General features: G+C 44.9%; 1 protein-coding gene and 3 non-coding genes across 4 annotated transcripts; 3 read left to right on the forward strand and 1 right to left on the reverse strand.

The window, feature by feature from the left end:
* Positions 1-13,984: 13,984 nt before the first annotated feature.
* Positions 13,985-14,099, forward strand: LOC146833698 (U5 spliceosomal RNA). The gene has a single exon (XR_014960935.1). It is a non-coding gene; the product is annotated as a U5 spliceosomal RNA (small nuclear RNA).
* A 5,173-nt stretch (positions 14,100-19,272) lies between these two features.
* On the forward strand, positions 19,273-19,387 carry LOC146833699 (U5 spliceosomal RNA). Its single transcript, XR_014960923.1, has one exon. It is a non-coding gene; the product is annotated as a U5 spliceosomal RNA (small nuclear RNA).
* Positions 19,388-29,262: 9,875 nt separating this feature from the next.
* On the forward strand, positions 29,263-29,377 carry LOC146833700 (U5 spliceosomal RNA). The gene has a single exon (XR_014960924.1). It is a non-coding gene; the product is annotated as a U5 spliceosomal RNA (small nuclear RNA).
* Positions 29,378-44,357: 14,980 nt separating this feature from the next.
* On the reverse strand, positions 44,358-195,209 carry DARS2 (aspartyl-tRNA synthetase 2, mitochondrial). The gene is made up of 20 exons (XM_085599911.1): positions 195,143-195,209; positions 190,197-190,302; positions 186,315-186,413; positions 184,066-184,109; positions 173,518-173,617; positions 172,122-172,188; positions 170,895-170,996; positions 170,461-170,556; positions 168,177-168,300; positions 150,849-150,895; positions 149,950-150,056; positions 147,408-147,477; positions 143,771-143,950; positions 117,123-117,230; positions 96,145-96,207; positions 95,013-95,165; positions 94,004-94,222; positions 86,528-86,638; positions 85,367-85,442; positions 44,358-45,161 (listed from the first exon to the last, which is right to left on the reverse strand). Exons 1-20 carry the CDS (start codon positions 195,207-195,209, stop codon positions 44,980-44,982), a joined length of 2,121 nt encoding a protein of 706 aa, XP_085456037.1. The 3' UTR covers positions 44,358-44,979.
* Between the last annotated feature and the right edge of the window lie 14,754 nt (positions 195,210-209,963).

A 209,963-nucleotide genomic window follows, 5' to 3' on the forward strand; every position in this document is an offset into this window, starting at 1 on the left:
CGTATATTTAAATCATGCCATGGCCTAGCTTCCTAATTTAAAACGGGCAAATCAGGTTCGGGTCCTGCAGACTTAACCTGCGATGATCCTAGAAAAGTGGCTTTTAACCAGTGCCTTAAAAACCAAGCATTAGCAAAGGCAATAAGTCGTACCTATGCGAGATCTAATGTCTTTGTCTAGACTTTTTCTTAGCCAGGTACAGCAGTGCGGCTGCTGTGCAGCATGGTTGAATGTAAAACATAAAAGTGCGATGACGTGGTCAATGCTTGCTGCTTTACAGTGCTTTTTTATTTGATTTTAAACCATGCTGCACAGCAGCCACGCATCTGTACAACATGGCAAAAGACACTGACAAAGCCAATAGACCTCGCATAGGCGAGACCTATTGGCTTTATCAATGTTTAGGGAAAATAGCGCTCTGATATGGCTAGCACTGGCCGTGTCTGATTGATTTCTGTTCTCTGGCAGGAGGAGGTGGGGAAAAGGGCAAGCAACAATGGGGTGAGGGTCAAAAAGCCTGGGCAAGAGACAAGGGTGGGGTACAGGACAAGCAACAATGGGGAAAAGGATGTCGGGGTACGGGACAAGCAACGATGGGGGACGGTGGCAGGGGAACAAGGCAAGCAACAATGGGGGAGGGGCAGAGGGAATGGCTCATGTAAACTCAGTGGGAGATGGAATCGGGGTAAGCAATAACGATGTGGAAACAATGTGAGAGGGGGTACGGGGACCAGGCACGCAACAACGGTGCAGGGGAAGCAGGACAAGCAACAATGCACGTGGGAGACAGGGCAAGCCAGCACAAGAGGTCAACAACACGGGAGGGAGACAGACAAGCAACGATGAAGAACGGGATTGGGGAGGAGGGAGACAGCCTGTAAACAAATGTACTCTTATCAAGTGCTACAACTTAAATAAAAAAGTACATCTGGAAGCATGCGACCAGTGGATGGACACTGACTGCCGACCATAAGAAGCACTTGGCCCTTGCTCCACTGAAGGCACAAACATGAAGAGAAATGAAACTAGCATTCGCTGACCAATGAAAAGCCAAGAAAAGAGAGTGATGATGAAACAAACAAATGGTAACTTATGGGCAGGCTCTAAGCCCCTTGAATGTAAACAAAATGTCCCTCAATCAACAGCTCATGCATTGTCTCCAAGAGAGACCTAAAAATGGATCTGATCAGCTGTGGTATATTCTAGTGCTCACGTAATAAGCTCCAATGCCCTTGGGTTAAGCTGACGGTATATAAATTGAAAAAAAGTGACCATTGTAAATGCTCCTTCCGCATTACATCCTGGTTTCTGTAATTTCATCTCAACTTGATTTCCCACAAACAATACTGTTCTATGTAAATACACCTCCTATTCGGTGCAGTTCAGCTGCAATCAAAATTTACCCTGGAAATTAACCCTAGCTCTTCAGAACTAGATTCAGGGTGAATTTAAGTCATTGGCTTTCCATTCTGTAATCCCAAAAGGCGCTACAATTCATCAGTACCTTTATCCGTACCACAAATGTATATCTCTCGACATGTTTGATCCATCTTTCACCTTTATTACATATCAGCTCTGTAATAGGTATGCAACAATTTGCCAAGCCAATGGGCAGCGGTGCCTGACACCATAAAATACCGGCGGCGGGGGGGGTTGGAGGGGTGCGGAGGGGGAAAGGGAGCCAGTGGGAAGCATGCGGGGAGCGCGCAGCGAGATGGGGAGACCGGGTTAATGGCACTTACCTGGTACTGCCGTCCGTCTCGCGCTCCTGGGAAAGCATCTGACTCCCATTGCATATGAGAGCAGCACGGGGATTGGCCTGAGCGGGCTGAAAAGACGATCCGCTCAGGACAGGGAGTCTCTGGGGTCTCTACAGCCTGGCTGAAGAAACCTAAGTGGGTATGTGTGTTTGGCCGACCTGAGACGGCGGGCCAAACACACATGCGCACTTAAAAGTGCACATAGCACTGCTCCTCCCCCTCCCATACCCTGGCCCCGCCCCTCCCTGCACAAGCTGGCTCAGAGCCGGCAAGTGAAAAATAAAACAATACTCAGATATCATTTTATTTTTCACTTGCTGGCTTTGAGCCAGTGAGGCGACGCTCCTCCGCCATTGCGGCGGGAGCTTCACGAATGCTGTTCCCATGCGTTGCATGCACGAGTTCTGTATACCTCATTAAAGCTTCCCCTCTTTGCTTTGCCAGCGGTGGGGATAAAAAGCAGCTAAAAAGAAATGCCTTCTACATAGAATGCATATGGGACATAAGTAAATTAATTGTTTCACACAGAGCGATTGTTGAGTGTACTTTTCAAATAAATGTAAAATAATCCCTCTTGCCTTCCAAAGGTAGCACTTCCTAAAAGGCGCAATGATATAACAAACAGCCAACAGAATGAAGTGACAACATTGTACTGCTCTGGGTAAAGCCAAAGCCCACTGCATGTGTATTAAACAGCACTGGCAGTAATACATTGTGCTGACGGGTGTGCTATCAAGCGAGACAGGACGACAGAAGAGGGCCCCCCACTCTCTTGGTGTCAACCCGGGCTCTTTTATTAGTGTTACTGGAAGAGGAGGGGGCAGCAAAAGTCCTGTGATTACCAGAATGATATAGAGTCAAACGTGGTTTGTTATAATCTGAAAAAAAGCTGTTCTTTTAATTGCAAGTGCTTGCTCTCTGCCAAGCAAATATGCGCTATAGTAGCCAATACCCGTACCATTATCAGTACCAATTTTGACGTGCTTCACCATAACACAGTCAGGGTCAGCTTAACTACTCAGTCATGCAGTGCAGTGCAGCAGTCGCAAATGCTGCTCTGTGCGACAAGGAGAGAGGAGGAGAAAGCCACATTTACAGAAATGTGGCACTCCCCTCTCCCTAACGCCGGCGCGGAAATGTACGTTCGTGCACCATAGACACCTTTGCACCATACTGCAAGTGTGTCTCCGTGAGTCTAACCTATGTTTTGTACTGGAAGGATATCCTTCCAGTACAAATTACAATGCTTAGACTCACTTTAAACCTTTTCCCACTTTGTATGTGGGCTGTACAGTGCAGCACACATGCAAAGTTGGAAAAGAAAAGAGAAATAAAAGCAGTTCTCCTTCACAGCGCCTGTCTCAAATGGGGGCTATTATCTGACGCTATACCTTGTCTACATTTTTAAGCAAATAGGACTTAGCATAGGAATTCTTAGATTGTTGGGTGGGAATGCTCATGCACCACCCACGGCAAGCCCCCTTGGCGCCAAGTGATGCAAAGCAGCACTATGCGCTGCTTTGCGTTGTTTTCAAGTAATTTTCCAACGTAAAACAGATTTTACGCTGGTAAGGAAATATGAGCACAAAGATTTACCATAGAAAGGGACGCAAACATGGCGTAAAATCTTAGTAAACATACCTCTCAGTTTAAGAATCACTGTCCTCTCCATTATCTCGGGGGGAGCATTTTATTTCTTTAAGCTGAACTATCTATATATAAAGCTTTACATTCTCAAGAGCTTCACTGTGCAAATTTCAGCTAATTCCATATTGACAAGGACAACTTATCATCTAATACAACTCTGTGGATAAGATGACAATCTATTCATATTTGCCTGATAAAGTCTAGGTTCGACACCTGTGCGTTCGGTGCAGTGTCAATAACCTCTTCTGTACAAAATATTCAGATTACCATGTGGTTTGTCAGACCCCTTCCCTCTTAAATATAGTGCTGCTTCAGCCTTCATGGGGAAATGCTGGTTTTAGGCGTACTTCATTTTCACACAGCAACGAGAACTGTCATTATTCTATAGGAGTTGGGATCCTAAAATCCCAAATGTTCAGATGGTGACAAAAGGACATCTAGTCCCACAGAAATAGAGTCTGTGACAGTATGAGTCTTATGTGGCATCTATAACCTTAGCTTTAGGATACCCCATTCCCTCAAAGTACCAAAGTAAACTGAACTAGCAGTAAAATGCTTTTAAGCCTTCTACACGAGGTACTCTGGATTCCGGGTTCTCTACTTGGAACACAAAATGTACTCAATCCGTCAAACCCTCTTTCACGCTTACTTGTAGAATCAGTCAAAATTATAATGAATATCTCTTCAATTAATGCTGTTCTAAGGGGGATCCTGGTGGTTCATCAGTAGTGATCACCCGGTCCATTTCTCACCTTAACTGTATTGCATCATTATTTAGGTCAAAATTCAGGATACTGTGACCCCTCACATGACATTGACACGAGAAAGATCCTAGGGAGGTTTCTGATGGGACGTGAAGGTTCCCTGCATGGTATAATGGTGTGTTCCGCTGCTCCGAGTGAATGACTGCATGTATCTGGTACCCTAATTTGGGATTGGTTTGGCGCTGGCATCATATTATTCTAGTGTGCGTGCAGAGGCCTAGGGCTGTCTCTGATATAAGAAGGTCTTGGACTTGTCCTGTGACCTGGAGGTGCGCACCACACGTGTCCTCATTTGGTAACAGTAGACTACTGTCCCTGTCATGGGTTTAGTACATAGAGTGGTGGGTGGTGGTAGCATGCCATGTTTTGAGAATTAATAGCGTGATCAAACCTTTTTTATATGTGTCGGATTGAAGGCCTACTGTCCCATTTGTGTACATTTCCAGTCCTGCAAACTTACCAAGACCTTAGCTCCAAGGTCCAGAGACTACCTTAAGCATGTTGATGTGTGTAGCTTGCGTGGCACATGCATGCTGTGTGTGAGTTAGACAGAATAATGGAGACCAGTGGGAACCTTTTTGGATACACCTCACCTGGTCTGGCACAAGATGAAAGTGAGGATTGAGCTCACAGGCTGTGGAAGTGTATTGCTTTCATTCCCGTAGCTGGAGGGAGAGGGGAGTGCAGACAGGGTTCCTTTAGTTATTCTGTGAGGCCTTTTACTAGCAAGGAGCTGCTGACTGGTTTTGCTGAACACTGCCATTTGATGGATGACAGGGCTGAGGAGGGACTGCAGATGAAGCAGCATTTTTACAAAGAATTCACACAGCCCAGCGCAGCAAGTAAAGTTGCTGCGCTGTCTTGCGTGAAAGGGAGAGAGCAGAACTGCACCATATCTTTAAAGAAATGGCAGAGTTCTTCTCTCTCCTTGCGCTGGTGCACTATTTGCTTCCTTGCGCCATTGTAGGTGCCTTGTGCCACAGTGCTATGGTGCCTGAATTATGATCAGCCTTAGACCTGAGACCCAGGGCATGTAAATTAATGCTACTAGTGGGCCTGCAGCAATTATTGTGCCACCCACTTAAGTAGCCTTTTTAAACATGTTCTAGGTCTGCCATTGCAGCCTGTGTGCAGTTTTGAACTGCCATTTCGACATGGAAAACCAAACTTTTTGCCAGGCCTAAACCTTACTCTTTAATACATATAAGTCACCCCTAGGGTAAGTCCTAAACAGCCTATATGGCAGGGTGCAGTTTATTTGAAAACTTGGATATGTACTTTTATGTTTTACAGGTCCTGGTAATGAAAAACTCTTACATTTGTTTTTCCCTACTTCTCACTTATGATAACATTGAGTTACCTTATTGCATCTAATAAGTGATGACTTTTGATTTGGAACGGGTAGAAATGTCATGTTTGCACTCAAATGAATTGTAATTTAAAACCCTCTTTAATTTTTAAGTCTGATTTTAAGTTACAATTCTGAAAAGAAGACATTTAGAAAGTTGGCATTCTCTTGTCATATCCAATTTGTGCCAGCAGCCTGTTCCTGCGTCCCAAGACTATGTGTAGTTGGCAGGTGTTTTTTTTATGTGTATTCCTCCCAGACAGTATAACAAAACATGCACTGGGTGTTGGCAGGATGGGCCACCCTGACTTAATGAGAGGAGCAGCGCTGTCATCTACCACACTTGCACTTCAAAGGATTTGCCTCAGTCCCCACAGAAATAATTTCACACTAGCTTTTTGTGAACCCAGACCCAGTGGAGCCAGGGCAGGAAGGCAGGAATTTCCAGACAAATCTGGGGTGGGGGAGGCGGGTCTCCAAAAGCTTCTTCCGCTTCAAAGCTGGTGTCAGGTGAAAAGAGAGGACCCTTAGACCTACTCTTTAGTACACTCCTGGACCTGTGGTCACTACAGGAGAAACACTGCTCTGCTGCTTGGGGCCTACCTTTCTGTCAAAGAAGGTGATTGGACCCGCTCCTTTCATCGCAGGCTACCTGAGTGACTCCAAGGGCCAGTTAGCTGGCCACCTGTTCTCAGCTACAGGGACACATCAAGCTCTGGAGACCTCCCCTCAACTGCCCATCTGACTTGGTGTACGGCACCTGCCTGGACCGGCAACTAAACCTGCCTGAGCCCTGCGGGCCTCTACTGGAGTGAGTACCTGATCCCCAAGAGGTGCCTCCCAGGTCCTGGACCCTTGGTGTGGCATCTGTTGAACTCCTCCTGAAAGAAAAGGAGAAATCCTGACGTTTAGGGCTGTTTGCGACCACGAACGCACCTAAGATCTTGCCGCCCGCCATCCTGAAGCTCCGGAGAACCAGACTCTTCGCACGTCATTAAGCGACAACGCAAGATCTGCACTTTGCGCTACAGTTTCGAAAGCCCGTGGTGACCTCCAACGCGAAGATAGGGCAACTACCCTCCGCAACACCCTACAAGTTATTTGCACTACAGGGACAACCGTCCGGAAGGCCCGCCGTGCTCTTTGAGCTACAGCAACATCCACACACAACGCTTTCCCTGCTCCTCGACGGCTCCTCCACAGCGAACTGTACTTTTGGCGCCGATCTTTGAGTAGGTAACTTTTCAACAAGTCTCACCTGGTCCCTGTATCCAGTCCACGCTCCATGGCGTTCGGGCTCAACAAGTGACTATCACCCAATCTGGCACCACAAGATAACTGTGAGTGTTACTTTGTGACGCTATACTTACTCTAAATCTTTGAAATTGCATATCTCCGGTCCAACTGATTGGATTTTGGTCATTTTGGTGTCAAATAATGTATGAAAATTTATAGGTGCAACATTTTGGAGCAGACCCATGCCTACATATATTTGATAATAATGGGTTCGCTTCAGAATCCATAGGTGTATGTATGGAAAGGCCCATGCACCACCCACGGAATGCTTCCCTGACGCAAGGTAACCTAAGGCAGTGCAAAGCACTGCGGGCCATATTATCAAGGAACGGCGATAATCTTATCGCCGCTTTAGCGGCAGGAAACTGCCGCTAAAGCGGCTATTATGGGCTTGATAATATGCCATTGTGAATTCCCATAGAAGCCCAGGTTCTGGTGTGAACCTGGGCTTCTATGGGAATTCACAAGGGTATATTATCAAGCTCATTATCGCCGTTATAGCGGCAGTTTCCTGCCGCTAAAGCGGCAATAATGTTATCGCCGTTCCTTGATAATATGGCCCTGCAGTTCTTTACTTTTTCTTACAAAGCCATGCAAATCAACATTTGCTTGGCTTTGTAAATACCAAACATAATTTAGCGTCGAGACTGCATAAAAATGTGACGCCAGCCTGATGCAAAATCTTGGTAAACCTGGGCGTCTGTTTTTGTCCTTGCCCTGGAGCATAACCTCTTTACCAACTCTCTGATTGGCTGGCTTCTATCCTTTCACTGCTCACTTTTAGGATTCTACTTTTTTCTCTAAGCACGGCATGAGAGTGCGTGTGTTTGCCAGCTCTCTCCTAGGTGTGCTTTTTAGGCCTCGCCTGGCGTTGGAGCGGGCATGCGCTTCTCGCCCTGCGAGGGCTATAGTAAACACTGTAAGAAGGGGAGCTTTAATCCACGCCCCTAAGTCTCGACCGTTTGCAATTGGCTTAGGTCGTCATTAATGTTTTTTCCGTGCTTTTGGTTTGCTAGCTGTCACTTTTGTTGACGCCCTTGCAGTTTTGTGATGCCGCCTATCATGACAAGCGCATATGTTTTCACTCAGCCCATGTGACAGCCTGTAAACCAAAAGGACGAAAAAACATTAATCACGACCTAAGCCAATTCTAACAAGTGGCTGAATGAAAACAGATGGCAAGCGTTTTTTTTTCTTCTTTGTGCTTCACAGCCCTCGTGAAGAATTTTCTTATCTGCTTGTTAAATAAACAAGCAGATAAGAAAAGTCTTCACAACAGCCATGAAGCAGACGAGCCACGGCGCACAAGCATTCCAAGGACGCCTGTTCCCAGCACTTCCCCCACCAAACGTTTCCAAAACATATTGCGATTGTTTAGCGCTCATTAAGTACTGCTTTTGGCTCTATAAATCACTGGCGGCTTCCAGCGTTCAGGGCTGCCTCGGCGCCTTGTTTTGGAAACAGAACTCCATGTTATGGGAGGAGACCTGGTCTACTGCGCACGTTATTGACTGTAAAACATGGGCACCGGAGTCCCGAATCACCTGCCGATGCAGGTTGTGTGCTCCTGGTTAAAGGGTAGGGCGTACTGGTGGAACCGACCTATAGACAAACAACTTGTTTTATTGGAATCGGTATGGCTCGTGTTGTGTCGCTGATATAAATTCGTAATGCCTTTGGCTGTAGGGGGGCTGGCTGTGTAGAAGACTCCGGGGTTACATCACAGAATGACGTCGGATTCGGCTTGTGTTTATGGGTTTCTGTTCTGGCACGCCAGTTTATTTGTTTTTATATAGCGGGAAGGCAGAGAGCTCCATGGAGGCATAGAGTAGTAAACAGGAGTGTGAGGTAAATAAGTGACTCATCAAATAATCAGGTGCGCGATGTGATGCATAAACAACTATGGTAAACAGCTTTCTAAATGCTGACTGTAGAAGGAACATTGAACTTCACAGTTTAGCCTACAGAACCCGATATATGTCGTGAAATGCAAACAAGTGCATTCTTGCTCTGCTCAGTTGAGATAGCTTTTCATATTATGTGCATTTGTTAAATGCACGTTCAGGGGTATCTTGTTGCTTAATAAGAGATGTTTATTGCTAAATCGGCAGTAGTACTAATTTTATCGATCTCGGAAGGATAAAAGGCTGAGTAGACCGACAGGCTTTTAAATTATGATCCTGAGGTCAAACACAAGTCACTGCAGCAGGTGCATTGGTCTTCAGGCCCGTATGAGAGTCATGGCGTGATCAGATATAGTAAAAAAAAGACGTTATGTTTACTGTCGCTGATGGAAGAGCTGACCCCGAGTCAGTCACACCTTATTATCTTCCTGGGTACTGCCAGCACAGTTGAGTCCTCCCCTCATCACGGTGCTGTCAGGGGTTTCGCAGCACCCCTTACTCTCACCTGGGACTGCCAGTCAATGGGCTGGTGCTGGCGTTAGGTGCCAGGGACTAGATTTTCAATTACTGTCTCACTGCACCTTGATGCCCTCCCTGGAGTTCTTCTAGCGCTAGCCCCGCTCAGTTGGGCACCTAGTTGGGTAGGGTGGGCTGTCTGCCTCGTGGTGGTCTGCAATTAAGGGTCCTCTTTTGATCCCACTCGCCGTTTTAGCTCTCTAGTCTCGGTCCCCCCTCTGGCTGTTCGTTCTCTTTCGACACCCCCGTCCACTCGTTGTCTCACGATGCCCTCCAGCCGTTCAACCTCTTTTTCACCACCCTCTCATTGCTCGTTCTCTCGCTGCCCTCTGTGATCTCCAACCTTTTGCTCTCTCTTGACCCTCTCTTTGACTGACCTCCCTCCCTTCCCTGCCTCAGTTCCAGTTCTCTCTTTCTCTCTCACCATTACTTCATACAGAGCGCTCACTCCCCTGTGACTCACTCATTACCTCTGCAGTGGCCTCCAGGAGTGGCACACTCAGTGCTCGTGTCTCTGGCAGGAACGGGTGGTCTGGCCGTGCCTGCTTCCAGCAGGGGCAGCCTCGCCTCCCCTTGCAAGACCCCCTGCCGCCACTCCCTGGACAGCCTTACGGGAAGCACTATGCAGCCTTGCAGTGCATGCGGCGTCTCCATCTGGCACGGCACTCGGGGTTTAATTAGGGGAAAAAAGACATGCCAGGCAGCACCGCCGCGAATGACGCATGGCACCAAGCGCTTGACATTCAGTGGAAATATAATTTTCATATTCCCTTCTCTCCCATTTGTTAATTTTTCGCCTTGGCTGCGTTTGCTTTGAGACACATGTTGCACATTCTCTCTATGTATAATGCAAATGGGTACTGATATTGTCCATACTTTACTTTCTCTGTTAAATTTAAGGAAGCTTGCACCACTGCTGCATATACAATATATTGGGTTGCAGGCCACCCCCTCAGTAATGGAGTACTAAAAGGGGAAGGGGGGCAGCCCCTAGTTTTAAATGTAGAAATAACGATAGCATGTGACAGACAGATTAACCCACTTATCAAAAGCCGCGCTTATTGAACTGCTGGCGCACTTTTGTACTCAGTCTTGGGGTGGTTCAAGCTGTTTCTCCAGACTTCAAAGCACTTTCAGCTCATTATCACGATAATCAAAAGCGGCACAACGGTGTCTGTGATTGTTGGACCTCTCTGAGGAGTCTGTCTGTAGCTATCAACGCTGTGTATAAAGCATTGGCGCTTGAGGCCTGAAACTATGGGGGCACCTGTCCTGATGGGGCATGCTGGCCGCCGGTCCGGTTGGGCGTAACCTGGTTTTGGCTGGACCTGGGAGGTAAAAAGGCCTACCTGGGGCCATGCGCAGTTGCGCAGTACAAAGAGGTCTTGGCTTCATCAGGCATGGTCTTATGCACGCCAAGTCCACAGGGTGCCTGGAGGGTGATGGGGTTCACCTCTCGACTTTAGGCATGGATTTATTTTTTCTGGATCTTGGGGAAGCATTGGCAGCTGCGGGTTGCAAATAGTAGTGGTAACTTGGTGGGGGGCCCTGGTAGTGACGGTGGCCACTCCCAAGGCTGTGGAGGAGTTACAGGGCGATCCAGGGGCTGCACATACCAAGGGGTATAGCATGCAGCAGCACCGCGTGGTGCTAAGCCAGGATACCCAGGGAAGTTTAGCGTGTCCCCTGGAAGACCGACAGCGCCCCGCTATCCGACAGGCGGTTGTGGGTCTGAGCAACCGGGGGCTGCCATGTATGCTCCGCCCACCCATCACGGGGGGGCGTGTGAAGCAAGTGGACTGGTGGTCCACGGATGGGAGGGGGGGACCCTCCCAACATTTGGTATACACCAGTTGGCGTTGCCATGGTGACTCTAGGCTTATCAGACGGGCAGGCGGCATAGGGGCTGGCCTGCCCTGGGATCGCCCGTAAGATAACCCACCATGTTTGCATATTGCTTATGCTAATAAACCTGCAGCAATATTTCTCCACTTACATTCAGTGTCGTGTGTTTTATTTATGTACTTATGTGTTTTGTGATAACTGTTGCCAATATTGGCACTATGTAAGGCTGCCCGGGGGGGGGGTTGCGCAGCGGCCCGCCCCTTGGAGGGCGGCCGCCTTAGTGCCACAGGAAGGCACAGGGTTGGGAGGTCGAGTCCCTGGGATAGACCAAGGGAGACCCCAGCAGATAGCTGCTTCTGGCAGGGAGGAGTCAGGGGGTACATATTCTGTCTCCGCCCCCTCCTTGCCCTCTTGTCCGCCTTGCCCGCCCCTCCGCTTACCCGGCGTCCGGAGGGACAAAGGGGGGGGCCAGGTTTTCTAACAATTTTCACTTTGTGTTGCAGGAGGAGTTACAGGGCGATCCAGGGTCTGCACATACCAAGGGGTATAGCATGCAGCAGCACCGCGTGGTGCTAAGCCAGGATACCCAGGGATGTTTAGCATGTCCCCTGGAAGACCGACGGCGCCCCGCTATCCGACAGGCGGATGTGGGTCTGAGCAACCGGGGGCTGCCATGTATGCTCCGCCCACCCATCACGGGGGGCGTGTGAAGCAAGTGGACTGGTGGTCCACGGATGGGAGGGGGGGACCCTCCCAACATTTGGTATACACCAGTTGGCGTTGCCATGGTGACTCTAGGCTTATCAGACGGGCAGGCGGCATAGGGGCTGGCCTGCCCTGGGATCGCCCGTAAGATAACCCACCATGTTTGCATATTGCTTATGCTAATAAACCTGCAGCAATATTTCTCCACTTACATTCAGTGTCGTGTGTTTTATTTATGTACTTATGTGTTTTGTGATAACTGTTGCCGATATTGGCACTATGATTGTTGGACCTCTCTGAGGAGTCTGTCTGTAGCTATCAACGCTGTGTATAAAGCATTGGCGCTTGAGGCCTGAAACTAAAGCAAATTAAGGGGCGTTTCTAGGTAGATCTCCTCAGCCTCGACTGGAGTGTGAAAGCTCCTGATAAAGGGGTGTAATTGCGGGAGGGAGGCAGGGAACTGATCAGGCGGAATGATTCCCTTCTCCAGATTCAAATCCAGCTGCCCAGGAGCAAGCAGAACTTCACTTTCATGTGCTACGCGGCAGCCTGGCGGGTTTCAAGGACTTCTGAAAGCGCACTGGGTCTCATTCCGACTAATAGGGGCCTGCCTCTCGAACTGTGCCTGGCAGGGAGGATGAAAAGCGGATCAGGGCTGTTATTAACAGTTAATGCAAAGACAGCACAGAGGAGTTGAGCACAGTCGGAGTTGCACATCTAGAGGGTCCCAGTTGCCGTGTCCATTCAAACCGGAAATGCAGACGTGTCTGATGTGCAGTGGCGATTGACCATCAATGAAACTTTAGAGCTTAGGCTTTTTCAATTCTTTTAGCACAAAGTACTGAGAGCAGTGCACCCGCTGCCCCCCTCTGTACCGAGCAGTGTTTGTCACCTATTTACAGAAGAAAGCACAATCGTGCAGTTCTCTGAGGTAATTGAAGGACTTCGGTTAGATGACCCGTTTGTTGAAACAGGGATTTTCACAGAACACGGCAGGTGAGCGCGGTACTTAAACAAGCTTTAAAGACAAGCATTTGCAATGCAATAGGTCTCGCATTTACGCGAGTTTAAGCTATTGGCATTGTAAATGACAATGCATTTTATTTACATTTTAAAAACCAAAACATAAATAAAAGGCATTGTCATTTACAATGCCAATAGCTCAAACTCGCGGAAATGCGAGGCCTATTGCATTGCAAATGCTTGTTTCCCTAATGTAGCAAGCGTTCTCGTCTGCTTATCCCCCTTCCAAACTCCCTCCCTCCTGGCGCAAAATGCTGTTTTCTCACTTATGTGCTTCTTCCCCCAACCTCAATGTTGCTCCTTCTTGTGAGCTGCTTTTAACCACCCCCCTTGCCCACTTCCTGCTGCCTCCTCACCTGCCCCCCATATTACTTTGGAGGGTGGTGAGGAACAAAAGGTAGCAAATGACACGTCAGCCCTCCCTACTTTTTTCATTTGTTTGTTTTGAATCCGTCCATTTTGGATCAGTGAATAAAAAACAATGGTGCCCGCCTCATTTTGCAATTGCGCATGCGCAATGGTGCACGCGCGCACCTACAAAATGCACACATCATCGCTGCTTTTATTGTTTTGTTTTCTTTTGGTAATGTTGCACAGCATCTTGCCTATGCTATACAACATTGCGGAAAAGCATTGGCAAAGCCGTGAGTCAGCATTTTGCCTCTCTGCCAGTGCTTGTTTTCTTACAGCAGCTGATGCAGCCTTATAGGCTGCAAGTAGAAAACACACTGGCTCGTTCATTGTCTCAGAAAGAAGATCAATGAGCCAGCCAGCATGCCTTGATGGTGATGTAAAAGTTCTCCTCTTGGGAGCCACCGAGCCTCACAAAAGCCTGCGCGAGGCTCCGAACGCTGCACCATTCAGAATGTGAAGTGTAAAAGGAGCCGACGCTAAGGCTTGAGCTGGGAGACTGTGGTATTACGATTCAAATGTTACAGCCTTTCCTGTCACGGGACCTAAGACGAAATTTGCATACCCATAAGTCCGTGTCACCAGTGCGTCCCTCTTTTGTATCGATTGTCTCAAGAAGTGTTTTATCAATGTACCGGTTTACAAGGTTTCTCACGAGTTGGTTAGATTTTGAAGGGTTATCAATGATGGACTTAGTAGAGTAAATCACCCTAATATTCTGTGGAAAGCTGTTTTTGGGGGCCACAGGGAGGCGGTGAAATGGTCATACTCTGGTTTCCCTTCAAACCGAATAAATCTTTCGCCTTTTACTAAAGATTTCCGTGGAGAGGAACATTAAAGAGTTTCACTCAATTTTTGAAAGCCCTGCTGCTGCAGGGTTACCCTTACCTGGTAAACAAAAGAAAATCGAATTAAATTGATTTTTATGCTGTGTAGCGTGACGCTGTGATATTTGGACAGTACAGTATTAACTCAACCCAGATCTAGGAAACGAATTTTACTGACTTTCTTAACTTACAGTTTTCTCATGTGACATACACCAAGAACGCATACGACGCAAACATCGCTTAATCATCTGAAAGCCTTTACTGCTATATACACGCAGCGCTATAGAACACCAGATAAAGAAGGATCAATTTGAAAATAAAACACATAACTGTTTTCAATCTGGGGTTTATTTCAAGATCAGTGTCATGATTATTGAGATTTGATTGAAATCGCCTTTGTGATTCAAATTCAAAAGGTGCATTAAAATATATATATATATATATGTATGTATGTATAACGTATATTTAAATCATGCCATGGCCTAGCTTCCTAATTTAAAACGGGAAAATCAGGTTCGGGTCCTGCAGACTTAACCTGCGATGATCCTAGAAAAGTGGCTTTTAACCAGTGCCTTAAAAACCAAGCATTAGCAAAGGCAATAAGTTGTACCTATGCGAGATCTAATGTCTTTGTCTAGGCTTTTTCTTAGCCAGGTACAGCAGTGCGGCTGCTGTGTAGCATGGTTGAATGTAAAACATAAAAGTGCAATGACGTGGTCAATGCTTGCTGCTTTACAGTGCTTTTTTATTTGATTTTAAACCATGCTGCACAGCAGCCACGCATCTGTACAACATGGCAAAAGACACTGACAAAGCCAATAGACCTCGCATAGGCGAGACCTATTGGCTTTATCAATGTTTAGGGAAAATAGCGCTCTGATATGGCTAGCACTGGCCGTGTCTGATTGATTTCTGTTCTCTGGCAGGAGGAGGTGGGGAAAAGGGCAAGCAACAATGGGGTGAGGGTCAAAAAGACTGGGCAAGAAACAAGGACAAGCAACAATGGGGAAAAGGATGTCGGGGTACTGGACAAGCAACGATGGGGGACGGTGGCAGGGGGACAAGACAAGCAACAACGCATCCAGAATGCCTCGGCCCGACTCATTCTCGACGTCCCCCGCCGCTGCCACATCACACTCCACCTGAGAGGCCTGCACTGGCTCCCCGTCAACAAAAGGATCACCTTCAAGCCCCTCGTCCACGCACAAAAAGCACTGCACAACACCGGACCCACCTACCTCAACAACCGACTCAGCTTCCACACCCCCACCCGAAGCCTCCGCTCAGCCAACCTCGCCCTCGCCACAGTCCCCCGCATCCGAAAAAGTACAACCGGCGGCAGATCCTTCTCCTACCTCGCCGCCAAGACCTAGAACACTCTCCCCACCATTCTACGACAGACCCAGGACCTGCTGGCCTTCAGAAGACTCCTCAAGACCTGGCTCTTCGACCAGTAGCACCCCCCCCCTCCCCAGCGCCTTGAGAACCTCTCGGGTATGTAGCGCGCTTTACAAATGCAGTGATTGATTGATTGATTGCAATGCAATAGGTCTCGCATTTACGCGAGTTTAAGCTATTGGCATTGTAAATGACAATGCGTTTTATTTATGTTTTAAAAACCAAAACATAAATAAAAGGCATTGTCATTTACAATGCCAATAGCTCAAAGTCGCGTAAATGTGAGGCCTATTGCATTGCAAATGCTTGTTTCCCTCATGTAGCAAGTTTCACGTCTGCTTAGCCCCCTTCCACACTATGGGGCAGATTATCAAGAAAGGGCGTTAAAATTATCGCCGCTTTAGCGGCAGAAAACTGCCGCTAAAGCGGCGATAATGGGCTTGATAATATGCCCTTGTGAATTCCAATAGAAGCCCATGTTCTGTCTAAACATGGGCTTCTATTGGAATTCTCTGCGGCATATTATCAAGCCCATTATCGCCGCTTTAGCGGCAGTTTCCTGCCGCTAAAGCGGTAATTTTAACGCTGTGCTTGATAATATGCCCCTCCCTCCCTCCTGCCGCAAAATGCTGCTTTCTCACTTATGTGCTTCTTCCCCCAACCTCCATGTTGGTCCTTCTTGTGAGCTGCTTTTAACCCCCCCCCCCCTTGCCCACTTCCTGCTGCTTCCTCTCCTGCCCCCCAATGCCCAGGTTTTTTTTTGTTTGAAAGATTTTATTTTATTTATTTATTTGGAGGGTGGTGGGGAACAAAAGGCAGCAAATTACATGTCACCCCTCTCTACTTTTTCATTTGTTTGTTTTTAATCCGTTCATTTTGGATCAGTGAATAAAAAAACAAGCATTTACAATGCAATGGTCTCGGCATTGTTTAAGTTAGAGCTATTGGCATTGCCACCTACAAAAAGCCACCCACACAGAGCCACACACACAGAGGCACACACATAGGTCCTCCCACACACACACAGAGCCACCCACACACACACACAGCCACACACACACAGAGCCACACAAATACACAGAGCCACATACACACAGCCACACACACACAGACATTAGGGGGTGAGGGAAACACTGTTTCTGTATTATAGGCGACAGACAGTCAATAACTAACACAGCATTCAAAATAGAGCTACCAACACCGACTGCAAAAATATGGCAACAAAAAGTACAACCAAAGAAAACCTTGCGACTCCCTATGATGAAGGTGGTACGCAATTAACAAAAAAGCACAGTTCGAATACAAAAATCCCAGAGTGTGGGGGGAGGGGTTACGTGATTATTTTGTTGCAGATCGTGATGCATTTTGGTGAAGACAGATCACGCAAGCTTTACAGACCATATAACGCCAAATGCTCAGATTTGTTTGTTTGAAGTTCTTCCAACCCTCTTAGCCAGCGGAGGGACAATGTAAAGGGCTGTTATTTACTAAACAGAGATTTCTAAAATACGTTTAAAGGGTAGAGGGACTCCCCGGTTCAGCCTTTAAAATATCCTGTAATCCGAGTCTTTTTGGTTAAATGACACCAGCGGCGGATCCCGGTACTCACCCCCAAATCCTAGTCGGCCGCATTCTCCCTTCCGTGGTCCGTCCAGGCGCAAGATTCCGGGACCCGAAACTTTCTCCAAACTTCCCAAAAAACAAGCCTGGCCACCGTCAAATCCTCCTGTTGTCGTTTTCCCTCTCGGAACACGGCAGAAATCCTGGAATCACTGCAGCCAGCCACAGCGCAAGGGGTGTGATGGGAGGAACAGCGCATGGCCAGAGGAGCATGGCCTGTCGTGGCAACTAGACCCACCTCCTGCTGAAAGAAGCCCCAAACAAGCCGGCTGCGGAGTGCACCCTGGTGCCACTGAACCTGCTGCACTATAGATAGCTATGTCGGGTTGCAGCAAAGTTCTAAAGGACATAAATATAAGCGTTGACCAGGCAAGAAAGACTGCTGTAGACAGAAGTTCGCACTATAAGAGAAAACCCTTAAGAATGCCCATTTCAAGATGGCTGCCTGCCTCAGGCGGAGGCTGCCGGGATAGATAACCGAAGTGACCTGCTTGGACCGCCGTGTCCTACCACCCATCTTAGAATGGGAAAGGGTCATGTAAACAACAGCAAGAAGGCGTGGATTTTGCCTCGAACTGAGCCACAACGTAAGACTGAAACAGAAACCTAAGCTCACACGCCACTGTTTACCAAATAAATAGTCTAAATAACTAAAAAATGCTAGTGATTAAAAAGCGTCTATTTGCTAATCAGGTATTTTTGTTTAACTGACGCATTAGTACACAGAATTACGTTTCTTTTCAAAATAATACAAATAACGAGCTCTCGAAAACCTTTGTCTTGTTACTGAATTTTCGTAGTATTTCCGCGGACACTGCTCCGTTCCAAGATGGCGGCGGCGCCTCCCTCCGCGCGCTAAGTGACGTTTCATCCAGGCTGTCAGTGCTGTAGCAGCTCCTTCTCCCATCAGTGGACACTGCATCCAGTGCACGGTGTCAGCTTTTATCTCCACATCCCGGAGCAGCCATGGAGGAGCAAGAGATGCAGCTTAAAGTCAAGCGAGGTGAGGGGGCAAGAAGCAGGAACAAATAAAGACACATAGGAGGCGGGCAGTAAACACAGGCAGGGCGGGTAGCAAACATAGAGGGGCAGTAGACCAGTATGCCTGGATGAGTGTAGTGCAGTTTTACATCATTAGTGCATGTTTATATATAGAGCAGGGGGAGAGGACGAGCACACCACCGCCTTTCTCCGAGGCGAAGCAGAAATGCCTCGGAGAAACGCAGCGGCATTTTCCGATTCGGGGGCGTGTTTCTTTTTCTCTCCTCTTGCCATTGGCTGGAGGAGATCATTAGAAAAGTTGAAAAAAACACGCCCCCGAATCCGAAAAGGACGGGGCCTGTTCGGAGTGACGGACCTCTTCTCCAATGACTGGCCATCATTTAAGAGGCCAGCCAATGGAGAAGAGGGGAGAAGAGGGGCGGGTTCGAGCCCCTCTTCTCCAAGTCATTATGTCTCGCGAGCGAGACTGCGCAAGTGCAGCCTTCGCTAGCCGAGACCTAAAAACGGTGCCTTCCTCATTTTGCAATTGCGCATGCACAATGATGCACACGCGCACCTACAAAATGCCCACATCATCTCTGCTTTTATTGTTTTGTTTTCTTTTGATCATGTTGCACAGCATCTTGCCTATGCTATACAACATTGCGGAAAAGCATTGGCAAAGCCGTTAGTCAGCATTTTGCCTCTCTGCCAGTGCTTGTTTTCTTACAGCAGGTGGTGCAGCCTTATAGGCTGCAAGTAGAAAACACACTGGCTCGTTCATTGTCTCGGAAAGAAGATCAATGAGCCAGCCAGCATGCCTTGATGGTGGCCTGTAAAAGTCCTCCTCTTGGGAGCCACCGAGCCTCACAAAAGCCAGCGCGAGGCTACGAACGCTGCACCATTCAGAATGTGAAGTGTAAAAGGAGCCGACGTTAAGGCTTGAGCTGGGAGACTGTGGTATTACAACTGCGACTCAAATGTTATAGCCTTTCCTGTCACGTGACCTACGACGAAATTTGCATACCCATAAATCCGTGTCACCAGTGCGTCCCTCTTTTGTATCGAGTGTCTCAAAAAGTGTTTTGTCAATGTACCGGTTTACAAGGTTTCTCACGAGTTGGTTAGCTTTTGAAGGGTTATCAATGATGGACTTAGTAGAGTAAGTCACCCTAACATTCTGTGGAAAGCTGTTTCTGGGGGCCACAGTGAAGCGGTGAAATACTCATACTCTGGTTTCTCTTCAAACCGAATAAATCTTTCGCCTTTTACTAAAGATTTCCGTGGAGAGGAACATTAAAGAGTTTCACTCAATTTTTGAAAGCCCTGCTGCTGCAGGGTTACCCTTACCTGGTAAACAAAAGAAAATCGAATTAAACTGATTCTTACACTGTGTAGCGTGACACTGTGATATTTGTACGATACTAACTCAACCCAGATCTAGGAAACGAATTTTACTGACTTTCTTAACTTACAGTTTTCTCATGTGACATACACCAAGAACGCATACGACGCAAACATCGCTTAATCATCTGAAAGGGTTTACTGCTATATACACGCAGCGCTAAAGAACACCAGATAAAGAAGGATCAATTGGAAAATAAAACACATAACTGTTTTCAATCTGGGGTTTATTTCAAGATCAGTCTCATGATTATTGAGATTTGATTGAAATCGCCTCTGTGATTCAAATTCAAAAGGTGCATTAAAATATATATATATATGTATGTATGTATGTATAACGTATATTTAAATCATGCCATGGCCTAGCTTCCTAATTTAAAACGGGCAAATCAGGTTCGGGTCCTGCAGACTCAACCTGCGATGATCCTAGAAAAGTGGCTTTTAACCAGTGCCTTAAAAACCAAGCATTAGCAAAGGCAATAAGTCGTACCTATGCGAGATCTAATGTCTTTGTCTAGACTTTTTCTTAGCCAGGTACAGCAGTGCGGCTGCTGTGCAGCATGGTTGAATGTAAAACATAAAAGTGCGATGACGTGGTCAATGCTTGCTGCTTTACAGTGCTTTTTTACCATGCTGCACAGCAGCCACGCATCTGTACAACATGGCAAAAGACACTGACAAAGCCAATAGACCTCGCATAGGCGAGACCTATTGGCTTTATCAATGTTTAGGGAAAATAGCGCTCTGATATGGCTAGCACTGGCCGTGTCTGATTGATTTCTGTTCTCTGGCAGGAGGCGGTGGGGAAAAGGGCAAGCAACAATGGGGTGAGGGTCAAAAAGACTGGGCAAGAGACAAGGGTGGGGTACAGGACAAGCAACAATGGGGAAAAGGATGTCGGGGTACGGGACAAGCAACGATGGGGGACGGTGGCAGGGGAACAAGGCAAGCAACAATGGGGGAGGGGCAGAGGGAATGGCTCATGTAAACTCAGTGGGAGATGGAATCGGGGTAAGCAATAACGATGTGGAAACAATGTGAGAGGGGGTATGGGGACCAGGCACGCAACAACGGTGCAGGGGAAGCAGGACAAGCAACAATGCACGTGGGAGACAGGGCAAGCCAGCACAAGAGGTCAACAACACGGGAGGGAGACAGACAAGCAACGATGCAGAACGGGATTGGGGAGGAGGGAGACAGCCTGTAAACAAATGTACTCTTATCAAGTGCTACAACTTAAATAAAAAAGTACATCTGGAAGCATGCGACCAGTGGATGGACACTGACTGCCAACTGTAAGAAGCACTTGGCCCATGCTCCACTGAAGGCACAAACATGAAGAGAAATGAAACTAGCATTCGCTGACCAATGAAAAGCCAAGAAAAGAGAGTGATGATGAAACAAACAAATGGTAACTTATAGGCAGGCTCTAAGCCCCTTGAATGTAAACAAAATGTCCCTCAATCAACAGCTCATGCATTGTCTCCAAGAGAGACCTAAAAATGGATCTGATCAGCTGTGGTATATTCTAGTGCTCACGTAATAAGCTCCAATGCCCTTGGGTTAAGCTGACGGTATATAAATTGAAAAAAAGTGACCATTGTAAATGCTCCTTCCGCATTACATCCTGGTTGCTGTAATTTCATCTCAACTTGATTTCCCACAAACAATACTGTTCTATGTAAATACACCTCCTATTCGGTGCACTCCAGCTGCAATCAAAATTTACCCTGGAAATTAACCCTAGCTCTTCAGAACTAGATTCAGGGTGAATTTAAGTCATTGGCTTTCCATTCTGTAATCCCAAAAGGTGCTACAATTCATCAGTACCTTTATCCGTACCACAAATGTATATCTCTCGACATGTTTGATCCATCTTTCACCTTTATTACATATCAGCTCTGTAATAGGTATGCAACAATTTGCCAAGCCAATGGGCAGCGGTGCCTGACACCATAAAATACCGGCGGCGGGGGGGGTTGGAGGGGTGCGGAGGGGGAAAGGGAGCCAGTGGGAAGCATGCGGGGAGCGCGCAGCGAGATGGGGAGACCGGGTTAATGGCACTTACCTGGTACTGCCGTCCGCCTCGCGCTCCTGGGAAAGCATCTGACTCCCATCGCATATGAGAGCAGCGCGGGGATTGGCCTGAGCGGGCTGAAAAGACGATCTGCTCAGGACAGGGAGTCTCTGGGGTCTCTACAGCCTGGCTGAAGAAACCTAAGTGGGTATGTGTGTTTGGCCGACCTGAGACGGCGGGCCAACCACACATGCGCACTTAAAAGTGCACATAGCACTGCCGCTCCCCCTCCCATACCCTGGCCCCGCCCCTCCCTGCACAAGCTGGCTCAGAGCCGGCAAGTGAAAAATAAAACAATACTCAGATATCATTTTATTTTTCACTTGCTGGCTTTGAGCCAGTGAGGCGACGCTCCTCCGACATTGCGGCGGGAGCTTCACGAATGCTGTTCCCATGCGTTGCATGCACGAGTTCTGTATACCTCATTAAAGCTTCCCCTCTTTGCTTTGCCAGCGCTGGGGATAAAAAGCAGCTAAAAAATGCCTTCTACATAGAATGCATATGGGACATAAGTAAATTAATTGTTTCACACAGAGCGATTGTTGAGTGTACTTTTCAAATAAATGTAAAATAATCCCTCTTGCCTTCCAAAGGTTGCACTTCCTAAAAGGCGCAATGAGATAACAAACAGCCAACAGAATGAAGTGACAACATTGTACTGCTCTGGGTAAAGCCAAAGCCCACTTCATGTGTATTAAACAGCACTGGCAGTAATACATTGTGCTGACGGGTGTGCTATCAAGCGAGACAGGACGACAGAAGAGGGCCCCCCACTCTCTTGGTGTCAACCCGGGCTCTTTTATTAGTGTTACTGGAAGAGGAGGGGGCAGCAAAAGTCCTGTGATTACCAGAATGATATAGAGTCAAACGTGGTTTGTTATAATCTGAAAAAAAGCTGTTCTTTTAATTGCAAGTGCTTGCTCTCTGCCAAGCAAATATGCGCTATAGTAGACAATACCCGTACCATTATCAGTACCAATTTTGACGTGCTTCACCATAACACAGTCAGGGTCAGCTTAACTACTCAGTCATGCAGTGCAGTGCAGCAGCCGCAAATGCTGCTCTGTGCGACAAGGAGAGAGGAGGAGAAAGCCACATTTACAGAAAAGTGGCACTCCCCTCTCCCTAACGCCGGCGCGGAAATGTACGGTCGTGCACCATAGACACCTTTGCACCATACTGCAAGGGTGTCTCCGTGAGTCTAACCTATGTTTGGTACTGGAAGGATATCCTTCCAGTACAAATTACAATGCTTAGACTAACTTTAAACCTTTTCCCACTTTGTATGTGGGCTGTACAGTGCAGCACACATGCAAAGTTGGAAAAGGAAAGAGAAATAAAAGCATTTCTCCTTCACAGCGCCTGTCTCAAATGGGCGCTATTATCTGAAGCTATACCTTGTCTACATTTTTAAGCAAATAGGACTTAGCATAGGAAATCTTAGATTGTTGGGTGTGAATGCTCGTGCACCACCCACGGCCAGCCCCCTTGGCGCCAAGTGATGCAAAGCAGCACTATGCGCTGCTTTGCGTTGCTTTCAAGTAATTTTCCATCGTAAAACAGATTTTACGCTGGTAAGGAAATATGAGCACAAAGATTTACCATAGAAAGGGACGCAAACATGGCGTAAAATCTTAGTAAACCTACCTCTCAGTTTAAGAATCACTGTCCTCTCCATTATCTCGGGGGGAGCATTTTATTTCTTTAAGCTGAACTATCTATATATAAAGCTTTACGTTCTCAAGAGCTTCACTGTGCAAATTTCAGCTAAATCCATATTGACAAGGACAACTTATCGTCCAATACAACACTGTGGATAAGATGACAGTCTATTCATATTTGCCTGATAAAGTATAGGATCGACACCTGTGCGTTCGGTGCAGTGTCAATAACCTCTTCTGTACAAAATATTCAGATTACCATGTGGTTTGTCAGACCCCTTCCCTCTTAAATATAGTGCTGCTTCAGCCTTCATGGGGAAATGCTGGTTTTAGGCGTACTTCATTTTCACACAGCAACGAGAACTGTCATAATTTTATAGGAGTTGGGTTCCTAAAATCCCAAATTTTCAGATGGTGACAAAAGGACATCTAGTCCCACGGAAATAGAGTCTGTGAAAGTATGAGTCTTAGGTGCCAACTATAACCTTAGCTTTAGGATACCCCATTCCCTCAAAGTACCAAAGTAAACTGAACTAGCAGTAAAATGCTTTTAAGCCTTCTACACGAGGTACTCTGGATTCCGGGTTCTCTACTTGGAACACAAAATGTACTCAATCCGTCAAACCCTCTTTCACTCTTACTTGTAGTATCAGTCAAAATTACAATGAATATCTCTTCAATTAATGCTGTTCTAAGGGGGATCCTGGTGGTTCATCAGTAGTGATCACCAGGTCCACTGCTCACCGTGACTGTATTGCATCATCATTTAGGTCAAAATTCAGGATACTGTGACCCCTCACATGACATTGATATGAGAAAGATCCTGGGGAGGTTTCTGATGGGACGTGAATGTTCCCTGCATGGTATAATGGTGTGTTCCGCTGCTCCGATTGAATGACTGCATGTATCTGGTACCCTAATTTGGGATTTGTTTGGGCCTGGCATCACATTATTCTATTGTGCGTGCAGCTGCCTAGGCCTGTCTCTGATATAAGAAGGTCTTGGACTTGTCCTGTGACCTGGAGGTGCGCACCACACGCGTCGTCATTTGGTAACAGTAGACTACTGTCCCTGTCATGGGTTTAGTACATAGAGTGGTGGGTGGTGGTAGCATGCCATGTTTTGAGAATTAATAGCGTGATCAAACCTTTTTTATATGTGTCTCTGGATTGAAGGCCTACTGTCCCATTTGTGTAAATTTCCACTCCTGCAAACTTACCAAGACCTTAGCTCCAAGGTCCAGAGACTGCCTTAAGCATGTTGATGTGTGTAGCTTGCGTGGCACATGCATGCTGTGTGTGAGTTAGACAGAATAATGGAAACCAGTGGGAACCTTTTTGGATACACCTCACCTGGTCTGGCACAAGATGAAAGTGAGGATTGAGCTCACAGGCTGTGGAAGTGTATTGCTTTCATTCCCGTAGCTGGAGGGAGAGGGGAGTGCAGACAGGGTTCCTTTAGTTATTCTGTGAGGCCTTTTGCTAGCAAGGAGCTGCTGACTGGTTTTGCTGAACACTGCCATTTTATGGATGACAGGGCTGAGGAGGGACTGCAGATGAAGCAGCATTTTTACAAAGAATTCACACAATGCAGCGCAGCAAGTAAAGTTGCTGCGCTGTCTTGCGTGAAAGGGAGAGAGCAGAACTGCACCATATCTTTAAAGAAATTGCAGAGTTCTTCTCTCTCCTTGCGCTGGTGCACTTTTTGCTTCCTTGCGCCATTGTAGGTGCCCTTGTGCCACAGTGCTAAGGTGCCTGAATTATGATCAGTCTTAGACCTGAGACCCTTGGGTGGTAGTCCCCCAAACTTTTTACCTTCACCTTTTCAGTTTTGCTAAATTAGTTTTTGTTGGCTTTAGTACTAAGCACTTCACCACTGCTAACCAGAGCTAAAGTGCTTGTGCTTGGTCCTTTAAGAATGGTAAAATTGAATTACACCCAATTGGCGCATTTAATTTATTTATAAGTCCCTCGTAAACTGGAACTACAGGTACCCAGGGCATATAAATTAATGCTTCTAGTGAGCCTGCAGCACTTATTGTGCCACCCACTTAAGTAGCCTTTTCAAACATGTTCTAGGTCTGCCATTGCAGCCTGCGTGCAACTGCCATTTCGACATGGAAAACCAAACTTTTTGCCAGGCCTAAACCTTATTCTTTAATACATATAAGTCACCTCTAGGATAAGCCCTAAACAGCCTATATGGCAGGGTGCAGTTTATTTGAAAACTTGGAAATGTACTTTTATGTTTTACAGGTCCTGGTAATGGAAAACTCTTACATTTGTTTTTCCCTACTTCTTACTTATGATAACATTAAGTTACCTTATTGCATCTAATAAGTGATGACTTTTGATTTGGAACGGGTAGAAATGTCATGTTTGCACTCAAATGAATTGTAATTTAAAACCCTCTTTAATTTTGAAGTCTGATTTTAAGTTACAGTTCTGAAAAGAAGACATTTAGAAAGTTGGCACTCTCTTGTCATGTCCATTTTGTGCCAGCAGCCTGTTCCTGCTAAAGCGGCGATAATGTTATCGCCGTTCCTTGATAATATGGCCCTGCATTTCTTTACTTTTTCTTACAAAGTCACGCAAATCAACATTTGCTTGGCTTTGTAAATACCAAACATAATTTAGCGTCGGGACTGCATAAAAATGTGACGCCAGCCTGATGCAAAATCTTTGTAAACCTGGGCCTCTGTGTTTGTCCTTGACCTGGAGCATAACCTCTTTACCAACTCTCTGATTGGCTGGCTTCTATCCTTTCACTGCTCACTTTTAGGAATCTACTTTTTTCTCTAAGCACTGAAAACACATGGCCCTATAAAGATAAGAAACCTTTTACTTCAGAAGGAAAGCAGGCAAGGCCGTCCAAGTGGGACGGCTCAAAAAGCCAAAAGCATACGTGATGGCGAGCGCTTGTTCTTTTAGAAGTTAATCACAGCTTGGGGGCATCAGCAAGAATGAAACAGTACTTCTTCTTAGCCGCTGTCAGTGTCTGACTCCCTGAGACCGATTGCCCCAACCCAACAAACCCCTGCCCCCCTTGAGGAAGTGGGGTCTGCTATCATCCCTGTGTGCCGCTGCGCTATCACCTGGTACCCCTGTGATCTGTTGCACGGCCTTCAGAGATCACCAGCACAGGCTGGCATCAGGTTGGCAGAATGCACCTCCTTCCTTGTGGTGAGTGCATGAGACGTTAGCCGGAAGTACTGTCCTAGGTCTGAGTCTTGGCACCAGGTTGGTGAGGGCAGAGCCGCCCTTCCCCTAGCAGTCCGATTCCTCGACGCTTCCCAACCAGGTCATTCATGAACCTAGTGCCACCTTAACAACTTAATACCAGTGCCGCATAGAGATCTCTGAACCTACGGCAGGCCCACATATTTTTCAGCAGGAAGGGATCTTGCTGATGCTGGTGCACACCCTCCAACCCACCCCACCGTCCTGATCAAGACCCCGTTTCCAAAACGCACAGTTTGCTGATTCTCTTAGGGGTCGAAACGTCGACTTTTTCCCCCTGATCATATCAAACTTGATGACAGTGAATTATTAACTGCATCGTCCTGTGTATGATTTTGCATTTATTGTTTGTGCCAGAAATCTGGCTGGATAGGTCCTTATCATTGTATGTTGATGTTTATACATACACCACCTTGGAATGTCAAATAGAGTTCTTTTTGTGAATTCTTGATCTATTGACAAATGTTTTTCAAATTGATTAAATCTGAAACCTTTATTGTATGATATTTCTTGGTGTGGTCATATTCTCCTTTTTTTCATTCACCATACATTGGTTGTTGACACACGGTGAATAATTTCCACTGTGACTATCTTTTTGTGTACCACTATTTACCAGAGTCCAGTGGTCTATCGGGTTACCCCATTGGTACATAACCCCCGCTACCCTAGAGCGGGGTCGGCCCGGGGAGCCCCCTCGCAGCCCGGCACCAGGTTGAGTCTCTTTTTTCCTAAGTGTCTGGGGCGGAGCTGCATAAGCCTATGTTTAGCTCCGCTGCCATCCACATGGCCCTGCCGGACCCCACATTACACACACTCTCGGCAAAGCCTCGGCTGGAGAATCCGATTAAGGCAGGAGGAGGAGGAGGATGATGAGCCCAACTCTCGCCGCCGCTGATCCCTCCACCATGGAGGCGAGGGCTTTCCCTGCTCCAGGCCGGCTCCGGGAGGGAGGGTCTGCTGGGTAGTGCCGGAGGCAACGCCCCCGACCACCCGCTGATACGCCTGGACGAGCTGCGAATAGAAAGGCGCTCCTCCGTCCCGTTAGCTGGCTCATTCCGTCCGTGCCAGGGCTCTGGTGGCAGCTAGGGACGCGGATATTGGACTGAGGCACCACTGGAGCTCAGACACATTGCCGGAGAGGCGCGGAGGTATGTGTCAGTTTATGGCTTTGAGGTCGCTGGGGTACCTCGTAAACACCCCTTGGTGGGTTGGGGCTTCTGTGGGACATCTCTAACTACGCCTGTTGGTGCCTGGGGTCTGGAAGGTGCCTCATAACTGTGTGGATGCGAAGACTGGGGGTTCCGTAAAAACCACATGACTACCCCCTCAACAGGCAGGGTGGGTCGATGGAGTGTCGCACAACTGTTCGTGTAGATGTGAATGGTGAAGGTTCTGTGGAAACCTCATAACTACCCCTCATTGAGTGCCGCATAACTGGCCCTGCAAAGTGGGAGTTGGGGCTTCTGTTGAATACTCATAGTGGACTGTCCATGGGGGAGCTGCTTCAGTGTACCCCATAAGTTTTGTCCTTTTGTAGGACAAGCGTGCAGTGAGTGCTTCAGAAGAGCCTCTCTCACTGAGGCGAATGGCGTCTGACTACCTCATAACTGCACCTATCTGGAGTGGAGTTTATGTTTAGGGGGTCATAACTACCCTTTTGGCTACCGTGTGATACCACGTACCCATTATTTTAAGTCGACCTTGTGCTGAACCTCTCAGACCTATACATCTGTGTACGAGGGGCGGATGCCCCTCTGTGTGCGGTTGAGGGGACTTTCCGATTTTTGCCACTAATGTTTTCTTCTGTGTTACTCACAGAAAAGCATTCTGTCCACAGTACTGCAAGAGAGAAAGGGGGCCGGCACCACCTTCGACCCGAAATGATGCTCTTTAGAACTTTATTTCTGGGGCGTGAGGTACATAGCGGGTTGTTGACTGTTGAATTACGCACCCTATTGAGTGGAGATAAAACAAGCATTAAACATGCAATAGTTGTCGCCTTTAATTAAGTTAAAGCCATTTGCTTTGCGATACAATACTATTAGCAAAGCAAATGGCTTTATAACTTAATCAAATGCGAGACCTATTGCATTTTCAATGCTTGTTAATCGTCCATTTTGGCTTAGTGAATAAAAAAACAATGGTGCCCGCCTCATTTTGCAGTTGCGCATGCGCAAAGGTGCACGCGCGCACCTACAAAATGCACACATCATCGCTGCTTTTATTGTTTTGTTTTCTTTTGGTAATGTTGCACAGCATCTTGCCTATGCTATACAACATTGCGGAAAAGCATTGGCAAAGCCGTTGGTCACCATTTTGCTTCTCTGCCAATGCTTGTTTTCTTACAGCAGGTGGTGCAGCCTTATAGGCTGCAAGTAGAAAACACACTGGCTCGTTTATTGTCTCGGAAAGAAGATCAATGAGCCAGCTAGCATGCCTTGATGGTGGCATGTAAAAGTCCTCCTTTTGGGAGCCACCGAGCCTCACAAAAGCCTGCGCGAGGCTCCGAACGCTGCACCATTCAGAATGTGAAGTGTAAAAGGAGTTGATGTTAAGGCTTGAGCTGGGAGACTCTGGTATTACAACTCAAATGTTACAGCCTTTCCTGTCACGTGACCACAGTCAAAATTTGCATACCCATAAGTCCGTGTCACCAGTGCGTCCCTCTTTTTGATCGATTGTCTCAAAAAGTGTTTTGTCAATGTCCCGGTTTACAAGGCTTCTCAGTAGTTGGTTATATTTTGAAGGGTTATCAATTATGGAGATAGTAGAGCAAGTCACCCTAACATTCTGTGGAGAGCTGTTTTGGGGGCCACAGGGAAGCGATGAAATACTCATACTCTGGTTTCTCTTCAAACCGAATAAATCTTTCGCCTTTTACTAAAGATTTCCGTGGAGAGGAACATTAAAGAGTTTCACTCAATTTTTGAAAGCCCTGCTGCTGCAGGGTTACCCTTAAATAAAAGAAGATCGATTCGAAATGATTCTAACTCTGTGTATAGTGACGCTGTTTTATTTGTGTAGTAATAACTCAACCCAGATCTAGTAAACGAAAATTACTGACTCGCTTACGACCCAAACCAGGTGATAATGGGCTTGATAATATGCCCGTAAGAATTCCAATAGAAGCCCATGTTCTGGTGTAAACATGGGCTCCTGTTGGAATTCGCCAGGGCATATTATCAAGCCCATTATCGCCGCTTTCCGGCGATAAATTTTAAAGCCGTCCTTGATAATATGCCCCATAACTGTTTTCAATCTGGGGTTTATTTCAAGATCAGTCTCATGATTATTGAGATTTGATTGAAATCGCCTCTGTGATTCAAATTCAAAAGGTGCATTATGTGTATATATATATATATGTATGTATAACGTATATTTAAATCATGCCATGGCCTAGCTTCCTAATTTAAAACGGGCAAATCAAGTTCGAGTTCTGCAGACTTAACCTGTGATGATCCTAGAAAAGTGGCTTAAACAGCGCCTTAAAAACCAAGCATTAGCAAAGGCAATAAGTCATACCTATGCGAGATATAATGTCTTTGTCTAGGCTTTTTCTTAGCCAGGTACAGCAGTGCGGCTGCTGTGCAGCATGGTTGAATGTAAAACATACAAGTGCGATGACGTGGTAGCAGAGTGCGGCCAATCGGATTTTTGTTTATATTCAGGCTCCCTTGAGCCGGTGGGGCTGACGAGCCCATGGCTACGCACCTGCGCGCCTTGAGTGGTACTTTACCTGAGAATATTTTTTGGCAGCCTACGCAGCAACCCTACACACATACCTACTCCCTGCTGACGAGAGGCAACTACCTCGAAACACGTGTCCAGGGATGGCTAACGCGACACTCATTTTCATTTTAAACTTTTGGCATAATCGTACCCGCCGACGCTACTTCATGGACCACAATTCTTTGGGGTAACACGCTTGGTGGACTAGCAGAGTGCGGCCAATCGGATTTTTGTTTATATTCAGACTCCCTTGAGCCGGTGGGGCTGACGAGCCCATGGCTACGCACCTGCGCGCCTTGAGTGGTACTTTACCTGAGAATATTTTTTGGCAGCCTACGCAGCAACCCTACACACATACCTACTCCCTGCTGACGAGAGGCAACTACCTCGAAACACGTGTCCAGGGATGGCTAACGCGACACTCATTTTCATTTTAAACTTTTGGCATAGGCGTACCCGCCGACGCTACTTCAAGGACCACAATTCTTTGGGGTAACACGCTGGTAGGACTAGCAGAGTGCGGCCAATCGGATTTTTGTTTATATTCAGGCTCCCTTGAGCCGGTGGGGCTGACGAGCCCTTGGCTACGCACCTGCGCGCCTTGAGTGGTACTTTACCTGAGAATATTTTTTGGCAGCCTACGCAGCAACCCTACACACATACCTACTCCCTGCTGACGAGAGGCAACTACCTCGAAACACGTGTCCAGGGATGGCTAACGCGACACTCATTTTCATTTTAAACTTTTGGCATAGGCCTACCCGCCGATGCTACTTCATGGACCACAATTCTTTGGGGTAACACGCTGGTAGGACTAGCAGAGTGCGGCCAATCGGATTTTTGAATGTAAAACATACAAGTGCGATGACGTGGTCAATGCTTGCTGCTTTACAGTGCTTTTTTATTTGATTTTAAACCATGCTGCACAGCAGCCACGCATCTGTACAACATGGCAAAAAACACTGACAAAGCCAATAGACCCCGCGTAGGCGAGACCTATTGGCTTTATCAATGTTTAGGGAAAATAGCACTATGATATGGCTAGCACTGGCCGTGTCTGATTGATTTTTGTTCTCTGGCAGGAGGAGGCGGGGAAAAGGGCAAGCAACAATGGGGTGAGGGTCAAAAAGACTGGGCAAGCAACAATGAGGGGGAAGGGTGGGGTACGGGACAAGCAACAATGGGGAAAAGGATGTCGGGGTATGGGACAAGCAACGATGGGGGACGGTGGCTGGGGGACAAGGCAAGCAACGATGGGGGAGGGGCAGAGGGTATGTCTCATGTAAACTCAGTGGGAGATGGAATCGGGGTAAGCAATAACAATGTGGAAACAATGTGGGAGGGGGCATGGGGACCAGGCACGCAACAACGGTGCAGGGGAAGCAGGGCAAGCAACAATGCACTTGGGAGACATGGAAAGCAAGCACAAGAGACCAACAACGCGGGAGGCCGACAGGCAAGCAACTATGCAGAATGGGATGGGGGGGGGGGGAGGGAGAAAGACTGCAAACGAATGTTCTCTTATCAAGTGCTACAACTTAAATAAACAAGCATTTACAATGCAATGGTCTCGGCAATATTATAGGTAGAGCTATTGTTATTGCTAATTATTTTTTTATCATTATTGAATCCCTAAATAAATGGCATTGTCATTTCTATTGGCATTAGCTTTTTTTTTGCATATTTGATACCTATTGCATTAGCAGAGAGAGAGTGAGGTAGTGAGATAGAGAGAGAGAGAGTGAGGTATTGAAATAGAGAGTGAGGTAGTGAGAGGAGTGAGGTAGTGAGAGGAGTGAGGTAGATAGAGAGTGAGGTAGTGAGATAGACAGAGTGAGGTAGATAGAGAGTGAGGTAGTGAGATAGACAGAGTGAGGTAGTGAAAGAGTGAGGTAGTGAGGGAGAGGGATGTTGTGAGGTAGTGATATATAAGCATAGAGTGATGTTGTGATGTAGTGAGATAGAGAGAGAGGTAGTGAAAGAGAGAGTGAAAGTGAGTTAGTGAGATAAAAAGAGTGAGGTAGTGAGATAGAGAGTGATTGAGGTAGTGAGTGAGAGAGAGTGAAGTTGTGAGGTTGTGAGCTAGAGAGTGAGGTAGTGATGTTTTGAGAGAGAAGTTGTGAGATAGTGAGGTAGTGAGATAGAGTGGAGTAGTGAGGTAGAGAGATTTATGTAGTGAGAGAGAGTGAGGTAGTGAAACAGTAATGTAGTGAGGGAGAGGGATGTTGTGAGGTAGTGAGATGTAAGCAGAGTGGTGTTGTGATGTAGTGAGATAGAGAGAGGTAGTGAAAGAGACAGTGAAAGTGAGTTAGTGAGATAGAAAGAGCGAGGTAGAGAGATAGTGAGCGATGTAGTGAGTTAGAGAGAGAGTGAAGTTGTGATATAGAGAGTGAGGTAGTGAGAGAGTGAGGTAGTGATCTTTTTAGAGAGAGAAGTAGTGAGATAGTGAGGTAGTGATATAGAGGGGAGTAGTGATGTATAGAGAGTTATGTAGTGAGAGAGAGTGAGGTAGATAGAGAGTGAGGTAGTGAAAGAGTGAGTTAGTGAGTGAGAGGTATTTTCTGACGTAGTGAGATAGAAACAGTGAGTGATGTTGTGAGATAGTGAACGATTGAGGTAGTGAAAGAGAGAGTGAGGTAGTGAGGGATGTTGTGAGGTATTAAGATAGAAACAGAGAGTGATGTAGTGAAGTAGTGAAATAGAGTGAGGTAGTGAAAGAGTGAGTGTAAGTGACTTAGTGTATTTGAGAGAGAGAGAGTGAGGTAGTGAGATAGAGAGAGTGAATTAGTGAGTTAGAAAGAGAGAGTGAAGTTGTGAGGTAGTGAGAGAGTGAAGTTTTGAGAGAGTGTGTTGTGATATAGTGAGGTAGTGAGAGTGAGATAGAACTAGATAGTGACGTAGTGATAGAGAGTGAGGTAGTGAGATAGAGAGAGAGTGAAGTTTTTAAGTAGTGTGTTAGAGTGAGAGATAGTTACTTTGGTAGTGATATTGTGTTGCTGTGAGAAAGAGAGAGTTGAGTAGTGAGTTAGAGAGTGAGGTAAAGAGTTAGTGAGAGAGAGTGTAATATAGTGAGAGATAGTGAGAGGTAGTGAGGTAGTGAGAGAGAGAGTTAGGGAGAGAGAGTGACGTAGTGCCAACCCCACACACATACAGAACCACCCACACAGAGCAACACACATACAAAGTGTATCCCCCAGACATACATACAGAGCCACACATACAGAGTCAGACAGACACAGAGAGCTATCCACACAAATATTCAGAGCTACAGACATCCACCTTGCAACCCGGTGCATTGAAATGAAAACAATGCTACCGAAAAACACCTCTTTTTCCGTTTGACTTAATCAAAATTTATTATTTACTTTACATAAATAAATCACCAAAGTACATAATATTTAAAAGTTCTGAAAACAACCAAGCTCCCCTTACCCACACACTTTCTTATGATACATCTTTTCACCCATTCAAACTTCACTTCATGCGCCCCTCTCTGCCAATCGCATCTATTCAATTATACATTCATTACACTTCCCTCACATACCAGCACACCCATACCTCAAAATAACAAATTTATACACATACAAAAAAGATTCTCTAATGAACAACAATGGCCAACCAGACACAAATTCTCAAAATACAAAGCTTTCAATTTTTAACAACAATTTGTATACTTGATTGGCCCCACAAAACAGGTTGACGCGTTTCAAACCCCTTCGCATACGGGGTTCTCTTCAGGGCCCAAAAGCTGGAAAACACAAACAATCTGTGTCTTAGTTATTGACCATATTGTACATGTGCACCCCTGTCTCAGAATATCTCCTCTCTCTGGTATTATTTTACCTTATTCTGAACTGCGAGATCAGCTGATCCCTACTATGTTCTTAGAACCCAATCGCTAGTAGGCTCCGGCAAAGGCAATCATACCATCTCAATCATGAGTCAGCATTCCATAATGTCATCAGTCCCGTTCCATTAGATAAAAGGTTGCTTACATTTTAATAGGCAGACTGTTGAAAGCCATTTGGTCAAACAAAAACGTGTTGCACATCCAGGCGTAATTCCTTAATGGCCCTAAGCAAAAACAAAAAAATTGCCCATTATTTTCTCAGAATATTGCCTTTTGATGAAGTAGCTCAAACCAGATGACGATGTGCCCCGTACCTGTATTTTGGCACGCGATTGTTTCTTCAGATTCAATTTTTTGGGTTCGCTGCACATTTATCTGAAAGAAATTAAAAAAACGTTCCCACTTAACCTAAGTGCTTTGCTTCGTGCTTTGGTTAGAAGCGCGTAGCTAAAACGGCTTAACCGAAGTGTCTCTACACCAGCTGTACAAGTTCCGTTGATGTCTTTGGTTGGAAGAGTGAGACTAAAATGGCTCAACCAAAGTGTCTCTGCAAAAACTATTCAAATAGCGCTGACCGCTCTGGTTAGAGGCAGCCAAAGCGTCTCTACCAAGGCAGTTCAAATTACGCTGAAAGCTCTAATTTAGAAGTGCATGACTAAAACCGAAGCGTCTCTACAACATCAGTGTTAATTTCGTTTTACCTTTCGTGACAGGCCTGGGCCGCCCCACAGTTAATCTTCCCGGGCCGCCAGGGAGCTTAGCGGTGACTTCCGTCTGCAGCGGAAGTGATTTAAAGGGCCCCGCGACCTTTGGTCACGCTCTGCCCAATCGAACTATGGGAGTTGTAGTCTAAGTTTGTTTTCCCCTGAGCCGGTTTTGCCAAAGAAAATTCTTAATGAACCACACTGGCTGCATGAGCCAGTAGTGGAGCCTGCTACCTAAAAAGAGGAGGGGGGGGGGGGGGGCATGGTTTTAAAATCGGCACCAGTGTCCGTTTAGCCCCTGTGTTTTTTTTAGGCATCATGCAATTCACACGGGATCAAAACGTAGACCTCCCGCTGGACTGTAGGAGGTGCGATCTAGGCTTATTGGCGCCATCATTTTTTGTCTGGATCATGCGAGCCAATGATTGAGCCTCTTTCCTAAAATGGACACAATTTGTGGACAGCGCACTTTGCAGTATGCCCACAGTCATTGGGCATCATGTACCTCACACAGGATCGGAACTACTCCATTCCACAGTCCCCCCGCTATACTGTGGAAGATGTAATCTAAGGTTCGTGGAGCCATCTGCTCATCCGATTTTGCCATCATCTTAAATGGTTGACCAAAATTGTATCTAATGTGGCCAACCCGACGCGCTGGAAACTTGTTGGGAACAAGGAATTATTGAAATCCGGGAGAGATTAGAATGACTCTGTTACTTTATGCGCGCTGTTGATCCCTCACAGTGTCTATATCTCAGAGTTCGTTCAATCCAGTGCTTTAAATGAAACCGCCGCCGCCTTTCTCCGAGGCGAAGCAGAAATGCCTCGGAGAAAGGCAGCGGCGCTTTCGGATTCGGGGGTGTGTTCTCCTCTTGCCATTGGCTGGAGGAGATAATTAGAAAAGTTGCAAAAAACACGCCCCCGAATCCGAAAAGGACGGGGCCTGTTCGGAGTGACGGACCTCTTCTCCAATGGCTGGCCAGCATTCAAGAGGCCAGCCAATGGAGAAGAGGGGAGAAGAGGGGCGGGTTCAAGCCCCTCTTCTCCAAGTCATTCTATCTCGCGAGCGAGACTGCGCAAGCGCAGCCTTCGCTAGCCGAGACCTAAAAAGTACCTCTGGAAGCACGCGACCAGTGGATGGACACTTACTGCCGAACATAAGAAGCACTTGGCCCATGCTCCACTGAAGGGACAAACATGAAGAGAAATGAAACTAGCATTCGCTGACCAATGAAAAGCCAGAAAAAGAGAGTGATGATGAAACAAACAAATGGTAACTTATGGGCAGGCTCTAAGCCCCTTGAATGTAAACAAAATGTCCCGCAATCAACAGCTCATGCATTGTCTCGGGGAGAGACCTAAAAATGGATCTGATCTGCTGTGATATATTCTAGTGCTCACATAATGAGCTCCAATGCCCTTGGGTTAAGCTGACGCTATATAAATTGAAAAAAAGTGCCCATTGTAAATTACATCCTGGTTTCTGTAATTTCATCTCAACTTGATTTCCCACAAACAATACTGTTCTATGTAAATACACCTCCTATTTGGTGGCTTCCAGCTGCAATCAAAATGTACCCTGGAAATTAACCCTGTCTCTCCACAACTAGATTCAGGGTGAACTTAAGTCATTGGCTTTCCACTATGTAATCCCAAAAGGCACTACAATTCATCAGTACCTTTATCCGTACCACAAATGTATATCTCTCTACATGTTTGATCCATCTTTCACCTTTATTACATATCAGCTCTGTAATAAGTACACGTTTTGCCAAGCCAATAGGCAGCGGTGCCTGACATGATAAAATACCGGCAGCGATGGAGGTTGCAGAGGGGGAGAGGGGGCCAGTGGGAAGCATGCGAGGGAGCGCGCAGCGAGATAGGGAGACAGGGTTAATATGGTTTTAAGCAGGCCACCAACATAAATGAGCCACTGCTCTCTGGTTCTTCAACCCATGTGTTGTGAGCACTATTCACCATAAGGGATTACTTCACTGCTTTAGCGATTGTTGGCAGCTAAGGTAGTAAGGCGCCTTACCTCCTTTATAGTATATCAGTATATCGTCAAAGAGAAAAAGTCCATCTTGTCTGCTCAGCATATGGTCCGAAGTGCCAGTTTGGGAGGATTCCAGACTTCTCTGACACATGGGTTGGAATAGTACACGTACAAGCATGTTTCTGAAATGCATTGCAGTACAGAGAAAAACACTGAGCAGTATCTGTGAACATTCATTTATAGGTCTCACAACAAATAATGAAAGCACTCTTTTATTTCAAAATATGTAGAAGAATATAATTTCTCGCTAACAATTAAAAAAATGATCCTAGATAGATACCTGTAAATTAACAAATAATTGCAACACTCGTGTAATGCTCCTTTCCTGTACACAGAGTGCAACTTAACAAACAACCTTAAACGGTCTACAGAGAAAAGATATTGAAAATCAGTATGCGAGATGTCCTAGACAGGCAATTTCCTACACAGAACAAAACATCAATAAAAAAAAAAAAACAGCCGAGGGCATAAATAAAAAAACTAAAAGAATTGTTACATATTGTAAGTGAACATTTCCTCATAACCCAGCAGTACGACTACACATGTTAAATTGGCAAATACATTACGCAATTTGCAAAGATAAAAAACAGTTTCTCCTGCCATTTGTTCTCTGCAGAGGCTTAAGAAGCTGATTAATCGATCCCCAAGGGCATCTTGTTTCCAGTCAGCTAAGTGCATCTTCTGTCTCAAACACTTGGCGAGTGAGTGCAGCTGCCAGTGCCCCCCCCACCAGCATGCAATAGAGGAAATGATACATGAAGACATTACGCTACAGCAGACGACAGTAGAAAACAATATAAAAGTATACATGGGGAAAGAGCAGTGCAGGCTTAAAATCTCGTGCTGATGCCAGAGAAGTGAAGAGTTCACTTAAAAATAGAGTGCATGACTTGCAAGGTCTTCGATAAAGGAAAACCCATGTTTGTAAACTTAAAGGAATTTATGGTTTTCGCACACAGCCACGTATTCTGTGTTCTAAGCGAATTAAGAACGTGACTTCAAAAATAGGAGCAGGGGATTGAATTAGCCAAGAGCACACGGAATCTGATAAGAGGTTTTGGGAGCACAATGAGAACGCACACACACACATACACATGCATTCAAGAGTAGAGAACAGATTGCTTGTTAAGCATTGTTAGAACTGCATTATAGATTGTGTAAGAAATAGGTTAAAGGTTTAGGGACATAGATGACAAAATGTTTTTGTAAACCAATGTTTAACTTCTAAGGAACTCAATGTTTGTCTTTTTATAACAAGCATTGCCTGTGAAGCAGCAAATTGAGACCAGCTGTTTACCTGTGTGGAGATAGCTACTCTCCCTGCCGCGACAGTACAAAGCTGTGTTTGCCTTGCCATGAGTAGTCTTGTCTTTTTACTTAAGTAACCCCGCAACAAGGCACTTGAGGCTATAATATAACATGAAATGAAGGATTTGCATTTTACGTAATTTTAGCTAAATTTGGCAATACATGAAAGCAAATTACGTGACTTTCAAATACCCCTACTTTTCAGTCAAGGTATGAATGAAGTTCTGTGTCTACATGGAAGTGATTGAAAAATATCTAGGTTCTTCCTACTAGTCTAACTGGACTCTCACATGTGTTCAGTTCCTCTTAGTGACATATTTGTCCTTTTTTATTCAGTGCTTTGATGTAGTCTAGGTGATTTATAAAACTCCTGAGTCAGTAAAAAAAAAAAAACGATTTCAAGGTTACAATACAAAAGCTAAGAAATATTTAAGCTCCCAGTGCTGGGTGTGTGACGATCATATTCTGACCTCATTCGGAGGTGGTATCACGTGACTCAAGTTAACTCAATGGTGACATTACATATTAAATCCTCAGTGACATCAATGACATTACTGAAACCACCTTTGATTGGTCATTTTACAACTGTTTATTGAAAGTGGAGTCAAACTTGTTTTTTTAAATGTGTTCTTTGAGGCCATCTCTACGGCTGCTCTAAAATCTCTCTCAAGTGCTCCCAAATGTAGGGATGCATGTGAAAGAACCCCTTCCATACATTACTGAGAGCATCTCCTGGAGATATAAAGATACTGAACTGGTACACAGAATTCTTAGGCCCCGATTACAAATGCAGAGTTAAATTCAGATCCTGGGCAAACCTTTTTTTGCACAGGGATCAGAATTAAGTAATGTGTGATAATAATCACTCCCTCGCAGTTTTGCCCTGATAAATTCCAGCAGGATAAACTTCATTTGCAAATTAAAAAGTCAGAATAAGAGGTATTTACCACATGTGGTAAATACCTCAAGATGGGTTAATGGTATTTACCACGTGTTAAATACATCACCACTTGTGCCACACTTGTAATAAGGGCCTTTATAAAAGTCCAGAGACGATTTCAGAGTAATGCTGGACACAGACTCCTATGCTACAGGGAGATAAAAGTATGTGCCCAAAATCATGCCAAGTGCTGCAGCAACAAATGATGGACAGGCGATCGCCAGTGATTAGACAAATTGCAAGCATTTCTCCCATCAACTTTTGTGTGTTTCATGTACTGCCCTAAGTGGCATGGGTATGCCCAGATGTGGGTCCCATGCTCACTGTGTCACTGAATTCAAGCTAGCCTGGCTGATGAGGGCTAATACCCCGAAACCGGTCCCAGGAGGCTTGTTTATGGTTCAGGGAGGACCTGGCCAGGCAGTTCGGGCTGTACTGATCCCATGAGGAGCAGGGTCAAGACTGATTGCATATGGCTGGGTCCAAACTGAGGTGACATGATGAGCAAAAGAACGATGGGCTGGGATGCTGCCCCGAGCGGTCGCCAGCGATTAGACGAATTGCAAGCATTCCTCCCATCACCCTTTGTGTGTTTCAGAATCAAGCAATAGTTAGACAAATCGTAAGCATTCCTCCCATCACCTTTTGTGTGTTTCAAAATCATGCCAAGGTGTGAGATCGACTTGTGATTGGAACAAAGGTCTCCTGCTTCTGAAGTTCAATTACATTGTATGTAGACTATATTAGGTATTATATGCTGACCACAGGCATATTTACCAATCTTTTAGGCAGTGGGACGCAGCATGCCACCTTGCTGCACTGCACTTTGCTGCATGAAAGGACACGAATGCGCCGTATTTAACATTATACAGCGCATTCCTGTCCTTTCCTAGCTCAGTTTTGGCAGCCCAGAGCCAACGCAGGCACCTTTGCGTCATGTTACAAGGGTGCATGCGTTGGAAACAGGATTGTTTTTGAGCAGGAAGGAACAACTTCTTGCACAAAAACAATCCTGAGAGGCATTTTCCTCTTTTTATTTCTCCTCATTACGCCTTTCCTGGGGACTCAGCATTTTGACGCATTCCCATGTCTTCCATAAATGGTAAATATTGCAATGAACCAAAATCCATGAGCGGATGCGTAAGAACTCTCCTGCAACGCCTTCCTGATACAGAGTAATGCAATGCAGCAATCGGTGCTGCCTTGCATTACTCTGGATTTATCAAGCCATGTAGGGCAGCACAAAGTGGCCTTGCGTGGCTTGACAAATCTCACTTAGGTTTTGTGTTGCCCTTGCGGCCCTTGTGTGGCGCAAGGGCAACGTAAAACCTGGATTAATATATCCCTTCGTTTTTTAAACAGTTTCAAATGATAATGTTTTAGGTTGCATTCTAACTACGTGAATGTGTTTGTTTATATTATGTTAACTTCACATACGCATGCTGTAGTGCTTCCACACCTCTAAGGCTTTCAAGGCGCACGTCAGGCACAAATGCAGGGCCTAGCAAACAGTGAAGCTGGAAGAGGAATGCCATGTTTTCGGAGGGTTCACAAACGTCATACAAAGTTGGATCGGTATTTTGTCATAAATTCCATAAATTTAAACGCTCCTGCACCATATAGTCCAAAAAAATAAAAATAAAAAAAATAGAAATCAAAAGCTGTTCAAAAGGATCTGGTTTTGGAAGAGTAGGACACGACTTTGTGCATAGCAAGGAAGCTAGTTATTTAGGAAAAAAGAGGATGGCGCGATAAACACTACACAGAGAAATAATGAACATAGATCAGAAAAGAGTGGTCACAGAATCCAATATATGCCCTTTGACCACCGACAGCCACATGGATGGCCACTGTAGCCCAAACCACAACTGCAGAAATTAACATCAGCCAGGAAAACCTCTAAGGGACCAAGAATTGCCAGACGTCCACTATATAAAAACCACGTCCCATAAAACAACTCAGTGTGCGCCGCATTCTGCACAACCTTGAGCCTCCTAACCAGGGTTTTAGGAGAGACCTGATAGAGCAAGTCCCCTAATCGAGTCTTGAATCGGCCAGAGCTGCCCCAAAGGATTTCCAGAGATGGATATCTTGAGACATCCTCAGTTGTGAAAAATAGACGAGAATGCTTCAGTGGCTGGCTCAAGTGCCCTAGGACAATATGAAAGGTGATGTAGGAGGTACCCTTATTTTGGAAAGGGAATGGGTACTTATCACTAAGGTACATTCCACTAAAAAATATCAAATCAGTGTTGAGAATGAGTAAATAAATTATAAATACCCTTGGAAAAAGACTTTCTATAAAGGGTTATCAATAAATTGACGAGCCATAAGCTGGAATTAGATATAAAGGAGGGGTATGGTTCCCCCCCCATTTTTTATTTAAAATCAAAAAAATGTATACATCAGAGGCCAATAACGCAAATAGGAATATTCAAGTAAAATAATAGAAATTTCCTCTTTATTAGCAGTATTGACCTGTATCTTTCTATCGAGTGATACTGAAGAATTCATTCTTCTATTGAAGCCAATTAAGAAAGGCCTATACAGAATTCATTAAGGTATGTCATGATATTTACTGATATTCGTTGTGTTCTCACACTATAGTTAAAAGAAGGGAATAGATTACTATATTCCAGCCTAAGGACTTATCTGCAAGTTACCAAATACAATAAGGATAAATGTAATGCAAATAACGCATTGCTAATGTTATTTTTGTTGAATAATGTAGAGGTTTTCAGCCTAAAAAGAAATTAGGCCATATGTATATATGTTTGATGAATAAAGTGACAAATGCATGACAGGATCCCAGGACTAGTAACATGTAGAAATGTCCCTTTTTCTCTTGCAATAATACAGCCTAAGATGTCATAAATACAACAAGACTATTTTTATTAAAACAATTGGAAAGATTTTATAAATGTATAAATGCATAGAAATAGACGTTGAATAAGAAAGGTGTAAGCAATTATATCAGATAGAGCACACTGCCCTGAGAATAATGCTCAAGTTGTTAAATTAAAAGAAAATGTAAGAAAATAAAGGAATGTATCTATAGATTGGTTATTAATACAATGTTTATTAAGACTGTTTTTTAATCTTGAAAAATTATAGTCCTGAAGAAGGTGATTATCTTTTCTAACACCGAAACGCCGCGTCGACAGTTTTTTCTTAATTTTATTATGTACAATGTATGTTTTTAATAAAAAACGATGAATAATGTTTTTAATAACTTGTGCTAGACTATTTTGATGAAATATTATGCTGATTAATAAAATAGATAAATAGAACATTCCTTTTGAACTTGTTTTGTTTTTAACTACGGGGCATAGTGTACAAATCAAAATGTAAATTTGGTAACTTGGTAAGATTAGACCTTGTAAAAGCTTGTGCTTAAAGGTTCCAGGGTGATCCAGATATAACTGGACAGATAATTGGGGTTGAAGATACTGATCTTTTCCCTCTAGAGTTAAAGGAAAAGGGAAGTTTGTTTTGTTTTCAAGTGCCCTAGGACACCCCTCTCCACTATGAGACCCAAACAGCACTCTATGGGCCAGATGTACTAAGCTTTTTTCAGCTAGCAAACGGCCCGATTTGGATTTTTAAATGTACAAAGCCCTATTTGCGATTCGGTAAGCTATTACCGAATCGCAAATTGGGTTTGCGAGTCGCTATTAGGAAGGGGCGTGCCAAGGGCGTCCCTTCCTAACAGCGAGTCGCATTGGTATGTGGAAATGTTTTGCGACCAGGAATGCGGTCGCATAACATTTGCCGTTACCACCAACTTCAAGTTGGTGGTAACCCATTGGCAAAGGGGAAGGGGGACCTTTGTGAATGTGGGCGCCAACATTTTTAAAGAGCAGGCAGTGGTCCCACGACCGCTACCTACTCTTAAAAAATGAAAAGGAAACTCTTCATTTTTCTTTTATAAATGCATCTCGTTTTTCTTTAAGGAAAAAGGGCTGTATTTCGAAATTTAAAGAACTGCTTAATTTAAAAAGCAGTCACAGACATGGTGGTCTACTGACCCCAGCAGGCCACTATCCCAATGAGTGCCAGCCATTCCTAATAGGTCGCAAATTGTGACCTGTCTCATGAATATTAATGAGGCAGGCCCTTGCATCCCATTGGGAATCGCAAACAGCGTAAACACACTGTTGTACATAGCTGTTTGCAATTCTCTAATACAGAATCGCAAACATTTGCCATTAGGAAATCGCAAACGGCTATATACCTCTGGCGCTATATTACTTTGAATTTTATAATAACAAGGTTTCCGATGCCTTTCTAATATTTCACAATAGAATTGTAGATCAGTTACTGTAAACATCATCTAACACAGGGACCCCAAAGCCGTCCGAGTATTCAGTCACAACCCCAATGGAAGGATACGCATATTGTATCAATAAATAGGGGCACCTACTGTAGGTCCAAGAGGAACCTATCAAGATCATAGAAACAAAAGAAGGTCAACATTTACAAAGGCTATCAAATGAGTGGGCAAAGAGAAAAGAGACTTGAGAGAGAAGGAAAACAGGAATTATCTGTCAGGTGGAGTAATCAAAAGAGGGGGGGAGTGGGTGCTGTTGGTGTGATGTTGTTCTGATTACATCTTAAAGCCTATTGATGATGCGGATTGCTTCTGAGCGAGCAGTTAAAGTGTTAGCACCATATAATGTCTCATTGCCTTGCCATAAAATTCATCTTAAGTAGGTAGCCTTCAAATCTAGCATGGATCCTACCCTATTTGGACACTACTTAGGTATATTTTGCTAAGATGTACTAGAGTCTCAATAGCTGCTCTTAAATCAAGAATTAACCAACCGGACTCCAGACGAACCAGAGGCATGCCACTGTGGCATCCACCCAATCTTTGAACAGGAGTGCCAACTGCAGTTTCTGTGTGTCATCTGCAGAACGCAGGTTTGAATTCCCATTTCCTCTTTATGAGGCTAAGTAGGGTTGCACGAACATCAGTTATTTAAAGTGCCAAGATACAATTCAGTTTAGGTCCTCATTAATTTATAGTCATTCTATAATACCAAAATCTACATCTTGCATATTTGAATTTGGAAAATTAGGATTGAGACAACATTAACCAAAATATCGTATCTTGTTTCATAAAACTCTGATCTGCATGTGTCTGTGGCTTCCCAAATAAGTTACTCTTCATAGCCAAGGTTGTAAGCAACAAAACAGTATAAAAATACAATATAAACAACATTTCTTTCTGAATATATTTAAAACAAGAAGTCCATCTGAAGGTTTCATTCTACGATTATGTTTAATACCCAATATAAAAGAGGCATGGAAAAATAAAATGTAAACGTGCAGCTGTTGGTTGATTCTAATACATTTATTATGATAAAATCTTTATTAAAAAGTATTCCAATATAAAACTCAGTGCAAGGAGTAAGTATTTATTTAACCATTAGGGTAGTCCCTCTGCTTCATGCTCTGATTGCTTAACCAAGATCGAAATATTTTGCATTTATACAACTTGTCACCCACACCAAAAAAAGTCTTGATGTCTTTTCAGTTTTTCAATACGAGTATCACCTGCAGAGAGGCGCTGATCACTGCGCTCCAGAAATGCACAATGAGGTGGGAAAGATAGAGGGCCAGCGAAGAGAGTTCCTGTGTCCTGTCATTTTGATGACTAAACTCAAAAATATGAACATTTGCACATTAGGCAAAAGATACAATTAAGCTTTACTCGCTGTGTCCAGCACTTCGAGTATCACCCACATGACGGAAACCTGGGGCTGGCAAAAGCTTTCTCGGATACATCCACCACCGGAGTGCTGGCATCGTAGTCCCAAGAGTGGTGGACATAAATGTTGAGGCGATCTCCCAAGAGGCGACAAAGTACCTGCTCTGTCCAGATCATGCTTAGAATGGATATCTGATGACTTCTCGTTTTGGGACCTCTCCAATTGCTTGTCGGTCACACAGCATGGCGCTTATGTGTGTGCCTCCTGGTCTGCTGGCCATGTGACCTGGATATGATACGGCTTCAGGTCCTCAGCTGAGACAGTGTCAGGGGCATTGCTCATGAGGTCGCGGCCCCGGAAGGACTTTGGGAAAGCAATGACATCACGGATGCTTGATGCTCCCACAATGAGGGAAACTAATCGGTCCAACCCTAAAAAACATAAATTATGGAAGAACATGATTCTGTGAACAGCAGCATTATTTTTATGTAGTGCATCATCACTAAACAGCATACAAGTGCTGTATGGTCTAATTATTAGTATATGTAACACTGAATTTTCATAATACATTCAACAAAGGAATCGACATTCAATAGTGGCTCCCCGCCTCATAATTCCTACATACAAGAAAAGAAAAAATGGGTGAAAGATCTTTCTCTGTTCAAGCAGCCAAACTCTGGAATTCCCTACACACAAACATAAGATCTACAGACAACCATCTTCACTTCAGAAGATTAGTCAAGAGCTGGCTTTCCCCCCACATGACAACTATACTAACAATTCACGAATATACCAGAACAATATACTCGGACATAAACAGCTATACTTCTCACTGTAAAGGAAAAGTGCTCTTGTTATACAGGTATCATTGTACTTTGAACTATGCCTCCTTCTATACTTAGAAACATTTATATAAGGGGAAAACTATATATTACACCTCAAGACACATGTGTATATCAGAACAGGTCAAATGTACTGTTTCTATGTAGATATAGGTGCATATATAGAAGGCTATGCCTACTACTAATAACTCCAATAAGTGGCGTGCATATTTATGTATACTTAAGTTAATTTGAAACATAAAAATATACCACAACATAAAAGTGCACAGCAGGCCATGTAAATATTGCCGCTTCAACGTCCATATGTGTATTTATATAGAGGGGTTTAATTAAGGATTGTATTCACTATCCCTTACTTGTGGGGCGACAACACAGGATTTAGGAGGAGCCCGCCCGCTGAGACCCATCCGCGGGTTTGAAATGTGTCAGCAGAACATTGGAAGCACTTTGAAGGGAACGTACTTCTCACCGGGACTCCAACTCCCAGAAGTACTTGCGCAGCATTATCATGAACAGCCCATCTGAGGGCGCGCAATCACACGTACTAGAGAGGCGGGGACCGAACTGTGCTTCATCCCCTTCACCGTCAGCCTCTGAGGAAGAAATGGACATTCGAAACGCGTCAGGCAGCGGGGAACTGGCTGCGAAAGAGATCGGCTGGCCGGCGTCCTCCATACCTACTAAAGGAGTTTAGGCTTGGAGCTCAGTGTTGTCTTTTCGAGTGCCTCTCAAATGTGGGACACAAGCTGGAGCTTTGATAGAATATATATACATATATATATATATATATATATATCTATAATATTTACATTATGCTATTAAGAAACATACCCTTCAATCCAACCCCCTTCTGTCTTATCCCAAACCTTTCTGACTACTATAAACTCTCAAGCCTCCTCCTCAAACTTTCACCACTCCTTTGGCCATTCCACCCAACTAACAAGCACACATGACCACTACTTACAAAAAACCTACTACTTTCCCTTTACAAGTCAAATCCATTCCTGTCATTCTATCCCTACTCCAAGCTCACACTTTTCATACCCATCCCTATCATTCTATCCCTACTCCAACGTTACCAAACACGCAAGAAATCAAGAGCACAAACCTAACACTACCAATACACAAGAAAAAACTGAAATATTTTTTACTGAACTACTAATCTTCGGTACCGTAGTAGAAGGCTACTCATCGAAAAAGTGCTTCAATGCCTAGTCAGGGTTTGTAAGGGCTATATAAATACATTTACAATTACAATAAGGATTGTGTAGCTACAGCATAGTTAATGCACTCTCAAGACCGTTAGATTTCCACCTCCTAGTGAATTTGTTTTACCAGCCGAATAAGGACAGACTTTTGGACGATTAACCAAGCCCCAAATTCTCCTGAAAGTATGAGTCTACTGCCTAAGCTGTAAACCGGTAGGCAAGAATGGGTCTTGGGGATATAGATGGTGTTGAGTTGGTATGGACAGTAGCGAGATAACGAGCTTTCTGTACTTTTATATGCAGACAGTTTTTCATAAGTGTCTAAAAGTAAAATGATCTGGATGTGAACCTGGTTCAAGCTTAGCAGCTCTTTTTTGGTAGATTTTTCTTTCAATTTTTCATTGGTGTGATCTGGTCTTGGCCTCTACGGCTTCTTCTAGATTTTATGGTCTAGCTTAAAAGCAGAGCTATTGCCACCAAACAACTATGTGAGAATGGATTTGACTCAACCCACATGTTGAGAGCCAGGAGTACATATTTTGATTTGCCAGAAGTTGTGTGATTAAAAAAAAACAAAATGTGCTTGCCCTCCACACAGCTGTGATCATGTCGTTTATTTATTCAGATGCCTGAGCCTGACGTTTCAGGGGCACCCACATGATATTGTAATGCTATTAAACTGTTTTAGATAACTACATAATTTATGTTGTTTTACTCTGGCAGCAGAAAGGAAAGGAAAAGGACAGTCTGAACCCCTCTTCCTGTCCCTCTATAGCAGTTCCGCAGTGCGGAGATACCCTTTAGGGGGTGATTCGGGCGCTATATAAGACTACAAAAATAAATAAATAAACCTACATGGATTTTTGTATCTGGCGTGACAGTGCAACTTTTACCTGACCGCTTAACATACACCAATATTATTCTACAGTTTGTTTGCTTCAACACAAATACAATTCCCATGCTAATGTTGTGGAAGGAAGCAGGTCCGGTTCCATGTAGATTAGTCAAGTAGGTTTATTAGATAAGATGTTAACAAGAGCCCCACCAGGAGCAGCCTTCCTGCTGCTCAGCCCATCTTCCAACTGACTCTCTCACTCACCAACATTCCACAGCCACCTCACTCACCAACATTCCACCACCACAGTCACACTGGCTGGGCAGCAGGTATAACAGCTACATACTTGTAATGCTTCACATTACTATGCAACGTTCCTTTAAAGTCAGACCTATTGACACTGCCAATGCTTGTTGTTTAGAGTTTTCCATATGGGCACTATACCATTGCTAATGCCAATTTTGGCATTAAAAGACTGGGTCATGGATCAAAAAGTCACAAAACAACTTTTACATCGGAATAGGTCTGCATCCATTTGCAGCGTATCATGTTGCCGCACCTATGAGGTAACCATGGCACACTCATACTTTTGTATGCAAATTGATGTTATCTCCTTGTGATTGGCTTTTTTCATAAATGTGAATGAAGTAGTTATCTGAAAATTGTGACTTTCCTAATAGAATGCAAGAGCAGCAGTTCAGAAACTCTGACAATTAGTGGCAACTGATAGAGGTTACTTACACTATTGTTTGCTGTAAACAATTTCTGTACTACATTTATATAGATTGGTTTTATTTTCTTAACTGACTTAATCCTTGTTTTTTGTGTAAGAGAGAGTTTTTCTCTTTTGATTGACATTCACATCTCCAGGCATTTTTCAATTCTGTAAACTTCAAAAACTTTGAGAGCAATGGAATAGAAAATCTGAAAAAAGTCAGAGGATTACGTGATTGGATGTCAGTCACAGAGTGATCCCCAATGAAAAAGTAACTCAATGGCAGTGTCTACCATATTGGGTTTGTACTTGCACAAAAGGTATTGAAAGCTATTTGGAGTGGTTATCGGTTTGAATACCAGAACCATCAGGAAGACAATGGGGAAGGGGATAAAATAGTCCCATCCCCCTGTCAGCAACAAATGTACAAGGTCCTAAGGCCTTGGTGCAGATATTTAACAAAACGATGGACAGGAAGGTTTGGAGAACACAAATGTTGAAAACCGATAATGTGGTATTACAAAGCAGACACCAGAAATAGGGACCGTGATCAGCAATGACCTTTTATCTTAGTTAAATGATTGCACTGGTATGCAGTCTTTACCCGCAGTACTTTACCACGCAGGTAAGCATTAATAATGTCATTTATGACAAATAATATGTAATTTAAAAAAAAGAATGTAACAGTTAATGGATGGATAATTATGTTTTTTAGGGTTCAGGTGCGGGTAGAGGTAAGATATTTTGGGCTTCAGGGGGGTAGAAGTAAAGGGAGGTAATGGTTTTTTAGGGTTCAGAAGAAGGTAGAGGTAAAAGGAGGTATGGAGTTTTTAGCAGTCAGGGAAGGGTATATGTACAGGGGGTAAGGTTTTTTTTAGACTTATGGGATAGGTAGAGGTAAAGGGAGGGAAGTGGCTATTCAGGTTTAGGGAAGGGGATGATGGACGGAGTGTTGAACAATGCAAGCACTCACCCCCAGTCAACTGATCTGGGTTTAATCCATCATCATTCTTTAGCTCACTCTGCCACCCCAGTTCAGACATGGCCATATGCAAATCAGTCTGACCCTGTGCCTGTGAGAACAGTCCAGCCTGAACTGCCAAGCCATGTCTTCCCTGGACCGGAAACAAGCAGCCTGGGACCGGTTTCTGGCTAATCAGCCGTCATCAGCCAGGCTAGCTTGAATCCAGTGGCAAAGTGAGAAAGGGACCCACATCTGGGCATACCCTGCCAACTTAGGGCGAACAAAGCAATATATATCTATACACACACATATATATTCACTTAAAAAACCATAGGTTTCACACACGTTATAGTTAGGTGGATATTTCACTCGTAAAAAACCATTGAAATTCCCCCGTTATAGTTACTTCAGATAACTATAACTTGCGCGCCCGCAATCCTCTGCTCATGACGTCACATATTACATCACTCATGACATGGTCAGTGGCATCACTCTTGACATCACTGATGACATCATCCTTGTGATAGAATGGCGGTCGCGCGAGTTATAGTTATCTGAAGTAACTATAACGGGGGAATTTCAATGGTTTTTTACGAGTGAAATATCCACCTAACTATAACGTGTGTGAAACCTATGGTTTTTTAAGTGAATTTGCAAGGTTTTTTAAATGCTAATTCCTAACTATAACGTGTGTGAAACCTATGGTTTTTTCAGTGAATTTGTATGGTTTTTTAAATGCTAAGTTATGTATGTATTATTATTTTTTTTATATATTTATTTTTCAATAAACTACGTATTATTTTTCATTTTTTTTAATGGGTTTTCACCGTGCGCGCTCGGTGCGCGCACCCCCACGATTTAAAAAAAAAAAAAAATTATGGTTTTTTCTGCCTTCGGGGTCCTTCAGGGACCCCCTGACCAAGGCTAGGGGGTCAGGAACTCTCTACCCTGCCCCCTTTCCACATTCGCCACCTTCCTTTTCCACTCTCGCACTGAAAACAAACAAAATTGCGGCCGACACTTCATGATTTTGACTGACATGCAACAACCAATCAGAATTACGCTCGCTCACGTTAGGGTGTGCGCACCGCGCGCGTACGGTGCGCGGCTATAGATATGCATGTGCTTTTTACAGCAATTTTCTCTGGAACTACTGAACAGATTGACTCCATATATGCAAAAGGCACTTCCCTGACCTGAGGACTACCTCTCTGCCAAATTTCAAGTAATTCTGTTCAGCCGTTCCGGCTGTACCTTCGACTAAAGTTCCTATGGGAAAATGCATGGGGAAAACGTGTTTTGGGACCCCCCTTTTTTCTCGGCTCCCGCTTGACGAATCCCCCCGAGACTTTCAGGGTAGGAGCTGAGCGGAGCGCCCCATTAGTTTTAAAAATTTCGCGAAGATTTGTCAACCGGCGCCAAAGTTATTCAATATAGAATTATGAGATTTCCTATGGAAACACGGTCCTAACTATAACTATCTACTGGCGACCGCCAGTAGATAATATACATATACATACACATATACATACACATATATGCACACATACACACACATATATATATACACATATATATATATAAACACATACATATATACACATACACTATATATATACACATACATACACACATATATACACAAATATACATATATGCATATATACACATATGCATATACACACACACACACACATACACACACACACACACATACACACACATATATATAGGTTAAAGTGATGATATAGTTAGGAATTGTAATAATATCTTACTTTACTTTAAAAATGTTAGAAATTCACTGAAAAAAACAAAAGTTAATGGTGCAGGAAAGTGCCCCTTTTTGCATGGTTACTTCCCACTTTCTGCCTCACATCTGATGCAACCTGACTTGATGTGCCCTGGGTCCCTGCCAATCAGGTTTCCAGCATCTGTGTTCTTTCACAAAACTGTTCCTTTGTACCCACAGTTGGCATATCTCTGACCCAGGTAAGCCCCTTGTAAAAGGTACCATGGGTACCAAGGGCACTGTGACGAGGGGAGGCCTCTAAGGGCTGCAGCACCTATTGTGCCACCCTTAGAGGCCTTGTACCTTAACACTCACACACTATCTTTGCAGGCTGCGTGTTCTGGTGCAGAGAAAAGTGAGGAGTTGACATGGTACACAACCATGCCTTCAATCCACTAACTGAGGTCTAGGTAAATCACCCCTCTAGCAGGGTGCACTAGCTCGCAGGTGAGGGTACAGTGCCATTAGCCCTGTACCCCTACAGTATCTAAGTCCATTCTTAGACATTGTAAGGATAGTAAAGCCATAAAAGTATATGGTCTGGTAGTTGGTCATTACGAACTCCATAGCTTCATAATGGCTTTACTAAAACCTGGGAAATTTGGTAGTAAAGTTCTCAGCACATTAAACCCACACTAATGCCTGTTTTGGATTTAATTTAATAAGCAACTAGAGGGCATCTTAGAGATGCCCACTGAAAACCAAACAGATCTGGTGTGGTTCCTGAATGGCTACCCACCATTTGCCACCACCAGATAGGTTTCTGGACCCCTGAGTAGAGAGCCTCCGCATTCCGGGTCCAGAAACAAAGCCCATCCCGGGCAGAGGTGTCATGCCTCCTCCACCAGGATGGGCTGGGTCCATGAAGGGGAAGCTTCAAAGGCCTGCTGCCTTTGTAATCTGTCCCTGCCTTTTGCTGCATCCTGCAACTGGCTCCCACTTGTTCTACCCCCCGCACTTTGGGCAGGAGAATCTGCGAGAAAACCAACCTAGGAGGAGAGATGTGCCCACCTTTGCCAACCCCACCCCTCAGGTGGGTGAGGCGAGGTGAAGAACACATCACAGTTCCCTCCATCTTGAAGATGAGGGGACCCAACCAATTGGAAAGATGGTGGCATAATAGGAGGTGTACCCACCCCTAGGAAAGGACCCATTGGTCCCAACCTGCACACCACTGCTAACACCTCTAAATGTAGTATTTAGGGGTGACCCTAAACCTTGCCTCCTCAGATTCAAGAAAGAAAGAAGAAGGACCGAAGAGCCATGCTGACCAAGGAAGAAGAGTACACCTACTGCTTTGGCCTAAGCCCTACCGGCGTGTCCCGCAACCCTCCAGAGCCCAGAGGACCTGCCTGCAGTCATCTAACAGACTGTCTCCTGTGAGCACCGGATTTGCTAAAGCCAAGACTCACCCACAGAATCCAGATCCAGGTGGCTCTGCGATTCCGCACCACTCAGCACCCGACGCCCACGGCCCAAGTTCGAGTGGCCCAACACCACTAGGAGGTATCCCCTGCGAACCTGGCCTGGGATCTGGTGATCCCCATCCTCCCTCAAGCCGATGCCTGCAGCCTCAACCTGAAGGGTCCACCTGACCGTGACTAGAGCTGGTAAAGAAACCTGACACCAAAAGACACCCTTGCACCCGACGCCCCACGGCCTTGGGTGGTACAACCAATGGTGTCCCAGCATCCCCCAAGAAGCTAAATACCTCTCCAGATGGTGGTCGCCTTCAGGACGTCTCCCTGCCAGAGTCTGCAGCAACTTTGATGAACCAAAGGTCTCCATTGGAAACACATGGTCCCAGACGTCTTCTTGGCACCCTGCACCTGTCCGCCCCTGTGCCGCTGGTGGTACAGCGCCTGTGCAGATTGCTGGCCCCTGCAGTGCTGACCTTAACCCTGGGAGCTTTGCTCCCACTCCCAAGTGACCTGCTCGCAAGCAGCCACTAACAGAAGGCTCCCTTAGCCACATTGGGTCCCTGCACTCTGCACTTAGCCGCCCTAGTGGGGCAACTTGAGTGCCTATCCTAGACCTTGGGGAACCTTGCTCCTAACCCCCAAAACTCCCACTCGTTAGTCGAGTACTTACCTGTGAAACTGATAACCATTTTTCTCCCATAGGGACCAATGTTACGCGTTTTTTGCCTATAAAAATGTTTTAAGTGTTGAGCTGATGTTTGTATGGAGAAAAAGTAACTGCATTGCAAATCTTTGAAAGTCTTACTTACCAGTATTGTGAGATCCCCAGGCATGGTAACTAGGCATACCACCCCAAGAAGTCGATGTAATCTAAAACGAATCCAAAAGTATTCCAAAAGTAATTAGTGCGATTTAACTGTGTTTTGAACCAATACTGCTAAACTGTAACAATTGCAAATTCAACCACAACTGCATTTCCTTGTGAAGTCGTGCATTTGAGAGTATATTTTACTTACCTGTACCAAGTCATGCTTGGCTCTAAAAATAAAACATAAGTATACCTTTTTTATACTTACCTAATTGGTCTGGATTCCGTCTCTGAGTGTGTGCCATCAGTCTTGATTGAGTAAATACAATAAATGCTTAACACACCCTCTGAAAAAGCCTAACTGCTCGCCCACACTACCACAAAGAGAGCTGTTAGTACTTACCTAATTTAGCCACTAATATTCCTTTGGGGACTCCTTACACTCTGGGCACACTATACCTTACTTTGGTAAAGTACATACAGAGCCAGCTTCCTACAAATCGAATGTGAAATGTATGTGAAATTGCAAGCTAAAACATTTCGTTTTAAACTAAAAGAAGCACTAAAATTAACCAGTTAGTTATCTCAAGTAACTATTCCTTGTGCCTTAAAGCAGCTATAATTTGCACCTTTGCCATGCACAGTTTTGTTATGAATGATGTAATTTCAGATGTCATTAGGGGTGTTATCAATGCAGTCATTGAATAAGTCATTCGTGAATATGTGAGGGGACAAGCGGTGCATGGCAAGGATGCAAGGTATAGTTACTTTAGGGCACAAGTTCCAGTTACTTGAGATAGCTACAACTGGTTAATTTCAGTGGTTTTGTTAGTTTAAAACGTTATGTTTTAGCTGACATTTTCACCTAACTAGAACATCCCTTTAACCTTTGTTTTTTTCCCAGTGAATTTCCAAGTTTTTTAAATGTAAACCAAAATATTACTACAATTCTGAACTGTAAATTCACTTTAACCTTTGGCTTTTTTTCAGTGAATTTCTGTTTATTTTAACATAATAAGAGGTCTATTGCCATGTGTGGCATGGGTTGGTTGTAGGGCATGGCCTGTGGCCTGGTCCTGCACGCAACACCTTGCAGGCATTCCCCCCACATGGCCCAAGGGGTCAGGGTACCCCCTACCCTGCCCCATATATCTTATTTTAATATATTCTGTAGAAATATGGGACTGAGTCCCCGAGTCCTAAGATGGCAGCCGCAACTTTCCTCTCAGGTTGCGGCCAGCCAATTACAATGCCTGCTTGAGCTTGCGGATCCCCGGTAAAATATAAATACATCTTGAGCCTTAATTTTTCAAAAACAACTTGCACCAAATTCAAAAATGATCCTTTCTGGATCAAGATGTAGCTTTTTGCAATATTCGGTGTAATTCCATTCAGCCATTTTGGCTGTAGGTGTCTAAAGTTCCTATGATAAACTGAATGGGAAAAACGAGTTTTGCAATCCCTCCTTTTTCTCAGCCCCGCTTGACAGATCACCCCGAAACTTTCCAGGAACAAGCTGAGGTGGATGAGACTTGTTTTGGAACGTTTCATGAAGAGTCGTCATCATACGGTGCCAAGGTTATTAGCAAACCAAAAAATCCATGTCCTGTGGAAACTTGGTAAAATATATATATGCATTTGTTCACATAAAAAACACAAAGGTTACAGGGATGTTAAACTCAGGAGAAAAAAAAATTAAAGATCCTTTGAAATTCACTGAAAAAAACAAAAGGTTACAGGGACGTTCTAGTCTGGCTCAGATTTCACTCATACAAAACCAGTGAAATTCAGCAGTTATAGTTACCTGAGTTAACTATAACTTACATCCCCGCAATGCACTGCTTATGACCTCACACATTACATAACTCATGACTTGGTCATTTCGATGGTTTTTTAAATTGTATTTACTAACTATAACGTCCCTGTAACCTTGGGTTTTTGTCACGTTTACGGGAGTGGTGGAGAAAGGGAGTGGGGACTCCGAAAAGCTCTCAGGAATCCGGTTGTGTGGACGTACTGGAAATAACAGGAGGGGTAGTTGGACTCCAAGGACCCTCTGCATGCAGGAGGACTAAATCCCCCAACCAGTAGTGTGCAAGGAGGCGCATTTGTAGAGTGGTGGACAAAAGGGGGACTTACTAGAGGTAAGAGGAGGGGTAGTTGGCCCCCAAGGACCCTTAGGAGTCAAGGGGATTTGGGGCCAGGTGTACTAAGGTTCCCGTTTGCATTTCTTAATTAGCAACTCTGTAGGAATCGCTATTTAAGAAATGCAAAAGGATATGTACAAAATTTGCGATTTCCTAATAGCGCTTCATGTCACAATAAAAAAATGCATTTTAAATGCATTCTTTTTATTTTGCACTTGGTTACCATCAATTTGAAGCTGATGATAATTGCATTTCCAAAATGCCCAATTAATATTTAGGAAATGCTTTGTACATGTGTAGTAGGAATCGCAAATGGGTAATTCCTATTTGCGATTCCTAAATCACGGTCACAATTTGCAATTTCTACAGTGTAGAAATCGTAAATTGCGACTGGTTTTGCTCCTTTGTACATCTGAAAGGGCAATTTAGCATTTCTTAACGGGGCGAAATAGCGATTCGGCCCGTTAAGAAATGCTAAATGGCTTCATACATTTGGGCTCCAATCTCCCAACTAGTAATGCGCCAGGAGGCGCATTTGCAGAGTGGTGGTTTAAAGGGGCAAGGCCTCTTGCGACTTGCCGCAGCTGGCCTTTTACAAAACTGATTTTTCTTTTGTTAGGAGAGGGGGCTGCATGGCCCCCCTTCCCTGGGCCAATTTTAGCCCCCGGGACCCCGTCCCCCAGGGCCAGGCCTTTCTAGAATGGGGGTGTGGGTCACACGACCCAACTTCCTGGCTGATTTCGGCCCCAGCCCCAGGGGACCCCATCCCCTGGGGCATTGCCTACCTGTAATAGGGGAGGGCGGCCATGCGCACCCCAGTCCCTGGGCAGATTTGGGCCCCAAGGAACCCATCCTCGGAGCCCACCCTGTTTTATTTATTTTTAATTATTAGCAGGAGAGGGGGGGCAAGCGTCCACCCTCCCCGGGCTGAATTCGGCTCCGGGGACTCCATACCCCGGGGCCTGGCATCTTAGAGTGAGTGTCCCCCATTTCTTAGCACACGCTTCTCTTTTTAAAAAATTCGGCTGGAGCCACGGCACCAGTGAGACTCCAGCCAAAAATGTTTTTTTGAAATACTTAATTTTGCCTTAGCAGGTTCCCTCTGGGACCTCCCCAAGAGACCTAAGGGGTCAGGGTATTCCTACCCTGCCCCCTCCATCTTTATTTTAAACAGTTTTTTGTTGGGACTTGGCTCAAGCAGAGTTCCAAGATGGTTACCAACACTTTCTAGTGTAAAGTCTTGGCAGCCAATCATATTTGAGTACTATGACTGTCAGATCCTCAGAGGATCAGTGTGTATGTATATATATATATATATATATATATATATATATATATATATATATATATATATTTATATTATCTACTGGCGGTCGCCAGTAGATAGTTATAGTTAGGACCGTGTTTCCATAGGAAATCTGAAAATTCTATTTTGAATAACTTTGGCGCCGGTTGACGGATCCTCGCGAAATTTTCACAACTAATGGGGTGCTCCGCTCAGCTCCTACCCTGGAAGTCTCGGGGTGAATCGTCAAGCGGGGGCTGAGAAAAAAGGGGGGTCCCAAAACGCATTTTCCCCATGCATTTTCCCATAGGACCTTTAGTCGAAGGTACAGCCCGAACGGCTGAACAGAATTACTTGAAATTTGGCAAAGAGGTAGTCCTCAGGTCAGGGATGTGCCTTTTGCATATATGGTGTCAATCTGTTCAGTAGTTCCTGAGAAAATTGCAGTTAAAAGTACATAAATATCTATAACCGCGCACCGTGCGCACGGTGCCGTGCGCGAGCGTAATTGTGATTGGTGGTTACATGTCAGTCAACATTCGAATCGGTCGAAATCAGGAAGTGTCGTCCGCCATTTTGTGTGTGACAGTGAAAAAGAAAGGTGGAGAACGTGAAAAGGGGGCAGGGTACAGAGTTCCTGACCCCCTAGCTTTTGTCAGGGGGTCCATGAAGGGTGAAAAAAACATTTTTTTTTTTTTTAAAATAGCGGGGTGATTTAAACTTAAATTTAAGTGTTTAGATGTTAGGTGGCTCTAAAAAGAGCCGTTGTGTTAATAGAGGGACAGAGGAACAGAAAAATGGCAAAACTTATAGGGTGCCGCTGTATCTTGCTCTCTATTAGGGGAATGCTGGTGTCCCCATAAGAGAGAAGAGCATTGCACGCATTGCACCGTATATGCACCCTCTTAAACAGAGGGTGTATATCCAGAGGAACAGAAGCAGGTGAAGCTGCCGCCGCAGATGAAGTGCTCGGCTGAGCTGCCGATGATGTGCTCGGCTGAGCTGCTGCGGATGTGCTCGGCTGAGCTGCTGGAGGGTTTTCTCTAGCAGCTCGAGCATAAGCCACAGGATGTACATCTCTAACGTGCCTGATCATAGTGAAGATACTAAAAGAGTATTTCTTTTTAGGATCTCCTCTTGATAAGACACGATCACAAAGAGTGCAGGTGACTTTTGGAGCATTCACCTTCTTCTGCCCCACTGGAAATGTAAAAAATTGCCAAATAAAAGTCTTTCTGTTTCCTCTGTCTCTGTCTCACAAGGGTCTCCTGCTCACTCCCAGAAGATGACTGCTGCTCTGCCATTCTCAGGTACTGGAGTACTGGAAAAGCTGCTCAGTTCCTTCTCCCAGGGAATCAGAAGTAATAATGAGGGGAGTGGGTGTGGTGTTGGAAGTTTCTGGAACTGAAACTACTATAAACCAATGAAAAGTGTTGTTTCTTAATCACATGACCTGAAACTACTATAAACCAATGAAAAGTGTTGTTTCTAAATCACATGACTTGCCGTGCGCGCACCGTGCGCGCACGGAGCACGCACGCATGCGCATACGGAGCACGCGCGTACGGATCACGCACGACGTACGCATGCGCACGTACGCATGCGCACACGGAGCACGTACGCATGCTTGCACCGTGCTCGCACCGTGCGCGCACGGACAATAACCCTTAAAAAGACAAACATTTTTTTTAAATGTTTATACGTTTATAGAAGATATTAAGTTTAAGTTTATGCTGTTCAACTCTTTCCAAATTAAAAAAAAAAATGAGCCATTCCATATTACAGGATAAAGTTAATCTATAACTATATATATAGGTAGCTTATTGTAAAATAAATATTTAAAAAATATAATAATACATTCATAAATTAGCATTTAAAAAAACCTTGCAAATTCACTTAAAAAACCATAGGTTTAACACACGTTATAGTTAGGAATTAGCATTTTTTTTAAAATTGAAATTCACTGAAAAAACCATAGGTTTCACACACGTTATAGTTAGGAATTAGCATTTAAAAAACCTTGCAAATACACTGAAAAAAACCATAGGTTTCACACATGTTATAGTTATCTGGACATTTCACTCGTAAAAAACCAATGAAATTCCCCCGTTATAGTTAGTTCAGCTAACTATAACTCGCGCGCCCGCAATCCACTGCTGATGACGTCACATATTACATCACTCATGACATGGTCAGTGACATCACTCATGACATCACTGATGACATCTCAAATGACATCACTGATGACATCATCTATGTGATAAATTACCACATCTTCTCACACCCTAATATAACCTTTAATACACCGACACAAAATTTCAGAGTTCCATTCTCAAAACCATACATACTCCAATACCAATACCTACATACCCACTTATTAACTGTTAGGTCTACATACACCTCCACTCATTCACCTGTACAGTCACTCATACTTACAGTCACTCCATACAAGACTATCATATGCATTTATACACCTATATAGACACTCACACACCACCAATCATCCATAGAGGTACTCTCACACCTAGTCAGTCATGCAAATAATTACATTCCCATTTACTCACCTATGCGGTTATACACACTCAAGTTCACTTAATCATAAAAATAGTACCACATTCTTACGCTCTTATCGAATCATTGAGACAAGCACACACTCATCCATCCAGTCACTCTCACAATCACACACTCTCAAATCTACCCACTTATATACTCTTACACGCATATATACTGCCTTTCACATATGTAGTTAGTCACAAATGTACCACTGAGATATACATTCAATCCCTAACACACCCATACATACACTCACTCAACCATACAGTCCATCACAGATGCACTCATAAAACCATGCACCCTTAGAATCACCCACTCACACATCTATGCATAGAGTCACACACACCCTACCCACACAAACACTCAGGAACCCATACAGATACTGAGACAAGCAATCAAAAACTCATATAGACATCATATAGGTATTCACAAAACCATGCAGCCACTTATACACCAACATACAGACACATACAGACATTTACACAGTTTAGTCACTAGTCTGCAGTAAGATACATTTAATGACTCACTTATAGAGTTAGTTACGAACCACAGAAAATCATCCATTTACACACTTGTACACCCACTCATTCTTCAACAGGCCTTTCCCTATATATATTAAACATATTAAAATTGTTCAGAAACACATACTCAATGGATGATGTCATCAGTGATGTCATTTGAGATGTCATCAGTGATGTCATGAGTGATGTCACTGACCATGTCATGAGTGATGTAATATGTGACGTCATCATCAGTGGATTGCGGGCGCGCGAGTTATAGTTAGCTGAACTAACTAGAACGGGGGAATTTCATTGGTTTTTTACGAGTGAAATGTCCAGCTAACTATAACATGTGTGAAACCTCTGGTTTTTTCAGTGTATATATACATATATATATATATATACATACAAATTTGGATTTTCCTTAATATTTCTAAAACTGCAAAAAGGATTTACGCCAATTTACAAAAAGAACGCTTTCTGGACAAACAGCTAACTTTCTGCAAAATTTGGCATAATTCCGTTCAGCACTTCGGGCTATAGGTATGTCTAAAATCTCTATGGGAATCAACATGGGGAAAAAACATTGTTATATCCTACTTAATTGAATAACATTGTAGTCCAGCACTGCTGCCACTAGCTGCTCAGCCAGAGCGTGAGATGGTCATAGAATGTTGGTGTGCCTGTGATGCATGGAATGCCTGGGTGTCTGAGTGGATGAGTGTTGGCAGTTGAAGATGGGCTGAGCAGCTAGGGAGGCTGCTCCTGGTGGGGCTGGTACCACACTAGGCTGGCAGGAGTAGATACAGTTGTAGCCTGAACTGGAAGATGAATAAAGAAGACTGATAATTCATACTGGCTCCAGTTGTCTTTCTACAGAGATCATAACATTTATTTTGGCGACGAGCGGACTTGAACCCTAGAGACTCTTGGTGAACCACTGAAACAAAGGAACTACAAAGAAAAAAGGAGAAACTAAGAGATCTTACAAGCAACTACAATCTACAAACAAAGAATTCCCAGGAAAGCCAGCGTCAGCCCCACCAGTGTTCTCATCAACGGACAGCCCACAGAAAAGTGTCATCACCAAAGGACACTACAGCCTGGGAATGCTACAGTCACAAAAGCACTACAGTGAGTTGGAGGAGTAGCTAAGCTACAACTGCATCTAGTGTTCCAGCCACAACGTTTGCCATATAAAGGATTACAGTGAGTTGGAGGAGTAGTCAAACTACAGCCATATCTGGTGTTCCAGCCACGTCATATCTAAAGAATTACTGTGAGTTGGAGGAGTAGTTCAACTACAACCGCATATGGTGTTCCAGCCACAGAAAGAAGAAAAAGTCAATTTAAAAATTGTAAAAACGGAAAGTGTGAAATGGCTGCGCACATGGAGAATATCTTTCATCATAAAGATGTAAGAATGCACAGTGTGCAGTGGATGCACAGATGGAGAATTTTCTTTGGAGGATTTATTGACACTTGCAGTGTTTCTTATGACCACAGTGTATCACAACGATTTCTGTGCAACAGTACCACAGATGGACAAAGTCTGATTCCCGACAAGTATTTTATACCAAAGAGCTACGATGCAACTCTCTGCTAAGAAGAAACAATGGTGTTGCCCTGATTTTGCCACTAGAGGCGAGGTGCGTGATCGCTGTCTTGGGCACGACTTTGCTGGTTCGGTATTGCCAGTGTGTTGAAGATGCCGCATAGTTGTGGGAGAATATGGAGTGTGCATACTGCCCAGTGGTGACATACAATGCTTCGCTACATTTGACATCGTAGGTGCAGAGTGGGTGTACTGTTCTTTTATTGATATGCGGCAAGATACAGTGGGAAATGACAATGGTACAATTTTCGGCGTTTTTTTTGAGTTGAGACTTTCATTTGTTTTCTGTCACTGGCAGCGCTTTGCAGTTGGTTTGGCTGCTCATTTGAAATTCAAAAGCTGAGGCGTGCGCTACAATCAGCGCGTGGACACTTACCTTCATCTAGGGGTTTGCGCTGTTTCTTCGCTGATGTCTTTCTAGGACGATTGTGGAATCTTCTGTTGTGCTTCCTAGCTGCTTTTGGACGTTCTGTGTGCACTGACGCACCGTGAGCCACTCTGCAGCGACGTCAACAGCGTGCCGCCATCTTGTGGCTGGCGCCCGCTGTTGCTTTTCCTTTTGATGGTTCCTGATTAGTGGGGAGCTGCCGAGCTCAAGTTTCTTCCTGCCAACCATGGTGTTGGCGTTTCTTTTGAATAAAGTTTTCTGCAAGTCGGCATGAGGGTCAGGGACAACGCGGTGTCTGCATGACTTCTACTTATCCATCCTTCTTCATTGTGTCGAGTCTCTTTGGTAAATTGCACCCTGTAGACGCCGAAGACTCGTAACGCCAGATGTTACTTCGTTATGCAAGTGGTCAGCATAAGTTCTACGATAGTCCCCGTTGAGCCTTGCCTTGGTATCGTATGTGGAGGTAAGGTTTGGTAAATTAACGAGACGGGTGGCGGCTTCCAGTTGTGACATTGGCATGTTCAGAGTATAAAGGACAAGAGGTACGAGAAGCTCTGCAAGACTGTATTCTGAGAAGACTATTTAGAGTCTGTGTTAAGGAATTTGTAGTATTTTGTTTTTTGGAATAGAAAACATGCTCAAGTAATTTAGGCTACAGTGTGGAGTATTACTACTTACTTGTATTCATGTATACAGTGTTGTAACAAGTCATTAAGTCGCCGTCTGGACAAGCTCAGAGTGTAGTCCTCCGTTTCATGTATGTCGGAGCGTTCTAGTTTGATGGTGAAGTCCTTTGCAGGGAAAGTCCAGACTTATCACAACTCGGGTGAGATATCGCTCACCGGCGAGGGGCACAGTGTACTACTGTTCTACAGTTAACGGAATGGTTTTATGTGTTAGTATTGTAACAGGAAAAAAGAGTCGTGATGCCACAGGTGTATAGTTTGAGGATGGGTCTTCTATTTTACAGTGATTGTTTTCCTGTGGGTGGTCATCACATTCTTCCCATACACGAGGGAAGGTTTTGGGTAACAGCCATTTGATTAGTTATGTTTGTTACTCCCATTTGGGGTACGTAACCTCCACAAGGGGGTCAAGAGCTCTTTTCGTATTAATGTTTGGTTACTCCTACATGGGGGTATGTAACCTCTACAAGGGGTTTGGAGTACCGGTTGGGTTATGGTTTAGTCCATAAATAGTTTGTACCTAGGTTAACCCTCACACTGGGTTGGGTTATGGTTTAGTCCATAAATAGTTGCGCACTGTACTGATGTACATCCCTTCACGGGAGTTGTTATGGGTGACGATCCATATACTTGTTTGTTTCCCTTTCTCTTGGGATTGTAGTTATAGGGTATGCTATCTTTAGAGCTACATTTAGTTATTCTTTTGGGCATTGGTTTTGTGGGGTCTTTTACCTTTTTTCGTTGTAGTGCATCACGTCACAGTGGTTGATGCAAAACGCTTCAAATGTATTTCAGGGAATGTTATGCTTGCTTCATAATGTTTTTAATTCTTTTTAGGGAGGGATGGGAGATATTGCTGTTCATATGTATGTATCTTATCCGTCCTTTCTTGCTTTAATGGTTCTTGCTCCTGTGATGTTTGATTTAAGTTTGCATCCATGGGACTTGTACTATTATTCATTTTTCTTCTTGATGCTCCTGCGATGTTTGATTTATGTTTGCATCCGTGGGACTTGTACTATTATTTATTTTTCTTGTTGATAGTTCTTCCTTCATGTTTTATCATTTGCAAGTTTTGTTTTCGTTGAAGAAAAAGGGATAATGTTATATCCTACTTAATTGAATAACATTGTAGTCCAGCACTGCTGCCACTAGCTGCTCAGCCAGAGTGTGAGATGGTCATGGAAGGTTGGTGTGCCTGTGATGCATAGAATGCCTGGGTGTCTGAGTGGATGAGTGTTGGCAGTTGAAGATGGGCTGAGCAGCTAGGGAGGCTGCTCCTGGTGGGGCTGGTACCACACTAGGCTGGCAGGAGTAGAGACAGTTGTAACCTGAACTGGAAGATGAATAAAGAAGACTGATAATTCATACTGGCTCCAGTTGTCTTTCTACAGAGATCATAACAAACATGTTTGGGACCCTCCGCTTTTTCTTGGCCCCCCACTAGACAGATCACCATGAAACCTACAAGACAGCAACTGGAGTAAGAGTCATACTAGTTTTTAAAATGTTGCAATGCTTATTTGTGGTTGCATTTAAAAGTGATAAAGGTTCTCAAATCTTTATCTCCGGAACTCTCCAGTGGATGTTGCTGAACAAGGTCTCTAAAAATTCATCACAATACACTTTATTTTTCTTTAAATTGTTGCTGTATCTTTTTATTGGTGTGTTATTTTCTTATTTTGTTGTTTGGTGCTGTTAAATGCTTCACACGAAGTTCCTTTGCCAAGGCTTACTGCTCACTGCCACAGCTACCCAAGACTGAGTACAGATACTGAATGGACCCAAGAAGGCATCTGTGAGTGTACTTCACGATAAGACCCCACAGCCATATCATATAGTACACCCAGATCCTCACAGTTACCTGTGGCTGTTTATCTTTGTTTTTTCTGTGTTCTCACTTGATGTTGGTGACCCCCTTTTCAACGTCTGAGCCCTCGCCATTGGCTTTTTCAGTGACGTTATTCTCTTCCTGGCTTGACAATCCCTGGTCTCTCAGAGACAGAGTTTGCTTCTGCCCCTGCATGGCATAGTGTGCTTGCCTTTGTTTCTCCCTAGCTCTTAAGGTCTTTGGTTTGAATTCCACGCAGGCCTTGCAGTTGTCAGTGATGTGGTCTCTTGGTAGGCAAAGGTTGCACACATGATGATTGTCCTTCTGGGCAAACTTGTGGTGTTACTCCAGACAGAAGCAAAAAGGTGGGTTTTCCATATAAGTCGGAACAGGGGGCCACCTGGCCATGCATTCTCTGGTCTTCCTTCGACCTTTAGTCTTGTAATTCCCTTACTTCTCCACAGAGTGGAAGCGTCGACAAATCGGATCACAGTATCGACGGTTTCTCACTCGAAGTTCGGCGCAGCCTTAGACAAACTTTTGTATAACCCTCTTCTTTCTGCGATTGGAGAACTTTCAGCAATGTTTCCACACCCAACGGGGGAAAAAGAACTTTACCGACTAGGTCTTCACGAACTATGGGATTCCCCGGAACAAGGCTGTTTCAAGGTGTCACGCAAACACCTTGTGGGTATTTATAGGGAAAAAAGTTTTGCCTCCCTTGTTTCTGCCACCAATAAAGGTATTTTGACTGTTAGATTTTTGGATTTTAAGGATTTATACCAATTCGAAGGGTTTATGGACATCATTTTCCCCATACTAGCTAGAAAATTGTTTATCCAATGGAGGCTAGGGACTCTTCCCATTAAAATATTTACTTACAACTGGACAAAAAGGACGGATAAAATCTGCCCAGGTTGTTGCATTCATGATGAGGAAGAATCCCATATTATGTTTTTCTGTCCTGCATACAATCGACCCAGAAAATACTGGTTAGCTCCTCTATGCAGAAACTTGGGCTTAAGGAGCTATCTCCATTCGCTTAGAATATTGAAAACGAGCACGGCACCCCACATAGTATTTGCAGTTGCTAAATTTTTAATGGCCATGTGGCAGTTAAGGTCAAAATATCTTAAAGACTGATCCTTTTGGCTATGATTCTTAACGCCTTTCGCAATCAGAAATTCTTTTTATACTATAATGGTTTTATGTATTTTACTATGTTCTTATACTAATGTGGATGCATTTTAATGATATTGTTTTTGTATCTTTTATGGCCAAATTGGCCGAAATAAAGAATTTGATTGATTGATTGATTGAAAAAGAATTTGAAGATGGTGACCACGCTTGGAGACTTCGGGGAAAAGGCGTCTGATGTCAGGAGAGGCTGGACTAGGCACCAAATGGTGGGGACAGTTGACGCCCAACAAATAAAAAAAAGGAACAAGAAGAAAGACTAATATACCAGAGGAGAGTTCCAGACCCAACTACTAGATGGCGGTATAATGCACAACATGTGAATCCAGAAAAAATGTATGCTGCAAAAGCACTGTTTCTGTATATACATATGTAGCGTTGTAAAGTCCTGCATGGTACAACATGTGGTGAAGGTCAATGTATTGTAATGCCCTTGGGGAAAAGGCATGTGAAGTAAATACCCGCATTGTAAAGTCTGATATTGGATTGCACTTCCCAAAGAGGTGATTGCGTTATATGCAGATGATTTAATGTTCTTCACCACAGATGTCCAGTCTGCGTTGCCAAAACTTGTGGCGGAGGCAAGAAGGTTTGGCACTTTTTTCAGGGAATAAAAATGGAATTAATGATCTGGGTTCAAAATGAAGGGGGAAATAGAGAGTGCGACAGAAATGAGATACCAGGGGATAAATATAACCAGGGACATAGAGAAACGTATTGCATTGATTTTTCGAGAAAACCAGCCAAGAAGTTGGAAAATTGTTATAAAGATGGCAGAATCTCTCAATGTATATTTAAGAGTGGGTTAATTTTGTAAAAATGTCATTCTACCTAAAGTCACCTTCCTGTTCGATAATATCCCCCAACATTTTGAATAAAAAAGTATTTTAGCTATACAGGGGAAAATAACATCTTTTGTCTGGGCCAATAAGGGTGTGAGTCTTTCCTGGAAGAAGTTGAGGAGGAAGGTGGGAGCAGGGGGGCAGGCACTCCCAGATCTTCAGCTATATTGCTGGGCCTTCCAGCTTAAAAATAACAGAATGCTACTATCTAGCCCTGATGAGACCTTAGTGGGCAGAATGTACAGAGTCATGCTTTGTGGATTATCTAAGAAAGACTTTCTATATAAACTTGGGGCCCCAAAATACTTTAAGAAGGTCAGATTAAAATGCCTACAAGCAGCGGCCAGAATTTGGTTTGAGGTCAGATCCCACTTAGGTATTGCATATCATAGTAAGCTGTCACCCATATGGGATTCCCCAGGTATCCCGGAATTTATACTTGATACCCTTACGGATATCCTCAGACGGAGCGGAATAAGTAGATGGGGACCGCTGTTAGATGGGGGACAGAACCTGACATGGGAGTACTGGAATCATGAGACAGAAGGGAAAATCTCTAGACTTAAAATATTCCAAGTGAACTCATAGTTAAAGACTCAGGACTGGACGAACGTGCAATCTAATCAAATGGAAATTGACCTCCAAGATCCATGGGCCAAGAAGAAGGAATTTGCATTATGGTACCAACACTTACTCACAGCGGCCAACGAAAAGATGAGAGCACCCTCTTCCGCATGGGATGGAGCTTGCCGGATGCAGAGATGGAAAAGTTATGGCAAGTGTCTCTATCTACATTTTACACGGTAGTTAAATCTGCTGCATTAAGGAAGAACCACTTTTATACCCTTTACAGATTTTACTGGACCCAGAAAAGGTTGGCAAAAATAAGGGAAAGTGTCGACTCCAAATGTAAGGGGTGCGGAAGAAATGGTGAAGACGATATGCATATGTTTTCTATTTGTCTGATACTAGAAGAAATCCTGGCTAGCTGTGGGTAAGACTATCTCCAACGCATTGGGTACCAAGGTGGACGTAAGTACTGTCTTGATCATGTTTGGGATAAGACAGCAAGACCGGAAGGGCTTGCTTCTGCATGCAAAACAAAGATATTTGATGCTCTACCTAATCTTGATTGCAAGAAGGAAAATGGTAAATTATGGACCCAAACCTCTGCTTCCTCTTGGCAGGCTTGGAAAAATTCTGTGGCCTTTTTTGAAAAGATGTATAGGTTGGAAAATAAGAGAATTGTGGGGGGTGGCTGTTTGGATTTGCTGAACACCTTAGTAAATTGATCTGTCCAATGATTTCATCTTCTCATAGCAGTAGGCCTAGGAAGTGAGTCGTACCCGAGACAGCCCAGTAATTCTCTATTGCTAGAAGAACAATGGTCAATCTGCCGGGCACATGGGTCGCTCCAATCCGGTAGGTGCCTATTATTAAAGATTGGAGATAGTATGAGGAGGAAAAAAAAAATAGGTGTTGGGTTCCCTCAGGTTGGGAATGGGAGCATTCTGGCCACACAAGTACTGTGTTCTAATTTTGGAATTCTCTAATAGTATGGTATATTTTGGTATATGGCTGCTTTTTCTTTACTGGCACAATTTCTTTCTTTCCTGGCCACACACATAGATCAGAATGTTTGCAGACAGACCAACTGATTGATTTTGATGAAGACTATGTTTTGCTTCACTGATTACTGTTACGTTAGACCCCCCCCCAATAATTTAATATCAGCTGCATTTGCAGAACTGCATTCTACCTGCTCATTTTACACCCTAAAAAAATTGACTAGTGTGTGCGTACATTGTTGAAAGGGGTTCTACAACATGACGTTGTAGTGTGCACAGAGGTATGGCAAGGCCAATCACTTACAGTAATAAAGGAGGTAGTGAACATGCACAGAGGCATAAGGGAGGACAGATGCTATATACAAATTTGTCTAACTGCTTATATTACTGATCCAAGGTGAGGTTGGCTTCCATTCTCCCAATAAACAAATAGAAAACAGAATGAAAAATGTAGGAAAAATAGAGCTTTTTTGTTTTTTAAAATAGGGTGGCTATTAAATGAATATGCTACTTACCAGTATGCATCTGTTCTTGGCATGTAGGGCTGCTGACATTCATATCTGTGCATAGATCGCCGCCTAGTGTTGGGTCCGGATGTTTGCACGTTGTTGTCCTGGAAGAGTCTTCGAAGTATCCTGGGATAGGTGACTCCTCCCCTGGACTACAGTGCGCATGGGCATCCTCTCCATCCTCAGATTGTTTTTCGCCATTGTGGCAGTGATGGAGTAGATACAGAAAGTGATGACCATGCTTACAGTAATTCTGAGAGCTGCAGCTGCTACAGGCGCCGGGGAGGAGGGAGGGCGATATGAATGTCAGCAGCCCTACATGCCAAGAACAGATGCATACTGGTAAGTAGCATATTCAGTTCGAGGCATGTGGGCTGCTGAATTCATATCTGTGCATAGAATACATAGCAGTACCTCCTATTAGCGGCGGCTACCAGTGCCAGCTGCAGCGGTCTGAAAAAGAGTTTTGAGAACAGCCTGTCCTACAGCTGCCTGCTGTTTTGATTGCACATCTACACAGTAGTGTTTGGTAAATGTGTGTGTAGTGGACCAGGTGGCTGCTCTACATATATCATGCAAAGGGATGTTTCCCAGGAAAGCCATGGAGGCCCCTAACTTACGTGTTGAGTGGGCTCGTGGGGGAATCGTTAATGTGCGTTTAGCCTTTTGATAGCAAATTTGAATACATTTAACGATCCATCTGGCTATACCTGCTTTGGAGATAGCGTTACCTTTGTGGTGTGGGGCAAAGGCAACGAAGAGTTGTTTAGTCTTCCTAAAGATCTTAGTCCTGTCGATATAGTACATGAGGGCTCTCTTCACATCTAGTGTATGGAGTGCTCTTTCTGCGACAGTTTGTGGGTTTTGAAAGAAAACAGGCAGTTCAATAGTTTGATTCATGTGGAACTGCGATATCACCTTGGGCATGAATTTGGGGTTGGTACGTAGTACGACCCTGTTGGCGTGAACCTGTATAAATGGCTCTTGAACGGTTAGTGCCTGGAGTTCACTAACTCTTCTTAAAGAAGTGATCGCTACTAGGAAAGCTACTTTCCAGGTAAGGAATTGAATCTCGCATGAGTGTAGAGGTTCAAAGGGTGGACCCATCAGGCGTGTGAGGACCAAGTTGAGGTTCCACATTGGAGCCGGTGGGTGGCTTGGAGGAATTACTCGTTTGAGTCCTTCCAAGAATGCTTTGATGGCAGGCCCTCTGAATAAAGAGAGGTGCTGCCTGGTCTGGAGATAGGCTGATATTGCGGTCAATTGGACACGTATAGGAGGGGCGTGGCCGAGCCGAGCTGCAAGATGGCCGCCGTGTAACGAGGCTCTGCCGGCCGAACGCCAAATCCGTCAGCCCATCCGTCTAATACCGACATCCTGTACCGACAAAGCTGAGGCGAAGGGTGCCCGGGCGTAGAGGCGTCGATTCCTGCAATCCGGACCGAAATCGGTGGCGGCGATCCGGAGCTCTGTTCCCTAGATGCCCAGGCGGCGGCTCTCCTGGCTCCCGGCCGAGGCTCCCAACTACGCAAGCCCCGTGTCGCGGGCTGGAACACGACGTGGTGCGGCCGCGGCTACCGGAGGGCGGCGAATCCTGCTGTTCCTGGCGCCCCGGACGACCTAGGGGGCCCTAATCTTCGGCGATCACCCCTCAACCTGCAGTCCACATGAGCGCCGGCTGGGCGGCCCGGGAAGCTGCCGATGCGGCGCCGATCCTGCTACCCTCGACGAAACCCCGGGTGGTGAAGTGCTCTTTCCTCCTGCCTACGCCGGGTGCACAATAACTGCGGGGATCTCGAGACTACGAAGGGAGTGCCTGCCGGGCTATCCCCCCCCACTGCTGGTCTCTAGCTGTGTGCCCATTTGGAGGGTCGGCCCCGGCCGCGGACCCGCGCCTGGGGAGAGCGGCAGGCCTGCTGGGCCCGATTGCGCATTGGAATTTCCCGTTGGTGGTGCGGACGGCAGGCGACCTTGGGTGAGAACAGATTGGACATGATAGACCCGTGAATGTGTCCGGGCCCCCTTTTCCTCACCTCCTCCCGCTGAGCCTCTGCTGTGGTGACCCCTTCGCTGCGCCATGGGGAAAACGGACGCTAAGCAGAGGAAGCTCCAGTTTGGGAAGCACATGGCTCAGGACACTGAAACTGTCCCAGCTTCCCAGACGGTGGTCCCTGAAACGCAACTGGCGCCTACGCAAGGCGACGACGATGTCAAGAGCATGTTTCGGGAGCTGAAGGGCTGCCTAAAAGAGATTGACGGAAAGTTGGACTCCATGGCCCGACGACTGGACGGAATATCGCACAAGGTGGATCAACATGAAGAACGGCTGGCGGCGGTAGAGGCGCGGGTCGCCGACTGCGAAGAGAGTACCGGCGATACCCGGGAGAAGCTGCTGCGCATGGACAAGGTCCTGGAGGTGATAAAGGGTCGCAACGAAGATTTGGAAGCCCGCTCTCGCAGAAATAATGTGAGAATTATTGGTATTGCGGAATCCATGAACATTGGCAATATGGAGCACTTCGTCGAAGGGATGTTCCGTGACCTGTTTGGTGAGGCCCTGTCGGCCATGTTTCTGATTGAGAGGGCGCATCGCACTTTGGGGCCGCGGCCGGTGCCGGGGGCGCCGCCGCGCCCGATCCTTGCCAGGGTCCTGAACTATCGCGACAGAGACACGATCCTACGGCTGGCACGTGAACGAGGTGAGCTTACATTCCAAATTATGGCCATATCCCTATTCCCCGACTTCACCCAGGCTGTGCAGGCTGCCAGGCGTGAATTCCTACCGGCCAAGCGGATTTTCCAGAAAGTGGGGACAAAATATGCGATGTTATATCCTGCTAAGTTGCGGATCCACCACGGGGGGAAACCGATGGTTTTCACGGCGGCGACGGAAGCACTCAAATTTGCGCGGCAGGCGGAGCGGACGCTGAGAGACAGTCGTGCTGGGCAGGGGACACCACCGCACGACCAGCTAAGTGACGTTGAATAACCAGGCCTACATTCTATGTACTAATGAACCTGGAACATATAGAGACGCCGGGCAGCTTGGTTGTACAGTATATCGCTTGATGCTCTATTGCGGGGACTCTGAACTTATAGCATGTTGTGGCTGCCGGTGGAAACGGAGAGGCTCGGGGATCGGCGTTGGGCTTACCCCGCCGCAGGCAGATAGTTTATATGTTCGTGGGCGGTAATGTTCGGCCACCCTGTCGCCTTCTGGACAGGGGAGTTTGCCGGTGACCCACGCCCTCACAGGGATGATTCCCATAATTTCACTGATGCAATGTTGTTGTTGGGTTGGGTGGAGGGGGGGAAAAATGTCTCAACCTGATTGGGGGGTTGGAGTGGGTGGTAAGGGGATTTTGTTAATGTTGATTAGTTTTCTTACACTGCACGATTTATATATACCACTACAGGATGGTGTGGCCCGGCCGCTGGCCGTTGACATGTTCTTATTATTGGTACACAATCCAGAGCGAGTGCTCTCCCTGCGGACCCAGAGCGCGCTCCCCCTGCTGACCCCATTACTGCGTAGGATCCACCACCGCACACATACCTGACCGCGCTGCGCTGTTTCACTTGGAATATTCGTGGTCTGAATGACCATCGCAAGATTAGACTGACCCATGCATATCTGACACGACACCAAGTTGACATCTGTTTCCTTCAGGAAACGCACTTGCCCCAGGTGGCCGGGGTGAGACTTCGACATGCTAGATGGGGCGAAATACACACTTCCGGCTACTCCAGTTACTCCCGGGGAGTGGCTATTTTAATACGGCGAGGCCTACCCTGGCAAACATATCGGGTGCATGCCGACACTGAGGGGCGCTACATAATCTTACAGGGGAAACTTTTTCATATGCCGGTGACACTAGTTAACATCTATGGCCCAAACTCGGACGACCCTGATTTTTTCCGACATGTCTGGCACAAGACGCAGTCGCTGGGAGAGGGTGCATGCATGTGGGGCGGCGACTTCAATGCGGTGCTCTCGCAGGACCTAGACAGAGAGGGAGCGGCTCGCGTACATCACCCACATGTGGCCGACCTCCTCCGTGGCCTAATGACGGACTACCAGTTATTGGACTCGTGGCGAGTGCTGCACCCCGAGGTACGGGAGGGCACCTGCTTCACCCCGCATAGGGGAGCTTGGTCCAGGTTAGATTTTTGGCTTTTAACCCCACAGGTACACGCATGGGTTTCAGACGTCGCGCACAGGGCGCGCACCCTTTCTGACCACTCGCCGGTGGAACTGCTGCTACGTGTGCCACAGCCATATGTGACGCCCTTTGCGTGGCGCTTACCGGCGCAGGCCCTGACGGATCCGGTGTTTCGGGAAGACATATACCAACGCGTGACGGAATATTTTGAGCAGAACACTGGCTCTGTTGCGTCGGAGAGCACCCTGTGGGACGCTTTCAAGGTGGTGATAAGGGGTCACTGCATCGCGGGCCAGGCCGCGGTGCTGAAGGCCATCAGGGGAACACTGAAGCGGCTGGAGGACAGCCTACATACTCTGGAGGTGCAGTACTGTTCGGACCTCTCGGCGGCAACTCTGGCGGACACGCGCACCAAGCTCACCGAATACCAGGCTGAAGCAGATAGGGAGCTTAAGTTTCTGACTAAGCAGGCTGTGGCCCGCAGATATGGCGAGGGGGACCGGCCGGGCAGAACGCTGGCTCTGCTGCTGCGCTCGCAGAGGCCATCCCCCTTCATCTCCTCAGTAGCGACACCGGAGGGTGGACATGCGTATACTCCTCCAGCAATTCTAGATACGTTTCGGGCTTTTTATAAAGACCTGTACCGTACCCGGGGTGCCCCGTCGCTGTCGGAGCTGTCGGGATACTTTGATACGATCCAGCTCATCTGGTTCAATGCACACCAAAAGGGGTACTTTGATCGCCCCTTTGAGATAGATGACGTAAAAGAGGTGATAGGCGCATTGGCGGCCGGGAAGGCGCCGGGGCCGGATGGGTTACCGGCGCAATTCTACAAGGAATATGCGGACCTGCTGGCCCCCAAACTGCTGGCAGTATATGGTGAGGCCGTTGAGGCGGGTGAGCTCCCGGAATCGATGAGGGAGGCGGTCATTATCGCCCTCTTAAAACCGGATAAAGACGCGCAACACTGTGATTCCTATAGGCCGCTGTCATTAATTAATACGGATGCAAAGATCTTCGCGAAAATGCTAGCGTTGCGACTGCAACCGGTGCTGCCACTTATGATACGTCCGGACCAGTCGGGCTTTGTGCCGGGCCGCTCTACGTCTCACAATCTTCGAACCTTATTTGGGGTGCTACACTACTTAGCCCCGCATGTGAAGGCCGTGGCGGTGCTGCTGGACGCAACGAAAGCGTTCGATTCCCTGGAATGGGGATTCCTGTTCCCATTGCTGCAGCGAATGGGTATGAGTGAGGCGTTCATTGGCTACATTCGCCTGCTGTATACCAACATCACTGCCCGGGTACGGGTGAACGGACTCGTCTCTGCGCCCTTTGTCATCGGGAGGGGTACGAGACAGGGCTGCCCCTTGTCGCCCCTGCTATTTGCCATCGCCACTGAACCCTTGGCGGCTCGTATCCGACAGCACCACGCCAACCGGGGCATAGGTTTTTCATTGAGGGCACTGACCGTGTCTCTATACGCGGATGATATTACTTTATATGTAACTGACCCGCAGGAAAACCTTTCGCCCATGACTGGTGAATTGATGGAGTATGGCTCACTATCGGGTGTAACCATTAATTGGGAGAAATCGGTTATTCTACCTTTGACAGCCGGGACGACTCGCTTTTCCCCGAATTGTCCGCTGAAGTGGGCGGACGGACCGGTGAGATACTTGGGGGTCTGGATCAGCACCGATATGCAACAAATATGGTCAGAGAATTATGGGCGGGCACTGGGCTGGGTCGAGGAGCGGGTGGGCCGCTGGAAGCATTTACCCCTTTCGCTGGCGGGCAGGATTGCAGTGGCCAAGATGGTCATCCTGCCGAAGTTCTTATACCTCTTCGGGAACATTCCGCTGCCCCTGACTGCCAGTTTTTTGCGCCAATTGCGCTCGAAGATGGTGGAGCTGGCCTGGGGTGGTGGGCAGCCGAGAGTGGCGTGGGAGACCCTCACTCTCCCGCAGCGGCAGGGAGGCCTGGCGGCGCCGGATTTCTCACTCTATGCCTACTGCGCGCAGGCACAGTTTTTACACCACTGGGTCCACCCAACGCTGTTCCAGCCCCATGTGGCGATAGAAACGGATAGAGCGGCGCCGTTGCCACTTGCCGTGGCCCTGTATGTGCCGCACAAGAAGAGATGCACCGACATGGACCCGGTGCACGCACTTAGATGGGCCTGGGATGGGCTGCGGCGCAGGGCTGGTCTGGACCTCTTGCATGCCGGATCGATACCGCTGCACAATAACCCGATGTGGGCCCCGCTGCACAATATGCGCACTGGCGAGCGGGCTGCGTCGCACGGCCTTCGCACGGTGGGTGATTTGTTCCCGGGTGGTTCCTTCATCACGCTGGAGCAGATGTGTGGCGAGGAGGCTCCGACGCTGTTGGACACACTACTCTACTACCAGCTGCGCCACACAGGTCAAAAACTGCTTCCTACGTTTCCGGCCCCTCCGCCAGATCTACCAGCCCTGGAGAACGTGCTAGCGGTGGAGTCGGGACGCAAGCTTATATCCAGATTGTACCAGCGTATGCAATATAACCATCCAGTAGCGATCCCGGCGGCCCGTGAGCTGTGGTCTGCGGAATTGGGTGCCGCCATTTCTGATGAACACTGGGATCTCTGCTGTAGACTCCTGGAGGTCCTATCCCCCAATTACCGACTCCGCCTCATACATTTTAAATATATTCATATGGTGTATCGAACCCCACACCGGCTCCACCGCATGGGCTTGAGAGAGTCCGATGCCTGCTGACGGTGTCACGCGGCCGGGGCGACCTTTATACATATGGCGTGGAACTGTCCCCCGCTGGCGGCTTTCTGGGTCCAAGTGCTGAATATAGTTGGAACAATCACTGGTCTACAGCTCCCATGCACCCCGCAAGTTACACTGCTAGGCATATTACACATGGTCAAACCCAAGCACCGGAGGTTACCGGCGATGCTTCTCCTACTGGCCAAACGCCAAATTGCGATGCATTGGGGGGTGGCCACGGCGCATAGTATTAGGGACTGGGTTCGAAGCGTAGTACATTGCCAGTCGCAGCTAGCGCTATATTGGGAGCTGATGCCGACGCGATCCAGGCCAAAGGATATCTGGGAGCCCTTTACCCACTGGTTAGCGCAGACCACGCTACAAGCACTGTAATTCCCATGTACACGTCCTGATATTGCGGGAAGACAGATGTGGGTCGGATTACTTGTAGAGCACACTGGTTTTCATAGATGGTTCATGGGACGGGGCGGCGGGGGAAGATGGGTAGATTGTTGGGTCAAGTGCATGTTGCTCGACCACTCTGCGGGGGAGAGTATCTATGATATTACTGGCAGCGGATTGTTGAGCGGCTGTATCGTCCATGACATGTTATGTGTACTCAGCAGTGAATTGTGTTGTTTTCTGTTGTTTAAAAATGCAAATAAAAAGAACATTGTAGAAAAATACATACATATCTAAAAAAAAAAAAAAAAAAAAAAAGGACACGTATAGAGGTGTACGCCAGATTGCATCGGTATAGGTGTAAGAGGTAACAAATTATGTTTTGGATGGATGCGTCTAGCGGGTTAATGTCATTATTATTGCAATAAATGACGAACCTTTTCCATTTGGCTGCATAGCAAGCTCTGGTAGTGGGTCTTCTAGCTTCCTTAATGATGTCCATACAGTCAGGTGGCAGGTTTAGGTAGCCAAACTCTAGGACTTCAGGAGCCAGATTGCCAGGTTCAGCTGTTGCGGATCTGGGTGCTGAATCTCTCCATGGTTCTGCGTCAAATGCGCGGGTTTGATCCGGAGCCTTTGATGCGGCACCACGGAAAGTTCGAGAAAAGTGGTGTACCATGGCTGGCGTGCCCACGTTGGAGCAACCAGGACGAGTGTCAGTGAGTGTTGTCTGAGTTTGCGAGCCACCAGCGGTATCAACGGTGCTGGGGATAAAGCGTACGCAAATCTGCCGGACCAGTTCATCCATATCGCATTGCCCTGCGACTGTGGATGTGGGAACCTGGCGGCAAAGCTTTGGCATTTTGCGTTTTCGCTTGTGGCGAATAGGTCTATCTCTGGATGACCCCATTGCTGGAAGTACGGTTGGAGTACTGATGGGTGTAACTCCCACTCGTGCATCTGGTGGCTGTGTCTGCTGAGCAGATCCGCCATCTGGTTGTCCTTGCCGGGGAGGTGTTCCGCCATGAGGAACATGTTCCTCTGAATGGCCCACTTCCACATGCTCTGAGCCAGATGAGACAACTGTGGAGAGTGTGTTCCTCCCTGCTTCTGTATGTAGTACATGGCGGTCATGTTGTCCGTCCGGATCAACACGACTTTGTTGCACAAGTGTACTTTGAATGCTTTCATAGCCAGGAAGATTGCCATCAGTTCTAGAAGGTTGATGTGCATCTTCTTTTGTTGTGTTGTCCATAGTCCCTGCACTGTGTAGTTGAGTACATGAGCTCCCCATCCCTGGAGAGACGCGTCCGCTGTCAGTATTATCTGTGGAACAGGCTCTTGGAACGGTCGGCCCTTGCAAAGGTTTTGTGGATTCCACCAATGCAGAGAGTTGTATGCCCGACCGCTCACCAACACTAGGTCTTTTAGTTGTCCGTGAGCCTGATTCCATTGACGTGCTAAGCACTCCTGAAGCGGGCGCATATGTAGTCTCGCGTGTGGGACTATGAAAATGCAGGAGGCCATCATGCCTATCAACTGCATGAACACTCGCGCGGGAAGGGAGTGTTGTGGTTTGAACTTGGAAATCAGCATTTGCATGCTGTTGATTCTCACTAAATTTGGCTGAGCTGTGGCCGCCAGAGTGTCTATGGTCGCACCTAGGTACTGTTGTACGTGTGCGGGTTGGAGATGTGATTTTGGGTAATTTAGTGAGAACCCCAGACTGTGAAGGAGGTGAATGGTGCGGGACATGTGGCTGGCACATTGCTGGGCTGACTTTGCTTGAACAAGCCAGTCGTCCAGGTAAGGGTAGACGTGTATGTGCTGCCTCCGTAGATGTGCAGCCACAGTAGCTAGGCACTTTGTGAAAACTCTGGGTGCTGTTGTCACGCCGAAGGGAAGGACTTTGAATTGGTAGTGCTGCCCCTGAACAGTGAACCTGAGGTATTTTTTGTGTGAGGGGTGAATGGGTATGTGGAAATACGCATCTTTGAGGTCCAGTGTGGCCAGGAAGTCTCCCTGCTTGAGCAGCGGGAGGACTTGCTGTAGGGTGAGCATGTGGAAATGCTCGGAGAGAATGTAGCGGTTGAGGGGTCTCAGGTCTAGTATAGGTCTGAGTGACCCGCCCTTTTTCGGTATTAAAAAGTACAGGGAGTACACCCCCGTACCTTGCTCGTGGACGGGTACGACCTCTATTGCGCCTTTTAGTAGCATACTTAGCACTTCCTGCTGTAAGAGAGTTAAGTGCTCTGAGGACATAGGACGGTGTTTTGGAGGTATTGTGGGTGGAGTGGAGGTTAATTCTAGGCAGTAACCGTGTTTGACAATATCTTTGACCCACCTGTCCGTGGTGATGGAGTTCCACGTGGACAGGAACCTTTGTAGCCTTCCCCCGACAGGTGTTATGTGGTCGGGAGGAAGGGAGAGGGCGTCACTGTTTGTTCTTGGGGGAGGACCTGGTGTTGCCGTATCCGTTTCCTCTGCCCTTTGTGCTTGAGCCACGATATCCACCCCGTGTGTTTTTATCGTAGGAACTTTGTGTGTTTCCCTTGTTGTAGGTTTGCTGTGACCCCTGTCCTCTACCTGCTCCTCTATTTCCGGGGCGACGAAAGGAGCCGCTCCGAAAGGACTGCGTTTGGAGAGCCCCCATGGACTTTGCAGTGTCTGTGTCCTTTTTTATTTTCTCTAGGGTGGTGTCAACCTCTGGCCCGAATAAGTAGTCGGGGTTGACAGGCTGGTTGAGGATGTTATTTTGTACCTCAGGTTTGAATCTGGAGATTCGTAACCAGGCGTGTCGTCGCAACATGACGCTAGTGTTTATGGCTCTGGCAGCTGTATCTGCGGCATCCAGTGCACACTTAATGGATGCGTTTGTGAGGAGTTGTCCCTCCCTGATGAGGATCTCTGCTCCCTCTTTGAATTGGTCAGGGAGATGTTGGAGTAATGCTTCTAATGTGTCGTAGTGTGCTCGATCGTAGCGAGCGAGGAGCGCCTGAGTATTGGCAATATGCCATATGTTAGCTGCCTGGGCCGCAACCCGTTTGCCGGAGGTCTCTAGCACCTTGGACTCTTTGTCCGGGGGAGGAGCATCCCCTGTGGTTTGCGAGTGTGCCCGTTTGCGAGCATTCGCAACTACTATGGAATCCAGAGGTAACTGGCCTCTAATGTAGGTAGGGTCCCCAGGCGCCGACCTGTATTTCTTGTCGATCCTGGGGTTTATTACTCTTGCCCTGGTGGGTTCTTTGAAGATGTCCTTTGCTGGTTTGAGGACACCTTTTAACATGGGTAGAGTTTTTATATTCCTTTCTGAGGATGCGAAAGTATCCATGAGAAAGTCGTCCTCGACGGTGTCAGAGTGGAGTTGCACACCATGATTGGCCGCAGCACGTTCAATGAGGGCATTGAATGCGGCAGTGTCCTCTGTGGGAGATGTTTTCGCTCCATATAGTTGCGGGTCCTGTGTATCCATAGGTGCACCCGGGTCTACAGAGTCATCCCAAGCTTGGTCAGGGTCCTGTTGGCCTTCAGGGTCCATCTCTCCGGGGTAGGGGACGTGGTCACTTATGTAGTCCTCCAAAACGTCTGTTTCGGAGTGTGTGGGAGAGAAGGACTGTGGATCTTGGTAAGAGGAATGGAGAGGTTCGTAAAGAACTGGTTCCGAAGCCACTGGCAGCTTTTTCTTAAGCGGGATCCGGTAGGAGTCCAAAGCTGGCTCGGAGGTTATTCTCCTCTTGTGGAGCATCATTCTGCCGGTGTCGGCGTCGATGATGTGTGATGGTGACGTCTCTACAGGAGAGCGTTCGGCAGGCGTGATCGTGGTGTGGGTGACACGTGTTCTGATTTGGAACAGTTTTGGGGCCGTGGATGGCGGCAGGCCAAAAGTGATGTTGGCCGGTGCCGGAGAGGCTGGTGGAGCTTTTATCGGCTCGGAGCCTGACCTGTCCTGGAGGACTGCCTTGTGTTTGATGCGTTGCAAGGACGCAGCAACTGGCCGCACCTGGAGCGCCATCGATTCTTTGGCGCCGACCGGTTCTGTAGAGGCGGGCGTGGACGTCTTCGGCGCCACTGGGTCATCGAGTCGAGGAGCGGTAGTAGCCGTCGACGTCGTCGATGATTGTGCCTTTGGTGGTGCTGTCGAAGCGGTGTGAGACGCAGCAGCCAGTTTGACCTTTTTGGCCGGAGCCGATTGTTTCGGTGCCGGGAGCCGAGCCGAGTAGGTTTGGCGGCACCGAAGGTCTTTTTCCGTGTGTCGGCGCTGACGTCGGCTGCTGCAAGCTCGGCACCAAAGTCTCGTTTGGTGCGGTCGGTGCCGACGGGTTTGGCTGGCGTCGAAGGTGTGGTGGGCGTCGATCCGACCAGCGTCACTTTCGGTTTCGGTTTTTGATGAACCAATACAGCTTTCGGTTTCGGTTTCGAAGAAGGGAAACCAGCCGTTTTGGGTAGCAATGGCTGCCGCTGAATGTCCGAGGCCGGGCCAGAGGGCGGGGCCGAAGAACTGCGGGATAGGTCTTGGGTAAGGCCCGAAGGCGATCCCTCGACCGGAGCCATAGACTGGCGCACTGGGATATCCTCAGTCTGTACGGGTAGGCCTTGCTCGTCACCGGAGCTACTCTCTTCGGCCCCTAAGGCCTCATCGTAGTCTCCTACCTCGGTGTCGGCTTCATCTCTGTGAAAGAGTCGTTCTTCGACGTCTTCCGATCCGGAGTCGTGTTCGGAAGCGGGGCTGGAGGGTAGGTTCTCCACGTCTTCGACATCTTCGTCCTCGGCGCTGAAGATGTTGGTCGGGGCCGGTGCCGCTTGCTGCGCTTCGAGTCTCGCTGCTCGTCGATTCCGTAGAGTCTTCTTGAATCGGAACCGGGCACAGGCCATACATGTAGACTCGTCGTGATCCGGTGAAAGGCATTTGTTGCACACCGGGTGGACGTCGACATGGGGATATTTCGCATTGCATACAGGACACCGCTTGAATGGTGTCCTCGATTCCATCGTCGATGTCGGGTCGATGGTCGGGTAAGATGCGAAAAAGTTGGTCTTGAAGTTAGTAAACTAACAAAGATACTATCGATACCGATCGGGAACAGTACCGACGCGAACTAAAGGCCTTTTGGCCTGGAAAAAGTTTTTCCTAACTTGAGTCAAGATAAGCACATCCGAACCCAATGGAGGAAAAAAACAATCTGAGGATGGAGAGGATGCCCATGCGCACTGTAGTCCAGGGGAGGAGTCACCTATCCCAGGATACTTCGAAGACTCTTCCAGGACAACAACGTGCAAACATCCGGACCCAACACTAGGCGGCGATCTATGCACAGATATGAATTCAGCAGCCCACATGCCTCGAACCCATTTTACGCCTGGCATAGAGGTGCTTTGCAGTACGAGAGGAAATCTATTGGAAGGTTTCATTCAAGAAGTTAAGTACGCGACAGGAAGTAGATGGATCTCTCACGTACCCTTGCATTGTCTGGTGCAATGGATAAATGGTGAAGCATCCATTGGTGTGGTGGTAGCGTATTCATCCCCTTAAGGTAAATGTCTGCTTCTAAATTTTGGATCAGTGTATACTGCATACCCAGCACAAGAGATGACACAATCCGCCACTGATAGCCACACAGGAGGTACCAATGTCATGGGCACCAATTTATTTTAAGTAATTTATATTTTATTTATTTTATTTAAGTGATTTATAGAGCGCATAGCTACACGAAGGCTTCCCAGCGCTAAGAGACCAATACGGAAAAAAGGCTAGAGGTAGCTTAATAATACTGATTGAACAACCAAGTTTTTATCGACTTCTGGAATGCTGCTTCTTTTTCCAGGAGTCTAGATTCGCGTGGCAGTGAGTTCCACAACTTGGGGGCTAGGTGGGTGAAGGATCTACCTCCCCATCTGGCTCTCCTGATTCTCGTAGTTTTTATCAGCCGTTCAGAGCCAGATTTGAGGCTCCTGTTTGGGACATATGGGGTCAACAGGTTTCTGACTTTACTCGGGCCCTTGCTGTGTAGAGCTCTAAGTGTCATGCAGAGTGCCTTGAACTTAATTCTGGCCTCCATCGGGAGCAAGTGAAGTGCTTTGAGATGCTTCCTGGCTGATTCCTGGATTGGGACCTTACAGAGCAGCCTTGCTGCAGCGTTCTGGACCACTTGAAGTCTGTTAATAACGTATTTTGGTGCCCCTAGGAAAAGTGAGTTTCCGTAGTCCAAACGGGACATAACCAGGGAATGGACTACTGTCTTTCTGAGCGGTCCGAAACATGTGCTTACTAGTTTCTTGGCTTGGATTGCCATTGTTAGATCCTTGTCGAGCCAGAAATCAAGATCTATGATAGATGCCTTCGGAGTAGGAGGGCTACCTAGGCGGTTGAGCCAGCTGATGAAAGGCCTGGGGACTGCCTTGTTCCCTAGGACCATCAACTCTGTTTTATCCCCGTTCAGTTTTAGGCAGCTGTTTGTCATCCAGTCCATGACCCTTTCCATACAGGGAGCTAAACTATCGGAGTCCCCGGTGGATCTGGGATCTAGGGAAATCACCAACTGGGTGTCATCAGCATAGGATGTCATAGAGACATCAAACTCTTCCGCTATCCGTGCTAGTGGTCCCATATAGACATTAAACAGTGTGGGACTCAACGAGGAGCCCCGAGGCACCCCGCTGGTCAGAGGCATCGTTCTAGCGAGGAGATTGTTTTCCATAACTGCGGGCTCCTCCTCAGCACTGCAGCTCTTCGATGGAGCCAGTCCTTACCCTGGACCTCCACTGCAAGACAGCTCTTGTGTGCAATTATCCCTGCAACTGATTTCTAAGGCTTCAGAGGATGCCCCTCTCCTGCAGCCCCAGCACAGGTCCAGGGGGCCCGTTGAGGTGCAATGCCCACTCATCACAGCATTTCTACCTTGGAGAGCGATCTCAGCTGTACAAATACCCAAAGTACCAGCAGCTGAAACTTCAACCACTCCCAAACAACGCAGGTCCTTGCCCACAGCCATCCCCAATGAAGTTTCGCTAACACAGAGCACTGTATGAATGCTAAGGACCCAAGCTAACCACTCATGACTGCTGCTCTTGCTTGGATGACGTCCCTCCTCCAGTCTCCATCTTGGGCCAGGATATACTCAGGTGACTGCCAATAGGAGCTGCTCTTCACTGCACTGCTGCTGAAAGTGCAGTACGTATTGATCATACGATAACCTTCTGTTCAGGCTGTGCCTGAAATGTGAAGGAGGCTTGCTGTAATGTCTGCCCTGTTTGAGGGATGCTTGCATTGCTGTTGCCTCTGCTGTACCTCTTATATGTATGAGAGAACGCCTGCACAGATGGTGGCATGCAGTACCTTTCCCTACTATGCGCAGGAAGCTTGTACTGATGATGCCTATGCTGTAGCTCTTCGGTGTACAAGGGAAGACTGCACTGCTGGTTCTCATGTTACATGGTCTGTGTGTGCATAAGGGAAGCTTACACTGCCTCAGTCCATGTCCTACTGTGCAAGGGACGCTTCCTCTGCGGATTCCTATGTGCTATCTGCTGTGTGTGCAGGTGAAGCTTGCACTGAAGAGAAAACCTTTTCACTAGACAAAAGTCAAAATGATTGGCACTGCCAACATTTGCCTTGCTTTTGTTTTGGAATGCAAGTCTCAGATGAGTTCCTATTCATTGTGGGGTGTTTGGCAGCCTCCAGACATCCAGTAAGGCTTGAAGGGCACCAGGACCGACCCATGATTTAAAGATTGACTTACTGAGAATCCATTAGCACAGCAAATATAACATTGCGTTTTAGGACTCGATTAGCATGGGGGAACCAGATCTCATGTCTGACTTTTTACAGCCAAACATGAAGAACGGTATTTGAGGCTCAAACATGAACAATACTTGTGAGAACAATTCGATGTACAGATAGATATTAACAATCAGCTCTTCTGTAGTATGGTGATACCAATTGGTTGTAATTTGTTAGTTAGTCAAATAAACCATAAACATTGATTAAAACATACAGAACAGATCATATGATGATTTAGAGATTAAATAAAACCACTATTTCGCCAAAACAGCGGTCCTTAATACCAAGTTTGCTGAACCACAATAAACGTATCAGCATAAAGTGCAGAGAGTGTCAAGATTAAAACTAGTATAAGCCTAAGCAATGTGCAAATTATGCAAGTTTTGCGCAGAAGGTGCTATTTAGCTAGGGGAATGGACAGGCTAATGTCAAACTGGTACTCAACCTACCATATAACATAACATCAATTTAAAACATGCTAAACAGATCATTAATTTGGTAAAATCTAGAATGGGGTTTGTCGGATATATAAAAACACTCTTTCTTATTTAAACAGCGTTGAGACAATAGTTGCTGGGCCCACAGAAGATAAAGACCATTACATTTCAACTTTTTACAGACTGCTGGCTAATACAAGCCCAACATGCTGCCAGCGACCATGGTGATTGACTCACCCAAATAGCAGGGGCAGTGGAAGTGACATCACATAAACACCCTTTGACCCAATGACATCAGAGGAAGTGACATCATATGATCTTTGACAATGAATCCTCCAAAGAAGTGATGCCACATGACCTTAACTCTCATGACAATGCTGAAGTTAAGGGCCTCTTAAACGCACAATTGTATAATAGCACAAAAGTTATTAACACAGATGAATGTCAATTTTATATACCACCTACATTTTAAATAGGGTGCACCTCATGACATGATAAGAACATTAAATATGTCTCTTTTGCTGTGTGAAAATATATGAGGTTTTTGGAAGAAGAGAATATAGTGATACAAATACTCAAAAACACCAGAAAGGCAAATTATTTGTAACATGATTTAATGCTTTGCCTAATGTATAACCCAAGTATAAAATGTACTGCTAAATTACAGTAAGCTGAACAAAACAATATAAAAAACAATTGTGCTTTTGTCCACAAGTATTACTTCACGTAGACCACATACTGAATCTGAAGTATTCTACTGACTTGCACTTATGTATGTATGTATGTATGTATGTATGTGGGACTTCTATAGCGTGAACACAGCCAAAAGGCAGTGGAGAGCAGTACAGGGTCAAAGGCAAGCATTCAGTCAACAAGTGATAGGAGAGGTAGCTGGGTTGTGGACTGTTAATGCATTGTAAAGTACCGATCTAAAATTATTCCTTAGCATTATTAATTTATTTTGATTATCATTACTTGTAAAACATAATCACTTTATTGAAACCCATCATTTTTCCAATGTGTTAAAAATCTCTAACATCTTGTTTAAACATTTGCATTTTTTATTAGATTTTTTTTACTTCATTCAGGAGAGTGTACGTTACACTGCTGAATGTATCTGTTTAATGTCCCAGTTCACAATGAGAGCTGCAGAAAGTAAACAGCGCCCAGCAGGGCACGGTTTACCTTCCGTTCTTGGCGTTGCCTGTGTCACCACAGAAGCCAGGGCCTGCAAAGTCAAAGAACACAAGGGGGAAGCAGGTGCCACAGCTGTGATCCTTGGCGACCCCCAAATGACGTCTATGCCAGTGATGCCACGGTGACTTGGTGAGTGGAATGAACTGTAGCATTTCCATTGGCTGTAGAAAAAAGGCGATTGATGTCACCTACCTAGAGCGATTCCTCCATGAGGGGGCGCACCAGATTGCAATGCCTCCAGCAGATGAGTGAGCAAGGAAACATCTTCCTGAGGGACAAGAAACAACCCATATAAAAAGACATCAATAACTCGACTCATGATTTGAGACCAGAGTGAGGGGGTTCAGCTGCAAAGCAGCAAATGTCAGTCACTATGAAAATTCTAGGTTAATCACATACACAACTCACAACAGTTGCATCAAATCCTACCTCTGCTGACGGTTCATCACAAAATGCCTTGGTTCTCTTGGTGATCTCCTCATGGTGAACTACTGCAATGCCACCTATATTGCACTCTCATGATCGGGTCTCATCAAACCAAAAATGTTCCAAACCGAGGGTGCCCAAATCAAACACTGCGTGAGATGCCGTGACAACATCATACCCTACTTGAGGCGTCCTTTCAAAGAAATATCTCAGGTTAGAAGCCTAGGATCATCCAAGCACAACTTTCTTGCCTTCTGGCTTTATAGAAACAAATGATTTGGAGGCAAATCACCTCAAGTTCAGAAATCATTGGTGAACAACCTGTCTGAACTCCTAAAAGTCCAAGAGCATTTTTTGAAGTTCGGATAGGGCTGAAGATGCACCTTACCCCTTAACCCTACGAATAAAACTCACCTCGGTCCTACACCCTTCAAGATTACCCATCACACTACAGCATGGTCAGATGCCTAAGGCAAGATGTACTATGTAGTCAATCTAAAGCAATACCGTGAAATCTAGAGTGGATACTTGGAGTTTTGCATCCACACTGGAGCAGGTCAATTCCCTGTTATCTCAAGAACAATCCTTGTGACGGCAATCGTCATGTCCTACAATTCAAAATTCTCCGAGGAGGCTCCCAGCTCCCTGACATACTTTACGGATACAATAAATAATAACATTTAAAAAGCCTAAGAAGAGCCTGGCATGAAGTTTGCCCCAAAAAATCAATAATAAATAACAGTCCACATGACCTCAGCAAGTGCTCTTAAGAACTGCGGCATGTCTTTTTAGCATCTCAGTGCATCCGAATAACCAAGATAGCATATTGTAGTGGCATCTCATACAAATGGCACGAGTGGTACGACAATATTAAGATGGGTCATCGTGTGTTCCTAGTGAAAGGGTACTGATCCAACATGCACCCACCTTTAGTATGTTTTCTAGTACATGGCGCTGTAGTTCAGCGTTGTGGATCCGAATGGAGCCACCTCCTATCTCACTGCCGTTCAACACCAGGTCATAATGCTGTCCGCGAACCTGGAGGAAAAGGGGGCAAGGCATAAAAAAAAGAGGAGAAAAAGAGATCCACAAAGGGGTAGGTAAGTAATGCAAACAGTATATAATGTAATTTTCCATTTTTTATGTATAAACCACATATGAAAATACCTAATAAAAACACTCTAGCATAACCATGTGCCAGTCACCATCCCCAGACTTATGTCGGTCAGGGATGAAGTTAGTTCCTTTCACTGGCTCACCATCAAAAAACAGGATGACTTGTAAAGCTTTCTGTATGATGTTCTTAGCCCTGATTCAGAAAGGGACTAGTTAACTCAACTCACTTATTCGCTGGTACATTCCTAACTGGCCTCTCAGATCCTCCTTCCAAAAAAAGGCAATCATTTTGCACATTTTGGAAGGCCCGATGGGGCAGTCACTCCATCTTGATGGCTGCTGCTAAACGTTGGAAGTCCTTCCCCACCCACATCGCTGGTCTTGACTCCTTTTCTGTTTTTAAAAATCAATTACAATTAAAGATGTGGCTTTTTTCTTTTTTAATTCCCATAGTCATCCTAGTAACTGCTACACACTTCCTCCCAAAGTGCTTTGACACCTTCGGGTTTAGTACGCTCTACAAATTCTGTTAACATAACATAACCAACATTATAAACATACACAGTAACATCTAGGAAATTCTTGCTTTAATAAACAGTAAAGAACAAGTTACTTACCTTCAGTAGCGCCTTATCTGATATAGACTCTATCTAGCCACAGATTCTCTACCTTAGAATAATCCCCAGGCGTGAGACTGAATCTGCATACCAGTAAGTGGCGTTGTTCGGATCAGTGTCAGCAGATTTCTTAGCTTAGAATAGATATGCCTTGATTGAGATTCAGCTTTAAATAGGATTATTAAGCCCTGAGGAAGTCGTAGGCCTATTGCCATTAACGACGAAACGCGTTGGCATAAGGGATTGGAGGATTTGTGGAAATTAAAGAAGAAGATTAACAAGAACTTAATCTACTCATTTGCATTATCATTTGACTATTGTCTTTCCTTTCCTTATTAGTTGCGAGTGCTCCGAAAAATTGTGAATGCTCCTTGGACTCATTGCATGAACAATTGCCCCCTTACCTGTCTCCCTGTCCCCTCCTCTGTTTTCAGACCCCGGCTTTTGATCCTGTCGAACACTGACCCTATAAGGCTTCTCTGCCAGCAACTCCCTCTGCGGATCATGTGACGTGGTCACATTATCTCATCCGCTTCAAAGAGGAAGAGACGGGAGGAAGGGAGTTCTCGCTTGGAAGATGCTGGAGAGGAGTACCCGAGTCGTTTGCAGGAGAGCGGGACGTCCAGACCTTCATCGTCGCACCTGGACTCGGAGAGCTGCCGACCTGTCCCGATACGGAAGAGGAACTCCAGCTCGTTGGGAAGACGCCATCCGAGGATGACGGAAAGGGGGAGCCGGACCCTTCCCGGCACCGCGTTGAAAGCAGCCACGGTCCAGGAGGGTCGTGGCTCCACCAGGTACGAGGCCAACTGGGGTCTGTGTAGGGTAAGGGAAGACCGGGGGTAAGGGGTGGACGAACCAGGGCACCAGTGTAGGCTGAGCACGCTGAGAAAAGCCAAAGCCTCAGAGCGCCTAAAGCCTTAGGAAGGAAGCAGCGCGAATCATGGTGTTGGTTGGGTGTATAGTCCCTCACTTCCTCTCCCTGACTGGTTGTGAAACACAGAAAAGCTCCCCTGACCGAGCCTTCCTTTTCTTTCTTTCTTTTCTGTTTGCGGACCTTGGCATCACTGCAAGGCGGGATCAACACTTCCTGTCCTCGGGAGCCTGAAGCCCAGACGACCCTTGCTCTCTGAAGAAAGAGAGTGAAGACGGCCTAATCAAAGCTCCAACTTTCTGTTGTTCTAGGACATCGTCCTATAGTATTTGAACTCACGAATAAAGCACTACATCAAATCACTCCCTGTCTCGCTGTCTCCTTCTCCACCACACCACACCACACTTTGCAACTCAACCTCCACACATAAAGGTGAAGGGTGTGCAGGGTCGGGTGCAGAACCCGTACCTGTTGCTGCAACAGAAGTTCTTCTCGAAGAGGCAGCCAGATCTGGGGACTGTTGCGCATGTTTAGAATACCAGACACTCTGTGCCCAATCTGGAGTCAAAAAAATAACTTGGGTCTGGTCGTTCCTGATCTTGTTGAGAACTCTGGGCAGGAGTAGTATAGGCAGCAAGGCATCCAGAAGACCGGAGCTCCACTCGAGACAAAAAGGGTCTTCGAGTGAGAGTCGCCTTGAAAACTCCAGCGTGCAAATATGCTGACATTTCGCGTTCTCTGCAGTGATGAGCAGATAGAACCAAGTCTCACCCTACTGCTGAAAGAGAACTTGCACCACCTCCGGATGGAGATGCCATTTGCAATCCTCTAGGTATCTTCAGCTGAGTTAGTCCACCCTGGTGTTCAGAGAGGTTTTGAACTACCAGGGATATGTCCTATCATTCCAGCCATTTCCAGAGGTGCAGAGCCTCCCTTATCCTGTCCTTAAAGTGCTCAAACGCTGAGTCCGCCTTCTGTCCAAAAAGACGAGAGCCATCAAAGGTCATGTCCATAAGTGAGGCTTGGACATCCCTTGAAAAGCCAGTGCTTCATAGCCAGGAATGGTGCTGCTGGGCCACCGACCATGAAATCTCTCTACCCAGCGAGACAGTCGTGTCAGTTTGGGAGAGTTTGACTCGGACTTCTTCCGAGACCATAAGCAGCACTCGCACAACCGAATCCCAGATTGTATGAGAATATTGGCACAAAAGGCATGCAATAATCACTGACTGCAGTGCAAGGCTGGGGGAAGAAAACATTTTCTTGCCAACGGTATCTAGCCTCTTGGATTCCCCATCTAGCAGAGTGGTAGAGAATGCACCAGGGTTGAATCTAGAGGTGGAGGTTTGGATGAACAAGCTCTCTGGTGTGGGGTGCTGGGTAAGGAAACTGGGGTCCCCAGGAGCAGGGCAATGGTGGCGGGCAATTGTCCTATGCACAGGCCCTGAGTAGAACATCAGTAAGAGCTTCATTAAAGGTGTGTAAAGGCTTGGGAGGGGCGACTTCCAGCTGGAGCACCTTTGGCAAGACTTTTGTCTTGACTGCCACTGAGGGTAGCTGAGGGTCCAAGACCTAAGCTGCCCGACGCACCACCATAGCAAAAGAGGCTCTTTCCCCCATAGCCACGGTAAGAGGAGAGACCAAGCAAGTGCCAGGTGAGGTGTATAACCTACTTGCCTCCGCCAGTTTCTCATATTAGTTGTCCTCATTCTCATCTAGGAGATGCTGGTATCCTTAAGGGTCGTCAGACCCCTACCATTTGTCTCCCTCTCCAGGCCTGTCAAAGGCACTGACTACGATTCAAAGAGCATGGTACCAGTTGAACCTGGAAGACACCTGTCCGTCTCCATTTTGGAGGCAGGAATGTTGATGGGGATAGAGAAGGTGCCGCCGTGGGGCGTTAACATTGGAGCAGGTGCCAAAGAAGGCCTTGGTCTCGCCAGTGGCTCTGCTCCGGATCCAACATGGGGCCCTACTGGCTTTCGAGAGCGAGCCAGACAGCATGGATGCAGTGGGTCATCCTGCTGAACCCGTAGGGCACGAAGGGCCAGGCGACCAAAAAAGCTCAGATTTAAATCAGGATCCCATCGGTCACAAAGTTCTCATTTAGTCCTAAAGTTTACCAAGCTATTAAAACTAGTGACTTCCAAGTAAACAAAGCCAAAGAAGTTATACACTTACGTACTTCTGAACAGATATGTAGTTGAGGCCATCAAAATGTCAACATCAGCCACATACAATGCCATTCTAAAGGATCTTCCCAACAAATATATAGACAAACCACAACTTCTTCAAAACTAAGCTGCTCACTTCTCGAGTCAAGAAGTGAAAACACATCACTGTGCATTTCCGCCAGCTACCAATAGCAATCAGACTAGAAATTAAGGTATTACTCAAGTGTGCATTTTGGAAAACCGGGCCGAAATACAAATGATACAGGATCCACTAATTTCAATTATTGTGACCCATGAGAACAAGTAACCACACTTGCTAGTGGACCAAAGTCAAACCATGGTAACCACATATTTGAAATTGTCTAAAAGAAACACTTCAAAAAAATGTTAATTCTGGGAGTAAACCATCAACTGACCTCCTTCAAGACTATCCTGACCATGTTATTTTCCCTCATTCTCTTTCTGACCTTCCCTACAGTGCTCCCTGTTCCTGGTGATCTCAGAGGAACCTTTCTTTATACTACAGTACTTAGAAGCTGCTACTCACTGAGGGGATATGCAAAGTCTGTGACAGGGTTTATTCACTTCAGGGCTGACCTTACATGCTTTGTATCACATAATAGGCATGTGACGCCTCAGTTAATTGTAAAAGTAATATGTTGTCATGTATATGATTCTCTTCTACACATTATGGCTACAAAATGTTGACATCATTATGATTACTATGTATATTCTCCTTTTAAGGCATTTGGCCTTGCCAGGCATATCTTGGCTTTTAACAATAACATTTTGTTGTTAAAAAAGAAGCTGCTACTAGCTGATGTTCAGCACCCCACAAAAAACAAAGCCAGCTGAATGCAAGGATGATACTCCAAACAATCGAGTGAAGAAGAGATGCCTGGCCATGAAGTAAGGGGAGGGGTCTACATATGGTGTTAATGTAACTTAGTCAGTATGATCGCATGCTGCAGGTCTGTAGGGAACCTGCACACCACAGGTTTGAAACGCTTCCTCAGTCGTTCATCTTTCAGAGTTTGATAAAATGAGCACCACTAAGTTGAGTAAAAATAACCAGTTACTATACACCGAGGGATCATTGTGATGTGCACTACATAAGTCAATATTATCATTTTTACGTATGCGCGGCTTGCCAAAAGATTCTACCACTCTATCTTTGTAAATTAAAAAACAACATTTCATACTGAAATTATATTGGTAGATGTTGTATGTAATTCACTTTCGCTGTGTAAACTACATCAAGCCTGCTGTACACAACAGTCCGCTTTGAGCAGATCTAAGGCTCCTCCCACACTACAGGGACCATCATTTTTGTGGACAAGGAAAGAAGAGAAACACACAGCTTTAATTGTAGTAGCAACAAGCTAATTTAACCCTTTGCATGGCATTTGGCATCATTCGTGTCTGTCGGGCTGCCTGTAAATGAGCTGATGTTACTGTGAGGTACACTTTCAATGAAAATAGAGAAAACGCACCTGTGTCAGCACTTGGGTGCACAGTAAACAAACAGAACCAATCCAAGAGCAAGTCGAGTGGCCATTTGAGTCTTTCACACTTAGAAGTTTATCGAACCCTATTGGCACTGGTTAATCAGAGGCGTACCTGTTTCAACGTAACCTTATTTACTAATACTAATCTCTGACTAAAATAATTGAGAGCAACTCAACGATCTCTCTCAGCGCTGACTTAGGTACTTAAATAGAGGAGCAACTGGAAGCCCTGCCCAGATATTTAGGATAAACTCTGAGCAATACTAAAGCTCTGTCGTCCAATTCCCTACTCCAGGAAATTCTCAATCTAGAATGAGCAACAAACGCGCCTGCAGTCACCCAAGTAAGATTTTCTTTTTGCTTGGCCTCGCTCATCTCAGAACGTTTTGGCAAATAACGACAGAGTTGTTTCGACCAAGCGAAAAAGAACCAATGGAAGCAGATAAAATTACATTACTCGCTGCCTGTTGAAGGTCCATGGCTATGGTTGGTTTTGAAGGAAAGCCCTGCAGGCAGACAAGCTGGCTGTATCACACCCTATGTAGTTCAGAGTTTGGAACTTGGAATGGGGGCTACCGTTAGCATCACTCGAAGGTCGCTTTCAATGCTCCTCCTCCATGTCTGTGTCATCTACATGCAACTCTTATGGTCCAACGGTAAAGGTACCTAACTGATCTACAGTATATTAGACGCACAAGAAATGCTTTGCTAAATCACAGATCCACTGAGCACCATCCAGTACTAAATGGTGTGGCCAAGTTTATTTATAGGTCGTGGAGGCAATTTCGGAGTGTCTTCCTTAACTATATTAATATTTACAACCATCAGGTGTACTAGAGGATTCTGCAAGCTAGAGTGGCCTATAGAAAAATCAATCAAGATATTTTTTTCTAACTAGTGTTCAGTGGCACAGTCAATTATAATAGTTTATAAATTATATATATATTATATATATATATATATATATATATATATATATATATCTCAGAGTGGAGGTAGCCACTCTGTACTTATAGGTAGAGTTACCCAGAGATTGGAATTCCTCTGATTTTTGCAACTTAATAACTTTGCACCTGCTTGATGAATCTCCACAAAAAAAATTCAGATCTTTTACACCTGTTACATTGGTGGAGGATTGAAAGTTTTGCGGTGTTAGGTTAAGGGGGTGCAAAGAAAGAAAGAGGAGTCCCAAAACAAACTTGCACTCCAATGCATTTTACATAGACATTTTATATCGAACGTAGGGCAAAAAAGGTCAATCGGACTTCCATGAAATTTGACAGGATTGAAGATTATGGAGTGCAGAAGATCCTTTTTGTGGTTGTGACTATAAAGGGTATTTTTATGATTATTATCACTACGTGTTTAAATGCTATCTGTTAGTGCAGTAGTTTCGAGGTAGTACCACGGTACATAGTTATGACAAGTCATTTTCTGATTGGATAATGACTGTCTTTACCAAAATTGCAGGCAGCCCTGTTGTTTTAAGGCCACTTTACCAGTGTGCTAGCCTTAAATATAGGTAAGTATTAGGTTTGATATGTTTTCCCTACCTATTGCTACTTAATGTAAGTGGTAATAGCTAGGGTACTATAATTATAAGTTTCTATATATCTATTATGAAATACTGAGGTAGTACCGCAGTATCTAAAAAATATAACTACAAAAAAGTTGTCACCAATGAAGTCATTTGAGATGTCATAAGTGATGTCATAAATGATGTTGTAAAATAGGTCATGAGTAATGTAAAAGTGAGGTCATAAGCAGTGCATGGTGGGGCGCAAGTTACAGTTAGCACTGTAACTGGTGAATTTCTGTGTTTTTTCTTTAGTTTAAAACGTTAATGTTGTCACTGACAAATTAATCTAACTATAACGTTACTTTAAAAACTTTTGTTTTTGTCAGTGAAAAAATATATATATACATATATCTATATATATATATACACACACACCGGCTAGGTTTTTGTAATAATTTTTAAAAAAATGCAACATTTCATTGTTTTAAATATGTAAATATATTCACATTTCTGGATGTAAAACTGCAAAGACTAGATCACATGCAAACTATAATTTTGATAACAAGCAAAAAAGGCAAATTGTATTTTTAGGTACCTTCCTGGGGTCAGAGTAAAGGAGAGCGCAGTCAAAAGGATGGGGAGCAGTGAAAGGGTGGTGGGCAGATTCCAGCCCATCAGTCTGATCTTCTTTAGGGAGGAAGAGTGGGAAATCCACCACCCAGAGGAAGTGGTACAAAGACGCGTCACGCAGGGCAAATCCACGGGATTCGAGAAGATTGGCACACTCCAGGCGCAATTTTCCTAAAACAGAACACTGAGAGGGTAGAGAGAATCAGAGTGAGAAAAAGAGAATGAGAGCTGGAAAGAGAATCAGTAAATTGCGCAGGGTAAAAAAACCGATGTATAGGCAAATAGACCAAATTGGTTTTCTTTTAAGTTCATACTTTCCAAAATGTTCAAATTAAGGACAGATGGCCACAGGGACTTAGCAGATGGAGACTTGAAGCCAGAGACAGCAAACGTGTAGCACAATCAGCATCGATTCGCTAGGGGCAGCGCTGATGTTGGAAGCATACAATACCATAGATTGTTACTAGGTGGGGCTGTACCATAGAACATTGTAGAGCGCTTACAAAAATGCAGCACCATCGATTGTCACAAGAGGGCAATGTGCTGACAGAGGAGAGTCCCACAGGCTTTTAATAGATGTGCTCTGTAGGCAGCAAGCACAATGATTGTTCAAGAGGTCATAACCTCGGTTTTACTACATTATGAAACACTCATTTCAAACAAAATGTGCATCATTTACTGCGCTTACTCAGTTGTACCAAAAGAATGGATATAGCACTCCTAAAGGTTCCCCATACTAGTCTGGACATGCTCTGCACATATTAGAGCATTATAAAACTATAATTAAGGGCACTTTGTAAATAAGGTATTTGTAGGAATAACAAAGACATTTTGGTACATATTGCTGTTCATATGAAGGAGTTTAAGATGGGGACTGTATAGAATCTGTGTGAAAAGTTTGCAGGTGACCGGGACATTACATTAGGTTTTAGACAGCACTTCTTTCAGACAGAAAAGGGGTGCCTCTTGCTTACCGTGGCCTCATGCTCCCCGGCAGCTACAAGGAGGACATCACCGGTCTTGGCGCCCGTCAACTGACTGAGTTGGACTTTCTGATCTTCAGTCCACAGCTTGGCTAGTCGAGCCTTCCAGCTGCCATCCGGCCTCAGGATTACCCAGGATACTTCCTGCCCAGACATAAATATTACAAAGATGTGAAAGCACTGGAAACACACAGTGTCCGGCTCAAACTTCTCCAGGGTCTCTTGCATTGCTATAAGCAGCGAGATTGTCGCCCGTAACAGATCAGGTCACCATTCTTGAACCTACGAACCCTGCTTTGCATCAAGACTAAAAGTTGATGGAAGGCCCAGAAGTACTTTCTAACTACCCACTAAAATTGAAGATTACTATTATAAGGTGCATTTTCAATACTGTACTGATCTAGCTGACCCTATACACTACATGGGTGACAGGGAATGTCACCAGTTGGTAGAATCAGATTTGGTCGCTGGAATAGAAAGTTGGTTGACAGTAGACTGATGGGAGGTCAAGAAAAGAAGGAACTAATTTATGTTGGAAATTACTAAATTATGTTGGATATTATCCTTGGGTTCTAAGTTAGGATTACAAGAAGCCAAGGAGCAGATACAAATTAATTTTCAGCCATTGCATTTCCTCTTATTAACCACTGTATCTCGATATGTAGACAAATGGAATCAATTGAGAGGCACCAAACATACAATTCCCAGAAGCCCAGAACTAGAAACATGGCCATAATGACCTGGAGTCATGTGGTAACTCAATTCCTAGTGCATTTCTTTCCAATTACTCCTATAAGCCTTTAAGGACATAAACCATTGTAGAGAGATCCAGTCACTGAGAGCATACAAGGCATGAGTGTCCTATGGAAGGCTTGATATTCAGGATATCCCCATAATTAACATAAAATAACAATGTTGACAACTCAATTACATAGTCAGTGGCAGTCTTGAAAATATGGCTTGATCCCAGGTCTCCCAGATAGGGTCAGGGTGCTTATGTATGTGGGCTCCGATGTGTGTTTGTTCCATGCAGCATAAGAGACGATTAGCTGGCAGTCTGAATGAACTCTGACGAGAGAACCTGATTCCAACCATAGAGAGGCAGAGTCTCCACTCTCCATACCTGATTGCATTCACTCTTGGCCAGTTCTCCCAGAGTGTCCATATCTTTGCCCTTCAGGTGTTTCTAGAGAAGAAAACAAAACAAAAGGATTCACGTCAGGGCATGGTGGCTATTTTATGACACACAGAGAGAAAGCAATGAGAGATTGCCATTTATTCGTCCTAGTGGAATTCATGAAAACTGGTAGACAATCACCACGACAAAGAAACTAAGGAAGAAGAAGGGCTCCATCTTAGCAGCCGGACAGGAGAAGTGGTGGAGTGCCCGTCTCAACCAGACATGTCCGCAAGTCTAATCAACTCAGAAGTCTTTACATGTTGACAGAGAGGCTCTTTGTTTTCGTCCAGGGGCGAGCGGCTCACTATATTGCAAGGGCTATATTGCTTCCAGGACAAAATAAAATTGCATTTACTCAACCAACTACCACCATATTGTACGGTAAGTAGATGCGGAGTAAATAATAGTAAATCTATAACTTGCATGAATGATACAATAATAGTTGCTATATTGGATGCAATATTTTTGTAGTTTGATATTTCGACCACAATATAGTGACATACAATAGCTGGACTCAACAAATATATCTCTCAAATGGAAGCCTTCTTGCTTCATCTCCCCAAAACTCAGATGGAGAGGCATGTGATCTCTGAAAGTACCAGATGGAAGATTAGAAGGCTCAGTACGAGCTATGTTTTATGCACTGATCCTTTTGCTCGCCACTGTGTATGGTAATAGTTTGAAGAGGTGTATGAAATTATAATTTTGCCAGCAAATATGCAAGGCTGGTTACTGTCACAAGACTTTCAACTGTAAGAGAAAATTCTGGCAACAAGAGTTTTAGCGGAAGACCTTCTGCTTTTTTGTGCAAACGTTTTCTGCTAAAAGAGTTTTCGCAGGAATAGTATCCCACAAAAAAACAGCCACTGCAGATTATCTTCTTCCAAGTATATTTTTAGAACTTTATGAAGATTGTGGAGAACACCCTTTGCAGATTTACACCCCTGACAGCAACACATTTTATTTATAGCTCTGCAATGAAGAAGTTACTTACCTTCTGTAACAATCTTTCTGGTGGATACGCTATCTAATATCTAACCACAGATCCCTCACCTGTAGACTATTCTCCGGGCACAAGACTGGATTAGGAAACTTTCACAGCAGTGCTCACGCACACCACTAGGTGGCACCATGCAGCTGTGTGTTGACTTTGTTTTACCGCAGAAGTGCAAAGCGGAGTTGCATACAAGCTCCACCCCTACACGGGAAGTATCAGTCTGCAGATCTCTAATTTGGGACCTTTTTTAGATGGCAAAAAGAGGCCATTCCATAGAATGGAGAGATGGGAGGACAGTGAGGAATCTATGGTTAGATAGAATATACACAGAAAGAGCCTTACTGGGGGTATGTAACTTTTTCTTCTACTGGAGAATTCTAAACCGCAGATTCCTCATGTATACAATAGATACCACAATAGTACCTCACCAAGGTACAGGGTCTGTGGAGTGGCTCAAACCAAAAAGTCCCACAGGACAAAATGGCAGAACTTCAAATCAGGCCTGGCTGTCAAGGCAGTAGTGAATAACAATTTGGGGCGACATACGCCCCAACCAAAGGCACAGCGATCAAGTCCTTGAATCCTTCATTTGTGTTTAGACCAATTAATCATTTTTTAAGACGTGTAATCATTTGCTTGCTCATTTTTCTCTTTTAACTCCCGTTTGATCCACAAGCGCAGTGTCATGCCAATTTTCCAAACTTCTAATGCCATTGATGTGCCCATCCGGACCTCTTTGCAATAACACGTACTGACGCATTAAATTCATCCAACGACAGCTTTAATTAAAATACCCAATGCATTTCGGGCTGCTCGAGCCCTTCGTCAGGGGTCACTACAAGTAACAATAAAGTCACACATTAATTGCACAATCATTTTTTGAAACATATTAGTTGCAAAAACATTTTTGGGAACTCTCGTATTGATAAAACTGAATACCCATCGCTGAACCCCTAGCTGATCACTGCCTGCTTACTGTTCTAACTATCCATACACTGAACCCTACGGTCCCCAACCTTCATTGCACAGCCTCTGGCACCATACAAATTAATCCTTTCCGTTGTAAATTTAAGAAACACAGCTTTCTTCTACCTTCGACTCCCCTTGAAATACTTCTTTTTTAACACTCAACCCTCTTCCTAATTCTTTCGTACTCATTTACCTCCCCAGCTTTTAAACATTCACAGCTGGTGCTGCTCTGATGTTCTCTCTCTTTCTGCTCTGTCACGCTCCTTGCACCTAAATATAAGCCTCCTTTAAAACATCTAATTTTGGCCCTGTCAAGGCAGTAGTGCCTTATGAATGCATGCACTGAGGGCCACTTCGCAGCACTGCAGATGTCCAGACCAGGCACTCCGCATGCCAACATAGTGGTAGCAACCTTAGCTCTGGTGGAATGAGCCCTATGTCCTTCTAGGGGCTGCATCTTGACCAGTGCATAGCAGGTACTAATACAGAGGACTATCCACCGTTACAGAGTCCTTTTCTGCATGGCATTACATTGTTGTGTCCCAGTGAGCCCCACAAAAAGGTGACTGTCTAACTGATGTTCCTAGGTACATTAGATGTAGAAACGTATTTCTATTGTGGGGCCAAATGATTGTGTCACTCCTCCTCTTTCTCGGAGTGAGGCAGAGCAAAAAATGTTGAATTGATGAGTTGACCAATCTGGAAAGGAGTCATGACCTTGGAAAAAATGGCTGCCTTGGTCCTTAACACCAGCTTGTCTGGGAAAAAGATGCTATAGGGTGGCTACACAGAGAAAGCCTGTAGTTCACTCATACAATGAGCTGAAGTGATCGTAATGAAAAGGAAAATGCTACTTACCAGTATGCATCTGTTCTTGGCATGTAGAGCTGTAGATCCGTACACTGTGCATTAGATCACCATCTGGTGTTGGGCTCGGATGCTTGCACCTTGTTGTTGTCTTGGAAGAAGTCTTTTATAGTCACGAGATAGGTGACTTCTCCCTTGGACGACAGAGCGCATGGGCATCGACTCCATCCTCAGATTGTTTTTCACCATGATGGGAAATGATGGAGTCAGTAAGAAGTAGAAGAGATGTCCATGTGAATGTATCTAATTAAGATAATACTGGAACGGATACAGGTACCGGGGAGGCGGGTGGGCGTGTACGGATTTGCAGCTCTACATGCCAAGAACAGATGCATACTGGTAAGTAGTATTTTCCGTTCGAGGCAAATGAGCTGCAGATTGTACACTGTGCATAGACTGTACAGCAGTGTCTCCCCTAGCGGTGGTCACCTGTATCCGTTGCAGCAGTTTGAAAGTGTTTTAAGAACAGCCTGGCCGACAGAAGCTTGTTGCTTAGCCTGCGCGTCAACACAATAGTGTTTGGTGAAGGTGTGTGGTGTAGACCATGTTGCTGCTTTACATATGTCATCTAAGGGAATGATCCCTAAGAATGACATGGAAGCCCCTAGTTTGCATGTTGAATGCACTCTAGGGGGAATTGTTTTTTTTTTTTTTTTTTTTTTTTGGAAAACCTTTATTTAACAGTATGTGCAGACAAATACGGGCCTACAACCCTCAGGCCGGCCTCGACAAAAAGGGCACATCAGCAAGCAATTATACGATTCAGCAGCATATCAGTACAAGCACGAATAGACCAGATTACGTTATACACAATTGTGCCGCCGAGCGCCAGGATGATGAGGTTTAAGTTTTATAAAGTTTTGAAATAAGTCCATAGCGACAGGTCTGGAAGGATCCGAATCAGAGCAATGCAGTTAGGACTATAGTGGGCAACGATCATCAGAAGAGTCAGCAAGCATTATCCGTAAGGTAATCAATCGCACTCAATAAAATCAGGATAGAAAAGAAGCATATCACATGACGATCCCCAAGCACTACCCACAAGTTCCCAATCCTCCCCTCGACCCAAGAAATAAGAAAGGAAAGAACAAACGCGAAAGGTAAAGAGTAGAAAGGGAGAAGAGAAAGAGAGAAAAGAAAGAAAGAAAAAGGAGGCCCATAGAAAAAAAAAAAAAACAACAAGGAAGTATACCCCCCACCCTACACGCATGCAGAGGCTACGGCCTACCCCCCCTAGCAGTGTGTCTGTCGCCCCAAAAGAGTACCCGAAATGTAGGAGAAGAGAAAGAGAAGAAAAAGAAGAAGAATGTCACGGTTGATCGGAGGAGGGCCAAGGATCTATTCAATACAAGCAAAATCGTTACCCGCGGTCACCCAACCCCAGGCCCCGACCTAACACCCTGCTACATGTACCTCCAACAGTCACAAGTCCCAGTCCCAGCCATATACGTATCAATGTGCAACAAGAAAAACCCCCTTCCTCAGCCTTGGCCCCTTCGAATCTGCAGTCCAACAGAGTCCAATTGCAGTACAGCCAACCTGGACGGGATGGGCCACCATGGAGTCCGTTGCAGCAATCGAGGGGTAAGAGACAAGTCAAACTGGAGCGAAGCTCGATAGTAAAGGACCACAGAATGCGCCACTGCTATGCGGTGGCTAGCACAACAGGGAGCAGGACGATGCATAAATCCCAGAGTAGCGGCCGGCCGATGTACAGGAAGCAAGTCCAGGAGGACGCTCAGAGACGTGGCACCAAAGGACAAAGGAGATGGGCAAAACGGCGGCTGAGGCACAAGCTCCGGCCATACCAAGGGAGCAGGATTGTCAGACTCCTCCAGGGCAGAGCCGAGGAGTACCGCAGCGGGCACTGGGACACGTCCCCCCGTCACCGCCACATACCTCAACTCGGGTGATCCACCGACAGTCGACTGAAGATGTGGCTTAACATGCCGCACTGGAGAGTCATCATGGCCAGCTGAGAAAGTCCGATCAAACCGGTCCTCCAAACCAGTGGCAGAGTCGCGGAAGGCCAACCACAGGTCCTCCAGTGCTGCCAGGATGTCGCGAAGCCCCAGCGGTGGATCAAGGATGGAGGGTGCTGTTGCTTCCGCCATCTTAGGCAAGCAACCATCGAGCGCCCCGGGAAGCAAGCCCCCCTCACCAACCATCGGTATCTGGAAGGTGATAAGCTCTCTGCGGGGCCCCGGTGGTGCAGGAAACGTGGAGGCAGCCGGTCGTGGAAAGGCTTCAAGGACAGGGGAATCTGTGGTGCAGGGAAACCCACCGGCGAGACCAGGGCTTCCGATGCGGAAGATGGCGTCCGCTGCTGTAGGCTGCAACAAAGAAGCGATCCCGGCCCTCTCCCAGCTGGGCCGGGATACAGTATACGGGAGCTGGATACAATGTTGCGAGCGGGGCGCGCTGGGCAGCCGAGCATGAAAAAGGCTGCTGTGAGAATCCCAGCGCCGCGCTCCAGGTCCGGTGTACCGGCTCCTCCCTCTCCACAGCGGCCGCTGCTATCGTTGTCGCCGCCGGCCGTCCCCACTAAACAATGGCCCGGCTGCGACCGCTTGGAAGGCCGGAATGGAAACCGGGGCCCAACTCCGCCGGGGCAGCTCCGTTTTCGACCGGAGTCAAAGTATCGTGGTCAGGGACGTGGCGCAGGTAAGCGTAGGGCTCGGAGGCGCAGGATTCTTGCCAGGATATCGACGAAGGGCGAAAGGGTCGGCGGAGCCGAAGAGCTAGGCGGCCATCTCGGCTGCAGGCTAGGCTCCTCCCCTCCCTCTAGGGGGAATTGTTAATGTACGTTTAAGCCTTTTGGTAGCATATTTGAATGCATTTTACTATCCACCTGGCGATCCCAGCTTTAGAGATGGGGTTACCCTTATGAGGTGGGGGGAAGGCTACAAAAAGTTGTTTTGTTTTGCGAAAGGGTTTAGTCCTGTCAATGTAATAAAGTAGTGCTCTTTTGACGTCTAATGTATGAAGAGCTCTCGCTACCACAGAGTCTGGGTTTTGGAAAAACACCGGTAACTCAACTGATTGGTTAAGATGAAAAGCAGGGATGACTTTGGGAAGGAATTGTGGATTTGTTCTGAGAACCACTTTGTTGTGATGTATATGTAAGAATGCTTCTTGTATGGGTAAAGCCTGGATCTCGTTTACCCTTCTGAGAGAGGTAACTGCGACAAGGAAAGCAACTTTCCATGTGAGGAACTGAAGTTCACATTTACGTAGAGGTTCAAATGGGGGACCCATGAGCCTGGTGAGAACAATGTTTAAATTCCACACCGGAGAGGGTGGCAGTCTGGGAAGGATTATTCTTTTAAGTCCCTCCATAAAGGCTTTAACTGCAGGTACTCTAAATAATGACAAATGTTGTCTGTTTTGTAAATAAGCAGCAAACGCTGCTAGATGTAACCGTATGGATGAATATGCTAGATTACATCTTTGTAAGTGTAGCAAATAGCAAATGATGTCCTGGATGGAAGCATCCAGTGGATCAATTTTATTTATTTTGCAGTAGATGACAAATCTTTTCCATTTTGCTGCATAGCAAGCTCTAGTAGTAGGGCGTCTGGCTTCTTTAATGATGTTCATACAGTCTGGCGGAAGGTTAAGATAACCGAACTCTAGGACTTCAGGAGTCAGATCGCTAGATTCAGTTGAACTGGATCGGGGTGCCTTATCTCTCCATGGTTCTGCATCAGCAATGTTGGGGAGAGGCGTAGTTTTTCGTGTGGAACTACTGAGAGTTCCAGTAGTGTTGTGAACCACGGTTGGCATTCCCATGTGGGAGCCACTAGGATCATTTTGAGAGACAGTTGTCTGAGCTTGCGTACTACTGTGGGAATCAGTGGGAGTGGTGGAAAAGCGTACGCAAATCTGCCTGACCAGTTCATCCATATCGCATTGCCTTTGGACAACGGGTGTGGCAACCTGGCGGCAAAGGTTGGGCATTTTGCGTTTGCGTGTGTGGCGAACAGATCTATGTTTGGTTGAGCCTACATGTGAAAGAAAGGTTGGAGAACTTGGGGATGAAGTTCCCATTCGTGTATCTGCTGTGTCTGTCGACTTAGCAGATCCGCAATCTAATTGTGAATTCCTGGAAGATGTTCTGCCAGCAGGTATATATTTTGTGGGATGGCCCATCTTCAAATGTTTTGCGCGAGCTGGACTGCTGCAGAGAGTATGTGCCTCCTTGTTTCTGTATGTAGTACATGGCTGTCATGTTGTCCGTCCGGACTAGGACAGTCTTGTGTTGTAGATGTACTTGGAATGATTTTAATGCTAGATATATGGCCAGTAATTCTAGGTGATTGATATGGAGCACTTTCTGTTGAGTGGTCCATTTGCCTTGAATTGTATGTTTTAGGAGATGGGTTCCCCAAACGGTGAGTGATGCGTGTGGTGTCAGCACTATCTGCGGAATCGGCTCGAAGAACGGCCGCACTTTGGTCAGGTTTTGTGTGTTCCACCAATGCAGAGAACGATGTGTGCGGCTGTCCACCAACACCAGATCTGTAAGTTGTCCTTGAGCCTGGTTCCACTAACGTGCTAGGCATTCCTGTAAGGGGCGCATCCGAAGTCTTGCATGAGGTACGATAAAGATGCAAGAGGCCATCATCCCTATGAGTTGAATGAATACCCTTGCTGGGAGGAAGTGCTGCAGTTGAAATTTGCTGCTTAGGGCTTGTATACTGGCTGGACTGGGATATGCCAGAGCTTTGGAGGTGTCTACTGAGGCCCCTAGATACTGATGTATGTGGGAGGGCTGGAGATTGGACTTGGGGTAATTTATTGTGAATCCCAAGTCGTGTAGCAGCTGGATAGTTTGATGAGTGTGATGAACACACTGGTTGAATGAGTTGGCTTTTATCAGCCAGTCGTCGAGATATGGAAAGACATGGATTTGTTGTCTTCTTAAGAGTGCTGCTACTACCTCAAGGCACTTTGTGTACACTCTGGGTGCGGTGGTCAGCCCGAATGGAAGAACTTTGAACTGATAGTGTTGTCCATCCACTATGAACCTTAGATACTTCCTGTGAGCAGGGTACATGGGATTGTGGAAGTAGGCGTCACTGAGATCTAGTGTGGCAAGGAAGTCGCCTTGTTGTAGCAGTGGAAGAACCTGTTGAAGAGTGATCATATGAAAATGATCGGAGTGTATATAGAGATTGAGGGGGCTGAGGTCGAGTATTGGCCTTAGGGTCCCGTCCTTTTTGGGTATTAGGAAATACAGTGAGTAAACCCCTGTTCCTTGATGCTGTAAGGGAACTGGTTCTATTGTGTGCTTTAGAAGCAGTGAGAGAACCTCTTGTTTTAAGAGCGTAAGGTGTTCTGTGGACATTGGACACTGTTTGGGTGGAATGTTGGGCGGGGTTGCTGTGAGTTCCAGGCAGTAACCATACTGGATAATTTGTCTTACCCATTTGTCTGTTGAGATGGAATCGCAGACAGGTAGGAACCGTGAAAGTCTTCCCCCGACTGGAGTGGAATGGTCTGGGGGGAGTGGAGGGAAGTCACTGTTTATTAGCGGGGGAGGTGAGAGTGTTATTGTTACATCGGCCTCTCCCTTTATTGTTATTACCCCTGTATCCTCCTCTAAAATATCCTCTGTTGGGGGATGTTTGTATTGTGTTTTTGTGAGAAGAGGAGGTAGCGTCTGTTCTCATGTTTTTGGATGCTCCTCTATAAAAGGAGCGACGAAAGGAACCACGTGTGGATAGAGACTTTAACGCTTCCATAGAGTTAGCAGTTTCCGTGTCCTTTTTCATTTTTTCCAGAGTGGTGTATACAGCCGGTCCAAAAAGCTGTTCCTGATTGAACGGTTGGTTGAGGATGGTCGTTTGTACCTCCTGTTTGAAACCTGAAATACGTAGCCAGGCATGACGTCTGAGTAGCACCCTAGTGTTAAAGGACCGAGAGGCTGTGTCTGCTGCGTCATGGGCACACTTGATTGAGGCATTAGTTATTAATTTGCCTTCCTGAATTAAGTCATTCGCCTGAGTCTTGTACTGATCAGGTAAATGCTGTAATAGGGTTTCTAGTTGGTCATAGTGAGCCCTATCATACCTAGCAAGTAATGCTTGGGTGTTAGCTATGCGCCAGTGATTGGCTGCTTGGGCAGCAACTCTCTTGCCAGAGGCATCTAGCAACTTAGATTCCTTATCCGGAGGTGGTGCGCCACCGGAGGTTTGGGAATTGGCACGTTTTCTAGCGTTAGACACTACTGGTGAGTCTAGAGGTAGCTGCCCTTTGATGTAGGCCGGATCATCGGGGGCTGGTTTGTATTTCTTATCAATTCTCGGATTGAGAATTCTGGCTCTCACTGGGTCTTTGAATATGTCTGGGGCATGTTTAATGACCCCTTTAAGCATTGGTAGTATTTGGACAGATTTCTGAGACTGTTCAAAAGTGTCTAGGAGGAATTTCTCATCTGCAGGGTCTGAATACATGTGAACGCCATGGTAAATAGCAGCTCTATTAACAAGTTGCCCAAATCCAATATTGTCTTCTGGGGAGATGGTTTTGTTGGGTATGGCTGGGGATCTGGGAGGTCTAGGGGATCTATTGGGTCATTATAATCGTCCCAATCGTCTTGTGGTGTGTCTGTATCATTATCTGGGTCAGTGAAAGGGTCATTGTTGCCTCCCCCTCCCCCTACATCATCATCATCCTGTGGTGGTGTATGTGGTGGAAGTGTTATAGGCTGTGGAGGTGATAGAGGTATAGGAGGAAGGGCAGGAGTAGGAAGAACAGGAGAAGAGGGTCTTATAGGTGGAGTGGCACAGTCTTTTTTCTTCAGAGGCACCACAGGAGTGCCTGTTATGTCCAGCTTCCTCTTCTTGTGTGGCACAGCGGCCACATGTCCTGTTTTGGGGTCAATATGGAGTTTTCTCTGTTTGGGATCGACAGAAGCGGATCAAAAAAGTTCTTCCTCCTCGATAACCGCTTTCGGCACTGACTTTTTCGGGTCCGAGCGTGGTTGAGATTTGTGCTCCGAGGCCTTAGGAGGTGTTTTAGAGTCCTTTGGCTTGGCTATGGAGACTGAATTCTTTTTCGGTTCCAACGGGTTTGGTTTCGGATCCAAAGGTTTTTGTTTCAGTGTGGAAGTGGTCGGAGCCGATTTCTTTTTGGGAGTAGGTTGGTCTCCTGGCTGCGGTGCCGAACGCGCCTTGGGGATAGGGATATGCGGTTTGCTTGGTCCCGAGCTACCAGAAGGCGTGTCCTTTATCTTCGGAGCCGAGCCCAAGGGCGGGGCTTCTGAAGTTTGTTTTTGGTCGCGACTGGGGCCAGCAGGCAAAGTCTTGACCAGGGCCTTCTTTTTTTCAGGTGGAATGGGGGTAGGGGTGGTTGTACTCACTCGTTGACCAGGAGTGATGTGGTCGTCTGAGTCGTCTGCTTAGGAAACGATTTCCAGGTCTTCGGAATCTTCCTCTGTGACATCTGGGCCTTCGTCAAAGATGTCCGCTGGTGCCGGAGCTGCTTTCTGTGCCATGATGTGTCGTCGTGCCCGGCGATCACGGATGGTCTTTTTCGATCAAAAAGAGGCGCAGGCCTGGCAATTGTTCTCGTCGTATTCTGGCGAGAGACACAGATTACAGACCTTGTGATGGTCACTGTGTGGGAATTTCGCTCCACACTGGGGGAATTTTTTGAATGGAGTCCTCTCCATGAGCTGTAGGTTCGACGGCGTGGATAGGTCCAGCGGCCCGGGTCGACGACCGGAATCGAGTTGTTGAGATGCGCTTCGAAGATCGCGCAATCGAAAACAATACTGGAGAGTTGAAGAGAGTTTGCGTGTCCAAAAACGTGAAAAACAAAGTTTCGAACCGAAAAAAAACAATCTGAGGAGGGAGTCGATGCCCATGCGCACTATCGTCCAAGGGAGGAGTCACCTATCTCGTGACTACAAAAGACTTCTTCCAAGACAACAACAAGGTGCAAGCATCCGAGCCCAACACCAGATGGCGATCTAATGCACAGTATACGATCTGCAGCTCATATGCCTCGAACAGAGAGTTTTGAAAGTCAGAAGGCACAGTGAGCAGCAAGGACAAAATTAAGATCCCATTGTGGCATTAAAATGGTTTGGTAGGCAAAGTATCAACCTTTCAATAAAACGTATCACTACAGGTGATTTAAGCTAGGACAGTTGGCTAGTTGAATGTAAAAAGGCTGAAATGGCAGACAAATAGACTTTAATAGTGAGCACGGCTTGACCTTTACTGGGCCCTAGAGAAAAGTAAAACATACAATAGTCTAGCTTCCAAAGGCTCTGAATTGCGGACTCCACAGCGGGCCTTAAATTTGTTTCAGCGCCCGGCACAGACTGACTTTGCAGAATGACCTTGACGAGAGGATGACATCACAACCTCAAGTTGCAGATCAATTACAGTTAACTGCTGCTGTGAGAGGAGGCGAGGAGCACCGGAGTACCGGAGCAGAGGTGTGCTGTGGCGAAATGGAGAGGTGATAACTGGGCGATAGCGGGAGCCGCTCAAGGCGTAGGAGGGCAGCACTACCCCAGGATTGACAAAGCGTGTTGCTGTAGCCCCGTGGACGCTGCTTCTCCTGGGTTTGTCTCCTTGGAACGTGTGACTCCACGCTTCGTAGGTGCCGCTTGTGCTGTTTGAAAACCGGTGGAGTGCTGCCCCATCTTTCTACTGGTTTCAGGATTTCAGGATTTTCAGGATTTCATCTTTCTACCGGAACATTACACAGAGGCCCGTAGCGGGACTGCGAGGACCAGCGTGCTGTGCGGCCTGACCTGCCGCAGCTGGTCCTCTTCCCGCCTCCATCGCTAATCTTCAAAAAGTGGGCTGGTCATTTATCACCTGTGTTGCTTGCAAAGGGGCGTGTTCGCTCCTACAATATAGATCGACTCTTATCCCCGGCCCGTGGGACGCGCGCGGGCCAAGGGCGGGCCCGTTTGTGCCCGTTAGTGACCGATAGACCGGTAGAGATTGGACTGGGCCCTTTCTCTAACCTCTGAACCCTTCTAACTTGTAAGTTACTGTTCGAGTGTTTTGACTTGTTCTCCACCATCTACTACTATAGGTGTTCATTTTTACTCACACCCCGGGCCCATCTACTACGATGTCTACCAGAGGCACACGGAGCAAAACTGCAGCGGGGGGGGGGGGGGGGGTTGGGGGGGAAACTCATAGGCCCAATAGACAATTTTATCACAAGGGCAAATTCCTTTATCGATCAAGAGATAACCCAGTTGGAACGAAGAGTCTCACAGGATCTTGCCCTCGCAAGAAGATCGTCCCTGGGTCTTATCTCAGCCGTAAAGACTCCTGATAAGGCTAAGGACAGAGCCCTCGTGCACGCTGAAATTTATAGCGTACCGGCCGAGGTAGACTTATCGGTATCACAGTTTCTAACTGACTCACAGCTAAGCCTTGCCCTGGAAAGAACCCCGGACCTCAGCCTGAACCTATCTACTGAAAGTAACGTCACAAGACAGTCCAGGGGAAGGCGGGAGGGCGCTATACCAAAGAAAAAAACTAAAAAAAAGAAGAATATAGAAAAAGTTGGTGTTACACATAAAATGTCAGATAACATTAGAGAGGAACCTGATCACATAGCACCTTCAGGTCAGTTACACCCTGAAATTAATCCGACAAACGGGGGTGTAAGGCCAATGAGCCCAGAGGCTTCTGCTATCCTTGTGGCCGACAGTGATACTGACGAAGTTGAGGGGCGACTTTTAATCAAAATAGATAATTTATTTAAATTCCATCTTTCCCCATTGGAGGTTAGATTGTCCCGTGTAGAGAATTTGCTATTTGAATTATCAGCTCTTATTAAAAATGGAACATCTAATACTGTATCTAAAAGAATGGTCGCTAAAGTAAATCAACCTCCCAAGCCACTGAGTAAAAACACGGGGGGAACCCCTGCTAACACTAAAATTATACCTACTACTGAGTCGCAGCCAAAACCTAAGACCTCTGCGACTACAGATAACAATAAGGGAACTAGCTCCAAGAATACTACCAATCACCCCATCCAGGAAGTGAAAACAAATGGGCCTTTGCCTCCACTTCCTAATAAAGCTCGGTTTGGGGGAGGAGGCTTTGGTAGACCCATTGTAAACTTACCACCCGAGTCAGCCCCTTATGTGGTAGTGATGACAGGGGTCCCTGAGTTAAATGACCACAAGGAAGAACTGAATTGGTCATTGAAAAATAAGGTCATACATTGGTTAAACATCAACAGACCACTACCCCCAAATCACCCTAGTAGGATCTTAACGGTCCGTAGGGTACATTGGATAGGGAAGGAAATGAAAACAACCCAGGGTGATTGTATTGTGATAAATTTTGAGGATCCCTATATAGTCGATCACATATGTTCCTGGAATTTGCATGGAGGAAATGACGGGATTCAGACTAAACGTCTCTCTTTCTTCTACCCCCCAAGTTGGCGCCCTGGTTTTGACTATGATGCTTATGAGGGAAATTGGCGCAGAGTAGGCAGACGTGACTGGGGGAGCGATTGGGGGGTTTGGAATGGTAACTTTGGTTATAATGGAGAGCGTGCCTTTAGAGAACCTTGGAGAGGCATACAGACCACCAATAGATATGAGTGTTTGGAGATGGTGGACTGACTGGACTCGATTCCCGTGGGAAAGCTTACGGAACAAGTAGTACCTTCCAACCCTCTTTGCCCCATAGTAAACGAAAACCCATGGTTAAGCTTACAAGTTAAAACCTCAACCGAGCCGCCCAGGATAGATAGTCCAGCATGTAGTATGTCTCCTGTTGAGATCATAAGGGATGATGAGATGACTTTGGCTCCTTTATTAAGCCCAGTTTATACTTCGAATCCCACCACGCTAGACATAGGATCATCACGACGTGCCCAAAAGACTAGGATGGGGTTATTATCATGGAACATAGCGGGCCTTTCAAACAAAATTAGGGACCCTATCTTTGTGGAACTTATAGATAGGTTTGAAGTAATTTGCCTGCAGGAATGTTGGGTGAAGGATGAGATACATATGGTGGGGTTTCGCACACATTTCCTTGCAGCGCAAACTAACTATAGAGGGAGGTGTTCTGGGGGGCTATGTACCTACATATCGAATAAAAGTAATATAACCAGTAAATGCTTACCCAACGGGGGATCTCAATACTATCAACTTCTCTCCCTAAGGTCAGGCGAAAACCACCCTATCCTCCTGATTAATTTTTACAATAATATCCCAAAGGCCGCTTTACAAAGGACCTTAGAGGAATTAAATGATGGTATCCGTAAGGGATTGGGATCTGACGAAAAAGAACACTTTATCATTTTAACGGGGGATTTTAATTGCCATTTATGTATGCACAGTGATACGGAGATATGTGGCATGGTGAATCTTAGGGGTGATCCCTGTACTCATTTTGAGCATTCTGTACTCGGAAATTTACTAAACCATTTTCTATTTGAGTGGGACCTGGGCTATGTAAATGAACTTTGTGTTCCTCCGATCCATTTCGAACCCACCTTTTGTGGGCGGGGGTCCCGGACTATTATAGACTTTACATTGGTCTCTAACAATTATCACCGCAGTGTACTCTCGTTTAACTTAGAGCACATTGCACTTAGTGACCACTATCCAATTGGCTCTAATTTTGAAATAGGGCAGAGAGGCAGTAAAGCCACCAATGTGGTGGAAAATATCTATTTACATGGGATTTCCTTGGCTAGAACCAATGGATACGTTATTAAATGGAGTAAGGTAAATCCGACTAACTTCTTAGAGAACCTGGTAGCAGAACAGAAAAATGATTTTATGACCTGTTTAGAGGAGAACCCTAACCCCACCAAGGTCATTGCAGCTTTTGACAAGATTTCAGTTCATATTAGCAACAAATTAACTGGTACAGCACGAAAAGGGGGTCACAGTAGAATAGAGAGATGGTTTAATCAAGAGTGCACCAAAGCACATTCTCATTTGATCCAGACCTTAAAAAAAAAACCCAAGAAACCAGCTAGATATTAGAGTAGCCAGAGCTTCCTATAAGGATGCCTTAAAAAAACGGAGGAAGGATCTGAAGCACTCTGCCTGGGAAGCCCTATTAAAAGCGAGTGCATTAAAAGATACGACTACATTTTGGAATGCAGTCAATGCCCCATTTTTTGTGGAGAGAAATTCTGACCAGGTAGAGATTGTCATTGAAGAAACGCTTTGGGTTAAACATTTCACCGAGTTATACAAAAAAAGAGACTCGTACTGGACTAATGAGTTCATTAGTGGGAGTTACGAGCACCACAGAACCTGATGCATTAGTCCTATTTCCCCTTAATGTAGTCTTCTCTTTAGACGAGGTGGAATTAGCATTGGCAGATAGTTCAAATAGTAAAGCACCGGGACCAGACGGTATTCCACTTGACATCTATAAGGATAACGTCGCCCTGTGGGCACCGCTCCTGTCCAACGTTTTAAACAGTTGTAACATCAAGGGTTTTCCAACTACCTGGCAGGAAGCTATTGTAGTCCCCATCTTTAAGAAGGGGGACAGAAACGATCCTAAATGCTATAGGCCAATCTCCCTCCTTGACTCGCTAATGAAGGTAGCGGGCAGAATTCTTTTAAATCGCCTCCAATTATGGGCTGAGGAGAAAACCGCTCTTTCGAAATTCCAGTACGGCTTTAGGTCAGGTCTTGGCACTGTCGAACAAGGCCTAAACTTGGCCTTAGTAATAGGTAAATATTCGGCAGCAAAGAGGGGAAATTTATTTATGACCTTTGTAGACCTCAGCTCGGCCTTCGACTGCTTGAATCATGATATTTTGTGGGCTACCTTAGCAGATCTTGGTATTGATTTTAATATTCTTAATTTTTTGAAAGAGCTATATAGAGGAGCAGGGGCTAAAGTCCGCTATGGAAAACTGGGAGAATGCACGCCAAAATTCCCAATTGAGAAAGGTGTCCGCCAGGGATGTATCCTGGCTCCTTTTCTTTTTAATATATATATAAATGGGGTAACAGACCATTTATTAAAAACAGAGGTGGACTACCCGCAAATAGATGGTGAACGTGTCCCTATCTTTCTGTATGCCGATGACGCGGTCATTATGGCCCGAACACAAACCGGCCTCCAGAAGGCCTAAACCAGTTTCTCGGCATACATGGGAGATAGGGGCCTTAGGATTAATATTGGAAAGACCTACTCTATGTGCTCCTCGAACAAGGTAAATATTACCTGTAATATTCACTTAGAGAAATCAAAGATAGGCTTAATCGATACCATTTCCTATTTAGGAATTGTTTTTAACAAGAGGGGTACCTGGAGATCAGCGATCACGACTAGGAATTTAGCGTTTTCACGGGCAATTGGCGCTCTGAAGCAATTCGCAAATAAGCTAGGGGGTAGGCCAGTACGCATCCTGATTGACATATATAAGGCGAAATGTGTATCGACGGCTGTGTACGGAGCTGGTATATGGGGGGTTGCAGATTGCCATGAAATTCAAATAAAGGAAAATGGTTTTCTCTGCTACCTGCTCGCTGTTCCCCGCTCCACCTCTTCCTATGTTTGTCACAAAGAACTAGCCTTGTTTTTTATTTCGGATCTAATTAAAATCAGTCCTATTTTGTTGTGGCATAAGATCTGGACTACAGCAGAAACTGCTCTTAATAGGGCGATTATTGCTGATTGTATCAAACTTGAAGGCTCTAAAAAGATCCAGTGGCTCTCTTATGTTCAGGAGTTTTTTAAGAATATCGGACGCCTTGAATTTTATGATTCCCCCAAGACAATGTCTTCGATCTCCAGACAGGCTCTGAAAGAAGTTTGCCTTGTCCATCTGGAAGATCGACGCTGGTGCCTCGAGGGAAAAAAGGCCTCTGTTGTTTATCATCAATTCCTGCTGCAAAATCCTGGGCTACCGCTTTATTTGTCACCTGATCAGACAAGTTATAGCAGAATGCTCTTAGCTCGTTTGATAACTGGAAGTTTTTTCAGGATGTGAACTTTTCCTACCCAAAATGATTGGTCATCGCAATTAACGACTTGTCCGTGTGATGATTCTTCCACCCAATCAATCATTCACTCCGTTTTGTTCTGTAGATTTTACGAGTGGGGGCGGAAAATATATTTACTACCTCTCCTTAAACTTTGGAACCTGAGACAATGCAGACCAGCATTATTTAAATTATTGACCTTATATGATGAAATGACTATTACCGCTGTGTCTAGGTACCTGAAATATGTGATTAGATGCAGATCCACCATGGTTTGATTGAAATCCTCATGAGTTTGTATGACTGTTGTTCTATTCTTGCACCCTTGGAGCAAGGGGTTTTGGTATTTACGAACTATGTATTGTATATAGATTTTTAAACATTAATTGTTACTGTTTTACTGGTTGTAATTACTCTATCTGCTTTTATGATTTTTAATGTAAATCGAATAAAGCTATCTTTGATTTGATTTGAACTGCTGCTGTTCAATCTCCATGCATGGAGATGTAGATTGAGCAGGTGCAGGTACAGAATCATGCCCAGCTGCTGCAACAGATGATTCTCCCTCAGCAGTAGCCTGATCAGAGTACAACTGCTCAAGCCCAGAGATTCTGGTTACCACACTGTCCTAGCCATATCCGGAGCCACTGGGATGACTTAGGCCTGGTCCTTCCTGATCCTCTTCAGAGCTCAGGAGAGGTAGCAGCAGAAAGGTATACAGGAGGCACGTGCTCCGATCTAGCCTACATCAGTCTTCTAGAGATTGTGTTCTTGAGAACTTTAATCAATGAACTCATAACACTGCAAGTTTTCAACAGTGGCAAAAGATCCATCTAGGGTCTCTCCCCACTGTCGGAAGACATCTTGTGCCAGCTCAGGATGTAACCGCCATTCATGATCCGCTAGGTGTTGCCAGGACCCAGGATCCCACTGCACCCTGCTTGTTGCAATACCACATGGCGGTGACATTTGCGAGAACCTGCACCAGCCTTCCCATGATGGATGACAGAAAGGCCTTTAATGCCAAGCAGACGCCAATAGCTTGAACAGATTTAAGTGGAGTCGGCTTTCCGCCAGTGGCCTCCTCCTCGCCCAGATGTCTGCCCCAACCCAGCAGTGACACATCGGTCTCCACAATCAGCTCTTGGAGGGGGAAGGGAGAGGGGCCTGGTGCTGGTCAGTCTGCAGTTGAGCAGCCATCACCGCAGATCTTGTGCAGAAGTCACCTCCAAAACCAGGATGACATCTAGCAGGTTTTCTTTGTGCTGGGGCCATTGAGACTTAACAGGCCAAAGCATAGCCCGCATATGCAACCTGGCAAATGGAACAAGCAGGATGCATGAAGCCAATAGTCCAAGAAGCCTCAAAGCCACTATGACCGAGATCCAGAATTGGAGCTGAAACATCACAGTCATATCCCAAATGTCCTGGACTCGTGAACTGAAGGGCAGGCTGGAAACAGCACCGCATTCAGAATGGCTCAGATGAATGGAAGCCTCTGCAAAGGACTCAGGTGTGACTTCGGCACTTTGATCAAGAACCCCAAAGATGTCAAGAGAGTGTCCTGCTCTGCTAGAGAAAGGCATTCAGAGGGTAAGGATCTAAAATAGGATCAAGGCCTCTGTCCTTCTTTGGCAGAGTGGTACCAAACTATCCCTATGTTCAGGTCAGGCACCCTGTAGATGGCATCTTTGGCCAACAGGGCCTGCACCTTTTGCAGCAAGATGGAGAGGTGCTCCTCCAAACGCTACTCTGTTATGGAAGCACAGCTGGGTCGGAAAAGAATGCAAGGGCATATCTGTGTTGCACGATCTGGAGGAACCATCTGTGAGATGCAATAGTCTGGAAGAAAAGGTCTGATCATGCCTTCCACAGGGTGGCTGTGTTCCCCTAAGGATAACATGAGGAGGCTTGGCGGCTGATGGGAGACAGTAACCTGCACAATGTTTGCCTGATCCCCATACTCACCCATGAAAGGACTGGGGTCTCTGCTGTGGTGACGCTTGGCGGTGTCTATACATCAGGCGCCTGGAAAGTCACAAAAGGGTCAGCACTGCTGAGAAAACTGTTGTGCAGGGTTAGGCAGGCCCAAAGAAGGCTCTATTTCTTTAAAGTGTTCTAAGGCAGAATCATCCTTTTTGCCAAAAAGGAGGGATCAATCAAAAGACATATCCATGAAGGACGCCTGCAGCCCCCGAAAACCCAGTGGATCACATCCACCTGTGATGGTGGAGCACCAAATTGGTGCCCACTGTACGCCCTAAGAATTCAGTATTACCCATGTCAGCTCTGATGACATAATTTGCCTCACCCTGATTGGCCTGAATCATTTGAGCAAGGAAGGCCGAATATCCTCTGAGATCACCGGTAAGATGTCGCCATCTATGTTCGAAGCTGTGTTGACTGTTTGTAATGCCAAGCTGCAGGAGGAGAACATCTGTTTTGTGAATGCCTCAATCTTTTTTGCTTCCCTGTCCGGAGAGGTCATAGGGAATATATTAGGGTTAACCCTACTGGAGGAAGCTTGGACCAACAAACTCTCAGGAGGCAGGTGGTGTGTAAGATAGTCTGAGTAGCCTAGTGTCGGTCTATGGCGCCTAGCCACCTGCCTATTTACTGGTGGACAAAAGCAGGGCTTTGCCCAAATACCCATGAGGGTGTGAGTCAGGTCTCCTTGAAAGGGAGTGAGGGCTAATTTATGTACATGCCATCATCATCATCACAATGTGAGGGTAAATCATCTCCATCATCATTGTTAGGTTGATTAGAACCTGAACCAAAAAGGTGATCAAGCCTAAGAGGAAGGCCTTGCAGAAGAGGAAGAGTTTTGCATCAATCAAAACGTACTGGAGCTGGGTGTGTTCAAGGGGAGTCAAGGCGCGACCTTGATGGGGTCAAAGCGAATTCTGCTCTAAGTCGGACACCTGAGTTTGCAAGGGGCTCAACTTCCAGCAATGTTGTGATCAGCGTCTGCAAAGAAAGAACCAGCGTGGTTCTTGGAGCCAAAGTGCAAGTCGGAACTAAAGTTGGTGCCGAATAAAGGGTGGGTGCTGGGGGCACAGACAGAACAGAGGACGGATCCACCAACAGGAATCTGACTGGAGGCTCTTGCAGATCCTTGGGCCGGAAGGGGCGCAACTGGAAACCGGAATAGTGCCAAAAAAGAGCAGCATGGCACCTTTGAAGGCCTTGACTTTCTGCAACATCGCCAATGGCCAGGGGAAGTTGGGAAGCAATGGGACCAGTTGTGGTATTGCAGTATGACCGGTGATCAGGAGTGAGTTCGGCTGCAACCTTGACATGCTCCAGACTTTTCTTTGGCCAGAGAGTGGTGTGGTGGGGTAGAGTTCTGCTTTGACTTCTTGAGATTCTGGTTAGACTTTGACTTATCGTAAGACTTCAACAGCGAAGAGGACCTGTCACAGGAGTGGCCTCGGGTATGGGAACAAGTCTGCATTCTCGACTTGGAGCGGGACTTATGTGAGGTCCAATACTTCTTTTTATGTGTTCAGTGACATACAACTTCAGATCACTTCACTGTCCAGGATCTCCTTTGGGTGCATGAAGGTACATTCTTCGCAACTCTTGGGAGCTATGTCCTGAACCTAAACATCAGATGCAGACTGCATGTATGTCACTGACATCTGCTTCCGACATTCAAGGCAAGGTCTGAACCCTGTAGTCTATGGTAGGGACCTCATTCCCATTGGAAAAGAATTTCGAAGTAATCTATCGACCAAGAAAGGGAAGTGAAACTCCTGATCTGCGAACGAAGGAACAGAAAGAAGAGAACGGACACTTCTGTACACGGATTGTGCTTATCTGCAGCTCCACTCGATCACTTCTGGGTTGGAACACAGTCAACGTAGAGCAGCTGGGCTACTACTGTAAAAGTGTCCAGATCCAGTCGGGTGCCTGGAGAACAATCTACTGGTGAGGAATCTGTGGTTAGAAGTATCCATCAAAAACGGCAAATAAAGGTATAATGAGTGCAAAAAAGAGAAAAGTATTGGACCAGAACAGACCTATCATACACAACTGCCAATCTTCACCACAGTGCTCCAGGTACCAAAGCGCTTTGCCTTTATATCAGTCATAACCTACACCAGAAGCACTCACCGCTCCTTCGGAGATACAGATGGCTTTGACAGTGCCCCCAGGCTGCTCCAGAGCCCTCTGCACGAACTCCGCCTCGGACGACCTAAAAAAGTCAGTGACGTCCACGATCTAGTGGAGAAGTCAAAGAAGAGGGTCAATGGGAGCAGGCATCCACTGGGGAAGATTAACAAAACAACATGGAAGACAGACTTAAGAACAATCACACACATTTTTCAGTATGAATATAGTGATCTTGGAGTACTCCCCTATGTTTTGTTTGTGCAAGGAGTGATGGAAGAACAGGCCTGCGTTTGTTTTGCAGAATACCAGACCCCTCTTCTAGTTTTTGTGTTATGTACCACCTACACTTCCTGGTGCTTCCACAACTGCCCCATCTTACATTGTCTGTACAGAAGATGGGGCTATTCTGCACCTATTCCAAATGCCACACACTATCACCACTCGAGATGGAACATTAATCAAGAACTTTCCACTCTATGACAGAGTATCTCCACCAAACACCATCTGCAAGGAGGACCCTGTTACTAAAAGTCGATTATCCCAGAGGACTGAACACAAATTACGCCCACAGTGTGCCAGTTTCCTGTATGTTGAAGCTACCAGTCTTTCAATGCCCTACCATCTACGATAGTCCTGAATGCATGCATACCAATATGATTCTCTCGCTGCTTGCTAAGGCTAAAATAATGACAGCCGAAAATACACTTTCCCCAACAATATGAAGACCGGTGCTAGAACACTAACTCCAAAATAACTTGTAACTGGATATTTGGGTATGATTGTATGCCCGGCTTCTGCTCATGAGTAGAAGACCGGAAATACGGTTATTTCTGAGAGGCAAAGAAATACAGGTAACTTTAAAGCGTTACAATAGTAGTTTCAAAATTAGAACAATGGTTTATAGTTCCAATTTTTACAGCAGTCATTTATTTTAATTAAAAAAAACATATGGACCATGCTTCTATGCAGCTAGCCTTGGTAAATTACACCTTAGCTTTAGGAATTGCAGGTCGTCTTTGTGGCGATTTAGCAAGGTCAGAGGGGTATTTAGAAGTTTCCGAACGTGTTGTAGTGTTGTGTGATAACCTTAACCCACAACAACGATGGCTATATCTCTCCAAGCTGGAATTTTGTGAGCCTTGGGGGAAGTGCTGAAACTGCCAGTGGCCTTATGCGATTCAGCGGTTGCAGTGCTTTCCACATAATTATGTATTTGCTGCATATGCTACATAATCCATCATGCAGCATAATTTCCGATTTTACCCAAAAAATGTATTTCTAGCTCAACTGGATCAAAAATACAGCACGAGTTGCAGTGCAGGGGAAGGCCCTTCGCAAAAGCCAACTGGTCACTTTTTAATTTCCTTATGCTGTATTTGAGTGTTAAACTGTTACTGATGAGGTGGAACTTTTGGGGAGACAGTGTTAAGTGTAAAAAAGAAAAAATAATACAGTATTTATGTCACAAATTGTACTGCATAATTTGCCTTTCCCCTTAGCAGCATGATTTGGTCAATCTTGCTGTATGATTTGGTCCCCCCCCCGTTACATAACTCCAGTGGCCCTGGCAATGTTAAACTATCGTGTATTAGTTATTGGAAAAATCCTCTTAGAAATAGGGTGTTGCTTGCCTATCGACGCCACCTGGTGACAGACTTTGGTACTGCACTTTTGTAAACAGAGCTGGACTGTTGTATCTTGTGTTGCTGCAATACATTCTCCCTAGTGCTCTGTTCCGTGCTGCTCAGCCAGTGAGTGTGATGTCAGGGAATGTTGACGTGTGCCTGGTTGAGTGAGTGTCAGTTGGTGAGAGTGGGCTGAGCAGCAGGGAGGCTGCTCCTAGTGGGACATACTTTCCATCTTACCAGTTACTTGGAACCAATCTGTAACGGTGTCTTAATATACCTTTTTCGTAACCTACTCTACTGTCTACTGGATTATCTACATACTAGGACCATACTTCCATTACAAATGGACCTTATTACACAACTAGCTACCCATTAACAGACACTGCTCTCTTCTCAACAGTGCTATGTATGGCCCTTAGCTCAACCTCCCTGCTTTTGAAGTTCCCCATTATCCTGTACCCTGCACACCATAAGTAGACATTGCAGTGCTGCTGACACAGCCACACCAACCTGATCAGTTGCGGGGATATCCTGCAGCCCCGCTCACCCTGTTTTTGATGACCGGCCTAGAGATGTGAGCTGCAGCCCGTCCTGGCCCGTTTTTTCTCCAGGCCGGAGGACTTCCAAAGCAGATCCTCTGTGGAGCACATGAGGGGGTCGCATGAGGGGCGAGGGAGACTCAGTGTGCGGTCGGCGGTCCCCTCCAGGAGAGCCACTGACAACAGCCGCGTGATCCATCACTGCAGCCCAATCTGGGCCTTGATGCTGACCTTCTGGGGGACGAGCGCCTGGGCCTGTGCTGCCCGGATTCTACGAAGAAGGTCTTCCTGCTGCACCTCATACTGCTGGTGACCCGGCGACCTATCGTGGAGGCCAGTGTCGAGCCATAGTGGCCTTGGAGGTATCGCAAAAGATGGGGAGGGCCCTCTGCACATTACTCGCCTCACTACTCTGCAGACAGAGGTGCAACAACTTAAACAGCAGGTATCTCACCTGCATGCTGTCTCCAACGCCCAGGAGCACTGAGTCGAGGATGCAGAGTGACATTTGCGAAGGAACAACCTGTGCCTGCTGGGCTTCCCTGAGCAGGTGGGGGGCCAATCTGCTGAACGCTTCCAGGACCATTGGGTGAGACATGTATTGTGCACCAAAGACTTGTTCTTTGTTATTGAAAGAGCACACAGCCCTGGTGCCGATCCCTCCACCAGGTGCCCCTCCAAGGGCGTTAATCACAAAGATGTTGAACTATAGGGACAGGGATGCAATCCTGAGAGCTGCTAGAGAGGCACCCGTACCACAGTTCAAAAACTGTAAAAAACAATATACCCTGATTATACTCAGAAAGTGCAGGAGAAGCGCAAGTCTTTTCAGGAGGTAAAGAGGAAATTGCGCCCCATCAATCTATGGTACATGCTCTTATATACGGCCAAACTTGGTGTCATCGCATCGGGGAGGTTCCACTTCTTTGAACAGCCCAAGGAAGTCTGGTCTTGGCTGGATGTGTCTCATGTTCGCCCTTCTCGCAACTCTGATCCCTTACACACTTGGAGCGGTCGAAGAGGGTGCGAGGGGCCCGCCCAGTGACGGCACCGGGTCATCAACAGGAGGCACTGGCCGCATCGTGGTCCGGAACATTGGTACAATGGACACTGCGGAGCTAGCTACCCAGCAAATCCCAGCCACGTTGTTGAGTATGGCCATAACGGATGATGGGACACTGGAGGCTCAATCTCAGCTCAGTGACATTGTTCATGACACGATTTTGTCCTGAGGGGTCTGAGTGGGGCATTTCTTTTTCCTCTCCTTTCTTCCTGAGGGCAGCGAGATTGCCTGTGCGCTTCCCTTCAGATGTAACAGGAGGGTCGATGTGAGAATACCTGCCCCTTGTAGGTGATTTCTTCAGGGGGGAGGGGATTGGCCTATATTGGGAATTTCTGACGAGCATGGAATGCGCATGTTGATTAACCACTGTAGCTGTCGCTTCTTTACCATGGTTTAGTTTCCATACTGGAGGGGATTAGGTGTTGAGTGTATTGACTGCATGCCTCAACTGTGTTGTGAGAGGAATTTTGCTATATATTTGGCTTATGTTAGGTGTGCGATAGGGGTGTGATAACTGGGTCACAGGGGGTGGTTGTTCGGGGCTGGGTTTGGTTCTGGCAGGTTAGGGTTGTGATTCTATGCCTCGATTACTATGGACTTGTATGCACTTTTTGTTTGTTCAAACTCGTCCGAGTTGGGATGGTTTGTTGGTTCTGGGTTGTGTTCTGTTTATCTTTGGTTTGGCTGCCATCATATCAGGGGGGGGCGTGGAGGGCTGACCTGCATGCTTTAACCTATGAGTATCCCAGGATCGTCTAAGCTCCCCACCTAGAGTGTATGGGGCTAGGTTATTTTAAAAAAGATACAGAGTGCTCTCTTTCCTTAAAATACATAAAGTGGCTAATGCATACCTACAGGAGACACAACTTTCGAACGGAGAAGCGGCTAGGTTAGCTAAAATATCGGGACACCAAACATATAGTGCCAATTACTCAAATTTCTCCTGTGGGGTACTCCTTTCGATTACTCCATGAGTTACCTTTGCTCTTTCCTGCATGGAGGCGGATGTACACGCCAGGTAAGAGATGGTTTTGTTTAACTCATATGGCCCAATATAGACGGCAAAATCTTGTACCCGACGGTACGGGACGATATTTCACTGGCATTTGACGGAAAGGTACACTGTGCGGGGGACTTCAATTGTGTGGCAGAGGGTGCACTTGATAGGCACCCACTGCAACAGCATACCAAACCTAAAATGACCACCGTGCTTGCAGACATCACTTGGGATTTTGCGATATCTGGAGAGCTCTCCACCCCTTGTCTAAAGACTATATCTGTTATTTACTGACACAGGGCATTTATAGCAGACTCCACCGTATCCTAGTGACTGCCTCACTGGGCCCCAGTATTCTTGCGGTGTCAAATCTCTCCCGCTAAGTAACTGACCAGGTCCCTGGTTGCTGCGAAATTGAATGGAGAGGGTGGGTTGGGCAGACGCCAATGACTTGGAGGGTATCTCCTGAAGGATCGCAAAGGAAGGGAAATCCTGGCAAGTGTACTGATGGAATTCTTTGAACTAAATGGGTCCATGACTCATTTGCGGGCGACCGAGTGGGAGGCTATGAAGGCATAATACAGAAGAGGTTTTGGCTTCTCGTGTGGGGTGCATCGAACTCTTCAAGCCGAGCTCCACCAGAAAGAGGAACTGGTGCACGTTAAGTGTCTAGCTCCGGCAGGTGAGGATGGGTGGCAGGAGGAATTGCGAGTACAAAGACTGGACTCAGAGTATTGGGATAGGCTCAAGACTTTTACTCTTAACTCATGTCAGCAACTTCTCCATAGGGAGGTAGACAGGTCTGGTGCCTCTTTGCATGGATTCTTCGGAGGGAGATATCCCGCCCTGTCATTCCACACATTTGGTCCCCTTAGGGCTCTGAGGTTTATACGCGGGGGTAAAGTGGACGCCTTTAAAACTTATTTAGAGCAGGTGCATCAAGACTTGGCCCTGTCTGCACGGGCATGTGTCTGAGCCTTCCTGGCCTCTTTACCGCTCCCGCAGCTGGGAGACATTGCTGCTCGCAATTTGGATGCTGCCGTCACCTTGAAGGAAATTTGTATAGCTTTAGGGGAATTGTCGGGAGGGAAGGCACCGGGCTGTGATGGGTTTCCTGTCAAGTTTTATCAGACCTTTGCCTCAGTCCTTGCCCAACGCTTGCTAGGCGTATACTTGGAGGCCGAGGAGAATGGTGTGCTCCCACATCTATGAGCGATAGCTGCATTTCCAGGCTGCCGAAGCACGGTTAGTAGCCATCAGATCCTTCGGTCTACAGACCGCTCACAATGATTAATACGGACACTAAAGTACTGTGAAAAGCCCTTTCCTTCGTTTGCGACTGGTTATTACTCGCTTAGTCCATGAGGATTAGTGCAGTTTCATACCCAGTCTTATTACTTCCATGAACCTGTGGTGCCTGAGGCACGTCTTGCATGAGGCGGAAGAAAGAGAAGAGGAATTAGCACTCGTATGCATAGACATAGCCACAGCTTTTGGCACAGTTAAATGGAACTACCTTATGCAGGTGTTGGAGGCTATGGGCAGGGGCGGCTTTAGGCATGTGCAAGCTGTGCACCTGCACAGGGCCACCAAACCCCAGGGGCCACCACGAGGAATCGGATACAATACATATTCGTGGCGGCCCCTGGCAGGGATTTGGTGCATGAACGACTGAGGCGTGCTAAATCCAATGTGATGCATGCTGAATGGTTGTTCTTATACTCTTTTCCTTTCTAACCCAGTCTCGTCTTTGTGTGGGGTCGGCCTTGTTTCGGGCTCTTCTGGTAGGTCTTGTGCTTGTTTAGAACTTTTTTCCAGGAGAATCGAGCTTGTTTTAATAGTCCAGATCTGGCACCTCCGGAGGCTCGCATGCGCAGTGCCCGCGAGTCCTGCAGCGAAGGGGTTACAGAAGCACCACGCATCACTGGCGGCAGGAGGGGTGGCAGCACCCGTGCCCGGCGTGCAGCGAGCAGCACCGAGACCGGCCGAGGCCATGCACCGGCGCGCCTAGAGACCCTGGGCAAGAAAGGCCGCCTTGCAGAGGATAGCATGCCAGTGTGCAACCTTTGGTGCCAGCTGCGAGGTGAGCAGCCCGAGGGTCAGGGCATGGGGAGGGGGAGTGAGGAGGTCAGCGTGTGCCACTGCAGAGTGAACCCGAGGGAAGGTGAGCCATTGGACGAGGGTGTGGGGAGCCCTGGGGAGGAGGGGAGATCAGGCGTAGGAATGTATCCCAGCCCATGGGGGTGAGGAGCCGGGGGCGTGGGGAAGGTTGGGTGAGGATGTTATTGTAGATGGTGTGTGCTTTGGGTCTGGGTGGAGGTAAGCCATGTGAGGTGGCGAGCTGGAGGTATTCTGGTGGTCATGGGAAGGCAGGGCATGATGAATCGTGAGAGAGAGCCTCTCTCTCACGATTCATCTCTGAGAGGGCGCCGGTCGGAGAGGTGGTCACAATGCGACAGGGGTAGGGAGTGGTACAGATCGGCGCTGTATGTTGAGGGAAGAGTGAGTCAGGAGTGCAGGGGCGGTGTTTACTTGTGGCTGAGGGGAGGCATGGTGACTTTTGGAGGTGTAACTTGGGAGGCACGGTCGTATTGGGGGGAAGAGGAGAGCAGGGTACGAGTTGTTAGACGTAATGTTAAGGATTCATTAAAATGATTACAATTACTTATCAACAATCATGAAAACAGAGTATGAAGCTGATACTTGTGATCTAATGAGTGGATCTGCCTGTACAAATCTTTTAAAACATTTGGGGAACTGTCCGGTTTTAAACTCAACTATGGAAAGTCTACCGCGGGGGTATCTGCGAGCCACCTCTGCTGCCTGCTGCCTCACCGGCTCCGTCCCCCTAGTTGACCCCCTCCCCCAGCCCCGGGCACAGAGTTCCCCCAGTCCTGGACCTGTTTCCCTTCCCCCTCTTCAGATTCCTGTGGATGGTCGGGGTCCCTCATTCGAGGAGCACGTGTGATTACCTTCGATTGCGGGTTGCCTTGCGGGTGTGTTTTTTCTATGTTGTTGCGTGTGTATAAAATGAAACCGTATTGTGGGCTTAGAGTCATGTGGCCCACGTCGCTGATGTCTCTTGATTTGCTTCTCTGTAACGCCAAGTGCCCTGTTGTAAGTTTGTCATGTGCTCCTGTCACTCTAGCGGCCGGCCGGAAGGTTGTAGGCCCATACATGTATATACTTGAGATTGCAATAAACGGTTTAAAAAAAAAAAAAAAAAAACTATGGAAAGTCACCAGTTTTTCCTCTGGGATCTCCGGCTATTTGTGAGCCAGGCACCTTGCAGCGTGTGCGTCTCCGCTGGGAATCGGACACCTTCCGGTACCTGGGAATGATTGTGGCACATACCGCTGCAGTAAGTATGCAGCATAATATAGGGAGGGCCACTCCAGGCCTTCACTTAACAGTGCAGTTTTGGAATTCCCTACAGCGCTCTCTCTCATGGGTTGACTGGAAGTCGCGAAGATGGTGTTTTAACCCCGTTGCCCATACATTATCCAGCACTCCTTTGACACTCTACCCCGAGTGGTCTTTCCTAAGTGACATTCCCTCCTGACCTCGCCAATCTGGCCTGAGGGACAGAGCAGGGTAGCCAGAACCCAGGTTACAACCATTGGGACAAGGAGGATTGGCAGTTCTCAGCTTAGAGAAATATTACGTGGCCTCCCACATCCAACATGCAGCACACTGGTTAGTAGAGGAGGGCACTTGGGAGAAAATGCTTTTAGGGGACACAGGAAGGCACTTTTCCCTACCTCAACGCCTGATGGCGGGGATCGGAACATAGTCTATATAAAATTTCTTATCAAGCACACTGCCTCCCCGTGGGAACGGACAGTCAGGGTGGTTCTGGGTAGGGCCCCTTTGCTCGGGGTATGCATTTTGGAACCTACCGGCCTTAACAACTCTTTTGTGAACCTGTCGGCCTGGAGGTTGAGAGATATTGGGCAATTTGTTTCCTAATAAAAAAATGTATAGCTTTCGAGGCTGCACAAGAAAACTTCGATACAGGGCCAGGCCAATTTTTGCAGCATGCTAATATTGCAGCTATAGTACATGATTTATGGCCCAGGTTTCCAGTGGCCCAGTCACTTCAATCATGTTTAGAGGCCTCTTGGGAGTTGGGTGGGGGCCACCATTTGGTTTCCTACTTGTACAAGGCGATGACAGCAAACTGTAGGCGAGTTCTGTTCCCAGCGCGGGAACCCTGCTGGGAGGAGGATGTGTGCCTTGGTGAACTCTGTGTCAAGCAATGCACGTTTTGAACTTATATACTTTCATAGTTCTTCACCGCACATATATTGCACCAGTACTACTACACAAAATGAACCCTAGAAAGTCGGCTTTCTGTCACAGGTGCTGCGGACCCGCAGCCTCTTTTTTGCATCTGACCTATGATTGCTCTGAGGTAAACAAATATTGGGTGAAAGTGCTTGCCCGAGTGAGGACTGTAGTGCAGAACCATGTGGATATGGACTCTGCTGTCTGTCTGTCTGTTGGACGACATATGTAGGCATAAATACCAAAAGAGGGAATGGAGAGAGAGTATGTACGGGCGAACAGAGGGAGTGGATTCGATCTCCCCTAGCTATAACTAATAAACAGGTTGAATCCACCCACACAAGATAGGTGAACAAAGATAGATGGTCTTGGGTTGGATGTGTTTCCTACAAGGGTGGTAAGCACATTGTGTTCTTTAAATACCCCTCACACACCAAAAGGGCCCTTGGTGTCATGCTTCATCAAAGGTGCCTTTGCGCCCCTCCACGGAACGCGGCGTGCTACTAACCAGCGAATACGTGGGAGCACTGATGTAACCTCTATGCAAAGAAACACACGGGAGTTATTTACACAATGCGGAGATACTCAGAAGAATAAATTAATAAAAAGATTCGGGCTCCAGACGCAACACGGTGGGTTATGAAAGGGGTATTGCCAATCGCAATAAGAAAGAAGAATAATAAAAATTAATAAAAGCGATCTACAGGCTGGTTTTGCCAAACCCTTTTTCCCTCCGGCTGCGGGAAGTATGTTGGTAAATAAACCCAATGGACGAGGGATGGCAGGCTAGAATGAGCTACAATTCACTCGATGAGTTGTCATGGTGGCACCCAGAGATTCTCTTATTCAAGTAAACTGGCTCTAAGGAATATTATCATTAAGTCCAGTGACATTGGTGCTCAGGCGGAACACCCAGCATTGTTCTTTTTCTAGGAGGCCGATCTCCGATGGTAGTTGCTCTATGATTGCAGCACGCTTCGAAACATGTTGACACACGCAGGAGGTTTTGTACATTAATACCTCAAACCTCCACCTCACCTTTTTAATGATACTGGCACGGAGGTTTATTAAAATTCCTTTTACTCCTCACTTGCTAGGTATTTTTTAACACTCACTCACCATCCACTTCTGACCCTACCACTCACCCCCTCTCACACTACACATAGTGGTTACATCAGTTAGTAGCACACCGTGTTCCGTAGAGGGGCGCGAAGACCCCTATGATGAAGCATGACACCAAGGGCCCTTTTGGTGTGTGAGGGGTATTTAAATAACACAATGTGCTTCCCACCCTTGTAGGAAACACATCCAACCCAAGACCATCCATCTTTTTTCGCCTATCTTGTGTGGGTGGATTCAACCTGTTTACTAGACATATGTAGGCAGAAAAGTAAAATATCTGCGTTGTATGCAATCACTCCTGCTCAATTGGAAAGGGACAATGCTAGTATTGGACAATGATAATGTTTTCTTTGTTCTTGGCTCTGCGAAGGGGTGTGTTTTGAAGTTAAATTAATAATTTATGTACCTTGACAATTCTTCGCTATGCTGTATTGCTTCTGGTCACATCTGCCTTTTGTAAGGTATTTAAATAAAATCAATAAAATTTAATATAAAAAAAAGAAAGGTCTAAAAATGGCTTTTAAAATCCTGCTCTTAATGTTATTGCTGGGCAATTACATGGATGGGTCAGTGAGCACCAAGTGAGGAGTGGTGGGTGGCAGATGCAGCTAAGTGGGCTGTAGCTGAGCAGGTCTGTTTTAAGCAATGTAGGCACGACGATAAAGAGCAAGCAAACCTTGAGGTATGGGTGGGACTTCTGGACAGATTTATGGACCGGAGGTTGCTAGATCATCCTGTTCCACAGATGACGAGGGGTTGTATGTTGCTGATGAGGTCTAAACTTGGGACTGTTATGATTCGTGTGGAGGGCTGTGGGAGATGCACAGTTATAGCTCGGAAAGTTCTCTTAATGCATATGTTGAGCAAATAATTTATGTGATGATACAATGATCGTACTGTATGACCTTACCTTATCTGTGACGCAGTGGAATATGGGCTTTGACCATGTACCAGTTGCGATTTGTTTGTATCGTTGAAAATAATAAACACATATATATATTTTTTTTTTCTTCAGGAAAGCACGTTCAATGTGCTACACCTTGGTCAGGAGCAGCCCGGAACTAACTACGACTAAAACATGGCTCAGTTCTAGAAAGGGATTTGTTAGGTGTACTGCTTGCAAAGCTCGCAAGTACCCCTTTTCATAAAGATCCGGTGTCCTTTTCCAAGATGCTCACATGTAGAACGGAGTATGCCGTGTATGTGCTGGAGTGTTCTTGTGGCCTGCAATACGTTGGCAGCACCAAGTTGCAGCTTCACAAGAGGATTGACCAGCACATCAGGGCGATCAGCAATAGTGATGCATCTTACCCGATTGCTAGACATTTTAAGGAAGTCCATGGCAATGGTCTGGAACATTTAAGTTACTTTGTGGTAGACACAGTCCCACCTCTTAGACGAGGTGGCAATCGGGAGGCTCTCCTCCGTAAACTGGAAACTAGGTACATCCTGGAGTTGGATACTAAGACGCGCCAGTGCCTCAACTTTAGTGAGGACTTATTTATCTGTCTTTAACTCTTCCAAGCTTTCTCTTTTGCACGGATATCTTAAGATACATTTTACCGCTTTGCCTCTGAAACTTTTTATTGCACTTTACACTTTTTTAACCATTACAGGTTGAGTTTGGTGGCACTTCATCTGCACTTGCACTTTGTTAAATAAGCGTAGAGGGACGTTCCATGGCCCACTTGGGCAGAACTACTTTGTATCAGCACCCCCTATCTATTGTTAAAAAAACATATTGAATGCGTCAAGGCAATACCTTGGTTCAATAGGGACATACAGAAAGGCAGTGACTGACATAGCACATGATGCAATAGGATTGTGTAGATGTTGGAGAAGCACATATCAACTGCTCTGATCAATATTTTGATATTCCATACTTTCCTTATGTATGAATTGCAGAACCGAATAGAGACTTCTTAACTTATAGTTTGTTATTCGTAACCTGCTTTTTTGCACGGAGCCGTTTAAAATATTTATGAATTAATGAATATTTAATTATTGCGTTGTTTATTATTTTTTAGAAAGATAGCCGTTTTGATTGCAAGGCTTTCTCCAATAGTTAAACCCACTTGGGTTGTATTACACTGCACTTGCACTTTGAATACAGACCTCTAATTATTGGTTTTTATTCTTGTATATCTTTCTTGTATTATTGCTTTTAATTATTTTTAATGTTCATGAATTAATGAATATTTTAATAATTATGGTGCTTTTACGTACTTGCTAGCTTGCAATTATGAATTCATTTGCTGCTTAGCAGATAGTTTCCTCTATGTCTATTACTCTGTGCCATACCATTGTCACGGGCTAATGCACTTGCACTTTAAATGTGGGGACACTCCTCGTGCGCGTCATGTGATCAAGGCCTCCTGAAGGCCGAAACGCGTCATAGCGGTAGTGCTGGGTGTTTGAAAATAAAAAGGCTATTTCGAAACCCATGCTTTAGGCAGTCTCTCTATTGGTGACCCGAGTGCCTGTATTTGCAGCGGATAGTTCTTGGAAGAACGGCAATCCAAAAAACTGCCTCATGGACCTTATACCGGTGTCAATAAAATGCTGTGTCTACGGTGGGTGAGGTTCTGTTGAGTGCCAGATGCTAGCAGCTTGTGGTACTGTATTTTTGGAAGCGCAACTGTGCAACCTAGCAAGAATTAGTATGACTGCACCGTTGTATACAGAGCTGTGTCTACTACAGAGTGCATCACAGCCTGTGCTACTGCCCCCTCGAACACATTACTGTCCACAGGGAAAAACAAATGTTGCCAGTGAAACTGCATGAACTACAGGTGTGCTGCCTGTGTGAAGGCCGCCTAACAGCCGCCAGTAAATCGCCTTTGCAAATAGGTTGAAGCGTATGAACGCAAAAAACCCTTGTAACTGCAGCTTTTTAAACATACGACAGCGCAGTGACAGCCCTCAGAATGTTTAACATGTGCAAAAGCATGCCTGGGACTGCACAGCGCCTGCTGAGTGTGTGTTAAAAACATTTTTTGAAGAGGATGGCACCTATGTGCCAGACTATTGCAGGGTTAATTAGGCCGAGGCTGAGCTGCTCCAAATAATTTAAAAAATGAGTATAGCAAAGAATTGTATGTGCATTAAACTAAGAAGGTCAGTGTGAGGGGTCTAGTAAATGGGCCATATTTTGCCACCACCAGGAGGGAGTTACCAATCCCAATCTGACTCCCCTGGTAATTCCACACTTCCCCTTATACTTTTACATAGAGATTTTGGCAGCTTTTAGCAGTTGAAATCTCCAGTTGAAAGTTGAGATTCATTACTGTGTTCCCAAGGATCTTATTATTCCATTGGAGCTACTAACAGGTGGTACCGGCAGCAAGCGAACTAAGAGGGCACTCGGAATGAGCACTTACGTTGAGATAAAAGATGGAATGAGAGAGGCAGGTCTGAATGAAGAGTGAGGGAGTTTAGGGTAACAGAACATGGTGAAAATAGAAATCAAGGTGGAAGCAAGAAGAGACTGAGAAGAGGGAAATCTAAATCGAAATGTGAACATCAGAGAAGGAGGGAAAGAGAGAAGGGAGGATGGGAGAGAATGGATAGAGGTGGAAACTGGCCACAGAGAGAAAGGGGGATTTCTAATCAGGAGAGAGGGGATATGGAGATAAAAGGGGCAATGGAAGAACTAATGAGCAGCCTAGAGGCATATTCTTTTGTTATTGCCATTTTGTCTTTAAATAGTCAATACTGGCCATGTCTCTCCTTACAACCCTGATGACACCATGAATAGGGAAGGTCTCTATTTTGAAATAACAAGGGCCCAACCTTTGCGATCGAAGATTCACTGAAAAACGTGCATGTGAATGCCAGCAGTTAAACCTACAGCAAGTGATAATCGCAAGACTGTAGGATATGACAACAGGAGGTACAGCAGCGACAACAGGTCTCCGAGTGACAGTAGCAAAATTGTCAGGATGCGGATAGAGAATATCACCTAAGTGTCCGTAATCATGTAATCACTCAGTCACCCATCTATTTATCCCTCTTAGTGACTCACACACCTGCTCCACAGACCTGCCTGTAACGTACATTTCACTCATGGATTGACTGCACAACTTCTCTGGGCGATAAAAGCTGGTAAAGTCTGTCCTGCTGAATCTGTTCTGCAGGGAATAGAAGAGTGCACTTTGTGCCTTCTGTGAAAGAGGGAAGTTTGCTTTATTGATGCCATGCTGTAATTTTTTTGGGGAAAGAAAAGCTTGTACTAGTGCTGCCCGATTTGCACGTGACCTGTGATGATGAAAGCTTGCACTGCTGCGGCCCTAGCTGTCCAAGATACCCGAAGGAGGGGCGCTTAGACCATTTCTGTCTAAGGTGTACCTGTTCTATGAAGAATGATGCTCCCAGTGATGCTGTTCTATCTTATGTATAAAACTAGGGTCTGTTTCACAATATTTGACGTAAGATATTGAGATCTATAGTAATGATGAAGGCATTTGACCCAATAGGGGCAATACTGGAGAGCTAAAACATCAATTTTAATTTAGGTCTAGCAGTTTACCAAAGGGAGAACATAAATATTGACGTAAGGGACATAACCTCGTCCAAACTAGGGAACCTATAGGTAGAAGTTTGTACAACCAGTAGAGTATTAAACCAGTGAACAGTAGTACTCTTGGATGATCCCCAGTGCTATGAGGATCTCGCGGATGAAGGACAACACACCACATAGATGGGGGGTCATCATTCTACGCGAGTACATAAATGTATGGTAATTTTATAAGAGGTTTGTCTGTTCTAGGAGTGTTGTACTTCTTGTATGGTTAAATCTGTTTATAATGAGTGCACAACAGTCCATTAACTCCTCACTCCTTCTTTAGAGCAACCTGTATTGACCTATGTGAGGATCTGGGAACACTATCGGATATGGCTGTGGGGCCTTATCGTGGAGTAATTCACAGGTACCGTCTTGGGTCCAGTAAGTATCTTTCACTCAACCTTAGCTCAACCTTCTGTAGCTGTGGCTGCGAGCAGTAAGGCTTGGCAAATGAACTTAGCGTGAAGCATTTAACAGTACCAAACAATGGAATAAGAAAGTCACACAACAAGAAAGAGACAAGGGAACGATTTATAAAACTAGAGCATATTTTTATGAATTTTCAGAGTCCTTAATCCTCAAAATCAACCGTAGGGTTCCAGGAATACAGATTTTAGAAGAAGTTAATACTTTTAAGTGCAACCTCATACAAGCATTGATCAAAAAAAAACGTTGCAACCTTTTGAGAAGTTTGAAACAGTTACTGGGTCCCCTCTTCTCTAGTGACAAAGTACCTGTGATGTGTGGTATCTGGCTATCCCAGAGTGTCCCATTCTTGTTCCCTTCAAGATGGCACAACCCTTCCTTGGTCATCGGGAGCAGGGTAGCCCATCCTAGAGCTGTGGACTACATGCCCATGGGAAAACCGGTTTAGACACAGGTTTTTTACCTTTAACGAACAAGTTACTTACCTTCGGTAACAATGAATCTGTAAGAGACATATATCAATTATAGATTCCTTACCTTAGAATTACCCCCAGGCGTCAGACTGGATCCAGAGAATTTTTCTCTTAGCTGTACCCCTGCGCATCGGTAGGTGGTGTCGGTTGACTCCACGTACGTCATTCGCGTCATGGTCGCTGGGATGACGTCGCGGTGTCTACTTAGACACCGCCCCTGCGCACTGACGTCAGTTCTAACATGACTTTCCACGCCAGAAGCGCCACACTAGGGCCCTGCAAGGGAGTCCCTATCCCTAGAAGTCAGTTTGCAGAGCAGGGAGGATGGGTGGAGCGGTAAGGAATCTATAACTAATATATGTCTTTTACAGATACATCATTACCGAAGGTAAGTAACTTGTTCATCTGAAAGAGAGTATTAGTTATAGATGCCTCACCTTAGAATAGATACCACAGCAATACCAACCCCATAGGAGCGACTGAGAACCAGTTCAAACCAGAAAGTTCTGGTGGACAGAACGGGCAAAGTAGCCGTCCATCCGGACTGGACTATCCAGGCAGTAATGTCTGGTGAACGTGTGCATAGAAGCCCACGTGGCCACCTGGCAGATGTCAATGATTGGGACTCCATAACACAAAGCAGTGGTTGCTGCCGTAGCTCTAGTGGAATGAGCTTGCAGCCCCACTGGAGGTTCCTTTTTAGCTAAAGCGTAACAAATCTTAATACAAAGGACGACCCACGGAGTGATGGTACGCTTTTGCACAGCCCGACCTTTCTTGTCACCCACATAGCCAACGAAGAGTTGATGGTCTACCCGGAAATCCTTTGTGCAATAAAGATAAAAAAACTGTGCACGTTTCGGGTCCAGACGGCGGAGTCTCTCCTCCTCCTTGGAAGGGTGCAGAGGTAGGAAAAAGGTGGGCAGAGTAATAGTCTGTCTGATGTGAAAAGGAGTGACAACTTTAGGTAGGAACGAAGGCCTCGTTCGAAGCACCACTTTGTCCGGATGGACAGAAAAGAAAGGTGGCTTTGAAGAAAGAGCCTGAAGCTCACTCACTCTGCGAGCAGAGGTGATGGCGACAAGAAAAGCAGCCTTCAGAGTGAGAAGCCGAAGAGGACAATTGTGAAGAGGCTCAAAGGGAGCACACATAAAGCAAGTCAAGACAATGTTCAAGTCCCACTGAGGCATTATAAAAGGAGATGGAGGAAAGAGATGAATTATGCCTTTAAAGAACCTACTTACAATAGGGAACTGGAACAGAGAGGGCTGATCTGGGAGCCGAAGAAAAGCAGAAATGGCTGGCAGGTAGCCCCTAAGAGTGCCCAGAGTGGAGCCCTATAGGGCCAAAGAGAGTAGGAACAAAAGAACCTCAGAAAGAGAGGCAGGAAGGGGATCCACAGCCTTTGCTGTGCACCATGCCACAAACTTGTTCCATCGACAGGAGTATATCATCTTAGTGGAGGGATGCCTGGCTGCCCAGATGACATTACAGACTTCGGGAGGAAGGTCAAAAGCTGTCAACTGTCGCCGCTCAATCTCCACGCAAGGAGGTGGAGGCTGGACAGGTTTGGGTGGAGGACCGTCCCCTGCTGCTGTGACAGAAGATCCTCCCGAAGGGTCAGTCTGATCGGAGAATCGATGGCCATGCTCAGGAGCTCGGGGTACCAGACTCTTCGTGCCCAGTCCAGTGCCACAAGAATGACTTGGGCCCGGTCGCGCTTGATCTTTTTCAGCACTCATGGCAGAAGTGGTACAGGCAGAAAGGCGTACAGGAGGCTGGAACTCCACTCGCGACAAAAAGCGTAGCCGAGCAAATGCCACCTTGGAAAAGCGCAAAACTGCTGACACTGTATGTTCTCTTCGGTAGCGAACAGATCTAACAAAGGCTCTCCTCACTGCCGGATGAGACCTTGCTCGACCTCTGAGTGAAGACGTCATTCGTGATCCACCAGGCACCAATGGCTAAATTCGTCTCCTCTGGCGTTCAGGGAACCTGCCAGGTGTTGAACCACCAGGGTCATGCACTGATGTTCCATTCATGTCCAAAGGTGAAGAGCCTCTTGACAAAGTGTCCACGACCCCACCCCGCCGTTTGTTGCAGTACCACATGGCGGTCGTGTTGTCCATGGACACCTGCACTGCTTTCTCCTTGAGGGAGGGAAGGAATGCCTTCAGTGCCAAGCGAATCGCCCGGAGCTCCAACAGGTTGATATGGAGCCCGGCCTCCTCCGGAGACCAGCCTCTCCCAAGTGGCCGCCCCATCCCAGGAGTGATGCATCGGCCACCACCGTGAGTTCTGGTTGGGGAGGGGAGAGGGATCTGCCTCTGGCCCAATCCTGGTTTGTTAACCACCACTGCAGTTGATGTTCAGTCCCCTCCGAGATCTGGAAATAGTAGGAAAGATTCCCCCGATGCTGCGCCACTGAAACTTCAAGTCCCACTGCAGAGCCCGCATATGCCATTTGGCATGATCCACCAGCAGGATGCAGGAGGCCATGAGGCCCAGCAGCTTCTGGGTCATTCTCATCGAAATACGGGATAGAGACTGAAACATCAGTATCATAGTCCGAATATACCGGACTCGCTGCTCAGGAGGATAGGCCCAAAACTGCACTGCACTGTGTCCAGAACAGCTCCGATGAAAGGGAGCGACTGAGACGATGTGACTTCAGCCCTTCAGCACGTCAGCACGTTGATAGTGAACCCCAGCGAATGCAAGAGGTTCACCGTAGTCTGGAGGTGAGGGACGACAGCCTGGGGCGAGCCCGCATTCAACAGCCAGTCATCGAGATAGGGGAAGCTGGGACCCCTAATCTGTGCGCAGATGAGCTGCGTCCACCCACCGCCATCACTTTCGTGAACACCTGAGCGGCACTGGTAAGGCCGAAGGGGAGCTCGGTGAACTGAAAATGCTTGTGGCGTATCGTGAACTGTAGGTAACGTCTGTGGGCTGGCAGGACGGGGATGTGGAAATAAGCGTCCTGCAAGTTTAATGCCACCATCCAGTCTCCAGGGTCGAGGACAGATAAGACCTGAGCCAAGGTTATCATTCTGAACTTCTTCCGGAGGAAGCGATTGAGGGCCCTGAGGTCTAGGATAGGACACAGGCCTTTGTCCTTCTTGGGCACCAGAAAGTAGCTGGAATAGCAACCATGACCTACTTCTGGTGTAGGAACCCTCTCGATAGCTCCCTTGGCCAAAAGAGTTACGACTTCCTGGCGGAGAACCACCAAATGATCCTCCGACATGCGATCTACGGATGGTGGCATGGAGGGAGGGGTAGGTTCGAAGGGGAGGGAGTTGCCCCTTCATACTATCTGCAAAACCCACCTGACGTGATGGGTTGCCAGTAGGGGAGGTGATAGTGAATCCTGCCACCGACTGGCAGCTGATGGGCCTGAAAGGTCAGACTAGGAGGGTGTGGAGGCTGCTGCGGCGGGAGGGTGGACTGGCCCGCCTGCTGGTTCACAGACCCGCGTCGCTGGGTCCCACATCAGCGGCCACGCAGAGGCTGGGCAGCTTGCGTGGGCCAGTGGCTTGACTGGGCCGGACATGGTGGGGTGCCCCTTCCGTAGCCACAAAAGGGGCGAAAGGCAGAATGAGGTGGGCGAAAGGATGCAGCGAGGCCCAATGATATGGCCATAGCCCGAAAATCCTTAAAGCGCTCCAGCCAGACGCCAGACGTCCTCAACCAGGCGTAGCGCCGAAGGGCTACCGACGTGGCAATCGTGCTGCCCAGTTAGTCGGTGGGATCCAGTCCACAGCGGATTGTGAATTTATCTGCGTCTCTCCCATCTGCCACGGCATGGGAGAGAAGGCCAGGCCTCCTCCGGGCACGGAGGAAGCACCTGCGCAACCGTAACCCAGATGGTATAGGAGTATCGGCCAAAGAGGCATGCAGTATTCATGGAGCGCAGTGCCAAGCTGGAGGAAGAGAACATGCGCTTCCCAATATTATCCAGATTCTTGGATTTCCTATCCGGGGTGCGGAAGGGAATGCGCCTTTGGAAGAAGAAGCTTGGACCATCAAGTTCTCGGGGGAAGGGTGTTGGGCGAGGTAAATGGGATCACTCGGAGCCGGGTGGTGGCGGCCGGCAATCGTCTGTTCCACAGGAGCCCCTGTGCTTGGACCAAATGCCCAGAAGGACATCCGTGAGGGCTTCATTGAAGAGCAGGAGGGGTTTAGAGGAAGTTGCCGTCGGTTGAAGCACCTCTGTCAGGAGGTTAGTCCTGACTGCCACTGTAGGGAGCTCCAGGCCCAAGCCTCGGCTGCCCTACGCACCACCACTGCATAGGACGCTCCCTCCTCCATAGCCACAGTAGGGGGAGAAAGCATGCCAAGGTCTGGGGAGTTGTCGAGACCACTGGTGTCACCCAATTCCTCTCTCCATTCCGGATCTTCCAGCTGGTCGGTCATAGGGTCTAGCGACCGGTCCCAAGCCTCATCACCACACTCAGAGCGATAGGGAACACCTGGGATGAACAAGGGAACAAAATTACCCTCTGCTGTCAGATTCAACATCAACCCGACTCCAGGTCCATCGCGGGGATGAGGACGAGAGCGCTGGCGGCCGGGGGTATGGCCGGCGCTGGGGGAGTCGTCGCCAGGGAAGGTTGAGTAAGGTCGGCCAGCGTCGATTCGGATCCAGGTCTGAATCCACAGGGGCACTCCGGTGCCTGGGACGGAGCCACCGGCATTGAAGGCCCAGGGTCCCCAACTGACTCCGCGGAGCCCGAAGGTGCACCATCGGAGTCGGGCTGCCCAAACACATGGTGGTGGGCTTCGTAGAATGTACGAAGCTGGGCACGGGACACCCTGGTTCCCGGAAACAGGGGGATGAGCGGAGTCGTCCCAGAGTCAGGACCGGAGACAGAGTCTTAGAGCGACGATGCTCTGGGTCCCACGTTTTCTCAGCTGACTAATGGGGGGGGCGGACGATGCTTCTTCGCCTTCTTCTTGTGCTTCAACTTACCTGAAGAGTGCAAAGACTTGGAAGAGGTGTGGTGGCTCCGCGACCGGTCTCGAGACCTTTCCCTCAAGCGAGACCGGGAACGACGTGGAGCCGACTGCCGGGCCTCCGAAAGCTTTCAGGACCGCTCCCGAAAAAGACTTCGGATTCATGGCCCAACAGTCGGAGCACGACTTCGGGTCGTGGTCGTGCTCCTGGCAACAGAGCCACACGAGGTGTGGGTACATCACGGACATCAGCTTGTGACAGGAGTCCTGCTCAGGCATGTTGTCACAAGCGACCCTTCAAAGGCAGCCTCACCTTTGAAACTTGCCTTTTAGGCTAACACCCTTAGTAACCGCAACTGCCTTTGTTCATGGACCTGGTAGTCGTTCACACATCTCCCCAGGCGGTCAGAAACTCATCTATTTGTCAGTGCCTTTGTGAGGCCACTGGACTAGCTGGAGTGCAGAGTGACAACTTTCTAAAAGTTGCTTAACTTTAAAAAGGACTTTAAATCCAGCCTGGGCATCAGGTCGGATTTAATGTCACAATTCATTTGACAGCTTACTTGACTTTGTTAGGTAGTCCTATTAAAAAGTTAGCCGGGCTGGGGTGTCAGCCGGTAACCCTTTGTTAGCCAATGGGGTCCTAACATGAAAACAACAATTTGGAAGTATTGCTGCTAAAACATATAGAAATGTCTGACTTAGTAATATACAGCTCCCTGCCATAGGAGTCTGTAGGCCTTACTTAGGGGAGACTTAAAGATATTACTTAAGGGAAGTGGTGGCTTTGCCATTAGATGTAATGGCAAAGTCGAACTGGCAGTGTCACACACTGCCCTTTCAGTCTGCAGTGGCAGGCTGGAGTCCATTTTGTCTCTTTCACATGCAGGGTGGAACAACCAGTGCTGCAGCCCTGAGTGAAAACTCTGCCTTACAGCCCTTGTTACCCTGGATACCATATACTATGGACTTATAGGCGACTCAGACCTTGCCAATTGGATGCATCCTAGTAAACATATCTTTTGTAATGGGTCAGAACACTACTGTCTGGTTATCAGGCCTCACTGCACTATCAAAGTAAAACAACCAGAAGCTAATAGACCAAATGTGGGGAGAAGAGGGGGGGGGCGCTGCACAAAAGCCAGTTTCCCTACAACTTGTTTGTATGTGTGAGAGAACACGGTTATGTTCCTCCTGCTACTGCCGTCTGTCTTTTCCTTATTCTTTGTGCTATGGAACGATGCGATGCTGATGCCCATGTTGTACCTTTGTTGTGCTGTGTTCCACTACAAAAAAAGACAATAATTTGCATTGCCAATGTTTGTTTTAATAAACCACGTCAATGAAAGACGGAACCCTGACGGAACCCTGACAAAATATGTAAGCAGGGCTTACGTTTGGTTTTACATTTAACAAGCATTTTTTTTTTTTTTTAATGGATCAGATAACTTTGTAGCATGGTAAAACACTTTGCATGCTGGGGTTTTGAGCCTAAAATGACATTGTTTAAAGCAAAACTAGAAACAACACAATACAATATGCTGTTGGCTGAAGAGCCTAGAAAGGCTGATCGTATGGTGTCATACTGCCACTTGGCAGACCTGTGAAATGCAAAATAAAATACAGTGTGGGACTTGTGGCCTTTATGTCTTGTAGGCAATCAAGGCTTTAACAACCTAGTAGGTGAGAGGAAAATAGACTTTTAAATGCAGATGTGAGCATCTCACTGCTAAAGGGCTAACATTAACACTCCCTGGAAAAACAAATGGGCTTGAAAAGAAACATTATTTATCAGAATAATTAAAGCAGAAGCTGAATGTGTATGTAAAGCCACTGAAAAGGAAAAATCTCTGAGCAAGTCCTCAACCTAGAAGTTAATGTGATTTTGGAGGAGTGCCTGCAAAACCACTGTGGCCTTGAACAGGTGCAGCATGTCCTGCAGGTAATGCACTGCAAGGGCTGCCAGAAGTGCTGTATTCGGCTGCAAATTGTCAAACATTATATCTAATGTACTATACACCCTTGTAAATACAGAGTACTGGAACTTTTTAACCATGTTTATTTTGTACCTTTTATGATCATTTGTTTTCAATGATCAAATAAAAAAATTGAATTGAGTTGAAATTGAGTGGGAACTAAAGTGCACATTAAACACCACAAAGCATACCAGTGGTTATTATGTACTATTGATTAAACTAGTTCTGTGAAAATGATGCAAGCAATCCACTAAAACGACAAATTCAAAATGGATACCATTCCAAAATGAGTGCAATGCATTTGTGAAGAAAACCTGCCAGCCCTTTCTTATCGAAGTTCTATCAGGTGGCCTTTAGGACTGGCATCAACTGCCAGAACACTGGTCTTCTTCACATGACACAAGCCCTGCCTGCCTTCTTAGTGTCTGGATGCTTGCTGCTAAGTCCTCTCAGGTTCTGCTGTAGTAGGAAAGGGTCAACTCTTATGGCTGGAGCCAGACCATGCGTGCAGATAGCGGTGACAGCTGAAGAAACCAGCAGAGATAGAACAATGGGGAGATAAAAGGAGGCTCTCAGAAATTCTCACCATGAAAAAATAGAACAGGAGACTGGAAAAGTGCCACATTTGATAACTTGTCAAAAACAAAATCTGGATAAAACATAGTCCAGGGCCCCACGTTCAGAGTTAAACTAATATATAGCAAAGTACAACCTTGCAGAATGCCGCTGCCCGCGTCCCACGCAGGGGGACATCAGCAGGGCAGCTCTCTAGTGGCCACCCGTCGGAGCCTCCCCCCCCCTGTTCCATCTCTCGAGAGAGACCGCGCCTTGGGGAGGGGAGGCCTCCAATGGGCATTGCTGGGGGAGGCGGGCCACTGGGCTGGGCGGGGCCAGGCCCTATTTATGCCTCCCGCCCCCATAGATCGCCCTCTGCTTCCTGTGTACACTCCTGGCCTGTATTAAAAAAAAAAAAATGGCATTTGCACATAGGTTCCCGATTGTTGTGGTTAGCATTAGGTTTTGAATTAGGGAAGAAGGTGCTGAGCCAATTCAATTATTAAAACTGATTTGATTTCTATAAATATTAGTTCAAATTACATGTCGTCTTCAGGAAATAAGCTTTAATTTTAAGGAAATTAAAAAGTAGGAATTAACCGAAATATTTCAATAATATTTATCTTAGTTTGATTTTATATGAACTATTGAAGAACAAGGCTAGAATAAGACTCCATCATCTAATTTAATGTAGCTTCATTTGCAAGAATATGCAATACAACTCGTATAATCTGGTTAGTTAAGATAGATCCCCAGAATGCTAGGTCATTATTGGCAGTAGGGAGGCCACAACCAGGAGATGTTGCTGAGATATTGGTCATTTGAAGTAAAACAATAGGATAATAATACAATGTGAAAGGAAGCAAAAGTAGGGAGCATTGGCCAAAAAGGTAAATACGACAGAGTTAGCAGTTTTATCTATTTTCATTGATTTGTATTAGCATACTGTAGGAAGGTGAGATTGTCTCAATGAATCACTTGCCAAGAATGCTGTCACTAGCTAAGGGTGGCATTAACCATTCAGAGACAGTGTCATGAAGCAGCCAGGGACAGTGAGCATATGTTTCCCGTGTGCTGGGTGAGAGTACAAAGACAGAGGCTGTTGCCCCCCTACTGTCTGATGTTCGCTTTTAAGTGCCCATCCCATCAGTAGATATCCGTGATGTCAGCTTGTGTTGATAAACGTAGGGAAGGCAGTAACTCACACGTTACCTTCATCTTGCTTTATTGTGCTGTAGCTGTTGGAAACACACTTCTAAGCCACAAAGGGCCCTAATTTGGCCCAATTGAAAATCACAATAGGATTTCATGTCCATAACCGCCAGTTTCAATGCCTTGTTACCCATGCCATATTTTCCAGCCTGAGAAACAGATTTAGGTGTTGCTCTTCTTCGCTCAGTCTTTCCTTGTAGCCTAGGGGTTTGAAACGTTCGCAAATTTTGGTCCTCGAGCTGAAAGATATGTATCCTTCAGAAGCAAATTCTCATCTGTTAGCAGTCAGCTTTAAATATTTTGCCCTGCCTAGAAATCATGCAAACCCCGAAGCGGCTGCAATTCGGGAACCATAAACACTATCAATACATCACCTTTTTAGACAAAGTGGAAAATGAAACCTTCTTCGTGCCAGGAAAGATACTCTGTTTGCCGTAATACATCCACCTTCCCTGCAGAGAACATATTCTTCCATTGTTTCTAAAATTATGTTCAAGGAACGAAGGGTATAGATGGATTGAAGAATTTAAAAAAAAAAAAAAAAAAAAAGCTGTGGTTCAGTTCTGGCTCTACAATGCAGTTGCATCGCAAAGAAGTTAGGAACATCATTCACGTATAAGCTGAACAGCAGTGGGGCCAAAAGACATCCTTGCGTCAGTTCGCTTTTGGTGGAAATCCCCTTTGTTAGGCTGCTCTGGTGTTCTGAGTAAAGTTGCAAATTATTGATGTTATTTATGGGTTACGGAACAGGATCCATAATTTAGACCATTAAAGCTAGCTCGCAGGGGCAGGGCACCTATAACAGCGAAGGGAGGAAGGGGGGGCTCTGGCAGCGACAGGAGCCTCCCCAGAGCTGTGGAGGAGTTACAGGGCGATCTGGAGGCAGAAGGGTACAGTAAGGGTACCTCTGCGACAGTCGGTACAGTAAGGGTACCCCTGTCCGGCACAGTAAGGGTGCCCGAGCCAAGGTCCGGGAGCCGAAGGAGGGTCTGGGAAGACCGTGACGGCGCCCCGTTAGTCCTTCGGGCGGTTGGGGGGCCTGACCAACCGGGGGTGTGCCATAACACGCTCCGCCCCCGTTAAAAGGGGGCGGGAGTATTAGACAGATCACGTGATCCAAAGGAGGATCTGAAAAAAATGTGCCGCACTGCCGGGCATCGACCCACCGTGCGTGCTGGCTCGCAAGGTGGGCGGAGCAGCGAGGGGCTGCTTGCCCTGGATCGCCCGTAAGATAACCCACTCTATCGTCATACTTATGTTGTATGAAATAAACCTGCAGCAGTTCTTCACCCATAACGAATGTGTCAGTGTAATCTTTGGGTGACGTCTGTGCATACGTGTTGAGTGGAGCGGATGACGGTGTGGTCACTATGCCGCTGCCCGCGTCCCACGCAGGGGGACATCAGCAGGGCAGCTCTCTAGTGGCCACCCGTCGGGGCCTCCCCCCCCCCCCCCTGTTCCATCTCTCTCTCGAGAGACCGCGCCTTGGGGAGGGGAGGCCCCCAATGGGCATTGCTGGGGGAGGCGGGCCACTGGGCTGGGCAGGGTCAGGCCCTATTTATGCCTCCCGCCCCCGTAGATCGTCCTCTGCTTCCTGTGTACACTCCTGGCCGCGCAAAATCCCACCCTTTCCGCTTACCCTGCGCGGCGTAGGCAGCGCGCAACTGGAATGTTATAATGTTTTTTCTTGTGTTGCAGGCGGAGTTACAGGGCAATCTGGAGGCAGAAGGGTACAGTAAGGGTACCTCTGCGACAGTCGGTACAGTAAGGGTACCCCTGTCCGGCACAGTAAGGGTGCCCAAGCCAAGGTCCGGAAGCCGAAGGAGGTTCTGGGAAGACCGCGACGGCGCCCCGTTAGTCCTTCGGGCTGTTGGGGGTCCTGACCAACCGGGGGTGTGCCATAACACGCTCCGCCCCCGTTAAAAGGGGGCGGGAGTATTAGACAGATCACGTGATCCAAAGGAGGATCTGAAAAAAATGTGCCGCACTGCTGGGCATCGACCCACCGTGCGTGCTGGCTCGCAAGGTGGGCGGAGCAGCGAGGGGCTGCTTGCCCTGGATCGCCCGTAAGATAACCCACTCTATCGTCATACTTATGTTGTATGAAATAAACCTGCAGCAGTTCTTCACCCATAACGAATGTGTCAGTGTAATCTTTGGGTGACGTCTGTGCATACGTGTTGAGTGGAGCGGATGACGGTGTGGTCACTAGGAGTCTAACGCGTCAATGGAGTGGTGGGTTTACACAGGTGAAATACATGTTTCAATGGCCACTTATTTCACTTTTTATGCATACCATCTCCCATGGGGCGCATTGGCATGTTGATTCATCTTACTCGTACTTCAATCCCTCACATAAAACGGAGCATCACTTTTAAAAATGGGATGAACAATCGGCATGGCGGCTTTGTTTGGCCAAACACCAACCCACCAGTGTAGTTCTATCAATCGTGGCCTATGGAAGCCAACTGCTTCTGTATATTGCATTTACTGAATTTTATAAAACCGTATCTGCTGGGAGGTGGTACTTCAGCGTATACAGCGGGATGATGTGTTATGGCACTGCAGGAAAACTGCAGATTCCTATGCCAACTAAACAAGGCGCAAATGAGTCACAGCAAAGAAGTGGCCCACGTAAATTCATGAACAGTAGAGCCCTTTCTGTCCTTTACCTCTTTTCCCGTTTAAAACAGGTATTGATTATGCATGGAAAAGACAAAACGCAGAGTATGCTCATCGTATGCGAAAAGGGTTATAACTACACATAAAAATACTGATCAACAAAAGGGAAGCTGGAGACCCCGTTAGAGCTCTTGGCTTATATTAAAAGGCAATCAGGGGACATACCTTCATTCCAAAGCGCGTGTCTGGCTTGTCAGTGCCATAGGTGGCCATGGCTTCAGCATAAGTCATAGAAGGGAACTGTGTTGGTAATGCCTCTTTCTCCTCAGGCCAAGAGTACTGTAGCAACCCCTCTATCAGCCTCTGTATCCCGGCCTGATCCACAAATGACATCTCGATATCCACCTTAAAAGAAAAATCAGACAAACATGAAGCTAACAATAGTCACTTTCAAAGATTGTTGTCAGCCAGAACCATCCATGAGGTTGCTAGACATCTTTCTGGGCAGGGTCGCAACATGTGACCATAATAAAACTACTGCCAAAATGACTTGTCACACATAATGCCAATCCTTTGTTGGTCACGTGGTCTACACTGAATCTGAATGATAACATTAAGTCTCATGATTTCAGCAAGCAGCTGAAAGGTGCTCTGCACTGTAGTGGCCAGGAAGGAAAAGCAGGGCACATGATGAGCCAAAGAATGCTTAGATCTGTGCATGGAACTGGGGATAAAAAAATGGAGTAGACATGCACTTTAATGTTATTGGGGTGATTATCTGTATTGTTTGTAAAAAAGAAACAGTGTCAACTACTACTGTATTTTGTTGTCACTTGTGAATGAATGCTTAAATCAAGGGTAAAAGAATGGGGTTAACACACACTTTTCTTATTGCCCGAAATAATTAATTAACCTTTAAATTAATTTCATATCAATGTAATCTATATTTACATGCATAAAAAAAAAACTAAGGGCCAGATGTACGACCATTGATGTTTGCGACCTGCAGATTGCATTAAATTGCGAGTGGCAAACATCAATGTAGAACAGTGTCAGAGACACTGTTTGCGATTCCCAATGGGGTCAAAAAGTGCACGCCTCATGCATATTAATGAGGCTGTCGCAATTTGCGACCCCACTGGGAATGGCTGTCACTCCCAGGGACCACCATGTCTGGGACTGGGTTTAAATAAAGCATTTAAAAAAAAAATGCAGCCCGTTTTCCTTAAAGAAAAATGGGACGCATTGAAAAAAAATAAAAATGAAACCTTTCTGTTTTATTTTTTAAGGGCAAGCAGTGGTCCCTGGGACCACTGCCTGCCCTTAAAAAATATTTGCGCATCCCTTCCCGTTTGCGAGCGCTTTACCACACTTCTGAGAAGGGTGGTAAACTGCGAGTGTTTTGCGACTGCAATTGAGGTCGCAAAACATTCATACAATGGTTTTGGAGTCGCTATTAGGAAGGGACGCCCTTGAAATGCGCCTTCCTAATAGCGAGTCGCTAACCCTATTTTGCGAGTCGCAAATTGTTTGCGAATCGCAAAATAGGGTTTGCACATGGCCCACACGTTTTTGCGGTCGCAAATGGGCCTAAAACCCCTTTGCGACCGCGAAAAATGGTCGGACATCTGGCCCATAATGATGTCTCTTAAAAATGTTTCTCCTCGCAAAAAGAGACACATTTAGTCCCTCTTAGATAACACCTATGGCTAAAATGAACTGGGCCCCTCTCCTCTAATTCAAGGAATCCTGTTGAAGACCTCCCTAACACAGATCCCACGAAGGGAGGTTGAAACGCATCAACATCATGCGATGAGTAAGGAGCAAGCTGGAAATATGACGAGTAACTCACAGAAAGGAACATACCAACTGAACGGACAGAAACGTGTTTTTTCTGAGTGTTCCCTCACCATCATTAAGTACAATTTTCATTAAAAGATAGATTGACTTTAGGAGGAAAGCAATATCAACAAAAAGGAGACTGTTTATTGAATTCACTATTTTGTTGAAATTGTGATTATACCAATTTAATGTTTTTAATATGTGGGTCCAAAGCAATGGTTCCAATTGGGCATTCCAGTCGCAAAGAGAAGCCCACTGCGAATGGAAATTCATTTTTAAGTTAGGGTCGTGTTGTGTGGCAAACAAAGTTCAAAGACTGAGAAAAATATCTATGTACTTCCTCTTGCATTAAGCTACATTACCCTAAGGGCGACTGGGGTGCATGCCTTAATGTTTAGAATTAAGGCTCCTACTTTTTTATTTTTAGGTCTCGCCTGACACAGCGCATGCGCTGGTCTGGCGAGACTTATTGAGAGGGCTCCAAAAAGTGCTACCAGGCAGCCTAGAGCTACAGTGCATGTGCGCGGGCGCAGCGCTTTACCGCGATTACTTTCACTTTCTCGGCCGCCTTGATGTTTGATCGCGATCACTTTCGCTTGGCATAGCCAATAGGTCTCGCTTTTGGGACCTTATAAGTATTTAGTTATGCAACTGTTGCATGGCTAAACACTTATAAGGTCCCAAAGGCAAGACCTATTGGCTATGCCAATGCTTGTTACTGATTTTTACAGATAGATACAGAGAGAAAATCCTTTATTTTCCTGTCTGTATTTATTTTTTTAATGTGGACAAAAATGGAAATCGGATTCTTTTTTGAGTAATTCTAAATGCTGTCAGTCATGATTTCCAGGACAATAGCTGTGCGGATTGACAGGTAAGGGGTTACAAAAATTTAATTTTAGTAAAGAGGCTTAAACAGCAATAGATATGCATGCCCTTGATACTAAAATGTTTATGTTTTCATATAAGTGCATGGATTTATCATCTGTGGGTGTTCTTATCATTGAAACCTATCAGGCTTTCAAGCACGAATACACACTTATTGGTTACATAAATGTGGAAATATACTAGTTTCAACTTCATTTTTTCAGAAAACCCAAAATTATCATAGTTACAACAGATGGAAATTTTAAACAAAATAAATACCATAAAACCCGAAGCCCTATTTATAATAAGTATAGGAGAGAGAGCGTCAGAGCTTAATGTAAATTGTCTGTAACAGACTTCATAAATTTGCATGCCTAAAATGTTCAGACATTTTAATTTTGAAGATATCCAAGTAATCCTATGATAAAGGTTTGAGTGTAAAAATAAACACAGGAGTGGGATTAGGTTCCAGGCTGGATTTTCCTATGTTTTTCAGTTCTTAGCACAAAATTAAACCAGTGTAGGCAAGGGAATTTGCAGAAGTCAAATTCAGTAGTAGAAGCAAGGACCAAGGATGCTATGAAAGGGAAAATAAAATACAAATACAAGTTTAACAATACTAACATAATCTCAAATTTGGAAGTCTTAATTTGAATACAAACCAATCTAGGCAGTTTCTCTTTCTGGATCTGGATTTGGCTGTAAAAGGTCTTTACAGAAGCACTGGAACATAGGAAGAAAAGTGAAGCAAAGGAAAGCGAAGCAAAAACGAGTGTCAAAAACACAAGCCGATAAAAAGGGAGCAACACATGCAGGAATTCAGGCATCAGAAACAAAAGAAGGGAACAGAAGAGGAGCCAAACAAGAGCAAGGAGAAGGCAAATGAAGAGAATCAGGCAAGGAAGAAGTAAGACAAAAGACTTACATTAGGAGTTGCAGGAATAGAAAGCAATGAGGAAGCAGCAAGAAGGAAAGCAATAAAAATAACAGATGGCAAATGAAAAATACACAAACCTACCTGGATGGATGCCCTTAGCAAAAAACAAAGTTCACCACATGAAGGATAAGATACCATGTTTGCCATCTCCACTTAACCACTGCTCACCCTCATCATTGGTATGCTTGATAAAAGGACAGAAAGGTTTGCCATTACCTGTGTGAATTCAGGCTGCCGGTTTGGTCTGGAACCCTCATCACGATAGCAGCGGGCAACCTGAAAGTACCTGCAGGAAAACAGGCAGTGAACCTCACACAAATCTCATTCTAACACAGCAGCCTCGGTTTTCATAAACCTGTTTCATTCCTAAATTCTGAGATAAAGAGGGTTATGGATAAGATGACTTCCTGAGGATGACCTTTGTTTCACTTACGCAGGAGGAAACTAGAGAATTGCAAACATCCTCCAATATGGATCTTTGCAAAGTTGACGTATTTTACACATCCTCTTTGTTGCATTCATGCTAAAATGTTACCTCTTAGAGAAATTTAGCACAATTTTCAAAAGACCTCTTTAAGCACTGTGGCTAGACCAAGCAGCGCATGGTGGTCTTGCCTGTGTATGATAAGCTACAGAAAAAAGCTAAACAGGAGATGGCGGTTAACACCGATAGCCAAATTATGATCTGTATGCAGGTGTTCGACAAAGGATTCCCAAAGAGGGATGGTTTACTGTCAATGTGGCCTGGGAATTACATGGGAAAGACATTGCAGTTTGTGAGGCGACCTGAATGCATTTCACCGAGACTGAGAAGACGTGGATTGGGATAGGGCACACGTATGACCTCCTGTAAGACACGAGTGCTGCAACCCTTTGGTCACTCTCAAGATACAATCTCAGCAGCAGCTTTCAAAACTCCATATTCCACTGTAAGTTTTCACACATCTGCTTGTGACTCAAAATGCTTCGTCGGAGAAGAGAACTCATAACTCTTTGGTTTATATTACACATTGTATTGCTGCACTGTGAGAGGCTGCGCTCAAATCCTAAGATCACAATCAAGAAAAAGGAATTCATATCCAAATGGGAGCCTAAGCAGGTTTAATAAACCAATAAAAGTGCGCCGTGTAAAGAATTTATGCTTTCACAAATTGCCGCATAAGGGATGAAATTCCCAAAATCAACTCAGGCATACTGGATCCCAGAATATTCATTGTGGGACACACTGTAATGTACAATGATGAGTGGGGTAAAGGGGCAAAAACAGCTTGTTGATGGTCGCGAAAAACGAAGGCCTTACTACAACACACTTCACATGTTTCCTTGCAACTACCAGGAATATTGTCTTATTTTGAGCTCTATTACAATGGGATACCACGAATTCAAGAATGCTGGTCTCTTAACAGCCCAATCTATACTTTATTTCCCTGTCTAACATAGCCAACCTTGTGGAATGATGGTATCCATGAGCACCGCTGGGAGACAGACAGATACAAAGTAGCATAAAAAGGAGAAATTAACAAAGCACAGAAGCACAATTCAGGTAATGTGTCAGTACCAACAACCTACTGACAACACAGTGCATGTTACAGGTTATTCATTTGTAGATAGTACTGGTTCACATGAGCCCCAATGTTCACCAGACTTGGACTGGTCCTAAATCATCTGGGTAGTCACCTACTTTGGGACTTCGGTAGCACACATGAAATCCAAAGGCAGCATCAACACACACAATGCCTTAAGAGGGACAGAGGCATTTCTTAGATTTACACACATGGCCAAAAATCAAACACCTACTAGTAGTCAGATGTATTTACTTTGAAGGAATTAATGTTTTGCAAGAATCAATCGCTGGGTTTCCGGATTCCTTTAAAGTTCTTGACTACATGTAAGGTTTGGAACTCGCTATGTTAATGCTTAGCACATGGGCCACAAGGCAGTTCCGGAGATTAGAATTAATGCAAAGTTTTATGGGGGCAATAAAAATCCAAATCTGAAAGCAAGCAAGAGAACCTCTGCCTCACCATGTCCGATGCTTTGGAGACAGCGTCTTGGTGTACTCTTCAGGGATGGCAGCCAGGCTTTGGACAGCAAGCACTTTACCCTTCCGACTACATTGATGCAAAAGAGCTCCAGTAGTAATTTCACTAGCTATGGAGATAGCCACTTTGAATGATGACAAAAACAATGAAGGCCTCCCTAATTTGCTACGAAGTGTGGAACCTAGAATCACCAGTGTTGAGCAGGTGGATGAGATGAGAATGCCTATCTGGCCTTCTCCCAGGCCATCCTCTGCATGTGCCACATTATGGGAGAGGGAGCATGGACTCCCAAACCTCTTTCAGATATTTTCACACATAACCTCTATAGATGAATATCCAGGCAGTGTTTATATGACAATATGCATTATTGTAGTAATACTTAGGGTTACATCCTCAAATATTATTCATTTTGTTTTGCTATCGGGAGCAGAATTCTGGTGTGTTTTATGCTCAGGGAGTCAGTCAGTATCGTGAAGCAGGCAACCACTTTGATATGGAACGGAGGGGCCTGATGAATGATCAACTTTACACTAGTTGGGCATCCGAAAATAATTTTGCCACAATATTGAGATTTGACCTACTGAGCTTGGGTGTTAAAGAACTGACAAACAATAAATATGCCAGCAGGAAAACAGCTTATGCACGTCTAGTGTGTTAGACCACATGACAGAAAGGAAGGCCTGCTTCAAGATAAGCCATTAGGAATTTGTGCTCACCTATCCAGTCCTCCCACCATGAGAAGCTGTTTAAACTGCTGAGGACTTTGTGGCAGTGAATAAAACTTGCCCGGCTCCCGGGTCGGCACGAGGAATTCCTTTGCACCCTGTAACAAAAACCACACAGAAAAAATGGCTAAAAAGAAGTAGGGGAAAAAAGGTTGGCGGTTGGGGCATAAATGCATGTAAGGAGCCAAAGGAAATACACAGATTTCAAGGCTGTGGAAAAGGGAAAAAAGAATATACAAATAAGCAGATTAAAGAAAAAAGTATGGGAAACAAGAAGTAGTGAAAATAACAGAGTCAAGCACAGGAAGAAACTGCACCACTGATGGCCAACGCACAGTCCATAGAAAAATTACACACACACCATCTGTGCGAATAAATGCAACCTCTCACAATCGCTAGAACATCACTATTTTCTAACCATCCAAGGGTAATTCCACCCAGGAAAACACACCTGTTTGCATTAATACACTTTCTTTATACCATCCCAGCAAAAACCAATCATATATGGGCATAACTGCACCCTCCTTAACCACCGTGGGTAAAACTACATCTGTGGGAATCGATGGAGCTGGTGTCAGCCACAGTGGAGGAATTGTCACGTAATTTAATACTTTCTTCAGCTCGTCAAGGAGTTGACTTTTTACTGCTTTCACACAAGCATGTTGGATACTGGTCACATTGGACCCATGTGCAGTACTACTGGTTTAACACAATTCTTCCATAGCAATGGCAAAAAATGTATTCCCCATCACTGCAAAGGGACAGCAAGGGTTTGTGATTTTAAACATTTGCCAAAGTCACTGTCCCCTCTACTAACAAGGAGCTTGTGTCTCTGATTGGAAATGCTGGAGGCATGGCACAAAGCTATTCCTTAAAATGGCTGTACTTACGCCAGGTGTTCTCTTGAAGAGGGTTGGCGTTTCCACATCCACAAATCCTACAGAGAAAAATAATATGAGAATTCAGTTTAAAAGAGTTCTCCGTCCCACTCCTTCCTCTCCTAAATATGCCAAATCAAAGCATACTCTTCTAAAATGAGGCCTGCAGAAAAAAAAAAACTAGAATCCTGTTCTTTATTTCACCTTTTATCCGGTTTGCTCTTAATCTAGTCTGTTTAGAATTGTTCTGCTTAGCTCCTCTATATTCTATGTGCCTTAGTTCATTTTTTATCATTTAAATTCTGTCCGTCTTCTAATCTTTATTGTTTATCCATTCAGTCTTTTTTTCACTCACATCATTGTTAACTTTTACCTCATATGTTTATGATGGCTGCTTTCCTGCAGGTTAAATATTTTGCCCTCCATGTTTAACATGTTGCATATTTATTCTCCTTTTTAGGTGTAGCCAGGGCAGCGCATGCGCTGCTATACGAGGCATGCTGTATTCAGGTATGAACTTGAAGCTCCGCCCATTGTTCACCCATCTTTTCAATTGGCTTCTGATACTGTTGTTTCGAAATGGTTGCTTTTGATTCATCAATAGGCTTAGTAGTCCCTTCTTAGCCCCGCCTTGTCTGCATTTGTAACCTCCAATATGGACTGGACTTTTTACTGTTTGTTTTATTTACAGTCTGTGAGCACTATTTTCTTTAATGATGTTGGTTGGTGAGGTAAAACGTTTCTTGCATGTGAGTTAGTAGGGAGTATAGGTTGAAGTGCTTGTATAAACCGAATGACATGTGCAAGACAAAAATAAATCTATATAGAATTGTCCAAACGGAGTCTTTGACCCAAGAATTTTCTGTAGCTTTTTAAACATTTAAATAAACAAAATAAGGCTTTAACCCCTTCGGTGCCCGCCCCTTTCCCCGCCCTGTGCCGGCCGTTACATTAGCGGGCGGGGTTTGTGACGAGCTGGACTCGTCATGGGCACAGCGCCACCGCGGCCCATGACGAGTCCAGCTCGTCACGGGCACCGAAGAGGTTAACCTAAAATAGATGGCATTGAATGATTTATTAGAAATTGAGCACACTGTTTGTTATGTTCCAGAATTATTTATCTCAGCACATAATGGTCAAATAAGAAGAAATATAATTTAGCTCAGAAGGCAAAGCAGAAGCATCAGATCAGCTGAAGTAGGTTAGCACCTGGGAAAATATATAGACACAGCACGGTCAACACGTAACATAAGGATTAATGGGGCGAGATCAACTTATTCTCAGACATGTTTGTTAGTGGGACACCACATCTTTTGGCTACCAAACAGCACCAAGGTAATTAAAAAGTAAGTGGAAATTGGTCTTCAGGGGATCACTAACATCCAAAGTCATAGATAGCGCTTTGATGTAGTGACTCAAAGGGACATGGAAGATCGCTTTGGGCTTTAGAAATACTGAAGGAGGGGAAAGCTGACACTCCTGAGAAGGATGACACTAAAAGAGGGAGAGAAACTCCTTAGGGGTTTTGAGAAAAACTGGAGAACAGAAAAAAAATGTAAATAGCGCATATGCTGGAGTATTATAGGGCATTCTTAAGGCAAAAAAGCCTGTTGAAAATCAGTTATTCAGGTCTGAAGTGAAACTCGAGGAGAGCCAACCCCTGGAAAATAACCTTAAACTGTCCCAGAGCGAGACAATGATTGAGAGCAAGCGACCCCCACCTTTACCCACAATCTTTTTAGAGTCAGAGACTTGGCTTTATAAAGCAGTAAGGCGGTTGCTGGTTATTGCAGAATCATGTCCTGCCAATCTATGTATAGTAAAAGATTACCACCTATTTTAATGCCTGCTTTCTCACTCAATGATACAATAATTTTGGGAATGACCATAAATCTCGAAGGTATCTTTTTCCTCACCTGTCGATCGTACAATTAAAACACCACACATATCTTCTTTGTATCTATCAGAGCAATCGTGTTTTCAACTAAAAAATGGCACCTCATTCGCAATTTCACAACAAAATGTGACCCCCACACTACTGTACCCAAGACATACTCATTAAATCATATGGCCTCAATTACTTCCTTAGACCACTCTGCTTGCCACATTAGAGGTCAGGGTTCAAATATTTGCTCAGTGCCACGCCATCTTTTGCAACATTGTCTGTACTCAGCAGGGTTTTGCCTATTTGCCAAAACAATGTTTTTGAGAGTTGAACAGCGCTGTAAACCCTACTCAAATACCTGCAAGTTGGTGTTCTTGGACATGTACATGACTTGGAAGGAGGAGATTCAAAAACTCAAAGTGGTCAGGAAGCTCCCAAGTAGACATTGTGCAGAGAGATACAAGACTCCTGCCTGCCACATTAGGACCATCTTCAAAATATTTCTTAGCTTGGCTGCCATTAACTTCACCTGTTAAACTTGTGCCAGTTCTAGCATCCCAAATACGAAAAAGGATGTGTCAGACATTGCTGCAGTAAAATCTTACATGTTTATTCCACACCACTTTTGCCATCCTTTCTTGAAACTATCTGGGATCTCGACTATCCTTTCCTGGTCTCGAAAAGGCCACTTGGTAACTGTCACATTGCGTCCCAAAGCTCTCCAAGCACTGCGTCACAGTCTTTAATTCCCTCACATTCTCAGGCACTCACACACCTGCCCAGTCCACATCTCTATTTGTTTCACTGTGACTTGCTTGAGCATCTCAGTCACCAGCCAACATTATGCTACCTTTCCCACATGTTCCTTTGACAAAGGCCATATTTACAGATAAATCCTAATATACCTCTAGCCTATAAATCCCTGGCCTCCAACTCCATTAAAATACACATAAGAAATACTCACAGAACCCAGGCAACGACTGCCCAAAGCAGCAGTTCTACCCAAACATCTAAACTCCTAAAAATGTTTTTTGGATTTAACTCTATCCTCCTTAAAAAGGTGGGGCATTGGGAGGGTGCTCGGTCTTACTGAGGACACTAAGAGGAGCATAAATATATTTGTGCGTTAGCACTAAGCTTTGTGAAGGTTCTTTTCTCCTGTAACACCACAATCTCACTCACTTAAACTGAGCTCTTTCTCTGAGAGCCTAATAGAGCCAATCAAGGAGAACCTGACCAGCAATGGAATGCAAGAAGTAAAGTTAGGAGAGAAGATAATTTACTGTTATAGAAAAGGCGTATGTAACAGTGCAGATATTAACAGTATGGCATAGGCTTCAATCGGGGGTGGCCCTTGCAAACGACAGCACAGTTTTGAAGTTCATGTTGGATGAGTACTAAAAATACTTCTGTCATTCTTTTTTTGTTTGCTTTGAACCTTCCCACTTTTGCAAGAAACAGAACATCTCTTTTACTCCACATTCAATGGAATAATATGAAATATAAAAGCCCTTGATCAGGAACAGAGCAAAATCCAGGATTCATAAGCAATGGGACAGGAAGGGTGTGAGAACATTATTTTTAGCAGGTTCCCCCACTGTTTGATTTTTAGGTAGTGGTGTAAAGACTAATGCACCGAGTCCTGCTAACCAGGCCTCTGTGCCAGTGCCCTGACCCTTAAAATGTGCTTGTCCGATTGACTCACCCACAATTGGCATAGGTTAACTTACTTATAAGTTCCTAGTGTATGGTAGCAGGGGTACCTATGGCCTTTAATTAAAGTATCCCTCATGGACTGCAGCACTTATTGTGCCACCAAACGTGTGACAAGGTAAAGCAAGACTTCCTGCCTGGCACTTCTGGCTGGCTAGGCATTTTTTGACCCGCTAACTGAACTTTGTCATTTAAATCAATGACAAAGTCCAGTCCTTCCTTTGTAATAAATATATGTCACCTTTAAGGTTATCTTTCAAGCCCTAAGGCAGGGTGCAGTCCATTAAAAAGAAGAATGTGTTTTTACATGGTCTAACAGTAAAAACACCAAATGGTTGTTCTTGCTGTAGAAAGATGAGCGTTACACGCTGACAACTCAGCTCTGCTAACGTCTGAATGGGACTACTAAAGTTAGCAGATCAAGGTATCAAAAAAATTGTTGCATTTGATTTGATGTCCAGTCGAATTTAATGCATCTTTTAAGTAAAAGGTAACTTAAAAAAGTTGTCAGTCTGTTGCCTAAAGTGCTTCAGTGACCGATAATGGTTGCTGGCCACACAACAGGCTTCTGCCCTCCTGATGGGATGTGTGACAACTCTCAGGAAAGAACACAAAAGGGACTGCCGCAGGAAGGCCAAACAAAGTGTGAGCCCAAAAGGCGAGGTTTAAAAGGGAAACCGCCATTGAAGGGCAAATTGTGAACACACTCAAGAGGGGCTGCTCTTTTGTTCTGGTAGACATGATGATGTCAGGGGGAAAACACTTGCCAAACCAGTGTTTCCAGTGTGTGTGTGTAGCCCTCAGGTAGCCACACCTTTAGGGTAGACTACCAAGCTCCCCACACCAAGAGTGAGGGGTTCTGCCATCTTGGGAGATTTTAGCTTCTCCTCTTCAAAAGAGGGGATTATTTTCATAGATTTTTAGGGCAAGGTTTAGGAATGGCTCCAACTGCAGACAGGTAGGAGCCTTTTTGAAAAATATATGATCTGTTAATCATTTTGATCATCACAGACCCTACTGCTCATAATATGAGAGCATGGCCACTGGAATCATGTGATTGTGCGGCTGCAGCGTTTTTTATCCCCATAATTAATGGATTTCCTGCATTTTACACATAATCCACAATCTGCTGCATAATCTGCAGATTTTAACAAAAAAATATGCTTCTAGCTCAAACGGTTCAAATGTTACTAAAACTGCAGTGACACGAGGGGCACACTTTGTAAAGGTTAACTAGTCACCTTTCTGTTGTTTATTACTATATTTTGGGATTAACCCGATACTAATAAGGTGCACTCTTTGCACAGACAGTGTTAACAAGCGTAAAAATCTGAAACTAATTAAGTAATACTATCACAAAATGTGCTGCATTGTTACAGGGTAACTGAAGAATAAAGAAAAAGACAAGACTCCTCCAAGGCCGGATTGGCCGTAGCGGGCACTGGGTAATCCCCCGGTGGGCCTCCTGGGTGGGGGCCGGTTTTGGGCCCCTGGGGGCCGCTTTTGTTACAGAGCTGTTTTTGCAGCCGAGCACTTTGCCAGGGCCCAGGTTCCCAGTCCGGCCCTGGACTCCTCTTTGGGAATGTACAAACAGCTCTTTACTGTCACGCTAGGGAGAGTGACAAGCCCACACCAGTAAACAGCCGGTCTCAATCTGCTGCTTCACAGGCAGCTTCTTTTATACAAAGTTAAACAATGGGGGGGTTACAAAAGTCCTGAAATTACACTTTGCTACATTTTAATTATAAAAAAATGAGGACCCTAGACTTTAATTTATTTCTTCACACATCTTTTATTGCAATTTCTAACAATGCCTAACAAACAAATTGTTCTTCTACTTATGAATGCTTGTGTATTTGGGTTGAATGTTTGATTGTTGGTTAGCGTGCTTTATCATTGTACCCCTAAAACCGTTCATCAGATTTTGTGTGTTCTTGGCTGACTTGATCTCCTGCTCCTATTCTTCAATCGTCTTCAATCGCATTCTTGTTTAACTGAGACAACAGAATACGTGCTGGTGTGCTAAGGCGATAAATTCCTTTAAGCTTGCTAAACACAAGTTTTCCTTTAACTAGGACCTTACAGGTCATGCATTCTTTTCTAAAGTTAACTTTTCACCTCTTCCTTATCACCAAGAGTTTTTGGCTTGCACTGCACTTTTACCATGTATAACTGGGTGACACGCTCTACAGATGTTTGCTATTGCTGTGTTTTCACATCTCCCATAACAAGCACCAGCAAGAAATTTTAAAACATGGAAACCACATTTCTGTTAACCTGATCCCACAGCAGCAAGGTACCCATAAATAGAGAGAAGTCTACGAACAGGACTGTCCGGCAACAAGTCTGCATGACCAGATTCTAGAGATCATTAATTTCACTTGAGCAGATATAATTTAAGACATCAGTCTTGATAAGGATGTTCTGCCTTGTTCCTTCCATTTTTGTAGAATGATTTTCTACCCTCCCTATAACAAAGGAAATCCTCTTTGTTTAGGCGTGCGATAGCGCCCTGTGGTAGGTGTGCTTGGGTCTAGATACAATAAGCCAGTTCCGTACAGATATTTGGTAAATCCAACAAGCCTACCGGTATGTCTGAATTTTATGAAGCAGAACGTTTAGCATATACATCTTTAAAAGTTCATGAAATTATGGCGTAACAATACAGAAAGCACGTGAAGGCTCTGTAATTTTGATTGTGAAACTCTTATTCACAATATTTGCATCTGTTCCCAATTCTCTGATTTAAGAAGACCTTATTTAATTACAGACTTAGTGGCTAATCCTATGCAGACTGTGACAGATGCAATAGCATTTTATTACACTAGACTTTTAAACAGAGTAAGTTTTGCTACTGTACTTTTTTTTCTAAGCTTTGGACAAGAAGGAATGCAAGCGTGTGGAAAGAATGTGAATACATTTTGTGTTAATATCTGCAAGTACTTTGGTCTTCATGGATAAAGCCGACTAATAAAATGGACTGTTCCTAGTATTTTGTACAGCAATTTTAACAATACGCAACTGAAGGCGATTAATTATGGTTGTAATGTGTCTTTATGGATTGTTAGTGTTGAATTTTTGTATGACACTTGTCGTACTTAAGACCGTTACATTGCTGAGGGCGTGTAATTATATTTCTGGAATTTATTTAGTTTATGCTTATCGCGTTTTTAAGGTAAAAGTCCAAACGCAGCCAAACTATTTAGCCTTTCAATAGCCCTGCTGAATATCCCAGGTTCTTCTTCAGTCTCGAACAGATGCTGTCAGCTGTGTGTTCCATGAATGCCTGCTATGTCTCCCTGGGCAAACAGGGTTCAATGTCATTCCGCAGAAAAGCCAATTCGTCCTCCTGGTAGGTAAGTTATCTTTTGTGGAGTCTGCGGATGTGTAGGACTCCCCAATGGGTCTACTGTTCTTGTGGACACCTGAATTCCTCAATGCATCCTATATGAATTTCCTGATTCTTCACTTCAAAAAGCTGGGGGGGGGGGGAGGGGGCATCCCGCTTAATGTTTCCTGCTCTTTGGTGTTACTATAGTAGCCTTGCCAACCTAGAAATTACAACATACACAGCTAGTGTATACTTTCTCCCTCTTTAATACACTTTCTTCTCTGTCTGTTGCATAGTGCATATGGACCTCAGCAGTGAGTCTGCATACTAGGTTTGTTGCTGCCATCACCTGTGACAAAGGGAAATGTTTGTATGTTGCTTAGCTTTGAAGTGTGCGCATGATGGATTGCATGTGGGATTGAGGGATGCTCTATAAAGCTTTGTGTGGTAAAGTTATGTGGGTCAGCAGTTGCTGCCAGTGGCTGTTACAGGTTGAATGTGAACTTGAGTACTCCAATAAAGTATTTGCCATCTGCATCCGTGCACAGTGTGGTCTCTACAGTGGCAATGAGTGAGCCAGAGTACTTCCACTATCACCATGCCGGCTCCTGCACAAGCCTGTGAATGACTGTCATGCTTGTGTCACTGGATGTGAAGGGAAAGACTCCAGAATAAGGAGCAGCATGGAATCAATGTGCCTTAATAGAAACTATTTCCAGACCTGGAGCATAGGTACTAATGGTCAGTGCTCCATTATTGACCCATATGTTCCCCAGACGATCAGCTCCACATGCTTAGGCGTCATCATGTAATGTATCAAAGTGACGTCATCTTTGATTACATATGCTGGTGTATTGCAGCATGTCTATGATGCACTTTGGTTTCCAAGGAAATTTTGGTACTCTACTTTTAGGGTTTCAGTTAAGGCATCTGGACAGCGTTGGACAGTGGCACGAAGTGCTGCATCATTGTCAACAAAACTGAGCTTACCTGAAAGGGCATCATGACTAGTCAGTTGATTATTGCTTACTACACATACTGTGGTGTTTCCATGGCGACACTGGTAATTCTGCAACCACTCTCTATTACCGTGCAAAAAGAGTGAGTTTGGCAGGAACTCATCAACCCACATTACTGTTTTGGTGTAAGCCTTTCATATACTTATTGGTATACTGACTTGGAAAGTGTAACTCCTCCTCAGTTTCTCTCAGTATTGGGTCCTTCACCACTGGATTGGCTACAGTTGAAGGAGTGTTTTGACATGGACCTCAATGAAAAGAATGGGGACATTTTCATAGCAAAAAGAAATCTATCTCTTTTTAAATATTGCTTGGGGATTGAAGAATGTACTTTTATGAAACGTTTACTGATTGAAGAAGTAACAGAGTGTGGAGAACGCAATGATCAAACTCTGAACGAATATGCCACAGGGGTAGAAATGTGGATAAGAGATACTACCCAAGGAAGAACGTGTTTCCAATGTGTTCAATTACCTGGTGAATGGTTAGATAGTTATGTGGCAATTACTAGAGCATCAGTGACCATTTGTAACCATGGAGATTTCATACAAGAGATTAATAGAGGCCAATTGGTGAACAAAATGAACACAAAAAGGCAGGCCTGCTTGTAGTCAACTGAGATTACAACCCTAGAATAAGCTGTATCTACTCAAGAGGAACAGAAAATGTAGGTAACTGTTGGACTTGGCCCTTTTTGCAGGGTCATCCCTGAACGTTTTGCCTTCCTCCTGTGTTTTTTCTGACCTGCTGTTGGCTGATTTATGACTCTGGGCACTTTACCACTGCTGATCAGTGCTAAAGTGCACATGCTCTCCCTATTGTAAATGAATGTATTGATTAGTGATTCCATGATTGACTGATTTGGTTTACTTGTCAGACCCTAGTATAGTGCACTGAGTGTGCCCAGGGCTTGTAAATCCAAATGCTGCTGGTGGGCTTGCAGCACTGGTTGTGCCACCCACAGAAGCAGCCCTGTAAAATGTGTCTAAGGTCTGCCATTGCAGAGCCTGTGTGCAGTCTGGTACTGTCATGCTGACTGGGCAAGTGCACCCACTTGCCAGTCCCTAAACCTTCCCTTTTCTTCATATCAGACACCCATATGGTAGGCCCAAGGGCAGGGTGCATTGTAAGTATAAGGTAGGACATGCCCTGATGTGTGTGGCATGTCCTAATAGTGAATTAAAGCCATTTTCGTTTTTCACTATTGCAAGGCTACCTGTTCTCCATAGGCCAGAATGGGCTGTTAGATTATTACATGTTTATAATCTTAACTGACTCAGAGAACATGGTAGAAATTCGAGTTTAGTATGCCTGAACTCAGAATGATAAAATACATCTTTTAGTGAAGGTGGTTTTAACATTCTGTGTTTAAAAATACCACTTTTATAAAGTAGGTATTTTGTTGCCTAACCTTTCAAGCCTGCCTCTGCTAGGTTGTGTATTCCTTTGTTTGGTTTCTGGGGGATTCCAAGAGACAGGATGAGTCAGCCCAGTGGTGAATAGAGAGATCTGCATCTAGATGGGAGGGAGGGGTCACACCTGAACCTTGAATAGGGCTGTGCCTTCCTTCCACAATGCTGGCTCCACCTCCTGGGGAGCGGCTGATGTCTCTGCCCTGCACAGTGAATGAAGAGAAGGAATCCTGTCAACAAAGTGCTCCAGGGCTGTACTTGCCTTCCACAATGCTGGCTCCACCTCCTGTGGGGCGTCTGATGTTTCTGCCCTACACTGTGAAAGGAAAGGAGAAGTCTGGTAAACAGAGTGCTCAGGAACTGATTTGGACTGGGCAAAGGCCCCTCTCTCCTCAGAGAACAAAGGATTTTGGGGTACAAGTAGTGGGAACCTGATCCCAAGAATTTAGATCACTTTTGGAACAAGAAGAAACCTTTACGAGGAGCGGAACCTGAAGAAACTGAGGAGAGACTATCCCTAAGCCGAAGTGCTGCTTGGGGGATTGGCCTGCAGTGGTTTGCCTGACTGTCAAAGGAAGGAGAAGAGACTTTGTGTGCTTATTTCAACTTGTAAGGATCTCCAAGGGCTTGGAACAGAGCTTGCCTCCTGCTGAAGTCTCAGGGACAACAGACTTCAACCCTCATCTCCCCAGAGTTCTTTGGAAGTGCCTGCTGCTGTTTTGGGCCTTCTGAGGGACTGCGTGTCGCAAGGAGCTGGAAGCGCGACTCAACGAAGCCGAAGCGTGTCGCTGCTGCTGCCGTCGCACTTCTGAACAAGGGTGTCGCCGCTGGAGTTGTCGCACTGCACCGCATCGTAAGAAGCGTCTCGCAACGAAGAGGAAGCGTGTCGCCGTCACTGCTGCCTGCCGTCGCACTTCTGAACAAGGGTGTCGCCGCTGGAGTTGACGCACTGCACCGCATCAAGAGAAGGGTCTCGCAAAGAGGAAGAAGCATGTCGCCGTTGCTGCCGTCGCACTTCTGAACGAGGGTGTCGCCGCTGGAACTGTCGCATTGCACCGCATCAAGGAAAGTGCCTCGCATCCCAAGAGAAACGCGCCGCCGTCGGAGCTGCTGCTGTCGCATTTCTGAACAAGGATGTCGCCGCTGTAGTTGTCGCATTGTGCGAAAGCTTCCCGCAAACTGGGAGAAGAGTGTCGCAGCTGAAGCTGTTTCCGTCGCACTTCTGAACAAAGGGTGTCGCTGCTGCAGTCCACGCATCGAACCGAGAACTTCTCGCATCCCCGGAGAAGCGTGCCGCATCTGGAAGATCTTCACGTCTTTATTTCTTTGCACCAGAACCTTGCCGCATTTCCATCGCTGAGACATTACTTGTCGGGGAAGCGCAACACATCGTAAGGTACATTGGCGCAAAGTGTCGCATCTTAAGAACTGAACTGAACTAAGCTAAAAACTACCATCTTAAAGTAATAGAATTGTGTATTTTTGTCGTTTATGGTCTTGTGGTAAATCTATATAAAGTATACTTATTTTTTATATAAAACCTGTGTGGTGTCCATTTGTAGTGTTGTCACTGGATTACTGTATGTGGTCACAAATGCTTTACACACTGCCTCTGAGATAAGCCTGTCTGCTCGTGCCAAGCTACCAAGGGGGTGAGCAGGGGTTATTTTAGGAGTGTACCCCCTTACCCTGACTTGAGGCAAGGGTCCCTATTTGTCACAAGTACCTACCTGTGCCAAGTAGAGACCCCCAAATTTAACAGTAACTATATATCGGAAATAGCTGTCGACCAAGTACAGTTATCCAGGGAGGTGGGTAATGTTAGTGTTGGTTTAAGTCAAGAGGCCCTATTAAAAAAAACTGAAAACTGGTCAGAAAAAAATACTAAATGCAATGGCAACGGTTGCTTCTAATGTGAAGCAATAAGCATCTTGGGAAAACTAAGAATTGTTAAGGATGGGGCATTGTGTGTTAAAAGTGTACAAAGATGAGGCGCTTTGCTAGGGTTTGCAAAGTGAGCTGGGAGACAAACAAATTGTGAATATTGCGTGGAGACTGATAAAGTAAGAGGTAAAGCACCAGTCAAGGAGGATAACAATGAAGATGGGGAAGGTTATATGTTTGCAATAGAGGATATGAAAGACATCTTCTATACAGCAAAGTTTTAGTATGAAAAGTAGAAGGAGATATGATGGCAGAACCGATTGCAAGGCAGGTATTAAATAAATGCAAGAATTTCACTCATAACCCAAGGTTATAACGTTTGCATATGACAAGAAACTGTTGGCGGTTTTGGAAGAATTTCAGATTCTTTTTTATCAAAACTTCAGAGAAGGCCACCATTAATGCAGTGAAAGATGGGTCAAGTTTGTTAGGATGTGGCCCTGATCAAAAGGCTTGCTCGAATGAGATTAGGTATGTGTCTGAAGATAAAAAAGAGGGCAGATTTCCAAAATTATTTTCAGATGCCTTAGGGAAATTAAAAGGTTTCACTTATAAAAGATATAGAAGAAAGATGATACTCCTAGTTTAAGGATAGTAAAGAACCGGTGGGATTAAGTGATGAGCAAAGGAAGGAGCTAAAACTGTTAGTGGATCTTGACTTTATTGAAGAGATAGAAAGTTGTGATTGGCTTTCCCTAGTTGTTTTAGCATGCATATCCAGTGAACACCTAATATGTGTGGACTTGGGTGAGCTAAACAGAACAATGGGTGGGGGTCAATTATGCATCCATTGCCTAATATTACAGAATTTTGATGGTTGGTATTTACAACTCTAGATAGGCAGGTGGACTAGCACTGCAAAGCTAGCAATATAACACCTTTTGTGATGCATGATGCTTCTGCTTTCTTCCGGAGATCCATGCATTTGTTATTCCAGGATGTAGAAGGGGTACGTACATATAGGAAGATATTTTGAGCTTTGGTGGTCTGGAAATCAGGATATACCCAAGAAAATGTTTTGTGAGCTATTAGTGATGCTCCTATTCCCATAGACCAGACTAATTGTGGACATTCTTGGGATTACTTGGGTTTTTTTTGCACATTTTGTTGCACTCTTCATTTAAAATTTTGCTGAGTTCACTTCACCTCCAAGGCTTTTGGTTCAAAGAAAGAAGGAATTGTATCAATTAACTCTTTAAAAAATGCAGCCACACATGACAAAAGCATTGTGATGGCAGATGTGAAAGGCAGTGTCCTTGGTGCTTTTCAACAAATTTCAAGGAGGAGGGTGTGGCATTTGCCTTGAAGGCACTGAAAGGAGCAGAGTCTAGCCACTCGGTAATTGAGCGCAGTGCTGTATCAAACCCAGTGGAGGCCCCTAGACAGTCGAAATTTCGGGCCCCCCCTCACAAATTATATCCTAATTAATACCCAATGCACCGGATTTTTTACAAACTGACATCTGTCAGAAAATGAGTTTTTAAGAGACAAACTATTAAGTAAATCTGATGAATTTTTACTTTGAGAACCAGTCTTTGGACATTCGTTTCATGCACGGCGGGGAGATAGAGTACGAGCGCTGTTGTTTAGTGATGAGAATAGACCGTGCGGGTGGATATTGGGACCACTATTATTGGCGGGCCGAAACTAGCCTAAGAGGGTGAATTGGGAGACCGTGTACAACACGCTGTAATCTAATGCGCTGGCTCGGATACTGGTAAGGGACACTTGTGCATCCATATTAGATCAGGTGAATATTGTGAACTTGACATGAAGATAATGATGAGAATTGTGGTTCTAGGGTTGAGATATACGTTTCTTTGACACATATGTACTGTTTGCAGGCTAAAAAGATTTTAACTGGGGTATGTATTGTCTTGGATCAAGAACAGAAAGGAATGGTGGTAAGATTTTTGTATTAACTTCAGATGGAATATCATATGCCATATCTTTGCAATGAGCACTATGGCTAATGGATAGTGACTTTCTACCTTGTGCTCTTGATTGAACAGAAATCAATATTTTGACGTCTGGAACTAGAGAGATTGTGAGAGGTGAGCTCATTAACCAGAGAAATGAAGGAGCAATTTGTGTTAGTCACTGGGTTGGTGGTGATTTTTATAACATATACAACACTTTGTTGTGATTTGGTGCACATGTAATTACTGCTATATGTATATAGTGTGACCAGATATCTTACACCAAATGAGAAATACCTTCGAGAATACTTTGATGTGTTATGAGCTGCGCTTTAACAAATTCCCTCTTTCATTTGTGTATGTACAAAGATTAAGTCTCCAATGTGGTACATGTATTGAAGCAGTTAGAATCATGATAAATTATCTGGAGATCGCCAAGCACAAGGGTGATATGGTGACTGTGATCTTATCAAGTATTTGAAATGAGACTTAGACTTATGTTGTTTAGTTGCTTATAGCCCTGATGAAGTCAGAGATGCAAACGCATCGTGTCTGACGAAACACGTGTTGGCTATGTGGAGAATATTGTAGCATGCCAGAAGAGGATCAATTGTGACCGTTGAAGAAAGTATCTTGAAAATAAACATCGGACTGGAAAGAAGACAAATTGGACTATCATTCTTTAAAACACACATAGTGGTGCTCAGGAAAATTTGTTTAAGTATCCCTTTTAAACATGTCTCAGGCCTACCACTGCAGCCTGTGAGAGCAGTTTTAAACTGCCATTTTAACCTGGCGAAATAAACCTTTTCCGAAACAAATAAAGGAGTAATTCCGTGGATATAGGATATCTACGAGATGAGGAGGTTCCTATAGAAAAAAAGGGAAGACTTCCTTTTCTAAAAAGACCCCTCACTCACCAACCTAGTTGGTTACATGCTTCATCATTGGGGTCCCACCAGAGTAGCCGAATGCCACCCGGGTGTGCTTCAACACCGGATTACAGTGGAGCAGGATTATTCACAACAGTGGTGTAAGTGAGTGAAAAGGAGAGGTTAAAAATCGTCTTTGTTTAACTCCCTAAAAATGTAATATGGAGCAATAAGACAATAGTTAAAAACAAATGTGAGACACCAAATTAGGTTAGATTGACCTGTAGTGTCTATATCTAAAATAGTGATCGTGGTGGTCTACATGTTTCAACTCATTGCCTTCAGTCTCCCATCAGAATTGCTACTGTGTGATACATCCCAGATGCAGGACCTCAGAGCTCCTCGGAACCACCACTGTGTTACCCATCCTCGACGCAGGACCTGGCATCGCAGCTCTCCAGAATCGCCACTGCGTGATGCATCTTCAACGTGGGACCTTGCATCGCAGCCCCTTAGAACCGCTGTATACTCGCTGTGGGACCTCGCAATGCTAGGCAACCAGGATTTAAGGTACCTTGCTCAGCGGGCCTATCTAGTTCACTGTATCTGGCCCACACTCCATCACAGTCAGTGTGAACTTGTGACTTTGTCCCGATCCAGCATGACCAGATAACCACAGTTGGTGCTTTGTCCTTTTGGCACTATTTTACCTAAATCTTTAAAATTGCTTCTTTGATTCTACTGATTGGATTTTTGTTTGTTTGGTGTAAAATTGTTTATTAAATTTTACTCTATATTTCTACATTGGGGTGGGATTTTTCTTGTGCTGTGTTTCACTTTATCACTATTTGAAGTGCTGCGAAAATACTTTACGCATTGCCTCCAAGTTAAGCCTAACTGATTTTATGCCATGCTACCAGAGGGTACATCACAGGTACATTTTGGGTTTTATGTGAATTCACTCGGACAGGAAATGTGGTCCCTGCTAGAGTAGGGTTTCATCCCCCTCAACCAGCAACTGATTTCCAACAATGTGGCTGTAGAAAAAATGCAGCAGCTGATGCTCTGTCACAAGATAGTGAACGAGTGTTTGAAGAAGAGAATGAAGAATGTGTGATGAGTAGTAAAGGTGGTGTGTTAAACTGAGCTTAGTCTGAAGAAGAGTGGTTCGACAAATTTGAGAAGGATTTGTGTCTTTCACGAATGAAGCATTTTATTTGTGACTGTGGCCGAGAAGTGGTGATTTGGAGGTGAAGATGGCTTATAAACATGTTGTTGAGGAATTGACTATGAGGACAAGCACCATCACAAGATTGGGTTTTTGTTAGTCATTCCTACTGATCTGAGGGTATAATAACTTTGGAGCTTTTCCATGAAGCCGGTGTGTGCATTACGGCAATGAAGAGAAGAGTTAATGAGGATGTTTGTGAAGCAGCCCTTGATAGAGCTGTGCAGCATCATGGAGGAGAGTGTGTGTTTTGGATGACGTGATCAGTTCCACGTCACTAAACATTTGACTGCGAAAGCCGTACAGCTGCCTAAACATCTATGGAGTAAGTTAGCATTAGATGTTTCTAGTCTAGTTGGAGTAACAAGGAGGACATCTATGTTTGCTATTGTGATATTGGATTATTATTCCAAGTGGCTGGAGGTTAGGTTGGTGGATAATGTAACAATAAGGAGCGCGTAGCAATTACTAAAAGACATCTTTAATAGCTAAGGCTATCCAGAAGAATTGGTCACAGACTATGGAGCCAAACTGATGATGAAGGAGGTGGAGAAGTATTTTTGTTTGATCTGAATAAGGCGCATGAAAACTTTGTTTTACCATCCCAACAGTTTTATCAAGGTGGTGAAGGATCATTTCCAGTTAGTATGACTGAATCGCTTGCGTGGTAGGAAATGTCCAGAAGAATGCTATGAGGCAAGAACACCACTCATGTCAGTAGAGGGGTTGTTCCTTTCACACTGTCAAGATAAAAAGTTACTGGGGGCTGTTGAATAAGGAATGGATGTGTAGGAAATGATCCTAGTAAACAGAAAAATGTGTGTGATGTGAGGAAGGTAGTGAAGATGAAGGGAAGACGTGGAAGGGTGTTGGTATTGTTTAGTTCGATTGGGTGAGAATTAGGAAAAGCGCAAGGTCAAGCACAGCAGAAGGCAGGGTCTCTATTCCTGAGTGGGTAAAGAATGTAAAAGGGGATGTAATGATATTAGACTCCAGTAAGGTGTGGAGCAAGAGTAAAATATCTGTGGTTCCAAGTAATATGAAAGAAGGTGTGAGTGAAAGACTGGGTCAGGCAGATGATGTGATGGTTAGTGACAATGTCCAGCCTGCATGAGAAAGGACATTTGACCAAAAAAACATCCTTATTCAAGAGGGTTTTTCATGTATTAGGAAACTTAAGGAGCTTGGGTGGTGTATGAATTCTTCCCAAGGTTGCCATGTAGTTTCCTAATTCTTGTTTTCCATTTTAATAGTCTACCTGTTTGTTGTGGTTTGCGTTTGAACTTTGCATAGTGTAAATGAAATGATGATTGTAGAGATGGAGAAGTGTTGGCATGTTGCTTATGGTTGAGTGTGCCCATGGTAGAATGCTCTTGGGTTAAGGAATGCTCCATAGACCTTATGAGTAATGTTCTGTGAGCCAGCCGTAACTGCTGGTTGGACATGAACTTGAGTATCCCGATAAAGTACTCACCACTTACACCTGGGCTCACTATCTTTTCTACAGAAATGTCACAAGCATTTCTGGTGTCTCACACTTTGGGCCTACTTGCCAATGGAGGACAGACTCATTGCTGGAGAGCCCTTACAGCTTCACTCTGAGATCTCCAGAGGCCAAGCTGGCTCTGGCTTGAGCAGAGAAAAGACAGCAAAGACACCCGCTAGAACCCTTGCCCAAAGTTACCCCCCTGACCCAACAGGGTCCTGCAGCTAGTGTGACATAGAATATAGGACACACTTTGAGAAGACAGGGTAAAAAAATACAATGAATGGTAAGCAAAAGTAAGCGATACACGCCACATATGGGTGTGGGGCAAAATGAAATAACATAAAGGTAGACATTGCGTGGAACATCCTCCAGGAAGGTTGCTTCCACCTCATAAATGCAGACATACAGGGAAGAGGGACACAGAGATAATGGTTGAATAAGTCCTGAACTGCCCAAAGGTAAGGTGGGATTGGAGAGAATTACAAACTGTCATACAGGCAAAACTAAAGGCACACAGTCTTGTCTCACCATGCAGATTGCAGAGGTACTCTCGCATCCTCATCACCATCCGAGACCTCAAACGAAGATTGTACTGCAGCTGCTGGCTGCGCAGGTCCAGATAGCGGTACTGCATCCTTAGTGACTCTGTTTTCTGAGAAACACAGAACGAGACACACAATGAGCCGGAATGGGTCAGCAATATTTATGCCCTGTACGTAATATCCCAAAATTAGAGCACAACCTCCAGCGCTGCTGGAGCTTACATATAAACACTACGCATAGGAAATCTTTTTTTATGGAGGCACCAGAATTTCAATGTTGGGCTTTTTTTTAACTACCTAAAGAATATGGGAGATGAAGGCTTGGCTTACTTCAAGTGTACCAGGTGCGATAAAGTACCAGATTCCAATAGTTTGTGAAAGGAAAGCTCAGAACAGCAACATAGTGTCCACGGTGACTTGGTATGGTATGGTAAGCCTGCTTCTGTTATGAATCAAATACCGTAGCCACGAGAGTTTTGATAGTTATTTTTGCAAGCTGAAAGGACGGGCCAATTATTATAACCCATTTGTGTACTTCGCACTGTAAATGGGCTCCAAAATATAGGTACCCTTTACCACATTCGTGTAATTTATGCCAAAACAATAACAGAATTATCTAGCACTGCAATAAGTCACATCAAGTAAGTGATGACCACTTACTAGTCTTTGTTGATGGCTAGGGTACTTGCTTGGTTCCCCCTGAAAAGTCTCCTTTTAGATTAGGAGGTTGAGGTGGAATAAGAGGAAGCACTGATGAGAAGTTTGGGAAGAAAATGGTCCTTCCTTTGGACGTCTGAAAAGCCTTGGAGGACGCCAAGGAGGACTAGAATCTGGTCCTTACCACTTGAATGTAATGAAGGTATTTTACCATGACTGTGCCCATTTTGTACTGCTGGAGTACCTCATCCATTTGATAATGAAACAGATTTATCCTATCAAATGGTAAGTGAAAGACACTGCGGTAAGAAACCTGTTTGAACAATCCAATTGATGTATGGAGACTGGGGTCAAGTAATGTGCAACAGACTTTAGGAGGTCAATAACATTCAGCAGCTTTAGTCAGCCACACTCTGCAACAGTATAAACTTATGTTTTTCCTAAACTTATATGAGGAATGGTTACACTTGTGCCAAATGTGTAAAATGCAGCTTCAGTCACACAAAGTACTGATTTGCGTGATGTGGGCTTGTCTAAACTGGCGCAGTGAGCGAAAAACGATGGCTTGGAATGCTACTTTGAGAGAGTGCCAATAGCTAGGCTTTCTGTAAACATTCTACCTATCACCTTTTGTATGACTGATGTAAAATGATGGTTGCCACCATTGTATTGGCATTAGCCCACCTAGATAAGAAACTACTAAACAAATATATTTTTAACATAGTTTCACGCAGTTGGTAAGTGAGAGGTAAGCCACAATTCACAATGAAATGGATGTCCAGGTCAAATGCACATGAATTTGGGCATTACGACTGGGAGGGAAATTCAACCAGATGGTGATTCTGGATCAGCACAAGGTTTGGTAATCTAGAGGCCTTTGACTTTATGGATTCAATGACTGGATACTTCAGGAACTGCACTTCAGTATGCTGGTGGAAACTGGCAGTTTGATCCAGTGTCATCACTCTCTCAAACGTCACAGACACTTGTTGGGTTTGGTATAGGAGAGCGAAGTCTAAGAGGAAGGACTCTTGAACAGGGTGCCTTGCTTCCCCTATTGCTGAAAAGGTGGTCAGTACCATGAACAATTCATGAGCCTCCATTCTTCCCTCTTGACTCATTATCTTTTAAATCAAGGCCAGAGTCCCCTGCAGTATGGGATCAGACTTTCTACAGCCGTACACAGATACGAACTGTGCACCACAAAGATGTTCCTTATGGAGGATATACAGAGTATATGTAGGCATTTTACTGCACACTGCTTGGGACACAGCCAACATTGCTTGAAACCTGAGAATTATAGCATAAGCTGCCTGTTATGAAAAAGGTGGAGAAGAGAAGAGAAATAGCTACGTAAGGCATGACATTGCTGGCAGAAAAGAAGCACATCATAATAGAAGGTATATTAACCAGCTTAACTACCTTACTGGCTGGCCTAGAGTCGCAAATCATATCCGGATTGTAGTTGCAACAGATTCCCAGCACTAATGTTTCCATCAATAGGACATTAGAGGACAGGGGGTTCCCATGGGATCTGCCCCTACAACAGGATCTGCATCCTTAATGAACTTGTACTCCCTCAGAGACCTTCATCACCACAGGACATTGCCCACCTTTGTAAAGTCCTTGATTTCAAATGGCAACTTCTTGCAGGAGTTGAGAATCTCGGCATGTGTCAGCTGAACCTCTATATCACCCGTGGGCATTTTCTGAAATAAAGTTTAGGAGAGATGAGAGTCATTTACATTGGGTTGCTAGTCTTGTGGGTTAAAATACGTAGTGGGAAACATAATGGGATAATGGACAAGAAACAGACAACTGAAAGATGAACGAGGAAAAGGCTAAAAGTGAAGATGGTGTGTGAGAGAGGGATAAAACTGCGAACCAAATGAAAAGTTGGCGAATTGAACAGAAAGTATGAAGGCCACAAATGAAGAGAGGGGTGTGTACTGCCTGCATGTATATGTTGGAGGTAGATGCACTTTCTTTCAAGCCCCAGCTACAGGCCTTTTCGTCATTCAAAGTATGAATGGTGCGCAAATCTTACCGGGTTCGCCTGTTCCTGAGGCCTCGCAATGACTGTCCCATTCACTTGCACCACAGACTCCAATGGTGCCGCCATCAGGAGCTTCTTCAAGTGGGAACAGGACTGCAAGGCAAAGAAAAGAAAGCTCAGCCTTGGGAACAACAGAATGAAGAAGACGTGCCTTCAATCACACAACATGCTATCAGGCAAAGCCATAGGACCATAGCAAAGCCTTTGCTTGACCTACTGCAGAAAAAGAAAATATTTCAACAAGCCCTTCGAGGGGAATGTGATGGAGCGGATGTTCCCGAATTCAGCATGAAGAGAAAGCAGTTTGCTGGACTCTTTAGAAAGCATTAGAATCAGTAGGTAGAAGACTCTTACATGTATGACAGAAAACACATAAGACCAAATTTACAGTTGGCTGTGAATGGAAAATGCTCTGACAGTTGGTGGAAATGCTACATCTGCAGTAAAGTAGAATGCATGAAATTATCTAAGTCACTAGTAACTGGTAAATATTCTTCAGGTGAAACACTGTTGAAACTTTCTCCACCGTAAGGATAGCACGGAGGAGAAATTCTACAAGGCAGTTCACCTTCGAATTTGGAACTTTCTCCGGACATCTGAATATTTTCCATTGTCTGCCCAACTCTAAATCAGGGCCATTATCTTGTCTCCTTCGTTCCTCTCTCATAGACTCCCACTCCCCACCCCCAATCTCCATTGTCCTTTGAGGTGATCTTGGAGAAACATAAAGCAATATACTAATGATCCAAATAACAAACGCAGGGAATAGAACTTTACCAGCAGGGCTGAACCGGATATACCACTAGACCTTGCCACTAGGTCCTTTAGCAGCCTATCACTGATAGGAGCCTGAAGGAGAACTAGGGCAGCTCCACCCTGCTGCATGTTAAAGCAGCAAAAAGGCATGAAGAGTGGTGCTTTCCACTGCATATGCCCCCTTCTACATTGCATACATTTTATGAGGGTTACAGGCCATGCTGCAGTCTTAGTAGGAGGATGATTTCAGGTGGGAAATTGAGGTTCACAACGTTGGATCATGTCTGCACATTACTTTTGAATGCCCTGCTGCCAAAGTTTTTTAAATGTGTGATTGTACAAGTGTGAATTGGCTTATTTTGTGTGGACTATATTTTCATTTACAGATTTCGATCAAGGGAGAATCCACCCAGTTTGTATACATCTCCAGGTACCACTATATACCAGATGATGAACCCTTACCTCGTCCTGCGGTATGACTATCTGAATAAGTCCGTGAAAATCGCGCAGCACCACAAATAGACCCTGTCTGGGAAGAAAAAGCAAACAAAAAATAAGAAAAAAATAACATGAACCAACTAACTACAGGTTGAAGGAGATAAAAAAGCCAAAACTGGCACTCTCCAGAACAAATGTATACCAGACATCAATGTGGAAAATGAAAAGTGGGTGTAGGCTCTGTACTGTACACTATTCACAGAGATTCTTTAGATGATTGGTGTCCACATAACCTGAGAATTTAGAGAAATTAAAAGATACACTGAATTCAGAGACCAACTAAAGAAATAAATCTACAGGTACCGATAAAGCATTAACTGTTGGTAACACTATGATCAATATGTTCTAGAAAATGAGAGACTGTAAAACAAATCTGGGTAGATTTAATCAGGAAACTTTACAATTTGATTGCCTGTAGGCCAAAATCGTATTTAACTGTTACCTGGAATCATATGGGAAGCATTGGATTCTGTGATTATACTAACTCACTCTACCTCAATCTGCAGCAATACCAAATCTCACATCAAAAAGCCATTGAGAATGCTGCAGTAAGACTGACAGCTTATAGAAAATGCGGAGTCGCTACAACAAAGCCCTAATGACACAACACTGGCTTCCAGTCTGTGCTCAGATAACCTTTCAGGCTCTCTATGTCACCCGCGAATATATTAATAAATAACTTCTAACATGGGTACTGAGCCCCTAGAGAATCCCTCCTCACGCTAAAGAAATTCTACTTCACGCCACAGGAAACAGTGCACATCAAAAGGCAGCAAAATCTTCTGAGTTTAGGAAACACACTTATTGCTGACATCCAGAGCTGTGGCAAAACATTTTCTTGCAGAATAAAACTAAATATGCACCTCTTCTAAACCTTATAGTACCACTGCTACAGCCAGGACATGGCTATTCAGATCACGGTGTAGCAACATATAGGTTTCAACACTCCTGAACACATGGGTAAATGCTGAACGACCTTTAATATTAGTTTTCCAGACAACACTCTAGCCACAGCCAGTGCAAACCAGAGGAAGCAGAAAGCTACCAAAATTCAAAAAAGGCATGACGCTGCATTCCAAATAAGAAAGCATAGCAACAGTCTGAAAAGCACATTAGGCAATGGAAGTCATACATCAGGCTGGCTGCACAGAGGGGAGAAACGCACCGCAGATAGACAAGCCATGATGCCACAATCATATATATGTCAACCTTACCCGAGGACAAAATATGCTACACTCTTCAAATCTGACGCATGGAGAATTATTTTTTAAAATAACCGCAATGTTGGAAGCTAGGGTGTAGCAGGAAAGGATTCTGTTGAACACAATTCCAAAACTCTTAGGTAACATAGATTACTAACCTCTCATATTGAAGCCATCCACAGAGAGTCACTTCCTGGCCCACGTGTGCTGAACGCAACTCACCACAAGTATGGGTGCGGCTGACAAAGCTGTTTAAATCTGTGAAAATTAACAATACTGAACAGTGAACAAGCACCTAGCCAGTGTCATACTTAATAAGTTTCAGTGATATTGCAAGCCTCCTTTAATGATAAATTGTACAGGATTCACATCACATATAGGAATATAGAAGACTCATTCTTGGCTCAGTTTTTAATTTAAAATGTGCTACTCTCCTTCATTTATCAAGATTCTTTCTTATCATTTTATAGTTTTTCTTTCACTATTTTGTTAATATCTTAAAATAGTTTTCCAATAACCATACTTGTGATGCCTTATACCTCCAGATTCCTCTCGTTCATACAGATCAATTCCCTTCAGCCTGGGAACACCATATTAACTATATTACTATATTAAAGGACATATCACATCTAAAAATATGTCCCTCTACACAGCCTTAAATTGACCTTGCGGCGTTACTTAAATAACCAATCTCTGTTGTCAGAAGGTATGAGTACTTACATTTTCATGATCAAACTCAGTTTGTGACAACTATACTACAATACCAGGAATGTGTTGTGATCCACAAAGAAAATGACAGCCAACTTCTTGAAGATCTCAACAGTTGTTTATTTGAGCAGAAATGTACAGAAAACCACCACGTCAGCCCTCGTCCAGGTGAGTTCCAATTGCCATCATTCAAATTCAAACATTATCTCAGCCACTCAACTTCCAGAAAGAAGGGAGAATCTGCATTTCACTCACATTCCACCAACACACGCTCAGACAACCACAAGACAATACATATACCATTTCTCCTAAAAGAAAATACAAAAATAAAAATGTGTACTCATACGGCTTACAGAGAACTCAGCTGCAGAACCCAAATGCACACCCTCATCCATCTGCTTGCTATAAGATTCTTCCACCTTAACCAAACTCTCCATGTTCCATCAGTAACGACCATTTGTTTTGACAGCATGTCCACAAACTCTGTCAATCACAACCGGTTCCCCAAATTGAGAATTCTCCTTAGTGATCCGTCCAATCTTTCTGACATGCACAACATCACCAATGTTAAATTGTTTTACTTTGCTACTCTTCCTATTGTCAAGGTTTCATCTGATTGGCCGGAGCCATATAAAAATTTCTCAACCAAACAATACTGATTTCATACGGCACTACCATGATCCATCAACTACCTCATCCACACCAGGAAAAAATCAGACCCTGATTTCCTTGCCCTGAAAGTTGGAAAGGTGACACACCTGTGTTAATGTGTGGTGTAGTCCAATAGAACCATAACATGGTTTTAACTTCTCTCAACACATCGCTTTTGTTGACAAGTGCCTATTGTATAACTCTCCCAGCACACGATTCAACCGTTAAGCTAAACCATTGATTTGAGGATGATAAAGCAAACGCCTGAAATGCTTGACACTTACAGAACTGAAAAAACACTCCGTTTGTTAACTCACAAATTGAATGCTACTGTTTGACACTAAGTATTCTGGGAAGCCTTCCCTAGAAAATACATTCTTAAGAAATTCAACCACACTCAAGGTGTTGGGCTCTGATATAAATTTGACCTCCAGCCACTTAGAATAATAGTCAACTAAAACTACTGCATATCGATATTGTGACAATAACAAGTTTAGAGGCCCTATGAAATCTATTCCTAACTTAACCCAAGGAACAGAGGGTAACTGAAGTGTGTGTGGGGGTGGGAGGGGGGAGTACAAACCATTTTTTTTTAATCATGTCTAGTGCAGATCACACAACTTTTAACCCCATCTTCAAGATCGCTATCCATTCCTGGATATCAAAAAGTATACAACTTTTAACCCCATCTTCAAGATCGCTATCCATTCCGGGATATCAAAAAGTATCACATATCTAGCGCTTGGTCAAAGTGCAATCCTAATGGACAATGGCTGACCTCAATTCGCCACGAGGAGCATGCTGGTCAGACAGCATCAAAAATCCATCCTCCAAAGTCAGCTCATCAGACACCTTGACAAAAGGTTGTGCACTACCCTGAGGATTATTTTATCTAGGCCAACCTATTTTTACAATATGTACAACTTCCTACAATAGTGGATCATGTGCTGAAGCATATTTCCACTCACTTTCAGCTAAGGCACCTTGTTTCTCTAGGTCACCTGCTGCAATCTGTATTGATTTATGATTATGACCGCTAGGATCCTTGCAGTCTGGGCAGACTCTAAATGGGAATTTTGTAATCGGCTTGAAGGTGTTAAGTTATGACCCAAAGCGTGCAGTGTGTGGTTGTATTTTGAAGAGCAAAGACGTATATTGCAGAGCTCCATGTGCGGCGTATTTCAGTTGCATGGTCCTGGGCTGGGGATGACGCCACATCTGGCGACGAGTAGGGGGGGGGTATCAGTGCCCTGAAGAATCAAGACTGCTCTCCCTGAGAGTTTGCAAAGGTACAGAAAACTGCTGGTGCATACCACAAGCGACCAAAATTGATACACAGTAACCTACAGTTCGCGTATATGGAATGGAGGCTCAGCCCCAGCCCACACAGCCGTCGATGAAGTCGAAGGCCCTGCAGAGGGGTACATTCGAAAGCTCGCCAGAACTCATTGGTGAGGCCGAAAGAAGAGATACTGCACCACACCATAACACAGAGCTATCATCCATACAAAGCAAACGCTTAAGGCAGAGACAACAAGGTACAAAAGCAGAAATTTACTTAGCAGCACAAGCAATTAAAGCACCATACGACCTCAAAGTGGGGCAAGACAACCAGGCCCAAACAACGGGGTGTTGTAAGGAGAGTTTGCCAGTCCTGCTGTGTGCGAAGAACGCTGTTTGAATAGCACCTGCTCTAAATAGCAGAGGAAGGAAGAGCAAAGTACAATGCGGCTACATTCCTGAAGCCACTACCTCCGTTTGGCACTGCGAAGATAAAAAAATATCAGTACTAGATGGGCTGAATAGAGAAGAAAATGAAAATCATTAAATATCTAAAACAAAACCTTGCCAGTGATGGAGTGAAAGAAGTGCTAAAGAAAGACTCACAAAAGTATGCAATGTCATACCAAAGATAAAAGAAGCATTGAAAGCCAAGTTCAATCCGACAACGAATGTCGATTATGTAAAGCACATCTTCAACCAAGCACGACAACAGGCTGGCGAAACAATGGAGGAGTTTGGTAGGAGACTTGACGCACTAATCGAACACTGCAAGCTCTGTGATATCAATGATGAAGAAGACCATACTCCTCAGAGTCATCGACAGTTGTCTCTCCGACTCGTTCAGAAGATGCATGTTGACAGAGACAGCAAGTTTAGAGAAAATTCTAATGGCGGTGAGGGTAGAAAAACGAGCAGATCGATAAGCTGCTGATATGGAATTTGGAACAGCACAAAATGAATCAGATTGAACATGAAAAGTAAGCATAAACACAGAATAGATGTGCACAAGTTGGCGTCTCCAAAGAAAGAAAAGGTATGCTTTCGATGAGGGTTTTCGTTTCCCCATAAAGGTAAATGTCTAACCATGGAACAGACATGCAAGGGCTGCAGGAAAAAAAACCTCTTCTTAATGGTCTGCAAAACTAAAGAGAAACCAAATGCGTCAAAGCGAGAAGAGAAAATGGGCACCAGAAGGCCCCAGAAGCATTCTCGCAATGCCCACAAGCCCAAAAGGCAACATCTGTTAATAAAAGTAGAAACAAAACAAAAATCGATCGTCGTCACATTCATCATACAAAGGTTCTTCAAAGGCACTATCCAGCGCCTGTGAAGAAGATGGTTGTGTGTTGATGATATCTACCAAAGAATGACGTGCACATGTAGGATTAGTTACTTGCAAAAAATATCAAAAGTCAAAAGAGAAGCCCCAAACGGAGCAAAAAGTTTAATTTGGACATTGTCCTAAAATTACATTAAAGGTAAATGGTTGCCCCATAACCTTCATTATTGACAGCGAAGTGTGGATTAATTTCATGCCAGTAGAGAAATTTAACAGCTTATCTCCTGTGCCAAGCCTTCATTCATCAAACACAAAGGTATACACACGGGCTGGGTCGATACAGTTACAGAGTCAAAGGTCATTTACAGCAACCATGAGACCGCAAACAAGGTCAGTGCAAGCACAGATTAATGCTCTTCAGGGAACTTAATTGAGTGCATGACTATTTAGCTTTGCCACTGCTGCTGACATGGGACTGATATCTCTCAACAGCAACATCCATGCTCAGTCTGAAATTGAAGTTCCTGTCATCGTTTCATGGCCTAGGAAGGCTGAATACAATGATAGTGCAACTTCATAGTAATGGGGACATTCGCCATGTTGCGCAACTGCACAGCAGAATCACTTTCCACTTACAAGAAGCTGTTGAGAAAGAACATGAAATATTGTATAATTGAACGCAACAACTGTCTTACGTCTAGGGTTTCGCCCATAGTTGTGGTGCCAAAAAAGGACAGGACAGTGGAGGTGCAGTACGCATTTGAGTTGATGTGCGCCAGGCCAACAAAGCAATCACAAGAGAAAGACCTCCTGTTCGCCACATCGCGGATATGATCATGCAGCTAAACAAAGCCAAAGTCTTCTCCCGTCTTGACCTGAACAAAGAATACCATCAACTAGAGCTGGAAGAGAACGGTAGGTACATTACTACTTTTTCGACTTATCTTGATTTGTTTAGATACAGAAGGTTGAGTTTAGGAGTATCTTCGGCTGTGGAGATATTTAAGGTGTCATCCGCCGATTAATTCAATCTGTCATACATGCTTTTAATTACAGTGATTACATACTGGTATTTGGGGCAACACAAAAGGAGCCTGACAAGGCCCTTACACAAGTGTTCCAATTACTTGCAGATGCAAGTCTCGCTCTGAATGCAGCAAAGGACGAGTTTCACAAAACTACACTCAAATTCTCTGGGCACATATTCTCCAATGGAATGACTCCTGATTCGGACAAAGTGCAAGCATTGTCATCTGCTTGACCCCCCCAAGATGTAAACATGCTGCAATTCTTCTTGGCATGGGTAGTTATTGCTCAAAACAAATTTGTGACTTTGCTACAGTAAGTGTCCCGTTGAGAGACTTAAAGCAAAATGTCTCATTCCAGTGGTCTCCTGAAAGTGACCAAAGTTTCAAAGATATAAAACATGCGATTGAGAACGCAACTGAAATGGCCTACTTTGACCCCAAGTTACATACTGAAATCACAGTAGATGTGATCCCGTTGGGACTGGGGGCAATCCTTGCTCAAAAAAATTGCCCAACCGAATGCCCGGAGACAAATTGCAGCCGTAGGAGAAGAGTATGACTGTAGTGTGGGCTTGCAAACCTTTTACAAATGTTGTTAAATGGGAAATGTTTCACTATCATCATTGACTACCAGGCGCTGCTCAATAGCCTAGGCAATCCAAAATCCAAGATGTACCCTCGCATCGAAAGGTAGAGGTTGCGACTGCAAGAGTACATCTATGTGATTGTACACAAGCCGGGGAAGCATCAAAACACCGCTGACTACTTTTCATGAGTGCCACTATATCGGCACAGTTCAAAGTCCAAAGCGGCTGAAGAGAATCTCAATTTCATTGTGAGGTCCAGCAAGCCAGTAGCTATATCCATTGAACAATTTGTTGCCGATACGAACGCACATAAAGACAAGCTCATCCTCAAAGACATCATTACAATGCACCCTTGGAAGAAAAGTGTTCAACCTTTTGCTGATGATGCTGAATTTCAACAATTCAAAAATGTACAAGATGAGATATCTGTCACCCAAGCAGATATCATACTGAGAGGCTCGAGAATATTCATACCTGGGAGCCTAAGAGAGCAGATCACTGAACTGGCCCATGAAGGACATTGTGGCATTGTAGCCGCCAAAAGAGCCCTAAGAGACTGAGTGTGCTTCCCTTACCTAGATGAACGAGTTATGAAAGATCTAAAAATGTGCCACCTTTGCAACTGTTTATCCCCCAAGGTGACACAGCATCCATTGACAATGGCGGATCTTCCTGTGCATGCCTAGGAGAAAGTTACAGTTGATTTCTTTGGGCCTCTAAGAAATGGACATCATCTCTTGGTAGTCACTGATGAATTTTCACATTTTCCTTTGGTGGAAGAGTTGTCAACAAAGACCCATGGCAACGTCATTGAGCAACTTGATAACATCTTTGCAGCCTGGGGAATCCCCGCTGTTCTCAGATCTGACAATGGCCCACCTTTCAATAGCAAAGAAATTAAGGAGTTTCTTGTTCGACTCAATATCAAGCATCAAAAGAGTACACCTCTCTAACCGCAATCCAGTGGTGTTGTTGAAAGATTCATAGGCACCCTCAAAATAGTAATTCAGAGTGAATGGACATTCGGGAGTGCTTTAAATGGGCCGGTACTGCCCAGTACTGAGTACCAGCACTTTTTTATTTTAAGAGGGAGAGTACCGGCACTTCTCAAGAGAGAAGAAATACTTTTAATTGGAGAGTACCTGCACTTCTCAGAAACAAGCATGTACTCTGCTACAGAGTACCTGCTCCTCTATTTTTACATTTCAAGCACTATAAATCGGAACGATTGATGAATGCCGATGAGGTTAATTCACAGACGCTTCTCGAAAGTACAAGATGAAAATATATGCTGATCGGAGTCGATGCGCTCAGGAAAGAAGTTTTCAAAAAACGGGCACTGGGTACTGGTAAAGCAGTAAAGGAATCAAAAAATTGACACTGTTTGATGTTGACCCTTTGAGGGTTGTGACATGCAAGGCCTTCATGGAGACAGCGCATCATCCCAGAAAGCCCATGTTAGAAATGGGGGTCTCTAGTAGGAAGGTTGTTACCCTGTCCACGTAAGGACCTTCTTCCTAGTCAAGATAAGGGAGTTACACTTCTGAAATAATCCCTGCTTACCCCCTTGGTAGCTTGGCATGAGCAGTCAGGCTTATCTCAGAGGCAGTGTGTAAAGAATTTGCACATAACCAACATTAATACAGTGAAAACACTACAAAAAGACACCACACCAATTTTAGAAAAATAGCTAATATTTATCTGAGTAAAACAAGACAAAAACGATGAAAATCCAACATCGTTATTTAAAATACTCAAAGCAAAAATAGGCTTTAAAAACAGTTCCTTGAAGTTGATAGCTCCATCCAGGGCTATCACGGCATTGTGATCAAACAAATCCAACAGTTCGCCGGCCAGCTACAGTGTCGTGAAGACCCGCAAATAGTATCTTTAGAGATGGAGGGCGTCGGTGACCTCGGGATGAGCTCCGAAGAGCAGGCATCGTCAGGCATCGGTTCCAGAGGTCGGTGCAGGAGTCGTCGGGCCCTTGAAGTCACATGCGTTGCTGGTCAAACACTCTGCGGTTGAAGTCAGGAGTGCTGGCATCGGGGCTGTGGTGTGAAGTAAACCGGTGTGGTGTGCGGTGCGCTCAGGCCGCGGTGCAGGTAGCGGCTCGGTGATGGCATCCAGTGGCATTGGTAAGACCAGGGCACAGTGCGAAGTGCAATGGTGCTTGCCGCACTGCAGGCAGGTCACAGTGCAAGCAGCAGTGTAGCTGTTGCTGAAGCGCTGTCGTCAGCTGATGAACTGGAGCCGATGGCGCAGGCGTTGGAAGTTCAAGGCTGCGGTGTGGGACTGGGCGGTGCTTCGTGTAACTTATGAGCGGTGCTCCCAAACCACGGTGCAGGCAGCGGCATCGATGTCAGCTTGAAGTGTCGTCATCGGTGAGACCAGGGCTGAGGTGTGAAGCGAGACAATTCTCCTTATTCTCCAAGAGCAGTGTCCACAGATCACGGTGCAGGCAGAGGCGCCGGTGACGTCGTTGCGTTGTCATCGGGGATACCAGGGAGGCGGTGTGAAGTGAGGCAGTGCAAGGTGCGGTGCTCACAGGTAATGGAGCAAGCAGCGGCTTGGTGGTGGCGGCAAATGGCGTTGTCGTGAGACCAGGGTTGCGGTGCGAAGTGAGGTGGTGCCCTCTGTGGTGATGTCTTTGTTGTTCCTGAGATTTCTTGAACAGGGGGCAAGCTCTACCTCAAGGCCGTAGGGAAACACAGGAAAATAAGATGCAGAAAGTCCAGTCCAGTCCTTTCACTGACCAAGACAGAAGCAGCCACTGTAGGCTAACACAGCAAAGTGGTAGTCTCTCCTCACAGCTTCTCCAGCTCTTCGTCTTGGCAGGTTTCTTGATCCAAAAGAGTTCTAAAGTTCTGGGGTCAGGGCCCCAATATTTATACCACATTTTCCTTTGAAGTTGGTACAAACAAAGTTCTACTGGCGCACATAAACCAGTTCAGCCTGGCTCAGGCCAGGTTCACCACAGGAGGTGGGAGACAGCTTAGTGAGAGGCAAACACAGTCCATTCAGGTGAAAGCAGCCAGGTCTATTCAGAGTGGCTATGAGTCACTCAGGAAAAGCAGGACACACCTCAACCCTCCCTTGTGTCCGTCTAGTGTGAACGCACATCCCCAGCCCTGTCCAAACCAAGAAGGTGAACACACAAATGGCACAGAGAACAGTTAAGCAAGTAAATGCCCACTTTCTAAAAGTGGCATTTTCTAACACACAACATAAAAATCATCTTTATTAAAAGATTTATTTTTAAATTCTGAGCTCAGGAAGCCTAAACTCCATTTCTCTATCTTGTCCCTATGGATCGTTATGCTTGTAAGATGGTACAAAGCAACTCCCATGGTAACCTTTGAGGCAGAGAGCCTTAAAATAGTGAAAAACGAAATGCACGATATTTCACTATTAGGGCATGTAACACTCACAACTACATGTCCTACCTTTCACACACAATGCACCCTGCCCACGGGGACACCTTGGGCCTACCATAGGGGTGTCTTAAATGTGAAAAGGGGAAGGTTAGGGCCTGGCAAGTGGGTGCACTTGCCAGGTAGGCAAGGTTACTTGTGTGAGTGGCACAACCAGTGCTGCAAGCCCACTAGTAGCATTTGATTTACAGGCCCTGGGCACACACAGTGCCCTGTACTAGGGACTTACCAGTATATCACAATAGTCTAATCATGGAAAGCCAATCATAACACACTTTATAATAGGAGTACTTGCACTTTAACACTGAACAGCAGAGAGAAAGTGCGCAGAGACACTAAACAAGCAAATACAAGGTCAAAAACAAGAGGACAAAAAGCAAAAAGTCTGAGATTAAACCTGCGGAAAAAGCCAAGTCTAACTGCCCATCACACAGGACTCATCGCATTTAAAAAACACACACCTCGATGTTAGTCAGCTCCTGATATGAGTGAGGCGACCCTGCCTACCTGCCTAGATCAAGCATCGGAACTGATGCCATCTGTACCCAATCAAGGTGCTCTTTAACTACCTCATACCACCCAATCTGGCCAACCAGTACAAGCGCCTCGATGACTCATTGAGGAACTATGATGCGAATGCTGTCTGTATTTTTTATTTAACAAAGGGGTAGATGTAGTGTCTTAAGATTATGAGGGCTAGGACCCTTGCTGTTCTGGGCAGACTCTAAACAGGAATTACGTAATCTGCTGGGAGGTTTTAAGGTGTGGTTATAAAAGTTATGATGCAATGCATGCAGTGCATGGTTGTATGTAGAAGAATAAAGACGTGTATTTCAGAACTTCATCTACGGCGTATTTCATTTTCATGCTCCCGGGCTGGGTAGGACGCTACACAATATAACAATCTTTTAACTCATTCTCAGCTTAACTCTCAGTCTGGACAGTATATCTGAACCAATATCCCACCCTTCAATCCTATCAATGAGGAATATAGTGAATATCAGTCTGACACTGCAGAGGTTTTGAGGATAACCATTGCAATGTAGGGCATGTAACTTTTTATATTTTCACCCTTGAGAATAGAAATTAGTGGCTTATGGTCAGTTAAAATGGTACAAAATGTACACACCTTTCCCACAGTCCATAAACAACTCCAATGCTCTTTCTCAATTACCGGACAAAATACTTCCGTCACTGTGACAACAAATAAAAAAGAAACAAACTAACATACTGCCATTGGTAGCATCACAAACAACAAATAACAAATGTGCACATCACGAGAATGAAAGCACAAAGACAGTTGTGTGCAGTTGATATGCCCGTGATAACCTGGTGCTTTAATGAGGTTGTCAAACCCTCAGACAGTTGACTGGATAGCACAAATGAGAACAGGTGTACGCATCACCAAGAATTAGAGCACACAGTAAGATGGTGCTTGAACAAGTTTACCAACCCTTTGTAAAACCGCATTACAGGATCTGGAATGCAGCATGCGCTCCACCACAGCAACCACCTACTATGGTAAGCCTCACTTCCAGTTAGAGGCCGGAAAGTTGCTCAGTGAATTACAAGAAGAGGCTTGGAACACACCGTGCATTACATTGTTGGGGCATTGGTTCATTGCTAAGCAACCAGACATGCTGAGCCTCAATTCCAATTTGTGACCTGAACGTTTCTCAGCGAAGTACAGGAAGAGACTTGGGTAGCACAATGCATTCCACTGCCAATTTCATACCTTGCAAAGTTGGCGCCACTGACTGAAGGCCGGTCACAGGAAATCTGGAATCAACGCAGACAGTGGGTTCTGATCAGCAGGCACAGAATGCAAATGAGAGTTCCACCCGTCATCTCTCACAATCCAAACATACTCTCAACCACTAAACATTCCAGGTGGAAGTGAGAACCTGAATCTCTCTCACAATTCTACTAGCACACACTCAAACAGTTCACAAGACACAAAATGCTTTATAAAATTGCAAACAAACCTCCCCCTGAACAAGGGAAATCCCCAAAATGAATCGGGCAATGGGCCAATGGTTTTAAGCTTTATGCTGTAATGACTTTCTCAATGCAAAACATAAGATAGAAAAGAAACACAGTAGGATCATGAAAACTGGAGTATTACTCTCTTTATCATTTCATTTCTAAATAACGTGATTGGAAATTGATTATTCAACAGAAAATGGGACATATTTTCCAGCAGTGATTCACTAGGGTGTATAATGATTATTCGGAAAAAGTCAGTTTTTCTCTGTGGCTAATTTTTATGTAGACAGACTGATTTTCCAGGAGGTGTCATTAAAGAGAGGCATACTGGGGCCCATATTTATGGGAAAGTAATGCAATGCAGTGTAGGAAGTCACCTTGCTGCACTGCAGAGAAAGGGCAGGAATTCAGTATATTTAAAATAATATGGCGCATTCCTGCCTCTGTCCCTGCGCTTGCACTATTTTGGCTGCCTAGCAGCAACACAGGCACCCTTGCGCCATGGTGCAAGGGTGCCTGCGCTGCATGCAGGATTGTTTTTAGCAGGAAGGGGCACCTTTCTGCACAAAAACAACCCTGAGAGGAGTATTCCTCTTTCTACGAGTGATGCAGAATGGTGTATACATAGAAAGAGAACGTAGTGAGGAGAAATGAAGATATTTTTCCACGTTATGCCTCCCCTGGGAAGGCGTAGCATTTTGAAGCAGTCTCAAGTTTACCAGTTCTGTCAAATCTGGAAATGTGTCAAAATCCATGGGAGTTGTGTGGGAACACCAATGAAACACCCTTGGAACGTCGTCCCGGGGCAGGGTAATGCAATGCAGCGAGTGGCCTTGTGTGGCTTCAAATATTTTGTGTTGTGTTGCGCATGCATCACATTGCATGGTGCAATTGCGATGCAACTGGCCTCATAAATATGGCCCTGAGTTTTCAGCAGTGTAGCATCAATATGGGGACATGTTGATTTTTCAGCTTTAAGCAGTAATTAACTTTGGGAATTTTATTTTTCAGCAGTAGTTCAATGATGTTGGGGCATGTTGATTGCTCAACACTTCTTAATATGGTGGCAGATTCATTTTTTCCAGAAGTGGCTCAATCATATACCATGCTGGTTGCTGTATAGTGCACATGCTCACTAAAGGTTGCCTCAAACAGGACTTCTTCACCATTTCTCCAACCATACACATGTCAGATCTATCCCTTCATAGCCCAACCATGAGCCAGTTCCCCTCTCTTTTCAATGATGCAGCTACAGGTTCCAGTATGGTACTATTCTTGGATGGGTGGACTTGATTTATAACAACAGCACAGCAGTTTTCAAAACAGTGCTTTGAATAGAAGACCGTGCCAAATGTATAGATTGTAGTATGCAGGGCATTTCATCAACTTAAAATTAGCGCACAAGTGTATTTGTGATGTGTGCTCTGTGTCAAAGCGAGTAGCTAGGTACACTGCCACCTAGCCCAATCAAACAATCCCTTTGTACATCCCAGTCCAAGTTATATTAAGATTAGAAATTCAATAACCCATGTATTATTCGACTCTCACACCTACATCAATGCTGCATTCCCCTTTGCTGGTTCGACTGCTCCTTCCACAACTGCAACCCATTCATGTTTGATCCTCTCAGTCTTATTACCTTCTTTGAAACACATCCAGTACTTTTTCCTTGCTTCCACACAAATCAGAAGAGCCCTGCATTCTTATGCAATTGTAGGTGTCATTATTCTATGCACACCTTTGTGACTTCGCAGGACTCGTTTTTAATTGACACATTAATTAATACACTGTTCAGAACAAATACAGTTGTTGTATCAGATATGATCTGGTATTGTCAAGATTAATTGAGAGAAAAAGAGGTGAGAGTTGCGGCTTCCTTCCCATCATCATTAATTCTTTTTTGAACATGTCAACACATCTTTTGACCTGGAAGCCGCAGTTTCACGAAAGAACTCAAGACAAAGATGTTCTCTGGCTTGGTGGTTTCCCATTTCTTACCTGTTGTGCCCCGGTCCTGCCACCGTCTTGTACTGCAAAATAGGCTCCTCTGCTGTGTCTGTACAACTTTCTTCGAGACAACCACTATTGGGGTACTGGCTAAAGTTCGGTTAATGAGCCGGAAGCCATGTTGAAAAAGCATTTTGCATGGCATGTTAGCAAGGTCAGGTCCAACAGCCTCAGTCCTCACGCAGTATTTGGGCTGCTTTCGCCTTCAATTCAGTAATTTCAAATTGAAAAGTTGGAATCGCGTTGGATCCAGGCATTAACCTACAAAAAAAAAAAAAAATACTTGTATTAAAAAATGGTTATTCTTCTAAGAAATTTTCTTTATAAAAGTGTTTGCGAGCTGTATTCTAGAGCAGGTCAGTGATCTATATACTGGATGGAAGGCCAACCAATCTTACCATACTTACTAAGCTATAAAGGACCTCGAAGCTGTAGAACTTTAAAAAAACAGCTACCCAAAGTGACTTTTTGCAATCTTCATTGTCTATACACCCAAAATGCTCTATTCTGAATAATACTTTCCAGTAACTCAGAATGATTCTTCCATGTCTTTGTGCCAATATTTATTAATTTATTTCTCGTTTTTGCAAACCACAACTCACTCAAAACATAACAACAATTGGGGTTGTGTTAACCCCTTACAAACAACCAATGAAGGCAAATAGTCAAATAAATAACGAACAATGCTCATTCCAGGCACAATATGTGGCACAGAGGAAAGAAAATATGGAACAAAAGAAGAAAACAGTAGCTAAATGTCACAGGAAAGTGAGGGGGAGAAAAGGGAAGGAGGCAGAGGGTTTAGGAGATTATATTTGAAGATTACAGTAAAGGAATGGGTTCACAAAATATGACTGATTGGAAAAAAACATATGTGCAAGATTTGAGGGAAAAAGAAGCCAACAGTTACTTGAAGATTAAGAATATCAGTAAAGTGGTATATGAAGACAAGGAGAGAGGAAAGAATGTAACGTGGAACCATGGCAGGTTAAGGAGAGGTTGTGGAAGGGTGTGAATGACTAGTCCACGGTAGAGAGAATAATTAGTTGAAGGACACCAAGCAAACCGAGAACTTTGACTGAGAAAACTCAAGTAGAAAGGAGCAAAGGGTTTATGATAAGAAAAGGACAGATGTTGGGTAGGATGTGAAGCTAGCCAATCCCTGTCTTTTCAAACCAGTGCCATCATGATCCCTCTCATTCGTATTACGAACACATTTATGTTTTGAATAATTTTTGTGGGTTAATATTTGTTCCTTTTAAATAATTATTGATTTTAAACAAGTTGTTTTATTGATGGAATATTGTAACAATTTTAATTAATTGAACAATAAAGATTCATTCATTCATAAATAATTATTGTTTATAAATGTATTTGTTCATTTATTTTATATAATATTTGTAGCTTTTTGTTATATGTAATTTATAATATGTGTTCTTTTTATATGTTTAATTTATTTCATTGTATATATTTTTAATATTGTTTATTTTTTATGATTTTCTTAATTTTTTCTATAGTTTAAATGTCATTAGTAATTTTTGTTTCTCCGTTATCCAACACTTTTGCGCTCACTGGAGTGGGAATAGTACTTTTTACCCCTCTGCCATCCAGCACTATCACTACTATTGCACTCATTGGAGTGGGAATAGTAATTTTTACCCCTCCGCTATATAACATTTTCCCTACTGTTGTACTCGCTGGAGTTGGAATAGTAAATTTAATTCCTCTGCTATCCAACACTTTCCCTACTGTTGCACTCACTGGAATCGGATTAGTAATTTTTACCCCTCCGCTATCCAGCAATTTTCCTACTGTTGCACTCACTGGAGTGGGATTAGTAATTTTTACCCCTTCGCTATCCAACACTTTCCCTACTGTTGCGCTTAATGGAGTGTGAATATTAATTTTTACCCCTCCGCTATCCGACACGATCCCTACTGTTGAGCTCACTGGAGTTGGAATAGTAAATTGAATTAGTCCGCTATCCACATTTTCACTACTGTTAAATTTATTGTTTGGCAAAATGTACATTTAAATTTATTTTAAATAATTAAATTTTTTAATTTGTAATAGAATGTGTATTCTTTATTTTAAATTATTGATAAATATATATATATATATATATATATATATATATATATATATTTCTATATAATTTTAAAGTTTAAAAATTAAATAAAGATAATAGTTATATATATGCATATATAAATTATTATGTTTGTGTGTTTATATTTTTTTAAATTAAGTTTATTTGTTATATTTAGTTAAAATGTATATTAAATGAAATGTATTTTGTAAAAAAAATTAATATTTAATATATTTTATATACATTTTTAAATCGATACTTTTTACATCTATGTTTTGTACTTCGATATTTTTGCATTCTATATTTTTAACATCAATATTTTTAACAGTGATATTATGTCAGTGATCCGTAGTCCCCAGCTTTACTGTGTTCTGGCTGAAGAGCCCGTGCTTTCCTGCACCTACTGCCACCAAGACAAATTCTGACTTCCTGCCAGGCAGTGTGATCACTCCCAAAAGTCATAGACAAAGGCTGGTTAGTAGAATTGCTTTGGTGTGTGCCGAGGCTGAACTGTGGAACTACAAGACCCCAGGAGGAGGTGGGGGAGCATGTACATCGCACCGGTCGGGCGCATCCATTAAGCGCTCCGTGACCCGTGGTGCGCGAGCCTCTAATTGCACTTAACTTTGGTATCAGCTGTGGCAGAACTGTGGGACTACATGCCCCAGGAGGAGGCGGAGAGCACATTCATCACGCCTGTCGGGTGTCTTCATTAAGTCTCTCCTTGCCCCATGGCACTGCCCGGGTGAAGATTGGCAGGAGGAGGCCCGGCTGGGCCACCCCTCCTTTATTTCATATGAGGCAGCGCGGTTGTTGTCTTTTCTACATTTGGTTTGCCCTCTGCTCTTATTGGGACTTTGTGGCCCCATTATACTTAACTTCTTCCAATGAGGAAATGCAAGAGTGGGAGGTCCCAACTAAACCCAAAAATCCCTCCCCACCCAACCCCCTAGAACTCTCAGAACAACACTAGGCGGCTTCTTATATAGAGCAGTTCATGTTGTCAACATGGAAATTGCGCTAACGCAGCGTCGCTTATCGCGCTCTTCTCCGCCCTCTTCCCTACCATGTGACTCGGGAGCCATCAAGGACTCCACTATCACAGGCCTAAGTCACAATCTGGATCAACAAACTGGGGAGGCAAGGCCAATAGCTTGTTCATCTAGGACCCCGACGCAACCTCTGTAGAATGTAACACTGAAGGGATCATTACATGAGCAACGCCGGGAAGCCAAAACCAGGAGCAAAGTAGGAACAAGAAAGTGAACTGATGGTGGGGTCATTTCAAAGAGGCCGAGTTTGTCATCTTCCCTCATTTCTCAGGGGCTAAATATGGAAGAAACAGACAAAAGTAAGGACATAATGGATGTCATTTGTAATAAGGTACTGGAGTTCTTGAACAATAAACGTGACCCCATTTTAGATCGAAATTACCCTGACATCCACAATTTCCTAGGGGATATGGCAGCGTGTCAACTATTACAGTGGCTTTCAGGACCCCGTTTTTTCCAACATCCAGCTCTCAGATATTTCGACTCCATTACCCATGGCATGGAACGACCACTTGCGCATCCAGTTCTCTGTACACCTAGCGGGCCCGAAATCTCAGCCTTATAGGAACCCTCCTATCAAATGTCCATGGCACAAATTAATGCACACCACCTTCCGAGACACTCTTAGCACGTTAAAACCAGTACTGCCCGCCGATATCGAGATGGCCAATGACTTTTTTCAGGGGGTAGGTCAACCAGGCTTTTGACATATGTATCCCAGCCAAACAGACTTACCCCAAGAAAGCTCGGTCTAACGCCTGGTTTGATGAATCACTAATAGCAGCTAGGAAGAACTGCAAGATTCTGGAACGAGCTTGGAGACGCTCATAGGATTCCAACGCTAAACGACAATATAGGTTGGCCATTAAATTTGACCACAAAATGGTCCGGAAGTCCCGTGCAGCGTATTTTGCCAATAAAATCGATTCTAGCAATAACCCTTCTAAAAAACTTTTTTCTCTTTTAAAAGATATGGTGAAGCGTGGGCCTAAGCTATATATGGAAGTTCAACCATGTTATAAGTACTAAGCCATACGTTGTCCAACGGCTATCCAAAATTCTTTGACAAATGGTAATGTACTGTATGTTAAAATGCTAATAAACATATGTTTAAAAAAAAATTTAAAAAATAAAATATGGTGAAATACGCTCTGCCCACAGAAAATAACAATTTCTAATGCTCAGTGTGAGGCATTGGCCACTTATTTTATTAATAAGGTCGAGGGAATCTATGATAGCTTCTCCCCTAAAATGTCAGTCTGGGATACCCATGAAAGCTTCCCCAATTGCACTGAAATTTCTGCCTTTCCTATGATGACCATGGATGGCCTTCTGGCCGTGCTCACTGGGATCCAATCTGGATCCCCAGACGACCCTCTTAAACCCGATGTTTTTATAAGTTCCAGGATTGCCTTCTACCCAGCTGTTGGGAACTTATCAATCTCTCGCTATACTCAGCTGAGATTCCGCAGTCCTGGAAACATGCGAAAGTCATCCCTCTACTAAAAAATATCCTTAGATACATCTAGACCAGAGAATTATCGTCCAATCTCTATGCTTCCTCTTTAAGCTAAAATCACAGAATCCCATGTCAACACTGTTCTGACCCAGTACTTGGAATCCAATTCCATTTCAGACCCCTCATAAAATGGCTTTAGACCCCAGCACAGTACTGAGTCTGCTCTACTGGCGGTCACTGAGCAACTTAGAGGCGCCTTAGATGAGGGCAGAACTTCGGCATTGGTCCTGCTGGATCTCAGTGTTGCCTTCGATACAGTCTCCCACAACATTTTGCTTTTCCGGCTCCGGGTGATTGGTATCACGGATAAAGCCCTCGCCTGGCTCTCTTCTTTTCTAGAGAACTGGACCTTCCAAGCCATTGCCCCCCTTTTCACTCCCATACCCATTTTTTGCGCTGTGTTGTCCCCCAGGGTTCAGCATTGAGTCCTACTTAGTTCATTTGTGTACATTCATCCGCCGGCCCTGCAGGCTATGGCCCGTAACCTTTCCTTGATGTCATATGCTGATGACACTTAGCTGGTGCTTTCCTTTACGAACAACCCCAATCAAGATGCCGCCAAGTTCCAGGAAGACCTGACCGCTATCTCTGTCTGGATGGAGGACAATTGCCTTCAATTGAAATCTGCGAAATCAGAGATCCTTGTATTAGGCAGAGACTTCCATCTTTGGGGCAGCAATTGGTGGTCTTTAAAGCTCAGCTCACCCCCCCAGCCGAAAACTGTGGTAAAAAACCTAAGCATTTGACTTGATAATACTCTCACTTTTGGAGAGCATAACAAATCTATCACAGGAATATGCTTCGGCCTGTTGCGCAGCCTAAAACGTATCCTGGCCAGGCTGGACTACTGCAATGTGCTGCTCCTTGGTTCCAACAAATCAGTGTTGAAAAGGATGCAGCGCACTCAGAACGCAGCAGAGCAAGCGCTATTTGCCTTCCCTAGGCGCTGCTGTGTTTCTGGCCTTCGGCGCCATCTTCACTGGCTTCCCATAGAACAGAGAATTCAATTTAAAGTGCTCTGTTTTAATCATGAGATTCTTACGAGTTCAGGTCCAGCAATTCTGAGCAAGCTATGTCTTCCCTACCCCCGACACGTGATCTACTATCCGCCAGTGCTCATCTGGAACAGGTTCCTCGTTTTCTCGGATCCAGAGCCAGAGGGCGCTCTTTCAAGGTCGTAGCTCCGGCCCTCTGGAACTCCCTACTGCTGTCCATCAGAAGCATTTCCAACCATCTTTCCTTCAGAAGGGCAGCTAAGACCTGGCTCTTCCGTTGATCTTGTTTCTTCTCTGTTCCCCCTCTCGTGGTTTCTAGCGCTGGAACGTCCCTTTGCCGGGACAGCCATGTACTTTACAAATCTCTTAACATTGACATTTGGGGAAGATTGAAAATGAAATATCCAAGTTGAGATCAGTTTTGTCTGCCCAGTTGCTGGAGGTTACGCCATTAGAGGTTTCTTCTGCAGGGCCTGTATTGATTAGATCTTTGCCTAGTCAGTCTGAGTCTCTAAACCCCCTCTTCCCTCCAGAGTTTAGTAATTCCAACTAGTAACAGGCGTCATACTGCCCAGGAAGTAAGGATGCCAATTTCACAGGTAAATGGTGGGGGTAGAGATCCTGAGAGGGATATAGGGCAAGTGAGAAATCCCTCTGCCCACACAGGTCATTTTTTTCCCTAACTTCCACCATAGTGTATCCCTTATGTGGTAGTTTTGAAGAACACACTGAACCTAAAACCACCCCACAGAGAAGACCATTCGGCACAGATAAATAAAGTAACCCATTGGCTTGGGTCATGATTTCTCAAGGGAGTCTGGCTAGACGTAGTGAAAATGAAAGATCGCACGAATGGGCCCGGGCATGGTTGGCGCTCCTGGAATTGTTCAAGCGCTCGGCTGTGGGAGATGGGGGAGAACCGTTGGAGGATGATGGGGCCCCGGTTCCATGAGCACCCTGTAACAGGCTTCCCCTATGCTCTTGAGGCACTCTCTGCTGGGATAGCTGGGAGGCGGATCCGACGAGTGGTAGGTGAGGCTTTGATGCACATGTAATTATGATAGATACTGGCGACATGCTTGGGTGGGTAGGGGGGGGTTACGTTGGGGGGGTTGCTGGGGGATGGGGCGGGGTCATATTGGTTTTATCGCACATTCATTGTGGATTACTCCTGTGGATGACCTACCTCGTAGCATAGACGCTGTTGGGGCGAATGTTGTACAGTTGTGATCAGTTTGGTGGACTGGTCACTGCACCACGTTCTGATTTGGCTGGAGGGCGGAGTACGGGGGAAGGGGATTGACTGCATTTTGTTTTGTGACCTAATAAAGTCTGTTTAAAAAAAAATGATTTCTCAAGGGAGGTTATACTGGTCAGAAGGTCCCCCTGTTTTGGTCCGGGCCCGAATGAAGTGAGTGGCGACTGTGTAATCGTTAATTTTAAGTCACCCCACACTGCCAGCTCGATATTGAGGTTTTTTAATGAGCAATTTTAATCACCGAGCCGTATCCAGGTATTATCCTAAGGCTACTTTTACAGGCCGGAGGTTCCTTCTGGGAGGCACAGGAAAGCTACTGAACATCACCAGAGGGTTGCGAATTCAATCTACATTGAAGAGATGAGGAATTCATTCAAGGCACTCCCTTCTCTGGAACAGCTGGATTGACTTTACACCCGCGAGTGTTTGGAGGTTCAGAACTGTGAACGCATTCACATGGTAAGGTGTGAGCTTAAAGAACATTTGGTGCAGGTGGAGCAGGGTGGGTCCCCAAAGATGGGCGTTTATACATCCTCCGCTGGCTTAGGGTTCTGTTTGAAGAGAGGGAGGCCTGGTTGAAAAGGGCTGAGAATTATGTTGTGGAACATTGCTGGTGTCCATTCTAAACTCCTGAATTCAGATTGGCTTTCTACTACAAATAATGTGGACATTGTCTTAGTGCAGAAGACGTGGGCAATCAAGGAGTTTGGTACAAATGTTTTGGCACATGATCCTGTAGGAAGGGACCTCTGGATACTACAGAAGAAGGGTGCCCTGCTGCTTGTGTACTTCCCTGCTGTCTGAGAAGAAGACTAGACCTGCTCCCTTTATCTCATGCTACCCAAGTGAATCCAAGGGCTAGTTAGATGGCCTCCTGTTCTGAGCTACAGAGACACAACAAGCTCCAGAAACCCTTGTGCAACTGCCAAGCTAACCTGATGCACTGGGCTTGCAACTGGACTTGCTTAAGCCCTGCTGGCCTCTGCTGTAGTGAGTTCCTGATCCCCAAGAGGTGCCTCCGAGGTCATGAACCCTTGGTGTGTCATCACTTGAAGCATCCCAGGAAGAAAAGGAGAAATTCTGATGTATTGGGATCTTTGAGACTGCAAATGGCCCGTTCGAGCCAAGATCTTGCCGCTTGCCAAATCCAGGCTCCAGTGAACTAGATTCTTCAAACTACAGCGACCACCATCGAAGACTGGCAATGTGAGATCTGTACTTCGCGCTACAGCAGGACAGCCAGCGATGACTGCCAACACGAAGCTCGAGCAACAAGCATCCGCAGTGCTTGACAGGATATTTGCGCTGCAGCGACAACCATCCATGACGCTCTCCCTGCTCCTTGCGGCCTCTTCCTCCTCCTAGACTCTGCGTCAGACTTTGAGAAGGTAGCACTTTCAGCTGGACTAACCTGGTCCCTGTATCCGTCCTGCGCTCCATCATGGTCGGCCTGAACATGTGACTGTCTCCCAGTCATGCAGGACCAGATAACCGAGTGGCACTTTGTGCTTTTAGGCGCTATACTTACCTTAAATCTTTGAAATTGCATATCTGCGATTCTACTTATTAGATGTTTGTTCGTTTGTCGACAAATGTATTAAATTTTACTCTATTTTTAAAATTGGAGTGGGATTTTTGTTTTGAAGTGTCTTCCCTTTATTACTGTTGAAGTGCTTCATAAATACTTTACATATTGCCTCTAAGTTAAGACTGACTGCTTTTGTGGCAAGCTACTAGTGCGTTAAGCACAGGATAATTTAGTGACTTGTGTGGTTCACCCTGACAAGGATTATGTCTGTTGCTTTAAAAGGGCTCACATCACCCACCACCAACAACCCAATTTCTCACAACTACCATCCAACCACAACAAATAGTTCACAGTAAAGCTTTTTTTCATCTAGTCTCTTACCTCTGGGCTCAAGTTGATTGTATATTGGGAACAGGTACAGAATGTCTGAAACAAGAGGGGCCAACATTACGAAAATGACTCAACACAATTTAGTAAATGTAGTGCCAAGCTGTGGTGGTAAAGAGGATTGAAAGAATCACTCACCACTTGGAAAGTAGTATTCCTTTTGCTCTGAACAATGATCAGCAAGTGAAATTAACTATAAGTGTGCGCCAGAATACTCAGAGTTGCATGTAAGACATATCAGACGTGTCTACCCTCTTTATTATTCAAAATGGGCAGAGCGAGTTTAAGTATCTCTGGGGAAATTAACAGCTCTGTTTGAGTATAAGTAATACACGATTGTGCATAGGTGGTAGTGATTCTCACACCATGTTGAGTGGCGAATCAAAGCAGACAAAGTTCCAACTTCTACAAAACAACTTACAAGAAGGGGCACAGAGGTTATGATTAACTAATCACTATAGAGAAATGTGAGTAACAGACTGCTTGTGCGTCCAATCAAATTGGGCCTTGATTGCAACAGCACTTATGAGAGTGGCAGCCACTCTTTCTGTACAACAATGGATGCACATAAATCTCTGACAGCAAAATAATGGATCACTGCCTCATCCACGATAGACACTCCAAGAGAGGAATGTGAAAACCCCAGGGGTGCTGGAAGATGGTCAAAAAAATTCATGTGCTATCTTAAGGTAAGAGAAGGAAATACAGCCATTGAAGAAAAATTGTATGGAAATGTGACTAATATACAGGAGATGAACGAGATCAGACATAAACATGGAAATGATCATTAAATACCAGTCAGCTGTGATGTCACATGTCTGTATGGGAAGCAGAAGGCCTCTGTGGATTACGTTTGTTAAAGAAAAAGTATTTTTGTCTGTTTAACCCAGTTGAACCAACAGTAGTTTACAGTGTACATGGGTGTGGAATTTAATCAAATATCTACTTGTCCATGGGACAAGCTGTTTCATAAATCCACTTATCCTGTAAAAATAAATCTACTTGTCCCTTTGGTGCCACGTAGTGCAGCGAGAAATGTCAACAATCTTATTATATAAAAGCTCTGATATTAGCCTTTCCGATTATGCCAAGGCTCATACTATAGTAGGGTTTGAATTCTAGCAATTCCCTTATTTTGACACCTTTCTGCAGTTCTGCATAATGGGGCAGGGGATAGCGTTATGCAATAGTTACAGGGTTGGAATGTCCTTTTGAGTGTGCGCAAACTTAATAAATGCATGTTTTAGGGGTTTTCGACAACTCATTTCCAATCTTTTCCTATACTAAGAAATGTTGGAAATTTACTCCTGACAATGGTAGAAGCAAACATCTTCCAGGGTTGGGAAAAAAGTGGTTGCCGGGAAAGTGAACTTGTAAACGCTCACTAGATTTTTGCATGAGCAAATGTATACCTGTATATTTGCTCGTGCTAAAAAGCAGTTAACAAATATTTTCTAGGAGAACTATTTCCTGGCCTACTTCTGTAAATTCTTGTGAATTCATGAAAGCCGTAAATCTACACTAATACAAGGACATACACCATGGGTGCAATTTTGTGACTTTCGTTAAGGATTGGACCTCTAGTTAGGTCTGGATTTAACCAAGACCTTTTGTTTTTAATACAATTCTCTCTCTCTCTCTATCTATCCAAAGACTGGCTTCGCTCTTTCACAAGGAGCAGATTAGGACACAAAGTAATTTTTTTCAGTGCCAGGGACTACTGACAAAATGTGTGCTTATTGAGACCAAAAATATTACTGCTTTTTGCTAATGTTTTTTATAATAGTGAGGTCCTGGCAGCTCTCACAAAGGTTTAGAAAACCCATACCAAAACAAGACATGCATTGACAAAACCAAAAGGCTGACCACCAATATCAGACCTATTTGCCAATGCTTGTTAATTTCATGTTTCCCATAATCTTGTTGAACCTGGTTGCACTGACTTTCCCTTATGAATATTTTTGTGAAATACCAGCATATATCAACACATTTTCTTAAATGATACTTCAAACAAATGTAACCTACAATTTCACAGTAGTTTAGCAAAATGTTTTTTTTCCTATTTGCATTTTTTTGTGAACATTATATTTTGAAAGCAAAGGATCATCAATCTTGTTTTCAAGCTTCTGCAGATATTTGCATCTAATTAGAGAGCATCCTGGGATCACTGTATGTAGACTCATATTGTTAAACTTTGCAAAACTGTGTACACATTTTTACATTGGAACCATTGGCAATGAGTAGAGCAGTCCGACCTTACAACATTTCCTTAGAGCACTCACTCTAATAAGAAAGGCTTTGTATTAAATAACTATAAATACAAGCTTGAACAACACACACATTTGGACACAAATATTAGCTTAACTGCAGACAATGTCCTTCCCTGATCCATAATGTGGTACTGTAAACTGGCAGCGAAAGGGTTTATGCTGCAGGGAGTTGGGTCACACCCCTGAGTGTATAAAAAAGAATCACAATTATGCAACAACTAAGTCATTGTTACAATGAGCAGCAAGACAGTTTCCTTCAACAGGGGTACCTCTGTTGCCAGATTACTAACACGGTCTCAAAACTTGTACAATAAGAGCATTTTTAAGATTAAATTAGGTAATACGAATGCTCAAGATTTTATCTTATACCTTAAGCAAAATGGTCACGATGTATACAGAGGTTACCTCCCCTAAATGAAATATTTATCTGTGCAATGACATGCCACTGGAGGTCATCCGAGGTGTGCTTGTCCCTATAGTGCTATACAAAAGTGACATTAGCCAGGTGTTTTTTATTCTCATCTTTTGATGTGTTATAGTTTCACTTTTTATGTAGCTTGCCTAATGTTGATTAATCCAGAAGAAGACAAGATTACATACATAACATCTAATAAATCGCAGCTGGTATGCTAGTCCTAGTTTCAAAAGTCTTTGTAGTTGCAGAAAATAGTAAATGTTGCAGTAATTGCTTTTAAAATGGCCAATAATTGGACGATGCCCCAGCTAGGTAGTTATGGTTGCCATTTTTGGTGGATTTTCTGTGAGAACAATATAATCTTTAATGTTGTGCGCTCATTTACATACAAGCGCTTGTTTACGAAGAGTATCAGCCAAATGTAGAAAGACTGTAGCAGTGTTTATTTTTAAGATTCTTTTTTATAGCTTTGGTAACATATACAGCATTACAGCAGTTAACAAGCAATACGTTATTCTATAACATAAATACTTTTTTACGAGAAAACCTCCCAATGTGCAGCTACAAGTAAATTCAAAATTCAACAAGAATCAAAAACTTGGTAGTAGTCCCTTGAAGTCCTGCCACCAAGGCTCCCCAAATTATCCTACTTTTGGCCATCCCCTCTTTCAACTTTGGTCTAATAGTCTAATCCTCAAAACCATTCGTGGAAAGGGAAGACTTTATCCGATCTCCAGTTATGAGAAATATCACATAGGCTATAAATGTACCTATTGCAATCAATGTGCGTGAGTATCTCGTCCCATCTATTTCTTCGATAATCACAAGAATCATCGATTTAGTCTCTAGTTTCACAGGCAGTCCCACTACTTCTTTCAATAGCAATGTATTAATGCCAAGTATTTCCTATGGAGTGTTTGTTAACAGTTATATTAATTAATTCCTGGATTGAAAGTTGTCACACATTGCTGGACCTGGCCCTTTTTGCAGAGTTATACCTAAACTTTTTACCTTCCTACGCCTATTTTTCTGACCTCCTTCTTGTTGGCTTTAGGACCCTTGGCAACTTTACCACTGCTACCCAGTGCTGAAGTGCATGTGCTCTCTCCTCTAAAACACGGTATGATTGGTCCACACCTGTTTGCCATATTTAATTTACTTATAGATAGGTATCTTGTAAAATGGTATCCCATATACCCAGGGCCTGTAAATTAAATGCTACTAGTCGGCCTGCAGCAGTGCTTGTGCCACCCACAGAAGTAGCCTTTCAAACCTGGCTCAGGCCTGCCACTGCAGGGCCTGTGTCGGCAGTTTACTGCCACTTTGACTTGGCATTTAAAACTACTTGCCAAGCCTTAAAATCCCCTTTTATTACACACAGGTCACCCCTAAGGTAGGTCCTAGGTTGCCCTATGGGCAGGGTGCTGCGTAAATAAAAGGTAGGACAGTGTATTTTTGTGAGGCATGTCCTGGTAGTGACAAACAGCCTATTTTGTTTCTCACAGCTGTGTTGCCTACTCCTCTCATAGGCTAGCATTGAGAATTCCCTTTCATATTTTTAAGGGGTAATTCCTGATCTGAAAGGAGTAGTGTTGCCATGTTTGGTATGTTAAGAATGGTGGTGATACATCCTGCTTACTAGTGCAGTTGGAGTTTACATTACTATTTTAGAAATGCCACTTTTAGAAAGTGTGAATTGGGGGGTTTGGCCATTACCTACAACCACCTTGGGCCTTAGACAATTGTATACACAAAACAATATCAGGGGGTTGTGAGATTTAAACACATCTTTACTTATGCATGAGGTACATTTTACTCAATCATAACCTCAAATTTGTTTTAGTAATGATTGAACACAAAAGTTTTTTAAACTTACTCATTTGGTGCGATAAAAGAAAGGACAATCCACATTCAATTCGATGGATGTACAGTGAAAAATATTTGAAAAACATGTGTGAAATATGGAAAGATAAATCAAATATACATTGTGATAACACAAAATGTATACATGAACTAGGCTAAAATTGCATCATCACCAATAAAAGATTTTGCAAGACCAGGGCATTACATTCACAGAAAGTGCTCTTAGTACTGGAACGTATAAAGGGTCCAGAGGTATCCAATACGGGCTTCCAATAGTTTCTTTAGACAAATGAATTTATACGTCCATGTTGATAATGGTTGAACTAGGATCCCCTATGGATTAGATAGTGGGCATTTCTTTGTGCTTATGACTCTGTGCTTTGAAGCCAGACTTCAATCCATGTAGGCACTGGGTGATAGCTGCACTAGCATACTTTCCAGACAGCCATCACACAGGAAGGGTATGGTGTGACAGGGTTCCATCTGCATATGGATACCAAATACTATATGCACCTGGACAATATAGGCAATGTATACTGGCAAAATGTTAGGAATCTTGAAAAACCACCCTTGAATTGATCATGTTAAAGAAATATAATATGGTGGAGTAACCTAAAGGTAGAAGTGATTCTTTCATGTATGCCTTTAAAATAAAGTATTGATTACGTAGGATATACATTTGTGAAAAACTGTTGCCATAACAACTATGGTGGTCAACATATAATGCCCAGGTTTTTCTAGTCCCCATATTGTTTTTATGTGCAGTGATTAGTTGATTGCAAATGGGGTCGACTGATGGCATGAATGTGTAGACTAGTGAATGCAGTATGCCTCCAGCCTTTTTAAAGTAACACTTTTGGGAAAGTGAGGGAGAGGGGTACTTTCATGGAGGGGAGAAATCTTAGTAATGTATCATGTATAAAATGTTATATCTATATGATAATTTTCTAAATGAGAATATGAAATGCTTTTGTAAGAATACATAAAAGCAGTTTGAAAAAATTGCAGGCTTACACATTACGTTTTTGGCTCAACATTCTTATATTGTAATATTTTTTTTTTGGGACTTAGACCATGCATAGAAATGGTTGGGTAGGCAGTTACTGTTTGGTTAGAGAATGTGCAACCATCTGTCACAACATCAGCCAATGGCCTGCTTTGTGCAGGTTTAAATTTCAGTTTTCGCTGCAGGGCAGGAATTGAACTACATAGTTTTTCACACAACTCTGAGCAGCATACTATTTGTGTAGATGCGAATTTTTATTTGCCTTGTATAGTAGAAGTAGTAAGCGCTAGATAAAAGTTACACCACGTTATGTCACACACAAATAATGTTACCTTCTAGTTTTATATAGTTAAATTGTATGCCATCTAAAAAAAAAACTCCTCCAGTTATGTTCCCAAAACACTGCAGGAATATTTGACCTGAATTTCAAATTATAGATTGAGGTATTGCAATTGTTTAAAAACTCCGGTGCTCCTGATTTATTTTATTTCTTACAGGTACTTGTAGGGCTATGGCCCAACTTCCTCATTTACTCTTCTTCCTCGGCATGTCTCCTCTCTCTGAGGACAGCCTACTCTAAGTCACATGCCTGTCAGTCTTTTTACTAATTATTATATTGCTGCAAATTGCCCACACCTTATTTCATAGATCACAACCTACGCTTCTTCAAAGCCATATCTCTCCAGCCCAAAATAAATGCTCTCTTCTAGCCCATTTGTCCCACACACCATTTGCATGAACTTACACACTCAACTCCCATTGATTTAATCTACCACAAAGAAACTGGGGTACATGCATGGAATGGTTTAATTGAGAGCAAAAAACGAATCCAAATAACGAACATTTGTAAGGAAATGTCTCTTTTTGCATGCTCCATCCCAAAGATTTGAGCTGATGCTGCTAGTTTTTCGACTTCGAGAGTGCACTGAAGTCTGCCAACCAGTTCTAACCCACTGCAAAGTTTATGTTGAATTGGCTAGCCCAATTGGCATAAGCTGACTTACTTAGAAGTCCCTAGTACATGGTACCAAGGATACCCAGGGTATGTTCAGCAGGGTTTACCCGTGGCTACAGCACTGATTGTGCCATCCTGCGTGTGACAAGATACTAAATGGCTCCCAGCCTCGCACTGCAGCCTGGAAGAGAAGTTTTAAAACTGCTGGTTTGACTTAGCCATTTAAATAAATGGAAAAACCCCACTTCCCCTAACAATATGTATAGGTTTCACTTAAGGAAGAAAATAGAGCACTAATGCAGGAAGTATTATTAAGTAGGACATATACTCTTAATATGTCCAAACAGCAAATCTCACAAATTGTAATTTTTTCTCTGGAAAAGTAGCCCCTTTGACCAACACAGAGTTACCGGATGACCCCTCAGTCAGGCTAACTTCTGAATGGGACTTCTAAAATCGGTATTTCAAAGTATCAAATTAATCATGGCATTAAACTTGACTTGTTGCCCAAATCGAATTTAATGTCACTTTTCAAGAAAGGCAACTTTCCCCGGTACCAGCTGTGTACAGAAATCAGTAGCCCAGCCGCAGCTGGCCTTCTACTGGCTCAAAGAGGACTTTGAGGGACACTGAACCCTGTGGTCAAAGTCACCCCACCTTATCCATGTGCCGAGGAATAACCACAAGGACGCCCCTGTCCACCGCACAGCGCCCAGAGTCTCTTTCAGCATCCTACATCCCCAGCATCAGGACCACTCCATTAAAGTCTATGGCAGTCTTGATGTAAAAAATGGAACTGGACTTCAGACTGCTTCGGTGACCAGGTAACTGTCCAAATACTGCTTCAAAACTTTAAGGTTACCAATGCTTTTTTGTGCTTTGGACTAAAAAGCTGAGCTTTTCCTTTCACTTAAAAATCTATATCTACGGAACCCTCCAGTGGATTTTACTCACCTTGATGTCTAAAAATTCATAACAATATAATCAATGTTTATAAATTGGGGTCAGATTTCTTTTGTATTGCGTGACCTTATTTTGTTGGCTGATGCTTCTAAATGCTTTACACTAGTTACTTTATTTAAGCCTTGCTGCTCGATGGCACAGCTACCCAGGGATGAGCTAAACGTTTTTACAAAAAAGCCTGACTGGGCCCAAGACAGTTTTGCAAGTGTATTACACAGTAGGGTTGCACTACCACACCATATAATACACCACAACATAAATAACAGGCATTGTCATTTACAATGCCAATAGGTCAAAGTCGCATAAATGCGAAACCCATTGCATTGCAAATGCTTTTTTTTTTCCACTCGCTAACATTGCCCCAAAGCCCCACTCCCTCAAGCGATGGTGCCAATAGAGGAGGCGAGAGCGGACTGGCTGAGGGTTTGGGCAGCGAAGAAGCTGAAGCGTGTTGATAGCAGCAGCTGCTCCTGGCACCATACTGGGCGCTGCGACCTCAGCGCGTTGTACGTAAAGCGGGCGCTGCGCTTATGAAAATTAAAAAAAAAAAAAAAAAAAAAAAAAAGAGCTTGGTGTCCCTGAAGTGGGCGCCGCGCACAATATTAAGTTTTAAATAAATAAATAAACAGCGCGCCGTGTCCCTGAAGCGGGCGCCGCGCTCAGCATGCAAATACAAAGAAAACCAGCCAGTATTGTCCCCATCGGTGTCAACAAACAACATAGTGCTCACCCACTTATAATGCAGACCGTGTAACAAGCAAAGTAAAAGGTCCAGTCGTTATGGGTGGTCACAAATGCAGACAAGGCGGGACTAACAAGCCTATTTATGAATCAGAAGCCAGCATTTAAAAAGTACAATGACACAAACCAATGACAAATATGGGCAGAGAGTGGGCGGGGCTAACACTGCATTCTCTAGAACAGCATGTCTCGCAGAGCGGGCAGCGCATGTGGCTACCACTAGGCACGACCTAAAAAAGAACACTTGCGTAACCACTAACTCTGGGTTCCAAGGTAGCTACCCACCGTAAAGTGCTTCAATGCCTTGTCAGGGATATTAAGTGCTATATAAATACAGAAACAATAGCACTTTGCACTACAGGATTTGTGCTACTACATTTCCCAGTGCAATAAGGCTAATTTTTCCAGGGGCTGTGCTTAAATTTGTGGATTTTGCCCAAGTTCTGCTTTGTGAAAGCAGGATCATGAACTATCCAGACTTCAATTATTATCTCGGCTTCTCTTTACAGCTCCTAGCTGCAGGCCCACCTATGCTACCAGCAGAAATTCATGTTGATAAGGTCAGACACTCTCAGTTTAATAGGCATATCAGCCATGCTGAGAAGCTCAAGTAATGTCCCATTACATGTAAAGCGTCCCTTTTGAAATGCAACAGTACGGCCACATTCAAATTACAGCAGTACTGTTGAGGGTGTTGGTAACAGCCTGTAAATGTTCAGCAGTCCTTTTAAGCCATACCTAATCTGTCCCAATATAACATGGCATTTCTAATAGGAAGAGCTGGAACTGTCTCACTGAAGGTATCCAGAACAATTGTGAAGGCCAGGGAAGGGCAGGAACAGTCATTAAATGCACAGCAGCCTTGCTGAAAAGTGTTACCCGTGTCCTTAAAAAACATGTTCATCCCACCAAATATTTCTACTGTGAAAAAGGCAGGTCTACTGTGTTTGTCATATCCATAATACACAAGACCTGTTTATGAAAATTGGCAATGAAACATGTCGGCCTTTCCTAACTGAAATGGTTTAACACATGCCGTTCTTTTAATCTGAGGGTGCTCCCGGCATTCAATAAAGTATACTTGCAAGTGAGTCACAACTCATTTTAGCTTGGAGAAGCAATTTTCTTCTTTCTCACTATGGGGTCCGGTTGGCGAAGAATGACACAAGTATAAATATATTGCATTCTTTAACACGCTATTCTTTTCTCTTTTTCACCTCTAAAATTAGGACACTGTTTTTCTTTCTTCATGGTCATGAAAGTTACCAATTATGATAGCGTGAGCAAACTGGTGAGTACCAACCAGCAGCTCCCTTGGTGATGCTTACTTGAGGTACTTTCTGACCTCTCACACATTTTGCATTTTTTTTTCTTGGTTATTCTCACAAGATGAAATGCTATTTGGTGTATTGACAAACAGTTAAAATTGAACACTGGAAACCGGGTGTGACTGGAATTTTTACGAAGCCAGCTCCTGGGCATAGATAATGTCAGACTGCCCCAGGTGTCCTTGAAGAGATATAGTGTTCTTTCATAATCAGGTCTTGTGTATTATGGTTCAGTGAGAGGAGGGCGACCTGATTATAATTTTCCCTCTTTTGTTCCCCTTTGGGTATGGCTACTGTGTTTGTCAACTAGTGTGAAGAAATAGTCCCACACACCCAAAGTATTTCATTCCTTCATGTACTGGTTCAAAAAAACCTGCACAATTTCCCTACAGGAAAAATTATATGATGACTAGATCTAAATTTAGAGAAATGTACATGGCTTATAATAACAAGCATTTGCAATGCAATAGGTCTCGCATTTGCGAGATTTTGAGCTATTGGCATTGTGAATGACAATGCCTTTTATTTATTAATTTATGTTTAAACCTGCAATAATAAAAGGTATTGTCATTTACAATGCCAATAGGTCAAAGTTTTGAAAATGTGAGACTTATTGCATTGTAAATGCTTGTTTACATTACTGCTGGTACTCTTGCACAGAGGTGATCATGGCTGGTAATGCATTGGGTGGACACTAATGCAATCTTGTCTGATATGTACAACACTAATAATATTAGCAGCCGCGGCCCGTGGAGGTAAGAGCAATGGGGCTGGGTTTGGGGGGGGGGGGGGGGAGGGTGGTGGGTTGACAAACTACTACAAGGGGAAATTAAATAAATAATGATTTTTCCTACGTCGTCATCCGTCGAAATCCCCCACCAACTGGCCCCACCGCTGTTACCTGCACGAGTCGCAGCTGAATATTAGTATCTGAGGACGATTTTCATTAAGAATAAATCGCTCGTTAGTAAAAAGGTTGGAGACCCCTGTGCCAGGTGCAAAAAGCTTAGCTCTGTTAAAACGCGTCTGTTCTTGAGTGCTCTGAGCGGGTGCACAGTAATACTCATGCCACTGGGTGTCAACACTGATGCGGAACTGGATATGACGTAACGTGTGGAGCTAGGAGTCGGACGCTCTGCTCTGTGCGTGTGTTTTACCAGGTGCTCATACTGAAGCAATAATCCTCGTCCCACTGAGTGCTAACATCAGAGAGGTGCTATGGACGGCATATGCAGTTCGTACTGCGGCCCTGCTATGTATGCTTGTACGGCTCAATGTGCTACTCGGTGCAACTAGTGCAGCAACGATGCAGAAACGGCCTATAATAAAGTAGTCATGTGGCAGTAGTCGAAAGCGCCGAGTGCTGAAAAACAGTCCGTTCCGACTTGGCCGTAGTACAAGTCTGGAAGCCCCGGTGGGGAGGAAGAATTTCCTCTTCCGACCACAACATAAATAATGCAGCATCCCCGCAGACTTCACGCGGATCATACCTCTGTGTAGGCTTCAATGAATGTCCACACTGTGGAACCGGAGACAACCCCATGGCACCACGCCGGACCAGACAACCGGCAACACAGTTATACAGACTGTCTGATCTTGAGCACATGTTGCCCTGATTATCCCTCACTGGAGCGCCAGCACCAATCCATCTCTGTCCTGTCCACTCCCCTTGACATGGAAACCACCGTAATGCTTTCCATCGAGTCTGCACGGTTATCCAAGTCACCAGGCTCCCCCTGGAACACAAAACATGAGGCGACGCTAGGACAGAAAGGCTCTGCGCAAGCTCACATCGCACAAGCACTCGCCATGACGTATTTGCTCGGCTTCTGCCAAAAGGTTTCTTGTCTTTATGGGGCCATGTGTTTGGCCCCATAAAGATAAGAAACCTTTTGCGACCAACGCAAAGCAAGCGAGTCTGTCCAAATGGGACGGCTCGGAAAGCCAACCAAATACGTCACGGACACCTCTTTTCCAATGGCTGGCCACCGTTTAGCATAAACAGTGACGCCAGCCAATGGAAAAGAGGGGTGGGGGCTTATGCCCCTTACAGAAAATACCACATCTCATTAAATCTCGCCAGCGAGACTGCGCATGCGCACAGCCTACGCCAGGCGAGACCTAAAAAGCAGTTGAATATTCAGGGACCCCAAGGTGCTATAAAGAGCTATTTGCCAAACACAAGGAGAAGGGGATTGGGACAGGTGGAGCTTGGACATGGCTTGGGTTGATTGGGAGTCCAGGTTCTGGGGTATCTGCGTTCCAAAGCAGTTCCCGAGTCTGGTGTCAGCATTCTGTGAGTTGATGCAATCTGCGGTAAGAAAGTAGATTACAAGGCTGTATAAGCTATAGGTGCATATAATGGTCCAATCCACAATGTTGCAATGGCTCCGCGATACTGCAGCTGGGCATCACAATGTGTTATATTCATGAGCCAATAGACAGCAAAGGGTTGTTGGCTAAAAAGTCAGAACTGCTGTTTGGTTTCAAATGTGGTTTTGGGCAGGCCAGTACAGTTCAATAAACTTTATTCGGTCATAATAAATATGAACCATAAAAGTATAATACATACATATACTGTAAATCACAAGTTAATAATAAACACATGCTAAAACAACTTAATTTCATATTGGCATCCCTAATAACATGATATTAAACCAGAAAATACCAAATAAGACCCACAGTACATTCAAAACAGGCAAATAAGAATATAAGCAATTTAACTTCCCCTCACACCCCGGAGAGACTATGCCGATATGGATTGCGGGACGATTCGACCTGCGACCACTGTCACACGTCCAATGCCGATTTTATTCACTTAGCCTGGCATTGTCCAGGGGTCTATACATTTTGGGAATCTGTCTATTTGGAATTGGGGTCAATCGTGGACACTGTACTCTCCCCGGACCCTGCATTGGCTCTTTTGGGATATTCTAAACCACTACCTAAAGCGATACGCAGACTGGTGGACATGGGTCTACTCATAGCGAGACGACGGGTGGTGATGTGCTGGTCGAGGGGCCCGACGCCCACGGAGTCCCAATGTTCCCGTGATATGCTTTATTGTTGCACGCAGTCCGAAAATGTTAGCGAATTGCTCCCGCCGCGGAGTAGACCTAAGAATTTCTGGGGGCTTTATACCGCGTATTTGCTTAGCAAGGATGCGGAACCAAGCGCAGTTGATCCTGCCGAACCTGGTGGACACACGCATGCCTCTGACGTTTAGGCGGTGGTTTGCGGTTGATAGTCTGTGATGCCTGTTTGAATGTGCGGAAGGCTGGATGCTCTGGCTCATGGGGGGGTGTAGTGTTTCAGGAGGGGACACCTCGCTGGCTTGGGCCCTCAGACAAGCTGTTTACCACACCTGATGGATGTACTTTGCTCGCAACTGACCACGCAATGTTTTATTTAGGGACTGTTCTTTATTGCCACAGTTTATTGTCATGGTTTTGTGCAACAGGACGTTCTAGAGTGCAACATGCATAACTTGTACAAATTGTCATTTGAATATTTTGGTTTCTAAACGCTGCCTGCCCCCCTGGGATGTTGGCTTAGTAGCTGTGTTTATTATTCACTATGGGTATGCCGCCGGCCCCAGGCTTGTAGGCGAGAGGCAGGTGTTATACAGTGACTTTTTCAATAAACAGTGTTTAAAAAAAATTTTTTTTATTAACTTCCCTTCCTTAGCATATTTAAAAATTCTTAAAGACAAAGATCACAACGTGCATAATCTAGAATGGCATTCAATTTAGGAGCCCACCTAAGCACATTTCTAGCCTTAATCACCACCGATGTTTGGTAACTTGACGAAACTACTCCAGTAAGTTTTTCTCTATGGCTGCCCCCTCTGACTAGTTGGATTATTTCTCGTTTCGAATCGGCGTTGTCCTTACACGCCCACTTGCTAAAGCCCGTTTCCCTTTGTCTAATAGAGCCCCGAGGACTGATCCCGTTGTTTCGCAATTAACCCGCCTACCCCAGTAAGTCTCTCCTATGACGGCTTTTGCCTGACTAGACTATTTATTGTTTTTGTTTGCGTTTGGCGTTGTCCCTGCACGCCTACTTTCTTAAGTTCGTGTTCTTTCTGTTCTTTAGAGTTCTGAGAACCTATCCTGTTGCTTGGCAGTTTACGATTCTACTCTAGTAAGTCTCCCCACGGCTATCTCCTAGACTAGTTTAATTTTCGGTTTGATTTGGCGATGGCATCATACGTCCACCCTCTAAAGCTCTTTTCCTTTTTGTCCAGTAGTTTCTAATATTGCGGAATTAACTACCGCTGGATGCCTTTTTCGTTATTTAACATAATGCCCCTATTGGTAAGCGTTTTTGTTCCCTATAATCCCCTCTTTTAATTAATTCTTTTTCCTATCTTGCACATTAAGTTTCATCTCGTTTTCCTCTCACGATAGATGGCTGCCCTTTAAACACAACCAGGACAAATTTATCATTCCCATTGGCCTTCTTTTCTCTGTTGTCAGCCACAGGTAAGCGCCTTACATCGCGCTTTACTCTATTTTTTGCGTTGAATTAGTTGTCCACCCTTACATTTTCTTCATTATTATTTCAGACAATTGATGATCCCCCTCTAAATGTGACGGACCTTATATAATTGATCCACCATTCCCTGCAATTAACTTTGAAGTGGTTTTTGACCACGGACACAGGTACTACTACCCCCTTACTTGCCCTTTATCTTTCATTTTCTGTGTTGTAAGTTGTGTTTTCTTTCTGGGCCTTTCTATTCATTATCCTCCCTCTTTCTTCCTACACATAGGTATTTAGAATATTGCAATAACCATAGTCCTGATGATGACCTCAACTTATGGAGGTTGAAACGTCGTCGACCAGACAACATTATTTACGGCTAACTACAGGGTCCTGTGAGACCTTCATGTTTATATGTAAATTACCCATTGTATATAACTCTCCTTGACCTTGAATTTATTTAAATCATTTCGCCGTACCGTGTTGTCACTTCCACACTTTTTGTCACTGCGCCGTTCACTTTTTCACTTTTTTGTCAGTGCATATGTGTTAGTTATGGTTAGTTTGAATTGTATATACCTTTTGTGTATCTAATTATTAAATCTGTTCCTTCTCTACCTTGGATCTCTCTTAATTTTGCCCTTCCCTTGATTGAATCATGTATCGATTGGTCCCTTTATTCATTTTTCCTGTTGAGACATTGTTTTTTGCTATTTTTTTGCTATTAATCACCACATTCAACACAATTTAATCCAAGGCTAAGGATCGCAAAAGGTGCAGAGCCTCCGT

Source organism: Triturus cristatus, chromosome 4_2 (assembly GCF_964204655.1).
Source record: "Triturus cristatus chromosome 4_2, aTriCri1.1, whole genome shotgun sequence".
NCBI classification, from domain to species: Eukaryota; Metazoa; Chordata; class Amphibia; order Caudata; family Salamandridae; genus Triturus; species Triturus cristatus.

What these genes read in the sequence shown, in the direction of transcription:
- DARS2 (XM_085599911.1), bottom strand. Translation starts at nt 195,209, where the DNA reads ATGTTGGCCCCTCTTGTTTCAGACATTCTGTACCTGTTCCCAATATAC. An exon ending in AGTGGCGCCAACTTTGCAAG is followed by an intron (nt 173,618 to 184,065) that starts GTATGAAATTGG and finishes TAATTTTCACAG; the next exon opens with ATTTAAACAGCTTTGTCAGC. An exon ending in CTCAGGAACAGGCGAACCCG is followed by an intron (nt 170,557 to 170,894) that starts GTAAGATTTGCG and finishes ACTTTATTTCAG; the next exon opens with AAAATGCCCACGGGTGATAT.